Here is a 242,638-nt window from a genome sequence, read left to right as displayed (position 1 = left end):
CTTACAGCAATTGCCAGATTCTACGTCAGTGGAAGTGCTGGAATTTCATTCCATGCTCTACAGAACAGCTGAAGTCAAGTCCATTTCTCAATCCCCACAACTATAAATATCTTCCTAACAACAGAGGGTTTTAAAGTCATTGTTGGGTCTTTTATTAGTAGCAGTGAAGTGTACACACTGTGGTCAACAGTTGTCTAACAGAACATTGATTGACAGTTGGAAGTCTTTCTACATTATATGAGAAATCATAAATCAAATTGTTCCCAAGTCTGGGGGCACAATTGTTCTCCTTATGAACACACACACACAAACTAGAGATGTGGAGAAAATCAATAATACTTTTTAAAGAAAACCCTAGAGAAATCAATGTCCTCATAAATAAGAAAAATTCAAACTCTACCATTTGACACTTACTTCAGAGTTAGTTATTTAGTATTCGTCTCTAGTTATGCAGTGAAGGCAGATAACTTTGCATGTTGCACCAAGCAAATCATTTATTTAATCAATAAATCAGTTACAGAACGACTTATATCTATTTAACGTGTCCATTCATTTCAAAAGTTAATCCTTGCATGTACCAGTCTGGGCACCATCATTATACCAACAACTGAGGTAGAAACCCAAATGAAGGTTTGTATTTTTGGAAAGGAAACATGATACAACACAGAGACTTGCTTTAAAACTAACTTTTTCAAACTATGTCTTGAAAATGGTGAGTATTAAGTTCTGCTCAAAACAAGTGACACAAGTTAGTGTCTGGTGCTGCTTTTGATAGTGTACACCACTTTGGAGGCCTTGATAATAAGATGGCTTAGTATTATAAACAAACAAGTTCAGCAACACATTGTACAGGTGACTTAGGCTGCAATCCTATACTCACGGACCTGAGAGGAAGCCCCACTAAACTCAGATGGGCGAGGGTATAACTAATAAATGATGATGATGATGATTTTTTTTAATACACACCTCTGCAGTTTATTCAAAAGCAGACAATGCAGAATGTCTTGAACACCTGAGACACACTGATAATGATAAAGGGAGGGATATTACTTATTTCCCTTAGACCTTTCAATCCTGTAAGCAACTTGGTTTAAGAGCTAACACATTAATTTAGCTATTGGTTTGCATTTGGAATGTGGCCATATTGGAGCATCTAAACAAGGTCTATGCATCCCCTCTCGGAAAATGCATCGCCACATTGCTTGATGGATACACTCAGTGAATAAGTACATGCACGGTGATTATTATTAGCATGCATAGACTTAAGATTGTTAATTCTTCTGGTACATAAGAAGATACGAACATAAGAACATCCTTCAGGAAACCCACAGGGTCCGAGGACAACATCGCTGCCTTGTGTTTTCCAGCAACTGGTTAAATGCTAAAAGATTAACAAATAGATTCTGAGATCTGAATGCTTAATTTCCTGAGATGCACCAGCAAGAATCTCACTTTTCTTCTTTCAAAGAGGGGTGAGGGCATGGCAGATCTCTGTTCCTTGATCACAACCACCCCAGTTCAGAGGAGCAGCAGAACTGCGTGCAAGCACACTGATGCACCGTCAATTCAACACTGCCCTAGTGTCAGTGGCATAGCATGGGGGGTGCAGGGGGGGCCGGCTGCACCGGGCGCAACATCTGGGGGGGGCGCGCTCGCACTCGCAGCTCTCTGCCCCTACCTGGCTCACTCACTCTCTCTCACTGCAGTGCTGGCTGTGCGAATCCTATCCGAGCCGCCGGGTCGCCGCCCACTGTGGAGGGGAGGGTGCCAGGCGTGCGGTGCGGTGCGGAGAGAGAGCGAGGGACTATCTGGGGGAGGGACAGTGCAGCGGGGGGGGGCGCAAATTACTTGCCTTGCCCCGGGTTAGGGGGTGCAAATTACTTGCCTTGCCCCGGGTGCTAACAACCCACGCTACGCCACTGCCTAGTGTACCACAGGAATGTTTAATGGCCAGCAATGGACCCTCTTTGGAGGGTGCAAAGTCCATTTTTTCTGTCTGCGCACATATGAGAGGTGTCATCACGCATATATGGTTACTAAGGCATCACATGGGCGGAGCATGGCTGCTACTGCTTACTACACACGCATGGCTGCTATACTACACTGTGGCTGCTATGTGCTGTGAATTCAAATACAGGCCTAATGTGGTGCCATATGAATCACTTGGAGGGGTCATTTTGTGAAGTGCATTTGGAGTGAAAAGATATCATAGTCACCAGGGTGCAACAGTCAGCCAAACCCACACATCTCAACCTCAGCTAATTGCTTGCCCTCTGGGCGTCCTCTCAGCATTACGGTGCCTCCAGATTTGCTGTTGACCTAACAAGCAGGAAGTCACAAGGTTACTAGGTTCAACTGTAGGCCTGGATTCTCTCCAAACATTTGTGAAAGCATTCCTTTCTGGGGAAGCTGGGCCTCTCAAGCCACCTTTGGGCTCCAACTCCCATTAGCCACTGTGCCAGTATGGTCCATTGCCAAAGATGTTGGGAGTTGTGGTCTAGCAACAACTGAAGAGCCACAGATTCCTCATCCCTGTTGTACAATGACATTTTACCTGTAGCTCCTTTTGTTTATTTATCATGCAAACAAACAGACAAAACCTTTCTCTTGTGGCAGGAATAACTTTACCCATGTTCCGTGGCACCAAGTTTAACATATGCGTTACCTTAAAGGTAAAGGGACCCCTGACCGTTAGGTCCAGTCATGGGTGACTCTGGGGTTGCGGCGCTCATCTCGCTTTATTGGCCGAGGGAGCCGGCATACAGCTTCCGGGTCATGTGGCCAGCATGACTAAGCCACTTCTGGCGAACCAGAGCAGCACAGAGTAATGCTGTTTACCTTCCCGCTGGAGTGGTACCAATTTATCTACTTGCACTGTGTGCTTTTGAACTGCTAGGTGGGCAGGAGCAGGGACCAAGCAACGGGAGCTCATCCTGTCGCAGGGATTCGAACTGCCAACCTTCTGATAGGCAAGCACAAGGCTCGGTAGTTTACACCACAGCGCCACCCGCGTCCCATACCACAACTCAAACTCAGCTTTAGCATACTAGTACAGGAAATCAACCTGTTTCCATATTGAGAGAGGAGTACTTGGGCTAAGACAACTGTATTTCCAGACGCAAATTATAGACTCAAGATAAAGGTAAGGTACCCCTGCCCGTACGGGCCAGTCTTGACAGACTCTAGGGTTGTGCGCCCATCTCACTCAAAGAGGCCAAGGGCCAGCGCTGTCCGAAGACACTTCCGGGTCACGTGGCCAGCGTGACATCGCTGCTCTGGCGAGCCAGAGCCGCACACGGAAACGCCGTTTACCTTCCCGCTAGTAAGCGGTCCCTATTTATCTACTTGCACCCAGGGGTGCTTTCAAACTGCTAGGTTGGCAGGCGCTGGGACCGAACAGCGGGAGCGCACCCCGCCGCGGGGATTCGAACTGCCGACCTTTCGATCAGCAAGCCCTAGGCACTGAGGCTTTAAACCACAGTGCCACCCACGTCCCAAGATACATACATTTAACTACCTTGGGCCTTATTGTGAGAATGCTTTGTTAACTGAATTGTAGAAAATGACCTGGCCTCCAATGCACCCTTTTCTCATGACTAGTAGTATTTGGTGGGTGCAAAGATAAGGAAATATTTGTTCATGTAACTTTCCCAGTTTTGTGGTCTAAGACAGTGTTCCCGAACCTTGGGCCTCCAGCTGTTTTTGGACTACAACTCCCATCATCCCTCGCTAGAAAGACCAGTGGTCAAGGATGATGGGAATTGTAGTCCAAAAACAGCTGGAGGCCCAAGGTTGGGGAACACTGGTCTAAGAGATGGCAAGCTTAATCATCATGCACCTGTATAAATGCATCATTTTCTCTTGCTCTAGAATAGGTCCTAACAATAACGATGGGAGAAACTGAGATGATTGTGTTCAATTATAATCAACCTTGACTCTGCCTATTCAATAACGCTGTTATCCTGCCTTGAGCTTCCTGATACATGAAACCTTTTTCTTCTCCCATCTTCCCTTGATCTCACTAGGCCATCTCCAGTCTTCAATTCATGTAACTCCTGCTTGGATCCTCAACAGCCAAGAAAAGCAACACCCTCAGTGGGAGCCCAGTGCTAAAAAAAAAAAACTAATCAATTCTTAAAGCTGGGTTTAGTCATACTTTGAACTTCTGCCAGTGGTAGTGCTTGCAATTATCCAAGCAGAATGGTTTTGCGTGGCAAATCCCCTCCCCCCATGTGAAATGAAGACACCGGACACATTATTTAAGGTTAATGGGCATAAAAGGCCACAACTTTATTGATTACAGGAATTGAAAGGTATTGGCCTTAGGCATTGGCTCCTATCGACTACCCGGCATGGAGACCGGGAAGGGTTATCCACAAGCCGTGGGAGTCCTGTTGAAGTACGCCAACTAGGATCCCACGCGTGTCACCGCTCGGGGGCGTGCCGTAGACCCTTACCTCCCTAGGTTTCGGACAAGGCAACGCCCCCTGGAGTCCTCTACCGGACTACTCTTTTCCTTGGGAGAAGGTGATGGCGCTTCCTTCCCCCCTTCATCTGCATAACAATTACCCCTGCCAATGCCTAACCGCCAATACCGAGGAAGTTGTGACGTCTGCTACGAGGTAGGCGAAAAAACCAAAAGGCTGGAAGAGCACCAAGTTGGAAAAATTCCTAGCAGGCCCCTTGCGGCGACCAACCGGAGTCCATAGCAAGGTCATAGCTAGCTAAGCCTAAAGGGTGGGTGGGATGGGAAAACCGGTCAGCTAGAATGGGGCAAAGAGGGCGGTCCCCGGGCGCACCTGGCCTTAAATGGGCTAGGCCACGCCTCCCCCTCCCGCCGATTGGTGGGCAGGGTCGCAGGCACGCCCGGGGATTCCCTTGTTCTCGCAGGGGCAGAAGGCCAGCCCCCGCGTGTGTGGGAGGGGGTGGCCTGCAACCCCCTCTCCTCTCAAGTTCGGAAATGGCTTTCTCGAGCTTTTGGGGGACCCGGTTGATTCTAATGTCCTAAAACACATATTTAATAAGGTTTAAATTAAATTAGCCTTGAAAATCAGCTTCAAAAAATTTTTCCTAGTCCAAGAATTGCACAGAGAAAAATTACAATTGAGGTTGCAACTACATTTGTATTAACACAATGTTCAAAGCAAACATACAGTGGTGCCTCGCAAGACGAAAAGAATCCGTTCCGTGAGTCTCTTCGTCTAGCGGTTTTTTCGTCTTGTGAAGCAAGCCCATTAGCGGATTAGCACTATTAGCGGTTTAGCGGCTATTAGCGGCTATTAAAGGCTTAAGGGATTAGCGGATTAGCTGCTAAAAGGCTATTAGCAGCTTAGTGCCTTAGAAAAAGGGGGTGGGGAGCGGGGAAAAAACCCAGGAATCGCAAGACATTTTCGTCTTGCAAAGCAAGCCCATAGAGAAATTCGTCCTGCGAAGCACCTCCAAAACGGAAAACCCTTTCGTCTAGCGGGTTTTCCGTCTTGCGAGGCATTCATCTTGCGGGGCACCACTGTACTTAGAATGAGTTTAGATCTAGAAACCTTCCATCCATTACCATATTTTTTGCTCTATAAGACTCACTTTTTCCCTCCTAAAAAGTAAGGGGAAATGTGTGTGCGTCTTATGGAGCGAATGCAGGCTGCACAGCTATCCCAGAAGCCAGAACAGCAAGAGGGATTGCTGCTGTCACTGCGCAGCGATCCCTCTTGGTGTTCTGGCTTCTGAGATTCAGATTTATTTTTTTCTTGTTTTCCTCCTCCAAAAACTAGGTGCGTCTTGTGGTCTGGTGCGTCTTATAGAGTGAAAAATACAGTAATTCATTTGTTTTATCATTCCCATCCATTACCCCCCCCCCATTGATTTCAATGGGAGACCCAGCCAGTTTACTGTTGACTGTAAGTTTGATGTGCTCCATACAAATGGCATGGAAACTTCAGGAATACTACTATGCCTTGAATGCAGCACCCCTGCCAAATTTGAGACACATTAGAAAAGGGCATTTTAGAGGCTTTAAAAAAAAACCCATTCAATGGGGAGCCCAGATGTTCATTACTGGAATTTTATGCTCTCTGGAACTTGCTTTGATATCCTATGGGGGGAAAATGTGCCTCATTAATTTCATTTGTCTAGATAAAATTATTTACAGTGGTGCCTCGCAAGACGAAATTAATTCCTTCTGCGAGTTTTTTCGTTCTATGAGTTTTCTCGTCTTGCGAAGCACCGCTGTGTATTGACGGTTTCCCGTAGGAATGCATTGGCGGTTTTTAAAAAAAGGCGCAAGACGTTTCGTCTTGCGAAGCAAGCCCATAGGGAAATCCGTCTTGCGAAGCAACTCAAAAAACGAAAAACTCTTTCGTCTTGCGAGTTTTTCGTCTTCCGAGGCATTCGTCTTGCAAGGTACCACTGTAGTTGTAATTACATCATTTAAATGTGAGGCCCAAGTGCTCCTCTCCTGCTTGTAACTTCTGTGTTTTACACCTGTTCCTATGAAATTTTCCGTCATTGTACCACTCCTCAAGTAGATGAGACATTTTAAAGTTTCAAATAAAGCAAAGGGTTCCCATTTTATATCTGTGAGTTTCAGTGCAGCCTCCCTCTCTTTATCCTTCTGTAACCTTTCAGTTACATGCCGTTCCAAAACATTCCAATTTTTCATTAGAAACTAACGAAAAATGAATCAAACAAATGAGTAATGTGATTTCTAATTAAGAATTCATCCATTTGCAATCTAATTTGTTTTTGCAACAAAAACAAATTAAATCAATGAGGCACAATGGTTTTGTTTTTCATTAGTTATTAAAACAAATGCACACCCTTATTCCATTCCAAGTTCCAGAAAACCTAAGATCCCAATGACAGCCTACCTTCACTTAACTGAGGAGCCGAAATTGAATGATGGACTGACCTCACACTGAAACTAGTGTTAGGATTTTATGCATTCTAGTAGCCAGGAAAGATTACATCAGCTAAAAGGAACAGGAAACTTATGTGTTCTAGATTCTGCAATGGAATGGGCAAAATAAATTCATCTCTGCATTGCATTTTTGTGCCTATACAATGGTACCTTGGGTTACAGATGCTTCAGGTTATAGACGCTTCAGGTTACAGACTCCGCTAACCCAGAAATAGTACCTCGGGTTGAGAACTTTGCTGCAGGGTGAGAACAGAAATTGTGCAGCAGTGGCGTGGCGGCAGTAGGAGGCCCCATTAGCTAAAGTAGTACCTCAGGTTAAGAATAGTTTCAGGTTAAGAACAGATCTCCAGAACGAATTAAGTTCTTAACCGAGGTAAGGTAAAGGTACCCCTGCCCGTACGAGCCAGTCTTGACAGACTCTAGGGTTGTGCGCCCATCTCACTTAAGAGGCCGGGGGCCAGCGCTGTCCGGAGACACTTCCGGGTCACGTGGCCAGCGTGACAAAGCCGCATCTGACGAGCCAGTGCAGCACACGGAAACGCCATTTACCTTCCCGCCAGTAAGCGGTCCCTATTTATCTACTTGCACCCGGGGGTGCTTTCGAACTGCTAGGTTGGCAGGCGCTGGGACTGAGCAACAGGAGCGCACCCCGCCGCGGGGATTCGAACCGCCGACCTTTCAATCAGCAAGCCCTAGGCGCTGAGGCTTTTACCCACAGCGCCACCCGCGTCCCCCCTTAACTGAGGTACCATTGTAATTATTCAGCAAGGGGTCCACAAATTCATACATGGCACTCACAGCCATGAGCATCCCTTTCCACTCTAATTAAACTGGCAAACCACAGCTTTTCTGAGTTCAGTCGTCCGCCTTGGTGCGGGAGCCTGGTAGGAATTTTTCCATTTGGCTGATTAGTGTGTGCCAGTTGGTTTTTGCCTACTGCGTAGCAAATCGTCACAATTTGTAAGGTTGGCGGTTAGGCATTGGTTTAAATTGGTTGGTGGAGGGGTATGGATTGGCTGTGCCTGCCCCTCCAATGCTGCTGCTGCACGGGAATTCCGTTAAAGGAATTCAGGGGCTTACCATCCTTTCGTCCAAACCCCTGGAATCGGGTTTGGGCCGTGTAAGCCCCTGGGAGCATGCGGGGAGAAGCTGAGGGTCTGTGTCGCAGCTCCAGTTATCCCTGATCTTGTTCCTCCACACTGGCTTTCGCTGGAATCCGGGAGTCAGTGCTGTCCCCCAAGGCGGGGGGGACAGCTAGTCATAACCAATGCCTAAGCAACCACTCACAATTTGTATATTGAATAAAGTTGTGGCCAAAATTATGCCAAAAACCTTAAACAAAAATTTATGAGTGATGTGTGAGTTATTGGGGTAGGGGTGTTTTGGGGGACCTCAGCACGCAACTTGGAAGTGAGCAGAAAAGCCGAATTCACCCTGAACAGATCCTTGAGCCTCTCTAGGTTCAGAGGAGGCAAAAAGAAAAAAGAGGTTAGCTTAAATTTGCATCATTTATACAGGTTGCAGCATTCATTTTCTTGGTGCTAGGTGCAGCAATTTTTAATTTAAAAAACAACAACGTGTACTTGCCTTTAGCTACTGACGGTATCACATAAAAGGTATTTTGGGGTTATAAGAATACAGGGAAGAAACCAGAGAATCATCAGAGAAGAATTAATTTCTCTTCTGCACTCCAGGGAAAGGAACTGCTCCTTGCACTCTTGCAACATCAAAAGCTTTCAGAATAAAAGAAACATTGGAGGATCATTAAATTGAGTTTTAAACTTGCTAGATGCTCCTAATCAGCATGATAGCTTGACTGAGCACACAAGGTTGGCTGTTTTTCTTTTAATCTCAAAGCTTTCTTTCCCCTCCCAACAATACGTACAGTATTAATGGGGACATGGGTGGCACTGTGGTCTAAACCACTGAGCCTCTTGGACTTGCCAATCAGAAGGTTGGCAGTTCGAATCTGCACAACAGGGTGAGCTCCCATTGCTCTGTCAACCTAGCAGCTCGAGAGCATACCAGTGCAAGAAGATAAATAGGTACCACTGCAGTGGGAAGGAATAGGCATTTCCGTGAGCTCTGGTTTCCGTCGCAGTCCTCCATGTGCCAATAGCAATTTAGTCATACTGGCCACATGACCCAGAAAGCTGTTTGTGAACAAACGCCAGCTCCCTCAGCCTGAAAAGCGAGATGAGCACCGCACCCCATAGTCGCCTTTGACTGGACTTCTGGGGTCCTTTACCTTTCCTTTTACAGAAGAAAGTATGGGATTGTATAAACATGACTGTGCAGGGCAAAAAATCAGAGGGAAATATTCTTTGGAATTACATACCTGTGGGAATGTTAAGGAAGGTAGGAGAGGATATATTGTTTTGATAGTATCCCTCCTCACTCACGCTAGTGAGTAAACAACAGAGCACATTCCCTTTGCAACTTATTGGAAGCAAGTTGATGATTCTTTAGAACCCTTTAATTAAACAATCTGGTCTGGCTTGTCCAGTCTGGATTGTTCCTGGTATGTTTCCCCTTTATTTCCCTCTTAAAATAATAATAATAATAACACAACACAGTCTTCTTTAAAAGTAAGAACAATGTTTTACTCACATTCAGTTCACAGCAGTCATCTGAAGGCAGGCTTTATTTTGTGGTTAAAGCAAAAAGAAGTCTGAGCTACATCTCAGACTTTCAGCTTGTGGGCTCCATCCTATGTGAGGAACATAGGGAAATACATCTACATGCCCTTAAAGCACAGTCAGTTACAGTCAGGAATAATAATAATAATAATAATAATAATAATAATAATAATAATAATAATTTATTATTTGTACCCCGCCCATCTGGCTGGGTTTCCCCAGCCACTCTGGGCAGCTTCCAACAAAGATGAAAAATACACTAAAATGTCACATATTAAAAACTTCCCTGAACAGGGCTGCCTTCAGATGTCTTCTGAATGTCAGGTAGTTGTTTATCGCTTTGACATCTGATGGGAGGGCATTCCACAGGGCAGGCGCGACTACCGAGAAGGCCCTCTGCCTGGTTCCCTGTAGCTTTGCTTCTTGCAATGAGGGAACCGCCAGAAGGCCCTCAGAGCTGGACCTCAGTGTCTGGGCAGAACGATGGGGGTGGAGACGCTGCTTCAGATATACTGGACCGAGGCCGTTTAGGGCTTTAAAGGTCAGCACCAACACTTTGAATTGTGCTCGGAAACGTACTGGGAGCCAATGTAGGTCTTTCAAGACCGGTGTTATATGGTCTCGGCGGCCGCTCCCAGTCACCAGTCTAGCTGCCGCATTCTGGATTAGTTGTAGTTTCCGGGTCACCTTCAAAGGTAGCCCCACGTAGAGCGCATTGCAGTAGTCCAAGCGGGAGATAACCAGAGCATGCACCACTCTGGCGAGACAGTCCGCAGGCAGATAGGGTCTCAGCCTGCGTACCAGATGGAGCTGGTACACAGCTGCCCTGGACACGGATTTAACCTGTGCCTCCATGGACAGCTGTGAGTCCAAAATGACTCCCAGGCTGCGCACCTGGTCCTTCAGGGGCACAGTTACCCCATTCAGGACCAGGGAATCCTCCACACCTGCCCGCCTCCTGTCCCCCAAAAACAGTACTTCCGTCTTGTCAGGATTCAACCTCAATCTGTTAGCCGCCATCCATCCTCCAACCGCCTCCAGACACTCACACAGGACCTTCACTGGTTCTGATTTGAAAGAGAGGTAGAGCTGGGTATCATCCGCATACTGATGAACACCCAGCCCAAACCTCCTGATGATCTCTCCCAGTGGCTGCATGTAAATGTTGAAAAGCATGGGGGAGAGGACAGAACCCTGAGGCACCCCACAAGTGAGAGCCTAATTCAAACTTCTTTGAGTCATGCCCCAACTTTTCTGTGAAGAATACACCTCAGTAAGTATTCCTGCTTACATAGGGCAGGATTGGGGCCGTTTGCAGCAAAGACATATGGCTGCATATGGTGCCAGAACATACACTAAATGGTGAATCAGTCATTAGCCATCAATTTTTCCCAGCCCCAGATTATATTTCACCACCTACTGGATCTGTATCATTGGAGGTAATGAGGATGCATAATAAGTATGATTAATTACTGGGAAGAGCAGGCCCATCTCCCTTTCTCCTCTGCTCAGTCTGCAACCTTGAATTAGTTCCACTGAACAGCTATGCTTCTCGAAAAAACCAGGGGTGGGTGGGAATAGGGCTGCCAACTGATGAAGTGGGGAACCTGTTCTGCTCTTGTGCCTTTTGACAGCAGCATGATCTGCAGACATCAGCAGATTCATTATATTATGAAGCTTTTAGGGCACAGAAGTAAGCATCATCATCACCACCAGTTAATTACTGCAAGGGGTATCAAAGGCAACTGTTAGGATGAAAGACCATCGGTGCAGTGGCCAATCCAAAGAACAATGCAAATAGAGATTTGTGACTCCACAGGGAGATTAGATGCAGGGTCCATAACACGGGTAGGCAAACTAAGGCCCAGGGGCCAGATCCGGCCCAATCACCTTTTAAATCCGGCCCGCGGATGGTCAGGGAATCAGCATGTTTTTACATGAGTAGAATGTGTGCTTTTATTTAAAATGCATCTCTGGGTTATCAGTGGGTCCTGCCTGGTGTTTTTACATGAATATAACCTGTCCTTTTCTTTAAAATGCATCTCTGGGTTATTTGTGGGGCATAGGAATTCTTTTATTTCCCTCCCCACAAAATATAGTCCAGCCCCCCACAAGGTCTGAGGGACAGTGGACCAGCCCCCTGCTGAAAATGTTTGCTGACATTAACATGACATTAAATGCCCTCTGCATCTTTAAAGGTTTGATAGTCATGGGAGAACCATAGCAAAATAAAGGTAAAGGGACCCCCTGACCATTAGGTCCAGTCATGACTGACTCTGGGGTTGCGGCTCTCATCTCGCTTTATTGGCCGAGGGAGCCGGCGTACAGCTTCCGGGCCATGTGGCCAGCATGACTAAGCCGCTTCTGGCGAACCAGAGCAGCGCACGGAAACGCCGTTTACCTTCCCACTGGAGCAGTACCTGTTTATCTACTTGCACTTTGATGTGCTTTGGAACTGCTAGGTTGGCAGGAGCAGGGACCGAGCAACGGGACGCTCACCCCATCGCGGGGATTCAAACCGCCGACCTTCTAATCGGCAAATCCTAGGCTCTGTGGTTTAACCCACAGCGCCACCCACGTCCCCTATAGCAAAGTACAGTATGTTTAAATGAGGAGGTTGCATCAGCAGCAACAGCAATGTTTGGGAAGGAGGTGATTGTCTCCTGCCTAGCACAAGTTAGGAGGAGTCACTTAAGAGTGTGGTAGGACAATCTCAATCCAGACTCACAATTTCCAGAAGAAAAATGCAAGCCAGTACATACCCTACGTGGCAAAAGCACCAAGGGAATTCAGGCACAAATATATGTGAAAGACAACGATCTCGGAAAAATAAGCATCAGGAAATAATGTATAGCAGATTACAGAGAAGCCCTATGGTCTGATTTTAGCCTGAATTTGATGAAATGAAAGTTCATTCCAAGATGGTACATTTCATTTGTTTTTATATAGTTTTTTTTCAGACTCGAGCCTTAAAATTTGCCATTATGAAGTAAACTCTCACACTGGAAATTCAACTTTTAAATTTCAATTTTAAGAACCACATAAGATACATGCATCTGTTATACTGCATTAAGAGGGCATTTTCCCCATTCTGTAGCTATGGAACAATCAATCACAGCAATAAGCAACCAAGTCAGTGAATCCACTGCGGGGAAATCTTAAGTAAAATTAACAGGTGGAAACAGAGCATCATCAAATGTTTTCCCCTTCCTACCGCCTGCAGCATCTCCCCTCTGCGCACACTTATAATTACAAAGCAATGTGATAGCATTTCTCCAACACAGATCTAAACCCCCCAACTCTCACTTAATTAAGCGCTGACTCAGCCCCCATTACTCCACCACTAGTTTTTCCCCCTTTCCTTCTAGTAACCTTTCAAAAACATGTTCCCTTTTTTCACAGTTCTCCACCACCAGCACATCTTGCTATAGTCAGACCCACTAAACTCTTCCTGCCTCTTCTCTGTTTTGTATCAAAATGCAGCACAGGGATCTGTATTCAAAATCAGACCTGAATCTTGGACCATGAGGAGAAAAATAAGCCTCAACATATATGTGGAACGCCCTGTGGAACGCCCTCCCATCAGATGTCGAGGAAATAAACAACTATCTGACTTTTAGAAGACATCTGAAGGCAGGCCTGTTTAGGGAAGTTTTTAATGACAGGTGTTTTAATGTATTTTTAATATTTTGTGGGAAGCCGCCCAGAGTGGCTGAAGAAACCCAGCCAGCAGTGGCGTAGCGTGGGGGGTGCAGGGGGGGCTGGCCACACCGGCCGCAACATCTGGGGGGGCGCTCGCACTCACAGCTCTCTGCCCCTACCTGGCTCACTCACTCTCTCTCACTGCAGTGCTGGCTGTGCGAATCCGATCCGAGCCGCCGGGTCGCCGCCCACTGTGGAGGGGAGGGTGCCAGGCGTGCGGTGCGGAGAGAGAGCGAGGGACTATCTGGGGGAGGGACAGTGCAGCGGGGGGGGCACAAATTACTTGCCTTGCCCCGGGTGCTGACAACCCACGCTACGCCACTGCCAGCCAGATGGGCGGGCTATAATTAATTTTAGTAGTAGTAGTAGTAGTAGTAGTAGTAGTAGTAGAATGTGTACTACTCAATGATTATAATCTCCAGGTTTTTAGGAGTGAGTTGCCTCCAAGCACATTCTTAGCTCAGAGGTAATGTTCTGTCCATTCCCTAACAGTACAGCCCTGGTTTCCTCTCAACCTACCAATGATTGCCATATATATTTCCATATATGTAAATTGTGGTATGTGTTATTAGTGTTATTCTTACAATGTATCTTGTTTATGTTCTTAGCTGCTCCAGAATTCGGATCTGGAAAGATGGGATACAAGAGGAATAATAATAATAATAATAATAATAATAATAATAATACCTCAGCTTATCTGTTCTAGAAGGTGATTCACGAAATAAAGGTGCCACTTTTCCCCCTCTCCTTTCTAAAAAAATAAATGAGTACAGTGGGTGGGGAATGCACTTTTTTTCCTTTGTCTGATGCAGTTTATCAATAAATTAATGGCATGGTTGCTGAGCTGATCAAAGTACCGTATTTTTCGCTCTATAAGACGCACCAGACCACGAGACGCACCTAGTTTTTGGAGGAGGAAAACAAGAAAAAAAATATTCTGAATCTCAGAAGCCAGAACAGCAAGAGGGATCGCTGCGCAGTGAAAGCAGTAATCCCTCTTCTGTTCTGGCTTCTGGGATAGCTGCGCAGCCTGCATTCGCTCCATAAGACGCACACACATTTCCCCTTACTTTTTAGGAGGGGAAAAGTGAGTCTTATAGAGCAAAAAATACGGTACTTCTCCTCCAAAAACACCTGCTCTTAGGCCAGTTATGCATTGCCAAAAGAGAGAAAGGTGAAGGCATCAACCAAAAAAAGGAGGACACATGTTTGCATAAAGTGTACCTATGAAAAATGTAGAAATAATGACTATATTTTAAATGGAAATACAATACGTCTCATCATAGTGTGGAAGACCTTGACTAGGTGACTTGTGCACCTGCTCAGCCTGCTGTCCAGATGCTAACTGTTGATGGGCAACTGCAAAGCCACCCTGCTCTCCCTTCTTAGGGTACCTGCAGCAAATCAGACTTGGACCGGACAGTCCTTCAGAGAGAGCACTCTTTCAATGAGATGACATAAAGTAGGGCACATGGCCACCCTAGGCCAGACAGAGCACAACAAGCATTTCCTGGTTCCTTGGAAAACTTAGCAGTTGCATTGGTGCCTAAATTACTGGTGGAGGAGGGACTCCAATCTAGCATTGAGCACCTGCCAAGTGCTTAAAAGCCCTGTTGGCTCAGAACTCTTAAAAATAAAAAAAACAGTACACAAAAAACCCAATTGGCATGCACACAGCTATTGTTGAAAGCAAAGGCTGTATTTTCATCCTCAATAAAGGCAGTGTGACAATGAGAGGGTCTAATTCAGTACAAAGGGCCACTATAAATATTTAAAGTCTCAAAAAGAATATTTGGATTGTATACTCAGAATTTTGTCCAAGGAGGTGATGACACTTCTTAATTTTTAAAAGATTTCCAGTGCACAGATCTACAGTGGGAAAAGGAAGCTCTGTGGAATGCTCTTTAATTCTGCGATTGCAGGGAAAGACAGCAGTACTCAATGATGGGAGACAAAGTACATGCTATAAGTCTTCATTCTAGTATTTGAAACTGCAAAAAAAAAAAAGGCTCAAGAATGCATCTATTACATGCATAGATTCATCTGTAAATTAAAATAACTACTCATGTTTTCATTTATTATTTGACACTTGCCTTTAAAACAGCTCAGTTGGTTAAAATTGTTTCCTGGAGTAGAGGAAATGCTTTGTTAAAGGAAGGGTGTAGTTGCAAAAACACAGCATGTGCAAGAGATTTTTCTCCTGCTAACTACAGTGGATTGGAGCTCTAGGGAGAATTGTACAAGGAGAATTCTAAGGTAATAAAAAACAGAGGCTCATATCCCCTTTGAGTTGTTTCTTATTCCAAAACATGCTGCAAAAGGAAGAAGGAAGAAGAGTTTGGATTTGATATCCCGCTTTATCACGACCCTAAGGAGTCTCAAAGCGGCTAACATTCTCCTTTCCCTTCCTCCCCCATAACAAACACTCTGTGAGGTGAGTGAGGCTGAGAGACTTCAGAGAAGTGTGACTAGCCCAAGGTCACCCAGCAGCTGCAGGTGGAGGAGCGGGGAAGCGAACCCGGTTCCCCAGATTACGAGTCTACTGCTCTTAACCACTACACCACACTGGCTCCTGTTGGGAAAGGGGTGTTTGTACTGAGCAGGAATGGTCACCCAAAGCAATGCTGGTGTAGTTAGGTCATTTTAGACCAGGAGTGGGGGAATTTCTTGGCTTCTTATTAGGATCAACTTTGCCAGTCAAATTTGACAGGTGGGCAGAGATGCCACCTTGTAAAAAAGTCTCCCAAAGTTTAAAAGGGGGTCATGGGAAGACTTGCAACAGGGAAAGAGAGAGAGAGATAGGGCAATATATAGAGTAACATTCAAAGATTGTTCACCAAGAAACATAACGGATGTACTGATGTTGTTGCAAATTTTATTTGGGTGGGTTACAATATTAAAACACAAAAATACATCCCATACAAACAAAACATACATACAAGCAAAGACAAACCAATAGTCCCCAAAAACACAGTTTAAAAGGCCATAGATCAGGCTTCCTCAACCTTGGCCCTCCAGATGTTTTGATACTACAATTCCCATCATTCCTGACCACTGGTCCTTCTAGCTAGGGATCATGGGAGTTGTAGGCCAAAAACATCTGGAGGGCCGAGGTTGAGGAAGCCTGCCATGGATTGTTTAACCAGCCAAAGCCCTGGTTCTAGAGAAACTCTTTCGCCGGGCACCTAAAATGTAGCAAAGGCACAAGGCGAGCCACATTGGGGAGAGCATTCCACAAGTGGGGAGCCGTTGAAGAAGAGACCCATTCTCATGTTGCTACCTTCCAGACCTCTCATGGAAGAGGCACATAAAGAAGGGCCTCAGGTGATGATTGCAAAGTCCAGGTTGGTTCATATGGAGAGAGGCAGGTCTTGAGGTCCTGGGGTATTTTAAGCTTTATAGGTCAAAACCAGCACTTTGAAATTAATCAGCAGCTGGTGCAGCAACCTGGCCTCTGAATTCTGAACCAGCTGAAGTTTCTGAACCATCTTCAGAGGCAGCCCCACACATAACGTGTTGCAGTAATCTAACGTAGAGGTTACCAGAGCACAGACAACAGTAGTTAGGCTATCCTTGTGCAGACAGTGGTATAGCTGGGCCACCAGCCAAAGCTGATGGAAGGCACTCTAGGCCACTGAGGCCACCTGAGCCTCAAGCAACAGCAGAGGATCCAGAAATATTCCCAAACTGTTTGCCCACCCCTTCAGAGGGCATGTAATCCCATCAAGTACAGGCAACATCCCAGCCATCTGGTTTAGGAAACCCATCTGTGTCAGTCAGATGGACGGCATATAAATAATAAATCGTTATATTATTATAATCATCAGCATATTTGCTAACAACGTACTCCAAAGCTCCAGATGACCCCGCTCAGGGTTTCATGTAAACGTTACAGAGCATGGGGGATGAAATCGAGCCCTGAGGAACCCTACATTGAAGGCTCCACAGAGCCAAAGAGCACTCCTCAAGCATCACCCTCTGCAAATGAGCATCCAAGTTGGAATGGAACCACCACAAAGTGCTGCCACCCACCTTTAACTCAAGCAAACGCTCCACAAGGATACCATGTCTGATGGTATTGAAAGCCACTAGGAGGTCAAGGAGAGTTAACAAGGACACCTTTCCCCTGTTCATTCTTCTGACAGAGGTAACCATATTGAATGACCAAAGCAGTTTCTATGCCAAAACTGGGCCTAACCCCCAATTAAAACGGATCGTGAAAATCAGTTCCTTCGAAGAGCACCTGGATCTGGTCCAGGACAACCCACTGAAGAACCTTGTCCAAGAAGAGGAGCTTGGCAACTGACCAGGCATTATTTACGTTCTCTGGATCCAGGGATGGTTTGTTGAGGAGTGGTTTCACCACTGCCTCCTTCAAGCAGGCAGGGACCACCCCCTCTCTCAATGAGGCATTAATCACCTCCCTGGCCCAGTCAGCTGTTCCCTCCCTGCTAGCTTTTATCAATCTGGTGGAACGCTCTGTCACAAGAGACTAGGGCCCTGCGGGACCTGACATCTTTCCGCATGGCCTGCAAGACAGAGCTGTTCCACCAGGCCTTTGGTCAGGGCCCAGCCTGACTCCCTCCTCTAGCAACCTGCACAGAATTTTGCTTAACGGTTGCCATTAATTTGATTTTAATTAATTTTTATAATGGAATGTTTTTAGAATGTTGGATTATTTGATTGTTTGATTATTTAATTGTTGTTAGCCGCCCTGAGCCCGGCTTCGGCTGGGGAGGGCGGGATATAAATAAAAATTATTATTATTATTATTATTATTATTATTATTAGCCAAGAGGGGCAAGAGTCCAGAGCGCAAGTTGTTGCCCTGACTGATCCAAGCACCTTATCCACATCCTCAAATAAAACCTATCCAACATACCAGGACTAGACAGTGCTCTGAACACCTCCCAACACTTTTATCCTCAAAACTGCTTTGCAAACAAGTCACAGAGAGCTACCATTGGTTCTACCACTTCATTTGGGCCAGAAAGGCCCCATACTACACGGGAAAGCTCTGCTATACAGCTCAATGAGGATGCAATGGAGGCAGCAAAATATGCCTTCTTTCCTGCCTTCACTGCCACTAGGTGAACCTCACCAGTGTTTGCTTGCAAATAAAAGTTGGCTTTCCCTACGAGAGCTTATAAGCAACACCCACAAGTGCACTGACAGCCACTAACTGGTGCTGTTGTGCTGCAAAGGTTTCAGTGATGCTATTTATGGTTGCAGAACCTGTGAGGATTCTGGCGTCTCGAGAAAGCAGTTTATGGTCTACAGAATCCATAAAGCTGATGGGCTGCTTCAACTCATAACAGCTTTGGAAGAATGAGATGTTAGGACTTCTCCACCATCATTTTCCCTGCCTGCCATCACTCCCTTCTCTTCCCACATCCCACTGCTGCCTTTCCTGAGAATTTGTTTGCTCCTGCTCTGAGACTGAATCCGCTTTGATTTCTTCTCTCACTACAGCTGAAAGAGCTAGTTCAGTCCATCTATTTCTCATTAAACATGGTGGATTTGTGCTGACTTGGGTGATAACTGTGGTTCATCATGACCTTGGACAGGGTCATTACATTCCCCCTCATCATCTCTTCCAGATAACTGTGGGCATAATAATCTTACAACATTTGGGGCTTCTTAATTTGGGGGGGGGGTGTCAGTGAGCAAGGAGGGATATAATAGAAGTGTATGAAATTGCACACTGTAAAGACAGTGGAGAGATAGAAGCTTTTCTTCCTTTTGTAGAACCCAGGGACCTCGCGTGGTGCTTAGTCTGTAAGGTAAAGGTAAAGGGACCCCTGACCATTAGGTCCAGTCGTGGACGACTCTGGGGTTGCGGCACTCATCTCGCTTTATTGGCCGAGGGAGCCGGTGTACAGCTTCCGGGTCATGTGGCCAGCATGACTGAGCCGCTTCTGGCGAACCAGAGCAGTCCATGGAAATGCCGTTTGCCTTCCCGCTGGAGCGGTACCTATTTATCTACTTGCACTTTGACATGCTTTCGAACTGCTAGGTTGGCAGGAGCAGGGACCGAGCAACGGGAGCTCACCCGTCGCGGGGATTCGAACTGCCAACCTTCTGATCAGCAAGTCCTTGTTTCTGTGGTTTAACCCACAGTGCCACCTGCATCCCCACCTCTAAGGTGAGAACTACAGTCCCCTGACATGTTTGCTGTTTTTAAGTACTATAAATCACACATTTCACTATGTTGCACTGTAAGGGTTGAGGCTCAGTGGTACAGTACTTGCTTTGCACTCAGAAAAGGTCATCAGCATCTGGTCCCTGAGACCTCTAGGTAGATTGGGCTGCAAAGAAAATGTAGAGAGGTGCCCCTGCACTGAGCTGGATGGAGCAGTGGTCTGACTTGGCAGTGTCCTGTGTGCCTAATTAATGATATTAAATGGTAATATTGAGACATGTTACAAAACTCCACCCATCGCATCTTGGATAGTGAATGTGGCATGTACTGCTATAGCACTAAGACCAACAACAGAGATTATTCTGGATGGAGTATCTGACTCTCTGCTACACTATTGCTGCTACACATGAATTCTGGCAATGCATGAGAAAATACCAGAGAAACTTTCTGGCCAATATATGCTTACATTCACTTTATAAACCAGTTTAAGCATAAGCAGGTCTAAGGCATACTTTGACCAAATCCTTTTGCCTGCGAATGACAAGTAGAATGACAAAAACTTTTGTTTGACAAAAGAACTTTCACACACACATAGCATAATGGCAACAAAGGATAAAAACCGCACCTGTATGTCAAATCCAAAGTATTTTATCACGTAGGAACCTTCGCCTGCTTCATTTGTTCATTGGAGCAAGCTATGCTTTCCCCGGAAATGGCAACTTTGTCGGTTTCTCCCAGGAACCGGGAAGAGGGCCATGAAGGAAATCTGTGCTGGTGACATTGAAAAGGGTCACACAGTTCTGTACGGGGAGGAGAACTTTAAAGAGAGTGTGGGACAATCAGTGGCGTAGCGTGGGGGGTGCAGGGGGGGCCGGCCGCACCGGGCACAACATCTGGGGGTTAGGGTTAGGGGGCGCAAATCCACGGGTTAGGGGGCGCAAATTACTTGCCTTGCCCCGGGTGCTGACAACCCACGCTACGCCACTGGGGACAATATCTGATTTGCATGCAGAAGGTCCCAGGTTTAATCCGGTAGGGTTGGGAGTGTCTCCTGTCTGAAAATCCTGGACAGTCACTGGCAGTCAGTGTAAATCGTACTGAGCAAGAGGTACCAGTAGTCTGACTCAATACAGTGGTACCTGAGGTTACAAACTTAATTTGTTCTGGAGGTCCATTCTTAACTCGAAACCGTTCTTATCCTGAGGCGCACTTTTGGTGATGGGACCTCCTGCCGCCACCCCACGATTTCCGTTCTCATCCTGGGGCAAAGTTCTCAACCCAAGGTACTACTTCTGGGTTAGCGAGTTTGTAACCCGAAGTGTTCATAACCCGAAGCATTTGTAACCCGAGGTACCACTGTACGAGCCAGAATATTTTCAGAATGTGAAGCAGTGGCGTAGCGTGGGGGGTGCAGGGGGGGCCGGCCGCACCGGGCGCAACATCTGGGGGGGGCGCTCGCACTCGCAGCTCTCTGCCCCTACCTGGCTCTCTCACTCTCTCTCACTGCAGTGCTGGCTGTGCGAATCCGATCCGAGCCGCCGGGTTGCCGCCCACTGTGGAGGGGAGGGTGCCAGGCGTGCGGTGCGGTGCGGTGCGGTGCGGTGCGGTGCGGTGCGGAGAGAGAGCGAGGGACTATCTGGGGGAGGGACAGTGCAGCGGGGGGGGCGCAAATTACTTGCCTTGCCCTGGGTGCTGACAACCCACGCTACGCCACTGATGTGAAGGAAACAATCCCCAAATTTATACAACTCTTGTGGGGTACAGGTAGAGGGCTTAGAATCATAGAATTGTAGAGTTGGAAGGGACCCCAGGGGTCATCTAGTCCAACTATGATTTAGAATGGAGTACAACAGGAGGAGGGGCACTGAATTTTCACTTTGCACAGGGCACCACTGAAATCTGAGACCCCAAGATCTGCCGCTGCTTGTGGGCGTCCATTCCACTGTCACAAAGTTCTTCCCGATGTTTAGTCGGATTCTCCTTTCTTGTAACTTGAATCCATTGGTTCGGATCCTACCCTCCGGAGCAGGAGAAAAGTGCCTTAAGTGAGACCTAAGAGGGTTAGCTAAGAAACCTCCAGCTCCTCAGCCCTTCTCTCTCTGAGTAACCTAAGCAAGCTGCTGGGCGCAGATCCTGCAAGAAAGCATGAGTGGCCCTATGGATGCTGTTGGATTCCAGCTCCCATCAGTCCAACATGCGATTAGCCACCATCGCAATGAAAGAACAATAATACTGGCCTACCTGATGGCCATGGGACGCGGGTGGCATTGTGGGTTAAACCACAGAGCCTAGGACTTGCCGATCAGAAGGTCGGCAGTTTGAATCCCTGCGACGGGGTGAGCTCCCGTTGCTCGGTCGCAGCTCCTGCCAACCTAGCAGTTCGAAAGCATGTCAAAGTGCAAGTAGATAAATAGGTACCGCTCCGGCGGGAAGGTAAACAGTGTTTCCGTGCACTGCTCTGGTTCACCAGAAGCGGCTTAGTCATGCTGGCCACATGACCCGGAAGCTGTCTGCGGACAAACACTGGCTCCCTCGGCCAGTAAAGCAAGATGAGCACCGCAACCCCCGAGTCAGCCACGACTGGACCTAGTGGTCAGGGGTCCCTTTACCTTTACCTGATGGCCAACCTGGAGGAGCTGTTGTAAAGTTTACTGAAGTAATGTTTATGCAATACTTTGAATGTTAGGAAAGTAATATTCAAATGCTATTTTTACGGACTGCAGAACATCTTGACTTTTAATTCTTCTACTGACTGCAAACCCTTCAGTTCCTTTTGGAGCCTGTTTGTGCTGCCAAAGCTCATCCCCAAGAGTCTGAGTTTGCGGAAATAACAACTGTGCAAAGGCATGTTCAGCACAGACACCCAACAGGTAAATAAATTCCAAAGAATGAGTGTGTTTGTGTGTGTGCGAATTGAAAAAGAGGCTATATGTAGACAGACCGATCGATCACCAACAAAATCAGCCTGGATGAAACCGTTTGCTGTTACAAAGGGGATTTTAGCCAGTCATCCCCCACCTTAGAAAAGAGTGTCCCGTACTTTGGAGACGAAGAAGGGTTCACCTCTGTCTCTGGAAGCGATTGGTGAGCTTAAGAAAAGCAGAAACCTTCCAGTAATGCTTAATGTGTGTGTGTACACACACGCGCGCACACAAAAGGCAGAGAGAGCCAGAGCGCAGAAGATGACGCTAGCCCCGATCCCTGGATATTTTGGATCCAATAGATCGCCTGAGGTCGCGAGTCTCTCCAAGAGCTCGCCTGCTCCCCGTGCAAAACAGGTATCCTCGGAACTGTTTGTCGGCTCGAAAGAACCGGCGGCCCCCATTCCCCGTTAGAGCAAGATCCGAGGGTGAGGTGCCCAGTTCCTGGAATAAAGCAGGGTGTGTGTGTGTATGCGCGCGCGCGCGCGTGTGCGCGTTTTCCTCCGGGAGGAAGCCGGGGCAGCTTCCCCTTCGCATCCATCCCGCCGGTCCGTCCCCCTCTCCCCGGATCGGACCCGCAGCTGCGCGCCCCATCCCTTCCCTTCCTCTCTCGGTCTTCTCGGGGAGGCGCACGGCTCTGCCGCAGTGAGCTGCCGCCTTCTTCCCCCCGGAGCGGGCTGCACCAAGCGCGGAGCCCCGGCCAGCATCCTCCAGCCTCGCCCCCGCCCGGGGCGCAGGAGCCCACGCGAAGGTGACATTGCGGCAGCAGCGCCAGGAGACGCCCCTTCCCCCGAGGAGACCCTCGCCTGCCTGCCTGCCGCCTTACCTGGTACCTGAGGAGGCAGTCGGGCTCGTTGCTGTCGGCGGGCATGGCTGGCTGGAGCCGGGCGAGCAGGTGGCCGGAGCTGCTTCGGAGCGGGGGCCCCGTCGAGCGGCGCGCAGCACGGTGTGGGCTTCGCCCTCCGCGGCTCCCAGCGACTCCCCGGAGGAGCCCAGTCACCGGCGCCTGCTGCCCGCCGCGCACCGCACCATCCCCTCCGGCCGCGGCAAGCAGCCAATCCCAAGCTAGGGATTTTAGCCGGGGGGGGTAGAGAGGGGTGGGTGGCTTTTTTTTTGGACGGGGTTTGGGGGTGGGCAGAGAAAAAGGGCGGGGGGGGGCGTTCGCAGCAGCGGAGAGTCCGGGGAGACGCAAGCGAGGCGGGCGGGGGGCGCGGAATGGGGAGGGGGCGCGAGAGAGGGGGAGGGGGAGCGGGGAGGAGGAGGAGGAGCAGAGGGGGGAGGGGCGCGAGGCAGGTGATGGCCAGGGCCGGATTTAGGTTTGATGCGGCCCTAAGCTACTGAAGGTAATGGGACCCTTTAGATGTCCAGCTGTCCTTTGTCAACAACCAATTGTCGCTGTTTTTTGTGTGTGTTCAATATATGCTATATATGATGGTTTATGGATCTAAATAGGTATCTAAAGCCATTTGCACGTAACCAAATATGTATTTTATCAAAGTAATTGTTCAACTGAAATACAATTAAGAAGTGTATTAATAGTGAAATACAATGAAGAAGAAGCATTTTAAGAGTGAAACAATTACTAAGCTCTAACTTAAAATGATTTTCTATTCATAACAAACTTAATAGTGCAAACACATTGGCATTTGGCAAGAACAAAAGTTCCTTTAGAAACACAATTCACAAAGACTCGTAATCTAGTCTCTAGAAACTTGCTATAACATGATATAGCAAACCAGTGATATTTTAGGGAGCAGGCTAGCAGGCGGGGCCCATTATGCATCGTAGGAGCCTACACAACACAAAACACTGTTGCTGTATGTAGGTTTTATTTTATTTGGGAGGGTTTTCTTATATTTTGGAAATGTACATTCTGGGTTTTTCTCCTTTATATTTTTTTGGGGGGGGCACTCTCTTGGGGCCCTAAGCTACAGCTTGTTTAGCTTATAAGTAAATCCAGCACTGGTGATGGTGGAGGGGGAAAGGCGGGAACAAGGGAGGGGCGAGGCTCCCTGAGGGGTGGGATGCAAGGAGGGCTACGGGGCCGAAACAGGTGGAGGCCGAGAGGAAGCGAGGGTTGACTGACAGGTGGCCGCGAAGGCAGAAGAGAAACCTTTCTTTCTTTCAATCATTTTTTATTTGTTTTACATAAAATTACCATATTTTTCTCCCTATAGGATGCACCGGCCCATAGGACGCACCTAGAAAAAATATTTCCCCCCCAGGCTTCCCCCGAGCTTCCCCCGACCCCAGCCCACAGAACAAGCAGCTCTCCGCAAGCCTTGGGAGACCGTCGCGACTTCCCGCCGGGCTCCCACTGCTTGCGGATATCTGCCTGAAGCCCAAACCAGGTCAGGGGACAGCGGGATGGCGGCGCTGTGCCTCCCCGCTGTCCCCCGAGCTTGTGGGGCTGGCGCCGGGGAGAAGCGCACTTCTCCCCACCGCCAGCCTTCAGACCATGGCGGGGGACAGTGGGAAGGCTGTGCAGTGCACCCCAGGCTTCAAGATGCAGGCTGCTATCCGCAAGCCTGTGTGATGTAAACACAGGAGCAGTCAATGACAACATTCCTAGAGTGACAACATTCCTAGAGTGTACATGTTAAAACACGGAGAGGGATGTCTGTCTAGCAAGCAGGTAAACTTCCTGGGAACGGACTTCCTCCGCATGTGACCAGAGGTGGGTGTGGCCTCACCTGTGCAGGTAAATGATAAAAGCACAGGGCAGCCAGCCATCTCTCTCTCTCTGCCATCTTCCTTCGATGAGGAAACATCTAAGGATGCTCTCTTGGCTCTCAGCCAAGAGAGGAGATAAGGACTATCTTGCTACAAGATAGATTCTAAGTGTATGTAACCTTTTTTAAGCTGTCTGCCTTCTGGGATCTTATTGTGAACAGAACGTGAGTAAACTCTTTTATACTTTCATAAAGACTGTGTCTTTATGATGCGGGCTCACAAGGCTTCCTGAGACCTTCCTGAAGCCTGGAGAGCGAGAGGGGTCGGTATACACAATAACTGCAACCATTCCAAAACAGAAAAATAAAAAGGTTCTCTCGAACCTTCAGACCTCCTTCCCTCCCTCTCTGCGTTCTGATTCTAAAGATTTTTTCTTTTCCCTGCATACTTTACCGTTATCCATCTATTATCTAATCATATATAACCAAAGTTCATTTCACTTTACTAGTGTCATTGTATCCCTGCCAATGATTTTAATTGTCTACAGTGGTCTTTTAAGTATGTTATAAAGTTATTCCAGTCTTTTAAAAATACTTGGTCTTCCTGGTTTCTGATCTTTCCCGTCAGTCTTGCCATTTCTGCAAAGTCCATCAACTTGATCTGTCACTCTTCTCTGGTCTTCTTCTTTCCATCCCTGGGCTAGAAGCATTCTCACTGCCATCGTTGCATACAGAAACAGTCTTTTATTTTCTTTTGGTAGTTCCTCTCCTATTATACCTAACAGAAAAACCTCTGATTTTTTAACAAACGTTTTCTTGAACATTTTCTTTAACTCATTATATATCATTTCCCAGAAAGCTTTTACCACTCCTCAGGACCACCACATATGATAAAAAGTACCCTCTTTACATTTTCCAGCACAAATTTGAGCTGGTTCCATACATTTTTGCAATCCTACTCGGTTAAATACCAACGGTACATCATTTTCATATAATTTTCTTTCGACGAACAGCAAGCCGTAAACTTCAAATCCTCTTTCCATAACTTTTCCCATGATAGAAGTTGTATACTATAACAAAAGTCTCTTGCCTGGTGTATCATCACTGATTTCACTGGCAGAAGAGAAACCTTTTGTGGTTGTTCGTTGAGTTGCCTGGGGCAAGATCAAGCGACTAAGAAATTTAATAAATAATAATACTAACACAAGAAGCCCGCCAGGGGTACCAACTTGAATAAAATATAGGGGAGGGCGCAGGTAAGCCCCTCCCCACATAACTGATCACATGACGTGGACACGCACAACATTGGAATGGCAATGCCCATCAGCTTTGGGGCTCCCGCAAATATTTTATTGAGGGAGGCGAAGACCCCTCGGCCCCTAGGAATTTGTTCCTATGAAGCCCACAACTTACGCAGGGGTGCTTTCTAGGGATACTTAAGGGTACCCATTACCAGCATCTCTTTTTTCAATATTATAAGTGTGCCACTTGTAACAATTTCATGGTAGTATTGGCACCTTTTTTTCTTTTAAAATAATAAAAGCCCTAGAATCATAGAGTTGGAAGAGACCACAAGGGCCATCGAGTCCAACCCCCTGCCAAGCAGGAAACACCATCAGAGCACTCCTGACATATGGTTGTCAAGCCTCTGCTTAAAGACCTCCAAAGAAGGAGACTCCACCACACTCCTTGGCAGCAAATTCCACTGTCGGACAGCTCTTACTGTCAGGAAGTTCTTCCTAATGTTTAGGTGGAATCTTCTTTCTTGTAGTTTGGATCCATTGCTCCGTGTCCGCTTCTCTGGAGCAGCAGAAAACAACCTTTCTCCCTCCTCCATGTGACATCCTTTTATATATTTGAACATGGCTATCATATCACCCCTTAACCTCCTCTTCTCCAGGCTAAACATGCCCAGCTCCCTTAGCCGTTCCTCATAAGGCATCGTTTCCAGGCCTTTGACCATTTTGGTTGCCCTCCTCTGGACATGTTCCAGTTTGTCAGTGTCCTTCTTGAACTGTGGTGCCCAGAACTGGACACAGTACTCCAAGTGAGGTCTGACCAGAGCAGAATACAGTGGCACTATTACTTCCCTTGATCTAGATGCTCTACTCCTATTGATGCAGCCCAGAATTGCATTGGCTTTTTTAGCTACTGCATCACACTGTTGGCTCATGTCAAGTTTGTGGTCAACCAAGACTCCTAGATCCTTTTCACATGTACTGCTCTCAAGCCAGGTGTCACCCATCTTGTATTTGTGCCTCTCATTTTTTTTGCCCAAGTGCAATACTTTACATTTCTCCCTGTTAAAATTCATCTTGTTTGTTTTTGCCCAGTTCTCTAATCTGTCAAGGTCGTTTTGAAGTGTGATCCTGTCCTCTGGGGTGTTAGTCACCCCTCCCAGTTTGGTGTCATCTGCAAATTTGATCAGGATGCCCTTGAGTCCACCATCCAAGTCGTTGATTAAGATGTTGAATTGATTGAGCCTAAAGCCAAAATCACGTGCAGTCAAAGACCCATTGGGTTCAATGGCAGGTGGGATTGCCAATGTCATTTTTCCCAGAACCCCAGCCTCTTACTGCCCCAATTTATTTATTTTTCTTTGCCATGCGCATAAAGCTGAATGCGCACAAGTTAAAAGCACATACAGTGGTACCTCGGGTTGCATACACTTGAGGTCACATACGCTTTAGGTTACAGACTCCGCTAATCCAGAAATATTACCTTGGGTTAAGAACTTTGCTTCAGGATGAGAACAGAAATCATGCAGCAGAGGCGCAGCAGCAGCAGCAGGAGGCCCCATTAGCTAAAGTGGTGCTCCAGGTTAAGAACAGTTTCAGGTTAAGAATGGACCTCCAGAACGAATTAAGTTCTTAACACAAGGTACCACTGTATAAGTGGCGGGCTCACTGTACGGCCTTTCTTTGGAATTCACATTTCTCCTAATTTCGCAATGGCATTCTCAAGCCAAGAAATGCATGCCAAAAATACATATACCAAGGGTGAAGTATGCATAGAAATGTAACAGTGGAGTCCCACTGGTGCAATGAGACTTTTGTTTCCTGGCCTCCCCCCAAATCTGCTCTTGGGAATTCCCCCAGGGCTGATTTTAAGGGCATGTGGGGACGGGTGGAGGGGACAGGTGTGGAAGACGAGATTCCCTGTTAGATACACAGCCTCAGTATCACAGAATAATGTGGTTGCCTGAATCCACCCTTCCTTTATGATGCATGAAAATGCAGAGAATCCACCAACAAAATCCATAGGTGATCAAACAGAAATGGCTCCGACTGTGTGCAAGTGCCTGGCAAACATAATTTTTCACTCATTGCGACTAAATTCACTGATAAGCAGACTATAGCTTTGTACTTAACCTACTCTTCTGTGCATCCTTTGGAGAGAACGTTTTATCACAAAAGAATTACTAACAGGAAGCAGCGTGGGAAAGAATCAGTAAGAGGAAACCTAGCTGTAATAAGTTTCGGTATATGTTCTAGCAGGGCATATAAATAATGTGCCAAGGGAGATGGTTGTTTTCTGTAGGAGGATGTTTTCTGCTTTAGAATATTATGCCAAGGTATGCCACTGTGGTGTAGACAGATGACCAAAATCAAAAAAGATGCAGAAGAGGAAGTAGTTGTCGGTTGCTTTTGAGGATTTTGCCATTCGGTAATGAGGGGGACGCGGGTGGCGCTGTAGGTAAAACCCCAGCCCCTAGGACTTGCCGATCACATGGTTGGCGGTTCGAATCCCCATGGCGGGGTGCGCTCCCGTCGTTCGGTCCCAGCGCCTGCCAACCTAGCAGTTCGAAAGCACCCCCGGGTGCAAGTAGATAAATAGGGACCGCTTACCAGCGGGAAGGTAAACGGCGTTCCGTGTGCTACGCTGGCTCGCCAGATGCAGCTTGTCACGCTGGCCATGTGACCCGGAAGTGTCTGCGGACAGCGCTGGCTCCCGGCCTATAGACTGAGATGAGTGCACAACCCTAGAGTCTGGCAAGACTGGCCCATACGGGCAGGGGTACCTTTACCTTTACCTTTAATGAGGGGGACATCACCGTGCCAACAAAGGTCCATATAGTTAAAAATATGGTTTTCCCAGTAGTCATGTATGGAAGTGAGAGCTGAACCATAAAGAAGACTGATCGCCAAAGAATTGATGCTTTTGAATTATGGTGGAACATAAACCTGCCAGCATTTGTTAGCCATGAGTTAAATTGAGCCTCCATGTTCAGCTGCATTCTACCTCTGAATACATGTTGCTGGGGCAGATAAAATGGGAGGGGTGCTGCCTTGATAGCCACCTTTTAGGATTCCTAGAGGCATCTGCTTGGAAACACAGTCCAGATGGATTATTGGGCTGTATTCAACCAAGTTAGAGTAGACCCATTGAAATTAATGGGCCAAAGTTAGCAGTGTTCATTGATTTCAGTGGGTCTGTTCTGAGTTGGACTAACTTTGAATTGGTTTGGTTCAAAAGTACTCTTCTGACAATGACCCTATAAATAATAATCGATCCAATGTCTTTTTTTAAAGAAACTGCTCACATATACTTTGAGCATTGTACTGTATGTCTTTTTTCATTTCGGTCTGTAGGTATTCGGGGATGCTTGCAAATTACTACACAAATGGGATGAGAATTGATTGAAAAATGTGATTTCAGTCATATCAGGCTTTTTATACATCAAGCGCTGCAGATGGGGCTTTGTGTCTGTCATTCTTCGGTGCTAAAATGAACATCAGTCAAACACATCCTCACTCCAAGGTGACAACTACAGTGATTTCAGTGAGCTGAAACTAGAAAGCAATAATGAGACACCACCTACTCTTGGGCCTTGGTTTAAGACAAATTTCCTTGCCTTAAGGTTGTTTAAGGCAAAAAGGAACACTTGAGGCAACAATTTGAAGGTTCTCTTCCAGCACTGATGGCCTCATCAGAGGTGACTAATGTTCCCTGTATGACATTTCAGTGTTGAGTTTCCAACAAAGCTAATTCTAAAAGGAAGAACAAGCATATGTGGTATTTAAAGATTTTGTCTGTGCGCATCCACAGCGGGAGAATGTTCCAAAATGCCTCAGTGACTCAGGTGTGATGGCCAGAAATATCAGAAACCAACATATCTATGCTTGCAAAAAGCACTTTAGCAATATGGCAACAGGATCAAGTAGACCCCAGTTAAGACATCATTTTTTTAAAAAAAAAGAAGGCAGCTGCCATTAATGTGAAAATAACTATGATTTAATATGAAAATATGTTCATGTTTAGAACTCCACTACAGACCAACAATGTCATATAAAGTAGTGTCCCCATATTTCAAAAAGTTGAGGCCAGGCAGGACACCCCAAAAGTTGTTGCTGAGCTTTTTTTTAGGAAACCACCAAAATGGTTGAGCTTTTTGTAGACAAACCACAAACAATTTTTCGATTAGGCCTTGCCTAAGATCCAGGGCAAAGTGCCACCTTTGGGAAATTTTCCCTAGACATCAATTCCAGCTTTGAAATCCCAGTAACCTATGACAGCCCTAATATAAAGTGTCTGGGACTTTGAATCCTTGTGGGGAGCAACAACCCTTTTGATTTTAAATCCAACCCACCTTTCCAGTTTAATCCCTTTCTTCAGAATAGACACCTGGTCTGAATTAGTTAGCTGTTTTGTCATGGAAGTTCAAATCTTTTAGGAACACTGAGCCATTTTAAAAAGTAATTTCCAATTGTCTCTCTTGACCACTTCACTTACAGCAGAGATATACCAATTGCTATTGGTTCAAACTACTAAACCCAGTCTCAGCAAAGAGGCCATATTTTGTTGGTCTGATTTTTATAAATATATGGAGTACAGCCACAATGTTTTTTTCTCCTTTGGGAATCACATGATCTGAAACCCTAGACTACTCCACAAGGAAAGGAAGCTTTGAACTATCCTAGGAGCTGTGACCATGCTTTTGCTGTTACTGTCAATTGGATCCAATAGTATTGGAACTCAGTTTTTTTGAGGAATTATGGGAGCCTGCTGCTGCTGCCCTCTCCTGGACCAATGCATTGTGATGCTCTCAATTTTTTTGCCTCTTGGCAACGGAAGCAAAGGACACCAGCTTACCAAAATGCCTCAATGGTGCTTTGGATGAAATATGAGAAGGCTTTCATTGGCACATCTTTGTGGTTTTTTGTGTATATTACTGAGGTATTTTTAAAAAAATTGTTGTTGCTGTTGCTGTTTGTACTGTTAGTTAGCCTGAACTCAGGTCTGTAACTGGGGGGCTCTACCCAGACATCCAAATTGGGTCCCATCTTTTTTGACTGCAATGCAAAATGTATTTCAAGACCCAACATCCAAGGAGCAAGGTGTGGTAGTTTTAGCCACTGCCAAATCGGTGGGGTTGGTCGTGAAAAGTGTTCTGTATAAAACCGCCAAGCAAACCACCACATGCAAAGTGAAGATTTGAACCTTGGTTTCAAGCAAGACCAACAATCTGATCACTGCTACATATTTAACACTATAGAAAGATCTGTGTGTGGCAAAGACGGGGAATGAGTGGTCCTCTAGATCAGTGTTTCCCAACCTTGGGCCTCCAGCTGTTTTCAAACTACAATTCCCATCATCCCTGACCACTGGTCTTGCTAGCTGAGGATTATGGGAGTTGTAGTCCAAAAACAGCTGGAGGCCCAAGGTTGGGAAATGCTGCTCTAGATGCTACTGGGCTACAACTCCCATCATCCTTGATCAATGGGCATGCTGGCTGGGGCTCATGGGAGTTGAAGTCCAGCAACACCTGGAGGGCCACATAGGTTTCGCACCCCAGGTCTAGCCCAGTATGGTCTACTCATGACAGGTGGCAGTTTCCTGGAGTTCCAAATGGTGGTTTTTCTCACTCCTAAAGATCTTGTACTGGCGATGCTGAGAATGTAACTGGGTTCTTCTACATTCAAAGCAAAAGTTATGACATCAAGCTAAGGCCCCTCCTTGTATCTAGAGGAGACACTGATGTAATGCACCCTAAGACTTTCTTCAGGATGTGGGTGGCACTGTGGTCTAAACCACAGAGCCTAGGGCTTGCCAGTCGGAAGGTCAGCGGTTCGAATCCCCGCGACGGGGTGAGCTCCCATTGCTCAGTCCCAGCTCCTTCCAACCTAGCAGTTCAAAAGCAGAAGTAGATAAATAGGTACCGCTCTGGCGGGAAGGTAAACGGTATTTCCGTGCGCTGCTCTGGTTTTGCCAGAAGCGGCTTAGTCATGCTGGCCACATGACCCAGAAAAACTGTCTGCGGACCAACGTCGGCTCCGTTAGCCAGTAAAGCGAGATGAGCACCGCAACCCCAGAGTCGTTCGTGCCTGGACTTAACTGTCAGGGGTCCTTTACCTTTACCTTTTTAAAACTTTCTTCACTGTTGCCTACATTATAGTTGCCATATACAGTGGTACCTTGGTTCCCAAACGGCTTAGTTGACAAATAAATCGGCTCCCAAATGCCTCAAACCCAGAAGTAAGTGTTCCAGTTTGCAAACATTTTCCAGAAGCCGAACATCTGTTTCAGCTGTTGGCATTGTTTCTGGGGCCAATCAGCCAATCAGAAGCCACACCTTGGTTTTCAAATGTTTTGGAAGTTGAACGGACTTCCAGAACGGATTAAGTTTGAGAACCAAGGTACCACTGTATAGGTAAAGGTAAAGGTACCCCTGCCCATACGGGCCAGTCTTGACAGACTCTAGGGTTGTGCGCCCATCTCACTTAAGAGGCCAGGGGCCAGCACTGTCCAGAGACACTTCCGGGTCACGTGGCCAGCGTGACATCGCTGCTCTGGCGAGCCAGAGCCGCACACGGAAACGCCATTTACCTTCCTGTTAGTAAGCGATCCCTATTTATCTACTTACACCCGGGAGTGCTTTCGAACTGCTAGGTTGGCAGGCGCTGGGACCGAACGACGGGAGTGCACCCCGCCGCGGGGATTCGAACCGCCAACCTTTCGATCGGCAAGCCCTAGGCGCTGAGGCTTTTACCCACAGTGCCACCCGTGTCCCTGTATAGGGTTGCCATATTCCCAAAAGTGAAAATCTGGACACCGACTTAGCACCCGCTCCCTATTTCAAGGGACAGTTCCTTATTTAGTAACACTAAAATTTAATATTCAATAAGTAACCATGTCTTAAAATAGGTGGTAAGCAAAGTGATGCTCCCCACTTTTTATTTTTTAAAATGTCACTCATCTTGGAGGGACCAGGAGTTAGATCAAAGAAAGCTGCGTCAGAGCCAGGGATACTGGAAGGAATTTGGCAGGTTGGTAGCACGGCCAGGGCAGAAGCAGAGCCTGCCGAAATCTGAATTCTACCGCTTTTCCAGAGGCTGGTTCCTTTAAAGAACATGAGCCAATAAAAATACTCTCAGTGGTGGTACTATTAACAAATGGAGGAGTGGGGCAAAGAAGGCATAAATACATTTCCGAGGGGGGAGCTTCGTCCCACAGGTTAGATTTCTGGAAGAGAAATTACAGCATAATGCTCCCTTCACAGTAATGTTCCCATCCTTTTTTTAAAAAAATTATTCAAAATTATAACAAGACATATTATCCAAAAACATATCATCCTTATTCCCCCCCCCCATTTTTCCTCCCTCCCCCTCCCCCTCCCACACAGAACCCACCCACCCCCACCCCCCGACTTCCCTCAGTTCCAGTCTTTGGTTTCTCTAATAATGCTGTTTTCTGCATGTTACAAAGTTGTATAGATCCTCAAACTGTTTAGCTGATTATTATCAATAAAAAAATTGTGAATGTTTATTCAAAACCTGCCAAGGAGTCCAGTTCACTTTGTTGCATCTTCAGATACTTTGTAAAGGGTTCCCATTCATCCTTAAAGTCACAGTTATCCTTGTCCCGTAGCTTATATGTCAATTTTGCCAGTTCTGCATAGTCCATCAATTTTTCTTGCCATGATTCTTTAGTTGGGGTTTCTTCAGTCTTCCATCCTTGTGCTACCAGAACTCTCGCGGCCGTTGTCGCATACATAAAGATGTTTTTCAACTTTTTTGGAAGGTCTTTCCCTACAATCCCCAACAAAAATGCCTCGGGTTTTTTAACAAATGTTAAATGGAACATTTTCTTCAATTCGTTGTATATCATTCCCCAAATTTTTTAAATTACCTTACAATTACCTTACCTTACAATCCACAACATATGATAAAATGTTCCCACCTTTTCCTTACACTTCCAACATATACTTGAACTAGTTTTGTACATTTTCCCTAACTGCACTGGTGTTGTGTACCATCATCTTCATGTAATTCTCCTTCAGTAGGGAACAATCTGTAATGTTCCCATCCTAAACAATTTTTCCCCATATTGATTTTGAAGGAGTTCACTTTGAAGTAGCCACGCTCAGGACTGCAGCATTATTTTAATTTAATGATAAATAAAAGCACTGTATGAGACAAGTGCCTTTCCTTAAAGAAGTCATGGGGATCCTGCAATGGGGGTGAGGGACAGAGAGTTGACCTCTTTGCCCCCACCCTCCCTGCCCTGACTTGAAAATACTGGCTGGCTGGCCGCAGGTTCTCAGAATGCTGAATGCATAGCTACAGTTCAAGCAGGGCCGGATTTAGGTTTGATGAGGCCCTAAGCTACTGACACGGGTGGCGCTGTGGGTTAAACCACAAAGCCTACGACTTGCCGATCAGAAGGTCGGCGGTTCAAATCCCCGTGATGGGGTGAGTTCCCGTTGCTCGGTCCCTGCTCCTGCCAACCTATTAGTTCGAAAGCACGTCAAAGTGCAAGTAGATAAATAGGTACCGCTCCAGGGGGAAGGTAAACAGCGTTTCCGTGCGCTGCTCTGGTTTGCCAGAAGCAGCTTAGTCATGCTGGCCACATGACCCGGAAGCTGTACGCCGGCTCCCTCGGCCAATAAAGCGAGATGAGCACCGCAACCCCAGAGTCGGCCACGACTGGACCTAATGGTCAGGGGTCCCTTTACCTTTACTTTAACCTACTGAAGGTAATGGGGCCCTTTATATATCCAGCTGTCCTTTGTCAACAACAAACTGTCGCTGTTTTTTGTGTTGAATATATGCCATATGGTAATTTATGGACCTAATAGGTATCTAAAGCCATTTGCACATTTTTAAAAAATGTATTTTATCAAAGTAATTGTTGAACTGAAATACAATTAAGAAAAAGTATATTAATAGTGAAATAATTATGAAGCTCTAACTTAAAAGGATTTTTTTTTATTAATAACAAACTTAATAATGCAAACGCTCATAATCTAGTCTCCAGACTCTTGCTATAACATGAAATAATAATAGGTGAATGTAGGCACCCTATATATAGAAATGGGCAAACCAGTGATATTTTAGGGAGCAGGCTAGCAGGCCCATTACTTCCATTACTTACATTATAGGAGCCTACCCAACACAAGATAGCATTCCTATATGTAGGTTTTTTTGTTTTGTTTTTGTTTTTTGTCTTATACTTGGGAAATGTACATCCAGGTGTTTTTTCCTTTAATTTTTTTGGGGCCCCCAAGAGAGTGGGGCTCTAAGATATAGATCAGGGGTCAGATATAGATCAGGGGCCGGTCCACTGTGCCTCAGACCCTGTGGAGGGCCAGACTCCACGGGGGGGGGGGGGTGAACGAATTCCTATGCCCCACAAATAACCCAGAGATGTATTTTAAATAAAAGGACACATTCTACTCATGTAAAAACACACAGATTCCTGGACCATCCATAGGCCAGATTTAGAAGGCGATTGGGCCGGATCCAGCCCCCGGGCCTTAGTTTGCCTACCCATGCTATACAGTGGTACCTCAGGTTAAGTACTTAATTCATTCTGGAGGTCCGTACTTAACCTGAAACTGTTCTTAACCTGAAGCACCACTTTAGCTAATGGGGCCTCCTGCTGCCGCTGTGCCGCCGGAGCCCGATTTCTGTTCTCCTCCTGAAGCAAAGTTCTTAACCTGAAGCACTATTTCTGGGTTAGCGGAGTCTGTAACCTGAAGCGTATGTAACCTGAAGCGTATGTAACCTGAGGTACCACTGTAGATTGTTTAGCTTATACGTAAATCTGGCACTGGCAAGTGGAGCCATGCTGCTTGTTTGATTAGGGAGGTTTGCAGGCCAAGGCACCTGCGGCTCCTCTGGGTTGCCATACAGATGAAACAATATCGCCTCCAAGATATGTAAGCTGTTGTGTGGATCCAATCTGTTCTCAGGAAACAAGCACAGCAGGGAGGGACGGGTGATAACAGCTTGTCACATTTTGAATTTGGGAAGAAAGCACCTTCTATCCAAGAAGACAAGACTTATCTCTGCTTAGGAATCAAGAAAATGAGGTCATTCTAATTAAAGGACTACAGAGGATCCAATAAATGCAGACACGTGCGTTTGGAATGAAGATTAATAATAACAGTAATAATATTCTAATTATTGCGTCCAAATTCCCCCAAATCCAACAGGCAAATATCCTGTGCAATCTGTTCAATTCTGTTAGCACCGCATAAACATTGAATAGTGATGTAATTCTTGATGCAAAATAGATGATTACTTACTAGCTAAGTGGATATTTATATTCTTAGGTGTGCTTACCTACTTGGAAAAAAAATAGATAGGGTGTTACCTCAGGTTACATACGCTTCAGGTTACAGACTCTGCTAACCCAGAAATAGTACCTCAGGTTAAGAACTTTGCTTCAGGATGAGAACAGAAATCGTGTAGCGGCAACAGCGGGAGGTCCCATTAGCTAAAGTGGTGCTTCAGGTTAAGAACAGTTTCAGGTTAAGAACGGACCTCCAGAACGAATTAAGTACTTAACCCAAGGTACCACTGTATTTGGGGTAGGGGCTGTGGGAGTGTCATGAAACCTCAGGACATAAGCTTGCAATGAATGGGGGTTGTGTTCTTAGTGGATGGCTCTGGAATAAAACTGCAGAGAAATGCATTCTGAAACACAGCTGCAAAATCAAAAGTAGCAGGTGCCATTCTTTTTTAAAAAAATAATAATTTTTTATTAAGTTTTACACAAATATCTCCAATCATACAAATTCCCGATTAACATATTTTCAGTTTTAGGACTTCCCTCAACTTCTCTGACAATCATCCGTATTTAAAATTTTGTCTACGCATTCCTCAAATTTAGTATCGCCTTTTCTTTTCTTTTTAATGTCTTAATAGTCTTATTTGCATTTTTGCAATATTCCTTATTTTTTCACAAAGCTTCTTTAAAACCCACTAGCATTGTTTGCTCATCACATACACTCTTCAAATACTCCGAAAATTTTTCCCAGTCCTCAATGAACTTGTGATCTCGTTGATATCTAATTTTCCCAGTTAACTTATCCAGTTCTGCATAGTCTGTTAGCTTCATTCTCCATTCCTCCAGGTGCCATTCAGATGGGACAAAGCAGATCATGTTGTAAAGTCTCCTCTCCTTTTATAAGATTCTATAGGACCAGCCTGCTTTTCTGCTCTTTGCCTGTAGCCAGGAAATCAGTTGCCATTAAAGATGTGTAGCTTAGTCAATTTCCATTTCTCTTAGCTTCTTATTTTTTCCCCAATCTTAAATTAAGTTTGTGGGCTATTATTTTTAAACCCTCATGAAAATTAATCAGCATTTCAATGCAAATTTCTCCTAATGCAAGCCCAAATAAAAGTATGCAACTTTGCCCAATGTACACATTTTTTGCACAGCAATTTCCCCATATGTAATGCATTTTTGCATGTTGTTTTCACTAAGATATGCATTTCAATGCACACTTTACCCTAGTATATGTACACATCACTTGGCTAGAGAACTGAATCACAAAATTTGGAGGAGTACGAATTTCGAAGGATGGCTGTGTTTCAATTCATACATTGCTTTGGGAAGTGTGAATGTGAGCTGAATTGAATTTCTCTCCCATCCCTGGTTACCATTCCATGCCTCCATCCTGTTCTGTGAGCCCCACGAGATGTCATCCTGAGAATCAAATTCAAGTTGAATGAGCTGGGGTCAAGGCACACAGAACAAAATTTGTGGCATTGGCCAACAACTCTCTGATGGAGGATAGGACTTCTGTATCTATTCCCAACTTTCTGTCTCACTCTTCCAAAGTTTTGTCATCCCATAGTACTGAGGTGGCTAAACCTTTTTCAAGCAAGGGCTGTTGGGTATCAAGGGGTTAACACTCTGTGCTAAATGCAAATACTGACACAGCATCATGTGATGAGTCAGCATCATGAGACATGGGGCGTTGCCTAGTTGGTCTATAGCCACCCATGCTAGCTTCTCCCCTGTATGTAATCCCACCTATGTATGCTGATTCCTGGATGTAGGAAGACTGCTTTATGATGATGCAAGACTGCAATTGGAATAAAGCCCTGCTTAAAATACAGCTTGACTCCGGAGTCCTTCATGTAGGGCTTCTGTACATCACAAAAAGGGCCACGCTGAGCCATCGTCAGCCCTCCAAGAGCACCACTGCCATGTCACTATGCAAGATCCATAGGAGCAGGTTTTTAAAATAAATACCGTATTTTTTGCTCTATAAGACTCACTTTTTCCCTCCTAAAAAGTAAGTGGAAATGTGTGTGCGTCTTATGGAGCAAATGCAGGCTGCGTAGCTATCCCAGAAGCCAGAACAGCAAGAGGCATTGCTGCTTTCACTGCGCAGCAATCCCTCTTGCTGTTCTGGCTTCTGAGATTCAGAATATTTTTTTTCTTGTTTTCCTCCTCCAAAAACTAGGTGCGTCTTGTGGTCTGGTGCATCTTACAGAGCGAAAAATACGGTAAATAAAACTCTCTCTGTGTGTGTGCATTTTAATGGCAAATTTGGAGGGGGAGTCTTGGAGGGCCACAGAAAAACCCTTTGAAGGGCAGGTGCAAGTTTCAGGCCATGGGCCACCCACCCATATCCTCTTGAGTCCAAGAAGCTGAGTCCAGCATGGTACCTACACAGATTTTCATACCCCCATTCTGATCACTTGACTGAACTTGGTTTTGCTGGTGCACAGTCCTAGCACTTTTCCACCCTGGAGCAAAATGAGCATTTGCACCTGCCCGCCAGGTGTCCACCTGACATCCACTCCCAATGTTGTCCTTGGACCTTTCCCTTCTTTAAAAAGCATGGCTTTTCAATCTTGGCCACTTCAGGCTTCTCAAGTATTAAAGAAAACCCAGGTCAGAAAGGGGAAGGGTCTGGGGCAACACAGAGGTTTGGGTGATGTCATATGGGCAGTGGCGTAGTGTGGGTTTTCAGCACCCGGGGCAAGGGAAGTAATTTGCGCCCCCCCCCCCCGCTGCACTGTCCCTCCCCCAGATAGTCCCTCGCTCTCTCTCCGCACCGCACCGCACGCCTGGCACCCTCCCCTCCACAGTGGGTGGAGACCCCGGGCAAGGCAAGGAATTTGCGCCTCCCCCCCACTGCACTGTCCCTCCCCCAGATAGTCCCTCGCTCTCTCTCCGCACCGCACGCCTGGCACCCTCCCCTCCATAGTGGGCGGCGACCCAGCGGCTCGGATCGGATTCACACAGCCAGCACTGCAGTGAGAAAGAGTGAGTGAGCCAGGTAGGGGCAGAGAGCTGAGAGTGCAAGTGCGCCCCCCCACAGATGCTGCGCCCGGTGCGGCCGGCCCCCCCTGCACCCCCCACGCTACGCCACTGCATATGGGTGACCTTATGTTAATGGGGAGACTGTGGGATGTAATCTACTGGGAGCAGTCAAATACAACATTCCTTGTTTTCCTAGAGTGGACGTGCAAGGGGATGTTTGGTCCAGCCAGTAGAAACTTCCTGTTTCCTCCTGGGCTGGAGCATCCTTCCTTTTGCATGTGATACAAGGTGGGCTTGACCTAACCTGTCCAGGTAACAAAAGGACGAGTCATGCAGCACACCTCCCTCTTTTTGACTTCCTTAGTCATTTAACCAGCTTTTAGCTAGGTTTGCTCTGCTAGCTTTTAGTTAGCAGGAACACTGGGATCATCCCCCCATATGGGGTCAATCCACATGTACATATTCGTAACCAAGTCTGCCTTCAGTCTGTGCTCTGCCTGATGTAAGTAAACTTCTTTTATTGACTTTGAATAAGATTGTGGTGTCTTTATTCTTTTAAGAGGGATTCAGTGTGCCAGTGTGGTTAAGAGTGGTGGACTCATAATCCGGGTTTGCGTTTCCGCTCCTCCACATGCAGCTGCTGGGTGACCTTGGGCTAGTCACACTTCTTTGAAGTCTCTCAGCCCCACTCACCTCACAGAGTGTTTGTTGCAGGGGAGGAAGGGAAAGGAGATTGTTAACCGCTTTGAGACTCATTCAGGATATCAAATCCAAACTCTTCTTCTTCTTCTTCTTCTTCTTCTTCTTCTTCTTCAAGGAAACTTACCAGGAATGTACAATTCAATCCTAGACAGACTGAAATGTATAATAGTAAGAGGCTTACACAAGCCTGCAACCAGCTGTCTGCTGTGCGTGTAAAAAGGGGAATGTAAACTCTGCTAAGGAAAGAAACTTGCTTACACAAATTAGGAAGGATATTCATAAACAATATATCCTCTCCTGCCGCCCTAAACATTCCCACAGAGACAGGAAAGTAGAAAACCACATTTTGCTCCAATGTGGACAAGCCCTTTATAAGACTGCAGGTGGCATTGCAAGGTGGTACAAACAACGCTCAGTGAGCCAGGCTGCTTGTGGGCTTGCCATAGCAGCATCTGGTTGGCCAATGTGAGAACAGAGTGCAGGACTAGATGGGCCTTTGGCAGGCAGGGCTCTTCCCATGTTCTCATTTAATCTGAGCAGAACTTGTGGGTAAGCTTTCTTAAACCCCACAAAGTATCCTGCAATTGCACTTTCAATTAATGTTGCTGCACACCATCTGAGTACTATTCAATACACCACCTGCTCAACTCGTGTCCCAGCACCTATTTATCATGCAGTGTGATTCACACATCCAGCATTTGCACGAGATTGTCACTCGCTGCTCTCCTACCTTTCTCCCTCTCAAGGGCGCAGCAGTAACCAATAGCTACAGATATATAAAGCAAACCCCTGCCCCTGCCACATGCTATGATTGCCGCCTTAGAGAGTCGCTTTCTCACTTGCCCAGCTGCTACTCAAGGCGTAAGGATTGCCAGACGGAGAAGGTTTCAGCTGCCTCTTGGGAAATTGTGCTCAGCGTCCTATATACTAATACTGTAGTGAACACGTTCTCCGAGGGTGTATCCTTGTCAAGCCAAAATGACAGAGACCTCACACAAGAAGGGAGTGTTTGCAAGCTTAGAGAAGCGCCAAGATCTGCAGGAGTGAAACATTCTGTAGTGAGACCGGAGTTAGATATTTACTTCTTTATATGATTTCTTGCTCACTGGAAGGACGGATTGTGAAGGTGAGGCTCCAATACTTTGGCCACCACATGAGAAGAGGAAAGACCCCGATGTTGGGAAAGATGGAGGGCACATGGAGAAGGGGATGCAGGAGGCAGTGGAAGACAGGAATGCCTGGCGTGCTCTGGTCCAGGGGGTCACGAAGAGTCCGACACGACTAAACGACTAAACAACAACAAATGATTTCTTACCTGCCGGGTGAGTTCCAACTATGTAGTCTACGGTGAAGGTTGGGGAACCCTTTTCAGCCCAAGGGTCACATTCTATTCTTGGCAACCATATGGCGGCCACATGGCAATGGTGGAGGCAAAAATGACTGGAGCAAGAAATTAAATTTTTACCTTTGTACAACAGGGGCAGATCGGGCTCGTCCACTTGGGAAGCTAGCCTAACCAGGAGAAGGAAAACTCTGACCCTGAACCTCCACTGCCTTCTGGGATCTCTTTGGGAGAAGAAGGCTCAGGAGTAAACCCTACCTTTGTTGTTGTTTAGTCGTTTGGTCGTGTCCGACTCTTCGTGACCCCCTGGGCCAGAGCACGCCAGGCACTCCTGTCTTCCACTGCCTCCCGCAGTTTGGTCAAACTCATGCTGGTAGCTTCGAGAACACTGTCCCATCATCTCGTCCTCTGTCATCCCCTTCTCATGGTGCCCTCCATCTTTCCCAACATCAGGGTCTTTTCCAGGGAGTCTTCTCTTCTCATGAGGTGGCCAAAGTACTGGAGCCTCAGCTTCAGGATCTGTCCTTCCAGTGAGCACTCAGGGCTGATCTCCTTCAGAATGGATAGGTTGGATCTTCTTGTAGTCCATGGAACTCTCCAGAGTCTCCTCCAGCACCATAATTCAAAAGCATCAATTCTTCAGCGATCAGCCTTCTTTATGGTCCAGCTCTCACTTCCATACATCTACACAAACATAGCTGTCAACTTTTCCCTTTTCTTGAGAGGAATCTTGATCGGAATAAGGGAATTCCCCTTTTAAAAAGGGAAACATTGATAGCTATGCACAAATCCAGAATGATTGGATTGTGCCTTGTACACCTCCTTCCGGCAACTCCTGCAGCTTAGCTGGTGCCAAATACAGTGGTGCCTCGCAAGACGAAATTAATTCGTTCCGCGAGTTTTTTCATTGTGCGAGTTTTTTCATCTTGCGAAGCACCACTGCATTTTAACACTAACAATGGCGGGGAGGGGTGGGGAGAAGCAGGGCAGCTGCCGCAGCCGGTACCTCGGACTCACCCGCGCGTTGTGGCCACCGCGCGACGTGGCTGCTGGAGGGCGGCGGGGCTCAGGAGCGCAACTCCGGCTGCAACGCTTCAGCCGGAAGGTGGGAGGGAGCCGGAGGAGCCGTCAGCCGGAAGGTGGGAGAGAGCCAGAGGAGCGGGGAAGCGAATGTGCGTGCGTGCAGTGACCGTCGCCATGACAGAAGAGGCAGGGCTGTTTCGTCTAGCGAAGCAAGCCCTTTGGAAAATCCGTCTTGCGAAGCACCTCAGAAAACGAAAAACCCTTTCGTCTAGCGAGTTTTTCGTCTTCCGAGGCATTCGTCTTGCGGGGCACCACTGTATATTGCTTTCCTTTGAGCCACATCAGTGAGGCTGAGAAGGTGGTCTTGTTGTCTGGGCAGCGCAGGAACTCCATACACACTGCCCAGACTTGTGCACCAGGAAGCTCACTGACTTCACCCCTGGAGGTACACTCCATTGTCTCTCGAGACAAACGAATGAGAACAATAGTAGGCTAGTTTCGATGCAATCACTCACACACCCGTTTCTATTTTCCATCCAGGCAAGCAAGAGGCGTCATCAAAGTTTAAGGACAGATTCCAGCCAGGCAAAAACACTCAGGGGGTGTAAAGTAGGGGAGGGCTGGGGAGAGTTCCCAGGGCCAGATGCAGAGATACACAGAAGAGCATATTTAGCTACCAGGTATCAGGTCCCCACCGCTGACCTGCAGTTATCAAAACATACAAAGCAGCTGCAATGTGGGTTAAACCACAGAGCCTAGGACTTGCCAATCAGAAGGTCAGCAGTTTGAATCCCTGCGACGGGGTGAGCTCCCGTTGCGTGGTCCCTGCTCCTGCCAACCTAGCAGTTTGAAAGCATGTCAAAGTGCAAGTAGATAAATAGGTACCGCTCCGGCAGGAAGGTAAACGGCGTTTCCGTGTACTGCTCTGGTTCGCCAGAAGCGGCTTAGTCATGCTGGCCACATGACCCGGAAGCTGTACGCCGGCTCCCTTGGCCAATAAATCGAGATGAGCGCTGCAAACCCAGAGTCAGTCACGACTGGACCTAATGGTCAGGGGCCCCCTTTACCTCTTTATCAGGTCCCCACCCCTGACCTGCAATTATCAAAATGTATAAAGCAGTTGCAGTAAGTAAAACCATTCCAATTGAAACAGAACAGCAAATTCAGCAAAAGAGGTGGGTATCCGCAAAACAAGGTACCTTTGCTGTCAAATCCCAAGGACAAGAAGGGCTGAGAAACTTGCAGAAACTTCAACTTTGTAGGCAAAGCTGCACAGTGAATATGCCAGACATACCATTTCATTGCAGCAGGTGGCAGGAGTGACCTGTTAAATCCATCGTAGTGAGATCAGGGAGCTGCAGAGTCACCCAGTGAGCTTCCTTCCTGATTGGAGACTTTGAACGGCGCACTCACGAGTTATAAACTCAATACAGAGCTAAGCATGCGTAAGCCTATTCGATCTCAGCCGGCTTCAGCACATGGGTTGCGTCTTGAAATATAGGTTTAAAGTATCTTAAGTGTCAAACTAAATGTGCAGACATATGGTGTGTCCCTGGCAGGCTTAGAAAAGAATGGAACAGTCTAGGAAGCCCAGAAAAGGGCACCTGATGGCTGTCTCTGTAAGCATAGACCCAGGGGCCGGATCCGGCCCAATTGCCTTCTAAATCCAGTACGTTTCCGAGCACAATTCAAAGTGTTGGTGCTGACCTTAAAAGCCCTAAACGGCCTCGGTCCAGTATACCTGAAGGAGCTTCTCCACCTCCATCGTTCTGCCAGGACACTGAGGTCCAGCGCCGAGGGCCTTCTGGCGGTTCCCTCACTGTGAGAAGCAAAGCTACAGGGAACCAGGCAGAGGGCCTTCTCAGTAGTGGCGCCCGCCCTGTGGAACGCCCTCCCATCAGATGTCAAAGAGATAAACAATTACCTGACATCTAGAAGACATGTGAAGGCAGCCCTGTTTAGGGAAGCTTTTAATGTTTAATAGGTTATTGTATTTTAGTGTTTTGTTGGAAGCTGCCCAGAGTGGCTGGGGAGACCCACCCAGATGGGCGGGGTATAAATAAAAGAAGAAGAAGAAGAAGAAGAAGAAGAAGAAGAAGAAGAATCTGGCCTATGGACGGTCTGGGTATCTGTTTGTTTTTACGAGTAGAATGTGTACTTTTATTTAAAATGCATCTCTGGGCTATTTGTGGGGCATAGGAATTCATTCATTATATATATATATATATATATATACACATATATACATACATACATACAGTGGTGCCCTGCAAGACGAATGCCTTGCAAGACGGAAAACCCGCAAGACGAATTTCCCTACAGGCTTGCTTCGCAAGACGAAAATTGACGAAAAATTTTGAGGGGGTTTTTTTGCTCCAAAACCGCTTATTCTGAATCGCTAATCCCCCAAGCCTAAAAAAGCCGTTTTTTAGCCCTTAAAGTGCCAATAGCGCTAATAGTGCTACTCCGTCAATGGGCTTGCTTCGCAAGACGAAAAAACCGCAAGACGAAAAGACTCCCGGAACGGATTCTTTAGACCTTCCATGGATGGAGGAGGCCCTCACAAGATTGAGCAAGTCACAAGGTCACTTTATGAAGGAGGAAAGTTTCTAGGCTGGTGTATAAGGGTGTGGGCAGAAGCTGAGTGCTGCCTGGGGCATCAGTATTCATAAGACCTCTTTCTATGCCCAAATCCAAAGCCTCCGGTCCACCTATAGTCTCATGCTGCCTTTTCCCCACAAGAAAACAACAAATGGAAAAGCAAAATGGGAACAACCACATTCTGGAGATATTCGCTCGGCACGCTGCATATTTATTTTCTGCTTTTATCCTGGAATTAGAAAGAAAACGGGGGGGGGGGGGTCTGTTTCTTGAGGACTTGCACCACCTAGTGGTGGTGAGAGGCCTTGTACAATGGGATCCTGATCTACAATACCAAAGGTTTTCCTTGAAAAACTGGACCTGATTATTGAAAAGCCAAGAGGGACACTTTCTGTGGCTTTGTAGAAAATGGAAAGGAAGGAAGTGTTGCAGGAAATAAAGAGAGAACATAAAAGGCATACTAACTCTATTGCAAAATGATTCCTAAAACCTCCGGCTGACCAGGATACAAGGCCAGTGTGCTGACTTCAGCAATGTACCGTATTTTTTGCTCTATAAGACTCACTTTTTCCCTCCTAAAAAGTAAAGGGAAATGTGTGTGCGTCTTATGGAGCGAATGCAGGCTGCGCAGCTATCCCAGAAGCCAGAACAGCAAGAGGGATCGCTGCTTTCGCTGCGCAGTGATCCCTCTTGCTGTTCTGGCTTCTGAGATTCAGAATATATTTTTTTCTTGTTTTCCTCCTCCAAAAACTAGGTGCGTTTTATGGTCTGGTGCGTCTTATAGAGTGAAAAATACGGTAGAACACTTGCTACAGCCCTAGACAAGATAGTGCCCTGGCTGACGTGGATTCCAGATTATATCCTTGAGCTGACATGTCAAGTCTTTGCAACAGAGCCTGACAAGCCAATTTGGTTTCTGTGCACAATCGGTAGCCAAGGAGGAAGTTCTGGAGGCGCTTAAAAGAAAAACTGAAATGTCAATGTTTTGTGCCGCGGCAAAGTTGCAACACAAAAGTCAAACTCTGATCTGCTCCAGAAGGAAACGGATCTTCCGCGACTGGTCTTTAAATATTGAGAAACCATTGTGTACCTGTGCGTTTCAACAGTTGGCAAAAAAGACTTTGCCATTAGCCGTGACGTATACATGGCCTTTGGAACCTTAGCTGCAATAAATGTATGTAGGCAAATTATGACACTGACATGGGAGAAAGTTCTCATTCCACATTACTGAAATATCCTTTGCAAACAGTCACAGGAGCCAGGCATATCCTCCTATTGCTTTTAGGATTGCCAACTTTCCAACCAGGCACTGCAGCTATGCCATAAGAGTAGCTTACTTACCTCTGTGCCAAGAGAAGCTTTTCCTGCCAGTTTCTGCAGACCAAGGGAAGTGAACATCTGGCTCTCTACTGAACTACAACTCCCATCATCCCTGGTTATTGGTCATGCTTGCTGGGGCTGCTGAGAGTTGTAGATTGTGGTTGAATCCTGACAAGACAGAAGTACTGTTTTGGGGGGACAGGGGGTGGGCGGGGGTGGGGGATTCCCTGGTCCTGAATGGGGTAACTGTGCCCCTGAAGGACCAGGTGCGCAGCCTGGGAGCCATTTTGGACTCACAGCTGTCCATGGAGGCACAGGTTAATTCTGTGTCCAGGGCAGCTGTCTACCAACTCCACCTGGTACACCGGCTGAGACCCTACCTGCCTGCGGACTGTCTCACCAGAGTGGTGCATGCTCTAGTTATCTCCAGCTTGAACTACTGCAACGTGCTCTACGTGGGGTTACCTTTGAAGGTGACCCGGAAACTGCAATTAAACCAGAATGCGGCAGCTAGACTGGTGACTGGGAGTGGCTGCCGGGACCACATAACACTAGTTCTGAGAGATCTGCATTGGCTCCCAGTACGTTTCCGAGCACAATTCAAAGTGTTGGTGCTGACCTTTAAAGCCCTAAACGGCTTTAAATGGTCCTGTATACCTGAAGGAGCGTCTCCACCCCCATCGTTCAGCCCGGACACTGAGATCCAGCGCCGAGGGCCTTCTGGCAGTTACCTCATTGCGAGAAGTGAGGTTACAGGGAACCAGACAGAGGGCTTTCTCGGTAGTGGTGCCCGCCCTGTGAACACCCTCCCTTCAGATGTGAAGGAAATAAGCAGCTATCCTATCTTTAAAAGACATCTGAAGGCGGCCCTGTTCAGGGAAGTTTTTAATATTTAACACTGTACTGTTTTAAACACTTGATTGGGAGCCGCCCAGAGTGGGCGAGGCCAGATGGGCGAGCCAGATGGGTGAGGTATAAATAATAAATTATTATTATCATTATAGTTCAGCAACATCTGCAGAGCCAAAAGTTCCCCACCCTTGCTGCAGACCAAGAAATGCACAGCAGCACATGTAAGGAGGTGGTGATTCATTTAGTTGCAGTTCAAACCTCCACATGTCTACTCAGAAGTAATTCTCACTGGGTTCGGTGTGTGCAGAGAGTCACAGCTGCAATCACATTTGTTGTTGTTGTTTAGTCATTTAGTCATGTCCAGCTCTTCGTGACCCCCTGGACCAGAGCACCCCAGGCCCTCCTGTCTTCCACTGTCTCCCGCAGTTTGGTCAAACTCATGCTGGTAGCTTCGAGAACACTGTCCAACCATCTCGTCCTCTGTCGTCCCCTTCTCCTTGTGCCCTCCATCTTTCCCAACATCAGGGTCTTTTCCATTGAGTCTTCTCTTCTCATGAGGTGGCCAAAGTATTGGAGCCTCAGCTTCATGATCTGTCCTTCCAGTGAGCACTCAGGGCTGATTTCCTTCAGAATAGATAGGTTTGATCTTCTTGCAGTCCATAGGACTCTCCAGAGTCTCCTCCAGCACCAGAATTCCAAAGCATCAATTCTTTGGCGATCAGCCTTCTTTATGGTCCAGCTCTCACTTCCATACATCACTACTGGGAAAACCATAGCTTTAACTATACAGGCCTTTGTTGGCAAGGTGATGTCTCTGCTTTTTAAGATGCTGTCTAGTTTTGCCATCGCCTTTCTCCCAAGGAGCAGGCGTCTTTTAATTTCGTGGCTGCTGTCACCATCTGCAGCGATCATGGAGCCCAAGAAAGTAAAATCTCTTACTGCCTCCATTTCTTCCCCTTCTATTTGCCAGGAGCATAGATAAACACAAAAGCAGTTTGGATTATGAATTGTGGGCAGACAAATCAAATATTTTTAAATGTGTTGTGAAACATAGAATGTACTTCAATGAAATGAGCTATTAACCTAGAGAAGAATGAAAATGTCAAGTATCAGCCACATACTGCTTTATAGGTCCTGTTTTGACAGGGCCCTTGAACACATCAGTCTGAGAGGGCTTTCTCAATAAGGTAAAGGTAAAGGTACCCCTGCCCGTACGGGCCAGTCTTGACAGACTCTAGGGTTGTGCGCCCATCTCACTCAAGAGGCCGGGGGCCAGCGCTGTCCGGAGACACCTCCGGGTCACATGGCCAGCGTGACATCGCTGCTCTGGCGAGCCAGAGCCACACACGGAAACGCTGTTTACCTTCCCGCTAGTAAGCGGTCCCTATTTATCTACTTGCACCCGAGAGTGCTTTCGAACTGCTAGGTTGGCAGGCGCTGGGACCGAACAACGGGAGCGCACCCCGCCGCAGGGATTCGAACCGCCGACCTTTCGATCGGCAAGCACTAGGCGCTGAGGCTTTTACCCACAGCGCTAACCGCGTTGACAGGGCCCTTGAACACATCAGTCTGAGGGGCTTTCTCAATACTAGTGCCCAACTCATGGGATGCCCTCCCTCCTCAGGTTCAACGACTGCCAACCCTGATGGGTTTCCAGTGCCAGTTAATATTGTCCTTATTCACCCAGGCTCTAGGTTAATTGGTGGGAGGTCAACATGTCTGCCCACTCTAGACTTAACTTGTTTTTTTCGTTTGCTGTTTTAAAGTCATATTGTTTTGAATTTGTATCAAGTTTGTTATGATGTACCATGCTCTGTGATTATATTTAATTAAGAGCAAGTTATAAACTTCTTAAATAAATAAATAGGCGGCCACCAAGGCCCCTTTTCAGCTCAAAACTCTTATGATAGATATTCGCTAAAACAGAATTACCTTTCACTATAAAGTTGTAGAAAAATGAAGTTCTCAAAATAACGCATTGCATTTTCTCCTTTCCCAAAGGCTAAGACCCAAACCAATGGATTGAAGTTACGAGAAAGGAGATTGCGACTAAACATCAGGAAGAACTTTGTGACAGCAAGAGCTGTTAGTGGAACAGAGAGATGGTGGGCTGTACTTCATTGGAGGTTTTTAAAGCAGAGATTGGATGGCCATCTATCATGTATGATCTAGTTGAGATACTTGCATGACCCTTCCAACTCTACAACTCTTTGATTCTATTATTCCCTCGTGCTGTAGTTATAAATCCCTGGGCACATCTGAAGCATTTTCATTACATATTTTTACAACATTCTAAACCAGCCATCCCCAAACTTGGCCCTCCAGATGTTTTGGGACTACAACTCCTATCATCCCTAGCTAACAGGACCAGTGGTCAGGGATGATGGGGATTGTAGTCCCAAAACATCTGGAGGGCTGAATTTGGGGGTGCCTGTTCTAAACTGAGCAACCATCATTACTCCCTGCTTAGGATGCAATGGGAAACTATGGTTAGTTGAACTATGGTTTCATCGCAATTCACAGAGAAGAGAAATGGGAAGGGGGTCACACAGAGGTGAAAAGCTGATGCGTATCTCAGCTTATTGAGCCAAGATGGGATCACCCAAACCGACTCATTGAGTAATCATGAGAGCGCCACCTTCAGAAGGGCAACTCAGCAATTCATCAAGCCAACTAAAAATAGGATTCTGAGTCACCCTTTGTTCATGTTTGTGGCTCAGCAACCTCACACTGGCAAAGGCCATGTTTGCTGCAATTTCACATGCTAAATGGGAACACACCTCTACCTTCCAGCATTCATTTCCTGTATATTCCAAATTTTGAGTAGAATCGCAGCCAAGAGGACAGCTAATTAAAGAACAACTGGAACCAGGAGAAAGAAAAATAGACAAAAAAAGGGAGAAACCACGTTGAGCCTGGCTGCCAAGTACTTTGAGAATAAAAGCCAGAATGCCTCCTAAGAAAAGTATGTGATGTGGAATTGGCTGAAATGACCGGCAGAATCAGAGACCAGGGAGAAGAGACAGTGGAAGAAGACTAGAAGAAATTTAAAGACTATCTGCAGAAATATTATAAGATTAATGAATGTTAGAATGACATCAGATTGAATGTAAAAGGTTATTAGTAAAAAGTTGTAAATTTAAAAGACTCAATATTTAAGATATTAAGGAGATTAAGCTATATTAAGATACCAAAATTAAGATAAGGATCAATTAAGGCAGAGGGAAGGGATTTGCTGATTAAATTTAAGATTTGGAATACAGTGAAGGGAGGTGTGGGGAAGTCGGTGAAATAAGTGAATGCAAGAAATACTATGAAAATGGAATTGTTTTTATTATTGCTTTTTTCTTTTTGATGTTTTGTGTTTTTGTAATTTTGCATTTTTCTGTTTTTTCTGTTGTTTCTTTGTTGTTTTACTTTTTGTGTAAAAAACTTAATAAAAATATTTTTTTTTAAAAAGAAAAGAAAAGTATGTGATGATGGGACATCAATCCCAGGGTCATTCCTGGGAGAAAAGATGGTGGCTGCCTTCTCCCATGCCGCCACCTGGAATGCTCCTGGTAAGAATGCAATGCCATCACATAGTACCATTGCAAGGGTCATTCTAGCTCTTGTTTTCTTTTCTTTTTTTAAAAAAAGGTTTTATTCACAATTTCAACATAACAAATTATCAAAACATATCATATTCATTATTTTTTCCCTCCCCCCTTCAAATCCTCCCCCAAGACTTTCCACAGCTCCTCTTTGTGATTTCTCAGCACATATTATTCTCTGCACGTTATAAATGTATACACATCCTTACATTATCTATCTACCATATTATCAACTAATAAATTTGTGTATATTTATTCAAAACCTGCCAAGGAGCCCAATTCATTTTTTTTTTGTCTTTTTAGATAAATTGTAAAAAGCTCCCATTCTTCCTTAAAGTCACAGTTGTCCTTGTCCCGCAATTTATATATATATATATATATATTACTTTTCCAACAATTTAAACATTACAACAAACAAACAAAAACAAAAACAATACAATACAATAAAAAGACACTACAAAACACTAACACTAACACATCAAACTAACAAAACAAAAACAAAAACAATTTAAAACACATCAAACAATTTCAATATCTTATCTTCCATTCATTTACCGTATTTCAATTTAGCCAGCTCTGCATAGCTCATCAGTTTTTCTTGCCACTGTTCTTTCATTGGGATTTCCTCATTCTTCCATCCATGTGCTGTCAAGACCCTTGCCGCTGTTGTAGCATACATAAATAAGTTCCTTGTTTTTCTTGGCAAGTCTTGTCCTGCAATCCCTAACAGAAATGCTTCTGGTTGTTGTTGTTTTTACAAATGTCATTTTAAAGCTTTTTTTCAGTTCATTATATATCATTTTCCAAAAATATTTAACTTCTCTACATTCCCACCACATATGATAAAAAGTCCCTTCTTTTTCTTTACATTTCCAACATGTATTTGACCCGGTTTTGTACATTTTTGCTATCTATACTAGCTCTTGTTTTCAAAGAACTCAGCTGCTGGGTGCAATCAAGCCACTTTCTGGAGTGGCAACTTAGTCCTTAGCCCCATCAAAAAGTAATACGTGCACCCCCCACCCCAAAGTACTGTGATTTTTGCAAGCCAGCAAAGATTTTAGTCTTTGGAGTTGGTTGCCCCTCTAACCTGTAACTGTGCCATAAATTCGCCCCAGTTCCACCCAATGGCTTCTGCAAGTAGGGTTGGGAACAGGGGCAGATATAGGTTTGATGAGGTCCTAAGCTACTGAAGGCAATGGGGCCCTTTATATGTCCAGCTGTCCTTTTCAACAACAAATTGTCACAGTTTTTTGTGCTGAATATATGCTATATGGTAATTTATGGACCTAACAGGTATCTAAAGCCATTTGCACATTTTAAAAAAATGTATTTTATCAAAGTAATTGTTGAACTGAAATACAATTAAGAAGTATATTAATAGTGAAATAATTATTAAGCTCTTACTTAAAATGTAGGCACCCTATATATAAGGTAAAGGGGGCCCTGACCATTAGGTCCAGTCGTGACCAACTCTGGGGTTCTGGCGCTCATCTCGCTTTAGTGGCCGAGGGAGCTGGCGTACAGCTTCCGGGTCATGTGGCCAGCATGACTAAGCCGCTTCTGGCGAACCAGAGCAGCGCACGGAAACACTGTTTACTTTCCCGCCAGAGCGTACCTATTTATCTACTTGCACTTTGATGTGCTTTTGAACTGCTAGGTTGGCAGGAGCCGGGACCGAGCAATAGGAGCTCACCCCGTCGTGGGGATTCGAACTGCCGACCTTCTGATCAGCAAGTCCTAGGCTCTATGGTTTAACCCACAGTGCCCCCGCGTCCCTTACCCTATATATAGAAATGAAATGAGCAAACCAGTGATATTCTAGGGAGCAGGCTAGCAGGTGCATCCCATCATAGAAGCCTACACAACACAAAACACTGTTGCTGTATGTAGGTTTTATTTTATTTGTTTTTTATCTTATACTTTGGAAATGTAGATCCAGTTTTGTTCCTTTTGATTTTTTGGGGCCCCCAAGGGAGTGGGGCCCTAAGCTATAGCTTGTTTAGTTTATACATAATTCCAGCACTGGCTGGGAGCATCTCATATCTGAAGCCCTGGGGAGCCACTGCTAATTGGTATCATGCAGAACCAGAAGGACCTGATGGTGTGACTGGGCGCCTTCCTGTTTTGCTGGCATAATAATAATAATAATTTATTATTTGTACCCCACCCATCTGGCTGGGTTTCCCCAGCCACTCTGGACGGCTTCCATAGAAACCAAAAATACATTAAAATATCACAGATTAAAAACTTCCCTGAACAGGGCTGCCTTAAGATGTCTTCTGAATGTCAGGTAGTTATTTATCGTTTGGACATCTGAAGGGAGGGCGTTCAACAGGGCGGGCACCACTACTGAGAAGGCCCTCTGCCTGGTTCCCTGTAGCTTTGCTTCTTGCAATGAGGGAACCGCCATAGAGTTAAAGGGATGGGGAAAGCTTCGCCAGTCTCATTTCCGACGGCAGCCCAAGCACTAGGGCAGTGTGGTGACAAAGCTCAGCACGGACACGGCTGTGGGCTGTGGGCTGTGGGAGGTGATAATGTATCAAAGGTTCCCTTCCGTTCTAAAAGCTTTGCAGAGTACTGGACACTGGTTGCTCACTTGCTTCACATAGTCCACCAGGCATCCTTCAAAGCCACCACGTTCATTGCAGAGAGCCTTTTGCTACCAGAGAACAATTGGCAATGTTTCCACTTGGTTTGACTAAACATTCTGGAGTGTGTGCTTCCCTTTGTCCATGGAGATTTGCTTATTGAAAGATAGCCACGCCTATCTGTGCTTAAACAGTCATTTCTATTACTCAAGGAAAGGCTGTGTTTGCAATGGCATCGGCGGATTTGGCTTGCATGCCAAGCCCTCGCATTACCCTAGCCACCAGCACTAGTCCAGAGAAAGACAGGTGAAATATACTCAAAGCTGAGTGTTGATTTCATGCTCTTTATTTCAGCTCATGGTAAACAGTGAGTGAGTGCTTTCTCCCAAAACCTCTGGCTATATATACAGTGGACACTCAGGCTGAGAACGTGATCCATGTGGGATGCACGTTCGCAGCCTGCAGCGGCGCATCTGCTCAGTGGCATAGCGTGGGTTGTCAGCACCCGGGGCAAGGCAAGTAATTTGCGCCCCCTAACCCGTGGATTTTATTAGGGGCAGAGAGCTGCGAGTGCGAGCGCGCCCCCCCCCGATGTTGCGCCCGGTGCGGCCGGCCCCCCTGCACCCCCCATGCTATGCCACTGCATCTGCTTACACAAGGGGTTGCAATTCGGTGTTTCTGCGCATGTGCAAAGTGCGATTTAGTGCTTCTGCGCATGCGCGACCACCAAAACCCAGAAGTAACCTGTTCCGGTACTTCCGGGTTTTGGCGGTCCATAACCCAAAAAAAAGCAACCTGAAGCGTCTGTAACCCGAGGTATGACTGTACATTATTTACACAATGGGTCCCGTGTGATTGGCTGATTCAACTCCGGTCCTGGAGCCTGATTGGGCTGCTCCTGAGGGCCAATCAGGTTGCGGATTCACTTCGTCCTGAAGCCTGATTGGACTGCTCTTGCAGGCCAATCAGGTTGCTGATTCACTTCCTCCTGGAGCCGGATTGGTTGACTCCTGCAGACCAATCAGGTTGCTGCCTTCTAGGATCCTACCTGCCTATTGTTCTAGGATCCAAACTCAGTACATGACAACAGGCGTGGCTTTCTCCTTTGCAGGAATGCCTTCCTTAAAGTGGGCAGGTGTGGAACAGGTTGCTTCAACTGGCATAGCTTGCATGACCACAGCCTATCCCTGCTGCTCTGTTACTATTAAAGGGCCAGGAGTCACCTCCGCTTTTCCTCCAGGCCATCCCAGTACTACTATGTGGCAGTGTGTCAATATCAGCCCCACAGGCATCTGATGGGGGAAAAGATTAGGCAGTAGCAAGGTGTTAGAGTTATATGTCCCAGGTGCCCTGTCCTGTACCCTAAAAAGCCGCCTGCTGCCATTGAACATAGTGGATGCTGTCCATCCGCAGGGTTGAATGACAAGTCCAGTGTCATTTCAGTCACCTTCTGTGCATGGATTGGGGGTGGCATAGCTTATCCTTCGTCTTAGCAAAATCTTCTCCTTCGTGTCAGACAGCAAGATGGCTTGAGCTGGCCTTTGCACCTATGCCTTTAACAGAAGCCTGAGACGCAGAAAATGGTGGATGAGCAGGGGGTAAGCATAAACACTGCAGAAGAAGAGTTTGGATTTGATATCCCACTTTATCACTACCCGAAGGAGTCTCAAAGCGGCTAACATTCCCCTTTCCCTTCCTCCCCCACAACAAACACTCTGTGAGGTGAGGGGGGCTGAGAGACTTCAGAGAAGTGTGACTAGCCCGAGATCACCCAGCAGCTGCATGTGGAGGAGCGGAGACGCGAACCCGGTTCACCAGATTACGAGTCTACCGCTCTTAACCACTACATCACACTGGCTGAGGGTACTTCTAGATGGCCTATTTTGCGCAGGTGAGATTCAGTCACTTACCAGCACGTTCAGGTTGCAGAACTATAATTGATTGGGAAGTCTTGTGCAACAAACCTGCATCCCTCACAGACCAGACATTTTGCACTAAGGAAATGGGGGGGGGGGTGTAGTGGAAATTGTGGAATGACACTTGCTTTGGCACAACATCATCCAAACCCCCCTACAAGCAAACCGGAATGTATGCTCATGAAGCAGCCAGCATCATCTAATCTCCCTGAAAACCAATCAGGATGAATACTTTAAGAACAGGCCACCTGGAAGGGTCTGGAGTTGTTGTTAAAGGGACACCAACAGGAGACAGCGCCCGTGAATAAAGGGTGAGCAACTGTAGCCAACAATAATTAGAATTTTGCAACCTAGGAACCGCAGAAACTAAAGGTAATAATATTGTAGCAGGAATGTGTTTGTTTTTTAAACTTCCTTTTAAAGAAGACTTTTGGTTTGCATATGGTTGGCCTTTTTGTCTCGGTTCTAATCTGCTGATTTAGAATAATGTTTCCTCCTGCTGCTGCTTTATTCTTTGTTTGTTTTTGTTTCAATGTTTCTCCAACTAGTGCATGAGTAGGCAAACTGGGGCTGGATCCGGCCCAATTGCCTTCTCAATCCTGCCCGCGGACGGTCTGGGAATCAGCGTGTTTTTACATGAGTAGAATGTGTGCTTTTATTTAAAATGCATCTCTGGGCTATTTGTGGGGCATAGGAATTCGTTCATTCCCCCCCCCCAAAATATATATATATATATATATATATATATATATATAGTCCAGCCCCCCCCCCCCAAGGTCTGAGGGACAGTGGACCGGCCCCCTGCTGAAAATGTTTGCTGACCCCTGAACTAGTGCTTTAAAACTATTAAACTACCATATTTTTTGCTCTATAAGACTCACTTTTTCCCTCCTAAAAAGTAAGTGGAAATGTATGTGCGTCTTATGGAGCGAAGGCAGGCTGCGCAGCTATCCCAGAAGGCAGAACAGCACAAGGGATCGCTGCTTTCGCTGCGTAGCGATCCCTCTTGTTGTTTCTTGTTTTCCTCCTCCAAAAACTAGGTGCGTCTTATGGTCTGGTGCGTCTTATAGAGCAAAAAATACGGTATGTTGTTTGCTGCCTTGAGGTTCTTTTTTTTCAATAAGGAAAGGTGGGAGGGTGGAAATGTTGGTATGCAAGTGCAAAGAAACACCGCTTCTTATTCTAGTTTTGTGCAGAAGCTTCCTGGGATCCTAACAAGCACACCATGCATCTCCCAACTCCATTATTCCAGTTTCCCAATTCTCTTGCTCACCCCTTTTAGGTTAGCAGTGCTCCCATGCCAGCCACATCCTGCTTCTGAGTCTGTCCTGTTCCAGCTGCTCTGCCAAGTGAGGGGGGCGATGGGACTGGTTGGGTAGAAGGCAGAACTTCCAACAGTAGGTGGAGCCAGAGTCAATGACAGTCTGAGCTAACTAATTCCAGCTTTGTCCTTGTCATCCTCCTGCTGAGTTCTGCCAGCGCAACACTGACATTAAGGAAGAGGAAGCTGACAGCCGGGGCCACACCTTGGATTGATTGAATGTAAGAAAGGAGGCAGGCAGGTAGGGGTTGGCAGAGGTTGATGGGGCAGTGCCCCATTTGCCCAAATGGACCGGTTCCGGCAGCCTGCTCCCTGGCAAAACAGCTCTGCTGGTGAAGTTTTCTCCTGGCACCTTTGTCGTGATGGTAGCATGTCTGGTGTTCTTTCTTCTTCTTCTTCTTTTTGATACAATTTATTAATTTTATGATAACCAAAAACAAACAACAACAACAACAAAACCCATTACAATCAAATATTTAAACCATAAGTCTTAATTGACTCCCCACCCCCTCCCGGTTCCATCATTTTATACTTGATCATGCAGCTCCATATGATCTTATATTCTTAATAATCCAATTTTAAAACCTTGTTCCTATTGTTACAAATGACTTCTAGAAGACCAACTAATGTAGAAACCCATACCGCTCCGGCAGGAAGGTAAACGGCGTTTCCGTGCACTGCTCTGTTTCGCCAGAAGCGGCTTAGTCATGCTGGCCACATGACCCGGAAGCTGTCTGTGGACAAACACCGGCTCCCTCGGCCTATAGAGCGAGATGAGCACTGCAACTCCAGAGTCGTCCACGACTGGACTTAACAGTCAGGGGCCCCTTTACCTTTACTGCTTATTTTAACGGGGTTGCAATTCCTTTGTTTCACGTGCTCCATTTCTGCATTAAACAAATAATAATAATAATAATAATTATTATTATTATTATTATTTTATTTATTTATTTATATCCCGCCCTCCCCAGCCAAAGCCAGGCTCAGAGCGGCTAACAACAATAAAAGTAACACAGCATTCTAAAATCAATTCATTCTAAAATTAATTAAGAAACAAATTAATGGCAAGCATTGGGCTAGAGTTCTATGCGGATTACCAAAGGAGGGGGTGGGACTGTGCCTTGGCCACACCTCGAGAGGTGGGATATAAATGTTTTAGTCATTAAACAAAAAGGATATCTTTACTTAAAACTCATGATGTGAAAACCAACATTAAGATCAAGCCAAGCCACATAACGCAGCAGAACCCAGCCCAGAGGGAGGAAATGGGTGGAGAATTTCTCACAAACACTGATCCTCTTCAAAGATCTGGGAGATTTGCAATGACAGCTGGGTCACCAGTCTAGACGGGGAACCAGTCACAAAGACATAGAAGGAACTGGATGGTGATGGTGGAAAATGTTCTCTTTGCTTGTCTTTTCCTGCTCTGGAAGGTAGGACTCAAACCAATGGCTTCAAGCTACATGAAAGGACATTTCGACTTAACACTTGGAAAAACTTTCTGACAGCAAGAGCTGTTTGGCAGTGGAATAAGAGGTGGTGGATTCTCCTTCCTTGGTTTTTTATTATTATTATCTTTTATTTCCAAAACCGAAAAAAGAAAAATTACAAACATCAAATTCAACATCCATATTCATTTTCAAACTTAAACCTATTACATAATTAACTTCCGTATTTTTCGCTCTATAAGACGCACCAGACCACAAGACGCACGTAGTTTTTGGAGGAGGAAAACAAGAAAAAAATATTCTGAATCTCAGAAGCCAGAACAGCAAGAGGGATCGCTGCACAGTGAAAGCAGCAATCCCTCTTGCTGTTCTGGCTTCTGGGATAGCTGTGCAGCCTGCATTCGCTCCATAAGACGCACACACATTTCCCCTTACTTTTTAGGAGGGGAAAAGTGAGTCTTATAGAGCAAAAAATACGGTAAATTAAAATATGCCTAATTACTCTAAATTTCTCTTTGCTGTATACAAATACAACACAGTTAGAAATTTTATATTAAAGCTTTTGTATTATAAATAATATTTCAAATTCCCCGGGCCCATATGACTGATATATGCAAAGCTGGTTTCCCCCAACTCTTACGATTCCATATCTGATTCACAGTCAGCCGGCCTCTGCAGAGCTTTTTACAGCAACCCAACGAATTATTCTTAGACACTGAGAAGCAATAATGAGTGGCTAGGCAACCTTTTCTGTTTGGCTGCCACAGGGCTGGTGATCATCTATTCATCCTTTTCCAGAGTCAGTTTGAGCTGCCTAAGGATAGGTAGCAAGATACAGAGTTGGCGTTTGTTCTGTCGTTTCCTGGTCTCACCATTTAGTGGTTCAACACAGTGCCTCACACCTTTGTGTCTGCAGCTATGCAAATCTGCGCAGACACTTCTTGAAAACTCAAAACGGTTATTTAAAAAATGGTTTTGATCTGACGCTTTTAGCCGCGTACAGTTCAGAAAAGGTTGTGGTGAATTCTAACTGGCGGCAAGCATGCTTCTCCTTTATCTCCACTGTCTGCTTGCTCGGTTTTGGTTCCTCTCCCATCTCACTGCATCACGTGGAGTGCTCACAATTTGAATCATGTGTCTGGGTAAGCTGTATTAGATCATTGCAGGAACCACAAACCCTCTTGTTGGAGTTTTGAAACAAAGCAGCTTTGGGGGGGGGGAGACTGTAAGCTTTCATGGATTGGGGCCCATTTCATCAGGTGTGTTATCTATCATTTGACCACGAGGATTATCTAGTCCAGCCCCCTAAAATACAGGAATCTTTTGCCTGACATGGGACACGAACCTGCGACCCCGAATCTCATGTTCTACGAGATCCCAACTAAAGATGAATGACAACTTAAAGAAGAGGGAATGTGCACAGCTTGCAGACCTAACATACAGAATAAGAGAACAAGAAGAACATACATTTAAAGAAGACTGGAAAATGTTTATTGAATGTAGGGGGGGTGTACACATGAAAACGTAGGCAGCATTAAGATAAATTCAACAGTGCAAACAAGTTTTGTAGGACGTAATAATGGAATACTGAATGGTTTCCTTTATGAAAAATATGCAGGGATTTATGATATGCAAACTCTATGATTCTATGATTCTATTCTATGAGAATCACAAAATTTGGAGGAGTACGAATTTCGAAGGATGGCTGTGTTTCAATTCATACATTACTTTGGGAAGTGTGAATGTGAGCTGAATTGGATTTCCCAACTTTCTGTCTCACTCTTCCAAAGTTTTGTCATGCCATAGTACAGGCGTGGCTAAACCTTTTCAGGCAAGAGCTGTTGGGTATCAAGGGGTTAACACTCTGTGCTAAATGCAAATACTGACTCCATATCATGTGATGAGTCAGCATCATGAGACATGGGGCGTTGCCTAGTTGGTCTATAGCCACCCATGCTAGCTTCTCCCCTGTATGTAATCCCACCTGTGTGTGCTGATTCCTGGATGTAGGAAGACTGCTTTATGATGATGCAAGACTGCAATTGGAATAAAGCCCTGCTTAAAATACAGCTTGACTCCGGAGTCCTTCATGTGGGGCTTCTGTACATCACAAAAAGGGCCACGCTGAGCCATCGTCAGCCCTCCAAGAGCACCACTGTCATGCAGTGGCATAGCGTGGGGGTGCAGGGGGGGCCGGCCGCACCGGGCGCAACATCTGGGGGGGGCGCTCACACTCGCAGCTCTCTGCCCCTACCTGGCTCACTCACTCTCTCTCACTGCAGTGCTGGCTGTGCGAATCCGATCCGAGCCGCCAGGTCGCCGCCCACTGTGGAGGGGAGGGTGCCAGGTGTGCGGTGCAGTGAGGAGAGAGAGCGAGGGACTATCTGGGGGAGGGACAGTGCAGCGGGGGGGTGCAAATTACTTGCCTTGCCCCAGATTAGGGGGCGCAAATTACTTGCCTTGCCCCGGGTGCTGACAACCCACGCTACGCCACTGCTGTCATGTCACTATGCAAGATCCATAGGAGCAGGTTTTTAAAATAAATAAATAAAACTCTCTCTGTGTGTGTGCATTTTAATGGCAAATTTGGAGAGGGAGTCTTGGAGGGCCACAGAAAAACCTTTTGGAGGGCAGGTGCAAGTTTCAGGCCATGGGCCACCCACCCATATCCTCTTGAGTCCAAGAAGCTGAGTCCAGCATGGTACTTACACACATTTTCATACCCCCATTCTGATCACTTGACTGAACTTGGTTTTGCTGGTGCACAATCCTAGGACTTTTCCACCCTGGAGCAAAATGAGCATTTGCACCTGCCCGCCAGGTGTCCACCTGACATCCGCTCCCAATGTTGTCCTTGGACCTTTCCCTTCTTTTAAAAGCAGGGCTTTTCAATCTTGGCCACTTCAGGCTTCTCAAGTATTAAAGAAAACCCAGGTCAGAAAGGGGAAAGGTCCGGGGCAACACAGAGGTTCAGGTGATGTCATATGAGTGACCTTATGTTAATGGGGAGACTGTGGGATGTAATCTACTGGGAGCAGTCAAATACAACATTCCTTGTTTTCCTAGAGTGGACGTGCAAGGGGATGTTTGGTCCAGCCAGTAGAAACTTCCTGTTTCCTCCTGGGCTGGAGCATCCTTCCTTTTGCATGTGATACAAGGTGGGCTTGACCTGACCTGTCCAGGTAACAAAAGGACGAGTCATGCAGCACACCTCCCTCTTTTTGACTTCCTTGGTCATTTAACCAGCTTTTAGCTAGGTCTGCTCTGCTAGCTTTTAGTTAGCAGGAACACTGGGATCATCCCCCCTTATGGGGTCCCATATGGGGTACATCCCCCCATATGGGGTACATATTTGTAACCAAGTCTGCCTTCGGTCTGTGCTCTGCCTGATGTAAGTAAACTTCTTTTATTGACTTTGAATAAGATTGTGGTGTCTTTATTCTTTTAAGAGGGATTCAGTGTGCCAGTGTGGTTAAGAGTGGTGGACTCGTAATCCAGGTTTGCGTTTCCGCTCCTCCACATGCAGCTGCTGGGTGACCTTGGGCCAGTCACACTTCTTTGAAGTCTCTCATCCCCACTCACCTCACAGAGTGTTTGTTGCGGGGGGGGGGGGGGGGGCAAGGAGATTGTTAGCCGCTTTGAGACTCATTCGGGATGTCAAATCCAAACTCCTCCTCCTCCTCCTCCTCCTCTTCTTCTTCTTCTTCTTCTTCTTCTTCTTCTTCGAAACTTACCAGGAATGTACAATTCAATCCTAGACAGACTGAAATGTACAATAGTGAGAGGCTTACACAAGCCTGCAACCAGCTGTCTGCTGTGCATATAAAAAGGGGAATGTAAACTCTGCTAAGGAAAGAAACTTGCTTACACAAATTAGGAAGGATATTAATAAACAATATATCCTCTCCTGCCACCCTAAACATTCCCACAGAGACAGGAAAGTAGAAAACCACATTTTGCTCCAATGTGGACAAGCCCTTTATAAGACTGCAGGTGGCACTGCAAGGTGGTACAAACAGCGCTCAGTGAGCCAGGCTGCTCGTGGGCTTGCCATAGCAGCATCTGGTTGGCCAATGTGAGAACAGAGTGCAGGACTAGATGGGCCTTTGGCAGGCAGGGCTCTTCCCATGCTCTCACTTAATCTGAGCAGAACGTGTGGGTAAGCTTTCTTAAACCCTCAAAGCATCCTGCAATTGCACTTTCAATTAATGTTGCTGCACACCATCTGAGTACTATTCAATACACCACCTGCTCAACTCGTGTCCCAGCACCTATTTATCATGCAGTGTGATTCACACATCCAGCATTTGCACGAGATTGTCACTCGCTGCTCTCCTACCTTTCTCCCTCTCAAGGGCGCAGCAGTAACCAATAGCTACAGATATATAAAGCAAACCCCTGCCCCTGCCACATGCTATGATTGCCGCCTTAGAGAGTCGCTTTCTCACTTGCCCAGCTGCTACTCAAGGCGTAAGGATTGCCAGACGGAGAAGGTTTCAGCTGCCTCTTGGGAAATTGTGCTCAGCGTCCTATATACTAATAGTGAACACGTTCTCTGAGGGTGTATCCTTGTCAAGCCAAAATGACAGAGTCCTCATACAAGAAGGGAGTGTTTGCAAGCTTGGAGAAGCCCCAAGATCTGCAGGAGTGAAACATTCTGTAGTGAGACCGGAGTTAGATATTTACTTCTTTATACAATTTCTTGCTCACTGGAAGGACAGATTGTGAAGCTGAGGCTCCAATACTTTGGCCACCACATGAGAAGAGAAAAGACCCTGATGTTGGGAAAGATGGAGGGCACATGGAGAAGAGGGATGCAGGAGGCAGTGGAAGACAGGAGTGCCTGGCGTGCTCTGGTCCATGGGGTCACGAAGAGTCAGACCCGACTAAACGACTAAACAACAACAAATGATTACTTACCTGCCGGGTGAGTTCCAACTATGTAGTTTACGGTGAAGGTTGGGGAACCCTTTTCAGCCCAAGGGTCACATTCTATTCTTGGCAACATGACAATGGTGGAGGCAAAAATGACTGGAGCAAGAAATTAAATTTTTACCTTTGTACAACAGGGGCAGATCGGGCTCATCCACTTGGGAAGCTAGCCTAACCAGGAGAAGGAAAACTCTGACCCTAAACCTCCACTGCCTTGTGGGATCTCTTTGGGAGAAGAAGGCTCAGGAGTAAACCCTACACAAACATTTTGTTCTTGTTTAGTCGTGTCCGACTCTTTGTGACCCCATGGACCAGAGCACACCAGGCCCTCCAGTCTTCCACTGCCTCCCGCAGTTTGGTCAAACTCATGCTGGTAACTTCAAGAACACTGTCCAACCATCTTGTCCTCTGTCGTCCCCTTCTCCTTGTGCCCTCCATCTTCCCCAACATCAGGGTCTTTTCCATTGAGTCTTCTCTTCTCATGAGGTGGCCAAAGTCTTGGAGCCTCAGCTTTAGGATCTGTCCTTCCAGTGAGCACTCAGGGCTGATTTCCTTCAGAATGGAGAAGTTTGATCTTCTTGCAGTCCATGGGACTCTCAAGAGTCTCCTCCAGCACCAGAATTCAAAAGCATCAATTCTTTGGCGATCAGCCTTCTTTATGGTCCAGCTCTCACTTCCATACATCTACACAAACATAAAGGTAAAGGTAAAGGTACCCCTGCCCGTACGGGCCAGTCTTGCCAGACTCTAGGGTTGTGCACTCATCTCACTCTATAGGCTGGGAGCCAGCACTGTCCGCAGACACTTCCGGGTCACGTGGCCAGCATGACAAGCTGCATCTGGCGAGCCAGCGCAGCACACGGAACGCTGTTTACCTTCCCGCTGGTAAGCGGTCCCTATTTATCTACTTGCACCCAGGGGTGCTTTCGAACTGCTAGGTTGGCAGGCACTGGGACCGAACAACGGGAGCTCACCCCGCCGCGGGGATTCGAACCACCGACCATGCGATCGGCAAGTCCTAGGCACTGAGGTTTTACCCACAGCGCCACCCGCGTCCCTTACACAAACATAGCTGTCAGCTTTTCCCTTTTCTTGAGAGGAATCTTGTTCGGAATAAGGGAATTTCCCTTTTAAAAAGGGAAACATTGACAGCTATGCACAAATCCAGAATGATTGGATTGTACACCTCCTTCCGGCAACTCCTGCAGCTTAGCTGGTGCCAAATATGTTGCTTTCCTTTGAGCCACATCAGTGAGGCTGAGAAGGTGGTCTTGTTGTCTGGGCAGCGCAGGAACTCCATACACACTGCCCAGACTTGTGTACCAGGAAGCTCACTGACCTCACCCCTGGAGGTACACTCCATTGTCTCTCGAGACAAATGAATGCGAACAATAGTAGGCTAGTTTCGATGCAATCACTCACACACCCATTTCTGTTTTCCATCCAGGCAAGCAAGAGGCGTCATCAAAGTTTAAGGACAGATTCCAGCCAGGCAAAAACACTCAGGGGGTGTAAAGCAGGGGAGGGCTGGGGAGAGTTCCCAGGGCCACATGCAGAGATACACAGAAGAGCATATTTAGCTACCAGGTATCAGGTCCCCACCCCTGACCTGCAGTTATCAAAACAAACAAAGCAGCTGCAATGTGGGTTAAACCACAGAGCCTAGGACTTGCCAATCAGAAGGTCAGCAGTTTGAATCCCTGCGACGGGGTGAGCTCCCGTTGCGCGGTCCCTGCTCCTGCAAACCTAGCAGTTTGAAAGCATGTCAAAGTGCAAGTAGATAAATAGGTACCGCTCTGGCAGGAAGGTAAACGGTGTTTCCGTGCGCTGCTCTGGTTCGCCAGAAGCAGCTTAGTCATGCTGGCCACATGACCCGGAAGCTGTATGCCGGCTCCCTCGGCCAATAAAGCGAGATGAGCGCCGCAAACCCAGAGTCGGTCATGACTGGACCTAATGGTCAGGGATCCCCTTTACCTCTTTATCAGGTCCCCACCCCTGACCTGCAATTATCAAAACGTATAAAGCAGTTGCAGTAAGTAAAACCATTCCAATTGAAACAGAACAGCAAATTCAGCAAAAGAGGTGGGTATCCCCAAAACAAGGTACCTTTGCTGTCAAATCCCAAGGACAAGAAGGGCTGAGAAACTTGCAGAAACTTGCAGAAACAAAGCTGCACAGTGAATATGCCAGACATACCGTTTCATTGCAGCAGGTGGCAGGAGTGACCTGTTAAATCCATCATAGTGAGATCAGGGAGCTGCAGAGTCACCCAGTGAGCTTCCTTCCTGATTGGAGACTTTGAACGGCGCACTCACGAGTTATAAACTCAATACAGAGCTAAGCATGCGTAAGCCTATTCGATCTCAGCCGGCTTCAGCACATGGGTTGTGTCTTGAAATATAGGTTTAAAGTATCTTAAGTGTCAAACTAAATGTGCAGACATATGGTGTGTCCCTGGCAGGCTTAGAAAAGAACGGAACAGTCTAGGAAGCCCAGAAAGGGGCAGCTGATGGCTGTCTCTGTAAGCATAGACCCAGGGGCCGGATCAGGCCCAATTGCCTTCTAAATCCAGTACGTTTCCGAGCACAATTCAAAGTGTTGGTGCTGACCTTTAAAGCCCTAAACGGCCTCGGTCCAGTATACCTGAAGGAGCGTCTCCACCTCCATCGTTCTGCCAGGACACTGAGGTCCAGCGCCGAGGGCCTTCTGGCGGTTCCCTCACTGCGAGAGGCCAAGTTACAGGGAACCAGGCAGAGGGCCTTCTCAGTAGTGGCGCCCGCCCTGTGGAATGCCCTCCCATCAGATGTCAAAGAGATAAACAACTACCTGACATCTAGAAGACATGTGAAGGCAGCCCTGTTTAGGGAAGCTTTTAATGTTTAATAGGTTATTGTATTTTAGTGTTTCGTTGGAAGCTGCCCAGAGTGGCTGGGGAGACCCACCCAGATGGGCGGGGTATAAATAAAATAATCATCATCATTATCATCATCTGGCCTGCGGATGGTCTGGGTATCTGTTTGTTTTTACATGAGTAGAATATGTACTTTTATTTAAAATGCATCTCTGGGTTATTTGTGGGGCTGCTGACCCCTGGCATAGACCTTCCATCGATGGAGGCGGCCCTCACAAGATTGAGCAAGTCACAAGGTCACTTTATGAAGGAGGAAAGTTTCCAGGCTGGTGTATAAGGGTGTGGGCAGACGCTGAGTGCTGCCTGGGGCATCAGTATTCATAAGACCTCTTTCTATGCCCAAATCCAAAGCGTCCGGTCCACCTATAGTCTCATGCTGCCTTTTCCCCACAAGAAAACAACAAATGGAAAAGCAAAATGGGAACAACCACATTCTGGAGATATTCGCTCGGCACGCTGCATATTTATTTTCTGCTTTTATCCTGGAATTAGAAAGAAAACGGGGGGGGGGGGGTCTGTTTCTTGAGGACTTGCACCACCTAGTGGTGGTGAGAGGCCTTGTACAATGGGATCCTGATCTGCAATAACAAAGGTTTTCCTTGAAAAACTGGACCTGATTATTGAAAAGCCAAGAGGGTCACTTTCTGTGGCTTTGTAGAAAATGGAAAGGAAGGAAGTGTTGCAGGAAATAAAGAGAGAACATAAAAGGCATACTAACTCTATTGCAAAATGATTCCTAAAACCTCTGGCTGACCAGGATACAAGGCCAGTTTGCTGACTTCAGCAATGTAGATCACTTGCTACAGCCCTAGACAATATAGTGCCCTGGCTGACGTGGATTCCAGATTATGTCCTTGAGCTGACATGTCAAGTCTTTGCAACAGAGCCCGACAAGCCAATTTGGTTTCTGTGCACAATCGGTAGCCAAGGAGGAAGTTCTGGAGGAGCTTAAAAGAAAAACTGAAATGTCAATGTTTTGTGCCGTGACAAAGTTGCAACACAAAAGTCAAACTCTCATCTGCTCCAGAAGGAAACGGATCTTCCGCGACTGGTCTTTAAATATTGAGAAACCATTGTGTACCTGTGCGTTTCAACAGTTTGCAAGAAAGACTTTGCCATTAGCCGTGACGTATACATGGCCTTTGGAACCTTAGCTGCAATAAATGTATGTAGGCAAATTATGACACTGACATGGGAGAAAGTTCTCATTCCACATTACTGAAATATCCTTTGCAAACAGTCATATCCTCCTGTGCTTCTAGGATTGCCAACTTCCCAACCAGGCACTGCAGCTATGCCATAAGAGTAGCTTACTTACCTCTGTGCCATGAGAAGCTTTTCCTGCCAGTTTCTGCAGACCAAGGGAAGTGAACATCTGGCTCTCTACTGAACTACAACTCCCATCATCCCTGGTTATTGGTCATGCTTGCTGGGGCTGCTGAGAGTTGTAGATTGAGGTTGAATCCTGACAAGACAGAAGTGCTGTTTTGGGGGACAGGGGGTGGGGGATTCCCTGGTCCTGAATGGGGTAACTGTGCCCCTGAAGGACCAGGTGCGCAGCCTAGGAGCCATTTTGGACTCACAGCTGTCCATGGAGGCACAGGTTAATTCTGTGTCCAGGGCAGCTGTCTACCAACTCCACCTGGTACACAGGCTGAGACCCTACCTGCCTGCAGACTGTCTCACCAGAGTGGTGCATGCTCTAGTTATCTCCCGCTTGGACTACTGTGATGTGCTCTACGTGGGGCTACCTTTGAAGGTGACCCGGAAACTGCAATTAATCCAGAATGCGGCAGCTAGACTGGTGACTGGGAGTGGCTGCTGGGACCACATAACACCGGTCTTAAAAGACCTACATTGGCTCCCAGTACGTTTCCGAGCACAATTCAAAGTGTTGGTGCTGACCTTTAAAGCCCTAAATGGCCTCGGTCCTGTATACCTGAAGGAGCATCTCCACCCCCATCATTCAGCCCGGACACTGAGATCCAGTGCCGAGGGCCTTCTGGCAGTTACCTCATTGCGAGAAGTGAGGTTACAGGGAACCAGACAGAGGGCTTTCTCGGTAGTGGTGCCCGCCCTGTGAACACCCTCCCTTCAGATGTGAAGGAAATAAACAGCTATCCTATCTTTAAAAGACATCTGAAGGCGGCCCTGTTCAGGGAAGTTTTTAATATTTAACACTGTACTGTTTTAAACACTTGATTGGGAGCCGCCCAGAGTGGGCGAGGCCAGATGGGCAAGCCAGATGGGCGAGGTATAAATAATAAATTATTATTATCATTATAGTTCAGCAACATCTGCAGAGCCAAAAGTTCCCCACCCTTGCTGCAGACCAATAAATGCACAGCAGTACATGTAAGGAGGTGGTGATTCATTTAGTTGCAGTTCAAACCTCCACATGTCTACTCAGAAGTAATTCTCACTGGGTTCGGTGTGTGCAGAGAGTCACAGTTGCAATCACATTTGTTGTTGTTGTTTAGTCATTTAGTCATGTCCAGTTCTTCGTGACCCCCTGGACCAGAGCACGCCAGGCCCTCCTGTCTTCCACTGCCTCCCACAGTTTGGTCAAACTCATGTTTGTAGCTTCGAGTACACTGTCCAACCATCTTGTCCTCTGTCATCCCCTTCTCCTTGTGCCCTCCATCTTTCCCAACATCAGGGTCTTTTCCAGGGAGTCTTCTCTTCTCATGAAGTAGCCAAAGTATTGGAGCCTCAGCTTCACGATCTGTCCTTCCAGTGAGCACTCAGGGCTGATTTCCTTCAGAATGGATAGGTTTGATCTTCTTGCAGTCCATGGGACTCTCAAGAGTCTCCTCCAGCACCAGAATTCCAAAGCATCAATTCTTTGGCGATCAGCCTTCTTTATGGTCCAGCTCTCACTTCCATACATCACTACTGGGAAAACCATAGCTTTAACTATACAGGCCTTTGTTGGCAAGGTGATGTCTCTGCTTTTTAAGATGCTGTCTAGATTTGCCATCTCCTTTCTCCCAAGGAGCAGGCGTCTTTTAATTTCGTGACTGCTGTCACCATCTGCAGTGATCATGGAGCCCAAGAAAGTAAAATCTCTTACTGCCTCCATTTCTTCCCCTTCTATTTGCCAGGAGCATAAATGGTAAAGGTAAAGGTACCCCTGCCCGTAAGGGCCAGTCGTGTCCGACTCTAGGGTTGTGCGCCCATCTCACTCTATAGGCCGGGGGCCAGCGCTGTCCGGAGACACTTCCGGGTCACGTGGCCAGCGTGACAAGCTGCATCTGGCGAGCCAGCGCAGCACACGGAAACGCCATTTACCTTCCCGCCAGTAAGCGGTCCCTATTTATCTACTTGCACCCGGGGGTGCTTTCGAACTGCTGGGTTGGCAGGCGCTGGGACCGAACGACGGGAGCGCACCCCGCTGCGGGGATTCGAACCGCCAACCTTTCAATCGGCAAGTCCTAGGCACTGAGGTTTTACCCACAGCGCCACCCGCGTCCCTATGCCAGGAGCATAGATAAACACAAAAGCAGTTTGGATTATGAATTGTGGGCAGACAAATCAAATATTTAAAAATGTGTTATGAAACAGAATGTACTTCAATGAAATGAGCTATTAACCTAGAGAAGAATGAAAACGTCAAGTATCAGCCACATACTGCTTTATAGGTCCTGTTTTGACAGGGCCTTGAACACATCAGTCTGAGAGGTCTTTCTCAATACTAGTGCCCAAATCATGGGATGCCCTCCCTCCTCAGGTTCAGCAACTCCCAACCCTGATGGGTTTCCAGCGCCAGTTAATATTGTCCTTAATCACCCAGGCTTTAGGTTAATTGGTGGGAGGTCAACATGTCTGCCCACTCTAGACTTAACTTGTTTTTTTCGTTTGCTGTTTTAAAGTTATATTGTTTTGAATTCGTATCAAGTTTGTTATGATGTACCATGCTTTGTGATTATATTTAATTAAGAGCAAGTTATAAACGTCTTAAATAAATAAATAGGCGGCCACCAAGGCCCCTTTTCAGCTCAAAACTCTTATGATAGATATTTGCTAAAACAGAATTACCTTTCACTATAAAGTTGTAGAAAAATGAAGTTCTCAAAATAACGCATTGCATTTTCGCCTTTCCCAAAGGCTAAGACCCAAACCAATGGATTGAAGTTACGAGAAGGGAGATTGCGACTAAACATCAGGAAGAACTTTGTGACAGCAAGAGCTGTTAGTGGAACAGAGAGATGGTGGGCTGTACTTCATTGGAGGTTTTTTAAGCAGAGATTGGATGGCCATCTGTCATGTATGAACTAGTTGAGATACCTGCATGACCCATCCAACTCTACAACTATTTGATTCTATTATTCCCTTATGCTGTAGTTATAAATCCCTGGGCACATCTGAATCATTTTCATTAAATATTTTTACAACATTCTAAACCAGCCATCCCCAAACTTGGCCCTCCAGATGTTTTGGGACTACAACTCCTATCATCCCTGGCTAACAGGACCAGTGGTCAGGGATGATGGGAATTGTAGTCCCAAAACATCTGGAGGGCTGCATTTGGGGGTGCCTGTTCTAAACTGAGCAACCATTCATTACTCCCTGCTTAGGATGCAATGGGAAACTATGGTTAATTGAACTATGGTTTCATCGCAATTCACAGAGAAGGGAAATGGGAAGGGGGTCACACAGAGGTGAAAAGCTGATGCGTATCTCAGCTTATTGAGCCAAGATGGGATCACCCAAACTGACTCATTGAGTAATCCTGAGAGCACCACCTTCAGAAGGGCAACTCAGCAATTCATCAAGCCAACTAAAAATAGGATTCTGAGTCACCCTTTGTTCATGTTTGTGGCTGAGCAACCTCACACTGGCAAAGGCCATGTTTGCTGCAATTTCACATTCTAAATGGGAACACACCTCCACCTTCCAGCATTCGTTTCCTGTATATTCCAAATTTTGAGTACAGTCCCAGACAAGAAGACAGCTAATTAAAGAACAACTGGAACCAGGAGAAAGAAAAATAGACAAAAAAAGGAGAAGCAATAGCCTCCAGAAGATCAAAAGAGACTACGAGGCTCTGGGCAGGAAATTGAAGCAATTAAATGCACAAATCGTCATCTCATCTGTCCTCCCAGTTGAACGACGTGGCCCAGGGAGAGAGAGGAAAATAGTGGAAGTAAACAGCTGGCTTCGCAAATGGTGTAAACAGGAACGGTTTGGATTCTTAGATCACGGACTGCAGTTTCTTGAGGATGGACTTCTGGCAAGCGATGGGCTGCACCTCACAACGGTTGGGAGGAATGTTTTTGCCAAAAAACTAAGAAACCTCATCAGGAGGGCTTTAAACTGACTAATGTGGGGGAGGGAGACAGTGCTCCTGAAGGTAGGAGTCTATTAATTGATGAAGATGATCATCCAAATGTCATAGACCAAATGGAGCAAACAGCAAGCAGACCTAGTGGTGGGAGGAAAAAATCCTTAAATAAGAGACACGGGGGAATGACTAATGGACTTCAATGTCTGTACACTAATGCACAAAGCATGGGAAATAAACAAGATGAGCTTGAGCTCTTGGTACAGCAAACTAAATATGACATAATAGGCATCACTGAAACCTGGTGGGATAAGTCCCACGATTGGAATGTAAAAATGGAGGGATACAATCTATTTCAGAGAAACAGACCAGACAAGAAAGGAGGAGGAGTGGCGTTATATGTCAGGGATGTGTATACCTGTGAAGAGATCCAAGATTTAGAACCTCAAAGCCAAAGTGAGAGCATTTGGGTCAAAATTAAGGGAGAGAAGAATAATAGTGACCTCATTGTGGGAGTTTACTATAGATCCCCAAGCCAAACGGAGGACATAGATGATGCCTTCCTGGAACAGATGGCCAAGCATGCAAAAGGAAGGAAGATAGTAGTAATGGGGGACTTCAATTACCCAGATATTTGTTGGAGGTCAAACTCAGCCAAGAGCATAAGGTCAAACAGATTCCTCACTGGCCTTGCAGACAACTTCATTGTCCAGAAAGTGGGAGAAGCAACAAGAGGAACAGCCATTTTAGATCTGGTCCTAACCAATGTCGATGACCTGGTTAATGGGGTGGAAGTGGAAGGATCATTAGGCGCAAGTGATCATGCTCTTCTGAAGTTTACTATACAACGGAAAGGAGCAGCCAAGCATACTAGGACTCAATTTCTTGACTTTAAGAAAGCCGACTTCATAAAACTTAGGGAAGTGCTGGGTGAGATCCCATGGACAGTAATACTAAAAGGAAAGGGAGTTCATGATGGCTGGGAGTTTGTTAAGAGGGAGATAGTAAAAGCACAACTTCAGGCAATACCAATGAGACGGAAACATGGAAGGTGCCTAAAGAAGCCAGGGTGGCTATCTAAAGAACTTTTAACTGAGTTAAGATTAAAAAAGGATGTGTACAAAAAATGGAAAAGGGGGGAAACCACCAAAGAGGAATTCAAACAAATAGCCAGCACGTGTAGACACAAAGTCAGAAAAGCTAAAGCACAGAATGAACTCAGGCTTGCTAGAGAGGTTAAAAGCAACAAAAAAGGCTTCTATGGGTATGTTCGTAGCAAAAGGAAGAACAAAGAAACAGTGGGGTCACTCAGAGGAGAAGATGGTGAAATGCAAACAGGGGACACAGAAAGGGCTGAACTCCTCAATGCCTTCTTTGCCTCAGTCTTCTCCGATAAAGAAAACAATGCCCGACCTGAAGAATTTGGAGGAAATGATTCAGCAGAGGAAACACAGCCCAGAATAACTAAGGAGATAGTACAAGAATACTTGGCTAGTTTAGATGTATTCAAGTCTCCAGGGCCAGATGAACTGCATCCAAGAGTATTAAAAGAACTGGCAGATGTGATCTCAGAACCACTGGCAGTCATCTTTGAGAATTCCTGGAGAACAGGCGAAGTCCCGGCAGACTGGAGGAGGGCAAATGTTGTCCCTATTTTCAAAAAGGGGAAAAGAGAGGACCCAAATAATTACCGCCCAGTCAGTCTAACATCAATACCAGGGAAGATTCTGGAGCAGATCATTAAGCAAACAATCTGTGAGCACCTAGAAAGGAATGCTGTGATCACCAATAGTCAGCATGGATTTCTGAAAAATAAGTCATGTCAGACTAACCTGATCTCATTTTTTGACAGAATTACAAGCCTGGTAGATGAAGGGAACGCAGTGGATGTAGTCTACCTTGATTTCAGCAAGGCATTTGACAAGGTGCCCCATGATATTCTTGTAAAGAAGCTGGTAAAATGCGGTCTTGACTATGCTACCACTCAGTGGATTTGTAACTGGCTGACTGACCGGACCCAAAGGGTGCTCATCAATGGTTCCTCTTCATCCTGGAGAAGAGTGACTAGTGGGGTGCCACAGGGTTCTGTCTTGGGCCCGGTCTTATTCAACATCTTTATCAACGACTTGGATGATGGACTCAAGGGCATCCTGATCAAATTTGCAGATGACACCAAACTGGGAGGGGTGGCTAACACCCCAGAAGACAGGATCACACTTCAAAACGACCTTGACAGATTAGAGAACTGGGCCAAAACAAACAAGATGAATTTTAACAGGGAGAAATGTAAAGTATTGCACTTGGGCAAAAAAAATGAGAGGCACAAATACAAGATGGGTGACACCTGGCTTGAGAGCAGTACATGTGAAAAGGATCTAGGAGTCTTGGTTGACCACAAACTTAACATGAGCCAACAGTGTGACGCGGCAGCTAAAAAAGCCAATGCAATTCTGGGCTGCATCAATAGGAGTATAGCATCTAGATCAAGGGAAGTTATAGTGCCACTGTATTCTGCTCTGGTCAGACCTCACCTGGAGTACTGTGTCCAGTTCTGGGCACCACAGTTCAAGAAGGACACTGACAAACTAGAACGTGTACAGAGGAGGGCAACCAAAATGGTCAAAGGCCTGGAAACAATGCCTTATGAGGATCGGCTAAGGGAGCTGGGCATGTTTAGCCTGGAGAAGAGGAGGTTAAGGGGTGATATGATAGCCATGTTCAAATATATAAAAGGATGTCACATAGAGGAGGGAGAAAGGTTGTTTTCTGCTGCTCCAGAGAAGCGGACACGGAGCAATGGATCCAAACTACAAGAAAGAAGATTCCACCTAAACATTAGGAAGAACTTCCTGACAGTAAGAGCTGTTCGACAGTGGAATTTGCTGCCAAGGAGTGTGGTGGAGTCTCCTTCTTTGGAGGTCTTTAAGCAGAGGCTTGACAACCATATGTCAGGAGTGCTCTGATGGTGTTTCCTGCTTGGCAGGGGGTTGGACTCGATGACCCTTGTGGTCTCTTCCAACTCTATGATTCTATGATTCTATGATTCTATGATTCTATGAAACCACGTTGAGCCTGGCTGCCAATTGCTTTGAGAATAAGAGCCAGAATGCCTCCTAAGAAAAGTATGTGATGATGGGACATCAATCTCAGGGTCATTCCTGGGAGAAAAGATGGTGGCTGCCTTCTCCCATGCCGCCACCCGGAATGTTCCTGGTAAGAATGCATTGCCATCACATAGTACCATTGCATGGGTCATTCTAGCTCTTGTTTTCTTTTCTAATTTTTTTAAAAAAAATATTCACAATTTCAAAATAACAAATTATCAAAACATATCATATTCATTATTTTTTCCCTCCCCCCTTCAAATCCTCCCCCCAAGACTTCCCTCACCTCCTCTCTCTGATTTCTCAGCACATATTATTCTCTACATTTTATAAATGTATGCACATCCTTACATTATCTATCTACCATATTATCAACTAACAAATTTGTGTATGTTTATTCAAAACCTGCCAAGGAGCCCAATTCATTTTTTTGTCTTTTTAGATAAATTGTAAAAAGCTCCCATTCTTCCTTAAAGTCACAGTTGTCCTTGTCCCGCAATTTGTATGTCAATTTATTTATTTATTTTAAAAAAATATTTATTACTTTTCCAACAATTTAAACATTACAACAAACAAACAAAAACAATACAATACAATACAAAGACACTACAAAACACTAACACTAACACATCAAACTAACAAAACAAAAACAATTTAAAACACATCAAACAATTTCAATATCTTATCTTCCATTCACTTATTTCAATTTAGCCAGCTCTGCATAGCTCATCAGTTTTTCTTGCCACTCTTCTTTCGTTGGGATTTCCTCGTTTTTCCATCCATGTGCTGTCAAGACCCTTGCCGCTGTTGTAGCATACATAAATAAGTTCCTTGTTTTTCTTGGCAAGTCTTGTCCTGCAATCCCTAACAGAAATGCTTCTGGTTGTTGTTTTTTTACAAATGTCATTTTAAACATTTTTTTCAGTTCATTATATATCATTTCCCAAATTTTTTAAACTTCTCTACATTCCCACCACATATGATAAAAAGTCCCTTCTTTTTCTTTACATTTCCAACATGTATTTGACCCAGTTTTGTACATTTTTGCTATCTGTACTAGCTCTTAGTCCTTAGCCCCATCAAAAAGTACTACATGCCCCGCCCCAAAAAAAAGTACTGTGATTTTTGCAAGCCAGCAAAGATTTTACAGTCTTTGGAGTTGGTTGCCCCTCTAACCTGTAACTGTGCCATAAATTCGCCCCAGTTCCACCCAATGGCTTCTGCAAGTAGGGTTGGGAACAGGGGCAAATTTAGGTTTGATGAGGTCCTAAGCTACTAAAGGAAATGGGGCCCTTTATATGTCCAACTGTCCTTTTCAACAATAAACTGTCACAGTTTTTTGTGCTGAATATATGCTATATGGTAATTTATGGACCTAACAGGTATCTAAAGCCATTTGCACATTTTTAAAAAATGTATTTTATCAAAGTAATTGTTGAACTGAAATACAATTAAGAAGAAGTATATTAAGAGTGAAATAATTAGTAAGCTCTTACTTAAAATGTAGGCACCCTATATATAGAAATGAGCAAACCATTGATATTCTAGGCAGCAGGCTAGCAGGCGAGGCCCATTACTGACATCATAGGAGCCTAAGGTAAAGGTAAAGGATTGGACCATTAGGTCCAGTTGTGACCGACTCTGGGTTGCGGCGCTCATCTCTCTTTAGTGGCCGAGGGAGCTGGCGTACAGCTTCCGGGTCATGTGGCCAGCACGACTAAGCCACTTCTGGCGAACCAGAGCAGCGCACGGAAACGCTGTTTACTTCCCCGCCAGAGCGTACCTATTTATCTACTTGCACTTTGACGTGCTTTTGAACTGCTAGGTTGGCAGGAGCCGGGACCGAGCAATAGGAGCTCACCCCATCGCGGGGATTCAAACCGCCGACCTTCTGATCAGCAAGTCCTAGGCTCTGTGGTTTAACCCACAGCGCCACCCGCATCCCTTACCCTATATATAGAAATGAAATGAGCAAACCAGTGATATTCTAGGGAGCAGGCTAGCAGGTGCAGCCCATTACTTACATCATAGAAGCCTACACAACACAAAACACTGTTGCTGTATGTAGGTTTTATTTTATTTGTTTTTTATCTTATACTTTGGAAATGTAGATCCAGTTTTGTTCCTTTTGATTTTTTGGGGCCCCCAAGGGAGTGGGGCCCTAAGCTATAGCTTGTTTAGTTTATACATAATTCCAGCACTGGCTGGGAGCATCTCATATCTGAAGCCCTGGGGAGCCACTGCTAATTGGTATCATGCAGAACCAGAAGGACCTGATGGTGTGACTGGGCGCCTTCCTGTTTTGCTGGCATAATAATAATAATAATTTATTATTTGTACCCCACCCATCTGGCTGGGTTTCCCCAGCCACTCTGGACGGCTTCCATAGAAACCAAAAATACATTAAAATATCACAGATTAAAAACTTCCCTGAACAGGGCTGCCTTAAGATGTCTTCTGAATGTCAGGTAGTTATTTATCGTTTGGACATCTGAAGGGAGGGCGTTCAACAGGGCGGGCACCACTACTGAGAAGGCCCTCTGCCTGGTTCCCTGTAGCTTTGCTTCTTGCAATGAGGGAACCGCCATAGAGTTAAAGGGATGGGGAAAGCTTCGCCAGTCTCATTTCCGACGGCAGCCCAAGCACTAGGGCAGTGTGGTGACAAAGCTCAGCACGGACACGGCTGTGGGCTGTGGGCTGTGGGAGGTGATAATGTATCAAAGGTTCCCTTCCGTTCTAAAAGCTTTGCAGAGTACTGGACACTGGTTGCTCACTTGCTTCACATAGTCCACCAGGCATCCTTCAAAGCCACCACGTTCATTGCAGAGAGCCTTTTGCTACCAGAGAACAATTGGCAATGTTTCCACTTGGTTTGACTAAACATTCTGGAGTGTGTGCTTCCCTTTGTCCATGGAGATTTGCTTATTGAAAGATAGCCACGCCTATCTGTGCTTAAACAGTCATTTCTGTTACTCAAGGAAAGGCTGTGTTTGCAATGGCATCGGTGGATTTGGCTCGCATGCCAAGCCCTCGCATTACCCGAGCCACCAGCACTAGTCCAGAAAAAGACAGGTGAAATATACTCAAAGTTGAGTGTTGATTTCATGCTCTTTATTTCAGCTCAGGGCAAACAGTGAGTTAGTGCTTTCCCCCCAAACCTCTGACTATATATACAGTGGACACCCAGGCTGAGAACGTGATCCATGTGGGATGCACGTTCGCAGCCCGCAGCGTTCGCAACCCACAGCGGCGCGTCTGCTCAGTGGCGTAGCGTGGGTTGTCAGCACCCGGGGCAAGGCAAGTAATTTGCGCCCCCTAACCCGTGGATTTTAGTAGGGGCAGAGAGCTGCGAGTGCGAGCGCCCCCCCCCCCCCGATGTTGCGCCCGGTGCGGCCGGGCCCCCCTGCACCCCCCATGCTACGCCACTGCGTCTGCTTACATGAGGGGTTGCAATTCGATGTTTCTGCGCATGTGCAAAGTGCGATTTAGTGCTTCTGTGCATGCGCAACCGCCCAAACCCAGAAGTAACCTGTTCCGGTACTTCCGGGTTTCGGTGGTCCGTAACCCAAAAAAAAGCAACCTGAAGCGTCTGTAACCCGAGGTATGACTGTACATTATTTACACAATGGGTCCCGTGTGATTGGCTGATTCAACTCCCATCCTGGAGCCTGATTGAGCTGCTCCTGCAGGCCAATCAGGTTGCGGATTCACTTCCTCCTGGAGCCTGATTGCACTGCTCCTGCAGACCAATCAGGTTGCTGATTCACTTCCTCCTGGAGCCTGATTGCACTGCTCCTGCAGACCAATCAGGTTGCTGATTCACTTCCTCCTGGAGCCTGATTGCACTGCTCCTGCAGACCAATCAGGTTGCTGATTCACTTCCTCCTGGAGCCTGATTGGACTGCTCCTGCAGGCCAATCAGGTTGCTGATTCACTTCCTCCTGGAGCCGGATTGGGTGGCTCCTGCAGACCAATCAGGTTGCTGCCTTCTAGGATCCTACCTGCCTATTGTTCTAGGATCCAAACTCAGTACATAACAACAGCCATGGCTTTCTCCTTTGCAGGAATGCCTTCCTTAAAGTGGGCAGGTGTGGAACAGGTTGCTTCAACTGGCATAGCTTGCATGGCCACAGCCTACCCCTGCTGCTCTGTTACTGTTAAAGGGCCAGGAGTCACCTCCGCTTTCCCTCCAGGCCATCCCAGCACTACTATGTGGCAGTGTGTCAATATCAGCCCCACAAGCATCTGATGGGGGGAAACATTAGGGAGTAGCAAGGTGCAGTGGCGTAGCGTGGGGGGCCGGCCGCACCGGGCGCAACATCTGGGGTTAGGGTTAGGGGGCGCAAATCCACGGGTTAGGGGGCGCAAATTACTTGCCTTGCCCCGGGTGCTGACAACCCATGCTACGCCACTGGCAAGGTGTTAGAGTTATATGTCCCAGGTGCCCTGTCCTGTACCCTAAAAAGCCGCCTGCTGTCCTTAAACATAGTGGATGCTGTCCATCGCCAGGCTTGAAGGACAAGTCCAGTGTCATTTCAGTCACCTTCTGTGCATGGATTGGGGGTGGCATAGCTTATCCTTCGTCTTAGCAAAATCTTGTCCTTCATGTCAGACAGCAAGATGGCTTGAGCTGGCCTTTGCACCTATGCCTTTAACAGAAGCCTGAGACGCAGAAAATGGTGGGTGAGCAGGGGGTAAGCATAAACACTGCTTGTGACTGCAGGCTGAGGGCACTTCTAGACGGCCTGTTTTGCGCAGGTGAGATTCAGTCACTTACCAGCACGTTCAGGTTGCAAAACTATAATTGATTGGGAAGTATTGTGCAACAAACCTGCTTCCCTCACAGACCAGACATTTTGCACTAAGGAAATGTTGGGGGGGGGGGAATGCAGTGGAAAGTGTGGAATGACACTTGCTTTGGCACAACATCATCCAGGCCGGCCCCCCCACAAACAAATCAGAATATATGCTCATGAAGCAGCCAGCATCATCTAATCTCCCTGAAAACCAATCAGGATACTTTAAGAACAGGCCACCTGGAAGGGCCTGGAGCTGTTGTTAAAGGGAACACAACAGGAGACAGCGCCCGTGAATAAAGGGTGAGCAACTGTAGCCAACAATAATTAGAATTTTGCAACCTAGGAACCGCAGAAACTAAAGGTAATAATATTGTAGCAGGAATGTGTTTGTTTTTTAAACTTCCTTTTAAAGAAGACTTTTGGTTTGCATATGGTTGGCCTTTTTGTCTCGGTTCTAATCTGCTGATTTAGAATAATGTTTCCTCCTGCTGCTGCTTTATTTTGGGGGGTTTTCTTTCTTTGTTTGTTTTTGTTTCAATGTTTCTCCAACTAGTGCATGGGTAGGCAAACTGGGGCTGGATCCGGCCCAATTGCCTTCTCAATCCTGCCCGCGGACGGTCTGGGAATCAGCGTGTTTTTACATGAGTAGAATGTGTCCTTCTATTTAAAATGCATCTCTGGGGTATTTGTGGGGCATAGGAATTTGTTAATTCCCCCCCCCCAAAAAAAATATATATAGTCTGGCCCCCCCACAAGGTCTGAGGGACAGTGGACCGGCCCCCTGCTGAAAAAGTTTGCTGACCCTTGAACTAGTGCTTTAAAACTATTAACTTATGTTGTTTGCTGCCTTGAGATATTTTTTTTTCCAATAAGGAAAGGGGGGGGATGTTGCTATGCAAATGCAAAGAAACACCACTTCTTATGCTAGTTTACTGCAGAAGCTTCCTGGGATCCTAACAAACACAGTTATGTACTGAGTTGACTAGGATCCAAACTGCAGCAGTCTGATTGGTCCTAGAACAATAGGATCCAAAAGGCAGCAGTCTGATTGGTCCTAGAACAATAGGATTCAGAATGCAGCAGTCTGATTGGTCCTAGAACAATGCAGCAGTATGATTGGTTGGCAGGAAGCACCCAATCATGCTCCAGATAGAAGTGAATCCACCACCTGATTGGCTTACAGTAGAATTCCGGAATTAGCCAATCATGTGCAGCCCATTGTGTAAGTAATGTATATAAAGCAGATACTTTGAGGGGACTTTCATTCATTCCTCCTCACCACTATGAGCTGAATAAAGAGCATGAAATCACTTTGCGACTCTGAGTATATTTCACACACCGTGCATCACCCAACTCCAGTATCCCAGTTTCCCAGTTGTCTTGCTTCCCCCATTTAGGTTATACTTCCTTGGGAGCAGGGCTCCCATGCCAGCCACATCCCGCCTCTGAGTTTGTCCTGTTCCAGCTGCTCTGCCAAGTGAGGGGGGTGATGGGACTGGTTGGGTAGAAGACAGAACTTCCAACAGTAGGTGGAGCCAGAGTCAGTGACAGTCTGAGCTAACTAATTCCAGCTTTGTCCTTGTCATCCTCCCTGCTGAGTTCTGCCAGGGCAATACTGACACTAAGGAAGAGGAAGCTGACAGCCGGAGCCACACCTTGGATTGATTGAATGTAAGAAAGGAGGCAGGCAGGTAGGGGCTGGGTGAGGCTGGTGGGGCAGTGCCCCATTTGCCCAAACGGACCGGTTCCGGCAGCCTGCTCCCTGGCAAAACAGCTCTGCTGGTGAAGTTTTCTCCTGGCACCTTTGTCGTGATGGTAGCATGTCTGGTGTTCTTTCTTCTTCTTCTTCTTTTTGATACAATTTATTAATTTTATGATAACCAAAAACAAACAACAACAACAACAAAACCCATTACAATCAAATATTTAAACCATAAGTCTTAATTGACTCCCCACCCCCTCCCGGTTCCATCATTTTATACTTGATCATGCAGGTCCATATGATCTTATATTCTTAATAATCCAATTTTAAAACCTTGTTCCTATTGTTACAAATGACTTCTAGAAGTTCAGCTAATGTAGAAACCCATACACAAAGCTTACATAATATGCATTCAACATTTCTCCTTTAAAAAAAAAAAAATCAATGTCCTTTTTCTTTCTTGGATTTAAAATGATTTAATATGTCCTGCATAGTTCAGTATTTTGTTTTGCCAGTCTCCTTCTTCTTCTTCTTTGCTGGTGACTTCTTCGTTCTGTAGAGATGGGCTGGTTTTGGCCAGGCATCCACTCTCAAATAGAGGAGCCAAGTCTTTCCCTCTATAAGGCCATCAAATCCTGTACCTCTCAATATCACTTCAATTTTTTTTAACAACAATCATTTTCCACATTCTCTTCAGTTCTTTATATGTCTTTCCCCAGGCGTTTTTAATAATTTTACATTGCCACCACCTCTAATACTTTTTGCCCTCCCTTCCTGTTTCTTCTCTAACACAGCCAGAGCCTCCCAAATCATTTCAGATGAGGTAACCTTTTTATCTGTCAAAGCCCCCCAAATCATTTCACATAAGATACCATTTTTGTCTTGAATCACTCTAATTGCATTCAAGGATTGTGCCTTAAATGTCTACAGCTCCCGTCAAGCATTAGACACAGTTGCAGTGTGGATTCACTGAAGGACCTAGTAAAATTAGCAAAGTTCCTTCGACAACAGGTGCCTGAAATCTGCCGCACATGCAATCCAAAACACACTTCTTCTTCAAAGAAACTAAAATGGGTCACCCATCAGTGCTATCCACGATCTGATGTTGATAAATAAGGAGGCAGGCATGAGTAGAGCTTAGCAGGCACCCCTAGGGACCAGCTTCCCTTCTCTCTATATGTGAGAAGTGCCAGCTTCAATAGTCTGGTCAGCTTCAGTACTCTGAGATTTGTCTATTTTTGACTACACACACACCAGAGCGAGGGCCTGTTCAGTGGTATGAATGGCCTCATGACTCTAAAAGGCCTCTCAAAACATTTATATTGCCGATCAGAAGGTTGGAAGTTCAAATCCCCACGACAGGGTGAGCTCCCGTTGCTCAGTCCCAGCTCCTGCCAACCTAGCAGTTCATCAGAGTGCAAGTAGATAAATAGGTACCGCTCCGGCAGGAAGGTATACGACGTTTCCGTGCACTGCTCTGGTTCACCAGAAGCAGCTTAGTCATGCTGGCCACATGACCCGGAAGCTGTCTGTGGACAAACACCGGCTCCCTCGGCCTATAGAGCGAGATGAGCGCTGCAACTCCAGAGTCGTCCACAACTGGACTTAACGGTCAGGGGTCCCTTTACCTTTACTGCTTATTTGAAAGGAGTTGCAATTGTAGGTTTCAAATCCTTGGTTCCACGTGCTCCATTTCTGCATTAAACACATGATGATGATGATGATGATGATTTATTTATTTATATCCCACCCTCCCCAGCCAAAGCCAGGCTCAGAGCAGCTAACAACAATAAAAGTAACACAGCATTCTAAAATCAATTCATTCTAAAATTAATTAAGAAACAAATTAATGGCAACCATTGGGCTAGAGTTCTATGAGGATTACCAAAGGAGCGGGTGGGACTGTGCCTTGGCCACACCTCAAGAGGTGGGATATAAATGTTTTAGTCAGTAAACGAAAAGGATATCTTTACTTAAAACTTGTGATGTGAAAACCAAAATTAAGATCCAGCCAAGCCACATAACGCAACAGAACCCAGCCCAGAGGGAGGAAATGGGTGGAGAATCTCTCACAAACACTGATCCTCTTCAAAGATCTGGGAGATTTGCAATGACAGCTGGGTCACCAGTCTAGATGGGGAACCAGTCACAAAGACATAGAACGAACTGGATGGGGATGGTGGAAAATGTTCTCTTTGCTTGTCTTCTCCTGCTCTGGAAGGTAGGACCCAAACCAATGGCTTCAAGCTACATGAAAGGACATTTCGACTTAACACTTGGAAAAACTTTCTGACAGCAAGAGCTGTTTGGCAGTGGAATAAGAGGTGGTGGATTCTCCTTCCTTGGTTTTTTTATTATTATTATCTTTTATTTCAAAAACCGAAAAAAGAAAAATTACAAACATCAAATTCAACTTCCATATTCATTTTCTAACTTAAACCTATTACATAATTAACTACCATATTTTTCGCTCTATAAGACGCACCAGACCACAAGAGGCACCTAGTTTTTGGAGGAGGAAAACAAGAAAAAAAATATTCTGAATCTCAGAAGCCAGAACAGCAAGAGGGATCGCTGTGGGATAGCTGTGCAGCCTGCATTCGCTCCATAAGACGCACACACATTTCCCCTTACTTTTTAGGAGGGGAAAAGTGAGTCTTATAGAGCAAAAAATATGGTAAATTAAAATATGCCTAATTACTCTAAATTTCTCTTTGCTGTATACAAATACAACACAGTTAGAAATTTTATATTAAAGCTTTTGTATTATAAATAATATTTCAAATTCCCCGGGCCCATATGACTGATATATGCAAAGCTGGTTTCCCCCAACGCTTACGATTCCATATCTGATTCACAGTCAGCCGGCCTCTGCAGAGCTTTTTACAGCAACCCAACGAATTATTCTTAGACACTGAGAAGCAATAATGAGTGGCTAGGCAACCTTTTCTGTTTGGCTGCCACGGGGCTGGTGATCATCCATTCACCCTTTTCCAGAGTCAGTTTGAGCTGCCTAAGGATAGGTAGCAAGATACAGAGTTGGCATTTGTTCTGTCGTTTTATTGTCTCACAATTTAGTGGTTCAACACAGTGCCTCACACCTTTGTGTCTGCAGCTATGCAAATCTGCGCAGACACTTCTTGAAAACTCAAAACGTTTCTTTTTTTAAAAAAAATGGTTTTGATCTGACGCTTTTAGCAGTGTACAGTTCAGAAAAGGTTGTGGTGAAGTCTAACTGGCGGCAAGCATGCTTCTCCTTTATCTCCACTGCCTCCTTGCTCGGTTTTGGTTCCTCTCCCATCTCACTGCATCATGTGGACTGCTCACAATTTGAATCATGTGACTGGGTAAGCTGTATTAGATCATTGCAGGAACCACAAACCCTCTTGTTGGAGTTTTGAAACAAAGCAGCTTTGGGGGGGGGGGGACTGTAAGCTTTCATGGATTGGGGCCCATTTCATCAGGTGTGTTATCTATCATTTGACCACGAGGATTATCTAGTCCAGCCCCCTAAAATACAGGAATCTTTTGCCTGACATGGGACATGAACCTGCGACCCCTAATCTCATGTTCTACGAGATCCCAACTAAAGAAGAATGACAACTTAAAGAAGATGGAATGTGCACAGCTTGCAGACCTAACATACAGAATAAGAGAACAAGAAGAACATACACTTAAAGAAGACTGGAAAATGTTTATTGAATATATGGGGGGGGTGTACACATGAAAACGTAGGCAGCATTAAGATAAATTCAACAGTGTAAACAAGTTTTGTAGGACGTAATAATGGAATACTGAATGGTTTCCTTTTATGTAAAATATGCACGGATTTATGATATGCAAAATGAACCATGGAAAGAGAAGAAGGGAAGCCATTGACATTTTAAAAAAAATCATTTTTATTGATTTTCCAATAAAAACAGCCAATCGACATATCCACATCATAATCCAATCAAAAACAAGAAACTAAAATAAAAAAGACCAAATTGTAATCCAAATTGTATTTATTAATTTTTCGGGGCTCCCCATAGTCTGGACCTCTGAAGCGTATCTGCAAATCTTCGTTGTTGACATTTTAAGGTTGTTTAAATGAATATTCTAAAGTGTAAAACAGAATATATATATATATACACAGTGCTTTTTCTGGGGGGGGGGGCACAGTGGTACGCATACCCCTAAACATTTTGTGAATCTAAGTTTGGCCTCATTGAGGGGCAGTATTTCAATATGAGTAGGAAAGTGAGAGTGAAAGTGAGAATACCCCTAAACATTTTTTTTATAGAGTGAGTCTCATGCTCTACCGATGATGGAGCCTGCTTCTTCTCAACCTGGAGGGCCACTCAGCAATGAAGCGGGACCCGAAGTGTGCCCAATGCCTGCTGCTTCCTGCCTTGCCAGGGGTTGGACTAGATGACCCCTGCGGGTCCCTCCCAACTCGGCGCTTCCGGGCGCTAGGACCCAACGCGCGAGGCGCCTGGCTGGGGGCGCGCCGGCCCTAGGACCCAGCGGCAGCGCCGCTCCGAGATACACCTGTGCCTGGGGCGGCGGAGTTTCCCGCTGGCTCGCCCGGGGTCGGCGGCAGGTGAGAAGTCCGGCGGGCGGGACCCGCCTCCTCCGGGCTCCACCTGCGCCAGAGCGGAGGCTGCCCAGCAGTCGCGGCCAGAGAGCGCGCCGACCTCCGCGCCGAGGTGGTCCCGGGCGAGGTGAGTGCAGCCTCTCCGCCTTTGTGCTTCGGACTCCGGGGCGCGGACCCACTTCTTCTGGGACTGGGGAGCCGCTGGGCTGGGCTCCTTCCTTGGCTGGGGGGCAGGCGCGCGTCCCCCCCCCCCCCCAATCCTTGGTGGCTTTTGGGCACAGGGTCCCGTGGGGTGGATGCTGAAGGCGTGGGGGGCTTCCCCCGGAGTTGGGGTGAATTCGTGGCTGCGCGGGGATGCTTTCACCTGTGGTACCCCCCCCCCAAAAAAAGTGCCTTTGCTTCAACTGTTGATACAAATATACACGAGAAGGCTTTAATATTTTCCCTCTTTTTGCAAATCTCGTTTTAACTCCTGGCGATCCAAATAGAGAGGAGGGGGCTTTATTTTTGTGTTTGTTGGTCCCGCTAAACTATTGCCTTAGGAAAGATGTCGGGGCAGTGGCGTAGCGTGGGGGGTGCAGGGGGGGCGGCCGCACCGGGCGCAACATCTGGGGGTTAGGGTTAGGGGGCGTAAATCCACGGGTTGGGGGCGCAAATTACTTGCCTTGCCCCGGGTGCTGACAACCCACGCTACGCCACTGTATCGGGGGGAGGGTGTGGTTGGGTTGCGTTGGAGGCGAGTTGAAAGATGGGACCAGGCTACTTCAGATGTCCTCTTTTCTGCGGCTTCTTCCTCCTGCCTGTCTTCTCAATCCCATCCCTCCCTCCTCAAACTATCCTGAACAAATGGAAAGCGGGTTTTGCCACTGGGAGTAAATCACCTTACTATCACTTGTCAGTTCCTTCCAGCCCTTTCCACTGAAGGTCATGTGGGGTCGAATATTGCGCGCGGACTGACTTGACGGAGGGGTGGCTTCTTATTGTGACACAGTCATCGCACTCGGGTCTCTGGTTCACAGGTCCGACAGGTTTTGAACCAATACCGAAACCTGCAAAACTTGCTTGATCGGGGCAGAGAGCGGGGATTGCTTCTGCGGATGTGGGTATGGGTGTGCGCCACAGGAAGCGGCACTTTTCTCAAATCTCCTTCGACTCTGCCTAAAAGCAGACTCTGGTCTGCGTCTCTGTGATTTTGAAATGCTGCGCCTATCCTGCGTTAACATCATTCACAAGTGCACCCAAATAACCCCCTGTGAGGTTCAAATGCTCATTTAGCATTGAACATTTTGGCATGACAGCTTTTGGGAGTGTGTCAGCTTTGGGAAGGCTTGCAAGTTGCCCTCATGTTGCAGTGATGATCCCCATTCCATTGCATGCCACTTTATAGACCAGGAATAGCCAAAGGCATTCATTACCACTGTTGTTGTTGTTGTTTAGTCATTTAGTCGTGTCCAACCAGTGGTGGAACTTCATGCTCCTGCACTGGGGGCGGAGAGCAGGTGGGGGCAGGGCTGGTGCGCATCCCTGGGGCGGGACACCCAGTGCAGGCAGGGGGGCAGCTGTGATGGCACCGTGGGGGCAGTGCGCTCCCCCCATACTCCTCTTCCTCCACCAGTGTGTCCGACTCTTTGTGACCCCAGAGCACGCCAGGCACTCCTGTCTTCCACTGCCTCCCGCAGCTTGGTCAAACTCATGCTGGTAGCTTCGAGAACACTGTCTAACCATCTCGTCCTCTGTCATCCCCTTCTCCTTGTGCCCTCCATCTTCCCCAACATCAGGGTCTTTTCCAGGGAGTCTTCTCTTCTCATGAGGTGGCCAAAGTATTGGAGCCTCAGCTTCAGGATCTGTCCTTCCAGTGAGCACTCAGGGCTGATTTCCTTCAGAATGGATAGGTTTGATCTTCTTGCAGTCCATGGGACTCTCAAGAGTCTCCTCCAGCACCATAATTCAAAAGCATCAATTCTTTGGCGATCAGCCTTCTTTATGGTTGTTGGACTCCAACTCCCATCATCCTTGGCTATTGGCCCTGCTGGCTGATGCAGCTGATTGGAATTGGAGATGCAGCAATGCTCTAAACTCCACCTGCAGTTGTTGTTGTAGTTGTTGTCAGTGGCGTAGCGTGGGGGTGCAGGGGGGGCCAGCTGCACCGGGCGCAACATCTGGGGGGGGCGCTCGCACTCGCAGCTCTCTGCCCCTACCTCGAGTGCTAAAATCCACAGGTTATGGGGCGCAAATTACTTGCCTTGCCCCGGGTGCTGACAACCCACGCTACGCCACTGGTTGTTGTTACTCCTATTACTAAAGAGAGATCGGGGGAAAGCAAATCTCAGAATGGACCTTCTCCAGAGGTGGTGGACTCTCCTTCCTTGGAGGTTTTCAAGCAGAGGTTTTTAAGAACATCTGTTTTGGATGCTTTAGTTGCAGGGAGTTGGACTGGTTTACTCTTGTGGTCCCTTCCAATTCTGTGGTTCTAACTGTAGTGAAAAGAGTATGTTCAACAATGTATGTAGTAAGGGAGGTTGTATTATCCAGTATTGCAAGTGGGGCGTGAGAGATGTTTGTTGGAGACTACCTAGTCCATGGGTAGGCAAACTGGGGCTGGATCCGGCCCAATCGCCTTCTAAATCCAGCCCACGGACGGTCCGGGAATCAGTGTGTTTTTACATGAGTAGAATGTGTCCTTTTATTTAAAATGCATCTTTGGGTTATTTGTGGGGTCTGCCTGCTGTTTTTACATGAGTAGAATGTGTGCTTTTATTAAAATGCACCTCTGGGTTATTTGTGGGGCATAGGAATTTGTTCATATATTTTTTTCAAAATATAGTCCAGCCCCCCACAAGGTCTGAAGGACAGTGGACCGGCCCCATGCTGAAAAAGTTTGCTGACCCCTGATACTGGGTTGATAATGGAGGCAACAGTTTAATCAGGGACATCTGGGTCCACAGCTTAGACTTTCAGTGCAGTTTAGTTGCTTTGGACAATTTAGCACAAATGTCTAGGGAAGTTGTATCCATCTGAAAGATTGGATTGGCAGACACCACAATCCCACCACCACCAAACAACAAAAATAAAACTACAATTAGGGAATGATTAGTTGCTGCAGTATGGGACGCGGGTGGCGCTGTGGGTTAAAGCCTCAGTGCCTAGGGCTTGCCGATCGAAAGGCCGGCGGTTCAAATCCCCGCGGTGGGGTGCGCTCCCGTTGTTCGATCCCAGCCTGCCAACCTAGCAGTTCAAAAGCACTCCTGGGTGCAAGTAGATAAATAGGGACCGCTTACTAGTGGGAAGGTAAACGGCGTTTCCGTGTGCTGCGCTGGCTCGCCAGATGCAGCTTGTCACGCTGGCCACGTGACCCGGAAGTGTCTTCGGACAGCGCTGGCCCCCGGCCTCTTTGAGTGAGATGGGCGCACAACCCTAGAGTCTGTCAAGACTGGCCCGTACGGGCAGGGGTACCTTTACCTTTACCTAGTTGCTGCAGTCATGCCACTGATGTTTCTCTTTTGAGATGCGACTTGCCCAGTCCACCCAAACCCCTGTCACAAGTTGGGACCATTTGCAATCCCACTTTCCCCCCCACCCTGTGAAAAGTATGCCCATGTCAAGAGAATGATTCAACATGTGCTCAGATTGTGGGTCATTTTTTTATCTGCAACACAGAGCAGCACTCAGAAGATGGCAAAAGTGACAGTGATTACACTCATCTTCTGATGAGGAAAAAAATCTCGGTTGTCCAGTTTCTCTGCAGACAACTTGACATGCAAAGTTGGCACCTATGCACTGAGTCTGCAATCAGATTATACCACTACATTACTGACCTTCCCCAACCTAGTGCCCTTTATATGTTCTGCACTACAACTCCCATCAGCTTCAGCCACTGTGGACCAAAGATTGAAGATGATGGGAGTTGTAGCCCCATGACCTGTGGAGGGCCACAGCCTATACTTGACTTTCTTTTTTAAAAAAGTGCAAACAAAAATTGCTTAGGGGGACAATGGCACCACAATATGTCTTCAGTAAGCAGTGCATTGCAAAGCTGCATTCATTTTCATTTCCTCCCCCTTCCCCCTCCTCAACTTTGCCTAAAGGTAGGTGAGCTGCTGCCACTCAACTGAGCATTAGATGTTTTCCCTTCCAGCCAGTCTCATCTCAAGTTTTTTTTCTGGAAACGCTGAGTATCATTACCTCCATCGCTCTGTAAGAACCAATGGGCTTCCATCGTTCCAGCAGATTTATTTACGTGTATGCAGATGTTGGGACTCGGGTGGTGCTGTGGGTTAAGCCACAGAGCCTAAGACTTGCCGATCAGAAGGTCGGGGGTTCGAATCCCGTGACGGGGTGAGCTCCCTTTGCTTGGTCCCTGCTCCTGCCAACCTAGCAGTTCAAAAGCACGTCAAAGTGCAAGTAGATAAATAGGTACCACTCCAGCAGGAAGGTAAACGGTGTTTCCGTGCGCTGCTCTGGTTCGCCAGAAGCGGCTTAGTCATGCTGGCCATATGCCCCGGAAGCCGTACGCTGGCTCCCTTGGCCAGTAAAGTGAGATGAGCGCCGCAACCCCAGAGTCGGTCACGACTGGACCTAATGGTCAGGGGTCCCTTTACTTTTACCTTTATGCAGATGTTACAAGTGGATGGGGCAGGAAGAGCAGTCTGGGGGTAATATGATGTGCAGCTACTGCAAATGAAAAGCAGTCGATCAAAACTCATTGTTACACTGTTGTCTGGAGGTCAAAATAAGGTTGTGGGGCAACACTTCAGAGCAGTCCTCCAGAGCCTCACTCAGTAGTATGAGCAGTGGTGTAGCGTGGGGGGTGCAGGGGGGGGCCGGCCGCACCGGGCACAACATCTGGGGGGGTGCTCGCACTCGCAGCTCTCTGCCCCTACCTGGCTCACTCACTCTCTCTCACTGCAGTGCTGGCTGTGCGAATCCGATCCGAGCCGCCGGGTCGCCGCCCACTGTGGAGGGGAGGGTGCCAGGCGTGCGGTGCGGTGCGGAGAGAGAGCGAGGGACTATCTGGGGGAGGGACAGTGCAGCGGGGGGGCGGCTCAAATTACTTGCCTTGCCCCGGGTGCTGACAACCCACGCTACGCCACTGAGTATGAGCAAGAGGGCTCCAAATGTTGGAGGATTATCACAATTTGAAGTAATGCACATTGCCATCTAAGGTGCTCATCCAGCCACCCACCAACACCATTCAGTCCAGAGTCTAAAACAGCAAAACTGAATAGCAAAACTGCATGTGTTGGAGGGTTTTTGGGGAGGGGGGAGTCAAACTTACATTCCCAGAAATGCTGCAACAACTCCTCAATGAGCAGATGAAACTCCAGACTTCTACACTGTACTTGGGGGAAAGAACCATTGAGTTCAATGGGACTTGCTTCTGAGTAAATGTCCATAGGATCAGGCTCCGCACTGATTTTTTTAGTGCAGCAGTGATCTTGTCGAAGGCCAGTGCACACCTTTTATACAGGTGGTGAAGTTGTTGTGAGAGTAAACCATTTTGTGGTGTAGAGCCAGTGTGGTGTAGTGGTTAAGAGTGGTAGTCTCGTAATCTGGTGAACCGGGTTCGATTCCCTGCTCCTCCACATGCAGCTGCTGGGTGACCTTGGGCCAGTCACACTTCTCTGAAGACTCTCAGCCTCACTCACCTCACAGAGTGTTTGTTGTGGGGGAGGAAGGGAAAGGAGAATGTTAGCCGCTTTGAGACTCCTGAAGGGGAGTGAAAGGCGGGATATCAGATCCAAACTCTTCTTCTTCTTTTATTTTTTTAAAGGATTACATTGTGCTCTTTTCCCTCAGATGGAGAGAAAGTGGGGGATTTAGAGTACAATCCTGTGCCCATCTGCTCTGTGGTAAATCCTGTCCGATGGAGTTTATTCTCAGGAAAGCGCCTATAGAGATTGCATCTTTAAAGTCTAGTTCAAATGAAGGGTTAACCTCTGTGCCAGCTAGACAACCCTGCATGGAAAGGTTAGCAGCTGCTTGAAAGATAACAGCCTTTCTTGCCACAGAGTTTACTGATGCAAGACTAAACTTGCTAGATCGCTTACGTTTTCTTAAAAAAAAAAATATTGGCTGATAGTGAGCAGTAACTCAAGGGGACAGCAGTGTGAACACCAAGGAACATTTGAAAGCACCATCACCTGTGGGCTTTGATCAAAACCTTGGTTTTCATCTTAAATAAATACGTATGATTTCAAGTGGGGACTATTAGTGGGGGGGGGGTCAGAATCCCCGCAACAGTGTGAGCTCCCGTTGCTCGGTCCCAGCTGCTGTCCACCTAGCAATTCGAAAGCACGTGCAAGTAGATAAATAGGTACCACTCTGGCGGGAACGTAAACGGCAAAAGCGGGTTAGTCATGCTGGCCACATGACCCGGAAGCTGTACGCCGGCTCCTTCGGCCAGTAAATCGAGATGAGTGCCGCAACCCCAGAGTCGGTCACGACTGGACCTAATGGTCAGGAGTACCTTTACCTTTACTCTTTTAAGAAAACAAAGTAAAGGGGTTGAGGAGGATTAACAACACAGATGCACAGAAGACCCCCTCCAGGTGCCCCTTTTATTACACATTCCTGAAGATTTGTGCTCATGACGGTGTCAGGGCAGTTTCACCCAATCCCACCAATTTTCAACACTATTTGCACCTGCAAAAGTTTTGAGGGCAATCCTGCTGCCTCATTTCCAATCAGTGCATGTCTGGTAACTTCCTGCTCCAGCTCCGTAACTTTGCATACCACAAGCGTTCCAGGGTGATGGTGGAATTGCCCTGCTTTTGTGGCACTGTAGCCTCTCCTGAAAACAATAATGTACCGGCTCTGGGGAAGCATTTCAGAACAACTTATAAAGCAGAATAAAGCCCCATTAATGCACATACCGAGAACACGTTGCAGAGAATGGCAGACAAGGAGATTTCTTTATCCTCTTCCCTTGTCATAGTAACTCTGAGGGCTGAACTGAGTTGTGGGTGGTATTGCTGCTCCAGATGCTCTGTTTATTGAGCACTCGTCTTGATTTGCTTTCGGAAAGCTTACACAGCCTGCTATCCGCAAGCCTTCGGAGCGCAGTGGGAACTCCCTCCGCGCTCAGAAGTCTTGAGGATGGCTGCCTAAAGCCCGGCGAGCGCAGCGGGAGTTGGCGCAGCGCTCGCTGGGCTTCAGGCTGCAGGCTGCTGTCCGCAAGCCTTCGGAGTGCTCTGAAGGCTTGCGGATAGCTGCCTGAAGCCTGGAGAGCAAGACGGGTTGGTGCGCACCTACCCCTCTCGCTCTCCAGGCTTCAGCGAAAGCCTGCATTCGCCCCATAGGACGCACACACATTTCCCCTTCATTTTTGGAGGGGGAAAATTGCGGCCTATAGAGCGAAAAATACGGTATATCTGAACTTCATTGAGCATTCACTTTCGTTCATTTGCTGGGCAATTATATGACAACGATCATTAATCTTGATTTACTTTGCATTGTGTTTACACATTGTACCCTGACTGTTCGCTCCACACTTTAAAAAATGCATTTTCCTGTTGCTTTCCTAATCCCAACCACAAAAAGTCTGTTTCTTCCCTACCCCACCCCCACCCCCATAGTGGATTAGTTGCCCCATGGTGACAATATGCTTTAATTCACTTTAATTGTGCAAACCTAAATTTCCCAGAATGCGCTTGAATTCCTCCCACAAAATACTGACAGTCTGGATGGAGGCAGAACCTGCCCCTCACCTCATCCCCTCCCACTAGAGTAAACTGGATGAATTGCCTCTTCTAGCATTCCACCAAAAAGGCTTCTTTGTCTGAGACATGGGCTGTTAATGTGCTCTGTCATATTTTGCAAGGCCTATTTCACAAGTAGCAAACCTAAGCCTGCAATTATATCATCTGTTAATGATGGAGTGCTTTGAAGTGAAAGTAGCTGGCAGCCAAGTGTTTCGGCCCCAGGAACAATTTTCTCCTGGCATCCTGAATGCATTTCAAAGAAGAGCGCCTGATTACTTCATAGATTTCAGATTCCTGAGAGGCATGATTCTTGTGAGCCAGTGTGATGTAACTGGCAGTGGTTATCCAGATTTCCTATGGTCAAGGAAACTTGTTTATGTCAATTTGACTGCTGTATTGCTGCGTTTTGTAGAAGATTCTGGGATGTGCTCTGTTCACAAGAGTGCTAGGCGTTCTGACCAGTGGCAGAGGAACCCTCTCTGGCACCCAGGGTGGGGTAGCCCGTACGGAGTGCGCATGTGGGGGAGGCCATATGGACTGCGCATGTGTGGCAACCATACAGGATGCCGCACATGTGCACTCTGTATGGGCTGCCGCTCGTGCGTGGTGGCCATATGGGCTGCCGTTTGCACGGCATCCATACGGACTGCGCATGTGTGGCATCCCATACGGACTGCGCGCTCCCTCGGCCTCTCTACAGTTCCCCCCGAAGAGTTGGCACATCTAGAGGGAAAGGCATCTGTAGTGCTTGCAGCCAAAGGATAACAAGTGCACCTTGATTTCTCAAGAAGATACCCTGGGTGTGCTGTACTTGAAGACTTTATCTCAAAGCCGCTATCTGCCGTGCCATTGCAGAAGCGTAGCGGCAGCCTCGGGTCTTGGCTGGCTATGCAGCAGGTGGATTTCTTGGTTTTTACACTGAGTTAAAATCCAGAATGCAATTGGACAGTGTTGGCTTCTGAAATTCTCAGATTTCATCTTTTAGGCAAATAAGCCCTTTTGCCTTCATGCTCGAAAGGAACTTGACAGATGTGGCTACAGTTGTGCCTCTCTTCTCTACATGTACACACATGGATGCGACTCCCCAGGGTGTTTATTACTATTTTGACTCCCAGAGTTTTCTTGGTGATAGAAAGATGCTCTTGAATATCAGAGAAGGCTCATTGGAGCAGTTAATAAGGGTGTAAGGAGAGGCACAGGTGATCTGTGATCAGGAGCTCCTCCCTGTTTTTTTGTGTCTGATTAGGGGACGCGGGTGGCGCTGTGGGTTAAAGCCTCAGCGCCTAGGACTTGCCGATCGAAAGGTCGGCAGTTCGAATCCCCGCGGTGGGGTGCGCTCCCGCTGTTCGGTCCCAGCGCCTGCCAACCTAGCAGTTTGAAAGCACCTCCGGGTGCAAGTAGATAAATAGGGACCGCTTACTAGCGGGAAGGTAAATGGCGTTTCCGTGTGCGGCTCTGGCTCGCCAGAGCAGCGATGTCACGCTGGCCACGTGACCCGAAAGTGTCTTTGGACAGTGCTGGCCCCCGGCCTCTTTGAGTGAGATGGGCGCACAACCCTAGAGTCTGTCAAGACTGGCCCGTACAGGCAGGGGTACCTTTACCTTTACCTTTAGGAGCAAGTTATTAACCCACCCTCCCCACAACCATTTCCCAATATAAATCTCACACCCTAACTCTAACTGTTCTTTGCCCCATGGCAGACATCCCTAAACTCGGCCCTCCAGCTGTTTTGGGACTACAACCCCCATCATCCTTAGCTAACAGGACCAGTGGTCAGGGATGATGGGAATTGTAGACCCCAAAAAAGCTGGAGGGCTGAGTTTGGGGGTGCCTGCCTCATGGCAAGAAGGCTGATGGAAACCAGCTGAGGAACCTTCAGTGCTCATTTCAGAGCATGCTGATGGCATTCCAGCTTTGGAAAAGGCTTCCAATTTTGCTCATTGTATGGAAATTTTGTGGACTTTCCTTCCTATCAATTGCTCATCCAGGAGATGCCAGCGGCTATGATTGCAAGATTAGGGCGGAAATAGAGGCAGCTTCTAGGCCGGATTCTAGGTACAGTGGTACCTCGGGTTACAGGCGCTTCAGGTTACAGACTCCGCCAACGCAGAAAATGTACCTCGGGTTAAGAACTTTGCTTCAGGATGAGAACAGAAATCGCGCGGCGGCAGCAGCGGGAGGCCCCATTAGCTAAAGTGGTACCTCAGGTTAAGAACAGTTTCAGGTTAAGAACGGACTTCCAGGACGAATTAAGTTCTTAACCCCAGGTAAGGGGACGACAGAGGACGAGATGGCTGGACAGTGTTCTAGAAGCTACCAGCATGAGTTTGACCAAACTGCGGGAGGCAGTGGAGGACAGGAGTGCCTGGCGTGCTCTGGTCCATGGGGTCACGAAGAGTCGGACACGACTAAATGACTAAACAACAACAACAACCACTGTATTGTAATCCAGGCCATAATCCAGATTCCTATGGTTATCTCAGGTGTGGGGGACGTGGACTCCAAGCCCTATCAGCCTCAGCAAGCATCACCAATGGCCAGTTTTAGTTCAGCAACATCTGAGGGACACAGGTTCCCCAAACCTGGGTTATCTCCACATTGATATCTGAAGCCTGGTGCTCTCCCTGCTTGCAAGTTTTCTTTGGTGGTGGTGTTTTTTTCCATACAACGTGTTTGGCATCAAAATGCCAGCCAGACCGCCCCGCCCCCCCAACAACTGACTGGATTAGTCCTTTCCAGGGACAATCCGATAAATATATATATATTTAACAAAACCTGTTACAGTAGTATTTCAGGTTAAGTACTTAATTCGTTCCGGAGGTCCGTACTTAACCTGAAACTGTTCTTCACCTGAAGCACCACTTTAGCTAATGGGGCCTCCTGCTGCTGCCGTGCCGCCAGAGCACAATTTCTGTTCTCATCCTGAAGCAAAGTGCTTAACCTGAAGCACTATTTCTGGGTTAGCAGAGTCTATAACCTGAAGCATATGTAACCTGAAGCGTATGTAACCCGAGGTACCACTGGACTGATTTCCTGTCTGCAAATTAAGCCCCCTCCTGGAAGCACCTTGAGAGAGAAGCAACTTGCCTGAGATCAGATTGTGGCTGAGTGACATTTGAACTTCCTGCTTCAGTTAAAAGCAAGCAGTTTAGTAGGTTTAATCTGTTGTGTGGCTTGGTCCCAACTTGTTTAAGCAACTGCTGCTTCCACCGTTTACTTCAGCCGGTAGTATATTATGACTGGTCACATGGTGGTGTTGCCTTTAGACTCCTCAAGTCTGTGAATCACTTTCTGTTTCCTAGAACCTTTTGACACCTGCAGACGTGGCTGGTACTGAATGTGACGGAAGTGGCTGCTATTGTACAGTTTTCTGTTTCTTGGGTAGTGGCTGCCATGATTTATAGGCTCCAGTGGCAAACGATCTGTTTGCTGTAGCAACCAGTACTGTTTTACAAGTACCATGCCCGGCTTGCTTTGTACTATTTATTTATTTGTCACTTTAGTCATAAAAATGACTCAAAGTGACTTACAAACACAGTACAGTGGTACCTCGGGTTACATATGCTTCAGGTTACAGACTCCACTAACCCAGAAATAGTGCTTCAGATTAAGAACTTTGCTTCAGGATGAGAACAAAAATTGTGCTCCGGCAGTGCAGCAGCAAAAGGCCCCATTAGCTAAAGTGGTGCTTCCGGTTAAGAACGGTTTCAGGTTAAGTATGGACCTCCGGAACGAATTAAGTTCTTAACCCGAGGTACCACTGTAAAGGTGGGACCCCTGACCGTTAGGTCGAGTTGCAGATGACTCTGGGGTTGCGGCGCTCATCTCGCTTTACCGGCCAAGGGAGCCGGCGTACAGCTTCCGGGTCATGTGGCCAGCATGACTAAGCCGCTTCTGGGGAATCCAGAGCAGCGCACGGAAACTCTGTTTACCTTCCCGCCGGAGCGGTACCTATTTATCTACTTGCACTTTGACGTGCTTTCGAACTGCTAGGTTGGCAGGAGCAGGGACCGAGCAACGGGAGCTCACCCACGTCGCAGGGATTCGAACCACTGACCTTCTTATCGGTAAGCCCTACGCTCTGTGGTTTAACCCACTGTGCCACCCGTGTCCCACAAACACAGTAGAAATACTAAAAACCAATATAGCAGAAATATTAAAATACTGTTTCAAATATTTCAAAATGTATTGCTCATTGATACAGAGAGAGAGAGAGAAGATACAGAGAGAGAGAGAGAGAGAGAGAAGGAAGGAGGGAGGGAGGGCGAAAGAGATGTGCAAATCGCCAAGACCAGAGACAGAGCATCAGAATCAATGCATACAAAGGGCACTGCCATAACTGGCTAGTTATAAACATCCCCTCTCAAAATCTGTACACCATACATTAACATGGATTGTCTTCAGCCTATTTGACAAATTGGGCAGTCTTTTATAATCATAGATCATAGAATCATAGAGTTGGAAGAGACCACAAGGGCCATCGAGTCCAACCCCCTGCCAAGCAGGAAACACCATCAGAGCACTCCTGACATATGGTTGTCAAGCCTCTGCTTAAAGACCTCCAAAGAAGGAGACTCCACCACACTCCTTGGCAGCAAATTCCACTGTCGAACAGCTCTTACTATCAGGAAGTTCTTCCTAATGTTTAGGTGGAATCTTCTTTCTTGTAGTTTGGATCCATTGCTCCGTGTCCGCTTGTCTGGAGCAGCAGAAAACAACCTTTCTCCCTCCTCTATGTGACATCCTTTTATATATTTGAACATGGCTATCATATCACCCCTTAACCTCCTCTTCTCCAGGCTAAACATGCCCAGCTCCCTTAGCCGTTCCTCATAAGGCATCGTTTCCAGGCCTTTGACCATTTTGGTTGCCCTCCTCTGGACACGTTCCAGTTTGTCAGTGTCCTTCTTGAACTGTGGTGCCCAGAACTGGACACAGTACTCCAGGTGAGGTCTGACCAGAGCAGAATACAGTGGCACTATTACTTCCCTTGATCTAGATGCTATACTCCTATTAATGCAGCCCAGAATTGCATTGGCTTTTTTAGCTGCCGCGTCACACTGTTGGCTCATGTCAAGTTTGTGGTCAACCAAGACTCCTAGATCCTTTTCACATGTACTGCTCTCAAGCCAGGTGTCACCCATCTTGTATTTCTGCCTCTCATTTTTTTTGCCCAAGTGCAATACTTTACATTTCTCCCTGTTAAAGTTCATCTTGTTTGTTTTGGCCCAGTTCTCTAATCTTATGATGTGTAATAATCCATGCCAGCCAATAAAAAGGAAGTTAGGTTTAAAGGAGAGTTACTACTGATTCCCATCATTAGGAGCTCAAGAAATTGAGCTTCGGGGCTTATTTTATTGGATAAGAAGTGTGTATGTACACGCAGTTGATCTTCAGCTGTGTCGCTGCCCCTGGCTTGCCCCTGATTGGAGAGACTGGGAGGAGGAGTGGGGTGTAGGCAGTGGCGTAGCGTGGGGGGTGCAGGGGGGGGCCGGCCGCACCGGGCGCAACATCTGGGGGGGCGCACTCACACTTGCAGCTCTCTGCCCCTACCTGGCTCACTCACTCTCTCTCACTGCAGTGCTGGCTGTGCGAATCCGATCCGAGCCGCCGGGTCGCCGCCCACTGTGGAGGGGAGGGTGCCAGGCGTGCGGTGCGGTGCGGAAAGAGAGTGAGGGACTATCTGGGGGAGGGACAGTGCAGCGGGGGGGGGCACAAATTACTTGCCTTGCCCCGGGTTAGGGGGCGCAAATTACTTGCCTTGCCCCGGGTGCTGACAACCCACGCTACGCCACTGGGTGTAGGAACCTTTAATTTTTGCATGGCTGGAATGTAGCCAACTGCACAATGGTAAGAGTCATATCCGTTGCTGGGCACATTTCTGCCTCTGACCCTGCCCATCACCAGCATGCAGCACCCAGAACATTGCCTGCCAGGGAATATAGCCCTTGGGCTGAAAACTATTCTCCGCCCCTGGTTACAAATGCAACACCCCTCTAAACAGGTGCAGCCCTTAATGCTATCAGTGCGTATATGTGAGCCAAGGTGTTTTCCTTTTTCTCTTTGTTCACCTTTGTATGAAATAAAAGCAAACACACACGGAAAACCTGGTGTGGTTCCTTTCTGCTTATCCTCATATGACTTGCTTCCTCTGCTCCACTGCGGCCAGCTTAGCCAGCCTTTGCTTGAAATGATGATTCAAGGCAATACTCTATTCTTTCTTCTCTAAAGTGTAATCCTTGGATGGTCTGATAATTGGAAATATGACCTATTACAGTGGTGCACCGCAAGACGAATGCCTTGCAAGACGGAAAACCCGCTAGTCAAAAGGGTTTTCCGTTTTGGAGGTGCTTCGCAGAACAAATTTCCTATGGGCTTGCTTCACAAGACGAAAATGTATTGCAAGTTCCTGCAATTTTTTTTTGCTCCCCACCCCCTTTTTCTAAGGCACTAAGCTGCTAATAGCCTTTTAGCAGCTAATCCGCTAATCCCTTAAGACTTTAATAGCCGCTAATAGCCGCTAAACCGCTAATAGCGCTAATCTGCTAATCCGCTAATGGGGTTGCTTCGCAAGACGAAAAAACCGCTAGACGAAGAAACTCGCGGAACGGATTCTTTTCGTCTTGCGAGGCACCACTGTACTGGAAATATGACCTGATAACTGGAAATATGGCTATTTTTGGAACCTGAACGTCCGACGAGGATTCCACGGCTTCCGATTGGCTGCAGGAACTTCCCACAGCCAATCAGAAGCAGTGCTTTGGTTTCTGAACGTTTTGGAAGTTGAACAGACATCCGGAATGGATTCCGTCCAAGGTACGACTGTGCCTAAGAAGCACAGTTTGGGACTCTGCTTGGCTTGTTTTCTAAGTGGACATGTGGTCTTCACATGCAAGCAGGTTGAGAGTAATTAAAAGTAGTGAAGAGGGAACTCTCCTCCACTTGATTTGTGGGAAGGGTACCTGGTTTGGAAAAGGAGGGCTTGTTTTGCATGCAGAACATCCCAGGCTTAGTTCCTGGCATCTCAGGGGAACTAGGCAGTGTGAAAGACCTCTTTCTGCTTGGGATCTTGGAGAGCTGCTGCCATTCAAACCATGGACATTTGTGGATGAAACGGACAGAGTTTCAAGTTTATTACGGCCATGGGCCCATACAGGAAAAAACATAAATAACAGCTTGTGCACGTGGGGAAAGAAAAAAAAAAAGAAGAAATAAACAGCCGCTAAAACACCACTATAACAATAAAATACTGTAAGATGGAATGACATCCTACACCTTAATTAGCTTGTAGTGCTCCTTGGCGTCGCTTTTGGGTAAGGACCGCGGCCAGGAACCTAGCCACTTTCAGGGTCGTATGGGTATCCTTATCCTGCAAGATTTGGGCAAGGTGGAATGTTGGAGGGGTACCCACTAGTTTCTGTATGATTGATCCCAGCAAATTTGCCCGTAGCACATTAAACAAGGGGCAAGAGAACATAATGTGCTGGAGCGACTCCGGCGTCACCTTATCACATTCGCACATGGCGGGGACTTGGCCCTTTGAGAATCTATGTCTCAGGACATTGGAGGGAAAAACGTTAAACCTCGCTTTGGTGAAGGCCAGTCTATGGGCAACAGTCGAAAGGGAGGAAAGGTATGATGGGACGCAGTAAGTTAAAGTGATACCAATGCTCTGGGGCGAACAAACACCTCCCCCCAGCATATAATTTCGCTGTAAGTCGATGTCATCCAGTCTTTGGCGGATCAATCTTTGAGCTGTGATTTGATCTAATTTTAGGGAATCTGAGGGAGAGATTCCATAACTCAAGAGTTTGGCATGAATTCTACTAGACCAAAGGCTAGAGAATTCATCTCGCCATAGGCATTGGACAAGGTAATGGTTTGGTAATCTATGCCACAATGATAACCAGTAATTGAAGGCTTGCTTCCACAGGCAAGTTTCTAAGGATGCGATCTTCAATTCTAGTCGCATGGCTGCGTTGCTAACGCACAGAGGGAGCATTAGGAGCCGACGTAGGAATTGGTTTTGCAGAGTCTCAAGGGGAGCAAACGGACAGATGGTCTGAGGGAGTACAGCCTAGCTCCCAATGCAGCGCTTTGTGTATGAGCTTTGTCAGCAAGCATCAAGGTCAGCCCCAAACATTTTGCTCCCTGAGGCATAGAGGCGAAGCTGCATGGTCTGGTACCAGGGGGGCAGAGAGCAGGCAGGCAGGGGTGTGGATGGCATGCATCCTGGGTGGTGTGGCATGTGTCCCAGGGGCATGGCGTGAGTCCTGGGGGTGTGGCACGCGTCCTGGGGGTGTGGTACCTGAGGTACTACTTCCAGGTTAGCAGAGTCTGTAACCCGAAGTGTTTGTAACCTAAGCTGTTTGTAACTGTACACTGTAATAATAAGCAGTTGTAAGTGGTTCACGTGAAAATAAAAACGTCCGTTTAAAACCGAATTACAGAAGCCACCCTGGGTTCTGATGGGATCCCAGAATGTCACATTTTGGTCCTGTGCTCTGACACAAGTCAGTGGGCTTGTGCCAGATCGTCAGATAAAAAGACACTTGCTTTTGGTCTCATGCTCTCGTGTGAATCAGCTGGCTCGTACCAGAGCACCAAAAGACACTTGCACCACTCAAAAGGCTCTTGCACCACTCAGCTGGCTCACTCCAGAGCTCAGGGCCAAAAAATGAGCATCCTGAATGTGATCCTTGGGATATTGGGTATGCTGCTCTTGTTCCTTTGTGCTCCCACCTGTTGCTTCTACTCTCCCTGGGACCCAGAGGTGCAGAGTGGGTGGCAGTGGGCTCCTACTGAAATGCAGGCCTCAGTAGGTTTGTGGCAGTGATCCTCTTAAAATAAGAAGGTTTATGTAGTGGTGTAGAGCACATCTGAGATGTGATTCGTCCAGGGCTTTTTCTCAGGGGAAACTCACAGGAACTCAGTTCCGGCACCTCTCAGGTGGGTGCCACTGCCATTCTAAGAAAACAAGGGAGATGTTCATGGTGAGTTCCGAAACCTCTTTTTATAGAAAGACATCACTGGAATCATCCATATGACATGTGCGTCTGGGCATCGAGGCAAGGAAAGGGTGTGTGTGTGTGTTTTTTAGAGGTTGTGCCACTTACGGTAATATCCTACCTGTATGCTTAACTGGGCACTCAAGTTAGCTTAGGATAAAAAGGTAAAGGTACCCCTGCCCGTACGGGCCAGTCTTGCCAGACTCTAGGGTTGTGCGCTCATCTCACTCTAAAGGCCGGGAGCCAGCGCTGTCCGCAGACACTTCCGGGTCACATGGCCAGCGTGACAAGCTGCATCTGGCGAGCCAGCGCAGCACACGGAACGCCTTTTACCTTCCCGCTAGTAAGCGGTCCCTATTTATCTACTTGCACCCGGGGGTGCTTTCGAACTGCTAGGTTGGCAGGCGCTGGGTCTGAACGACGGGAGCGCACCCCGCCGCGGGGATTCGAACCGCCGACCTTTCGATTGGCAAGTCCTAGGTGCTGAGGCTTTAACCCACAGCGCCACCCGTGTCCCTAGCTTAGGATAATGGACATTTAAAACTATCGCCCACAACAAAGGCGTAAATAAAAAGAGACGAGCAGCTTAAAAGCTGAAACAACTTTGAAACCGCTGAGCAGATGCCTCGTAGCAGCACAGCCCTGACTTGGCTTCCTCATGATTTCTCTGATCACCTCCTTATCTCAAAGGAGCTGTGTGGTTGTCTGCTACAGGTTTGCGTGTTCGCACTTGTCCGATTTCCATGCTGGGAGCCATGGCAGCAGGAAGACAGTCTCCAGACCAAACCAACTTAAAAGGCGGCACTTTTGTGAGGCTTTGGGGCTATTGTATTGCAACCGCCTGCCCTGGCCACAGTGCTGCTCCTGCCAATTCATGTGGTCCAGCAGCAATTGGAATGGAAAAATATGCCTTTGCTTGCTTCGGCGAGCCTGCCCAAGGTTGAAGATCAGCATTGGAAGTCCTCTTTTGTCTGCTGGTAAGACCTGTTAGATTGCTGGATGCCAAAGACAGGGTCTTTTCGATGTGGCCCCACATCTTTGGAATTTCATCCCTGGATAAATACGTATGGCTCTGTCATTACTGTTATTGTTTGTTTTGTTTTGTTTTGTTTTGTTTTGTTTTATATATATAGAGAGAGAGAGAGAGCGGACCCCAAAGACTTTTTTTAAAAAAACAAAACCCTTCAAACCATGTGTGTGTTGATTTGTGTTTGGGGAGCTTTCCAAACTTTTCATGTTGGTGACACACCTTTTAGATGGGCATCATTTTGCAGCACAGTAAATCAGTTTTTCTAGCAAACCAGAGGTTAAACTAACCCCTTTCCATCTCCAGGAAGAGTGTGGGGAGCTTTCACACGACACACCTACACACTGCAGCCAACGCACTAACCTGTCGCAACACACAATTTGGAAAGCTCTGTTTTAACTGTTGCTGTTTGTGAATTGAGGGATGTGATGTTTTTATGCTTTGTGTGTTTAAATATTTGCAAGGGCAATGTGACCTGAAAGTTGGGTTGAAATGTTTTTCAGTACATAGATGTGTAATTTGCAGGTATGGAATGTTGCTCTGTATAAATCAGCCTGCTGTCTATTTTTTTATATATATATAATATTTTTATTAAGGTTTTTACATAAAAAGACAAAAAATAACAGAAAAATACAAAAATACAAAACGACAAAAAACAGCAACATAACAGAAAAAAAAGAGAAAGAAAAAGACAAATAAAAACAATTCCATCTTCATAATATTCCTTGCATTTACTTATTTCCCAGACTTCCCCACACCTCCCCTCACTGTATTCCAGTTCATATATTTGATCAGCAAATCCCTTCCCTCTATCTTAACTGATCTTTGTCTTAATTTTGATATCTTAATATATCTTGATCTCCTTGGTATCTTAAAATATTAAGTCTTTTAATTTTACACCTTTTTACTAATAACCTTTTACATTCAATCTGATGTCATTCTAACATTCATTAATCTTATAATATTTCTGTAAATAATCTTTGAATTTCTTCCAATCTTCTTCCACTGTCTCTTCTCCCTGGTCTCTGATTCTGCCAGTCATTTCTGCCAATTCCATATAGTCCATTACTTTCATCTGCCATTCTTCCAGAGTGGGTAGTTCTTGTGTCTTCCAATACTGTGCGATAAGTATTCTTGCTGCTGTTGTGGCATACATAAAGAAAGTTCTATCCTTCTTTCACACCTGTTGGCCGACCATGCCCAGGGGAAAGGCCTCTGGTTTCTTCGGGAAGGTGTATTTAAACACCTTTTTCATTTCATTATAGATCATTTCCCACAAGGTCTTAATCCTTGGGCACGTCCACCAAAGGTGAAAGAATGTACCTTCAGATTCTTTGCATTTCCAGCATTTATTATCGGGCAAATGATAGATTTTTGCTAGCTTGACTGGTGTCATGTACCACCTGTATATCATTTTCATAATATTCTCTCTTAAGGCATTAGATGCCGTGAATTTCATACCAGTGGTCCATAACTGTTCCCAGTCAGCCATCATTATGTTATGCCCATTTAATCATAGCAGATTTTACTGTTTCATCCTGAGTATTCCATTTCAACAGCAAGTTATACATTCTTGACAAAATCTTAGTTTTGGGTTCTAGCAGTTCTGTTTCCAGTTTTGATTTTACACCTGGAAGCCAATTTTTCTCAGCCTGCTGTCTATTCACCTTAGCACTGCCACATATGAAGAAAGCCATGCGGAATAGAGGAGGGGGAGAATTTCAATTCAGTTTGCATTTAAAGGCAAACTTACCAAATTAGAACTCTCCAAAGAAAAAGAAGAAGAAAACCCGCACATGGCTAGCCTTCAAAATTCACACTTTTCTGAATTCTGCAGTGTGACTCTTCAGCCAAGTAAGGTGTGCTCAAATGCAAATAATGAGATAAAGTTTGCATAAATGTGCATTTGTTAGTGAAATGAACATTCAAAGTACATTCTATTAGGGAACATTGCATTGTAAAAATGTGTATACTTGTATGTTTGATCACATAGATCCTCTGATAGAGGTTCAGTTGGTCTTCCCTACGGATGAAACCTTTAGTACGGCAGCCCCTTATTTGTGGAATCCCCAGCCTGTCATTGTTCAAATGTCTCTTTAAAAATGCACTTTTTAAATAGTCTTGATTACTCTTCTCTTTAACCAACTAGTAATCTATTGCTGTTTTATTGATGTTTCTAATCATGTATTACAGATATTGATTGATTGATTTTGATTGATTGATGGTATCTGAAGAAGTGTGCGTGCACATGAAAGCTTATACCCAGAATAAATTTAGTTGGTCTCTAAGGTGCTACTGGACAATTTTTTTAATTTTGAGGTGTTTGCGCCTGCCAACCTAGCAGTTCGAAAGCACCCCCGGGTACAAGTAGATAAATAGGGACCGCTTACTGGCGGGAAGGTAAACGGCGTTTCCGTGTGCTGCGCTGGCTCGCCAGATGCAGCTTTGTCACACTGGCCACGTGACCTGGAAGTGTCTCCGGACAGCGCTGGCCCCCGGCCTCTTGAGTGAGATGGGCGCACAACCCTAGAGTCTGTCAAGACTGGCCCGTACGGGCAGGGGTACCTTTACCTTTACTTAAGGTGCTACTGGACAATTTTTTTATTTATTTATTTTTATTACACTTGTGTTAGTCATCACCTTGGTGTATGGAATTGCAGGTTGTAAATTTGAGGCAAAACTACATACAAACATAGGAGCGTTAAAATGCTGGTGAATTTTCGCGGGGACTTTAAAAAAAAAATTAAAGAAAATGCAAACTGGTGTGGAGAATGGAACTGAAGATGGGGAAAAGGAGAAACAGGGAGAAACCAAAATGGACGGATGTGTTCATCCCTCGTCTTGAAAGCTCCTAAAAATCAGAGCCGTGAACACTGTCAGACTGTCCTAACCTGGGCTGCTCTGTGTATCAAACTGCTTCTCAGACTGAGTCTCATTATTCTGCCTGCAACTTCTCTCAACAAGAGAGCAGGCTCAAAGGCGGTGTGCCATGTCAAAAGGTTCTTGCAGACAAGGGGTTGCTTGGTAAAACAAATTAGGTTGGCCCCAGCGAGAGAACTGAGCTCCGCACACATTGTACAGGCAGAAAGCCAGGGGCAGGAAAACGGACGGTGCCTTTGCTCCTTAACCTTGAACAGCTTTGATAAGGGTGGCCAGACTTCTTGGGGCACAATATAGCCATTCTTCTGCACAAGCCCCACCAAATTGAATGGGAACATCGTTCTTTCTGGTGGGTTTTTGCCTTTGTCCTTGCAATTCTGTGTGCATGGGAATTTGCAGGAACGTTTTCCAGCCTTCACACATGTGGACGAACAGCACAGAAAAACCCTTGTCATGCCAAGAGGTTTTTCTGTTCCCCTCTCCCATTAGGGCAGGCACCCCCCCACTCAGCCCTCCAGATGTTTTGGGACTACAACTCCCATCACCCCTAGCTAAAAGGACCAGTGGTCAGGGATGATGGGAGTTGTAGTCCCAAAACATCTGGAGGATGCCTGCATTAGGGTCATTTGCCCACCAGGCCTATGGGTGAATTCCATTCTCCTCCTCAGCTGTGCCCTGAAGGTGTACCAAAAGATTAAATATGTGCTGGAACCTGCCTTGGGCTAACCAGCTCCACAAAGACCACAGTCCTGGGTCATCTTTAACATGCATTCTGCATGTGCCCACCTCCCTTTCTGCACAGAAGCAGGACCTGGGTCTGTTGTTTGCTGAACAGAAACAGAGATTGTCCTTCATCCTTGAAAGTCCTTGGCAGAAAGAAAGAAAGAAAGAAAGAAAGAAAGAAAGAAAGAAAGAAAGAAAGCACTTGAGTCCCAGACACACCTTGAGACTGCGGGGGTTAAGTAACCAGTCATCTTGTGGCTGAGTGCTCTTTTACCTTCATCAAACAGGAAATATTTCGCTCTCTCTTTCCTACGCAGGACAATGGAGAGGGCCCAGGCAAGCCCAAGATATTTCACTGCCTGAAGGGGAACGGCAAATGTCATCCCTTCCCAAGTTGAGAAGCACAGTATCCAAGGCTGGCCAAGTTATTTTGGCCTCTCAGACACAGAGGGAAGTTCCCCTCAATATAATAGCAAATTAGTTGCTATAATAATAACTTAGACTGTAGGGTTTACTGTGCTTTCACAACATCCAGAACTCAGCTGCCTTGCTCCACCCGAGGGGTTGCCAAACTTTTTAGGACCCCTGGACCCATTTGCAAATCAGAAAAAGTGTCTCAAAGGATTCTCTCTGCTACAAAATAATTTGACCTCAGGAGATCTAAAAAAAAAGAAAATGATTTGTGGTGGGACGCCTTCATAAGTGGGGAAATTAGATCGTGATGCTGCTTTTTAAATTATAGGAAACTGGTCCACACAGCCGGTCAACCAGGGGGTTGTCCTCTGTAAAACAGGACACGTCGTCACTTTACCAAAGTATGCAAAGTGCTGTAATTTTTCCACAACTGTGCAAATATGTTTGTAGGGAGGGAAAAACTTCCTGGCCACAATGCAGAAGCAGTATTTGCTTTTTGTCAGTGGTGTTCCTGATTCTGCTGAAAATAAAAGTAAACTTGAAAAGTGAACACGGTGGTGATTGCTGCCTCCCAGAGTCTTAGCCAATAGTTTCAAGCACAGTGGTACCTCAAGTTACATACGCTTCAGGTTACATACGCTTCAGGTTACAGACTCTGCTAACCCAGAAATAGTGCTTCAGGTTAAGAACTTTGCTTCAGGATGAGAACAGAAATCGTGCTCCGGCGGCGTGGCGGCAGCAGGAGGCCCCATTAGCTAAAGTGGTTCTTTAGGTTAAGAACAGTTTCAGGTTAAGTACGGACCTCCAGAACGAATTAAGTACTTAACCCGAGGTACCACTGTACTGGTGGCATTTGAAAGGTGAAGACAGAGCCCTTTGTCACACAAGTAAATTTTCTTAATTTAGAAGAACCACATGCTTGCCTGAACTATCATGGCTTTGCAATAATTTCCCAGGCTTCTGGATTTAAGAATGCTCTGGTGACATGCGTCAGTATCAGATGTTACATTATATTATATTATATTATATTATATTATATTAATGTTATATTGTTATGTTATACAGTGGTGCCTCGCAAGACGAAATTAATTCGTTCTGCGAGTTTTTTTGTCTTGTGAATTTTTCGTCTTGCGAAGCACGGTTCCCCATAGGAAATGCATTGACGGTTTCCCATAGGAAATGCATTGACGGTTCCCCATAGGAAATGCATTGACGGTTTTAAGAAAAAGGCGCAAGACATTTTCATCTTGCCAAGCAAGCCCATAGGGAAATTCGTCTTGCGAAGCAACTCAAAAAACAAAAAAACTCTTTCGTCTTGCAAGTTTTTCGTCTTGCGAGGCATTCGTCTTGCGAGGTACCACTGTATATATTATGTTATATTATATTATTATGTTATATTGTACACAGACACAGATATGCTGGTACAACGCTATTTAATTCAAAGGGTTTAGGAAGCGCTGAGCAAGGAAATGGCACGAATCAATTCCAGGCTGTAAAATCTGCCTCCTCTTGCCTCTTTGCCTTCAGGATGAAATCAATGACTCGAGTCTGAAATGTGTAAGTGATGTAATTCTGTTTCAATCGGGAAGGGAAAAGTCGGCAGCCCTCTCCACAGCAGGGGCTTTTATTTTTTAAATGCAACTTACAAACCCGTGCGAGGATCATTCTTTACAGTGTATTTCCTACCCCCTCCCCCCAAAACCAAGAAGAGAAAAGGACATCCTGTTTGCAGTAGGTGTGGTAGGTAATTCCAGCTTAACCCAATGTTAATGCTTGGATAAAGAGAGATTTGGTGTTGCTTAGATAAAGAGAATTGTGTGCCAAGGGAAAAGGAAGACGGATCCCGGGTCCTCTCCCCTCCTCCCCAGTTATTGGACCTTGCTGCAACATGCAGATTCTGGGAAGTAGTCCTCCATTGTGCTCATTCAACAGCAAACAATGTTATCTGGTCTGGGAAGTATTTCCCTATAATTCTTCTGGGTTTCTCTTAACGCTCCATCCTCCACAACAACAAGGGGATCTGTGTTGGAGGGGAATGTTCCAGATCTCATATTGCATACCCTCCAACATGGCACAGAGCCGGGTTGCCATACGTCCAGGAAAACCCAGACATGTCCTCTTTTTTTGGGGGGGTAACATAATCATCCGGGTGGATTTTTACACTTTAAAGAAAATGTCCGGGTTTTGGGGGGCTCAGGCTGCTTTGCATGCCAGCCTGAGTTGAGGAAAGAGGGGCATGGGCATGGTAGCAGTGGCCCTGCAGGCTCTGGCTGGCAGCAGCTCGGGCTGTCTTCTTTTTTGCTCTTCAAGATATGGCAACTCTAGCATAGGAGGCAACTCCCAGGGGCTCGCCCAGTAAAATATTTGCGGGGGCTGGGCCTCCCCAAAGTTGGTGGGCATTGCCATTCTAATGGTTCGCATGCACTGTGTCATGTGATTGATTATGTGGCGCTGGGCTTACCTGGCCTCCCCCAATATTTTATTCAAGTTGGCACCCCAGCGCAGAGGATAATTGGTAGTAGCTTCTTCATTTCTGATCCTTTACATCCTTTCTTCAAATTTAACTCTGTACAGATAATCAGGAACCAAACAAACCAAAAGTTTACACAGGAGTGGGAATGTTACAGAGTGTATTTAAGAAAACATTGTTCCCAACTAAAATCTTTAGTATGCCTGGATTAATTTTCGCAAAGTACTTGATGGATAATTAAGGAATTGAATATAGTATAAAGGTAAAGGTACCCCTGCCCGTACGGGCCAGTGGTGTCCGACTCTAGGGTTGCGCGCTCATCTCGCTCAAGAGGCCAGGAGCCAGCGCTGTCCGAAGACACTTCCGGGTCACGTGGCCAGCGTGACAAAGCGGCATCTGGCGAGCCAGCACCAGCGCCGCACACGGAAACGGCGTTTACCTTCCCGCTATAAAGCGGTACCTATTTATCTACTTGCACTTAGGGGTGCTTTCGAACTGCTAGGTGGGCAGGAGCTGGGACCGAACGACGGGAGCTCACCCCGCCGCGGGGATTCGAACCGCCGACCTTGCGATCAGCAAGTCCTAGGCACTGAGGTTTTACCCACAGCGCCACCCGCGTCCCCTATTGAATATAGTATAGATGATGGTTAAGGCAATAAAGGACGCAGGAAAAGGAAAAAAGTGGGGGGGGGGACCGCAGTGAGGTAGATGGAAGATCCTGAAGACATATGGTATTGAAACTTTTTCAGTGACTATGGGTTTATTCGTGATCTCTTTTTTTCATGTCTTTTGTGTATCTTGTCTTGTTTGGAAGATGAATGGAATACTTGTAATTAATTAAAAAAAAATAACTCTACACACAACTGAGTGAGAAACTTTTTCCTTTTTTTGTCTTTCTAAATTCCTGAAAGAGGAGATTCTCAAAATCCACGTATTTCCTAGGGAATCATGCAAATCTGTTTCAAAGGTCTCACCTCTATGTGCCAGTCCTGGATTTTACCAGTATGTGGTGTTGGCTCTCTTGCTTGAGGGTTTCGCCTTTTTGATCCCAGAAAGGATTCATAGTTCTATCATAACAATCAGGGGTTAGAAACTCCCTTTTCTTAGAACTGTGCCTTTCCTTTTTTATAGAAAAAAATATATTCACCACCCACCCATCTGGCACTGCTATGGTTTGCTGAATGTTTAAAGAATATCATGAGACTTCCTTATTTACTGTAGCTTTGTGAGTTTGTTCTTCTTGTCTATAATCTGCACGTTGGTGGATAGGGGCTAATTTTAAGAGTCAGCAAAGACCTAGTTCTGAACTTGCACGGCTCAGTGCTAGAACAGGCTGCAACTCCCATCACCCCTGATGCTATGCTGGAGGGCACCTATTGGCTGTCCTGGGCTTAAGCAGTGAAGCTGGTGCCTCTGAGCATGTTGAGAGGGCATTGAGAATGCTTGGGTTGTTGGCAAGCTTGAGTCCCACCACCTCTCTTGAAAAAAACTAAGCGGTTGATCCTGGGCTAAGGGGCTGCATTATTTCCCCAGCGATTCACACTTCCATGGGTGTTATTGTTTAGTCGTTTAGTCGTGTCCAACTCTTCCTGACCCCATGGACCAGAGCATGCCAGGCACTCCTGTCTTCACTTCCATGGGTAGGAGCATTTTTGGGGGAAACTGCACATTCCCCATCTGGCTTCAGTATGAATGGCCTTCAACCCCAAGGCCAGTTTCAGAGAGTGACAAGGGCCCCAGTATCCCCAGAGGGCCCACTGGAGTGCCATAGCATGGGGGGTACAGAGGCAGTTGCCTGGGGCACACAATTTCAACACCCTCAATACAGCTGTGTGCTTCCATCGTGCTTCCTGTGAACCAGGAAGTCACCTCTCCAGACAACAGAATGCCTCTTCTTTTCTTACCTCTGTGGCTGCAATCTCATGAGTGTTGCGGACATAATTAGGCAGTTGAATGTGTATACGTATCCCATCCGTTTCCTTCGCACAGCCCCGAGCACTGGAAACCCATGCTACGCCACTGGCCCAACATCTACATATCTGCCACTATCACTGAGAATTCTCACTCTACATGTCCTGTCTCAGTGCCTTGCCCAGTGGGGTACTCGCTCCCCAAATCTTAGATCCAACAGCAATGCTTGTTGAATCTAAATAATGTGCTTTGTGCAGAGCTCGCCCGCTAGTCTGTAGGGCCTGTGTACTTTGGCTGGTGGTGGCTTTTCCCATCCTTCCAACCCAAGGTATTTTCCATGAGAGGTTCAGGGGTCAAATTTGGAGCTGTCGTAGTGCAGAGCATGTACCCCATCACTGAGCAAGAAATAATGGGATATCATTCAAGCTCTACTGGCTTGGTGCAAAGTAAGTGCAGGCCTGGTTTTTTAGTAAACCTTTTGTTGTTGCTGTTTAGTCGTTTAGTCGTGTCCGACTCTTCGTGACTCCCTGGACCAGAGCATGCCAGGCACTCCTGTCTTCCACTGCCTCCCGCAGTTTGGTCAAACTCATGCTGGTAGCTTCGAGAACACTGTCCAACCATCTCATCCTCCATCATCCCCTTCTCCTTGTGTCCTCCATCTTTCCCAACATCAGGGTCTTTTCCAGGGAGTCTTCTCTTCTCATGAGGTGGCCAAAGTATTGGAGCCTCAGCTTCAGGATCTGTCCTTCCAGTGAGCACTCAGGGCTGATTTCCTTCAGAATGGATAGGTTTGATCTTCTTGCAGTCCATGAGACTCTCAAGAGTCTCCTCCAGCACCATAACTCAAAAGCATCAATTCTTCGGTGATCAGCCTTCTTTATGGTCCAGCTCTCACTTCCATACATCACTACTGGGAAAACCATAGCTTGAAGTATACGGACCCTTGTCGGCAAGGTAATGTCTCTGCTTTTTAAGATGCTATCTAGTTTTGCCATTGCTTTTCTCCCAAGAAGCAGGCGTCTTTTAATTTCGTGGCTGCTGTCACCATCTGCAGTGATCATGGAGCTCAAGAAAGTAAAATCTCTCACTGCCTCCATTTTCTCCCTTTCTATTTGCCAGGAGGTGATGGGAGGTGATGATCTTAGGTTTTTTTTTTATGTTGAGCTTCAGACCATATTTTGCACTCTCCTCCTTCACCCTCATTAAAAGGTTCTTTAATTCCTCCTCACTTTCTGCCATCAAGGTTGGGTCATCTGCATATCTGAGGTTGTTGATATTTCTTCCGGCAATCTTAATTCCGGCATGGGATTCATCCAGCCCAGCCTTTCGCATGATGAATTCTGCATATAAGTTAAATAAGCAAGGAGACAATATACAGCCTTGTCGTACTCCTTTCCCAATTTTGAACCAATCAGTTAACCTTGGTTACTGGTAACTATGATGTCAATCCTCTCTGGCTAGGTGGTGGAACATGAAAGGCTGAACTCCTGTAAATTAAACGCCAGCATTTCCAACAGGCTGTTCCATCAGCCCTTCATCATCTGCATGTAAATGAAAAACGGTGAATTCTGAGCCAGAGGGACGTATGTCCTGGGTTGTCTCTCCTCTGCCTCTTTTCACCCAGATCTATCCTCCTGCTGCAGCCTGATCTTGTGTCCGTGTTTACGCAGGAGGAGGCCTACTAGATTGAACAGGACTTTGCCCCCAATAAAGTGTGTGCAGGACTGCAGTCTCAGGAAATGAAAGTTGTAAGAGGAAACCCCAGGAGCGGTGAATTCTGTTAGATACAGTGCTGTGATGCCGAAAAGTCACAACTATAGAAACACATTGTTGCTTTACAGCTACGTAGAAATCCTAGATTCTTTCAGGGACATTTAAAAGTCGCACGCACAAACATAGTGTTTCCATGGCTTTGCTATAAGAAATAGGCACCTTGGTTTATCTCTCTGCAGGTTAACTGTCTGAAGACATCAATTTAAGCACAGGTGCCTTAGTTTGCTAAACCAGACACCGTGGCTTAGAGTTGCTTGCAAATATGGGCACTGCTTATGAACACAGTACAGACGTACCTCAGAATCCGTTCCAGAAGTCCGTTTGACTTCCGAAAAGTTCAGACACCAAAGCGTGGCTTCTCATTGGTTCCTGATTGCGCAGGAGCGCCAGAAACAATAGCAGAAGCCGCACCGGGCGTTCAGCTTCCCAAAAAAAGTTCAGAAACCAGAACACACACTCCCAGTTTTCGATTGTCCGGGAGCCAAAACGTTTGACTCCCACAGCATTTGGGAGCACAGGTATAACTGTACACAGTAATCAAAAAAGTTTCTATTAGAGGAAAATGGAAAGGGATGCTATCAAAAATTATTGTAAATTTGTCGGTGATCAATAAATGCAAAAAGGTAGCTTTCCACAGGAGTTCCAAACTAGAGCTAAGCTCCCATAAATGTCCCTGGGTTGCAAGCAATATCAACATATTCTACGACTCTGGGGCAACACTAGGGTTCACCTGCAATAGAGTGTGCTTGTGTGTACGGCAGTGGCGTAGCATGGGGGGTGCAGGGGGGGCCGGCCGCACCGGGCACAACATCTGGGGGTTAGGGTTAGGGGGCGCAAATCCACGGGTTAGGGGGCGCAAATCCAAGGGTTAGGGGGTGCAAATTACTTGCCTTTCCCCGGGTGCTGACAACCCATGCTACGCCACTGGTGTACGGATAGAGCACAGTTACAGAGGGGCTGGTGATACTGTTCCTGAACGCTAGTTCTTTCATCTGCTTAAGTACCAGGCACAGGAATGGTTTGCCAAGCATGTTCATCCCTGACTTTGGCCCAAAGCTCTGGATGATCTTTCCAGCTTCTTGGGACTCGGCTACATTAATAAAAAAACAGCACTTCGAATGCGTTATAAACATGCAACACTAAATGGTTCTGGAGAGCAAAAAAATAAATTCTTTGTGATTTTACATAGCATTTCCCCCCCCTTTGTTATAACCATTTAATGTATGACTTATTTATAGTGTTTTTTTCCTGTGTGTAGACCCGCCCCTGATATGCAGCCTCCTCTCCACTGCTGACGGTTATGTCCTTGTCAATGCGAGTCTTCTGCTAGTATTAGGTGCTTGTGGGTCTGGCTCATCTTGACCCCAGGAGCCTGCCGGGCAGATAGTGGCCTTCCACCCTCCAGCCTTTCCCCTTCCCTCTTCCCTTTTTCTTTTATTTGATTTACTATTTTGAACTGTGTGGGTCAGTGGCTGTGCATGGCACAGTGAAGAGGCTGATGCCAGGGAACAATGTGGTGCAAAATATATAATGAAGCTTCCCATGGGTTGCCAACATGGTGCCTGCGGGCACACATACGTCCCCCCAGGACCTTCCCTTGTGCCCTGAGGGTCCCCCTTCTTCTTCCTCTGCTGAAAGAAGCCTTACTTAACCATTAGCAGACTTTTTTCTAGCCTAATTCCATGAGGGGGGTGATTACCAAGGGTGGGTAGTGGGAAGTTGCAGTCCACATCTGGTGCCCCCAACAGTTTCTCTGGTTTGCACATGTGTCCACAAATCCAACACATGCGGTGCCCCCTGCAATATCTCCTCTTCTTTTTCTCCCCTTTGCTTAGGTGGGGTCTGGGGGTGGGACACAGAGCCATTGGCCCGAGGTTGATGGGCATCCTTGTGTGTTCCTCAGGTTTGCAAGAAGATGGTGAGACTCCACCAGTCAGCCGGAGCCTTGGAGAGCTTGTGCCTTTGACGGAGGAGAGACCGCTCTGTGCGCCATGGCCCACCTGACGCGGCTGCTCCGGCGGCGCTACGGCCCACTGAAGCTGGCTTTGGTGGGCGTCGTCTTTGTCATCTTCCTCTTCATCATGCAGAGAGATGTGAGCAGCGGGGATCAAAGGGAGGAACCCTGGCTAAAGAACATTGTGGAGAGGAAGGATCAGATGATCGACATCATGATGGGGGCGGTCAACAATATCCGGGACTCCATGCCCAAGCTGCAGATCCGGGCTCCGGTTCAGCAGGAGGCCCTTGAGCAAGACAGCAAGTCCTGCCTGCCCGGCTACTACACGCCCGCAGAACTGAAGCCCTTCATGGAGCGCCCTCCGCAGGACCCCAACAGCCCGGGGGCCGATGGCAAAGCTTTCAAGAAGGACCAGTGGACACAAGAAGAGACGAAGGAGAAAGAGCGAGGCTACGAAAAGCACTGCTTCAATGCCTACGCCAGTGACCGGATTTCCCTCCAGAGGGCTCTGGGACCAGACACTAGGCCTCCTGAGTAAGAACGTCATCTTTGTCCACTCAGTATAGAACAGGCATAGGTAAACACTGGCCCTCCAGAGGTTTTGAGACTACAATTCCCATCATCCCTGGCCACTGGTCCTGTTAGCTAGGGATGATGGAAATTGTAGTTCCAAAACATCTGGAGGGCCAGAGTTTGCCTATGCCTGATATAGAATAATAATAATTTATTATTTATACCCCACCCATCTGGCTGAGTTTCCCCAGTCACTCTGGGTGGCTCCCAACAGAATATTAAAAACACGATAAAACATCAAATATTAAAATTTCCCTAAACAGGGCTGCCTTCAGATGTCTTCTAAAAGTCAGATAGTTGTTTATTTCCTTGACATCTGATGGAAGGGCATTCCACAAGGCGGGCGCCTCTACCAAGAAGGCCCTCTGCCTGGTTCCCTGTAACCTCACTTCTCACAGTGAGGGAACTGCCAGAAGGCCCTCAGAGCTGGACCTCAGTGTCCGGGCAGAACAATGGGGGTGGAGATGCTCCTTCAGGTATACTGGGCTGAGGCCATTTAGGGCTTTAAAGGTCAGCACCAACACTTTGAACTGTGCTCAGAAAAGTACTGGGAGACAATGTAGGTCTTTGAAGACCAGTGCTATATGGTCTCGGCGGCCACTCCCAGTCACCAGTCTAGCTGCCGCATTCTGGATTAGTTGTAGTTTCTGGGTCACCTTCAAAGGTAGCCCCACGTAGAGCGTATTGCAGCAGTCCAAGCGGAAGATAACTAGGGCATGCACCACTCTGGTGAGACAGTCTGTGGGCAGATAAGGTTGGGTGGATACTGGCAACCTTTAACTAAGTGGCTAACTGAGCATTATGGACATACGGTCTCATGGAGTGCCAGCCGTATTTAGTGGGGGGTGGGGAGCCTTTGTCAGCCTGAGGGCCACTCTCCCTTCTATGCAACCTTCCGAGGGCCACATGCCAAGGAAGAGCAAAAGTGGGAGGAGCAATATTTTACCTGTGTGCAATAGGCTAATTCCTACACAAACTCTCTACTCTCCATCCAGGCAAGCAAGATGAATTATTAGTGTTCGCAATCCGGTCAGGCATAAACACTTGAGGCTGCAAAGCGAGACCAGTGTGGGATGTAGCCTGGGGAGAGTTAAAAGTCCAGCACACTTTGCATCTCTGGAAGTTGGTTGGGTTGAATGATGTTGCCTTGAAATTGCCTGGAATTTCCCAAGATTACTGGGGACTCAAATATTAGTCCCCTGTGTCCAAATTTATCCTCTGGCCTCTTGCAGGCCATCCAACTTGGCATAGTCTTGATAAATGTCATCTAACACAAGTTGTCTCATCCTCATAAATGTGCACCCTGGTGCAGAATTTACCCTGGCAGAACTTGAAGAGTGTTAAATTGGTCTTGGGGCAATTGTGAGTAGTGTTAGGAAGTCATTTCAATATTTGATATAACAGTTGTTACAAGACTTCATTTCTGAGCTGGCATGCAGCGGCATCTAGCATGTGATTGTGATGGCATAATTGATAAGCAGTGGTACATTTTAAAAAAAAATAAGGTATTTATAGGCCATCTTTTAGGGCAAGGACTCCAACAAGGCCAATAAAATGCAGTAGGAAAAATCAAAATGGCGAACGCCATAAATACGTAGCATCAAAATATCTTTAAAAACAATAAAATATATAGCCACTAGGATGACTATGGCAGCAAATATGACATTTGTTGTTTAGTCGTTTAGTCGTGTCCGACTCTTCGTGACCCCATGGACCAGAGCATGCCAGGCGCTCCTGTCTTTCACTGCCTCCTGCAGCTTGGTCAAACTCATCGAGAACACTATCCAACCATCTCGTCCTCTGTCGTCCCCTTCTCCTTGTGCCCTCCATCCTTCCCAACATCAGGGTCTTTTCCATGGAGTCTTCTCTTCTCATGAGGTGGCCAAAGTATTGGAGCCTCAGCTTCAGGATCTGTCCTTCCAGTGAGCACTCAGGGCTGATTTCCTTCAGAATGGATAGGTTTGATCTTCTTGCAGTCCTTGGGACTCTCAAGAGTCTCCCCCAGCACCATAATTCAAAAGCATCAGCGATCAGCCTTCCTTATGGTCCAGCTCTCACTTCCATAAGCCGAAAGATGACATTAGACCAGCTTAATACCATTAAAACCAGCTGGATGTGTAGCTTGGTTACTTCAGGGAGCATTTTCCACATTGTCTTCTTTGCCAAAGAATTATTAAATGCACCCTATGCAACCTTTGCAAATTTGCCCTGTATGCATACCATGTTGTTTTGCTTCATCTCCACCCACTGTGAGCGAATAATGTGCTCCGTAATACACCCAATGTTGCCCTTTATCTATATGTTGCAGAGAAAGATCCATTGTGATAGGGAGAGTATATTCCAGGAAGATTGTCTCCTGTTGACAATCTTTCCATTGAGAAGCTCCAAGGATCCAGGGTTCCTTAGCACAGCCTTTGACAGCCAGGTGTCCTCTGCCTGTCATAGACTACAACTCCCATTATCCTTGACCATTGGCCATGCTGGCTGGGGCTGATGTGTGCATCAGGTTGGCAAAGATTGCCTTGAAGATCGTTCATTGGCATATTTTGAAGACAGTGGGAAGAATTCAACATCAAGCTATTATGATAATTTATGCTTGCCTAACAGGATGTTCTCACTTCTGCTCTCCCTGTGTGCTGTTCTGGGGTTCCTCCTGACACCCCCCCCCCTCAAGCTTATTGGGGAGGGAGGAGAGCATAGAAAACCCCAATGCACTAGATGGAGTCCTTGCGCTGGCTCCCACTAGCACAACCATTTTGCGGAGTTTGGATCAATATGTAATTAATTAGTATAAAAGCATCAGTACAGTAGAATGGCTAAAACATTGAACTAGGACCAGTGGTAAAGGTAAAGGGACCCCTGACCATTAGGTCCAGTCGTGACCGACTCTGGGGTTACGGCACTCATCTCGCTTTATTGGCCGAGGGAGCTGGCGTACAGCTTCCGGGTCATGACTAAGCTGCTTCTGGTGAACCAGAGCAGCATACGGAAATGCCATTTACCTTCCCGCCGGAGCGGTACCTGTTTATCTACTTGCACTTTGACGTGCTTTCGAACTGCTAGGTAGGCAGGAGCAGGGACCGGGCAACGTCGCAGGGATTCGAACCGCTGACCTTCTGATTGGCAAGTCCTAGGCTCTGTGGTTTAACCCACAGAGCCACCCACATCCCACCCGGACCAGTGGTACATTTGGGTTTAAACTCCCACTCAGCCATAAAGTTTGCTGGGTGACCTTGAGCCAGTAACACACTTTCTTAGGGTGGGAGGGGCTACAACTAAGAACATTGTTTCCAGTTCCTTGGAATACAAGTTGTTTGCATAATTATTATTATTATTAGGGTTTCGTATTTGAAGCATATCAAAACAACTATGAGATTCCAACATGTCTAAAGCTTTCCAATTGTGAGGATACTATTTTTTAACATCTCATTGAAATTGTGAAGGTGGAGTTCAAAATTCTCATTTAGAAGTTGTTTGGTTGGTGTTTGGGTTTTGTTCGTTTGTTTGTGCTGAGCTTTAACTATTTTGCAAATATTCATTTTGGCTCTAATTAAAAGACCCTTCAAAATTTGGGAACTGGTGACCACCTGGCAATACTGGTTGAACTGTCCTGGTGAAAATAACTCTGCAGCTACTACTTTGGAGCATTTGAGGTCTGTGATGGGGGGGTTGCTATCAAGAAGGTCTCCCCATATCCAGCTGCCTGCACAGATTCCTGGGCCCTGTTTACTGAAGAAGTGGCAATTGGCAGGCAGCTAGGGACAGGAGGTGCATTTCCTTCTGCCAAAATCTCCTCTGCTAAGAGCTGAAATCTTGCTGGTTCTCATCCGTGGTGAAGAGAAAGGCCTGAGGTTCGATTCTCCCTTTTTAATTATCCACGGCTACCCCTTCTTCCCCTGCTTTCCCCTACCTTCTACGCCCCACTAGCATCCCATTTATCAAGCAGCAAGCGTTTACAATTGTAGCCCTCTGTCCCCCCCCCCCACCAACCCAAGTTCAAAAACTTTTTTATTCCCTCTGTTGCCCGCCCTTGGTTTTGTTCCGTTCCTTCCCACTTCTAACAGTTTCGGCGCCCCTTTCCATTTCTTCCCCTTCTTCACTTTGCTTGCCAAGTGGAACAGACACGGCTTACAGTACAGCGGGGGGCAAAGAAGGAGTCAAATGTGACCCCTATTCCCCCGCCTCCCCTGTGGTCTGAGGCCACTGCTTCTTCTCATAGAGGGAAGATAAGTCAGTCAAGGCCTTGCAGTGGGTGGGAAGAAGTGAGCCAACAAAGGCGACCCGAATAATGGCTCAAAAAAAAAACTAGGCTGAAGGGGGAGCGATTGCAGACAGTCTCTCTCCTCTCCTTACCTCCCACCCTCCCAGCGACCGATTATTTCTGCCTAGCAGGTGTAGATGTCACAATGGAAGAATGCGCTGTTCTAGGCAGGGAGTTGCAAGAATGTTATTCAGTCAACCAAAGAGGCATAAACCAATTTAAATTAAAGTGCAAAGCCCTCCCAGAACCAAAACCATAAATCGGGAGAGCGGGGGAAATTGGCTCAGATGGAGGGAGCCCATGAATGAAACTTTTATTGTTGAGCACTTTGGGGGGGGGCGGGGGGAGAGGCAGAAGAAAAACCTGATCTACCATGTGGAACGTATTCCCCCTTTTGATGTGGACCAGAGGTATGCGGCATGTAAGGGACTCGTCTGCCTTCCTGCTGGAAAATTCAGAGAGAAGGGTATGGGCATTGAAATCAAAAGAGAGTGATGGGAAGGGGAGCAAGTTGTAGAAATTATTTAAAGCCTTGGACTCTCTTCACCCCCCCACCCCCACCCCCCACCATGTTTTCACCAAGAAATGCTTCGTGTTGCATGTCCTGGAAATGTTACATATAGAATCAGAGAATCGTAGAATTGGGAGGTGCTCCAAGGGTCATCTAGTCCAGCCCACTGCAATGTAGGAATATCAACTAAACCATCCATGATTTATGGCCTCCCAACCTCTGCTTAAAAACCTCCGAGGAAGGAGAGTCCTCAACCTCCCTTGGGAGACTGTTCTACTGTCTCTCTTCAAATATCAAATTGAGCCTGGATAGCTCAGTTGGTTAGACCATGGTGCTGATAACGCCAAGGTTGCAGGTTCGATCCCTGTATGGACCAGCTGCATTGCAGGGGGTTCGACTAGATGATCCTCAGGGTCCCTTCCAACTCTACAGTGCTATGATTCTGCTATGATCTCAAGGGCTGTCACATGGAAGCGGAGACAAGCTTTTCTCCTCCTGCTCCGGAGGCTAGGACCCTAACCAATGGCTTCAAGTTACAAGGAAGAAGATTCCAACGAAACACCAGAAAACACTTTCTGACAGTAAGAGTTGATAGACATAGGGACGCGGGTGGTGCTGTGGGTTAAACCACAGAGCCTAGGGCTTGCCGATCAGAAGGTCAGCAGTTCGAATCCCCGTGACGGGGTGAGCTCCCATCGCTCGGTCCCTGCTCCTGCCAACCTAGCAGTTTGGAAGCATGTCAAAGTGCAAGTAGATAAATAGGTACTGCTCCGGTGGGAAGGTAAATGGCATTTCCATGTGCTGCTCTGGTTTGCCAGAAGCGGCTTAGTCATGCTGGCCACATGACCCGGAAGCTGTACGCTGGCTCCCTCATCCAACAAAGGGAGATGAGCGCCACAACCCCAGAGTCGGTCACGACTGGATCTAATGGTCAGGGGTCCCCTTTACCTTTACCTTTACCTAGAATGGTCTCCCTCAGGAGGTTGTGGGCTCTCCTTCCTTGGAGGTTTTTATGATTCTGTGGTCATAAGTTCTACCTGCTTAAAACTCCCATAAATATTTATGGTCTTGGCAGGGTTGGCCCAAGACATTTTGCTGCCTGAGGCAACAGATAAGATGTGTCTCCCCAACGCCATCATCTCATGTGCAGAAGCTGAGAAGACTGCCAATTGAATCCTCCTTTAAGACTGGCAGTGAGGTAGCAGCATTCACCCATACAGTGGTACCTCTGGTTACGTACTTAATTCGTTCTGGAGGTCCATTCTTAACCTGAAACTGTTCTTAACCTGAAGCACCACTTTAGCTAATGGGGCTTTCCTTTGCTGCCGCACCGCCACTGCGTGATTTCTGTTCTCATCCTAAAGCAAAGTTCTTAACCCAAGGTACTATTTCTGGGTTAGCGGAGTCTGTAACCTGGAGCGTATGTAACCCGAGGTATAAGCAGAGCTCAGGGTGATCCCTCTAGCATTTGGGGGCGGTGATACTCAGTGGCAGTACACACTACTCTGGTCTATTCTGTGGGGGCGGGGTAGCCAAATGGTTGGTTGCTGATGCCCCCCTCCCAATATCTGCTACCCGAGGCCATTGCTTCACTCTGCCTCATGATAGAGCTGGCCCTGGTTTTTAGCAGCATAGAAACCAATCTCTATCTGGTTTAAAGAGAAGCTTTTAAGATTCTCTACAGGAATGGGGAAGATGTAGCTCTTTGGGTGATTCCCAAACAATCATTCTTGACTGTTGGACCTACTGGCTGAGGCTGATGGGAGTTGTAGTCCAACCATAACTGGAGGACCACATGTAGCCCCATCTCTGCTCTAGTAACTAGAGGGGGGACAGAACAACCCTTCTTTCATCTCATGCACCCCACGGATTTGATGTTCCTTTTGTAGGTGCATCGACCAAAAGTTCAAACGCTGCCCGCCCCTCCCGACCACCTCCGTTGTCATCGTCTTCCATAACGAGGCCTGGTCAACCTTGCTTCGCACTGTGTTCAGCGTCCTGTACTCTTCCCCAGCTATATTGCTCAAGGAAATCATTCTTGTGGATGATGCCAGCACAGATGGTAAGTACAGTCTCTTGGGAGCTGGAGGCACGTGGGCTTCACCCTGAAAGGCAGAACAAACCTCTTGCTTTTGCAGAAGGGATCTAGGGATGAGGGAGACATTTGATTTGATTTGAAGGTGAACCTACCTAAGTCACACTTTCTGGAACAATATGCAAACACAGCCCTCCTCCAAAATTCACACTTCCCTGAATTTTGCAATGCAGTCATTCCACCAAGTAACACCCACAAAAATTCATTATATTAGGGCAAAGTATGCATATATAGGGACGTGGGTGGCGCTGTGGGTTAAACCACAGAGCCTAGGACTTGCTGATCAGAAGGTCGGCGGTTTGAATCCCCACGACGGGGTGAGCTCCAGTTGCTCAGTCCCTGCTCCTGCCAACCCAACAGTTCGAAAGCACGTCAAAGTGCAGGTAGATAAATAGGTACCGCTCCGGCAGGAAGGTAAATGGCATTTCCGTGCTCTGCTCTGGTTCACCAGAAGCGGCTTAGTCATGCTGGCCACATGACCCGGAAGCTGTACGCCGGCTCCCTCGGCCTGTAAAGCGAGATGAGCGTCCCAACCCCAGAGTCGTCCATGACTGGACCTAATGGTCAGGGGTCCCTTTACCTTTATGCATATATAAATGCATATATTAATGAAAATAACATGCAAACGTGCAGTATGGGGAAATTGCTTTGCAAAAAAGTATGAGGAGAAATTCCGAATAAAATGCTGACAAATTTTCATGAGGACTTTTTGGGTTTTAAAAAAATCGCAAATTGCTGTGGAAATGTGGAGAGCTGAATATTTACCCAATTGTTCTTTATTTTGAAATATTTATCCATTGTGATTATTGGTGCTGTTTCTGCAGCTGCTTTCATTCTTCTTTAAGGAAACCCCTGCCAGTTTTGTGCCAGCAGAGGTGAGATTCAGAGCTCAACCTAACTAGTAGTCCTGAAAGAGAACTTGCCAGAGAGGAAATATACAAATAAATCTGGTAGTGGTCAGATCCTGGTGTCGTTGGGTGAATAACTGGAAGTGAATAACTTTTAGGCTCTGCCTTTTGTAGCTTTCCTTTCCCGGTGCATTGCTGTTAGAATGCACCCTTCAACTTCATTCACATTGTGGCAGGTTGTTGATGGTTTTGCTTTTGTTCTGTTTATAATGGGGGAGTGTTGTTGTTTTTTAAAAAATAATAATATTTATTGCTTTTTGTACAATTTAAACATTGCCAAACCAAAAAACAAAAACAGAAAAATAAAAACCAATACAATACAATAAAAAGAGAAAAAAGCAAAACAAAACAAAACACTACATAACACTAAGCACAATAAACTAAACACAACCAAACAAAACAATTTAAAACACTCAAACAATTTCAATATCTTTCATTTACTTGTTTCACCGACCTTCTCACATCTCCCTTTTTGTATTCTACTTCTGTCAAATGTTTCAACAATTCCTTTACATCTTCCTCTGTTATCTGCCAAGTAATTATCTTAATATATTCTAACCTTATATTACTTTTTAAATTCCATTAATCTATTTATACTTAAATCCTTATAACATTTCTACTGAAGCCATATAACTTCATTCCAACATTTTAACATTCATTAATTTTGCAGTATTTCTGTTTATAATGGGGGAGTGTTTTAATCCTGCTACAGTCGTACCTTGGATCTCAAAAACCTTGGTTACCGAACAAATCGGCTCCTGAACGATCGAAACCCGGAAGTGAGTGTTCCAGTTTTTGAACAATTTTCGGAAATCGAACATCTGGCGTGGCTTCCAGGGCTTCCGGTTGGCTGCTGGAGTTTCCTGCAGCCAATCAGAAGCCGTGCTTTGGTTTCTGAATGTTTTGGAAGTCGAACGGACTTCCGGAACAGATTCCGTTCGACTTCCAAAGTACGACTGTATTTGACTATTTCTGCCATTTGACTGGAGACACATTTTCCCGTGATCTGTAGATGTGACAGGCCATATTTAGCTCCCTTCTGGGAATAAATTGCTCACTTGGGCAAGTTTAGTAACCACAAGCTGCCATTTAGTAATCTAAATTGGTTGTGCCCGAGGTTAGGATAATGACACAGTTCAACATCAGGACTTCCCAGGGGTGGAGCAGGGAGATGAAGAGGATCTGCTCTCCTGAATCTCAGCTACTCAGGTTCTCAGAAGGCCGTTGAACTCATCAAGGAGTGTTTGTGAGTTCTTTTTAACATATCAGCTAGTCTAATGTAGATAGTTATTTAATCCCTGATTTGCTTGCACAAAGCTTACACGGGGGTTAGATTCTTTCCAAACTTTATTGAACATTTGTTCTGATTTGTTTGCAGAGCAGTCATACGTCAAGTAATATTTGTTTTGTGTTCACACTGATTTGCTTGTGGGGTGTTTGATATGTTTTACCATTCATCTGTTCATCCCACACTTCTCCACGCATTCCCCATTACTTTCCTAACTGCAAAAGTCCCCTTTTGTGCTGGATTTGTTGCGCTGGGGTAATGACAGAGCCCTTTAATCCACTTTAGCTGCTCAAATCTAAAGTACTAGTTTGTGCTTGAGTCCCTCCTGCAAAATAATGACAGACTGAAGGCAGCAAATCTTTAATCTCTGTCCATCTCTTATGCTTGGAATTCTACTCCCCTAATACCTGTTTAGGGACACGGGTGGCGCTGGGGGTAAAACCTCAGTGCCTAGGACTTGCCGATCGCATGGTCGGTGGTTTGAATCCCCGCGGCGGGGTGAGCTCCTGTCTTTCAGTCCCAGCTCCTGCCCACCTAGCAGTTTGAAAGCACACCAGTGCAAGTAGATAAATAGGTAAACGGCGTTTCCGTGTGCTGTGCTGGTGCCGGTTCGCCAGAGCAGCTTCGTCACGCTGGCCACGTGACCCGGGAGTGTCTCCGGACAGCGCTGGCCCCCGGCCTCTTAAGTGAGATGGGCGCACAACCCTAGAGTCGGACACGACTGGCCCGTACGGGCAGGGGTACCTAATACCTGCTTAGCTCTTCCTTCCTTCCTTCCTTCCTTCCTTCCTTCCTTCCTTCCTTTAGAAAATGCCATCACTTCTGTTTGGGTCTTTGAGCAGGTATACAGTGCGTTCACCATCTCCAAAGCAAATGCTCTGCTGGGAGTGTTGCTTAATTTCCATCTGAGCATGGCTTCTGGGAAGGTTAAGAATGCATGCAAGTATTGGCCAGCATGGTATGCCTGGGCACAGAAATGATAGGTGTTTGGCCCTAAATCTCTGTGGTCAGTGGGGAGAAAAATTAAATGCCTGTTCAGCATGTCATACTGTTGTTGGTGCAAGACTTCTGTTGCCTTCTGAACCTTGTGCTGCACTAAATTAGGTGACCCAGAGTATCAGAACTGTATGCTTAGCACTTGCACACATCAAATAGTTTCCACTTCCTTGTGGATTTTGTTCTGTTCTGTTTTGGGTTTTTGCTGGTTCTTCCATCCAAAACATTTGGATGCTACATCTAGTCCAGGGGTAATCAAAATTGTCCCCTCCAGATATTGTGGACTACAACTTCCATCTTCCCTGACCACAGACTATGCTGGCTGAGGCTGATGGATGTTGTTTATTAAGTATCACCAAGTGCTCGGTGCACTTCCAGACTGTCGCTATTTTCGGGTGAGACTCAACCGCATAAATGGCCAATTCAGGTTGTGCAACTATAATTGACTGGTAGGTCTTGCGCAACAAACCCGTTCCTCAAAAGATCAGCCTTTCTGTGCTCAGAAAAGTGATGGGGAAATGCAGTAGGAAACAGGTTGGGACACTTAATTTGATTTAATGTCGTCTAACCTCCCTGCAAACAAAGCAGAATGAATGTTCAATAAATAGGTCATCTGGAAGCACCTTTAGCTGTTGTTTGGAGGGAGGGGAGGAGTGTGTGTGTGTGTGTGTGTGAGAGAGAGAGAGAGAGAGAGAGAGAGAGTTACTGCAACAGGCTAGCACAGCTACCATTTATATGGCGGTTGCCTCCATTTCACAGCCGTTGTTTTTCTTGGTACTGCGCTGCCTGTTCCTGCGGATGCTGTTTCAAGCGGTCTCTTCCGTGCAGCTGCTCTTCAAGTTTGTCTCAAAACCCGATGCGGCAGAAGAGCAAAAGCAGGCCGTGTCTCACCACAGTGGCTTGAACCGCTTCCTGCCATGCGCCACACCTGGCAGTGAGCTGGGTGCCCAAAGAAGGACTAGGCTTGGATTCTAAGGGATGCCTTCTAAACAACCCTCTCAAGGTTTACACCGGGGATAGTTACAAACACAAAAAACTGCAAATACGTTGAAAACAAGACTTAAAACCATAGCGCTCCCCTAACACTCCATACTTCCCTGTACAAGACAGAGCTGTTCTGCCTGGCCTTTGGTTTGGACTTGGTCTGACCCTTATGTTTATCTCCCCTTGTGGTCTTGATTTATCGGCTATTTTAAAATGAGGCTGCATTTCAAATTGCATTTTAACCTGTAATTTAAATTGGGGGTCCCCCCTCTCTTTCCCCCCTATTATGTTTTTACTGTGATTTTATTGGTGTTAGCCACCCTGAGCCCGGCTTCTGCCAGGGAGGGCAGGGTATAAATATTATTTATTTATTTTAGAGCCAGGGTGGTGTGGTTAAGAGCGGTGGACTCGTAATCTGGTGAACCGGGTTCACTTCCCCGCTCCTCCACACGCAGCTGCTGGGTGACCTTGGGCCAGTCACACTTCTTTGAAGTCTCTCAGCCCCACTCACCTCACAGAGTGTTTGTTATGGGGGAGGAAGGGAAAGGAGAATGTTAGCCGCTTTGAGACTCCTTAAAGGGAGTGATAAAGTGGGATATCAAATCCAAACTCCTATTAGAATTGACATCCATTGCTCCAGATGCTTTTGCCCTTGGTGCCCTGCCCCCAGAAGGAAATGTGTCCCCCCCCCCCAACTGCAAAAGCTTCTCCACTCCAGCCCTCCCCACTCCTGTCCCCATCCCCTCCTTCTCTTCTCCTTGCCCTGCTTATTCCAGTCCGAATCCATGACCACTTATTACCGTATTTTTTGCTCTATAAGACTCACTTTTCCCCTCCTAAAAAGTAAGGGGAAATGCGTGTGCGTCTTATGGAGCAAATGCAGGCTGCGCAGCTATCGCTGAAGCCAGAACAGCAAGAGGGATCGCTGTGCAGTGATCCCTCTTGCTGTTCTGGCTTCTGAGATTCAGAATATTTTTTTTTCTTGTTTTCCTCCTCCAAAAACTAGGTGTGTCTTGTGGTCTGGTGCGTGTTATAGTGCGAAAAATACGGTAGTTTTTAATACATTGTGAAGGGGCAAAAGAGGACATGTTAAGCAGCTTTTTTACAAAAAGGTCTCAAAATTGTGCTCGGAACGAATCTTGCCTTTTGCATCATTCCTTTTCCACACAATTGCCAGGCGTTTGAGCGCTGTGCCCCTCTAACACTTGATACCCTCTGTTCTTCCAGACTACTTGAAAGACGAGTTGGACAGCTATGTGAAGCAACTGCAGATAGTGAAGGTCGTCCGGCAGCTGGAAAGGAAGGGTTTGATCACTGCCCGGTTGCTGGGGGCCAGCGTTGCTACGGGAGACGTGCTCACTTTCCTAGATGCTCACTGTAAGTCGCAACTCTCTCCGCTGGCGAGCTCAGTCCTCGATGTGGGGCTTCTAGAGGCAAAAGATTGCAAAGGCTGGCAACTCTGTCTTGCTTCGCAAAGCCAGCACACACGGAGTGCTGTGCACGTGGTTGGATTGCTGTACCGTTGAGGCTAGTTTGCAAACTACTGCTAACGGCAGCATCCGATTCAAGGGAAGTAATCGTGCCACTGTATTCTGCTCTGGTCAGACCTCACCTGGAGTACTGTGTCCAGTTCTGGGCACCACAGTTCAAGAAGGACACTGACAAACTGGAACGTGTCCAGAGGAGGGCAACCAAAATGGTCAAAGGCCTGGAAACGATGCCTTATGAGGAACGGCTAAGGGAGCTGGGCATGTTTAGCCTGGAGAAGAGGAGGTTAAGGGGTGATGTGATAGCCATGTTCAAATATATAAAAGGATGTCACATAGAGGAGGGAGAAAGGTTGTTTTCTGCTGCTCCAGAGAAGCAGACACGGAGCAATGGATCCAAACTACAAGAAAGAAGATTCCACCTAAACATTAGGAAGAACTTCCTGACAGTAAGAGCTGTTCGACAGTGGAATTTGCTGCCAAGGAGTGTGGTGGAGTCTCCTTCTTTGGAGGTCTTTAAGCAGAGGCTTGACAACCATATGTCAGGAATGCTCTGATAGTGTTTCCTGCTTGGCAGGGGGTTGGACTCGATGGCCCTTGTGGGCTCTTCCAACTCTATGATTCTATGATTGTGAGGTTCATGCATGAATGAGCTGCCGCAGATCAAACAGCACAGATATGAGTCTGGCCATTGCCTCGGGCGCTGTGCTTCTCAACCTGAGCTGCTTCACAAGGTCGGTTGCCGGTGGTCAAGTGCAGAAGAACAACATGGTTTCTCTGTACGTGTGCATCGACGTGGTTGGCAGCTGGAAGTGTGGGCAGACTCAGCTCTGCAGGACTGTGCGTTAGGAGATGATGTGAGGCTCAAAGGGCTCACTCACACATACATGGCATCAACTGGCTGTTCCAAAGGTAGAGAAATCAAGAGACTTACATGCATGTGTGAATGTCCTCTTTTATTGGGGGTGAAAGTGAGGAATCCTGATTCGGTAACGTTCTGCTCATGGAAGGCACAATAGGATACAGCCCCATGCTGTGCGTTATGAAAATGGCATGCATGTTTTCGTTCTCTCTCATCATCATCCATCTTTATTACGGTCCAGAGACCCAACAAATCATTACAAAGCAATACACAATTCATACAGCCTACCTCCAGGTTAAACAAGCATTTTGTTTAGAATATAGGGATCATTTGTTCTTGCAACCACCAATAAAAACTTTGCCACTGCTAATGTTCTAGCATTTGTCTGGTTTTCCAGGAGGAACCTGACATAGTGAGCCTTTGATTTTCCCAGGAAAGGTACCAGCAAGGATAGTATCAGTTCAGCCCTGGCTTGCTCATATTTTGCACAATGCAGCAAAATATGTTTTATGGAATCAATGTCTTGAGCACACAAGCAAAGTCTGTCCTGGTAGGGAACTCCTTTCAACCTGCCATCCAACACTGCAGAAGGATTGACTTCCAAGATGGCGCCATTAGTGGTAGCGTCGACTTGAGCTCCGCATCAACTGATGCGGTTTTTATTATTTTTATCAGTCTTTTATTAGCTTTTATCAGCCGCAGTATTTTATCTCTATCATTTGGCAGCTATTATATTCACAAAAGCTTGAGTTAAGGGCTTGAGTTAAAAGTCTTAGAGAATGTCTTAGAAAGTCTCTTTCTTTCTATTCGCTTTCTTTGGCATGCAATTTGTTTGTGCCTGCCTTGGCTATTGCATCAATAGCAGAATAGTGTATTTTTGAAGGAGGCTAAAAAGTAAAAGCCAAAAGGAAGGAGGATTATTCTTCCCACAGTGCATAGCAGCAGAACTACGGTGGAACAAATGGGGGCACCCAGTGTGGGGCCTGTCATAGTTCTGGCCTTTCTGGCTGGGCTGAATTTTGTTGAAGGAACTCAAGGAGGCCTCCACGCAGATACAGCAAGATGGCCTCATGGTGTTATGTTCCTACAATGGACTACAACTCCCATCATCCCTAGCCATTGTCTGCGTTGGCTGGGGCTGGTGGGAATTGGAGTTGAACAACCTCTGGAGGGTCACATGTTTAACCCAAACATGTATTTGAGGACCCATTTCTTTTTCTTTCTTTCTTTTACTATTGATTTAATGGTGATAATGCTCCTGTTGAGACCCAACTTGGATCAGGGTGCAACTCAACCCGCTAGTAGAAAACTAGTGCTTTAGTGTATTGCATTGGGATGTTTTCTCGATGTTACAACCAAAGGCCAGTGTGCATTTTCACAGTGGCTCTGGGCAATATTTTTGGACCCTGAAATGGTTATTCCAGAATGTAAATCAGTTCCAGGCTATAAAATTACAAGTATGAGGAGTCAGGGAGAGGCCTGATATAAACAGTTATTTGGAGTTTTCCAGTTCTGAGCATCTAGTGTGGTAGACTGCTAGGCAGCGGACATTTTAATAAAAATTGTTTCTGTGTACATCTGCATGGTAAGGTGATCAGGAGCTGCCATTTTCTCCTTGGGGGATAAGGAGAAGGTGGAAGAGAGAAGAAGTGGCTGCTACAATGACAAGAAGATGAGGTCAAGGGACAGGAATTGCGAAAGGATTTGCAAGGCTGAAATGACCCGGGAAAATCAAAGCTTGCTTAGAGACAACATCAGATGATGTCATCCATTTCTCCTTCTCTCTTCTTAGGTGAATGTTTCCATGGCTGGTTGGAGCCTCTCTTATCGCGCATTGCTGAGGAACCCACCGCTGTGGTCAGTCCAGATATCACCACCATTGACTTGAACACTTTTGAGTTTTCCAAGCCCATTCAGTATGGGAAGCAGCACAGCCGGGGGAACTTTGACTGGAGCCTGACTTTTGGATGGGAGTCCATCCCTCAGCATGAGAAGCAGAGAAGGAAAGATGAGACTTATCCCATCAAGTAGGTCCATGATGAAAGCTCCTTTTTGATAGACCTTTTGATGCCACTCACTGTTAAGTAAACCTCTGCGGATCACAGTGTAATCTGCACCAAAACCCACACACTAACCGCATAGCCCTGATCAAATTTAGTAATGTTTGTTTGGCTTCATTTGTTGGATTAATTAAAAGTTTTTTTAATTTATTTATCCAAATGCCTCAACCAGACAGGAATGCAACTGATGTTGTGGTGGTTTAAGGCACTCACAAAAACTGCAGATGGGAGGTGTCATCTTAGAAGAGTCATGAAGTAGAAAGGGAGAAGAAAGCCTCTCCTGCTGTTTGGTGCTGTAATCCCACCAACTCTCTCTCTCTCTCTCTCTCTCTCTCTCTCTCTTTCTCTTTCTCTTTCCACATGACCTCTTGGCTGTCCTGTAGGAGATAGGGAGAGCATGGCCTGAGAAATGCACCAGTTGTAGTGGGTTGGTTGGCCCTAATCTCCCACAAAACCCCAACTACAAAATAACAGCTAAATGATACAACCCTGTAGCACTGTGAGGTTTGAGGTAATAACTGGATGTCAGAATTCAAAAGTGTGTTTTTTCTTTCCTTCGGAACTAATTTTATTGGCAGGCGTTTTATTTTTCAAACAATGGTTTGATGGTGATTTGGAAAAGCCACTTTTTTTCCAGTTGGTTTTTCAAAGAGCCAGTGTGGTGTAGCGGTTGAGAGCGGTAGTCTCGTAGTCTGGGGAACCGGGTTCACGTCTCTGCTCCTCCACATGCAGCTGCTGGGTGACCTTGGGCCAGTCACACTTCTCTGAAGTCTCTCAGCCCCACTCACCTCACAGAGTGTTTGTTGTGGGGGAGGAAGGGAAAGGAGAATGTTAGCCGCTTTGAGACTCCTGAAGGGGAGTGAAAGACGGGATATCAAATCCAAACTACTCCTCTTCTTCTTCTTCTTCTTCTTCTTCTTCTTCTTCTTCTTTTTCAATAAGCCAGCTACCGTGGGATAAAAAAGGTTTAGGGCAATCGGCGGTGGAATTGAGCCAAAAGAAAACCAGCAATCACAGGTAGAATCAGGAGCTTCTCAGTCCTTCCTGTCCCTCCATGTATTCCAACCTATAAGTGACCTTGCAAACAAAATAGCAAAGGAATTCTGGTATGCAGCAGTGGCGTGGCTTTGAGAACAATTCGGAACATGATAAATGGGTGTGTAAGTGAAAGGCTGGCTGAAGGAAATGTGGGGGAAACCTCTTGCACAGATATGCAGGTTTGTACCCAGTAATTAGGGACGCGGGTGGCGCTGTGGGTTAAAGCCTCAGCGCCTAGGACTTACCGATCGCATGGTCGGCGGTTCGAATCCCCGCGGCGGGGTGCGCTCCCGTCGTTCGGTCCCAGCGCCTGCCAACCTAGCAGTTCGAAAGCATCCCCGGGTGCAAGTAGATAAATAGGGACCGCTTACTAGCGGGAAGGTAAACGGCGTTTCCGTGTGCGGCTTTGGCTTGCCAGAGCAGCGATGTCATGCTGGCCACGTGACCCGGAAGTGTCTGCGGACAGCGCTGGCTCCTGGCCTATAGAGTGAGATGAGCACACAACCCTAGAGTCTGGCAAGACTGGCCCGAACGGGCAGGGGTACCTTTACCTTTACCTTACCCAGTAATTCTTCTAGTGGATGAGGCAACCTTTGGTGTAAATGACCCCTGAGATCTGGGTCAGCCGTGTTTGCACATCACTCTTAATTTTTCCAATCACCTTATGATGAACCTTTGTCCGGCTTGGATGCCTGCAGTTTAGTGTGGGAATAGACGCCACTGAAAAGCAATGTGTTTGAGGGTATAATGATGAAATCAATTCTTTCTGTGTAGTGGGCCCATTCATACACACAAGTCATCCTTTGATACTGCGGTCATCTAGCCTGGAGAAGAGGAGGTTAAGGGGTGATATGATAGCCATGTTCAAATATATAAAAGGATGTCACATAGAGGAGGGAGAAAGGTTGTTTTCTGCTGCTCCAGAGAAGCGGACACGGAGCAATGGATCCAAACTACAAGAAAGAAGATTCCACCTAAACATTAGGAAGAACTTCCTGACAGTAAGAGCTGTTTGACAGTGGAATTTGCTGCCAAGGAGTGTGGTGGAGTCTCCTTCTTTGGAGGTCTTTAAGCAGAGGCTTGACAACCATATGTCAGGAGTGCTCTGATGGTGTTTCCTGCTTGGCAGGGGGTTGGACTTGATGGCCCTTGTGGTCTCTTCCAACTCTATGATTCTATGATTCTATGACTTTGCATGTGGGTGCCAGGCTTGAGTTGCTGGGATGAGGAACCCATGGACTTCATCTCCCATCATCCCTGACTATTGGCCAAGCCAGCTAGAGCTGCTGGGAACTGAAGTCCAGCAATATAACTTTGTGTTGTAGATCCCCACTTAGCGTAGCACCACCCCCGCTAGAAAAATATAAATTAATGTGATCTACCTCCTGGCGCTTCCTTGGGATATAAGGATTATAAACCACTTGGTATACTCGGAAGTTCTTTATGAGACACAATGCCAGGACTACCCCTCCCCTTCCCCCCTTTTTGCTGTACAAAAGCCAGGATAATGAAGGCCGTGACATGAAAGAGCCAAGGTTTATTCCTTTCTCTTTTCAAAGCCTGCCAGCCTCTTGTCTGTTTTGGCAGTGGGCAGCTGCAGAGTCATTAAGGTAACCAGTATCCCAACCTCTTAAAGCTCGAAATGACCTTGAATTCATCAAGTGGAAGACATTTAATACCGGCCCTCCGGCCCTCGCCATTGCACCAGCGAGACAAAACCCCTGTTCCTTTCGGCCTCAAGTACAGCTCCTCTTTGTGCAGAGGTCAGACGGGAGGCTGTTCTGCCCCCAATGAAAGGGGCTCAGGGACTTCTTTTTGTTGCTGCTGCATATTCGGAGAGGGAGAGAGGCTGGCAGCTTGGCTTGTCAGTGGCTCTTAATCTGCGCTGCTCGCCTTGGTAAGAACAGAGCTGTGTTTCAGGAGGTGGAGGGGGGGAACCTTGTTGAAGCAAGTTTTCGACTCCAATCTCCATTTCTCTCTTTTTTCAAAAAGAAAGAAAGAAATGCCTCTTGCGAAAGGAGCAGGGCAGATTGAAAAGCTTCGTCCCCAAGTGCTCTCAAATTTGGCTTGGCAATATGCATTTATCGTAATGATACCTGAGGCTGAATGAAGGGCTTGTCTGACTCCAAAAGGCTCTGCCTTAAAGTTCCTAGTGACTGAGCACCATCTTAAGCACTGGGGCTGTTCCTGCTGCTTCTGATGTGATCAGCCAAGGCCTCCCTCACGTTCTCCTCCTTAGCTCTCCCTCTCCTTCAACCCATCTGGGCTTGGTTGCTGCTGGTTTTCTCAAGGCTAGACTTATTGAAATGAAGGGACCTAAGCCAGCCATGTCCATTAATTGCAGTGGGTCTGCTCTGAGCATGGCTGAAATTGGATACAACGCCATGTCTTGGCCTCTATGCACTATTGGAAGCAAAATAAGCATATGAAAGTTTATGCTATTCATAGTTTCAGCTAGACTGGTGACCACATAACACCAGTCTTGAAAGACCTACATTGGCTCCCAGTATGTTTCCGAGCACAATTCAAAGTGTTGGTGCTGACCTTTCAAGCCCTAAACGGCCTCGGTCCAGTATACCTGAAGGAGCGTCTCCACCTCCATCGTTCTGCCAGGACACTGAGGTCCAGCTCTGAGGGCCTTCTGGCGGTTCCCTCACTGCAAGGGAAGCCAAGTTACAGGGAACCAGGCAGAGGGCCTTCTCGGTAGTGGCACCCGCCCTGTGGAATGCTCTCCCACCAGATGTCAAAGAGAAAAACAACTACCAGACTTTTAGAAGACATCTGAAGGCAGCCCTGTTTAGGGAAGTTTTTAATGTTTAACAGACCATTGTATTTTAATATTTTGTTGGAAGACCCCCAGAGTGGCTGGGGAAACCCAGCGGATGGTTGGGGTATAAATAATAAATAATAAATTATTATTATTATTATTATTATTATTATTATTATTATTATTATTATTATTATTTTGGAATTTCTAGGATGAGTGTGAGTGAGTGTGTGTGTGTGTGTGTGTGTGTGTGACACACAGGTCAGCTTCTACTGTTTAAAACATATAAATCCTCACATCTTTTTTTTTTTAATTATTTGCATTTTCAAAATGGGAACAGAGAGCATATTTAACCCCCCTCCCCTCCCCCGTCCCACTTACAACTTTGTACCAAATACAGCATATATACATATACCATATGACTTCCCTCCCACACTTTTCCTGGTTCCTTTGCTTTTATACTACTCTGCGTAATCCACAACTTTTTAATCATCCAATTTGTTCTCTATTAAATACCCTATCTATTTCAAATCTGCTAGATTTACTTGAGACCTACTAAGCTATGTATTTGTTTATACTGATTCTTACAATATTCAATCAACTTGTCCATTCCTCACATCTATTTGACAGCAGGACTCCAAGTAAAATAAGGTAAAGGTACCCCTGCCCGTACGGGCCAGTCGTGTCCAACTCTGGGGTTGTGCGCCCATCTCACTTAAGAGGCCGGGGGCCAGCGCTGTCCGGAGACACTTCCGGGTCACGTGGCCAGCGTGACAAAGCTGCTCTGGCGAGCCAGCGCAGCACACGGAAACACTGTTTACCTTCCCGCTAGTAAGCGGTCCCTATTTATCTACTTGCACCCGGGGGTGCTTTCGAACTGCTAGGTTGGCAGGCGCTGGGACCGAATGACAGGAGCGCACCCCGCCGCGGGGATTCGAACCACCGACCTGACGATCGGCAAGTCCTAGGCGCTGAGGTTTTACCCACAGCGCCACCCGCATCCCCTCCAAGTAAAATAGCATACGACAAAATAGCATACAACAAAAATATATTATTTTTAAAAGTTTGGAAGGTAATGGTGACTGGAAAAGTTGCACAAAAAGTGCAGGGTTTTGATTCTGCAAAGACCATGTTGGAAAATAACCCTAACCCTTTGCATGCTCTCCAGCCATGATTTTGTACCCAATAATTCCTGAAGAACATCTTGAGCATCTAGATAGATTGCACTTCCTTGAGATTTGCAGCAGCAGCTGTGATAGAAGCAATGGATGGGCAATGGTGTCAACTGTCCCTTCCTCTAGGCCTTTGGTGTTCTCTTAGTCCTATTGATCCTTGTTCCCGCACGTTCTTCTTGTTCTGTTTTATTTAATACATGTTTATTCTTCCTGTTGCATAGCTTAGAACCTGGTTTTAATACTTTCTAAAGAAAGTTCCAAGGATCAGATCAGCGGTCTGTAAGAGCATCAGTTGTGGGAGTAGTTAGATTTTGGGACGGCAGACTACTGGGGCCTTGATATAAGCAATCATAAGCAAATGCACCTCTCAAACACATACAAAATTCATATGCGTAAATTTCTTTTTTAAAAACCTAATTCAACAGAGTAGCAAAAAGAAGCACCAACAGGCCACTCCTCAGAAAGCTAGCCTAAATGGAGGTCCCTTGCAGAGCTGCCTGAATCTTCTCTCAGAGCCTCAGGGGTATTGCAAGAAAAGCCTTGGCTCCTCGCCACAGATCTGATCTCCTGTAATGACGGTATTCTGGGGTGGGCAGAAACTGCTTGACTGAAATTGATGCATGCTCCCAGACAGTGTAAGGAACAAGTCGTAGGTCTATATACCCTAAAGATCAAACTAGGAATTTCAGAGAGGATCTTGAGCACTGATTGATGCTGCCGTTTCCCTTTTGCTAAGTATTTCTCTTGCTGGAATTTGAATAACATACTCACAATTCTCCCTTTTTGCAGGACTCCCACATTTGCTGGCGGACTCTTTGCCATTTCCAAGTCCTATTTCGAGCACATCGGCTCTTACGATGATCAGATGGAAATCTGGGGTGGGGAAAACGTGGAGATGTCCTTTCGGGTAAGAAGGAAAGGTACAATATCCTAACTGCAGTACAGCTATGGCTGGCCCAGCATATTTTCCAACTATACCAAATTTGCAGCACAGGGAAGCATTCATTCATTCATTCATTAATCAACCAATCAATCACCAGCTCTCCAACAAGGCAATCCTGGGGAGAGGATGAGAAACAACATTCCATCGTTTGCTTTGTAATGTGTTGCCATTAGGCTTGGGTTGTCTTGCTGCTTTAAAGGGGGGAAAAATCAAAACTAAAGGATTGTGACGCGAGCTCACTTCCCTCCCCTGAGGTGTCTTTTTTCAGGTTTCAATTACCGTATTTTTCGCTCTATAAGACGCACCAGACCACAAGATGCACCTAGTTTTTGGAGGAGGAAAACAAGGGGAAAAATATTCTGGATCTCAGAAGCCAGAAGAACAAGAGGGATCGCTTAGCAGCAAAAGCAGCAATCCCTCTTGCTGTTCTGGCTTCTGTGATAGCTGCGCAGCCTGCATTCGCTCCATAAGACGCACACACATTTCCCCTTACTTTTTAGGAGGGAAAAAGTGAGTCTTATAGAGCAAAAAATACAGTAACCATAATTTAACATTGCACCCAAACCCTAAACCTGTGGTTGATGATACCTGTGATTTGTTGAAATAAGCCAGCTTCATAAACCACAGTTTCAAAGTTGGCTTGTTTAAAATAAACCATAGTTAAGGTTAATCATAGTTTGTTGGATTTGGATGGCACAGGGAAGGTGTAGTTAACCAAAAGCTGGAAGCAAAATCTTCCAGACTCTTCCTCCATGGAGAAAACGGGGTGGGGAAGCGAGGGTCATTCCTGCTGCGATAAAACATGCATCCTGCATAAGTAGCAGTTCTAACCACGTATATACCTTCAATTTCTATTGATAAAGGATGTGTGCAAGCAGCAATGTGGTTCTGAATTTGCTCACAGCAAGTGTGACAACTGCACATTATTGAAAGAGTTATGCTACCTTAGAATTACTAGGAAAGTGTAAGAAAATCTGGGGATACTGCAAACTTGGTAAAATTTACAGATTAGATATGGGTATATAAAGTAAAGGAAATAACTGAAATCCTTTTTAAGGAGGGGAAGTATGTTTTCTTTCATTATTGCAATGAAAAGCTTGAGTGGATCACGTGGGTGCTCTTTATGGTGGTTGTTAATTTTCAAAAGGGCCCCGTCTGAAAGCAGCTTTCGAAGGCTAAAAGCTGTTTGGAGTGCCACCCTGTGGCTGCAAGGAAAATCAGGAGTAGTTATAGAAGTTTCTTAGAGAGCCAGGGATCTCCTATCCAGGTCTGCCAATGCACACCCACAGAAATGCCTGGTCGTGCCTTCAGTGGTATACTCAGGTCTATAATGTGCCCAAAGCCAACTAGCAGAAGGGAGCAAGTAGCTGCAACATGTTCTGTTGCAGCGACATTAAGCATGGTTGCAGCTGCTTGTATCACCCTAGTGATGTTCACCCACCCCTGGTTGCTAGCTAGACAAATCTCAAAGTGGCAGAGTCCAGATTACGTCTAGGTGGGACCCCAAGGTAGGGCCTAGTTTCATCCATACCAGAGTGGAATGCGTGCTTTGGGGCATAAGGAATCCTTGGGTTGGTGAAGAGGCCCTTTAGCTCCTCACTGGGGTCACCAGCTCTGGGTGTGGGGCCTAGGCTCCTTTGAAGGGGCTGATGGGGAAGAGGATGATCTCGGGATTTCTGCTCCTCAGACTCGGGTGCTGTTGGAGCTCTCTGAATCTTGCTGGCAGAACCATTCTGTACCTGAATCGCAGCATTCATGGTCGTGACACAAGGGTAGATGACATGTTGTTGTTGTTGTTTAGTCGTTCAGTCGTGTCAGACTCTTCGTGACCCCATGGACCAGAGCACGCCAGGCACTCCTGTCTTCCACTGCCACCCGCAGTTTGGTCAAACTCATGTTTGTAGCTTCGAGAACACTGTCCAACCATCTCGTCCTCTCTCGTCCCCTTCTCCTTGTGCCCTCCAGCTTTCCCAGCATCAGGGTCTTTTCCAGGGAGTCTTCTCTTCTCATGAGGTGGCCAAAGTATTGGAGCCTCAGCTTCACGATCTGTCCTTCCAGTGAGCACTCAGGGCTGATTTCCTTAAGAATGGATGCGTTTGATCTTCTTGCAGTCCATGGGACTCTCAAGAGTCTCCTCCAGCACCATAATTCAAAAGCGTCAATTCTTTGGCGATCAGCCTTCTTTATGGTCCAGATGACATGTGAAACGCATAATTTGTGTTTCAGTTTGCTAATTTGTTTTTTTGTATAATTTTTATTTTTTCTATTTTGCATTTTAGAATATTCATTTGAACAACCTTAAAATATCAATGGCTTCCCTTCTTCTCCTTCCATTGTTCAATCTGCATGCCATAGATCCCTACATATTTTACATAAACGAAACCATTCAGAATTCCATTATTACATCCATCAAAACTTATTTACACTGTTGAATATATCTTAATGCTGCCAGCATTTCCAAATGTACACAACTTTCACTCATATATTCAGTAAACATTTTCCAATCTTCTTTAAATGTATATTCTTCTTGTGCTCTTATTCTGTAAGTTAAGTCTGCTAGCTGCATGTATTCCATCAGTTTAAGTTGCCATTCTTCTTTAGTTAGAACCTCACTCGTTTTCCAATTTAGGGCCAACAAAACAGGGGCCACAGTAGTTGACACCTGGGAATTTCCATCTGAATTATCCCCAACAAAAAGGATTTCTGGGGGTTTTTTGGGGGGGGCGGAGTACTTTTAAACATTTTTTTCAATTCATTACAAATTATTTCCCAATACTCTTTTACCCTTTTACAAGTCCACCACATATGATAGAACAAATGATAGCTTGCTTTTTAAAGTTGTGGTGAGGAACCTGTAGACCTCCAGATATTAAACTCTGATTCCCATCACTCCTGACCATTTGGGACTCACACAAGAGTTGGTGGACTCTCCTTCCTTAGAGGATTTTAAGCAGAGGTTGGACGGTCATATGTCAAGTTGAGATTCCTTCAATGCAGGGGGTCAGACTAGATGACCCCCAGGGTCCCTTCCAATTCCACAATTCAATGATTTGATGACTAGCGGGAGTTGACCAGTGTCCAGAAGGCTACTGGTTCCCCATTACAACAGCAGCTTTGGTGACTGGACTTTCAAGCATGGCGCAGAGTGAGAGAGGCAGTGTCAAACATTTTCTCCATGCCACCGTTCCAAAGCTGCTATTTCCCCACATGCACCCAGGAAAGAAGAACTGGTGCCCATGTCAGCTTCTCTCCTGTGTGAGAACCAGTGTGGTGTAGTGGTTAAGAGTGGTGGACTCGTAATCTGGTGAACCGGGTTCGATTCCCTGCTCCTCCACATGCAGCTGCTGGGTGACCTTGGGCTGGTCACACTTCTCTGAAGTCTGTCAGCCCCACTCACCTCACAGAGTGTTTGTTGTGGGGGAGGAAGGGAAAGTTGAATGTTAGCCGCTTTGAGACTCCTTCGGGTAGTGATAAAGCGGGATATCAAATCCAAATTCCTGTGTGTGAGTTGGGGAGGGGTGATCTTTGGTAAGGGGGAAAGCATTCTTTGGGAAGAACTGTAGCTCAGTGGTAGAGCATTTGCCTAGCATGAACAAAGTCCCAGTTCAATCAATGGGATCTCCAGGTACTGGGGACATTTCTAATCTGAAAGCCTGGGGAGCAGCTGCCAGTCAGTGTAGACAATACTAAAGTAGATGGACCAGTGCCATATAAGCAAGCTTCCTAATGATTGTGATGCTGATTCTCTCCCTTAAAGAAGAGAAAGGCATAAAAGAGCCACACATTTCACACCTTGGCCCAGGCAGGCTCAAATTAAGGGTTTCTGTTGGCATGGGGGGGGGCATATCTTTTCTGCAGGTTTGGCAGTGTGGGGGCCAGCTGGAGATCATCCCCTGCTCCGTGGTTGGCCACGTCTTCCGTTCCAAGAGTCCCCACACCTTCCCCAAAGGAACTCAAGTCATCTCCAGGAACCAGGTGCGTCTGGCGGAAGTCTGGATGGATGACTACAAAGAAATCTTCTACAGAAGGAACCAGCAGGCCTCCCAGATGGCTAGAGAGGTATGTAAGCCACCTTCCCCTGGAAGCTACTCTGAAGGTTCAGCAGTGCCCGTCCCTTGTTTTCAAGCATGTATTTAGAGCAGCCTTCCTCGGTTCTTGGACTGCAAGCTCCATGAGCCCCAGCTGGCAGAGTCTATGATCAGGATTGGCGGGAGTTGCAGTCCAAACATCTCGAGGACAACATTTTGGGGAGGTCTGATCAGTGGCGTAGCGTGGGGGGTGCAGGGGGGGCCGGCCGCACCGGGCGCAACATCTGGGGGGGTGCTCGCACTCGCAGCTCTCTGCCCCTACCTGGCTCACTCACTCTCTCTCTCACTGCAGTGCTGGCTGTGCGAATCCGATCCGAGCTGCCGGGTCGCCGCCCACTGTGGAGGGGGGGTGCCAGGCGTGCGATGTGGTGCGGAGAGAGAGCGAGGGACTATCTGGGGGAGGGACAGTGCAGTGGGGGGGGCGCAAATTACTTGCCTTGCCCCGGGTTAGGGGCCGCAAATTACTTGCCTTGCCCCGGGTGCTGACAACCCACGCTAGGCCACTGGGTCTGATTCAGAGTTGTTGCATAGCGTCTTCTCATTTCTCCATGTAGAGCTGATTCAGCTGTAGTGAAGAGGGTTCTCAAACATAGTTGCAGGGAGCCTCACCAAGCCAGGAAAAAGCCCTGTACAGGGGACGCTCAGGTTGCGAACGTGGTCCGTGCAAGAAGCACATTCTCAACCCGCAGTGCCGCATTTGCACACGCGCAGGTTGTGATTCATCACTTCTGCACATGCGCAAAGCGCGATTTAGCGCTTCTGCGCATGCGCAAGCGCTGAAGCCTGGAAGTAACCCGTTCCAGTGCTTCTGGGTTCGGTGTGGTAAGCAACCCGAAATCGTGCAACCTAAAGTGTCTGTAACCCAAGGTATGACTGTATGGGCATTTCATAGAAGCATAGAATTGTAGAGGTGGAAGGGACCCCAAGGGCCATCTAGTCCAACCCCCCTGCAATACAGGAACCTCAACTAAAGCATCCATGACAGATGCACATCCAACCTTTGCTTAAAAAACCTCCAAGGAAGGAGAGTCCAACCTCTCAAGGAAGACCGTTCCACTGTTTCAGTGGTTGGATGACTGAGAGTTGCCCCTCTCTGACCCACAAAGTGCCCAAGCATAGGCTGGGGCCTTGCCAGTTGGTGGCAGTTCGAGGCAACGTACCCTCAAGAACCTCCAGAAGCCTAGAAAGGAGAGCAGTGTGGAGCCTTTCTAAGCCTCTGCAGACTCCTCATGCCTGGATGCAACTCCCAGGGCTGAGGCCTACCTTGGATTTAAGCTCACATCCAGGGCTGTCTTACCCATAGGCGCTAGGGGTGCAGGGCACCTGGGCGCCGGGCTCTCAGGGGCACCAGGCCGAGAGTCCAGGGGCCGAGAGTTGAGTCCGGGGTAGAGACTGCCCATTGGTAAGAGCCAGTGGCGTAGCGTGGGGGGGTGCAGGGGGGCCGGCCGCACCGGGCGAAACATCTGGGGGGGCGCTCGCACTCGCAGTGCTAAAATCCAGGGGTTAGGGGGCGCAAATTACTTGCCTTGCCCAGGGTGCTGACAACCCACGCTACGCCACTGGTCAGAGCGCCACAGCGGGCTCTTCTGCTGCAGCCGGCTCTGCGCTGTGAGTTTGGGGGCGACCGAACCAGCGAGATGCTGAAGCGGCCAGCCAGCTCCGTCCTCCTGTGTGCCTGGGACTGGGCAACTGGGGGGGGGCACCGGGCGGATCTTTCCACGCCGGCGCTGCATATGCTTAAGACAGCCCTTCTCGCATCTTAAGCCATGGGTAGGCAAGCTAAGGCCCAGGGGCCGGATGCAGCCTAATCGCCTTCTAAATCCGTCCCGTCCGGAAATCAGCGTGTATTTACATGAGTAGAATGTGTCCTTTTATTTAAAATGTATCTCTGGGTTATTTGTGGGGCCTGCCTGGTGTTTTTACATGAGTAGAATGTGTGCTTTTACGTATTTAAAATGCATCTCTGGGCTATTTGTGGGGTATAGGAATTTGTTCATTTCCCCCCCCAAAAAATATAGTCCGGCCCCCCACAAGGTCCGAAGGACAGTGGACTGGCCCTCTGCTGAAAAAGTTTGCTGACGGCTGTCTTAAGCAAATAAAAAATAAAGTAAGGAATTGTTTGTTTTCAGAATTCATTTAGAGATTTGGTGGGTTCTGCTGTGGGTTAAGTTGGGACGCGGGTGGCGCTGTGGGTTAAAGCCTCAGCGCCTAGGGCTTGCCGATCGAAAGGTCGGCGGTTCGAATCCCCGCAGCAGGGTGCGCTCCCGTTGTTCGGTCCCAGCGCCTCCCAACCTAGCAGTTCGAAAGCACCTCCGGGTGCAAGTAGATAAATAGGGACCGCTTACTGGCGGGAAGGTAAACGGCGTTTCCGTGTGCGGCTCTGGCTCGCCAGAGCAGCGATGTCACGCTGGCCACGTGACCCGGAAGTGTCTCCGGACAGCGCTGGCCCCCGGCCTCTTGAGTGAGATGGGCGCACAACCCTAGAGTCTGTCAAGACTGGCCCGTACGGGCAGGGGTACCTTTACCTTTACCTTTGCTGTGGGTTAAACCACAGAGCCGAGGACTTGCTGATCAGAAGGTCAGCGGTTCGAATCCCCGCAACAGGGTGAGCTCCCGTTGCTCGGTCCCTGCTCCTGCCAACCTAGCAGTTCGAAAGCACGTCAAAGTGCAAGCAGATAAATAGGTACCGCTTCAGCGGGAAGGTAAACGGCATTTCTGTGTGCTGCTCTGGTTCGCCAGTCATGCTGGCCACATGACCCGGAAGCTGTATGCCAGCTCCCTTGGCCAATAAAACGAGATGAGCGCTGCAACCCCAGAGTCAGTCACGACTGGACCTAATGGTCAGGGGTCCCTTTACCTTATACAGGAAGGAGGGTGGGCAGTGATAGTGTCTCCTTTTTATGAACTGATACTTTAAAAACAAACAAACCATGCTGTGCCTTGTCAGAAAACGTATGGAGACCTCGCTGAGAGGCTTGAGCTGAAGGAGCGGTTACATTGCAAGAACTTCACCTGGTACCTACAAACCATTTATCCCGAGATCTTCATCCCAGACCTTACACCGGCGTTTTACGGAGCCGTAAGTGCGGGTTTTGCGTGTTCATTGCCTGAGAGAGTTCTTTCTGGGCCACAGCAAAGGAGCATCTAGCCTTGCCTTCTATATCCAGCCGCGTTCCGCCAGATGCCTCAGAAACACCCCAAATTTTCCACTTGGCCCTTTCTTGGTTCATAATATATATTCTGCAGTTCAGGACATGACTCAGAATGCCAGTATCTGGTCCAGATGGTAGGCCTGTAAAACCTACATGTATAAACATTTAAAATTGCTTATGTATTTCCAATCTTCCATCCCACTCAAATGCGACCAAGAGAGAAACTCTGGGAATAGGTTTGATTCTCCACCAAGTGAAAATTGTGCACGTCTTCACACATCGACTCATATCTTTTGTCCTGTGCTTTCCAAGCGCAACACCATGCTTGAAAGCTGAAGCACAACAAAGGGCACTTCAGGTTTCCCCCAGACTGCCATTCGGCAGGTTTTGGGGAGTAAGCGCCAAGCCAGGAGGGGGGAGACCACTTGGACACAGAGCTTTAAAGAAGGGACCTATGCAGCAGAAAGGGAAAATCTGGATGCGTCTTATTCGCTGCCCTTTGACTTTGCTACATAAAGCAAACCCTTCATTAACCAGCCTTCAAAAGCTTTAATTTTTGCTTTGTCAATCTGTACTTCTCAGTTTATGAACTCGACTCCTTCCTTCCTTCCTTCCCTCCTTCCTTCCTTCCTTCCTTCCTTCCCGCCTTCCCTCCTTCCCTCTAGTGGCGGAGCATATGCCCGCACTGCCTAGGACGGGCGCGCTCCCGAGGGGTGTGAGGTGCAGAGGGTGCCCTGCAGCTGGGGACAGAGCGAGCCACCCATGGTAAACATTCGGCACGCCACCTGCCCGCAACTCCCAAGCCTCCCCCAAGCTGTCAAAATGAAGGGGGATGGGGGGAATGGCGCCGGCAAAGTGGCACAGCTCCTCCTCTTTTTTTTTTTTAATAATAATATTTATTAGAAATTTTATAATTATAAAAAAAAGAACAATCAAGGAAAACAATACATAGATTCAACAAACAATACATCAACAATAAGAAAAAATACAGTACAACAATACAACATATAAAAAACCAACAAAAACACACATCCAAATTTTATATCTATATCTTTCATTAGCTTATTTCCACGACTTCCTCGCACCTCCCTTTTTTGTATTCTGGTTCAAATTAACTGGTTCAACAAATCCTTTCCCTCTTCTTCAATTTTTTTGTTCTATAATTTATCCTAATACAATTTAACTTTAAATTTTCCACTTTATCGCATTAAGACTTAATATTAATATAATTCTTAATAACACTTCTGCTAAAACCCTATAGCTTCATTCCAATATTCTTCTAACATTCATTAATTTTGCAATATTTCTGTAAATATACTTTAAATTTTTTCCAATCTTCTTCCACCGACTCTTCTCCCTGGTCTCAGATTCTGCTGGTCATTTCCGCCATTTCCATGTAGTCCATCAGCTTCATCTGCCATTCTTCCCGGGTGGGTAGCTCTTGTGTCTTTGAATACTTTGCGATGAGTATTCTTGCTGCTGTTGGCTCCTCCTCTTACCTCGATGGCTCGGGGTAAGCTTGGGAGTCACCGGCAGGTGGCGCACCAAATGTCACCCCCCTCAGTGAGGGCACCCAAGACGGTCCCCCCCCACTGCCCCCCTTCCTACACCCCTGCTTTTCTCCCTCCCTCCCTCCTTCAGTCCTACTAAGGAACCAGTCTAATAGCCATCACTGTCTCCAGAACTTAGAATATTCTGATTTGAATCCTAAGTGGGAAGGTTTTTGAAAAAAGGTTTATATGTTGCAAGGGAGTAGTACAGTTTTTGTTTCTTGAGCAGGAACTAGGTATGCTAGCAGCTAGAAATGGAAGATAGATAATACAGTGGTGCCTCGCAAGACGAAAAGAATCCGTTCGGTGAGTCTCTTCGTCTAGCGGTTTTTTCATCTTGCGAAGCAAGCCCATTAGCGGATTAGCGCTATTAGCGGTTTAGCGGCTATTAAAGGCTTAAGGGATTAGCGGATTAGCTGCTAAAAGGCTATTAGCAGCTTACTGCCTTTGGAAAAGGGGGTGGGGAGCGGGGGAAAAAACCCAGGAATCACAAGACATTTTCGTCTTGCGAAGCAAGCCCATAGCAAATTCGTCCTGCGAAGTACCTCCAAAACGGAAAACCCTTTCGTCTAGCGGGTTTTCCGTCTTGCGAGGCATTCGTCTTACGGGGCACCACTGTAGTTGCTTTGAGAGAGGTGGGAGGTTAGTTGGGCTGAAGGGGGAAAATTCAGGACTGCACACTGCTTACAGAAATAGTGCAGCGTCTATGGGACTGTGTCTCTGAGTATTTAGGCAGATTCGCACCTAGGTACTGCTTCTGGCTGTAGATGGACCCCTGACAGTGTTGGGTTGTTTTCAGATTAGAAATGAGGGTGCCAAACGCTGCCTGGATGTTGGAGAGAACAACCATGGAGGGAAGCCGCTCATCATGTACCCCTGCCATGGGATGGGAGGCAATCAGGTATGGAATTCATGAGAAAAGCCCAGTCTTATGGTGGAATCCAGCAAAACACTCCCATTTGTGCAATGAAACTTCCCTTCCTTCTCATGCACTTTCCCAACTCTTCTGGGGACCTGGAGAAAACCTCAGAACAGATTTAGTGGGTACACAGGGAAAGATGGAGATGGAGGGGATGTTCTACTGCGCAGCCAAAAGTCCTTGTGCAAATGGAACTGCTTCGTTGGACAGCACCCCGTGTATCTTCTCATGTCTGAACACACACCACAGGGCTATGCTTTCAGGGACTGCAGTCTGGCAGTTTTGTGCTGCCCTATGATTTCAGGCAAACAGGTGCTTCTGTAGAGATAGTTCTGCACTGCCTGAATTACTTCCCTAGTATAAAGGGATGCAGGTGGCGCTGTGGTCTAAACCACAGAGCCTAGGGCTTGCCGATCAGAAGGTCGGCGGTTCAAATCCCCACAACAGGGTGAGCTCCCATTGCTCGGTCCCTGCTCCTGCCAACCTAGCAGTTCGAAAGCACGTCAAAGTGCAAGTAGATAAATAGGTACCGCTCCGGCGGGAAGGTAAATGGCGTTTCCATGCGCTGCTCTGGTTCGCCAGAAGCGGCTTAGTCATGCTGGCACATGACCTGGAAACTGTACGCCAGCTCCCTTGGCCAGTAAAGCAAGATGAGTGCCGCAACCCCAGAGTCGGTCACAACTGGACCTAACGGTCAGGGGTCCCTTTACCTTTACCTTCCTAGTGTAAGAGCTTACCCACATTTTTTTCCCTAAGTTTCCATTTTAAAACAGAAAAAAGAACACTGCATTAATCAAAATACACCTTCTACAGTCATACCTTGGATCTCGAACGGCTTAGTAGCTGAAGAAATCGCCTCCTGAACACCGCGAACCCAGAAGCAGGCGTTCTGGTTTGCAAACCTTTTTCGGAAGCCAAATTTCTGACGCGGCTTTTGATTGAGTTCAGGAAATTCCTGCAGCCAATTGGAAGCCGCACCTTGGTTTTCAAACGGTTCCAGGAGTCGAACGGATAAAGTTCGGCAACCAAGGTACAACTGTATAGACTTGTTCCCCAAAACAGTTGAGAACAGTTTTACAAAACTGGAAAGCGATTGCCTACCACTTTGTTTTGCATCCACGTTTTCTTGACGTGTAAAAATAAACCGCTCTACCCCAGAACAAAGCAAAAGCCTGACTCCTCTCAATTCCTTTCTGATGAGGAAGGCCTCTTAGCAACTCCCCGGTGGCTGTTCTTTTGTGTGTCGTTCTCAGTACTTTGAATACACATCCCAGCGAGACCTGCGGCACAACATCGGCAAGCAGCTCTGCCTCCGTTCCAAGATGGGACCCGTGGAATTGGGAGACTGTCACTATACAGGGAAGCACTCCCGGGTGCCGGAAAATGAAGAATGGGAGCTGACTAATGTGAGTGCTTTAAGTTATAGACATAGGTAGATTTCAGAGCGGCGTGCTTTTCTCTTGCTCTCGGAACCCCTGTTTTTGCCCCCCCCCCCAATCGTTCATCCACTTCTTGCCAGACAGGCAACCCTTGCTGCTATGGCTACAGCCTGGCCTGGCCTGGCCAAAGTACATAATGGGCAGTTCTATTCTGCCATTTTTTCTGGAGAGCAAGGAGTTCCTTCTGAGAGCAGCCACTGAGTGTGGGCTTGGGGTGTGCTGTAATGAGAAGTTGCAGCAGCCACCACAGAGGAGGGTCTGAGGATCCCTCTTGGCATTGTGGGAGCCGCTCGCCCCCACTACTTTGAAGTGGGGAAGAGAGAGAACTCCATTTTCACAATGCTGTTTGTTTGCTGGGTTGTTCCATGTTTCTCTAGCACAGGCATAGGCAAACTTGGCCCTCCAGATGTTTTGGGACTACAATGAATGTTAGAAGAATATTGGAATGAAGTTACATGGTTTTAGCAGAAGGGTTATTAAGAATTATATGAATATTAATTGTTAATGTGCTAAAGTGGAAAATCTAAAGTTAAACTGTGTTAGGATAAATTAAAGAACAAAAATTGAGAAAGAGGGAAAGGATTTGTTGAATTAGCTAATTTGAACTAGATTACAAAAAAGGGAGGTGCGAGGAAGTCGAGGAAACAAGTACATAAAAGATAATGAAATGAAAATTGGATGTGTTTTAAAATGTTTTAATTTTTTCTCGTTGTTTTGTGGTATTGTTTTTTCTTTTTCTTTTTGTTGTATTGTTTGTTAAATCTTCATTGTTTCTTTTTTCTTTTTTCTTTTTCTTTCTGTAACTATTAAACTTTTAATAAATATCATTTTTTTAAAAAACCGATTTTTTGGGACTACAATTCCCATCATCCCTGACCACTGGTCCTGTTAGCTAGGGATGATGGGAGTTGTAGTCCCAAAACATCTAGAGAGCCGAGTTTGCCTATGCCTGCTCTAGCACCTGGTGTGGTGATGGTCTCAAAAAAAAAAAGTCATTCTAAAAATTCATGGAGGGGCAAGTCTCTCAATGACTAACTAGTGTTTATTAATTCATTCTGTTTATATACTGTCCTTCCTCCAGGGAGCCCACAAGAGCCAAATGAGCTTAGCTAAATAAGCACGGATGCTTAATAACCTGTCTGAAAATGGTTGATGCCAAAGACACGGTTTTAATCTCTCTTTAAAAAAATAGGGCTGTGATGAAAAACACTGGAATTAAAATGTTTCTGGCTCTTGTTTTTTGGAGGAGGCAAGTGAGTCTGCAGCAGCCCAACAGGATGATTTTATTTGTGGGGTGGCCATATTCACAGTATTTTGGCAACAGCGAGTTACGCTGACCAAGGTGCTAAGGAAAAGGAGAGCCCTTTCAAAAAATAAACAATAAACTTCCAGAATTGGGGGAAATGTCAAATGAGCCACAATTCTTCGCCATGAACATGCTTATGGGATATTCTGGCCTTCAGGGGAGTGCTGAAAGCTGTAGCCACTCTCTGACCACCAAGAAGAACTCCTGTCTTGTCCCCTGGCTGCTGCTGTCCATGGTAGCAGCAACAGGAGTTAACATTTTCCTTGCTAATGGTCATTTGCCACAAACAACAACAACAAAAACCTGACTTGCGTAGCAGATATTTTCCCCACAGTCAGGAGGGGAGAGGATGCTTTTGCTATGGTAAGTTCACCCCCCTTACTTCAGAAACACTGCAAATATTTCCCCTCCTCCACCCCCAAAACCAATTAACTTTGTCCCCAGCAAATACCAGGCAAATTTCAAGAGGGGCATTTGGTGCTGCCCCAAAGAATTGCATATTCCTAGAGTGCTGGACTTCCTTGGAAGCCTTGTGAGCTATAGGTAAAAAAGTAAAGGGACCCCTAACCATTAGTTCCAGTCGCAGACGACTCTGGAGTTGTGGCGCTCATCTCGCTTTACTGGCCGAGGAAGCCAGTGTACAGCTTCCGGGTCATGTGGCCAGCATGACTAAGCCGCTTCTGGCAAACCAGAGCAGCGCACGGAAACACTGTTTACCTTCCCTCCAGAGTGGTACCTATTTATCTACTTGCACTGCGTGCTTTCGAACTGCTAGGTGGGCAGGAGCTGGAACCGAGCAACGGGAGCTCACCCCGTCACGGAGATTCGAACCGCCGACCTTCTGATCGGCAAGCCCTAGACTCTGTGGTTTAACCCACAGTGCCACCCACGACCTTGAGCTATAGGTAATGGTAAAGCTACCGCTGCCCGTATGGGCCAGTCGTGTCCGACTCTAGGGTTGTGCGCCCATCTCACTTAAGAGGCCGGGGGCCAGCGCTGTCCGGAGACACTTCCGGGTCATGTGGCCAGCGTGACGAAGCTGCTCTGGCAAGCCGGCACCAGAGCAGCACACGGAAACGCCGTTTACCTTCCCGCTATAAAGCGGTACCTATTTATCTACTTGCACTTAGGGGTGCTTTCGAACTGCTAGGTGGGCAGGAGCTGGGACCGAACGACGGGAGCTCACCCCGCCGCGGGGATTCGAACCGCCGAGCATGCGATCGGCAAGCCCTAGGCGCTGAGGTTTTACCCACAGCGCCACCCGCGTCCCGCTGAGCTATAGGTACAGTGGTATAATATCCATAAATCACACTCTGTGAGGATACAGGGGAAGTCTATCAGCTTTGTGTTCTCCTTTTCTAATTGCTCATAGGAATCTCTCCTACTTTTCTTAGGGATAGAATACTGGGCTAGGATGGACTTTGGAGTGATCTAAGGCAATGCTCTTCAATTTCTTCTTTTTTTAGGATCACCTCCTCAAAAATGTGGCATCTAACAAATGTCTGTCTGCAAGGGGAGAGCACCCTTCCATGGCTTCCTGTAACTCTGCAGACCCCCATCAGCTTTGGTACTTCAGCTAAGCAATCCTGGCAAGACCATGTAGCCTGTTGCCAAAGTCCTCTTGTGAAAGTTTCTGTTCTTTCAACTCCACTACCAAGAAGACAGAGGACAAGTTCAGAGAAAGAAGAGAACCCAGTCAAATATGCTGCGTAATCACACTTGACTTACAATACACTTTTGTGCCTTTCTGGGATGGGATGGTCAAAGAGGACACGGCAAACCGTTGGTGTATCTTTAGTTCTTTTTAATTAAGTAAAATTCCAAGCTGGTGTGTTTGCTCTTTAGAGTACCATAAGTATTGTTAATCAAAGCTCCATATTGTGAGACGGACAACAATGGTGGTTTTATTTTGCAGTAGATTTAAGAGGGGGGGGGGGCGTTGATAGGATGTAAAATATTTTTTGCCTCTTAACGTTTGTATGCTGTGAGCAGCGTGGGAAGTAGCAGCTTGCGGAGGTGCAGAGCCTCTCCTAAGAAATAGTTTACCTGTGGGGTAGTTTAGAAAATAACTGATGCCAAAGATAAGAATGACTTTAAACTCTGTTACATAGGGAAAGCATCTTCTGACCACACGGAGACTGTGGAAGGAGAAACTACATTGTAAAGACTTTGGGGGGACATTTCTAATAGTTTCTCAGCTGTGTTGTTGTTGTTGTTTCCCAAGATCTTGCACACAGATGTCAGTGGGCAGTGCAGAAACTCTTGTCCCCCCAAGTTTCAGTAGCTTAGGACTGCATTTTACAATAGTGGAACACTGGAGTGTGGTATTGTTTTGTGGCTGAAATCTTCACCTCTTTGCACAGGCCGTTGCCAGTGCCTTACCTCGTCAGGCCTCTCACCATCGTGCTGCAAATAAGTCCCTTTCTCTCTTCTTTAAAGCATCCTCAAGGCAGCTTTATCCCTTTGCCAAAGAAAAGGGGACTTGTGAGGGGAGATGGAATCCCTAGACCTCAAACAAAGGAATGATGGAAGGGTAGCATTTTTGCTAGGCCCTTCCTTACGACTCCCAATGTCAGGGACCTGGTGTGCCTTTCTGATCGCTGCAATCCAGACCTCCAGAGGCCTTTTGACATGAACTTGACCCCCCCACCACCACCACCTGTTTGTGTAGTCTGCACGGTTTGACAACTTCCTGAACTGGGAGAAAGTACTGCTTGCCTTTTCATGGGGACCCTCTCATTACCTTGATAGTACACTGTGATGCCTTAGAGCAAGGAAAGCTGCTAATGTGCCTATATTTTTTAAGACCAGATGGAGAAGCTGCTTGCTTTGAGGGAACGGATGCTGCAGAAACCTGCAGAATCACCTTCATGGATGGGATTCTAGAGACTACCCATCAGGGAATGAGTGTGTGCGTGCGTGTCTTTACAGAAACACCTGCCAAGTAAATTAGTACATGATATACTGCTAGTTGCAGTTGCCTGATGGAGCAAATCTCTGTTTTCCTCATTTGTTTTGTATGCTGTTAAGAAAAATAGCTTATTTGTTTTGGGGATGTCACTGGAGGTGGGGATTTTAAGTTTTTTTTTCCAAATGCAAGCCCAAGATGCTGTTCAGCCACAAAGCAGCATCTTCGTCGTGACTTGACAATGAGCCTCTTCTTACCCATAGCTTGATTAGCTATTGCACTGTCCATTTAATGCAAAGTGTAGAGGTGAATTTGAAGGAAAATGTACCTCCAGAACATCCTAAGAATTGGGTGTTTTTGAGCACACTACACTTTAAAAGCCGTTTGTTTGTGGGGGTTTTTTTTGAAGAAAGACCAAAGGTGCTGACTATTTCCCTAGATTTTGAATGCAGAAGGTGACATTGGTTTTCCCATTGTGTTCATTTCCAGGAAGGCTTTAGCTGAAAGGCAAAGACCTGCCTTGGGTAAATTTCCAACTGGAAATAATAAAACTTAAAATTCTATTTTACAAGAGAACCTTGTCTGACTTTGTTTACTTTCAAATTGCTCTTGAACAGTGTGTGTGTGTGTGTGTGTGTGTGAAAGAGAGAGAGAGAGAGAGAGAGAGAGAGTGTTAAATAGCAAGCTAATGTTGGAAGCTGCTTTTGAGAAAAATATTAGCTTCAAGTCTTCCCTTTGATCAGTCCTCATGTTTTAAGTGTATTCTGTATAAATATGTTGGACTCCTATATATATATATAGGCTGGGTATATCAGACCCCATGGAAGTAGGGTGTTGCTCCCTTACTGCCACACAACGAACTTTTTAATTGCTTCTGAGTATTTCATATCTTGAGTCAAACATTGGAGGATATTTATACATAAGCCATTGGGGTCTGTGGAGAGATTCCAAATTGGCAACCATTTTCCTGCCCTTTTATCTCCAGAACCATTAATTTTCATGCGGTTGTCAGTGACCACAACATTTATCAGCAAAGGGGCACAGAACAATATATGTGTGGGACGTATCTCCGTACATCCAAATAGGAACAGCAGCAATGAAGCTGCAGAGTAAGTGTTGTTCTGGAAATACTGCCCAGTCACATAATTTTGCACCACTAAACAACAGAGTTCACATAATGTCTGGGATCCATAAAGCTGGTTTAGGCACACCCAAGAGTTTGGGCAGGCCCTGGGGATTTCAAATTTATTTTTTTATTTATTGGAACAGCAGGCTGAAATGGTTCTGAAAGGTCTGCTTTCTGAAAGATCCTTCGTTTCCAAAACCAATTAGCCATATGGTGTGTCTTTCTGAACTGCCCATGGGGGATTGGTAGCAAGTAGGATCAGATTAGTGATGTATGGAAGTGAGAGCTGGACCATAAAGAATCGCCGAAGAATTGATGCTTTTGAATTATGGTGCTGGAGGAGACTCTTGAGAGTCCCATGGACTGCAAGAAGATCAAACCTCTCCATTCTGAAGGAAATCAGCCCTGACTGCTCACTGGAAGGACATACAGTGGTACCTCAGGTTAAGTACTTAATTTGTTCCCGAGGTCCGTTCTTAACCTGAAACTGTTCTTAACCTGAAGCACCACTTTAGCTAATGGGGCCTCCTTCTGCCGCCGCGCTGTCGGACCACGATTTCTGTTCTTATCCTGAAGCAAAGTTCTTAACCTGAAGCACTATTTCTGGGTTAGCGGAGTCTGTAACCTGAAGCATATGTAACCTGAAGCGTATGTAACCTAAGGTACCACTGTATCCTGAAGCTGAGGCTCCAATACTTTGGCCACCTCATGAGAAGAGAAGACTCCCTGGAAAAGACCCTGATGTTGGGAAAGATGGAGGGCACAAGGAGAAGGGGACAACAGAGGACGAGATGGTTGGATAGTGTTCTCGAAGCTACGAGCATGAGTTTGACCAAACTGCAAGAGGCAGTGGAAGACAGGAGTGCCTGGCATGCTCTGGGGTCACGAAGAGTTGGACACGACTAAACGACTAAACAACAACAAGGACCAGTTTGCATAGGTCTAGGTAGACATATTGCTCAGACAACAGCCCCATGCAGAACATGAGAAGAACCTTCTAGATCAGGCCAGGGGCCCATTCAGCCCAGCATCCTGTTTTCACAGTGGCCAAGCAGAATCTATCTGCAGTTTCCAGCTGGCATTCAGAGGCATTACTGCCTCGACTAGTAGCCATTGATAGCTCTCTCCATGAATTTTTCATCTGGGGGGACCTCAGATTGGGGAATGACTGCAGTGGGCACTAGCAGATGACGCATGAGGAAAGAGACATGGGACAGTCATGAGCAGTCCAAAACATCTCAATAAAGTCGTACCTTGGAAGTCAAATGGAATCCAGAAAACGTTCGGAAACCAAAGCGCAGCTTCTGATTGGCTGCAGGAGCTTCCTGCAATTGGAAGCCCCGTCAGACGTTTGGCTTCCAAAAATAGTTCGCAAACCGGAACAACCACTTCCAGGTTTGCGGCGTTCAGGAGCCAAAATGTTCAAGAACTAAGCTGTTCAAAAACCAAGGTACGACTGTACTAGTTTTTAGTGTTGTCTTTGCTCCAATCTGATACGTGTTTTGGACAGTAGTTTGTCTGTTTGTCCATTTGGACACCTCTCAAGCTGTTGTGACCAATTCTTTTCATGATGGTTCCTGAGATAAAGGAGCAGGTTTTTGTCTATGTTTACATACAATTGGGTGCCATTTTGAATCAGGATGGCAGATTGAGCCTTTCAAAACTACACTGATTTCTCCCTCCCCTCCGATTCCCAAGCTACACCAGCTATGAGGCTGCTAGTGGCTTTGTAAAAATATGTACAGAGGATTATGAAGTCCAAGAGAACCTGGGGAAAAAAACCTGTGCACATCTCTTGCAGACAACAGCAAAAAATTGCTTTTCTTTACTTAGCTTCTGGTTACATGGGTATGGCTTTTGATCATGTTAGGAATTATGGTTACTCACCTCTGAAGCAGCATGAAGTATAGTTAAAAATAAATGGGTCGTTCCTCTTTTCTGCACTGTCTTGGAAGAAAGCTCTGTTGTCCCTTCTTTTCTCACTTCTCCACCTGATGTCACCGCCCCTTGGCAGCTGTGACATTGGCACTGCTTCATCTCTCTCAAAGTGCAAGGGCAGATCTGCACACAGGGGGCGGGAAACACTATAATAAGCCAGAAATTAAATTGTCATATCAAGAGAAAAAAAGCGCTATGTAAAATAGCAAATAAATTTGTTTTGCTCTCCAGCGCCATCTGGTGTTGCACGTTTACAACACATTCAAGGCGCTGTTTTTTTCACTAATGTAGCTGAGTCCCAAGTCTCAACAGGCTATGTGCAGCTTGGTGCTTTACCTCCATCTGGTCAGATCCTGCCCAACAATAACCCCTGTTACATCACTGGCAGGGGAAGGACCCAGAGTGACAGGTGCTGCTACTATAGCTCCTACAACGTACTAGGGCCTGGTTTCGAGACTGCGCCTCTGGCCAATCTTCGCTCAAACTTTAGAATGTGCTCACTAAGACACAAGATCTACCCACCTGGGAAGAATGGCAGATGAAGCTGAGGGACTACATGGAAATGGCGGAAATGACTGGCAGAATCCGAGACCAGGGAGAAGACTCGGTGAAAGAAGATTGGAAAAAATTTAAAGTATATTTACAGAAATACTGCAAAATTAATGAATGTTAGAAGAGTGCTGGAATGAAGTTATATGGTTTTAGCAGAAATGTTATAAAGAATTAAGCAAAAACTGGTTGTTAATGGGCTAAAGTGGAAAATTTAAAGTTAGATTGTGTTAAGATAAATTATAGGGGGGGGGAAAGATTGAGAAAGATGGAAAGGATTTGCTGAAATAGCTAAATTGAACTAGAATACAAAAAAGGGAGGTGTGAGGAGGTCGATGAAACAAGTAAATGAAAGGTAAAGATATGGAAATTGGATGTGTTTTTAAATGTTTTTGTTTTTCTTGTTGTTTTGATGTATTTTTTTGTTTTTGTTTTTATCTTTGTTGTATTGTTTGTTAAATTCTTTATTGTTTTTTCTCTTTTTTTCTTTCTGTAACTGTTAAACTTCTAATAAATATTATTAAAAAATTATATAGAATGTGCTCACTAGTCCCTCTGAAGCCCCAGCAAAGGTGGTCGCCATTGTACAATAAATCCAAAGTCACAACAATTTGCTATGAATTAAGGAGGGCTGAAACTGGTGGATTCTAACCTACCCAAAAGCTTGCCTGAAGAAAGAAACAAGAGGAAGGACTTGTAGGGCTTCAGGCAAGAGATGTGAGGACTCCTAGAGCCCAACTGCCTCCTTCCCAAAGCTGCTGCCCCCCCCCACCCAGGAGCCCCTGTCCAGTGGCTGGGAGAAACTGGGGGGCTCTAGGATCAAGGCGGAAGCTTGCTGTTTCATTTTGCTTTGTCACGAAGTCATAGAATCATAGAGTTGGAAGAGACCACAAGGGCCATCGAGTCCAACCCCCTGCCAAGCAGGAAACACCATCAGAGCACTCCTGACATATGGTTGTCAAGCCTCTGCTTAAAGACCTCCAAAGAAGGAGACTCCACCACACTCCTTGGCAGCAAATTCCACTGTCGAACAGCTCTTACTGTCAGGAAGTTCTTCCTAATGTTTAGGTGGAATCTTCTTTCTTGTAGTTTGGATCCATTGCTCCGTGTCCGCTTCTCTGGAGCAGCAGAAAACAAAAATCTGCAGAAAAGTTCATCTGCACTACAAACTTTGCTAAGTTTAACTGCCATGGCTTTCCACCACCCCAGTAACTGTTACCACTTGTCTTTTTTATTTTAAAAAAAATATATTCAGTTTTACAATATACATTTGAATTTAAACGATAATCATAAACATATAGGATTCCCTCCCCCACTCCACGGTTTCCATTGTCAAACATTTCTACTGCATTTTATAATTTCTCCATTTTTCTTAAAAACCCTTTTTTACCTTAGTTTTTCATAGGTTACAAGAGTTGCTATGATCCTGCCAAAGTTTTTAGTTGTTTTCACTGTTCTCTTAGATAACTTATAAATTTTCCCCATTCCTTGTTAAAGTTTCTACCTTCTTAGTTTCTGATTTTCCTGGTCATTTTCACCATTTTACCTTGGTCCACCATCATTATCATGATTTGTCTTTTTAAAAAATAAAAAAAGGGTGCCCAGCATTCTTCACAAAATGCAGATATTCTACTGGCAATCTATCAACTTATGTGAGGAGGAGGAGGAGGAGGAGGAGGAGGAGGAGGAGGAGGTAAGGATCTTGAGTCCCTGAATACAACCCATAGGTCATGGTGTGGACTACCATAAAACACAACTTTCATCTGCAAAGATGCTCAACTTGTTTGCTGCTGTACAACCTTAAGCCTTTGTCTGCTCCCACAACTACACTTCCTTTTACCCCAACCCTGGGTGTTGGTGGGTTGTTGGTTTTTGGCGGCTTCTTCTTCTTCTTCTTCTTCTTCTTCTTCTTCTTCTTCTTCTTCTTTAATAGTGTTTGACTTCATAAGAATTTTTTCCCCCTGTAAGTTCTTCTTTCAGGTAACTTCCTCAAACCAAACTAAATTTGTACCGGAGGTTAATGCCATTTCCCAGCAAGTTCCGATGGTGGAAAACTGCAACCCCACAGAAAAATAAGACTGTATATTGGACTACTTTGTTCCTTCTTTATTTGGTAGAACAGTGGTACCTCGGGTTAAGAACTTAATTCGTTCCGGAGGTCCGTTCTTAACCTGAAACCGTTCTTAACCTGAAGCACCACTTTAGCTAATGGGGCCTCCTGCTGCCGCCGCACCACCAGAGCACGATTTCTGTTCTCATCCTGAAGCAAAGTTCTTAACCCGAGGTACTATTTCTGGGTTAGCGGAGTCTGTAACCTGAAGCGTCTGTAACCTGAGGTACCACTGTAGTTGATTCTATACAGCAGTTGATTGTACATAGACTCTAAAATCAAAATACAGTGGTGCCTCGCAAGACGAAAAGAATCCGTTCCGCGAGTCTCTTCATCTAGCGGTTTTTTCGTCTTGCGAAGCAAGCCCATTAGCGGATTAGCGCTATTAGCGGTTTAGCGGCTATTAGCGGCTATTAAAGGCTTAAGGGATTAGCGGATTAGCTGCTAAAAGGCTATTAGCAGCTTAGTGCCTTAGAAAAAGGGGGTGGGGAGCGAAAAAAAATTGCAGGAACTCGCAAGACATTTTCGTCTTGCGAAGCAAGCCCATAGGAAATTTGTTCTGCAAAGCACCTCCAAAACGGAAAACCCTTTCGTCTAGTGGGTTTTCCGTCTTGCGAGGCATTCGTCTTGCGGGGTACCACTGTATCACTAATATAGGGAAATTGCAAAATGACCATATCTGAACAAGTCATCACAAGCTTTCTGTTTTTGGGGTGGTACCTAGAGCTGTCTATGCATGAGTGGAACAGACTTCTGCTTGCACCGTGGGACTTCACCTTCCTTTCCTTTCCCTGCAGCACCCCCATACCAGCAAAATCTTTTCCAAAGAGTTAGGAGGGACCCTCCTCTAGAGTACATCTGGGGGGCAAGGCAGGGGGGAGGGGGAAAAGGTGAAGTCCCATTGCATGAGAAGAAGTCTGCTTGTAAAATGTTGGGTTCTACCCAATATGGTTTGTCTTGCAATTCCCCCTCCCTACATACTGGAAGTTTCTGAGCAACCTTATTATCAGTAATCTCTTTCATTACAATACACACATAGCAAAAAGCACACAAAATATGCAAAGCTATTTCCCAACCCAAATTCATAAAGGCATCAAAATTATATTAATGCATATGTGTGTATTATATGCATTAATATAATTTTGACGCCTTTATGAATTTTGACTGATTATTAAAAATACTATTAAATTCCAAGAACAATTTTTGTGGGGGGTTTTAACATCTTTATTCCATTCCTCCTTCAAAGGGCTCGCCTAATTTATCCTCACAACAACCCTGTGAGAAAGGTTTAGGCCATGGGTAGGCAAACTAAGCCCCAGGGACCAGATCCGGCCCAATCGCCTTCTAAATCTGGCCCGTGGATGGTCCAGGAATCAGCATGTTTTTACATGAGTAGAATGTGTCCTTTTATTTAAAATGCATCTCTGGGTTATTTGTGGGGCATAGGAATTCGTTCATTTTTTTTCCTTCAAAATATATTCCAGCCCACCACATGGTCTGAGGGACAGTGGACTGGCCCCCTGCTGAAAATGTTTGCTGACCCCTGGCTGTGAGGTTGTGACTGACCCCAGGTTACACAATGAGCTTCCTGGCTGAGTGGGAATCTGAATACGAGACTCACCATTCGTAATCCAACGCATTCTAACCACTAATCTACCCTGGTTCTATTGTTCAAATACAGTGGTGCCTCGCAAGACGAAAAGAATCCATTCCGTGAGTCTCTTCGTCTAGCGGTTTCTTTGTCTTGCGAAGCAAGCCCATTAGCGGATTAGCGGATTAGCGCTGTTAGCGGCTATTAGCGGCTATTAAAGGCTTAAGGGATTAGTGGATTAGCTGCTAAAAGGCTATTAGCAGCTTAGTGCCTTAGAAAAAGGGGGTGGGGAGCGGAAAAAAAACCCCAGGAATCGCAAGACATTTTCGTCTTGCGAAGCAAGCCCATAGCAAATTCGTCCTGCGAAGCACCTCCAAAATGGAAAACCCTTTCGTCTAGCGAGTTTTCTGTCTTGCGAGGCATTCGTCTTGCGGGGCACCACTGTATTCAGCAAATCAACCGTCTAAGTCAAACCACTATTTCCATTACTTTTGGTGGACAATTCCCCGAACCCTCAACATTCTAATTCTCTTCTCCCTACATTTTAGAAATGAGTTCCTTAAAATAACTATATGGCCAGTGTCCTCCCAAAATTGAGCAATTAAGATTCTTTTGGCTATTAACAGCTGAAATAAAGGCTTACTCTGCTGCTTTGTGCCAATAACCTCCAAAATTCTAACACCAGAAAGGTGAAATAATTCCTGTTTCTGCTGCTCCTAATATTTGACTCCAAACATCCAGGCTGAACGTAAACAAGCACACAAACAATATCTGATTTCTGTCAACATCAGTATAGTTGCTACTGAAAACTTTATTTTTTAAGAGAGTTTTTCCCCTGAAGGGTGAGTTGCCCATTTTCTACTGTACACTACATGGAATTTAGGTTCCTTCAGATAACCTATTTATTGAGCATTCATCCGGATTTGCATGCACAAATCTTATACAGGCATTAGGACATAGATGCTCTTTACGAAACTTTTGTTCTGACCTGTTACATGAAAAGGAGCTGTTATGTACTGAGTTGAATAGGATCCAAAATGTAGCAGTCTGATTGGTCCTAGAACAATGCAGCAGTATGATCGGTCTGCAGGAGCCACCCAATCCGGCTCCAGATGGAAGTGAATCCACAACCTGATTGGCCTATTCCGGAATTAGCCAATCACGTGCAGCCCATTGTGTAAATAATGTATATAAAGCAGATACTTTGAGGGGACTTTCATTCCTCCTCACCACTATGAGCTGAATAAAGAGCATGAAATCCGCTCTCGACTCTGAGTACATTTCAGGAGCCTTCATCCTATATTCCTCCAGATCTGCTTGCTTGGTGTTTTATACATCTTCCCATTAATCGTTTGTTCATTCCACACTTTCCAGTGTTCTGAGCCCATTAATCCACTTTAATTGTGCAAACTTAAATTTCCCAGGACGCGCTTGGATCTCTTCCACAGAATGCTGACAATCTAGAGGCACCCTTGATATAATTTGATGTTGTTTAGAACATTATTTTTTTAGATAGTTGTGTATACATTCTTGCTACTATGAACATAAAAAAATTATTGTGTGTGTGTGTGTGTGTGAGAGAGAGAGAGAGAGAGAGAGAGAGAGATCTGTCCTATACCACTTTTGAAACATTTTTGGAAATAAATAAATAAAACAAGCAAGCACTGAGAGACATTTCTAGACACAAAGCCCTATCCAGAATTTGACCTTTTTGGCCTGATCTAGCAAGTCATTTCTCTTCCACCTTATTTTCCAGCATTTAAACCCAGGGTCTTCACTGCAAGGCCACAAGGCAGATTGCAACATATCGCACAATAATAAAACGTGTTTCAATCCGCACTTCATCCATTTCAAAATACTTCACATATCCGAGAGTAAAACAGCCATTAGAACACTTGCTTTGCAGAAGAAGAGGATGTGAGTGTACCTCACGGTCTCAGAATTGCACAATAACTTTGAAACGGATGAAATGCCGATTTTAACAAGTTGCTGCTGTTCTGTTCCTGTGAAGAAAGCCTCGCTTACCCAGCATTCAGCTGAGGAGACACACACGCCCCAAAACTGATGGTTAAACGGATGCCAAGGCTGGTGACAGCCGACACCCCTTTCTTAAACTTCCTTTCACGGAAGTTAAAAAAAAGAAGAAGAAGAAAGAATTAAACCACAACTGGATGCTGAAAAAAGAAACTGCACAACTAGACGCAGCCATGGCAGAGGGCAAGACCGGAGGCGCTGGGTTGTTTGCAAAGCGGGTCCAAAAGCAATTCAGCCGGGCCCAAGAGAAGGTACCGTGACAGAGAGGTTTCGTTTACTTTAGTAATACTATGGGAGCGGCGCATAGATGGCCTGTTCTTTCACTTCTCCAAAAATGTATCTCAGAAAGCAGAGATTAGACAAAATTGGGAGGAGGGGAAGGGGGGGCTCCCTGCCTCTTGCCCGGATTGTTCCAGTACAGTTTTGAATGTCATACATCAGGGTGGGGTACCTGTGTGGCCATTCAGATGTTGCCAGACTCCAGCTCCCATCATTCCAGATCACTAGCCAAGCTGGCTGTGAGTTGTGTTTCAGATATTGTTGGGCTCCCTACAATGTTCTCCACCCCTGCCTTATATGTTTGTCTGTGTTGCAATAAGGTACACAAAACTGTTTTAATGTAAACTAGGTGTCCCTTCACACACACACATACTTTAACCCCGAGGTTGGCAACGTTTACCTCGCCCGAGCCAGTTCACTCCAGTGGAGATCCCTCCGTGGGCTGCAATTTCCGGCGCCTGCACAGACACGATCTCCAGCGCCGTGGAAGCGAGTCCCCATGCTGCGCTGCGCCAGTTTATCGCAGCACGCAGGGACTCGCCGAGTGGTGGCTCGGGGGCCGGTTAAACAACCCCATGGGCCAATGTCGTCTTAGGTTGGCAACCGCTGCTTTAACCAGTCTTTTGTCCCCTCTGTCGAAAGGATATAAACAGTGCTTTTTTATTAAAAAATAGTGTTTTGGGATACTCTCATTTCCCTACTCATATTGAAATACTGCCCTTCAATTTAGATTCACAAAGTGTTTAGGGGTATGTGTACCCCCTGCGCCCCCCAGAAAAAAAGCACTGGATATAAATATCTGATAAAGATGGGTTTTTCCTCCAGTCATTCATTGTACAAATAACTGTATGAAATGGTGAGTCCAATGTAATGTTTTGTCATTTTGCTTGAACCACCATTCCTATGTTATATAGTCACCATTACAAGCATTAGACTCTTTTGTATAGTTATAGTTGAGCAGTTGTTGCCTCAGTTCTGTGAGAAGGGACAGAATTCTGTCGTGTGTTGGCTTGCCATAAGTCAGGATAATTCCTAACATGTCCTGGTTTTCGGGTGTAAAAAATGGTGCCGTGGGGGAATTTTGCTGAATGTCCCAGATGCATGGCAACACGATGGAAAAAGCAGGGGGAACAGCTGCATTTTGCATTTCCTAAATAAATAAAAAAACTCAACTATTTGGGGGGATTTTACTTTTTGAAATATGGCAACCCTAGTCGTGTGCCCAAGGTATGAGGCAGGTCAAGTGTTTGCTCATTGGCACAAACACTGGACAGGGAGAAATCTTAGGGGAGAGATGTTGAGTCACTTACAGAAAGTCGTATTTTCAAAGAAAGAACCTTTGTGCTAAGCATGGCTCTCTTCCTTTTCAAAGGCCTCAAGACATGTAACACGTAATGTTGGGGATCCAGTGGCGTAGCGTGGGGGGTGCAGGGGGGGCGGCCGCACCGGGCGCAACATCTGGGGGGGGCGCTCGCACTCGCAGCTCTCTGCCCCTACCTGGCTCACTCACTCTCTCTCACTGCAGTGCTGGCTGTGCGAATCCGATCCGAGCCGCCAGGTCGCCGCCCACTGTGGAGGGCAGGGTGCCAGGTGTGCGGTGCAGTGCGGAGAGAGAGCAAAGGACTATCTGGGGGAGGGACAGTGCAGCGGAGGGGCGCAAATTACTTGCCTTGCCCCGGGTTAGGGGGCGCAAATTACTTGCCTTGCCCCGGGTGCTGACAACCCACGCTACGCCACTGGTGTGCCCAAGCTATGAGGCAGGTCAAGTGTTTGCTCATTGGCACAAACACTGGACAGGGAGAAACCTTAGGGGAGGGGTATCGAGTCACTTACAGAAAGTCCTATTTTCAAAGAAAGAACCTTTGTGCTAAGCATGATTCTCTTCTTTTTCAAAGGCCTCAAGACATGTAACACATAATATTGGGGATCCCCTTCTGTACACTCCTGGTCCGATTTTATCTGACACCTGCCAGCCATGCCAAATTTCATCAAGCACAGTAAAGTGTTCTACTCAGAAGGGCATTTCTTACGTAGGACATTTTCTACATAGCTCTCTCCTTTGTCTGCTTCCTCACCTAACTTGCCTTCTGCCGGTGGTGTCTAGCCAACAGTGTGACGCGGCAGCTAAAAAAGCCAATGCAATTCTGGGCTGCATCAATAGGAGTATAGCATCTAGATCAAGGGAAGTAATAGTGCCACTGTATTCTGCTCTGGTCAGACCTCACCTGGAGTACTGTGTCCAGTTCTGGGCACCACAGTTCAAGAAGGACACTGACAAACTGGAACGTGTCCAGAGGAGGGCAACCAAAATGGTCAAAGGCCTGGAAATGATGCCTTATGAGGAACGGCTAAGGGAGCTGGGCATGTTTAGCCTGGAGAAGAGGAGGTTAAGGGGTGATATGATAGCCATGTTCAAATACATAAAAGGATGTCACATAGAGGAGGGAGAAAGGTTGTTTTCTGCTGCTCCAGAGAAGCGGACACGGAGCAATGGATCCAAACTACAAGAAAGAAGATTCCACCTAAACACTAGGAAGAACGTCCTGACAGTAAGAGCTGTTCGACAGTGGAATTTGCTGCCAAGGAGTGTGGTGGAGTCTCCTTCTTTGGAGGTCTTTAAGCAGAGGCTTGACAACCATATGCCAGGAGTGCTCTGATGGTGTTTCCTGCTTGGCAGGGGGTTGGACTCGATGGCCCTTATGGTCTCTTCCAACTCTATGATTCTATGAGACAGTGGCTGAGTAGTCAGAACAACCATTATTTGTTTTAAATGACCTGGTCATGTCATTACTAAGGTTTAACCTGAATGCAAGAGACATGAGATTACACGAAAGATTAAATTTAGATCCTGAATCTCTAATACCAAACTGAACCTAAAAACTCATCCCCCAAGTGTGGATCCTTATTTGGGATGGGCCAGAAAAATCGGTTTGGTTGGATTTTAATGTGAGTGTACCTAATTCTCACTTTCCAGAACAATTTGCAGACTGAAACACAGCTGCTTTTCAAAGTTCGCAGCTCTCCAGCTTTTGTGATGCTGTTCTCCAACCAAATAATGCACATTACCAAAATGTGTGCATATAGAATGCATTCTATTAGGGGATGTTGCTTTCAAAAATGTGTCTATCAGGCTAAAACGCACATAATGGGGGCGGGTTTCACTAACTGCACAAACTAATGCAGAAATGCAGAGAATTCAATTTGAGACTGGAACAAGAAAAACGGAGAGGAACCAAAATACACAGATTTTCCCAGCCCGGGTCATGATATAGGCAAGGCGGCACCATCTCTGCACAGGAGGCGGCAGTAGGCTCAGGTTTGCAGAAGTACAAATGTTCTGGAAAAACCCTCAAGGGGAAGGGCGAACCCTCAAAACAGCCCAATGAAAACTGAGTAAGCACAGAATGCTGGCTGACTGTTGAGAAGGAGCAATCAAAACTGGGTGGGCTTGGAAGGGAGTTACCTGGGAGCCCAAGCTCAGGACAGGAGCAGTGGCGTAGCGTGGGTTGTCAGCACCCGGGGCAAGGCAAGTAATTTGCGCCCCCTAACCCGTGGATTTTAGTAGGGGCAGAGAGCTGCGAGTGCGAGCGCCCCCCCCCCGATGTTGCGCCCGGTGTGGCCGGCCCCCCCTGCACCCCCCACGCTACGCCACTGGACAGGAGTAATCTCTGCACTGCAGCATTTTGTTGCAGGTCTCCCTTGCAGGATGCACTAAGGGTGAACTGGTGTAATATGGAACAGGGTTCACAATTAATTCTCAAGCTATGCTCCAGACTTGGAAATTTAAGTGACAGGCATGCACATCATAGCTGGCTTAGCTGCACCTTGCCCTCCCCCTGGGAGGCTTCACACTGACTGACTGCCTTTTAAATATTATTTTTAGAAGTGCAGCGTTGAACATTCGTGTTTTTCTCCATGTATTAGTCATGTGCCAGACCAGTGGAGTTCCCTAGAGCCCTGTCCTCTCGTCTGTTTACCTACTGCCACTTAATGGATCCAAGAGGAAATGCTGTGCTAGGGTTCAACCAGAAATAGAACCGGGGTGATGGCCTCCCAAAATCTGCCTTCCGGGTTGTAGAGTGGTTAGCTGGGTTTGCCCTTAAATCTAGCCTTGCATCCCCGTCGTCCCCGTCGTTGCACTATTTTAAAAAGGGAGGTTCCTTTCAAAAATGAACAAGATGATTTGGCCATTTGGCATTTGATCATCATGCCCTGCCATCCTGCGAGAAGACAAGTTATGGCTAAATTATGGGGGAACTGGCCTTTACCCCTCCCCGGGTCACCCTGGGAAGCTCCACAAGGGGAGCTAAGAACAAAATTACAGTCAGAAGAGATCTTAGAGGTCATCCAGCCCAGCCCCCTGCTCAGTGCAGAATATGCAATGCATTATGCAACTACTATGCCACATCCCTGAGAGATGGCCACCCAATCTTAGCATAATCATCTCCAGCAAAGAGTGGAGAGCCTGCCACTTCCAGTGGCAATCTGTTCCACTGTCAAATGGCTCCTATCATTAGGAAGTTTCTCCTAAAGTTTCTCTCCCTCGTACCTATGGGACCACCTCTCCTGGTATGCCCCACGGAGAGCCTCAAGGTCCATAAATAGCAACACCCTAGAGGTCCCGGGCCCTAAGGAAGTTAGATTAGCTTCAACCAGAGCCAGGGTCTTTTCAACACTGGCTCCGGCCTGGTGGAACACTCTGCCTCATGAGACCAGGGCCCTGCAGGATCTGATTTCTTTCCGCAGGGCCTGTAAGACAGAGTTGTTCCGCCTGGCCTTTGGCTTGGAGCCAATTTGATTCCCTCCCTCTCTTTCTTTTTTCTTTTCCTTCCCCTCCTCCGATGAGGCTACATTTTAATATTTTAATGTTCCATTATTTTAATGTTGTATTTTAATCTTGTTTTTAAGTTGTATTCATTCAAGTTGTTTTTATTATTGCTTGTTAGCCACCCACCCAGAGCCCAGCCTTGGCTGGGGAAGGTCGGGTATAAATAAAAATTATTATTATTATTATTATTATTATTATTATTTTAAAGCCTCACCAAAGCTACTGTAGAATCCTTTGCAGGAAGCCACAAAGAGTCAAGTGCCCAAACGGCATAGCCTGCAAGTGCAACAAAGTTTGCTACTTGGACTGGGAAACAAATAACCGTGGATCTCATAACCGTTGGCAGACATTTTATTGGCTGCCTGTGGGATTTGTTGCTTTCTCAGCCGGTGTGATTCTAGCATTGTGCTACACCTACAGAGTTGTGGGAAACAGCAGATAAGCTACATGTTTTGTTCTCAGCCACAAAACCAGGTGACAGTTCTCTTAGCGTGCTAAAAAGTATTCTGTGCCCTATGAGCATTTGCAGATTAGGTTTGTCAGGTTGCAACCCAGAGACCGACGCTGTCATTGCAATTTCCACTAAAGCATATGCAGCAGCTTCTCTGAATTCTATCCCTGGTACTTCTGAGCATGCCTTACTTCTGCTGCTATGAGACATACCTGGAACTCTGCTTGGGAAGGCTGGTGGGAAAGAGGCAGACCAAAGGATGGAGGAGCCAACTTGGACCGCAGACTGTGGGTGCCCTGCATGCGCACTCCGTGCCACACCATCATGACGTCACTTCACGTCATGATGCCATAACGACACAGCAAGGGGTGTGTGTGTTCCCATGCTGCTGTGCCACCAAGGCCTGCACTTCTGCCACCGGGCCTCTGTTGGGGTCTGCTGTGGCCACAAACACAACAGGAAATCTCATGCCTTGTGAGCATGCAGAAACACATGTCCAGCCACCGCTGGAAACAGAATTCTATACCTGTTGTGTTGTTGTTTAGTCGTGTCCGACTCCTTGTGACCCCCTGGACCAGAGCACGCCAGGCACTCCTGTCTTCCACTGCCTCCCGCAGTTTGCTCAAACTAATGCTGGTAGCTTCCAAAACACTGTCCATCCATCTCGTCCTCTGTCGTCCCCTTCTCCTTGTGCCCTCAATCTTTCCCAACATACTGTTGTAAATAAAAAATATGCCCTTTTCCCTTATGGGGTATCCAAGAGCCCATATAGAGTCCTTACATAGGTTCCCTATTGGTAGGAGAAAATAACAGAGGCCAACCAGAGGATATTGAGAAGCAAAGCAGCTAGTAAGCTTGATCTTTATTGATCTGTTGCAACAGGGTACTCCCCTCACACGCAGGAGAGGAAGAGGACCCCCAAAATTGCTGTGCAAGGGCTTATAAAGACTTTGAAATTCCCATCCTGTAGATCAAGACCACCCCCAGAAACATTATGCATACATCACAGAAGGGGTGTAACCTAAGACCACCCCTCAGATACATCCCACCTACATCACAGAAATTTAAATGTTGTTTTTCTCCTGTCACAGTTTATCTCCTGTCTTGCAAGTTACTTGATTGGATTTCCTGGGGAGCCTGGCCATTCTTTTGTAGTGGTAAAATACTTATTTCCTGGGCCAGGTCACAGGCTCACACCTTATTCAAACAGACATATCCTTGAGACAGGATTTGTGAGGAAAGAGACAATGGGGAGGCTTTTCCAGTTTAACCTTGCAGAGAAAGGATTTGGTCAGTTTAGGAATCAAAATGGTTCCAGGTTGGTCTTCCTGTGTTGATCTATGTATGTGCAGTTATGAACATTACCATATATCTAAGACCATAAAATTCCTATCACATTATCTCATGGGACCTTTTCCAGCTCCAGAAAGTTAGTTCCTGTGTTCTTTTGTGGCTAACCTGCTATATCGCCAAGTCCAAAGAGAACCATAGTGAACTGACCTAGACCCTGTGGTCATTATCTGAGACCCTTCCTCACGTACCCTCTCCACCAGAGGCCCAGAAGGTGGCAACATGAGAATGGGCCATTTCAGTGGTGTCTCCCCATTAGTGGAATGTTTTCCCCAGGGAGGCTTGCTGGTGCTATTGTTACATATCTTCAGGAGCCAAGCAAAAACATTCCTTTTTAACCAGGCATTTGGCTTTTAATTATGGCCTTTTAGAGTGGGTGGGGAGTTTTAATGTGCCCCCCCCCCCATTTTTAGTAAGTCATTTTGAGTTGCCATGCCAAAAAGAAGGCTGCTAATAATAATAATAAATACATTTTGTGTGGGTGGGGCTAAACTGGTTTGTTTCCTTCAACCCTCCCAGTAACCAGTCTGTTGGTCCTGATAAATGCTGAAGGAAATCCTCCTAGGAAGATGTGTGTTTTTGTTTGGTTTCTGTGTAATCATAAGTGAAAATACCAGATGGAAGCACGGAGGAGAAGGAAACCACAAAAAAGGGGATGTTTCTGAAGGCAGCGAGTGTCACATTCTAGCCCTGGGTGCCTGGAGAGGCTGTTGTTGACATGGTGGGAGAAAGCACGTTCCTTCTTCGATATAGTAACTTTAACTGATGGCAGAGTCAGGCCCACCCCACCCCCAGCAACATTCACTCCTGCAAAAAGGAAGTGTTAGCTAAGCCAACAAATGCACTGTGGGGTTGTTACGGCTTGCACAATTATTTTAAGCTGGGAGATTCGTAGGAACATCATCTCAGTACTGTCAGGGGCATAGCTGTCAACTTACAGATTTGAAAATAAGGGGCCAGCAGCCTCGAAAATAAGGGACCAGCAGCCAAAATAAGGGATTTTCCAACCACAGGTATGTTCAACTTCTGAGCCCCTCCGAGCCAAAGGCAGAAAGCCCAGCCAGCAGCCAAACGAAGCCTCAAGCGGTGGTTCCCACAGCGTAGCAACCCGGCAAAGGGGATGCAGCAAGGAAAACCACCGTCACCTCTCCGCTGGGAAGCGCTGAGCAAAGGCGAGTCCCCAGGCACAAGGCATGCAAGCTCCACCCCCCAGTCGTTCTTAGACTCCATATTGGGTGAGCAATGCAGCCAAGCAATACAGTGGGAGCCTCCCTCCTCCCTGGCCGGCAGGGAGGGAGGGAGAGGAGCTGCTTCCTTTGAAACCCGGGAAATTTAATTCCAGCAGTGGGAGGTACTGACCCTCCAGGTGCTGGGGACAGCCTCTGTGAGCTCACAGGTACCATATTGGCACCCCCTGAAGCAGGAAGAACATGCATAAAGCAGCCTCAGGTGACTGATCCTTCTAATTCAGTGATGCTAACAAGCAGCAGCTCTGCAAGGTTTCAGAAAGTGGGGTCTTCCTCCACCTGAAACTGCCAGTGTTTGAATCTGGGACCGTCTGTGTGGAAAGCATGCCCCCCCCCACACAAAGGTTTTGCACAGGTGTCTTTGTTTTGCATGATGTCACCAACACGGATGGTCCCAGCAGTTGACGGCCTACCATTTGGAACAAGCAAATATTAGCACAGCTCGCCCACCCTCGCTGAAAATAAAGTGGTACCTCGGGTTACATACGCTTCAGGTTACAGACTCCGCAAACCCAGAAATATTACCTCAGGTTAAGAACTTTGCTTCAGGATGAGAACAGAAATCGTGCAGCGGCGGCGCAGCAGCAGCAGGAGGCCCCTTTAGCTAAAGTGGTGCTTCAGGTTAAGAACAGTTTCGGGTTAAGAACGGACCTCCGGAACGAATTAAGTACTTAACCCGAGGTACCACTGTAGTTTCTTTTCATTTTACCCAGACAGAAGCCTTCCTGAGCAACACTCCTTGATAAAACCCACAGGCTATTTATTTTATTAAGCATATTTTTTAAATCTTGCCGTTTATTTTGCTCCATGAGATCATAACCATTTGGAGAGATGACTGACTGAAGATCACCACTGTGGAGCATTTATTTAAAAATCAGTCTTGCGCCTTAACTGCTCAAGTAAAGTTATGCTGTACAATCTTTCTTTATTTCCCTGTCGGTGTAGGTTTTGCAGAAACTGGGGAAAACGGTGGAAACAAAAGATGAACAGTTTGAACAGGGCGCGTACAATTTCCAACAGCAACAGGTTGTATTGCGCACGAGAGTGTGAGCTGTTCCCTGCTTTCTGGAAACTTTGAGGGTAGTGGGGAATGTAATATTTTTAGGATTGTTCCATGTTCTCGCAGTGTTTCTCAACCCTGGGTCTCCAGCTAGCTAGGGATGATGGGAGTTGTAGTCCAACACAAGCTGGAGACCAAAGGTTGAGAAACACTGTAAGACCAAGCATCTCTAGTGTACCTGAACCTAGAGTTGATCTGACCCAGGTTTTATAGGCCCTCTGCTTAGGCAAACCATGAAAGATTCTGGCAAGCCTCAGTCTACAGACTTGTTTGGCCCTAAATTTGCTGTAATAAAGCATACTCTGCTTAGGCCACTTCTCCACATTTCCGTGGGTTCCTGGGTGGAAACAGAGAATAAGGAAAAAGAATGGATTACAGTAGTGCCTTGGTTCTCAAACGCCTTGGTTCTCAAACAACTTGGAACCCAAACACTGCAAACCCGGAAGTAAGTGTTCCAGTTTGCGAACTTTTTCAGAAGCCAAACGTGCTCCGTTTTGAGTGTTACACTTCCGATTTGATTGTTATGCTGAGGTCTGTCTGTTTTCGCTATTTATTTTGCATTTTTGTTTTTGTGGCTCTTTTTTGTTTTGTTTTTGTGACTGTGTAGAACCCAGTTCAGCTACTGACTGATTGATTGATTGATTGATTGTGTGACTGCAGTACATTGTTTATTGCTTTCATTTTATGCATCAATGGTCTCGTTAGATAGTAAAATTCATGTTAAATGGCTGTTTTAGGGGGTGTTTTTAAAAGTCTGGAAAGGATTAATCCATTTTGCATTACTTTCTATGGGAAAGTGCACCTTGGTTTCAGAACGCTTTGGTTTTGGAACGGCCTTCCAGAACGGATTAAGTTTGAGAACCAGGGTACCACTGTACTGAAATATATAGGGCACAGTCTCCTGAAGACTGGTGTCTATAGATGGAGCATAAAGCTAGTTATGAAGTTTGGGGTTTCTTAAAAGATACTGAAGAAGGGGAATTAAGCGTTATATTGAAAAAGAACCATTGTGAGACACACACATACACAGACCCACAGACAATCTTGCCCCAACAGTAGGTGTGATGTTTATGAAGACCCTGAAGGTAATGGAGCACTTTGGTAATTTTGGACAGTGGACTTACTAGGGTTACAGGATTCCACTGTTTAGATGGCAATATATGTTACTACTGGTGCAATTGGGTGGTTTTTAGACCCTTGGCGTAAAGCTGTTATGGTGGTGGTGGTCGGCTGTCTTTCAATGGTGTTCCTTCGCTTACTTAAAAATGTGATAAAGTAACCCTTTGGAGACCCTTCTGTCCATTTTGCTGAATGGGGGCTCTGGACTCAGGCCCTGAAGTCCTGCCTTTATGGTACCACTCCCATAAATCCACAGGCTTCTGCCTTTAGTTACCGTATTTTTTGCTCTATAAGACTCACTTTTTCCCTCCTAAAAAGTAAGGGGAAATGTGTGTGCGTCTTATGGAGCGAATGCAGGCTGCGCAGCTATCCCAGAAGCCAGAACGGCAAGAGGGATTGCTGCTTTCACTGTGAAGCGATCCCTCTTGCTGTTCTGGCTTCTGAGATTCAGAATTTTTTTTTTTCTTGTTTTCCTCCTCCAAAAACTAGGTGCATCTTGTGGTCTGGTGCGTCTTATAGAATGAAAAATACGGTGTGTTTTTCTCCCCCTCCTTGTGTTTTGTTGTTGTTTAACCGTTTAGTCGTGTCCGACTCTTCAATGAACTAATAGGAGCATCATGCAGAAATGTAGAGATAACATATCTGACGCAATGACTTCTTCCCTTTTCACTTTATTTTTTTGCCCCCAGGCTGAAGGTCACAAACTCTACAAGGACCTTAAGGTTTTCCTCAGTGCTGTGCAAGGTACAGAAAGCCAAGTCTTAATACCTGTAACGTTTTCAGCCCTCGGCAGCCACCCCTTAAGGCAGTTCCTTCACGGTGCAACTGCTTCACAGGATGTTGCCTCTCTGATGAAAGGTCATCAGCTTTGCCATCTTGAGAGAGCGAGATTGTCTGACAAGATACTTTTTTTCAAGCCGATGCTCCACTTACGGTTGGCTCCTCTCCAAACCTATCCATTTTTCCAAAACTGGGAAATTATCCCACCCTTCCGTCAAGTGGCTCCTGGCAACAACTCTTACCCCTTTATCCTTGCACAACAACCCTGTGAAGTAGATTAAACTGGGAGATTATGACTGGTAATGCCCAAAACCCTGAAGAGATGTTAGTCAGTGTCTACAGCAGTGGTTTCTAGCCAGTGTGCTGTGACACCCTGGGGTGCCTTGAATGATGGTCAACACTGGCATCTGTCCCTTTTCCCTTCCCTCCCTTCTCTGATGCCCTCTTGTGTCTCTGCCTCCCAAAGGCTTGCACAGCTGTTTGTTGCAGCAGCCCTGGCTACAAGCTCCCTAGGCGAATGGTGCTTCTGGGGCTGGCCAGAGGGTGCTGGTTGCCAGGAGCTGAGGTGGTCTCGGAATAAGCAAACAAGTGGGTGAGGGAGCCCAGCCAGCCGGTCCACCAGCCCTTGCTGTTGGGAATGGAGTATGGACAGACAAGTCCCAGGTGCCTGTGGGGCAGTGTGAGGAGGCATCTCTCTTTGGGGCATCGGGGGGGCAGCTCAGAGACCAGGGGTAGCATAAGTGGCTGCCCAGAGGACTCCCAAGGAGAGGGGAGAGGAGGCTGAGGGAACACTCCACAAGGAAGGTTGTTCAAAAAAGGGTGAGAGGCTGCCAGCTCTGCAGGCAAGGGGGGACCTAACTGGGCTCCTGAGCCCCCCAGGGGTGCCACAGAAAAAATGTAGAAGGGAGCCGTAGACTCAAAAAGGTTGAAACCTCAACAGTATTAAACTAGATCAATGCTCTGACTCATGATAAGACAACTTCCTATGTCCATTCTACTGCAGCTCTAGTCATCTCCTTTTTAAAAAAGTTTTTTTTATTAACAATTTCAATTGTTAATAAATTGTTAATAAGCGATCACCCCCAAGGCTCTATTTGCCTGGACTGTTTCGCCCCTTAAGCGGACGACATGGAGCTCACCGCCATTAACCTCCGCAGCAAACCGGAAGTCCCTGGTCATCTCCTGATAGAGTTCCTCTCCCACAATTTATGCACATCTTTGCCAGATCATTTTTTTTAAAGCTGTGAGTAACGAGACACCTATGAGGTTGAGAAACACCATCATGCCTTTGTGAGGGCCTTGTCATTCCCTCTTTATCACAGCTAGCGGATATTATTTTCATTGAAAGAGGGTGTAGGTGGGTCCAGTAACCTGATTTTAAAACAACCACACGGGGACCTGGAAGAACTGAGCACACAAACAATGTGTGCCGTTGAAGAGCTGTCATGCACTAAATATTTTAAGTAATTCCCGTCAGCAGTGGGGATGTTGACTTGGCCAGGGGTTGATAATGACGACTGACAAGTAGTCATCCATCTTGCTGTTTGCCCTTTGCAGTGATGCACGAAAGCTCTAAGAAAGTGTCTGAAACTCTGCAGGAAATTTACAGCGAGGAGTGGGATGGGTATGAAAAATTGCAAGCCATCGTGCAGGTGAGTGCGGAACATTTGTTAGTCCCAGTTATCGGGGACATATTTTACTTCATAATAAAAGTGAGCATTCCTACAATGTTACATAAGTGTTGGAATTAATCTTACAACCTTCCTGTAAGACAGAACAGTATTACAGTGGTGCCCCGCAAGACAAATGCCTCGCAAGACGGAAAACCCGCTAGACGAAAGGGTTTTCCGTTTTGGAGGTGCTTCGCAAAACGAATTTCCTATGGGCTTGCTTCGCAAGACGAAAATGTCTTGCGAGTTCCTGCGGGGTTTTTTTCCTTTCCCCCCCTTTTTCCCAAGCCGCTAAGCTGCTTATCAGCTGATCCGCTAAGCCGCTAAGCCGCTTAACAGCTGATCCGCTAAGCCGCTTATCAGCTGATCCGCTAAGCCCGCTAAGCTGCTAATAGCGCTAATCCGCTAAGCCGCTAATGGGCTTGCTTTGCAAGACGAAAAAAAAACACAAGACGAAGAGACTCGCAGAACGGATTCTTTTCGTCTTGCGAGGCACCACTGTATCATAGAATTGCAGAGTTGGAAGGGACAAGGGTCATCTAGTCCAACCCCCTGCAATGAAGAATCTTTTGCCCCACGTGGAACTCAAACCCATGACCCTGAGATTAAGAGGCTCATGCTCTACCTTCCATGTCCAGATGATTGCTGAGACAACAGCAACTCCTCCAAGGCCACCTAGTGAGCTCATAGCTCATAGCATAGTTTGAGCCAGGGCTTTCTCCAGCTCACAGCCTTTGCTCCTACAAGACACCAGACTTGAGCCTGATTTTCTTAAGCTGTCCACCCTTATTACAAATGGCAAAGATTGCAGGTTTATCTTCAGATTTAAACCAGTCTATCAATCATTCTCTCTTCCCTGGGAACCATAGTTCCGTAAAGCAGAGTTAGAGAGGAATATCTGACTATAGTTCCTGAGATTCTTTTTGGGAGACTAGCTAAGAGTGGTTTAGCCCAATATAAGGGCCAAAACAGATGTGATAATCCCACAATTGTTGCTTTGCCTAGGCAGGAAGTAGAGGTGAGAATCAGTGCTGTTTCCTTTTCACTAGGGCTAGACCATGGGTAGGCAAACTAAGACCCGGGGGCCAGATCCGGCCCATTCGCCTTCTAAATCTGGCCCACAGACGGTCTGGGAATCAGTGTGTTTTTAGATGAGTAGAATGTAAAACTTATTTAAAATGTATCTCTGGGTTATTTGTGGGGCATAGGAATTCGTTCATTTCCCCCCCCCCCCAAATATATATATATATATATATATATATATATATATATATATATATAGTCTGGCCCCCCACAAGTTCTGAGGGACAGTGGACCCCTGCTGAAAAAGTTTGCTGACCCCTCGGCTGGACAGATCTCAGCTTCTTTTTTGTGAATCCAGGAGAAACTTTAGAAATATCTGCTGGACTAGTCTTGGGTCTGTACATAACACAATTGCTTAGGATAGCAGCAGTTGGCAAGCGAGATCTCAAAAAGAGGTTATTTGCTCTTGTGTGAGAGAGGCAGAGCCTGTTGTCACAGGATATAACAGCAGAGAGTATGCTCTTTTTAAAAAGAGAGTGTTTTTATCTCATGTTTTTATCTCCTTTTATCTCATATCTGCAGATATATGCAGACTTAATCACTAATTGACTAACATACAGTTAAATGACCTCTTCAAACTTCTGGCAGTCCTACTTTAAAGGAACAATTTTGACACAGATCTCCCACATGATGCCTGGCGCCTCTGGCTGTTATCATGCCTTCTTCTGAATTTATCTGTTTCACACATGCAACTCACCCTTTGATTTCACAGTCACTGAGTAACGAAGCATATATATGTAGAGACAAAGCACTGGTTTCCCTCTCCTGAAATAAGTAAAAGAAAGGCAACAGCAGACCAGCAAACAGATTCACCTAATCCATATAGTCACCTTTTATTTAGAATTTCCCATAATTCCTGCTCACACCAGCATGGCAAGTTTACGTCAAACCTACTTATCCAATAACAGACAACATAAGCTGCATCTGAAGAAACAAGAGCAATACAGACAAATCCACCAGCAGTTGTTTATCTCCAGCCTCTAAAGAAGGAATGTCACACCTTGAGAATAAGCCCTTAAAACTTGAGAAAGAAGTGGCTTCAGAAAGGCAAGGGTTGCACAGAAGATTCCAGCGCCGTTTTTTTAATGTCTGTTTGTCCTTTTACCTGCAGAGCAATGACCTTTTGTGGGAAGATTATGAGAAGAAACTGGCCGATCAGGCAGTCAGGACTATGGAGAATTACTTGACGCAGTTCAGTGAAATTAAGGTGTGTATTTCAGGGCTGACTTTGCAGTATCCAGCGCCCCGAACTGAAAGTTCAACTTTCCATTTTTACATGTTTCTAGTCCGCAAGGAAAGGGACGCAGGTGGCGCTGTGGGTTAAACCACAGAGCCCAGGGCTTGCCAATCAGAAGGTCGGCGGTTCGAATCCCCGCGACGGGGTGAACTCCAGTTGCTCGGTCCCAGCTCCTGCCAACCTAGCAGTTCGAAAGCACGTCAAAGTGCAAGTAGATAAATAGGTACCGCTCCAGCAGGAAGGTAAACGGTGTTTCCGTGCGCTGCTCTGGTTCGCCAGAAGCGGCTTAGTCATGCTGGCCACATGGCCCGGAAGCTGTACGCCAGCTCCCTCGGCCAGTAAAGCGAGATGAGCGCTGCAACCCCAGAGTTGGCCACGACTGGACCTAATGGTCAGGGGTCCCTTTACCTTTACTAGTCCTCAAGGAAACATAATGCTACTGGGAGGAAATTTTCTTCCTCCTGATCATCATATAAAATATGTTCACAAGTCAATATCTTTACTCGTGTGTGTGTGTTGGCCTTTCCCAGGCATCTCCAACTTGCGGCCCTCCAGATGTTTTTGGCCTACAACTCCCATGATCCCTAGCTAACAGGACCAGTGATCAGGGATGATGGGAATTGTAGTCCAAAACATCTGGAGGGCCAAAGGTTGGGGGTGCCTGGCCTTTCCTATCATTCTTTTAAGCCAGGCTCCCTCAAACGTGGCCCGCCAGATGTTTTGGGACTACAATTCCCATCATCCCTGACCACTGGTCCTGTTAGCTAGGGATCATGGGAGTTGTTGGCCAAAACGTATGGAGGGCCGCAGGTTGGGGGTGCCTGCACTAAGCCATAGTATTTGTGGGAGATGTCACAGTATATGATGAGTATTTGGGGTGTGAGGTCAGAAGGAGGTCTTCCAGGGAGATTTGAATCTTGATCTCTGTGGTCCAAAACTGCCCTTATCATCAGTAAAAAAAAAATTATAAAAATGCCTAAAATAGGCTAGGAACTCTACACAACTGAACATACATTGGTCCCTGCCTGCAGATTTGCAGTGTTAAATACTTTGCAAAAAAATACAGGCTATAAATTATAATTACTAGTATTCCTGAGAGTAAAAACACAGTGTGAAGATTAATAAGCTCAAAACTGTGGCCCACTCTGTAGGCAGGAAATTTGGCAGCCTTCTGTTGGAACTTTATTCCATAACACTGAGGCCAAAACCAAAAAGGCCCTGCTTCATTCTTTACCTCACAAGTAGAAGGAACCTTCAGCAAGGACTGTTCATCTGATCTTCAGCTGGAAGCTATGCAAGGAAGCTATCTTAAGCTGGGCAAGCGGGTCCTCACCTCACTCCCCTACTGAATCCTGAATAGTGTCCTTGGTGGTTTATCGGCCTCCAGATCAGAGAGGCAGATTTGGTTGAAACGTTCTTGTTATGGCAATAGAAAAAGAAAGTGAGCATTGACTCTAAAAATTTATTTTTCATTTCAAAGGAGCGAATTGCTAAGCGGGGAAGAAAACTAGTGGATTATGACAGCAGCAGGCATCACTTGGAAGCCCTGCAGAATGCCAAGAAGAAAGATGAAGCTAAAATTGCAAAGGTATAAGGCTGTCTTGAGAGCCCATCCAAACACAGAGTTTCTTACAACCAGGAATGTCATTCCTATTGTGTCTCTGATTCTTGAATTCTTCCTTTTTGGCAAATCATGCTTTGCTCTACAATATAGGCTGTTGGATCCTTTTCATATCCCATTCAGTCCGCTTACAGCACCCCTGTCTTTCTACCCCTCTCACAATGAACAGACCACACCATTTAGTAAGTTTAAATGCTTTGCTTACCAACTCCAAAGATCATATCCATGCATTGTTCCATGCAGCAGCAAGAAGAACATAGTTAGAAAATTCTTGGGTTACAAAATACAGAAAAATACTTCTGAGTATGCAGTCTGGGCTTGAAGTGATCAAGCCCAGATGTGCTGCCGAATCGGCTTCACATGCTGGAAGAAAACTTAACTTTCCTACCAGGTGAGGGGTGTTACCTAGCTGAGTCTAGGAATACAATTCTGTGTTCTTAACCCCTTCATGTATTAACTTCATGCTTGCTAGTTATTGCTGTAGTTGTTTAGTCATTTAGTCATGTCCAAATCTTCGTGACCCCGAGAACACTGTCCAACCATCTCGTCCTCTGTCGTCCCCTTCTCATTGTGCCCTCAATCATTCCCAACATCAGGGTCTTTTCCTGGGAGTCTTCTCTTCTCATGAGGTGGCCAAAGTATTGAAGCCTCTGATTTCCTTCAGAATGGATAGGTTTGATCTTCTTGCAGTCCATGGGACTCTCAAGAGTCTCCTCCAGCACCATAATTCAAAAGCATCAATTCTTCAGCGATCAGTCTTCTTTATGGTCCAGCTCTCACTTCCATACATCACTACTGGGGAAACCATAGCTTTAACTATACGGACCTTTGTCGGCAAGGTGATGTCTCTGCTTTTTAAGATGCTGTCTAGGTTTGTCATTGCTTTTCTCCCAAGAAGCAGGCGTCTTTTAATTTTGTGACTGCTGTCATCATCTGCAGTGATCATGGAGCCCAAGAAAGTAAAATCTCTCACTGCCTCCATTTCTTCCCCTTCTATTTGCAGGAGGTGATGGGACCAGTGGCCATGATCTTAGTTTTTTTGATGTTGAGCTTCAGACCATATTTTGCACTCTCCTCTTTCACCCTCATTAAAAGGTTCTTTAATTCCTCCTCACTTTCTGCCATCAAGGTTGTGTCATCTGCATATCTGAGGTTGTTGATATTTCTTCCGGCAGTCTTAATTCCTGCTTGGGATTCATCCAGCCCAGCCTTTCGCATGATGAATTCTGCATGTAAGTTAAATAAACAGGGAGACAATATACAGCCTTGTCGTACTCCTTTCCCAATTTTGAACCAATCAGTTGTTCTATATCCAGTTCTAACTGTAGCTTCTTGTCCCACATAAAGATTTCTCAGGAGACAGATGAGGTGATCAGGCACTCCCATTTCTTTAAGAACTTGCCATAGTTTGCTGTGGTCGACACAGTCAAAGACTTTTGCATAGTCAATGAAGCAGAAGTAGATGTCTTTCTGGAACTCTCTAGATTTCTCCATAATCCAGCGCATGTTTGCAATTTGGTCTCTGGTTCCTCTGCCCCTTCGAAATCCAGCTTGCACTTCTAGGAGTTCTCGGTCCACATACTGCTTAAGCCTGCCTTGTAGAATTTTAAGCATAACCTTGCTAGCGTGTGAAATGAGTGCAATTGTGCGGTAGTTGGAGCATTCTTTGGCACTGCCCTTCTTTGGGATTGGGATGTAGACTGATCTTCTCCAGTCCTCTGGCCACTGCTGAGTTTTCCAAACTTGCTGGCATATTGAATGCAGCACCTTAACAGCCTCATCTTTTATAATTTTAAATAGTTCAGCTGGAATATCATCACTTCCACTGGCCTTGTTATTAGCAGTGCTTTCTAAGGCCCATTTGACTTCACTCTCCAGGATGTCTGGCTCACTGCCTGGGGTGTACGAGCCATCCATATCTTTCTGGTATAATTCCTCTGTGTATTCTTACCACCTCTTCTTGATGTCTTCTGCTTCTGTTAGGTCCTTACCACTTTTGTCCTTTATTATGGTAATCTTTGTACGAAATGTTCCTTTCATATCTCCAATTTTCTTGAATAGATCTCTGGTTTTCCCTATTCTATTGTTTTCCTCTATTTCTTTGCTTTTCTCGTTTAAGAAGACCCTCTTCTCTCTCCTTGCTATTTTTTGGAAATCTGCATTCAATTTCCTGTATCTTTCGCTATCTCCCTCGCATTTTGCTTGCCTTCTCTCCCCCGCTATTTGTAAGGCCTCATTGGACAGCCACTTTGCTTTCTTGTATTTCCTTTTCATTCGGGTGGTTTTCGTCGCTGCCTCCTGTATAATGGTACAAGCCTCCATCCATAGTTCTTCAGGCACTCTGTCCACCAAATCTAATCCTTAAACCTGTTCCTCACTTCCACTTTGTATTCATAAGGGATTTGATTTAGATTGTATCCTACTGGCCCAGTGGTTTTTCCTACTTTCTTCAATTTCCCACACGTTGCTCAGTAGTTAGAAGAGGAGTATATCACTTACCAGAAGTACATAATATATAGGGATCAAAGATCCTAAACCCTGTTCCTCTGCTTCCTATATACCTATCACACTTTATTGCTTCCTCCCAGCCACTGTGAGGTCTGTGAAAAGTAGCCACATGTAAGCTATGATCTGCCTATGAGAAAACTAGAATGCTGTTCTTGGGGACAAGCAGAAAAGAAGTGGAGGGGACTGTGGAACTGCTGGCTAATTTTCTCCATCCATTGTCCATCTATGATTGTCTTATCTCTTCTTTAGAGGCTGTTTCCCATGTGTGATGGGTGGTGCTGATGCTGGGAAAATTAGATGCTCAATGGCAGATGAGCACAGATGAATGACAGGTGGGGAAAGAGGCTCCACAATCCCTCCCTTTTCTCTCTCCTTGTCTTCAGAGTCCTTGGCAGTCTGGTTTACACGTGGCTAACATTTCACATGGGGGGGGGGGTTTAAGCGGGATGTGAGTCTGCAGTCCCCTGGCATGTCTACACTGTTAATGCTCTCAATTTCCTGTACCTCTAATAAACTTTTGGGTCCTGCAGGCTGAAGAAGAGTTCTACAAAGCCCAAGCTGTGTTTGAAGAGCTCAACAAGGAACTAAGAGAAGAGCTGCCGGACCTTTACAACAGGTTAGGCATGGGAACAAAGATCAGGGTGCAAATGGCAGAGAATCCCAAAGCAGAATGTTGAATCTAAGAAGTGTGGTTGTGCTGGTGACCAGGAAATAGATGTAGAGTTGATACTTCTTTCATTGTTGAACTCTGGGACTAAGCTTGCTGACGATGAACCCAGGCTGGAAGGTAAAAATGGGGTGAAAGGATATATTAACACCCGGCATAAAATGCAATTTACAAATTGTTTCAACACAAGTCCAAGGTAAGTTAAGGTAAAGGGACCCCTGACCATTAGGTCCAGTCGTGGCTGACTCTGGGGTTGCGGCGCTCATCTCGCTTTACTGGCCGAGGGAGCCAGCGTACAGCTTCCGGGTCATGTAGCCAGCATGACTAAGCCGCTTCTGGCGAATCAGAGCAGTGCACGGAAACACCGTTTACCTTCCCGTCGGAGCGGTACCTATCTATCTACTTGCACTTTGACGTGCTTTTGAACTGCTAGGTTGGCAGGAGCGGGAACCGAGCAACAGGAGGTCACCCCCTCACGGGGATTCGAACCGCTGACCTTCTGATCGGCAAACCCTAGGCTCTGTGGTTTAACCCACAGCGTCCCCCATGTCCCCCAAGGTAAGTTAGAATCATAGAACTGTACAGTTGGAAGGGACTTTGAGGGTCATGTACTCAAACCCCCTGTAATGCAGGGATCTTAGCTGAAACATCCATGGGAGATGGCCCTCCAACTTCTGCTCAAAACCTCCAGCAAAGAAGAGTCCACAACCTCCCCAAGGAGTACGTCCCACTGTCTTAACAGCTCTTACACTCAGAAAGGCCTTCCTGGTGTCTAGCCGGAATCTCCTTTCTTCTAACTTGAATCCATTGGAAGTTCTGGGTGGGTCTTGACTATTAACGGGCAAATATCAAAAAATTGCTTACCCATAGTTCAGCAGATCATAGAAGAATCATAGAATTATAGAATAGAATCATAGAATCATAGAGTTGGAAGAGACCACAAGGGTCATCGAGTCCAACCCCCTGCCAAGCAGGAAACACCATCAGAGCACTCCTGACATATGGTTGTCAAGCCTCTGCTTAAAGACCTCCAAAGAAGGAGACTCCACCACACTCCTTGGCAGCAAATTCCACTGTCAAACAGCTCTTACTGTCAGGAAGTTCTTCCTAATGTTTAGGTGGAATCTTCTTTCTTGTAGTTTGGATCCATTGCTCCGTGTCCGCTTCTCTGGAGCAGCAGAAAACAACCTTTCTCCCTCCTCTATGTGACATCCTTTTATATATTTGAACATGGCTATCATATCACCCCTTAACCTCCTCTTCTCCAGGCTAAACATGCCCAGCTCCCTTAGCCGTTCCTCATAAGGCATCCTTTCCAGGCCTTTGACCATTTTGGTTGCCCTCCTCTGGACACGTTCCAGTTTGTCAGTGTCCTTCTTGAACTGTGGTGCCCAGAACTGGACACAGTACTCCAGGTGAGGTCTGACCAGAGCAGAATACAGTGGCACTATAACTTCCCTTGATCTAAATGCTATACTCCTATTGATGCAGCCCAGAATTGCATTGGCTTTTTTAGCTGCCGCGTCACACTGTTGGCTCATGTTAAGTTTGTGGTCAACCAAGACTCCTAGATCCTTTTCACATGTACTGCTCTCAAGCCAGGTGTCACCCATCTTGTATTTGTGCCTCTCATTTTTTTTGCCCAAGTGCAATACTTTACATTTCTCCCTGTTAAAATTCATCTTGTTTGTTTTGGCCCAGTTCTCTAATCTGTCAAGGTCGTTTTGAAGTGTGATCCTGTCTTCTGGGGTGTTAGCCACCCCTCCCAGTTTGGTGTCATCTGCAAATTTGATCAGGATGCCCTTGAGTCCATCATCCAAGTCGTTGATAAAGATGTTGAATAAGACCGGGCCCAAGACAGAACCCTGTGGCACCCCACTAGTCACTCTTCTCCAGGATGAAGAGGAACCATTGATGAGCACCCTTTGGGTCCGGTCAGTCAGCCAGTTACAAATCCACTGAGTGGTAGCATAGTCAAGACCGCATTTTACCCAGTGGCGTAGCGTGGGTTGTCAGCACCCGGGGCAAGGCAAGTAATTTGCGCCCCCTAACCTGTGGATTTGCGCCCCCTAACCCTAACCCCCAGATGTTGCGCCCAGTGCGGCCGGCCCCCCCTGCACCCCCCACGCTACGCCACTGGATGCTCCCACTGGTGCAACCACCCTACCCCAACCTCGCTACTATCACCCTGTCCCAACGCTGTCCAAATATGGAGCAGTGACAGAGGTGGATTAAGGGACGCGCAACTGGTTATCACACTAGTGAGAGGGCACTGCAGGGGGGCTGCAACAATGACTTATAATGAAAGTCGAGAGATGTGGATGGGGGTGCCAATTTTTGTTGTGTTGCGCAGGGCGCCGTTGAAATTTGAAAGTCTGCCTCTAGCAGACTGCGTTGTAAGGAGGTTGGCTGTGTCTCACCACACATGCCTTAAGAATAATGAGTCTTTTTCAGTGTGGACTAAGTAATTATAAACCAGGTCTTACCTTTCGGCAGGACCACTGTACCCAACCTTCTCGGCGCTGCAGGTGAGGGTTTCTGGGGCAGAGGAGGTGCCTTGCCAGGCAACCCTAAGCCCCAGCACTTCTCCTTTCCTCGACCCTTTGCCGCCTGCCGTCTAGAAAAGGACTCCATCCCTCTCGCTTGCTCCCGCCCGCCCCCTTCCCACAGACAGCCGCGTTTCCTTCCCGGCTCCCCGTGGGAACAAACGGCCCCTTCTCCGCCCTCCCGGCGAGGCCAGCGCTTCCTTCTCTTAGCCCCCGCCCCATCTGCGGGAGGCCCTCCACCCTCCTGGCCACCCTCCCCGCCCCGCGCCCCTTCATAGGCACGGCTCGTTCGGCCGCGCCGCCCCACACGCGTCCCGCCCTGCCCGCCCCGTCGAGGCGCACGCTCTCGCCTGCCGCCGGCTCCATGGACGGCGGCGGCGCTTACTGCTGCCGCGCCAACCGGCACCTGGAGGGCGGCCAGTCGGCGCTGCCGGGCTCGCTGCTCTTCGCGGCCGGCCTGCTGGGCAACGTGTTGGCGCTGGGAATCCTGTGGCAGCACCAACTCCGCGCGCGGCTGCAGCGCGCGCGCGGCTGGGGGCGCCCAAGGGCGTCCGCCTTCTACCTCCTTCCCTCTGGACTTGCGCCCCCCCAAATGTTGCGCCCGGTGCGGCTCGCACCCCTGGCACCCCCCACGCTACGCCACTGATTTTACCAGCTTCTTTACAAGAATATCATGGGGCACCTTGTCAAATGCCTTGCTGAAATCAAGGTAGACTACATCCACTGCGTTCCCTTCATCTACCAGGCTTGTAATTCTGTCAAAAAATGAGATCAGGTTAGTCTGACATGACTTATTTTTCAGAAATCCATGCTGACTATTGGTGATCACAGCATTCCTTTCTAGGTGCTCACAGATTGTTTGCTTAATGATCTGCTCCAGAATCTTCCCTGGTATTGATGCCAAGGTATTGGGAGTTACTGTGTTCACGTGGGTGTTTGCACAATAAAGCTCTCTTCAGGTGCTGTAGGGGGTTAAAAAAACACGGGGATGGGGCAGTGGAGACTAATAATTAATTAATTAATTAATTAATTAATTAATTAGTACTTTGCCCATTTGGCTGGGCCTCCCCAGCCACTCTGGGTGGCTCCCAACAGAATATTAAAAACATGATAAAACATCAAACATTAAAAACTTCCGTAAACAGGGCTGCCTTCAGATGTCTTCTAAAAGTCTGATAGTTGTTTATATACTTGGCATCTGATGGGAGGGTGTTCCACAAGGTGGGCACCACTACCAAGAAGGCCTTCGGTAATGGAACTACCAGAAGGCTGTCAGAGCTGGACCTCAGTGTCCGGGCAGAACGATGAGGGTGGAGATGCTCCTTCAGGTACACTGGGCCGAGGACATTTAGGGCTTTGAAGGTCAACACTTTATCTTCCTTCGTTGCTGTTTCAATTGCATTACAAGTAGCGGAAGTCAAAGGTCTAATGCAAGAGAGCCTTCCGTGCTTCTGGAGGTTCCAGCATTCTAAAACCCTGGGAAATTGGGGTTCCAAACAATGCAGGGAGTCTCCAACCACAAGGACAGGAGACTCCTTGCTTCAGACTCTCCTCTTCCACAAGTTGAAGGGTGATAAAAGGGGAGTAGAGCCAGCCCATTTCTTCCTACTGCCCCCAGCCATGTGTGTATTTTAAACTAATAGGGCTATGTGTTGTGTGATTTCTGCAGTCAGGGATAGGAACTAGCTCTAGCAGTGGGTATCTTTGGGGAAAATGTGGAGTATCACTTTCATCGAGCTGTTGATTTAGAAAACCTGCTGAGCTTGTTGGCACATCTCCTTTGACTGAGCTACTGTTTCTCAGACAACTTGCTGCTTGGAGTTCTTAGTCCATGTATGCAAACCCTTCCCTGGTCTCTGGCTGCAGTTCCTTAGCCCTACGGCCTGTTGACAACACGTCACATAAAGTGCAGTCTGAATACCAAGAGGACAAAGACAAAGGATTAGCCACCTGAAATCTCTTGTGGGCTAGCTATGAGACGAGCTGCTTCCCAATCAGAGTTCAGAAAAGTTTGGTGACCACAGGATGGCAGCAAAATCCACAGAATTGAATTTTAGCTTTTGTGAGAAAACGATTGTTTAGGATAGGACTAGATGTGTCACCATTAGACCGCAGGTTTGTTGCCAAAAATGACAACCCTTTATCCAGTTTTCCCCTCTTGTCCCTGAAACATTGAGATCCTGAAAGGCATGGTGTCAGCTTACTGTGTGCTCTGGTGGCCCTTCCCAGTAGAAGCATACATGATGCCTTGTCTGTCTAAAGTCTCACATTCTGAGAGGACAGTGTGGTGTAGTGTTTTAAGCATCAGACTTAAATCGGGGAGATAAAGGTTCAAATCTCCACTTAGCCACAAAGCTAGCTAGGTGACTATGGACCCAGTCATGAACATTTCGCCTAGTCAATCCCCATGGGGTTGTTTTAAAGATAATGGAGGTGTGACTTTACAGTGAGGGCAGAGAAACACATGGTAATAGAATGGCCCATCAAGCCATTCATTGGCTAAACACTACAGGATGAAGAGAGGGAACAGACAGGATGGCATTTCAGCATTTGGTGTCATCTCTAAGTCTGCTTAAACCACAGAGCCTAGGGCTTGTGAATCAGAAGGTCAGCGGTTCGAATCCCTGCGATGGGGTGAGCTCCCGTTGCTCGGTCCCTACTCCTGCAAACCTAGCAGTTCGAAAGCATGTCAAAGTGCAAGTAGATAAATAGGTACCACTCCGGCGGGAAGGTAAACGGCGTTTTTGTGCGCTGCTCTGGTTTGCCAGAAGCGGCTCAGTCATGCTGGCCACATGAGCCGGAAGCTATACACCAGCTCCCTCGGCCAATAAAGCGAGATGAGCACCACAACCCCAGAGTCGGTCACGACTGGACCTAATGGTCAGGGGTCCCTTTACTTTTACCTAAGTCTGCTGTTAGGCTGTATCTACACCAGTTTTCTTGTCACATTTCATTATGTTTCACTTTATTTCATTTTCCTGTGCTCCCCTGGAAGTAATTTTTTAAAAACAAAATTTGTAATTCGCAAAAAATAAATGCAACCAAAAAAATAACAAATGAATTACAATTACTGTATATTAAAGACTTGGGAGTGATTTTCAAGCAATTCCTCTGTATGCCTCTGTGTAGACAAACCAAAATTGTGCACAACAGTCTTAGAGAAAAAGGTGAGGTCCTCCTGTGGATCAGGAACTGGATATGAAACAGGAAGCACAGGAATAAATGAGCCATTCTGTCAGTGCAGGGATGTAGAAAGTGGAGCCCCCCCCCCCCCCAGCACCCGTAAGGGCACCTGTACTTTTTAACTTGTTCATTTTGCTGTCTAACTTTCTTTATAGATGTCCAATCGGCTTGCCTTTTTAATGGAAGGCCTGCTGGGAGTGAGGGGAAGAAGATGAACTAGAAATCGCTCAGAGTTCTACCCCAAAATGAATTTAATTCACATTTAGTTCACCCAACTACTTTCAGGTGTACAGAGATTTTTGAACTAGTTCAGTGAACCACATGTGGCTGAACTACTTCATTCTGCTCTTCCAGGGTCCCAGAAAATTCAGCATGTGCCATATTACTCTTCTTTATTGTGTGGCCCCAACCCAGTTAACATTTGGGCTTCGTTTTATATCTTTTTGCTTCTCCAGCCGAATTGGGTGCTATGTGACAATATTCCAGAATATTTCCAACTTGCGAGATGTCTTCTACAAGGAAATGAGCAAGGTAAATGAGCAACTGTGTCATACATGTGGGCCATTTGGACAAACGGGCACGCGGCATCATTGGCTTCTACCTGCCCTGTTTTCGTACCAATCCTGGGAGTGGCCCCTAGTCTCAGCGTTGCCCTTGTAGGATGGCACCAAAACTGCCTTTCACCCCAGCAGTCCCAATGGGAACCAACCAACAATGCACAGGAGTCAGCATTTGAAAGTGGTGCACATAATTTCTACTTCATTGTAGTATCCAGCTGAGTTGCATTCTCTCTCGCTCTCTCTCCCACACACACAAACACACACACACACAATTTGTGTGCATTCACCTTTACAAACTTGACAAAAAAAAAAATTGGAACGGGACAGAAAAGACTTTGACAAACCCACCCACCATTGCATCCAATGTGTTTTGACTATACACAATTTTGTCTTTAGGAGTGATCCCTGAAATGTGATCCCTGCTTAAGTTGAGGCTTACTGTATTATTATTATTATTATTATTATTATTACTACTACTACTACTACTACTACTACTACTATTTATTAAATTTGTATACTACCCTTTATACATAGATCTCAGAGCAGTTCACAACATAAAATACAATATAAAAAAGACAACATACATAATAATAAGAATAACCCCCCCACACACACACATTTTATTATTATTTACTCATCCGAAACGTATTTTGGTATTATCCAGGAATCAATTCAGTCCGAGTAAGTCTGCAGAACGTGACTGGAGTGCCAGGACTATTAGTATTAGAAAGGAAGAATGATGATTGGAACAGACATCATTCTTCCTTTCTAATATTGTTAAAGTGCCTCCAGGGCAGGGAACTGCTGTTTATTTTTAAATCTCAAAAATAAATGAAAGGGCAGCTGTCATCTGATGTACCCCGAGGAAAGTTCCAGGAGGAAGGGGATATAAAGCAGGCAGTTACAACATTAAGTCCTACACAGCTTGGGGCCAGGATACCTAAGAAAATGATTCCTCCTGTATAGATTTGTCTGGTTGTTGAAATCTGGCAGGGAGGCTCTCTTGGGTCTGCCACCTCTATCAGAAGCGCCAGAGCCTTCTTGGTGGTGGCATCCCAGTGGTCCATTTCCCTCCCCTCTGAGATATGTCTGGGGACTACCTGTCTGTGTTTCCAGCTGAAAAGGTGTGTCTCCACCCAGGCCTTTGCTGGATATTCATGACGTTTTATTTTATTTTTGTCTGGCTGCCATATATCTGCCATGTTTTATGAGTGGCTGTAATAAGAGATGGATTTCTGTTTTAATTACAGCCCGCTCTGGGACTGCATTGCAGTGAAAAGTGTCTGAGAAACATTTTAAATAAACCAATAAGCTTGAAACACTCATTGACTTGAAGCGGTCAGTCAGGATTAATTATTTTACGTGAATAAGTGAATAGCAGTGATTTCTTAATTACTGGGTAATGATATTTGCTTTTCTTGTTGCTGCTGCTTGTAGCTAAACCATGACCTGTATGATGTGATGAGCACATTGGAAAAGCAGCACTCCAATAAAGTCTTCATTATTAAAGGGGTGTCAAGGTAAGTGATTTCCTCTTTCCTGTGGGCATGGAGGAGTCTTGGAAGCAGAAGCCATGTGAGCAACTAGCAACTCCTCTCCACTGTGGATCCCAGGAGATCTGGTTTGTTTGTCAGTCAGTTAATTAAAAGATTTATAACCCATCTTTTAATAACAGGGCTTCTCAAGGCAGGGAGCTGTTTTAGAACAAAATACATATGGAAACTTTGAAAGGGGAAATGTGAACAGCCACTAAACAGCAGTCAGAGTTAAAACAAAAAACCTTTCCAGAGGAGCATGTTAGATTCAGAAAGATTGACCGAGCAGCCACATCGCTATGGGCCAAGATTACAACACTGGATCTCAGCAGCCACCTGATTCCATAGCTTTGGGACTGCCACAGAAAAGCGCCATCTTGACTAACAGAGGGTAGAATAAACCAGTGGATTTTATATACTGAATCTTAAGAGCAGGGAATCACTTATAGGAAAAGATGCTCTCTCGGTTCAATCCATGATGGCCTGTGCTTTGCAATCATTTGTCAAGTCTTGGCTAAGGTCAGAGACGGATTGCAGTTGGGGGGGGTCGCAAGCAGATCAAGGTCTAAAGCATGGGTAGACAAACTAAGGCCCGGGGGCCGGATCCGGCCCAATCACCTTTTAAATCCGGCCCGCGGATGGTCTGGGAATCAGCGTGTTTTTACATGAGTAGAATGTGTCCTTTTATTTAAAATGCATCTCTGGGTTATTTGTGGGGCATAGGAATTCGTTCATTTTTATTTTTATTTTCAAAATATAGTCCAGCCCCCCACAAGGTCTGAGGGACAGTGGACCGGCCCCTTGCTGAAAAAGTTTGCTGACCCCTGAAAGGGCCTGAAGCAGATTACATGCTCCAAGTTGGGCCAGTGGTCAGTTTCTGGAGCAAGCAGACAAGGGGAGGTGATGCTAAGGGAAGCCATGGGAGTCTTGTGAATTAAGATTGGGTTTTCTGTCAAATCTGGAAGTTGTTGAGCTTTTTTGGGCAATGCCAGAAATGTAGATTTTGGAGAAATTCCTTTAAAATACAGTGGTACCTCGGGTTAAGTACTTAATTCGTTCCGGAGGTCCGTTCTTAACCTGAAACTGTTCTTTACCTGAAGCACCACTTTAGCTAATGGGGCCTCCTTCTGCCTCCACACTGCTGAAGCACAATTTCTGTTCTCATCCTGAAGCAAAGTTCTTAACCCGAGGTACTATTTCTGGGTTAGAGGAGTCTGTAACCTGAAGCGTATGTAACCCGAGGTACCACTGTAGCTCAAATACACGGAGAGGTTTACTTTCACTATAGAGGCTGAATAAAGCTGCATGTTCAAACTTTGTAACGCAACTTACGTTTCTCGTTTTGCAGTAACAGAGCATCGCTGGTCATCTCATCTCCAGTAAGTCCAACCAGCCCCTCTGCCATACCTACAAGGAACAGCATAAGTGAGATGCCCATGTCTCCTCCTGCCATTTCCTCAAATCACGAAAGAGAATCTGCTTCAGCAACCAAAGCAGCATCTGCGCCTGGTGGGGCCAGCAAGACAGAGGAAGAGACAGCTGCATCTTTGGCTACGGATGCGGCCAAGCCAGACTCTTCAACTGCTAGTGAAGCCAAAGAGGACAGCCAAACAGTAGAGACAACCCCCAGCATTCCCATAGGCACCCCCCAGGAAGTGGAGGAGGCTGCAAATGATATAGCGGCAGGAATTGTATCAGAGGCAGTGCTCGAGGCTGCTGGCAAAAGCCCAAATGTTCCCAAAGACTCTGGAGAGACCTCCCAGCCTCCTTTGAGGAGTGACTTTGAAGCCAGTGATACTTGTGAGAAAGAAGAGGGTTCCTCGTTGCAGCCAAGGGTTGAGGTCTTGTCTATACCTCCCCAGAACACTCAGGATGAAGCTGAGACTGGGGGAACAGACTGTCAGGAGAACAACGTGCCACTCAGGGAGAGTTCAGTTCGTCCTGAAGACAATCCTCAAGATCCTTCATCTGAAGCTGAAGAAGACCAAGAAGGTGCACCAAGTACCACCAATGAATGCCTTTCCCCTGCTTTACCAAAAGAAGGGGCCGCTCAACAGCAGCCAGAGGAACGCGGGGATGCTGAAGATGACGTCAACAGTGAAGGAAGCATTGAAGAAATAGATGTTTCCCCAAAGGCCACCAATACTCAGGTAAAAGGCATGAGAGGGTTCTGCACAACCAACCCGTCCCACTAAGTAACTGCACGCTGTGTAGATAGCATTAAGGGAGCTTTAGTCGGACTTGCTGATCAGAAGGACTTGCCGATCAGAAGGTTGGCAGTTCGAATCCCCGCGACGGGGTGAGCTCCCGTTGCTCGGTCCCTGCTCCTGCCCACCTAGCAGTTCAAAAGCACGTCAAAGTGCAAGTAGATCAATAGGTACCGCTCCGGCAGAAAGGTAAACGGCATTTCCGTGCGCTGCTTGGAAGCGGCTTAGTCCTGCTGGCCACATGACCCAGAAGCAGCTTAGTCCTGCTGGCCACATGACCCAGAAGCGGCTTAGTCCTGCTGGCCACATGACCCAGAAGCTGTACGCCGGCTCCCTCAGCCAATAAAGCGAGATGAGCGCACAACCCCAGAGTCGGTCACGACTGGACCTAATGGTCAGGGGTCCCTTTACCTTTACCTTAGTCTTCTCATTAAGGAGCAAAATGATGGGCAAGTGCCTCTTTTGTGGCTTTGTATGTTAGCATGAAAAATTCAGTGTGTGGGGAGGCATGTTGAGATGGACACAGAGGAAATGGAGGGAAACTCATCTCAGTAGGAAGCCTGGGTTGTTGTGGTTGTTGATGGCATCTGTCTGTCTTGGGAGACAATGAAGGAGTACACCTTTGGGCGTGAGGTCAAACTGTTGGGAGGTTGCAGCGCCTGCTGTGGCTGTAGAGACCGATGCAGGAGAGGCATGTTTTGTTGCAGCTGGGGCAGATGAAGGCATCCGGTTGTGCGACTGCAGATGCACCATGGCTTTTCTTCTCTCTGTGCTCCTCCCAGCGGTCATTCCTCCTCTGGTCACTGCTGTGGATACATCAACTTGACTGCCTGTCACCAGGCACTGTGTTATGACTATTTTAGTAGCAGCTTTTGTCAGGTTGACTGCTAGGTTGCCTGCCAACCTAGCAGTTCGAAAGCACCCCTGGGTGCAAGTAGATAAATAGGGACCGCTTACTAGCGGGAAGGTAAACGGCGTTTCCGTGTGCGGCTCTGACTTGCCAGAGCAGCGATGTCACGCTGGCCACGTGACCCGGAAGTGTCTTCGGACAGCGCTGGCCCCCGGCCTCTTGAGTGAGATGGGCGCACAACCCTAGAGTCTGTCAAGACTGGCCCGTACGGGCAGGGGTACCTTTACCTTTACGTTTGTCATTATTAGTCATTGTTGTTATTTAGCACAAATTTGGAGAGAAATACAGTGGTGCCCCGCAAGATGAATGCCTCGCAAGACGGAAAACCCGCTAGACGAAAGGGTTTTCCGTTTTCAGAGGTGCTTCGCAGGACGAATTTCTCTATGGGCTTGCTTCGCAAGACGAAAATGCCTTGCAATTCTTGAGGGTTTTTTCCGCTCCCCACCCCCTTTTTCTAAGGCGCTAAGCTGCTAATAGCCTTTTAGCAGCTAATCCGCTAATCCCTTAAGCCTTTAATAGCCGCTAATAGCCGCTAATAGCCGCTAAACCGCTAATAGCGCTAATAGCACTAATCTGCTAATAGGGTTGCTTCGCAAGACGAAAAAAACCGCTAGACGAAGAGACTCGCGGAACGGATTAATTTCGTCTTGCGAGACACCACTGTAAATAAAAGCAAAAGGATCCTGCAATCAGAATTACCTTGTGTTATTTCTCAGAATGAGAACATTGAGAGATGAGAACTCCTACACTTTCCAGGCTACAAAAGAATGAGATGGGGAGGTGGGAGAATTGCTCCAAGCTGTACCTTCCAAGATAGCTTTGCATAGTCCAAATCTACCTTATGCATCATTCTCTGTGAGCTAACAATGTGAGGAATAGCTTGTTATAATATGATTATGTGTCTACCTGGTGGCTCCTATAATATGTCTTCCTAATTGGTGGTAGAGGCATACAGTATGAAATCAATACTGAAACCAACAAGAGAGGTGTGCAATTTAGCAACAGAAACAGTGGGGAGGAAGACAGTGATTGTATGCAGGGCAGTATAACAACTGTACTGTTAGATCAATCTCAAGGCCAACAGACAATCCAGACATTTCTGGGATCTTATTATGAGCAGGCAATGAAGGAAACAGCCCGGCCCTCTAACAGAGATTTGCCTTTCCCACTTATTTGGTTATTTCTCCCTTAGAGCAAGGCCCTTCTTCCAGTGCAAAATTGCCTCAGCAGCTACAAAAGCTACTCAGCTGCAAAAGTTTTCCCCAAAAACAGAGCCTCTCACTTGGGAGATTTAATTGGAGAGGCATCACACATGCCAGACATGAAGAGTACCAATCCTGTCTGACAGGAAAAACCAGTGCAGACTCCAAAAATCAGCACCAATTTAGGGCTTCTAATTCACTGTTTGGAAACCTCTGTGTGAGGTGTTCCCAGAGACTGTTGACTGAAGGCAGATTTGTGCCTGATTTGTCCTGTGGCAAAGTAGCAGCAACCAGAAGAAGAAGAGGAGGAGGAGAAGTTTGGATTTTATATCCCACTTTATCACTACCCTAAGGAGTCTCAAAGCAGCTCACATTCTCCTTTCCCTTCCTCCCCCACAACAAACACTCTGTGAGGTGAGTGGGGCTGAGAGACTTCAGAGAAGTGTGACTATCCCAAGGTCACCCAACAGCTGCATGTGGAGGAGCGGGGAAGCAAACCCAGTTCACCAGATTACGAGTCCACCACTCTTAACCACTGCTTAACGTATGTTAGTAACCCTCAGGACAAGGACCTGTGGGCTAAGTCAGTCTCTTCCTCCCATGTTGCATATGGAGAGATGGGGACTGAGAGTACAGTGACTTTGCTTCATGCAGCTTTGGTGACTGGGCGTAAGTGGGTGCAGAGAATGGCAGCATATTGCAGAAACTGCCCTGGGACAATGCAGTTTCCTTTAAGGAGGACATCTGCATGTTGGTAATCCCTGCAAATCCATCGCTGAAGGAAACGACGCTCCGAAAGGGCTCTTAATTGGCTTCTAACATGCCTGAAAACTCCCCAAGGGACTCTCAAGCAGGACCTTGGTGAATGAATTTAAGATTTAAAACATTAATATCCTGCACTCAGGGCAGGTGACAAATAAGTAAAGCAACTGCAATAAAACTGTGGGGTGTGAAACACAGAGCAGTCAAATACAACATTCCTAGAGTGGACATGTTTAGACATGAAGAGGGATGTTTGTCCAGCCAGTAGATAAACTTCCTGTTTCCTCTACATGTGACCAGAGGTGGGCGTGACCTCACCTGTGCAGGTAACAAAAGCACAGGGCTGGCCGCCACATCTCTCTCTTCTCCATTTTGCTTTCGTCAAAGAAGGAATAGAATAGGTGCTGATGGTTGAGTCTGTAGGCCCTGCTGCGTAACTTGTGTGGTTGGTGCCCGGGGTGGGCAGGCGAGCGCAACCACCTGGGGTGGTGCATGTTCCCAGGGGTTGGAGCCGCACTGCACCTGTTATGTACTGAATTGAATAGGATCCAAACTGCAGCAGTCTGATTGGTCCTAGAACAATAGGATCCAAAAGGCAGCAGTCTGATTGGTCCTAGAACAATAGGATTCAGAATGCAGCAGTCTGATTGGTCCTAGAACAATGCAGCAGTATGATTGGTTGGCAGGAACCACCCAATCATGCTCCAGATAGAAGTGAATCCACAACCTGATTGGCTTACAGTAGAATTCCGGAATTAGCCAATCATGTGCAGCCCATTGTGTAAATAATGTATATAAAGCAGATACTTTGAGGGAACTTTCATTCATTCCTCCTCACCACTATGAGCTGAATAAAGAGCATGAAATCACTTTGCGACTCCGAGTATATTTCAACACCCCTGCCCACCCTTGGAGGGCACAACACTCCCAAAGAATACACTCACCCTGCCCTGCCAGCCTTGTGCTGCTTTGCAATGCAGCAGGGCTGTGTACAGAGGACGCAACAGCTTGTGGGGTTGGCAGGGTTGAGGAGCAAAATGCACCCCCCAAAAAAACAAAAAATGCCCCTCTGGGCCTCCCCATGCGATGCCACTGTGTAGGCCACCATAGGTGTGGGTTTTAATGATTTGGCCTCAGGGGCTGTATGCAACAAAAGTTGTCTGGAATAAAAAAATATAATACTGAAAGGAATTCCATACTGTGTGTATTCAAACACACTTGCAGCATCCTCCAGACACCTGTGGTCCAATTTCAAATCTGGTGCTGTGATTCCGTTCAATAAGTGAAAGCCCCTTTTTCGTTTCAGATCATCTCCAGCTTCTTCTCAGATGATAAGAAAGAAAACTATGGCAAGTTGCCCTCGGGCTTCCTTTTCAAGGTATGGAAAAAGCATTCGCTTACCTGATCTACAGGGACGCGGGTGGCGCTGTGGGTTAAACAACAGAGCCTAGGACTTGCCGATCAGAAGGCTGGCGGTTCGAATCCCCAAGACAGGGTGAGCTCCCGTTGCTCAGTCCCTGCTCCTGCCAACCTAGGAGTTCAAAAGCATGTCATAGTGCAAGTAGATAAATAGGTACCGCTCTGGTGGAAAGGTAAACGGCGTTTCCGTGCGCTGCTCTGGTTCGCCAGAAGCGGCTTAGTCATGCTGGCCACATGAGCCGGAAGCTGTATGCTGGCTCCCTCAGCCAGTAAAGCGAGATGAGCGCCGCAACCCCAGAGTCGGTCACGACTGGACCTAACGACCAGGGGTCCCTTTACCCTTTACCTGATCTACAGGCAGAACCTTTGGCTCTCGTGTAAATGAGTCACAAAAAGTAGGCCTGAGTTAAGGGGGAATAGCATGACTCTTGAGGCTTATAGACACACACACACACACACACACACACACACACACACACACACACACGTGTGTGTGTGTGTGTGTGTGACCTGCAAGTTGCCCAGTCTAGAATTGCTTCATTGGTATCATGTTTCCTTTTCCAGGCTCAGGCAGTCCAAGCTCACGCTTCCAAGGATGAGAAGCACCTTCAGTTTGGAGAAGGGGAAATCATGCTAGTGCTGTCAGATAAAGAGGCTGAGGTAAAGTCAGGGCACTTATTTGGCACTGTTGTTCGAAATGCTAATGGATGACAATACTTGGCACTGATGTGATACAGGATGCCCTAGGAACCAGAGAGGGCGAACTGTGGCCCCAAAGCTTACACATGCAAAGCCAATGCTCTTCTCGTGAAGCTCCTCAACAGGATAGGAGAGGATTAAGCAGATCTCAGGCTTGTAGGATCTGCTTCTCCTTCTTTTACTAAAACCCTGAGATCAACATATCGGAACCTGGAGCAAGGGAAATAGAATTAAAGAATGCTGAGCTCAAGCTGTTGTTCAGGCACCCCTAACCTGTGGCCCTCCAGATGTTTTAGCCTACAGCTCCCAAGATCCCTAGCTAACAGGACCAGTGGTCAGGGGTGATGGGAATTGTAGCCCTAAACATCTGGAGGGCCGAAGGTTGGGTATGCCTGCTCTTGTTTTTGAGTAGCAGAATGGAATGGAAGTCACAAAAATCCACTCCTTGTTAACTCCTTCCCCCACCCAATTAAGTAAATCCTTCATTTCAGTATCATCTTCTTGGGGGGTGGGAGTATTATTTTGTTGTTGTCATTGTTAAAGCATTGGGAGTGTTAAACCATTACCGATTTCCATCAAATCACCCAGAGAGCCACCAGTAGACCCTGATCTACTTTCTGCCCAGTAGTCCATTAAATAATGGCACTATCCATTTTTTAAGTTGTCTTGTCTGGAAAAGGCAACCCATTTATTTTTGAGAGAGAGATGCTCTCCCTTATAGATGCTCCCCCACCCATGCCCCCACGGGATTCCCTAGGGCCTTGCCTGCCTGGGCTTCCCCCCACTGACTTGCCAAGTACTTCCAGGGTGCAGACTCTGATCCTCCAGTTTGGGATAACTTCCATGCCTAGTCCATGGGGCTGCACCTTGGGTCCATGAAGGAGGCCAGGAATTTTTTTAATCAAAGGTTGGCAACCTATTATTATTATTATTATTATTATTATTATTATTATTATTATTTACCCCTTATACCCCACCCATCTGGCTGGGCCTCTCCAGCCACTCAGGGGGCTTCCAACAGAATATTAAAATACAATAACCTATTAAACATTAAAAGCTTCCCTAAACAGGGCTGCCTTCAGGTGTCTTCTAAAAGTCAGATAGTTGTTTATTTCCTTGACATCTGGTGGGAGGATGTTCTACAGGGCGGGTGGTGCCACTACCAAGAAGGCCCTCTGCCTGGTTCCCTGTAACTTGGCTTCTCGCAGTGAGGGAACCGCCAGAAGGCCCTCAGCACTGGACCTCAGTGTCCGGGCTGAACGATGGGGGTGGAGACGCTCCTTCAGGTATACTGGACCAAGGCCATTCCATTTCACTGCCCATTTCTCCCCCCCCCCCGCAACCTTGCTTAAAGGGGCCGTGCAGTGGCAACTTCTAGTGAGATCTTTCTGGAAGCAGCCGCTGCAGCCACACAAGACCAGCGATGGCAGGGACACTTGGGCACTTGTGGGCCCTGCAGAATTCTGTCACCCAAGGGATGACCTTGTCTATAATTTATCAAAAGTCGTAACTCAACACCGCATCTAGGAAGCAACTAGGTCATTGTCTCCCAGGGGCAAAGAAAGAGGTGTTGTGAGGTCAGACACACTAAGAACTAAGGAACTGTGGCTCTTCATCCCATGCAAGGCTTTGCACATTTGGGGCCGGGGGGGGTGGAGGAAAGATACCAGCCCCACAGTCATGCAGACTCTACATCAGAATACACAAGTGCACACCCTGTGTTCATAATTTACTTAGTTTATAATGGGGTCAATAACTCTGTTTTCCGTGGTGCAGAATTTGGGTTCCATTGGCGTAGAAATGTTGGCACTGATTATTTTTTTATTTTATAATATTTATTAAGATTTTCACAATGCAATACAAACGGAACAAAAATAAAAGAAAAAACAATACCAAATAAAAACAAACACAAAAAATAGCAACAATAAAAAAACAATTTCGTATTTCAAAACAATTCTTGCTTTAGCTTGTTTCTTGGACTTCCCCACACCTCCCTCCTTTGTATTCCAATGCTATTGTTCGTTCAGCAAATCCTTTCCCTCCTTACTTTTGTCTTAATTTTTATCTTAATATTTTAGCTTTACCTTTCCCTCTATTTAACATTCCATTTTTCCCTAATACTTCCAACCTTGTTACTATAAACCCCTTAACTTCAATCCAACATCATTCCATCATTCATTAATTTTGCATTGTTTCTGTAAATAATCTTTAAATTTCTTCCAATCTTCTTCCACCAGCTCTTCTCCCTGGTCTCGGATTCTGCCAGTCATTTCTGCTAATTCCATATAGTCCATCACTTTCATCTGCCATTCTTCCAAAGTGGGTAGTTCTTGTGTCTTCCAGTACTTCGCGATGAGTATTCTTGCTGCTGTTGTTGCATACATAAAAAAAAATCTGTCTTTCTTTGGCACCAATTGGCCAACCATACCCAGGAGAAAGGCCTCTGGTTTCTTCTGGAAGGTATATTTAAATACCTTTTTTAATTCATTATATATCATCTCCCAGAAAGCCTTAATCCTCGGGCACGTCCACCAAAGGTGAAAGAATGTACCTTCAGCTTCCTTACATTTCCAACATTTATTTTCGGGCGAATGGTATATTTTTGCTAGCTTGACTGGTGTCATGTACCACCTGTATATCATTTTCATAATATTCTCTCTTAAGGCATTACATGCCGTAAATTTCATACTGATTATATTTTTAGTGCCGGTCATGATGAGTGGAGCATGTTTTGGATTTTTGTGTGTGTAAACAATAGGACCTCATTGGGTTTCTGATAACTCTGGGCCATGACCCCGTTGTTTCATAGAAAGCACAGCCTGACCTTGTTGCATTCTCTGCTCTCTGCATGGAACAGGAACTGCAGGCAGAGCTGCTGCTGCTGCTGCTGCCGCCGCCGTGTGTTAAGTCTATTTACATGTGTGTTCCCAAAGCCACTGTCTTCTATCAATTATTAACTCCCCTTCATACCCTTCTCTCCACACCAACAGCACTGATCATTTGCTTCCTACAAAGGCAGAACATTTAAAGGCAAATCGGCATGCTATGCGTTGCAACTTTAACCATTTGAAAATCCTTTTATACAGAAGCCACTGAACGTGTATTTACCGTATTTTTCGCTCTTTAAGATGCACCAGACCACAAGACGCACCTAGTTTTTGGAGGAGGAAAACAAGAAAAAAAATATTCTGAATGTCAGAAGCCAGAACAGCAAGAGGGATAGCTGCGCTGTGGAAGCAGCAATCCCTCTTGCTGTTCTGGCTTCTGGGATAGCTGCGCAGCCTGCATTCGCTCCATAAGACGCACACACATTTCCCCTTACTTTTTAGGAGGGGAAAAGTGAGTCCTATAGAGCAAAAAATACGGTGTTTCCTTTTTCTGCTAGTGTAATATAGCAGCTAAAGGGGCAGCTATGAATCAGGAAGTACACTATTCAAATCTGGCATCAGCCCCATAGGTTGCCTTAGGCAAGCCACCAGCAATTAGTCTTATCTCCATGCGCCCCCCCCCCCGCCCCCCTGGATTTCAGCATTGAGTCTTACACAACTCGACTCAGAAGTGAGTCCCATCTGGCATGCTGCCTCTGAACATGAAGGGTCCGCATAGCTTTCAGGGCTGTTAAGGGTAGGTAGGCAAGTCCTCTGTGAATTTGTCTAATCCTAACCCTACAAGGGAGACGGGTGGCGCTGTAGGTTACACCACAGAGCCTAGGACTTGCTGATCAGAAGGTTGGCGGTTCGAATCCCCGCGACGGGGTGAGCTCCCGTTGCTCAGTCCCTGCTCCTGCCAACCTAGCAGTTCGAAAGCACGTGAAAGTGCAAGTAGATAAATAGGTACCGCTCCGGCGGGAAGGTAAATGGCATTTCCGTGCGCTGCTCTGGTTTGCCAGAAGCGGCTTAGTCATGCTGGCCTCGTGACCCGGAAGCTGTACGCCGGCTCCCTCGGCCAATAAAGCGAGATGAGCGCCGCAACCCCAGAGTCGGCCACGACTGGATCTAATGGTCAGGGGTCCCTTTACCTTTACCTTTACCTTTACCTTTAACCCTACAAGGTGAGTACTTTCAGGCATGGAAAGATTCTTCCCTGCCTTATACCTTTCAGACTATTTGTCCATAGAGCTCAGGATTTATTTGTATTTGTCGGTTGCCTCCTAATGGCCCACTTCACACATCACATTAAACTATAGTTTAAAGCAAATTATGGTTTAATCTAAAGTTATTTGTCTCTGCTACACTTGTTCTCTGCTCCTGTTGCTGCTGCTTCACTGCAGGTGAAGAGTCTGACTTGATGTCTAACCCTAGACTTGTGGTCTGCCCCCCCCCCCAATAAACCATGAATTAGTAAGCCAAGGACAAAGAGCTGGTGGTATATTTGGAAAGAAACAAACCCTGAACCTGGGTTCAGATGATGCAACAAGCCAGCTATGAGAACATTTGAGCTTTGTGCACCAAAGCGACTCACTGCTTCTCCACATTAAACCATGGTTTGTTTCAAGCTGTCGTTTTAATGTGATGTGCATTCTGAGCCAGTATGAATTGTCTAGGTAAAGAAGACACGTTGATATAAAACAAAAATTAAAACTACAGTATCACCAAGGGGACGCAGGCGGCACTGTGGTCTAAACCACTGAGCCTAGGGCTTGCCGATCAGAAGGTCAGCGGTTCGAATCCCAACAACGAGGTGAGCTCCCATTGTTCGGTCCCAGCTCCTGCCAACCTAGCAGTTTGAAAGCACATCAAAGTGCAAGTAGATAATTAGGTACCGCTCCAGCAGGAAGGTAAATGGCGTTTCTGTGCACTGCTCTGGTTCGCCATGCTGGCCACATGATCCGGAAGCTGTACGCCGGCTCCCTCGGCCAGTAAAGCGAGATGAGCACGCAACCCCAAAGTCGTCCACGACTGGACCTAATGGTCAGGGGTCCCTTTACCTTTACCTTACAGTATGATCAAGTTCAGTGGTAAAATCGCAAACCATCACAACAGAATAAAGAAAATGCCAACCATAGACAAAGGATTGTATTCAATATTCAGAGCAAACCCACTGAAATTACCTAAGGTAGCCTATTAATTTCAACGGGTTTACTCTGAGTAGGGCAACACTGGATTTAGTTAATATCACCTGCTGTCTGACCCTTTCTAACTAAAGATGCCAGGGATTGACTCTGCACCTTTCTGCCTTCAAAGCACGTACTCTATCCCTGAGCTATATTGAAGCTGTGAATAAATAAAGCTGTGGTCCCTCCCTTTTGTTCTTGATTGTTTACATCTCTACTGGTGTTCTAACTGCTGTCAAGAATAATTTTTTCAGATGTCATATAATGTAGCGGGGGGGGGGGGGAATGACAACCTTTTCACTCCAGTTGTAAACCTGCTCTCAAAAGTGTGTTTAATATCTTAAATTTAGGCTCCTAGACAACTCAGACTGTCACTTCACATTTTTCCAAAATCAAAGCCAATCAAGAACTTAATCTTGCATTTGATGCAAAACATTTCCATCTGCAAGATGCTTTCACACAGCTCTGTGGGTTTTTTTACCGTGGAGATGAAATTGAAGTTTGCTTCTATATGTTGCATGTTCAAAATACAAAACTGTGGTTTTAAAATGCTTTAAATTTAAAAATATGGTGGTTTTGAGTTTCACAAGCCATTTTGGGGGGAAGCTAAAAATGAAGTTCGGTCAACCAACTTCTGAGATATTGTGTGTTTGTGTGCAAATTTATGCATCCTAGGGGCTGATGCCCCTGTTTGCTTCACTCACCAACCCCACAACCCCTCCTCAAAGCTCCCTCTCTTTCCCTTTGTTGTTGTTGTTTAGCCGTTTAGTCGTGTCCGACTCTTCGTGACCCCCTGGACCAGAGCACGCCAGGCACTTCTGTCTTCCACTGCCTCCCGCAGTTTGGTCAAACTCGTGCTGGTAGCTTTGAGAACACTATCCAACCATCTCGTCCTCTGTCGTCCCCTGCTCCTTGTGCCCTCCATCTTTCCCAACATGAGGGTCTTTTCCAGGGAGTCTTCTCTTCTCGTGAGGTGGCCAAAGTATTGGAGCCTCTGCTTCAGGATCTGTCCTTCCAGTGAGCACTCAGGGCTGATTTCCTTCAGAATGGATGGGTTTGATCTTCTTGCAGTCCATGGGACTCTCAAGAGTCTCCTCCAGCACCATAATTCAAAAGCATCAATTCTTTGGCGATCAGCCTTCTTTATGGTCCAGCTCTCACTTCCATACATCACTACTGGGAAAACCATGGCTTTTACTATATGGACCTTTGTCGGCAAGCTGATGTCTCTGCTTTTTAAGATGCTGTCTAGGTTTGTCATTGCTTTTCTCCCAAGAAGCAGGCGTCTTTTAGTTTCGTGGCTGCTGTCACCATCTGCAGTGTTCATGGAGCCCAAGAAAGTAAAATCTCTCACTGCCTCCATTTCTTCCCCTTCTATATGCCAGGAGGTGATGGGCCCAGGGGCCATTGTTACGCCTCGCCAAAGCCCCGTTGCTCTTTGCTGAAGCCCCCTTCGCCTAAGCCCCTTCCCTTATTCTTCACCCAATCTATTCTGTTTGCCTGCACCATCAGGCTCCCCGACTTCCTCAGTCCACTCACTGCTTCAAGGCGAATTCGCTCACCTGCTTCAACCCTCACCAAAGCCCAGTTTGCTTGCTTGCCTATCTGCTACTTGCTTTCCTTGCTGCCACAAGCCCAGTTCACTCATCATCTGCCCCACACACTTGCCCTGACGGCTGCCTGTCTCAAATGCTTCCCTCATCCTGGAGCTTGCACAACTGGTCACCAACAGGACAACAGACTTGTGCAAATATAGTGTGTGTGTGTGTGTGTGTGTGTGTGTGTGTGTGTGTGTTGAGAGAGAGATGTAATGTGCTTCAAAAACAAATCTATGCTTTCAGAAATATTAGATTTTGAAATCCAAATTTGGAGTTTTTATGTGAAGTTCTGAGGCTGGGGGGGGAATTATGCTACTTTATGCTCTTGCGAATCGTCATAATCAATTAAGATGGTGAGCCTTGAATTCTGCTCTGAAAACTACATTGTGTGATGTGCTGAATGATTTGTAGCCATGCAATATGATGAGCACATCTGCACATGGTGTCTTCCATGCAGGAGCAATTTAATAAACTTACTGTCTTTTAAGCACATTGAATCATAGAATCATAGAATCATAGAGTTGGAAGAGACCACAAGGGCCATCAAGTCCAACCCCCTGCCAAGCAGGAAACACCATCAGAGCACTCCTGACATATGGTTGTCAAGCCTCTGCTTAAAGACCTCCAAAGAAGGAGACTCCACCACACTCCTTGGCAGCAAATTCCACTGTCGAACAGCTCTTCCTGTCAGGAAGTTCTTCCTAATGTTTAGGTGGAATCTTCTTTCTTGTAGTTTGGATCCATTGCTCCGTGTCCACTTCTCTGGAGCAGCAGAAAACAACCTTTCTCCCTCCTCTATGTGACATCCTTTTATATATTTGAACATGGCTATCATATCACCCCTTAACCTCCTCTTCTCCAGGCTAAACATGCCCAGCTCCCTTAGCCGTTCCTCATAAGGCATCGTTTCCAGGCCTTTGACCATTTTGGTTGCCCTCCTCTGGACACGTTCCAGTTTGCCTATGCTGAGAAGACTCTCTGGGCTGTAGTGATGGGAAAGGTCTTGTTAACCTGACTAAGAGTGGGGGATTTTTCTTTCTTTTTTCTAGGAAAAAGGATTCCTGATGGGTATAAAGGAGAAAGACTGGAAGGAGAACCAGAATGTGCTACTGAAAGGAATTTTCCCACAAAAGCTCGTTAAATCTATCCCTTTGGAATAAACTCAGATCTGGAGAAGATACAGGGTGAAGAGAGAACTCAATAAAGAGACAGCCCTTCTGTCCAAATTTGCCAAAACTCCATGTTAATTGTTCCTTCACCCACGTAGCACCTTGCCAATGTGATAAAAATGTAGATTGCATTATTTCTTGAATCTGTCCTCCTCCTCGTGCAGCCAAATCCATCCCTCTGAGGGCCACTCTTTGGCCCTTCCAGTCCTTTTCAGACGTGAAAGAGTGGGTTGGCGTTGTGATAACAGCGATGGCTGGCGGGCCATTTTGAGGGGTGGGAACTGAGAGTTTTTGCCTCCTACCCCATATAGTCTTCTCAAAGGAGTCCCTCATCAAAGCTACATGCTGAAATGTGAATGTTGCCAGATAATGCATTGGCATTCAGCTCAAGAGCTTATTACGAATTATTATAATGGCCCACAACAAATGGGTTGATTCTAGTAGACACAGAATAGGGATTTACGACATGTCCACTGGATAAATTGACACACAACGTCTGTGTACATTCATGTATTTGCTTTGTGCGTACACATGGTAGGAAGTTGCAATTGGCCATACCTGCTTGGTGTATAACTGTGCACTTGCCCATGCGTACAACAAAATATACCTGTGTGTGTGATTTCACACATGGCCTTCTGTTTACAGGCTCCATGTTAATTCCTTCACCGAAGCGTTTTCTGTGCAGGGGTTTTGTAGCATACGAATCAGCCTCACAGCTTGTTTCAAAGCTTCCTGGAAGTAACTCTCTGGAATGTAATGCTGACCCAAACTAGATAACTCTCGGAGAACCATATAAATTATATTTGCTTGCTTTGACCCTCTCCCTTCTTTTTAATTTGTAAAACCAACATATTTCAATAAACGGTGTTTTGATTAACCTGGTTGCCCTGTGTGATCTGCCTGTGAGCACAAGGGACAAGACTGTGGGTCTTGTGTGCTTGCCAGCCTCTCATCAGCATCACAAAGAGTTAATGGGGAGTGAGCATTCTGATGACTCTGCCCTTTATTATCAATGTAGTGAAACTGGAAAGGTGAGATGGGAAGGGAAACGCCTTAGCCTAGTCACCAGAAAGCCAGCCAGCCAGCTAAGGGAGGGAGCTGGAGCTGAGAGAGGTACCCACATTAGCTGGACCTTGGAGAGATACTTAACCAACAACAAGTCCAATTATTCTTTGCCCCCATGTCGTCTTATCAGGTAAGAAGAACGGGGATGGGGAGCCAGTTTCTCATGCTGGAGTTAATGGAGATCTGTCCCTGTTGTCTTGTTGTGTGTGATGCCTATATCTGGGTTAGAGCCTACAAGCTCTGATGGGAGCAGTGGCTGTTCCTATGCAATATTCCCGGGCATGCCTAAACTAGATCAGCTCAGATGTATTCTATTGCACAACCAATCCCTGTATTCAGCACCATGCCCTATGTCTAAAAGACACTGGGAAAGACGTTTCTTATAGGTTCATCAGGGTTTCTGATAGGCAAGCAGAACATTTTAAAAGCTGGAAAGATGTGCGGTGGTGGTGTTGAAATGCAAGCTATTTCTTCCCCCTTTGAAGTTGCTTCTCTAGGTATGCCATGAAGGGGATTCTTAAAAATAAAATAAAAATTCATATAGCACAGCCCTTTACCCCTCTGTCTCCCTGATTCAAATCTGTCACTTGTAAATGCAAGCTGCAAGTCCTCAGTTAATACTTTGAGAATGAAAGAGAAACATAAAGTATATAGAATATGAAAAGAGGAAGCTGAGATGCATTAAGAATAACACCTTGCATGGCTTTGTTCTGCAAGAGAACTCTTTCACTGAGGATAGCAAAATGGGGGGTGGGGGTGGCGGAAGGCGCTTTGTGCATGCCCATTTTGCCATTAGGCAATTTTTTCCAGCCCATTCTAAACTGCAAAGGAGCACAGATTTTCAAAGAGCACAAATGCTCTGTGGGCTGACTGCAGAACTGATACAGTATTTACATTGGCGTTTTGGTTTCAGATATGAGTATCTGCACAACTGAATAAAACTGCACTCCCCTACAGCTTCCGGAATACAGTGGCCAAACTACAGGTTACATGCAAATGTGTGTAATTAAAGCTTGACATTCCTTGTATTCCTTTTGCTTGAAAAGCCACTTTGAGAAGCGGCAAGTCAAGAGCTAAGCTCCTCTCAGCTCAAAACACGCCTTCCAGAAGCCATTATTTGGGATGGGGTAGATGCTGTCGTTCTCCTGTTATATTCATGCACTCAGCAGTTTACTCCTAATATTTTGTTATAAGATGTCTAGATTTCCTAGCTGACCATTGTGTTCAGGAGGCTGATGAAAGCAAGTGAGTTTCACCACCTCAGGCCAGTCCTTTCCCAATCAGATACTCAGCTGGGAAACTTATATACTTCTTAGCTGAGTACAGTGGTACCTCAGCTTAAGTACTTAATTCGTTCCGGAGGTCCGTTCTTAACCTGAAACTGTTCTTAACCTGAAGCACCACTTTAGCTAATGGGGCCTCCTGCTGCCACCGGGCTGCCGGAGCACGATTTCTGTTCTCATCCTGAAGCAAAGTTCTTAACCTGAAGCACTATTTCTGGGTTAGCAGAGTCTGTAACCTGAAGCGTATGTAACCTGAGGTACCACTGTATCTGCTTAGGGACAAGATGCAGAAAACCACTTCTATTATACTGTTGCACGCCACTAGGGTTGCCAAATTCTGCACTTACTTCTAGATTTCCCCAGACATTAAAGCGATTTCCGCCCAAACACTGTTTCTGACGGCTGAATCCCGGCAAGGTCCTGGAAATTCCTGACTTATGGCAACCCTACACTCCACCCCAGTCTTGTAGCAGTGCAAGGTTCCAGGAGTTCCAGACACCTGTGCAGGGTTCATGCTTCCTTTTGGGATGAGGCACAGTGGAGACGGTGGAGTCTTTATGATATATGGTTTATTTACACATATATACAGTGATGGGGGGCCATTCCCACCCCAAAATACTCTTGTTTCTCGCATAGTTGCAGCCTTGGATTCAAACAGATGTAAAACATTGCTCTCTGAAACTCGATCCAGCTTGCTGCTTTACTTCTAGGTCACATCACAGACCCAAATCTCTACTTTAAACTCTGGCTTTATCTAGAATCTCTTGCTACCGCTTGGCAGAGTGGCTTGTAACCATATTATATATTTGCATTTAACAACACACACTGAGATTTGTGGTTACGGATTTCTGTTTCCAGAGATTTCTGAGCTAGCCCTGGTGATACGTGCTTTATTTACATGCCGTTTCAATTACTGTAACATGCTCACCTTTGGTGAAGCCAGGAGAGAGGGCCTTTTTGGTGGCTGCTCCAAGATTGTGGAACTCCTTTCCACATGAGGCTAGGCTGTCTCCCTCTCTGCTTTCTTCTCGCTGGAAGGCAAAAGCATTTTTTGTTCAGACAGGCCCTTAGCCCTCAACTGACTGTTGTGGCAGGGTTGTACATTTGTACACAAATGTACATTGTACATTTAAATTCTTTAATTTGTTGTGCTTTTAAATGGGTTTAAACGTTTCCAGTGCTGCTTTACTAGGGTTACTTATTTGTTTTTTGTCTTTAATATTTATATAGATTGTGTGTGTTTTAGCTGTATCTGTTTTAATTTATGCTGTGGGCTGCCTTGGTTCTTGTATTGGGAGAAAGGTAGTATTTAAATTAAACAATGCATTTGGGGGATATGTGGAGTGCATAATGGCTAAAGTCAGAGTTAGAGGTAAGCATGAAGAAAATTTGTACCTGGTCAAGAAAAATCTCTGCAGCTTTGCACAACAGTTGACTCCATTTCTCTCAAGCTGGAGAGATGATGCAATAATAATAATAATAATAATAATAATAATAATAATAATAATAATAATTTTTTATTTATACCCCGCCCTCCCCAGCCAAGGCCAGGCTCAGAGTGGCTTACAAGCAATAATAAAAACAAGATGAATGATTACAACTTAAAAACAAAAGTAAAATACAACATTAAAATAATGGAACATTAAAATATTAAAATGTAGCCTCATCGCAGGAGGAGAAGGAAAAGAAAAAAGAAAGAGAGGGAGGGAGGGAATCAAATTGGCTCCAAGCCAAAGGCCAGGTGGAACAACTCTGTCTTACAGGCCCTGCGGAAAGAAATCAGATCCTGCAGGGCCCTGGTCTCATGAGACAGAGCGTTCCACCAGGCCGGGGCCAGAGTTGAAAAGGCCCTGGCTCTGGTTGAAGCCAATCTAACTTCCTTAGGGCCTGGGACCACTAGGGTGTTGTTATTTATGGACCTTGAGGCTCTCTGTGGGGCATACCAGGAGAGGCAGTCCCGTAGGTACGAGGGTCCTAGGCCATGAAGGGCTTTAAAGGTCAAAAGCAGCACCTTAAATCTGACCCTGTACTCCACCGGGAGCCAGTGCAGCTTGAAAAGCACTGTGTGAATATGCTCCCATGGCAGAGACCCCGTGAGGAGCCTCGCTGCAGCATTCTGCACCTGCTGGAGTTTCTGGGACAGCTTTAAGGGCAGCCCTGCGTAGAGCAAATTACAGCAGTCAAGCCTGGAGATGACCGTCGCATGGATCACTGTGGTCAGGTCGGGGCGGGAAAGGTAAGGGACCAACTGCTTGATGCGGCGAAGATGGAAAAATGTCGCCTGATGCAGAGGTTGTCCGTGGAACTATGGATCCAACATATTCTGAAAACTGACATCACCACATATTATATAAAGGGTTCATGTCACTATGACTTCCAAGACAGAAACAATCACACCAGCAGCAGTGGTGGCCCCAAGAGTAGATGACCCCTTTACAGTCATCATTACCACAAATTTCAGGGATGATGAGACCCAAGACATTGTTCCCCAGTTTCCAGGAATGCTGTACAGTGACATCAGTTCTGGGACAGGGAGCAGGATTCGTAGAAGGTGCTCTAAAATTCTATTGGTGGCTTCCTGTCCTGAAACAAAAACAAGCACCATATTTAAACAGGTGTTTCTTGTTATAATTCACATAAAAAGCAGCTCAGAAATGCTTCTGGGTGGCATTGTAGCTCTTAGAGTGTTTTCACACACCCATCTAAAAGCACCTTTGAGCTCCCTTTGCATTCACTGTGCCATATGTGGTGGTTGTTTTAGTGATTCGTTTCAGTAGGTCTACTCTGAGTAGGATTTAGTTAAATACGCAGTCAGGTGTTTTTTTTAATGTCTTCCTGTTTCGCCCCTGCTCCTCATAAGCGGGCAAAATGAAAGAGATGCCAGGTTCTTTATAGTTCAGCAGCTTGTAAGAAAAAAAGTAAAAAGGAAATTCAATTTGTAATTATTGCTTGTCCTATTTTCTCTTAATCTTAATATGCTCGGCTTTCTTTGTCAAACCCCAATTCTTAGATGTGACTTAAGGCCAATGATGATGTTGACGGACGAGGCCCTGATGGATTCATCAGAAACTTCCCGTTGCCTCTTGTGATTTTGTCCCTTCTAAGGAACAACGCACAACCGTTTTTAAAACGGGCACGTGCTCCTGGAATATGAACGGTTGTGGAGGGAGGGTGTGTGTGATCTTTGCTCTCTTTTCCAGTATGAAAACATACCTTCCAAAGCTTTGCAGTTCCTTAACTGCAAAAAGCAACCGCGTTGATAAAACATTAGGAGGAAGATAAAGTCTAACGCGGCACCATCCATGTTCTGGCACATAACCAAGCTGTCGTTTTCTTAAGGTCTCTTACTCTGGAACTTTTCGGGCTACACTGTGGTGCTCTTTTTTTAAAAAAATAATGTTTATTGCTTTTTGAACAATTTAAACACTACAAAACCAAACAAAAACAGAAAAAAAGAACAATACAATACAATATAAAGACACTACATAACACTAAACACATTAAACTAACAAAACCAAACAAAAACAATTTAAAACACTCAAACAATTTCAATATCTTATCTTTCATTCACTTATTTCACCGACCTCCTCACACCTCCCTTTTTGTATTCCACTTCTGTCAAATGTTTCAGCAATTCCTTTCCATCTCCCTCTGTTATCTGTCCTATAATTATCTTAACACATTCTAACCTTATTTTACCTTTAAGATTCCATTAATCTATTTATACTTAAATCCTTATAACATTTCTACTAAAGCCATATAACTTCATTCCAACAATCTTTTAGCATTCATTAATTTTGCAGTATTTTTGTAAATAATCTTTAAACTTTTTCCAGTCTTCTTCCACCGACTCCTCTCCCTGGTCTCGGATTCTGCCAGTCATTTCCGCCAGTTCCACTGCGGTGCTCTTGGCAACCCTAATTCCCTGAGCAAGATATATTTAACCAACCCACCCAACTCACTTCCACAAACCCATCTCCCCATCATCCCTCTGGGCCTAGACTGGGAGGTGTGGTCTGCTGTGTGCTGGAAGCGCATTGCCATGCCCACTGAAGCCTTGCGCTGTGCCCGGCTGTGACCATTTTGGACTCTGAAGCTCCTCCAAAGAGAAGGCAGCAAGGTTAAGAGGTGAGAGGGGGGCTCCCAGCCACTGCCCCCCACCTTTACACTTGGTTCACTAATGACCCCTCTCCCCGGCCCTGCCAAACTGAACACCCTCAAAGCTAGCAGACATCACAGAGGCCTACATGAGCAGCAACCAAATTCCCTGCCTAGCTATTTTCCTTCCTGTCCCTGGGCTTTTCTCTTCTGTTCATTCCCAGTTCTACTCTCCGATTTCTAGATCCTGATTCTAGCATCGTTTTTTGGGCCCACCTGCCCTCCTTCTGAGACGCGGGTGGCGCTGTGGGTTAAACCACAGAGCCTAGGACTTGCGATCAGAAGGTCAGCGGTTCGAATCCCCGCAACAGGGTGAGCTCCCGTTGCTCGGTCCCTGCTCCTGCCAACCTAGCAGTTCGAAAGCACGTCAAAGTGCAAGTAGATAAATATGTCTAATAAAAGCAGCAAATAAGTGATGTCTGGAGTCATCTGGAATTTTGGACTCGTGCGGAGCTTGATGTATGGGTACCCCCAAAAAATTTAAAATTTGGCTGTATAATCTGGAACTAATGTGATTTGAACAATGTGATGTGATTGGCCTGTTAATAAAAATTATTTCAAAAAAAATTTTTTTTGCAAGTAGATAAATAGGTACCACTCCGGCGGGAAGGTAAACGGTGTTTCTGTGTGCTGCTCTGGTTCGCCAGAAGCGGCTTAGTCGTACTAGCCACAAGACCCAGAAGTTGTACGCTGGCTCCCTCGGCCAATAAAGCAAGATGAGCGCCGCAATCCCAGAGTCGGTCACCACTGGGCCTAATGGTCAGGGGTCCTTTACTGCCCTCCTTCTGCCCATCCCATTCCCATTTGCTGCCTCCCCCTTCCTTCCTCTTACTGCCTCTGGAATGGATGCATCCTCATCCAAATAGCAGTAACTTTTGCAGCGCTGTACACATTCCTGTTTATTCTGCTCCCACCGCTGCATTGATCCTGTTGTTTCCTGTGAAATTGTGCATTTTGATGAGTATCAAAATTTGCAGCTTTGATCCAAATTGAGAAAATGAACGACCTAGCCGTGTTTTGCGCCAGTAATGTGAACACACAGGCTTCCTTTCTTTTCTTTTCTTTTAAATAATATTTATTAGAAGCTTCAAAATTACAGAAAAAGAAAAAGCATAAGAAGAGAGAAGAAAAAAAAGAAAAATCAATACATAAAAAAGAACAAAAAACACAATACATCAAAACACAAAAAGAAACAAAAACAATTAAAAACACATCCAATATTTATCCTTATCTTTCATTAACTTATTTCCTCGACCTCCTCACACCTCCCTTTTTTGTATTCCAGTTATTAACTATATCAGCAAATCCTTTCCCTCTTTCACTGCTTTCTGTCATTTAATTATCTTAATTTATTTTAACATTATCTTGCCATTAAAACCTTAAAATTTATTTATACTTAACTCCTTATAATGTTTCTACTAAAGACATGTAATTTCATTCCAACATTTCCTAACATTCATTAATTTTACAATATTTCTCTGAATAGATTTTTTAAATTTTTTCCAATCTTCTTCCATCGTCTCTTCTCCCTGGTCTCGGATTCTGTCAGTCCTTTCAATCAGTTCTATATAGCCCATCAACCTGGTGATCTTCTATCCGAGGCTCTTAACTCTTTTCCATGTCCCTTCTGCAGATCTTCTTCATATTTATACATAGACTTTACTTTATCTTCTGCTGAGCTTGTTCTTAGTTTCCTTCCACTCAGGCTTCCTTTCCTTCCATAGTTCTTTTTCCAGGATCAAAACTACCTCCCTCTGCCCTGGCCAATGTTTTATTTATCAAAGAAGCAAGTTTTCTAGAATAGCAAGCCCCTGTGGGAAAGTTTCATGAACAGAGAAGCAAGTTTTGTAACATTAAGAAAGCTCCTGTAGAAATTTCATTGGAAGAAATCTCGTTGCAGTAATTTATAAGCTACTGCCGGCACGGCTTATTTTTGTGGGTCGCGCTTGCTACAGCAAATGTGTGGGGAGAAAAGCTATTGCGAGAGGGGAGAGAGACTGGTCATTTAAGCATCTCATTTAAGGGAGTCAGGTCATTTAAGGGAGTCAGGCTGGGACCTGACTCCCTCCTCTGGCAACCTGCACAGAATTTTGCTTAAAGGTTGCCATTAATTTGATTTTAATTAATTTTTATAATGAATTGTTTTTAGAATGTTGGATTATTTGATTGTTTGATTATTTGATTGTTGTTAGCCGCCCTGAGCCCGGCTTCGGCTGGGGAGGGCGGGATATAAATAAAATTTTATTTTTATTATTATTATTATTATTATTATTATTATTATTATTATTTTATTATCTCCTCCCCTTGCCACCCTTTTCTTCAGTCCCAATGGCTCCCCTAACCACCACCCAAAGGGCTGTTGTTTCATGTCTGTGTGTAATGTGGTTTTGGTTTGGTTTTTTTGCCATAACTACCAGTGTTGAAGCAATGATTCTTCAACATCAACTTCATTGGACTGGTTGTGCTGTGCAAATGTTTGATTATTGCCTTCCAAAGCAACTACTCTATTCCAAACTTAAAAACGGAAAGCGTAATGCTGGTGGTCAACAAAAACGGTTTAAAGACTGTCTCAGGGCAAAGTAGTATAAACACCGACAACTGGGAAATACTGGCCTGCGAGCCCTCCAGTTGGAGAACAGCCTTTACCAAAGATATCATGGGCTTTGAAGATGCTTGAACTCAGGACGAAAGGGAGAAACATGCTAAGTGGAAGGCACGCTTGGCAACTCCACACCTGGATCAACTCCCGCCCGGGAACCAATGTCCCCACTGTGGAAGGACGTGTGGATCCAGAATTGGCCTCCACAGTCACTTACAGACTCATTGTTAAAACCGTGTTGATGGAAGACAATCTTACTTGGCCACGAGAGATTCATAGAATCATAGAATCATAGAGTTGGAAGAGACCACAAGGGCCATCGAGTCCAACCCCCTGCCAAGCAGGAAACACTATCAGAGCACTCCTGACATATGGTTGTCAAGCCTCTGCTTAAAGACCTCCAAAGAAGGAGACTCCACCACACTCCCTGGCAGCAAATTCCACTGTCAAACAGCTCTTACTGTCAGGAAGTTCTTCCTAATGTTTAGGTGGAATCTTCTTTCTTGTAGTTTGGATCCATTGCTCCGTGTCCGCCTCTCTGGAGCAGCAGAAAACAACCTTTCTCCCTCCTCTATGTGACATCCTTTTATATATTTGAACATGGCTATCATATCACCCCTTAACCTCCTCTTCTCCAGGCTAAAGAAGAAGGTTATTCCTCTCCTTTGCTCACACCCATTTCCCCCAAGGCTGTGGTGGCGGCCTGGGCCTCCCTCCCTGACGAGACTTGAGGTACCAGTTCCTACTCCCCATCCACCCATCTCCATCCCTTTTGAAGGCTTCTCTGCCTTCAATGTGTAATGTTGCAAAATTATTGTTTTGCAAACCACTTTCAGGTTTCTTGCAATCATTTCATAAATGTTATGGAATGAATGAATGGGCGAATCGTTTCCTGTATTACCAGTGGTCAGGCATAAGTCCCATTGCTTATGTAGCCAGAATGGTACCTCCCATGCGCTAGTGGTGTGTTTTTGGGGAACACCAAGGTTTGCAGCAATGCAAAAACCCCTAAAGCAGCAAGAATGTTATTTGCCCAAAAATGGAAAGAAGAAGTCCCAAGAAAAGAAGAATGGATACAAAAACTTATGGACTATGCAGAAATGGCCAAACTTACAGGAAAAATAAGAAATCAAGATAACAAACCTTTTATAAAAGAATGGAAATGGTTTGTTGAATATTTGCAAACAAAACATAAACAGATAAGGACGTTGGCAGGATTATTGTAATAACTTGCAGTTTCATAAGAGTATATATTTAAAGCAGATGAATAAAAGAATAAGTTAGCTTAGAAAATGCAGGAAATGATAAAAATAAATTTAAGGAACCGCAGAAAGAGGAGGAAGGAAGTCGAGTTTTGAATTGTTAGAATGATGATAACACTATTGAAATGCATATAACTGAAAAACATAATCTATTTTTTTTAAAAAAAAGAATAACCCCTAAAGTGTATGTGGCAGGAGGGAGCCGCAAACAGCCCTGAGTATCCTATAGGAGGACATGACTGATGGACTGATCAGTGAACAGCAACTCTTCACACTGCAACATTTTGTTGCAGGTCTCACTTGTACATCTGTATTTCACAGCGCACCTCTGTTGCCATGCAATAGTGCATCATAGCTAGCTTCAGTTTTAATTTCAGGCATTGATACTTCCTCCCTTCCCTTCTTGCAAGATTCCCACCATTCATCTTTGGGATTGCAACATTCATGCAAATATTCCTTTCTGATTCAGCCGCGTCGCGCGGCCTCTCGTCAACTTCCTCCTCTCGCCTCTGCTTTTAGCCTGACACCCACTCACTGCCATTTTTTTGGATCTTGTTTCCACCAAGAACTCCTCTGTCCTCCTGTTTCACTTCAGAATAAAAAGTGAGTACTGCTAAGAAACATCTCAGAGGGAAGTCCTGTTGAGCTCAATGGGGTTTGCTCCCATGTGATTGGCATAAGAATACAGCCGTACTTTTAATTATGAGTGGAGCAAAGAAATACAGACTAAAGGAGGGAAGTGAATGTCATATATAGTGGCTGTGTTTGGGGTACGGAGAGAAACAGAAAAAGTAGCACAGGTGAAATTAGATTTGGATTTGACTATTTTTTTACTAATGTATACTGAAAGAAGTCCCAGTACAGCCAAGGGAATTAGTTTCATATAAGATTTTAGTTGGTAGGTTATTGTTATGTACTGAGTTGAATAGGATCCAAACTGCAGCAGTCTTATTGGTCCTAGAACAATAGGATCCAAATTGCAGCAGTCTGATTGGTCCTAGAACAATGCAGCAGTATGATTGGTTGGCAGGAACCACCCAATCATGCTCCAGATATAAGTGAATCCACAACCTGATTGGCTTACAGTAGAATTCCAGAATTAGCCAATCATGTGCAGCCCATTGTGTAAATAATGTATATAAGGCAGATACTTTGAGGGGACTTTCATTCATTCCTCCTCACCACTATGAGCTGAATAAAGAGCATGAAATCACTTTGCGACTCTGAGTATATTTCAGTTATGCTGTGCAGAATATTGAGAAAAGGCACAAATCCCAACCATCACAAAACAGGAATTACGGTAACAATGTACATATGAATATGCAGTGGCAAAGTGTACGATTTATACAACAGTGAAAGGAAGGAAGGAGGGGAAAGGTTAACAGATTTGTGCAGAATTAGAAAAGTGTTAAATAGTGTTTTATTTTATTAAAGCTGATTAAGATGCATGCTTTGAAAAAGAACGTCTCTCTCTGATTTTTCTGGTCCATTCCCTTCTCTTTCATATTGCCCCCTTGTCCTCACCTGTAATGGTTCTAGGGGTTGCTCGTGCGTAAATCGGCGCCACACCTGGGTGGGTTGCCTGAGTGAACCCTTTCTGTCTGGACAGCCACTCGCCCGTGGCTGTCTCAATCGCTGGCAGAATCCGTCAGTGGGCGTTTCTTGAACTTCTTCCAGCATAAAAGTTCTTTGACGCCTAGTCGCCGCCTACTCTCCCTGTGCGGAAGCCTTCTGCGCAGGGAGGGTGTGGGCATCGGAGGACCCGTGCTCTCCCCGCTGGTCCCCGGCGAGGAGTCTTGGAGCCACCTTGCCGATTCCCCCATCTGCCCCCCTCCTCCACAGGTGCTACGCTGATTTCCTTCCCCAGAAGATGTGCTGCTTCTCTCCCTCCCGGGACGCTCTCTGGAATCCCTCTGGAGCCCTCCCTTTCCTTCTGGCTCTGATGGCAGTTCCCTGACATCACCCTTTCACATTTTATAATATAAAAATGACTACAATAAAATAACAGTACCTAAGCAAGCGTATGGGGCACTGATTCCAGAGGGCTAGTTTATTATTGCAGCAGAAACAAGTTCTGGCACCTTAAAGACTAACTTCTTAATTATTTTTATGCTGCAATTCATGTATCTAATGAAGTGGACTGTAGACTAATGAGCGCTTATGTCACAATAAATGCATTAATTTTCAAAGTGCCACTTAGTTGTTTTAGGACACAAATAATAACAGCGCAATCAAGAGCTGAAGGTTGTCTTAAAAGGACTACAGGTTAATCGTGTTTTATGTTTGTCAAGTGTAACTTGAATCTGTGATGTCGGGTGATCTGGCTAATCTAGGAAATGATACATGTTTCTGGCTTAGCCTGCCGCTCTGCTTCCTTCATTTGATAAATGAGCTTTTCCATGATTAAGTGGTGTTTAAACCACATGACAATACTTGGATTATATGGGCTGCTCCGGGTTTGCTCCTCTGCCTGCCTCTTCCCCACTCTCTGCCAACAACCTTGCTTCCTCGTTCAGCGATAACATCTAGACTAGACTATCCATCATGACATGTCTACAGATGCTACTAGATGGGTGTTTATTGTGGTGTCGGTTCTTCTCATGTGTGCAAAGTTTTTTGTTTTGTTTTTGCAGTGACCTCACAATGTGGTCTTCAAAATGCCAGCCCGTCTTCCCGCCCACCCCATTTAATTTACCGTATTTTTTGCTCTATAAGACTCACTTTTTCCCTCCTAAAAAGTAGGGGGAAATGTGTGTGCGTCTTATGGAGCGAATGCAGGCTGTGCAGCTATCCCAGAAGCCAGAACAGCAAGAAGGATTGCTGCTTTCACTGCGCAGCAATCCCTCTTGCTGTTCTGGCTTCTGAGATTCAGAATATTTTTTTTCTTGTTTTCCTCCTCCAAAAACTAGGTGCGTCTTGTGGTCTGGTGCGTCTTATAGAGCGAAAAATACGGTATATTTTCCCTTTCAGGTGTTGTAAACAAAATCTGCCCTTATTCCCTATGGGGTACACAAGAGCCCTTATAGAGTCCTTTGTAGTTTCTCCATCGGTAGGAGAAAATAACAGAGGCCAACCAGAGCATATTGAGAAGCAAAGCAGCTAGTAAGCCTGATCTTTATTAAAGTTATTGCAACAGGGTGCTCCCCTCACATGCAGGACAGAGAAGGAGGACCCAGAACAAAGGTGTGCCTGCCCTTATATAGACATTTTAACTTGCCCGCCCTGGAGTCCAAGAACACCCCCAGAAACATCATACCTACATCACAGAAAAGGCGGTCTACAACAGAAATCTGAGTGCATTGTTCGTCTCCTGTCTGGCAAGTTACCTGATTGCCCTTTGTGGTAGTTGGGCCATTCCTTTGAGATGGTAATCACTTAATTCCTGAGACAATGGGAAGGTTCCCTCACTCCCTCCCTCCTTGCAGAGAAACATTTGGTCAGCTTGGGAGCCAAAATGGTTTCAGGACTGTCCTCCCGTGCCACTTCAGACATGTGGTCTACATATTTATGTACGTGTTTGCTTGGTACATTTATGAACATTTATTATATATATAGGGATGCAGGTGGTGCTGTGGGTTAAACCTCGGAGCCTAGGTCTTGCCAATCAGAAGGTCGGCGGTTTGAATCCCTGCGACGGGGTGAGCTCCCGTTGCTCAGCTCCTGCTCCTGCCAACCTAGCAGTTTGAAAGCACATCAAAGTACAAGTAGATAAATAGGTACCGCTCCAGTGGGAAGGTAAACGGCGTTTCCGTGCACTGCTCTGGTTCACCAGAAGCGGCTTAGTCCTGCTTGCCACATGACCCAGAAGCTGTACACTGACTCCCTCGGCCAGTAAAGCGAGATGAGCACCGCAACCCCAGAGTCAGCCACGACTGGACCTAATGTTCAGGGGTTCCTTTACCCTTATTATATATATAAGACCTTTTAAAAAAATTATTACACAGGGGTAAATCCGATTAATTTTTATTTTTTAAAAAATACTGTTGCCAATAACCCCTTTGCAATATTAAGCCCCCGTCTAAAAGCACCCTGTACCTCTCCCCTTCCCCTGCCCCCTTCCTTCCTGCCGCCTCACTTTACAAAATGACAGCCCTGCTGCCTGTGCCCAGCCTTAATTTTCACAAAATGACTAGAAACTGTTGAATAAAACCAGTGGGATAGAAATGTTTTAAATACATAAATATTTACTTACGTCTCATGGAGTTCTAGGAGACTAGAAAGTGTGATGGCGTTTAAATTATCCCTCTTTTTAAAAACTTGCCCATTTCACACCCATACGAGGAGGGGACCTGTCGATTTCTGTTAACAGCGCTATTACAGAATTTTTATTTTCCCCACCCAGCTCTGAAAGATTCTGAAGTTTTAAGCGGGGGAAAGGGGATGCCATGGCAGCTATTCCAACACCACCATTACCCACAGGTGAGTGCGCTCAAGGGTAAGAGGGTTCTGTTTATTTATTTATTTTCCCTTTCAAAAATAAATAAAAAAAGATAGCTCCAGGTGAGAGGGGCACAAGAGATTGAGAGGCCAACAGGGCTGTCTAGAATAGAGCCAGAATTTCACATACCAATTTCAGCTAACCAGATAAATCTGTAGTGTCTCTAGTGTATATATTGCTGTTACCTGCCTTGAATAATTCAGATAGGGCAGGTATCAATGATTGCTGCTGATCTGCAGTCAGGTAATACAACTCTGAAGGATATTTAAGACACAAGGGGGGAAAGGGAGAAGAGGATATTCTGGGGAGGTGGTTAGGTTTTGAGGAAGTGTAGGAAAAACATGTCTCTCTCCCGGGCACTGAGAAACCTAGGCTGGCCTTAAGACCGTTAATGATATAATATCCCTTGATGTCATGCATTCTTTTAAAGAAACTGGGCCCCCAAAGATAGTGTCTGGATACTGGCAAGGTTTGGAAATCTTTAGAAATGAGTTGCTGGCAGAACATTTGTTCCCGCTGGCAACTCTGCCGCTGTACATAATGAGATATTCACTGAGAAAGCCTGATTACCTAAGCCTTGAAAACAGTATGAAACAAAACTGCTAGACCTGCTTCTGCCCTTTATAACCTGAGCCAAATGTTGAAGTCTTTAATTGAGCAAGTTTCCCTTTGGCTTCAACAGCCTTTTTTTTTTAGTCCACCAGCATTTTGGCCTCAAGCACCCGTTATTTCATCAAGACTACTTGGCCACAATCATTCTAATGAAAGTGGAAGCTTAGAGGTTTTGTGGCTATTATTACGTTTATTGCAGTTGCTACAACCCTACTGAACCGATTTTAAGTCTCTGAACCACAGCTTGATCTTGTATGGCACACTTTAAAAAAAAAAAATAGTGTGCCAGGGAATACATTGGTCAACATCCACTAAAGTAGTGCTGTTAATGCAAGGCCGTTTGGCCGTTTGGCAACCAAAGAGCCCTTCCTCCTTCTCTCACTGCATACCCCCTAAAGGTCTTCTGGGGGTTCCCCCAACCCTCTGGAGCAGATTTGGGGAGGGTGTGGGAAGAGGAGAGGGATGGGGAGTTCTGTTAGCCACAAATCCTTGCGTTAATGGAACTGCTTTGTTGGATCCTGCCCATCGTGCAAAGGGTGAGTGCCGTTTTATGGAAAACAGTTTATTTATGACATTTTAATCTCATCTTAGGGACGCGGGTGGCCCTGTGGGTTAAACCATAGAGCCTAGGACTTGCCGATCAGAAGGTTCGAATCCCCGCAACGGGGTGAGCTCCCGTTGCTCGGTCCCTGCTCCTGCCAACCTAGCAGTTTGAAAGCATGTCAAAGTGCAAGTAGATAAATAGGTACCGCTCTGGAGGGAAGGTAAACGGCGTTTCCGTGCGCTGCTCTGGTTCGCCAGAAGCGGCTTAGTCACGCTGGCCACATGACCCGGAAGCTGTACGCCGGCTCCCTCGGCCAATAAAGTGAGATGAGCGCCGCAACCCCAAAGTCAGTCACGACTGAACCTAATGGTCAGGGGTCCCTTTACCTTTTTAATCTCATCATTCCTCCAGGCACCTCAGGGTGACACAGGTGCCCAGCTCCCACCTTATTATTTCCACAACAATCTTGTGAGGTTGCTGGGGCTACAAGTGATTAGTTCAAGATCCCTGTTACGGCAAAATCTGGGTGCGAGGCTGCTCTGCCACCCAGCTCGTCGGACTAAGTCTGCGGGTCCCTGCGGAGGAAAATGAGTTCAGCCAGAGAGGAGCAAACTGCAGAAGATCCATGTTTATTGCGCAACAAGGTTCAAGGCGAGAAAGGGGTGACATGAACTTTTGAAACTTCCCTCCATGTCCCAGAATACAGTGCAAAATACATCCCAGTTACATCATGAATACATTAAGAAGAGGTTGGGTTACACAGATTACATCATGAATATATTAAGAAGAGGTTGGGTTACACAGGATTAACATATGGAGGAGGGAGGGGGGAATATGCAGAGCTGGAGATATGCGTAGATAAGCACATCCTGAGTCCCGGTGATGAGAAGACAATGGTCCATGTATGCATAGTCTGCCACCTGGCATTGCCCGAAGGGCTTGGCAGAGTGATTTGACAGGATTAGGGTCTTGACACCTTGCTTGAGGGATTATGGAGGACAGGGGAGGTGTCATGGAGTCCTAGAGAGATTGAGCAAATTGGCACGTTGATTTTCTATGAATGTTATAGATTTTAGTCCCTTTTGTCATTGACAATTGGAAATAAATGGATATATTGTAGCGAAGAAGGAGGTGAAGAAGACATGCCCCCCCACTTCCGTATCATCCCCCAGTGGGTTCTATGACTGAACAAGGTTTTGAATCTTGAGTCCCCCTAGTCCCAGGTATCTTAGTTCTTTCTACTTCACTGTATTCAGATGCCTCTGACATCCATCTCTTTCTCTTATGCATAAAGAAAAGCTACTGACCAGCCCATTTATGAAGAAGATGAATACACCAACTTTGCAAGAGGATGCCAACGTGGCTGTCATAGGAGGTATTGTTGCCTGTCTCTCTGCAGATGTGCTTTAGCCCACCCACTGTGCAGCCATGGGAAGCCAGCAGTGCAGACTGCAGGCTGCATAACACATAAATGCACACATAAATCCTCTACAGCAGAGCCCTGTAGCATCCTTCTAGATCTGGGATGTAACAGTACTCACTAAAAAAAATCTGGGCTGCCATCACACACATTCCGTGCCCAAAATAGCAGGCTTCTGCAACCTGTATATATGCCTATCAAGCTGTTGTTGTTTAGTCGTGTCCGAGTCTTCGTGACACCATGGACCAGAGCACGCCAGGCACTCCTGTCTTCCACTGCCTCCCGCAGTTTGGTCAAACTCAAGCTACTCTTATCAAGCTACTTTGCATATACAGTGGTGCCCCGCAAGACGAATGCCTCACAAGACGGAAAACCCGCTAGACGAAAGGGTTTTCCGTTTTGGAGGTGCTTCGCAGGACAAATTTCTCTACGAAAATGTCTTGCGATTCCTGGGGGGTTTTTTTCGCTCCCCACCCCTTTTTTCTAAGGCACTAAACTGCTAATAGCCTTTTAGCAGCTAATCCGCTAATCCCTTAAGCCTTTAATAGCCGCTAATAGCCGCTAAACCGCTAATAGCGCTAATCTGCTATTCCGCTAATGGGCTTGCTTCGCAAGACGAAAAAACCGCAAGACGAAGAGACTCACGGAACGGATTCTTTTCGTCTTGCGAGGCACCACTGTATTTGCTTATTTCTGCAAAATGGGAGGGGTGAAGGTTGTGTGACACTTTAAGAGGCAGAAACATACATGCTGGCAGCCTGTTCCTAAACTCAAGGCTGCTCCAGACCTGTTTGTGCTAAAGTTCCCCTCTTCTCAATTTTTGCTTAAAGCTGTCATCGCTGTGGTTTTCGTCACTCTCCTTTCGGTCGTCGTGCTGATCATCGTTTACCTGTACAAGAACAAAGGCACCTACCGCACCTATGAACAAGCTCCACCAGATCCAGAGGGATCAGTTCAAATGGAGGATCTCCCGTGTAAAGGCGAGAAGGAAGAATATTTTATATAGCTGCCAGCATGCTTTGGACCCTGAGATCTTAAGTAAACTGTTTATTATGCTGTAAACTGTTTGTTACATTTGACACCCATTTTCGTCAAGGAATTAAAAGCTGTATTATTTATTTCATTTTATATCACACCGTGTTCCTAAGCGGCTCGACTAGGCACCGGAAGGAGTTGTGTATCGTGACAGCATAGAGGTTGCCCCTTTACAGGTCCAAGAGCTGTGATCTCTGGGATGCTCAAAGTCAAGTTGCAACACACAGACCCTCTATGAGCCCTCTGTGTTTATTTGGGGTAAGAGTAGGCAAATACGTCATTGGGAGTACTGAACACTTCTTTCCCTCTTACTGCCATAGCAGTATCTAAGCCTGATACACTCAGATGACTGTGGCAGGTGCAGGAAAATGGATTGGCAAAAAAATTATACTACTTTTGCTTTTCCAGCACCTATAAACCTGCAGTGGTCATAACGTAAAGCATATTTACATTTAACCTTGCTTCTCTGCAGTAATAAACACTCATGCATGTGACTGAGGCTTCAAGAGAGTCATGTGAAAATCTCCAGTGTATGACAAAGCCACTATGCGTCTACTCAACTGTGCGTCTCTGATTGTACAATCCATGCAGTTTCAAACAGCTTCTCTCTCAGACTCATGCTTTACATTGTGTGTGACAATGAGGAGAAAAATGAAATTTAATCTTTCTTCTCTTTGGCTCCAGTCCCCCCCTCCCCTGCATTCTGAAATTTTGATATCAAGGTTCCTGTGGCAATTGATGCATTTTTCTGCTTCACCCTTTAAGAAGATCTGCGTTACGGTATTAAGATTGTATCTTGAGAATGTAAGTGGGTGACACCTGGCTTGAGAGCAGTACATGCGAAAAGGATCTAGGAGTCTTGGTTGACCACAAACTTGACATGAGCCAACAGTGTGACGCGGCAGCTAAAAAAGCCAATGCAATTCTGGGCTGCATCAATAGGAGTATAGCATCTAGATCAAGGGAAGTAATAGTGCCACTGTATTCTGCTCTGGTCAGACCTCACCTGGAGTACTGTGTCCAGTTCTGGGCACCACACTTCAAGAAGGACACTGACAAACTGGAACGTGTCCAGAGGAGGGCAACCAAAATGGTCAAAGGCCTGGAAACGATGCCTTATGAGGAACGGCTAAGGGAGCTGGGCATGTTTAGCCTGGAGAAGAGGAGGTTAAGGGGTGATATGATAGCCATGTTCAAATATATAAAAGGATGTCACATAGAGGAGGGAGAAAGGTTGTTTTCTGCTGCTCCAGAGAAGCGGACACGGAGCAATGGATCCAAACTACAAGAAAGAAGATTCCACCTAAACATTAGGAAGAACTTCCTAACAGTAAGAGCTGTTCGACAGTGGAATTCGACAGTGGAATTTGCTGCCAAGGAGTGTGGTGGAGTCTCCTTCTTTGGAGGTCTTTAAGCAGAGGCTAGAAAACCATATGTCAGGAGTGCTCTGATGGTGTTTCCTGCTTGGCAGGGGGTTGGACTCGATGGCCCTTGTGGTCTCTTCCAACTCTATGATTCTAAGTGTTCTGCAACAGGTGAAAACAGCAGCCCCACGGAAGTTCTCTGTCGGTCTGCAACACATGATCGACAGCCTGGCATCCCCAATGGCACTGATCTGGCACCAGCAAGGAAATGCACACACTGCGAATGACTCATTGCTTTTGGGGTTTTGCATTTCTGTATTTGTATGTTCTAAACCGGTTGTTTGCTTTTTTTTCTCAAATTCTGCAAGTTGCTTTCAAAATTTTATACGGAAAAAAAGCATTTGACCAGACCAGTTTGGAGGTAAATGTTTGCACACACTACAGAAAGGGGAAGAATCCGATGTGGCAGTGCCATTTTGGACGGCGGCCCAACATCGTATGTAGCAAACCAGCCTTCCATAAAAGCAGTGGTGTGTGATATGCAATCTTAAACGCAACTTAATTTGAAAGTTTTGGGGGTGAAATCTGTCTTGTCTATGTAAATGTGTTCAGAATTAGAGTCTTAACGCCAAACTGAATGTAATGCGAAGCCAAAAGTGGGGTACCTTTGCCTCCCTAGGCCCCAGGCAGCCTAGGCAACGGTCAAGGAAGATGAGAGTCACCTGCAGGGGCTCAAGTTCCCCACTGCTACGCTACATGCATTGTTAGGAAACCTGTCAGTATTTTTAAATCAATCACGCATTGAGATCGGAGTATGTGTTACTCTCCCCACGGCAGTTCTGACAAAAACCATTCTCACCATATGGCTGGGGATAAGAGTTTGACAGAGGTCTTGTAATGGTTCTAGGGGTTGCTCGTGCGTAAGTTGCCTTTACTCCTGGCTAGGTTGCATGGTTGAACCCTTTCTGTCAGGACAGCCTCAAGTTCCGTGGCTGCCTCAGTCGCTGGCAGAATCCGTCAGTGGGCGTTTCTTAAACCGCTTCCAGCATAGAAGCTGTTTGACGCCCAGTCGCCTTCCCCATTGCCTGGGCGAAAGTTTTCTGCGCAAGGTGGGTGTGGGCAACAGAGTACCAGTACCCTCTTCGCTGGTCTCCTGCGAAGAGTCCTGGAGCCACCTCTCTGATTCCTCCATCTCCTCCCCTTCTCCACTGGTGTTGCGCTGATTTCCTTCCCCAGCGGATGGGCTATCCCTCCTCCTACTAGGACCTTCTCCACCATCGTCCGGGAGCCTCCTCTCTGCCTCCCGATGGCAGTTCCCTGACAGGTCTGGACCACAATGCAGAAGAAGAGGGTTAAATCTCCCCTCTGCATGCTGCTGCAGTCCTAAGGACTCCACCACCAATTTTAAAAACAACTGACGGGCTTCCTAAAGACACATTTCACATTCCATGTTGTTTGACGCTAAAAGTTGAATAACGAAACGGTGTTTCACGCTGACCAGTTACAATGCACAGAGAAACAAATAAAGGCAAAACAGATTTTAAATGTTGCGGTGTTAGGATGGACAGGAATTTAAGAGGCTAAATTCAACTTTGTCACTTTATTCAAATTTTCAAAATAGCCTTTATTCTACTTGTTTTTAGTATAAAAAGTCCACAAGTTAAGTGCACCACAGTGTTTACAGAGAGACCTAGAATCCCAACCTTTCATTAACAGTCAGCTGTATGGTTGACCATGACACATACAACACACAGAAAATTAAGATAAAATATATTCACCAAATCTGATAATTTTTTTAATTCATAAAAACAAAAGCAAACAACAACAAAAAAGATTGAGGATCCCTGAAATATTCTTCTTAACTCTAATAAGACTTCATTGTACCCAAGCCACTTTGTAAAGTTTGAATCTAAAACAAAACAAAAAACCAACCCATCAAAGCCAGCACCTTTGCATGCTGATTGACATCCAACAGACCTTCTCGTCTCTCTAGCCTGAATAACATTCCATACAGTTTTGTTATCAATACACCGGGTTGCTTTTTTTTTTCCTTAAAAAAAAATTGTTTCATTTTCAGCTCTCATTTCCATTTTTATTTTGAAAAGTACAGGAAGCATTTAATGAAATGTTGTGTTTCTGGCACCAAAACATGGCTTCAGTTAGAATCTTAATGTGCAAAGGAGTCCAAGATCACTTAAGAGTGTAGAAAAAGAACATCTCGGGCCAACACTCTAGCTGCATACCTTCCTAGCAAAGGAACAGAGAGCGAAAGTGAGGAGAAGGAACTGGCTGGAGGGTTCTGAAATTGAGAACTTAGCCCACCAGTCCCGCTTCTCGAACAGGCACCTGCCATCGATGCCCTCCCTCCCAAAAGAATTATATCCGGCCACCTTTCTCCCCAGCACCACTGATTCTATGGAAGAGGAAAAGAGGATGCATTATCTTAATCCTATTCATTGGCAACAGGCATTATCTGCAAGCTTTATATGATACTTGGAAGCTAGGCTTTCTTCCAGACTTCCGTTTCTCCCCCCCGCCCCGTCCCTTTCTCACCACCCCCACCCCACCCCCTGGTTTTATATATAGTTGATTAATAAAAGCCGAAAGAGAGAGAGTGCTGCAGTGAAAGCACTCTCCAGTGGAATTAAAAGGGAAATCTGTGGGGCAGCTCAGCTCGCGTTCATTTCACAATTTAACCCCCAAAGTTTGAGAGAGGCACTCCTACCATTGCATGGTTTTTGTATTTAAAGTTTGCTTTTTTTTAATTTTTAAAAAGAAAAAAGTGCCTGAAGGGACAGGGCACCAGGAAGACACCCGGCATCATCATGTGTCTAAACTGCAACTCCAGGTTAATACGACTAAAGCGGTTACATTGTGAGAAGTGCTGACAGTATGTGATGTCGTTCCTTTACACCAATGTAGCCCCCCCCTTCTTTCACTAGATGGTGTAGCCGCCATCAGAGCCTCCCATGTAGAAGTTGCCCTTCCGTTGCGTCACTAGAACGTTGGCGCCCTGCATGACAGCCAGCTGGGCCGCGTTGGGGGGGCAGCCGGGAGGCGGGGGCTGTAAGAGAAAAACAGCAACCTGTTAACGGGGGGTGGGAAGGCATATAGAAGGCGCAACAAGCAAGCAGCCCCCAGACTGTCCATGGGCTGCCAAGCAGGGCTCCAAAAACCAGGGTTTAAACAAGAATTTGGGAGGCTGGGCAACATGGCATCCAAACCACATCCAGTCTGTGGGCTGCGTGCTAAAAAGGCAGTATTACAGCAATGTAATGCGGGTGGCGCTGTGGGTTAAACCACAGAGCCTAGGACTTGCTGATCAGGAGGTCGGTGGTTCGAATCCCCGCGACGGGGTGAGCTCCCGTTGCTCGGTCCCAGCTCCTGCCAACCTAGCAGTTCGAAAGCACGTCAAAGTGCAAGTAGATAAATAGGTACCACTCCAGCGGGAAGGTAAACAGCGTTTCCGTGTGCTGTTCTGGTTCGCCAGAAGAGGCTTAGTCATGCTGACCACATGATCCGGAAGCTGTACGCCGGCTCTCTTGGCCATTAAAGCAAGATGAGCACCACAACCCCAGAGTCGGCCAGGACTGGACCTAATGGTCAGGGGTCCCTTTAACTTTACTAATGCTTAATAACAGTGAATGATGCAGACTGTTCTGCACAAATGATCCTATAAAGTTGCCCTCAACCAAGCAAGACCGTTGATCCATCTAGCTCAGAGCTAGGAACTGTCAACTGGCAGAACTCCACCCAGGTCTGGGGCAGAGACGCCTTCCCAGCCCTACTCAAAAGACCCTTTTAGCTGAGATGTCATGGACTGAGCCTGGGATTCTGTCATTTGCTGAGCAAGTTGTCCCTGCCTCCACATACCAGCAGTGATTTACAATTGCAGATCACACAGCGGTACCAGTGGTGGGATTATATGCTTGCCCATCCACCTCGGGTGTTTCTGCAGCCAGCAGCAGTCAGCTGCGAAAAACGAACGGCAACATGCTGTGCATTGGCAGACAAAATGCAGCGCAGATTTATTTCCATACAATTTTTTTAAAAAAGGCATGGCCTAGAAAGGCAAGGCAGCAGGAGAGATGCACAGAGCAGAAGAGCTCAATGGACTGCCCTGAAGCCAACAAGCCTCCCAAAGATCCAGCCTACGGCCTTCGCCTCTCCCCGATGGTTTTGCAAAACCTAACTTCTGCAAAGCTGGGCTTTCCAGAAGAAAAGGGGGCATCCCCTCGGAAGGAGGAGATAATCCCCCTCCCAATGATAGCAGCCTACCCACAGAGGGCAAAGCATCCTTGCGGTAGCTTCAGTGCATAAACCGGAACTGAAGGTTTTATGTTCTCACTAAGGGACGCGGGTGGCGCTGTGGGTTAAACCACAGAGCCTAGGACTTGCCGATTAGAAGGTCGGCGGTTCGAATCCCCGCAATGACGGGGTGAGCTCCTGTTGCTCGGTCCCTGCTCCTACCAACCTAGCAGTTCGAAAGCACGTCAAAGTGCATGTAGATAAATAGGTACCGCTCCGGGGGGGAAGTAAACAGCGTTTCCGTGCGCTGCTCTGGTTCGCCAGAAGCGGCTTAAGTCATGCTGGCCACACGACCCGGAAGCTGTATGCCAGCTTCCTTGGCCAATAAAGCGAGATGAGTGCCGCAACCCCAGAGTCGGCCACGACTGGACCTAATGGTCAGGGGTCCCCCTTTACCTTATGTTCTTACTAAACTTTAGAGAAGCTCAGGAAAATCAGGTTGTTTGGTGTTTTCTCTGGCTGATCTCATGGCTTGTCTACCACAATTTACACCCAGAGTGAAGCTTATGGCTGAAAGACCTTCTAATCCCTGCAGAGCTGTTCATTATTTCAATAAAGAAACGCTGCCGATTCCTCTGCTGCGTTAGCACTACAGGTATTTGCTTTGATACTGCTTAGTTTGTATACCAGGTTCTCCAGCAATAAACAATCCCTGACATAATTTTTAAGCACACACACACCCCTTCCCAGACTATTTTAAAAACAAGACTCTACTTCGCCCCCTACTTACAGGAATATTTGCAGGGGCACCAGCTGCAAACCGTGCTCCGGCATCGAAGCCCCCTTCAACAAGAACAGTGGACCCAGGAGGATAGACAGGGCCCACCGGGTAAAATGCCAGGGGAACTGAAGAGCCCATTGGACCCATAGCCATGGATTGAGCCATAGGAAGATACAGGGAGGCACCAGGATAAGCTGCAGACATGGTAGGTACAGTGGCAGCTCCGGGGTGCACAAAACTTGGGCGGTAGAGCTGCAGGGAGAGAGAGAGAGAGCACAGAAAAGGTTTCTTATTCCAAGGCCCCTTAATCAGAAACCTTACACCTCAACACATCAAACTTAGAAAAAAGTGGCTTATTGCCACTGACAACAGAAATGCATCTTATTAATTTAAGAACATACGAAATGACTTGCTAAAACAGACCATTAAGCCCGCGGCATTTTATTTCTAGCAGCAGACAGCCAGGTGCTACTGGCAAACTCGCAAGCAAGAGATGTAAGGCTGACAGTCTCAGCCTGTTTGTTTGTAGCACCTGGTGCTTATCCATCATGGCATGTCCAACAGGTAGATTGCAGGGCTGTCTCAGGTAGATTGTCTTTGGCCAACCCTCCCCCCCCCCAAAAAAAAGGTCAACAGCCTCTTGGGAGTTGGACATGCCTGCCCTATAACATGTAGGGAAAAACATAAATCCATGGGACACACTGAATCCCAGCAGCTCCCTAGAATTTAAGGCAGGCATCCCCAACCTTTGGCCCTCCAGATGTTTTGGACTACAATTCCCATCACCCCTGACCACTGGTCCTGTTAGCTAGGGATCATGGGAGTTGTAGGCCAAAACATCTGGAGGGCTGCAGGTTGGGGGTGCCTGATTTAAGGCAAAACTCCTTCCCAGCCATGGAGGCCACTCCTCTAAATTTGGGGATCAAGACCAAGACTGTAAGCAAACATGCCTAGAAATTACTCTGCCGCCAACTGACCTGCCTACCTCCTCTTCCCATTTTGGAACAGAGCTACTCCATCAAAACAGAAGGAGCCATCAATTAATATCTGAACAACTGGCAGTAGTAGCCAGCGTTGAATGTTGATGCCTGGTGCCTGTTTTAAGAGTTCAAGAGTGTAAGCAGCACTATCAGCCACAGCAGCCTCTTGCTTCTAAAACCCTCCTTCATCACCTCCACAGTTTAAATTTTGACTGCAAGCTCAGGGCGAAGGCCTGTCTTCTTTGCTTGAGTTACTCAGTAAAATGTTGTGCATATAGATGTGTAACAGCAACAGTCAACACCACAAGCAATTCACATAATTTCCATTAACTATTTTAAAAATAGAAAGATTGGCCCTAGCCCATCCTGAATAAAAGTAGGTAAACACACACAAATACATTCAGCTATGATGAAATTAAAAGCTGGTATAACAGTTCATCTAAAATCCACCATCATTGCTACCTTAACCCTGGCAGCTAATAGCTAGCCACAAAAGATTTCCAAAAGATGCTTATCTCCAAATAAGTCCCCAAGAGAAGAGAGATGCAAGATGTTGGACCAGCCTGTGAGAAGGTCTCTTCACATCTCTCGGTCCTCTTGCATGAATGATAAACCCAAGAGTGTGGGGTATTGTGGGACAGAATAAATGAGGCAGTATCTTAGGCAGCTTGGGACTCAGCTGGTAAAGATGCAGGTGGACTCTCAACTCCCATCATCCCCACCAGCATAGCCAATGGTCAAGGATTATGGGAACTGTAGTCCAGCACAATCAGGTACTCCACTTCTGTGGGGAAGGGTTTGATAAAACATTTTAAAAAGGGAGAAATAAACAGCAACAACCTTGAGGTGTACTCAGAAGGCAGAAGGGAACTATAACGCTGGTATAATGTGTCCTCTGTAAACCATTGTCACTGGAAGCTGAGTCACCATGTGCTACACAATTCAAAGCCGGTTAGGCTTAGCAAAGGCGCTAAGCTCAGCAAGACCCTTATGAGAATGGTGCCATATCAACTCTTCGTTGCCACAGTGGCATGTTATGGGCATACTACGACCCCTTGTGAGATCAACAGGTGTTGACACAAAGTTTGAAAGCAAGTTGTCTCTGTTGCCATGCAGGACCCAGAGAAGCGGACACGGAGCAATGGATCCAAACTACAAGAAAGAAGATTCCACCTAAACATTAGGAAGAACTTCCTGACAGCAAGAGCTGTTCGACAGTGGAATTTGCTGCCAAGGAGTGTGGTGGAGTCTCCTTCTTTGGAGGTCTTTAAGCAGAGGCTTGACAACCATATGTCAGGAGTGCTCTGATGGTGTTTCCTGCTTGGCAGGGGGTTGGACTCGATGACCCTTGTGGTCTCTTCCAACTCTATGATTCTATGATTCTATGATTCTAGGACCCAGGATCATGATCCAGACACGCAAACATTTGCATGTGGCTAAGGCAGGGCTTGGAAAGTCTATATTTGAAGTTAAAAATGCCACAATGGGCACGTTAGTTGATAATATACTACTGTAAGCAGCAACTCCATCCCCACCATCATTACTAATCAGTACTGTTATCTTTATTAGTGGGGAAATGCCTTTGGTCTGATTCAGCAGGCCTAGTCTTACATTCTTATAAAAGAAGAACAAGGTACATACTTCAGAGTAAGCTGGAGGGGCCTCGGTGTAAGGTGGAGCCTGAGGAAGCTGTATGGTCTGTGGGAAGACTGATGGATTACCAAGAGGTTGAACCGGGTAGGAAGGCTGTGTAGGGTATTGACCTAAGAGGAAAAGTTAATCAATGTTAGCACAATTGTTCTTGCTGCAAAAGAACAGGAAGCATGTGAGGTCAGGGAAACACTCTCTTCTGGAAGCTTTATCTGAAAGAAAGAAAACAGATCTGAAAGAAGAGAGATACCTAAACAGCAGAAGGTCTAAAGACAACAAAACATCTCCTAGAAAATTACATCTGCAGGAAGCTACCTAAAAAATGAGGGATGAATGAAGTAGGCTCAGCTGATGTCATTCAAACCTGCCCTCCTACCAGGCTTAAGACCAAAAGTAGTCAATAATTGTTTTTTTAAAAAATTGATGATGCCATCTCATGGGGACCTTAAGTATCTTTCAGAAGTTAGCAAGAGAAGGACTGCTTAATCATTCTTCCCACAGACACCAAACCCATTTTCATCTATTAAACTGATTTAACAGTGAAACACTGAAATCCATCATTGGTAGTCTAATCAAGTATCTCCTCCAATGAGATTACTTTGCCCATTGGTACAGTCCCCCCAACTCATATTTCTTTCCACAGCAGGGCTGGCCTGTTTTTTACACCTCGTCATAAAGTTAGGTCATTTAACCTGTTACAAATATCTACTAGGTAAGCATTATGCAGAATTTCAACAGCAAGGAGTTAGCTTATACTTGAAACTTTGTAGGTATCTATAGAAACTGGATAGCATTGGTGTGGGACAGAATGCTCAAGCAATCAGATTGTTCTGAAAATTGAAGAGAGTCAAGCTGATCTAGAGCAGAAGTAGCCAACATGATGTTCTCCAGATGTTGTGGCAACTCCTCCCATCATCCCCAACAAGCATTACCAAGGACAATAGGAGCTGGAGCCCAGCAAAAAGTAGAGGGCACTTATGCTGGCTTCTCCCAAGCTTTTCTTAATGCTTCAGCTCCCAGGCTGCACAAGAACAAGACGAAAGGGCACAAAGAGAAAATCCCAGGACAGGGAGCTCATATCATCAGCTTCTGAGAGACCACCAATGACCCAATATTATTCTGGTTTTGTCATTCTCTCTCTCTCTCTCTCTCTATATATATATTAGTAGTTTCAACTGTAGACCACATTGACAGAAAAAGTGGTATATGAATGAATTAATACTGATTTCCCTTGCTTGGAGATTTCCCAAAAAACAGGCTGAACAGGTACTATTGCAGGCAGGAGGTGATGAATTGCAGGTCAAAATACCCATTTAGGTCACAGCTTGGACTACATGATGTACCACATAGTCCATTCCCATGTAGGCTGCATGTAAATGTACTCACTTTACAGTGAGCAACACACTGAACTTGGGCTTAATTCCAAATGCACTGACTGGCCAGAATCTGCTTGTCAAGTCAAGTAAAATACAGTTTATTGGCATTACACCTGTCATACAGGTAGAGAGTAGCAAAGCAAAAATGCAGGGCGAGATCCACTATGGAACAAAAAATGGGATTAGTGTCTGTCCAAGCAGGAGACACTCAAATCTTGTGATTAGTCTTAATGGTCACTGTTTATTCCTGTCCAGTCTTAATCAGACAATAGGTGCAGCCTCATCTGCTACCTTCCGCTGCCAGCTTCTTCCTAAGGATCTGGTACAATTTTTTCCTGTTAACTTTTCTGTGGCCTTCCTCAATTCACTGTCCTACCTCACCTTATGACCCAGACATTTACCAGGGACAAGAACAGCATCACAAACCACCTGCCTGGTTAGTGGTGATCCTATTGGGCCCATAACTGCGTTTTGAGAAAGCAGTGATGGAGCGGAGAAATGTTTATCAGTCCATGCACCCTGATAGCTCAGTGGATGGAGCATGAGAGTCTCAATCTCAGGGCCTTGGGTTTGATCCCCAGTGTTGTCCTGCATTGCAGGGGGTTGGACTGGATGACCCCTGCGCTCCCTTTCGATCTCTACGACTCTATGAAAAACACTTATCAACAAACGTTCACGCGCATTTTAATACAGTAGTGCCTGTTTGGAGGGAGGGAAATCCAAGCTACCATTAGGAACTGAATATGCTGGGTAATAATCCTGGAACACCAGGATGCGATTGGGTGCTTGGGACCTTGGGTACGTGTTTGCAGGCAGCAACAGACGACGCACACACATGCAAACACCCAGCACCTTCTCTTTGCAGACCAGATCCGCTGTGCAAAAAAGGGAAGATCACTTCCCCCCCCCACAACCACCTAATTCCCACGGGGGCTTCCCCACCTCCCCCAAAGCCCGGCATCCAATCTCCCCCCTCCTCCCTTCATCTCTGGCTTCCAGCGCTACAGTTCCCAAGCTTTTCACGCGGGCCTGATGGAAGGGAGACCCGGTCCGGGGGAGCCCGGGTGCCCCCGCAGCACTGCGCCTGCGAGCTGCCAAGGGGCCACGTGACTCCTCCCCGTGTTCCCACAGCGCAGATCTCGAAGGGGAACGGAGCCCACGAACGCCCCCCATCTTTACCCCCCACGCGGCAGCCACAGGGTTAACTTTCTGGCCAGGAGGGTTGCGTCATAGCAACCCAACATCCGCCCTTCCCCCATCCCTTCGCCCCTCCACACACAGGCCTTTCCGAGGCTTCCCATTGGCCAGGGCTGCCGCCAGTTACGGGCTAGGCCCGCAGATAACGGGACTGCGGCGCCAGCCTTAAAGGAGCAGCGCCTCGCAGCGCGCTGAGGAGACTTGGGCGGGGTTGCGGGGGGAGGAGCGGGAGGGGTCGGGAGCAGCCTCTTGCCTTTGCTGTTCATGATGGCGGCGGCGGGAAAGGCGGCTCGGTCAGCTGCGGGGGATTGCGGCGGCTGTCGGCTTCGGCGGCGGCTTCGGCGGCGGTTCTTCTCGCTCAATCACTTCCTTGTTGTTGTCGTCGTCGTCGCTGCAGCCCCGATGAGAGGGGTTACGTTCGAGCGCGTGACGTCACTCCGCAGCGCTGCCGCCAGGGAGGAAGCGCAGGGAGCGAGCGGCGGGGGCGAGGGGGCGTGGCCATAACGGCGAGGGGGCGTGGCCTTCGGCGCTGCAGAAGGTATTGAAGGAGAGAGTCGGGCAGGCGGGACAGGTGGTGGAGACGCTTGGCAGTATTATTATTATTATTATTATTATTATTATTTGTAGACCACCCTCTACCAGCAGGTCTCTGGGCGGTTACAACATAACAACACAAAATACTTAATAAAAATAAAAACAACCCAATAACCGCCCCCCCCATCCCCAACACATTTTAAAAGGGAATTGGCAGTGCTTTTTTCCCTTAAAAAATGTTTAAGGGTACTCTCATTTACCTACTCATATTGAAATACTGCCCCTCAATGAGGCCAAACAGATTCACAAAATGTTTAGGGGTATGCGTACCCCCAGAAAAAAAGCACTCACAATTGCACTCATTTCACACGCTAGCAGGGTTATGCTCAAAATTCTACAAGGCAGGCTTAAGCAGTATGTGGACCGAGAGCTCTTAGAAGTGCAAGCTGGATTTCGAAGGGGCAGAGGAACCAGAGACCAAATTGCAAACATGCACTGGATTATGGAGAAAGCCAGAGAATTCCAGAAAAACACCTACTTCTGCTTCATTGACTGTACAAAACTCTGGCAAGTTCTTAAAGAAATGGGAGTGCCTGATCATCTCATCTGTCTCCTGAGAAATCTCTATGTTGGACAAGAAGCTACAGTTAGAACTGGATAGGGAACAACTGATTGGTTCAAAATTGGGAAAGGAGTACGACAAGGCTGTATATTGTCTCCCAGTTTATTTAACTTATATGCAGAATTCATCATGTGAAAGGCTGGGCTGGATGAATCCCAAACCGGAATTAAGATTGCTGGAAGAAATATCAACAACCTCAGATATGCAGATGACACAACCTTGATGGCAGAAAGTGAGGAGGAATTAAAGAACCTTTTAATGAGGGTAAAAGAGGAGAGTGCAAAATATGGTCTGAAGCTCAACATAAAAAAAACCCCTAAGATCATGGCCACTGGTCCCATCACCTCCTGGCAAATAGAAGGAGTGGGGATGGAGGCAGTGAGAGATTTTACTTTCTTGGGCTCCATGATCACTGCAGATGGTGACAGCAGTCACAAAATTAAAAGACTCCTGCTTCTTAGGATAAAAGCAATGACAAACCTAGACAGCATCTTAAAAAGCAGAGACATCACCTGCCGACAAAGGTCTGTATAGTTAAAGCTATGGTTTCCCCAGTAGTGATGTATGGAAGTGAGAGCTGGACCATAAAGAAGGCTGATCGCCGAAGAATTGATGCTTTTGAGTTATGGTGCTGGAGGAGACTCTTGAAAGTCCCATGGACTGCAAGAAGATCAAACCTATCTATTATGAAGCTAATCAGCCCTGAGTGCTCACTGGAAGGACAGATCCTGAAGGTGAGGCTCCAATACTTTGGCTACCTAATGAGAAGGTAAGACTCCCTGGAAAAGACCCTGATGTTGGGAAAGATTGAGGGCACAAGGAGAAGGGGACGACAGAGGACGAGATGGTTGGACAGTGTTCTTGAAGCTACCAGCATGAGTTTGACCAAGCTGCGGGAGGCAGTGGAAGACAGGAGTGCCTGGCGTGCTCTGGTCCAGGGGGTCACGAAGAGTCGGACACAACTAAATGACTAAACAACAACAAGAAGTTACTGGCTGTGATAGCTAAATTTATGGATTTGTTGTAAGCTGCTTTGGGGAGCATGGTGGGAAAGTGGCAAAAAAAATCTAATTAATCCATTCATTAGGTATAATGATTTGTGCCCAAACAGAGAGAGAGGAGATCCCAGGGGAGCTTATAAAATGAAGAAATACAATAGAAAACATAGCAAACCGATGGGAAACCAAATCATTCACCAACACCCAAAAACAGCATATTCTAAAAATGGCATACTGTGCTTTCAGTAGAGTTATATAAGATTATAAAAGGCCTGGTGGGGAAGGGAGGGTTTTTCTTATGCCTTTGCCTAGCAGTGAAAGAACGAGTCCGCAGGTGCTTCCCCCACAAGAGTATTCAAAAACTGGGGCATTACCACTGAAAAGTCCCTCCAGTAGCCGCCTAGTTGGGGTTATCTTAATTGAATTAAATTTGTGGATTTAAATTTTTTAAAAAATAATTACAATACAGAACAACTTAGAAAAATGGAAAAGTATAACAGAAAACAAAAGGTGTTCCTGAAGTGTAACAAAGGCTTATTACAAAACTGAACTTCATATCCCAACTAGAAGCAAAATAGTACTGGACCTTTGACCTTACATAGCAGGACTATTATAGCTATACCTACTGATTCCAGTACAGTATTATTGTAAAGCGAAAGGTGTTCTCATTGTACACCTTTCTTGTGTACTATGCTTGGCTGTGTGTGTTTTCATCTCAGATGCTACTGCTATTAGAAAGGTGATATGGGGTGAGGGTTGTACTGTTCATATTGTTCATTTTTTGCGACTATTTTGAGTACCTGAATCCCTTTCATAAGCCTGGAAGGAAATTTTGTTCTAGAAAGAGAAACTGTTATGCACCTGGAGATCAAGAAAATCTTCAGTCAATAAATAATACAAACACTGAGAAAATCCTTCCTCCTTCCTTGGTTTGGTTTTTTTAAAAATAAATATATAATGATTGTGTTTTGTGTGATGAAGGGAATGTGTTTCACTTCTGGCAGTTTTCCTCGAGGAAAGTACCCCTAGCCAGGTGTGCATCTGGGCTTATTTTGATGCAATAATTATTGTGGAGTGAAGAACTATTTTGCATAGGTTTGTAGCTTTACATATTCATGTATTTTATGCAAATTGAAGCATGAACAATCAAACACATCTTGCATCCAAAATATCCAATACAAAAAACATTCAACCAAACAAATGAAATTACAAATGTAAGATCAACTGTTTTAAATCTAGTTTTGTTTTGTTATTGTGCACATTTACTCAGAAGCACATTCCACTGTGTTCAATAGAGCTTCTTTCCAGGTAAGTGTGCATAGGATTGCATACCAACAGTGGAATCTTTAAACATACCTCCTCAAATGTTAGGCTGAGTTTGGTGGGACTTATTCCAGGAAAATGTATACAAGACTGCTGCCTGAGTTGCTTATCTGCCAGATACTTGGAACAATCCACAACCAAACACACGCAAAATGCAAAATAATAATATGTGGGAGTCTCTATTTTTCCTTAGGTCACATATTTTACAAGCAGCATTAATTACGTTTTGTGTGAGCCCCATCGTCCATTGGCTTGCCTGCATCCAGTCCTCTTCCAAGACTGCTGGGTTTCAGTTGGATGAAAATTGGAGGTGTAGAGCTATATATCATAAGTGACAAAATGTGATATTGCATATCACATTGAACAGGAATGGGGGCAAATGATGAATAGCTACTTATTACTACCGCCCACATCCTTTATCTCCCCAAAATGAACAGGTCCATTGCAGACTGACTCCACAAGCACTCGCCAAAGTTTCACAGACTTGGTATTAGAGGTTGCAGAAGGATCTAAGGTGCTCAGTAGAGTGCAGTTACTTCTCAGTCTCTAAGCCAGTATTATGGACTAAAACCACAAGGACAGTCCCAGTTCCTTGTTCAGAAGAGAAGCCAAACCAACAATAAAGAAAACCATTGTTTCCTAATGTGTCAATAAAGGCCAATAAAGGGGGAAGGTTGGAATCAAGCTAGTAACTGACTTAGAAGTAGGGCATCCAGATTCAATTACAGTATTTCTTTTAAATATATATATATATATTAAACAACCACAGATGCTGCTTTATTTTAAGATGGCAGTGACTCCAACAAGTACAGGAAGCAAAATTCCCCTCGTTGGAGGAAGGATGGCGGCTAACAGATTGAGGTTGAATCCTGACAAGACAGAAGTACTGTTTTGGGGGGACAGGAGACAGGTGGGTGTGGAGGACTCCCTGGTCCTGAATGGGGTAACTGTGCCCCTGAAGGACCAGGGTGCGCAGCCTGGGAGTCATTTTGGACTCAGAGCTGTCCATGGAGGCACAGGTCAATTCTGTGTCCAGGGCAGCTGTTTATCAGCTCCATCTGGTACACAAGCTGAGACCCTGCCTGCCCGCGCACTGTCTATCCAGTGGTACATGCTCTAGTTACCTCTCGCTTGGACTACTTCAATGCGCTCTATGTGGGGCTACCTTTGAAGGTGACCCGGTCTTGAAAGACCTACATTGGCTCCCAGTACGTTTCCGAGCACAATTCAAAGTGATGGTGTTGACCTTTAGAGCCCTAAACGGCCTCGGTCCAGTATACCTGAAGGAGCGTCTCCACCTCCATCATTCTGCCCGGACACTGAGGTCCAGCGCCGAGGGCCTTCTGGCGGTTCCCTCGCTACGAGAAGCCAAGTTACAGGGAACCAGGCAGAGGGCCTTCTCAGTAGTGGCACCCACCCCGTGGAACACCCTCCCACCAGATGTCAAAGAGAAAAATAACTACCAAACGTTTAGAAGACATCTGAAGGCAGCCCTGTTTAGGGAAGCTTTTAATGTTTGACAGACTATTGTATTTATTGTTTTGTTGGAAGCCGCCCAAAGTGGCTGGGGAAACCCAGCCAGATGGGCGGGATATAAATTATTATTATTATTATTATTATTATTATTATTATTATTATTATTACTAGCTTTTATGCAAACCATAGGTAACATATTTCTGGCCATTTATTTTCCTTCCTGATGCCGACTATGAGGAGTGTGGCTAGGGCTAATAGATGCTCCATTTTTAATTTTAGCCATTAGAAAGCCGTTTTATGTATTGCAGTAGCTACATTTGTTTCCTATCCTTCCATCATTGCAACATTTCATCGCCAAGGAAGCCCTGTGAGGTAGATCCAGCTGAAAGAGATTGGCTTGCTGAGGACCACCCCAGTGAATCTCATATCTGAACAAAGATTTGTTTCCCAAAAATAAACCATTTCATACTGGTTTCACTGAGAGCTGCACACATTCTCCAGGGACTTAAACATTAGTTAAGGGGTATGAGTATTGGGGGTATGGGACGCAGGTGGCGCTGTGGGTTAAACCACAGAGCCTAGGGCTGGCCGATCAGAAAGTCGGCGGTTCGAATCCCTGTGACGGGGTGAGCTCCCGTTGCTCGGTCCCTGCTCCTGCCAACCTAGCAGTTCAAAAGCACGTCAAAGTGCAAGTAGATAAATAGGTACCGCTCCGGTGGGAAGGTAAACGGTGTTTCCGTGCGCTGCTCTGGTTCTCCAGAAGCGGCTTAATAATGCTGGCCACATGACCCAGAAGCTGTACGCCGGCTCCCTCGGCCAATAAAGCGAGATGAGCGCCGCAACTCCAGAGTCGGCCACGACTGGACCTAATGGTCAGGGGTCCCTTTACCTTTACCTTTATGAGACAACCAGTCTCATATACTGTAACCAACATGCTTACGTCTAATTAATGCATGAAGAGGTTAATACAATGGAGTAAGCTGTCCTGATAGGCGACTTCCCTCACCTTCGGAAGAACTAGGTAAGCCTTTGTTCTCCTCCAGTCTACGTGTGGATCTGGCATGTGAGGAGTTCTGAGCTGCTGCCTCAGACCACATGGCTCTCACAAGCCACTCTTGATTTCCTATATACCAATAATTTAGGGACTTTCACCACTTTGTAACTAAGCCAAGTTTTACTGCCAGTGCACATAAATTCTGAAGCACACAAATCTGACTTTGACAGTTTGTAAGTAAACCATTTTAAACTTACAAAACATGCTGTTTTTCCTATGCTGGATGAAGAGGGAGACTCTGGAAAGAAACTTTTAAAGAGACATTTTTGGGATTCACTTTAAAGGACTAACAGCCTATATTTCCACATTTTATTTTGGTGCATGTTTCTTTGGTTTTAAATGTCTGCTGGCAGGTGTTTCACTAAAGAGTACTTGCTCCAAACCTGGATCTTTGCATCCAGGAATTCTCTTCCCTCTCTCTCTCTCTCTCTTTCTTTCTTTCTTTCTTTCTCTCTCTCTCTCTATATATATGCACCAACAATGGGAACATTTTTTAATCTCCCAGGAGTTACTTTTCTCTGCTAAGGAGCTGCGGTTAGAAAAATAACCAATGTCCAAATTCATGCATAAGAGATCAGTAGAAGGAACAGATAACTTGCAAATATGTTTTAAGTTTAATTAAGCCTTAAGGCTGTTAAACTTGCACCAGTCAAAGAGCCCTGCTCATTAGCATCAAGCTAATGCTTTGTTAGTTATTTCAGCATCAGCTTTAGGTTATGTTAGTTATTTTAAAGCTTATCTTCTTGGATGTTGTCATAGCAAAGAAGAGAGTGTCGTATCCTTGTCTGCTTTCTTTTTTCCTTTTTTCCTATGTGCAGGCTGGTGTATGTAGAAATTTCTATTTTGGTAGTTTCCTGTCTGCAAGATTTTCTTTCACATTTCTGACCCCATCTATCCATACTGTGGAAACCAGATTGCAAATCTTCAGTCTAACCCTCCTATTTCAGCCCTTAAAACGTGTTTTTGTTAAAAAATATTTTTTTAAAAATCCAATTCATCTTAGCAATGATGATGATTATTAGCCCCCCATCATCCAGCAGATGGCTGTAACGAGTTTTCTTTCTGCCAGCATAAGCCTGGGTTTTGCATTTGTGACCCAGGCTCTCATTTCAGGGATCTGCAATGATGAAATGAAGCAGCAATAGATGCAGTGGTGGGTTTATGCAGGGCCATCCATGCGTCATTCTGCATAACTATGGCAAGGATCAAGCTGTATGTGTAAAGGCAGGCTGGCACATTGGCAGTCTGTATCAGACATTAAGGGCTAAACTCGATGTAATAGGAGCAAGCCGGCATGTTACTTTACTCACCTTTAATGCAGGGACGCAGGTGGCGCTGTGGGTTAAACCACAGAGCCTAGGACTTGCCGATCAGAAGGTCGGCGGTTCGAATCCCTGTGACGGGGTGAGCTCCCGTTGCTCAGTCCCAGCTCCTGCCAACCTAGCAGTTCTAAAGCACATCAAAGTGCAAGTAGATAAATAGGTACCGCTCCAGCAGGAAGGTAAACAGCGTTTCCATGCGCTGCTCTGATTTGCCAGAAGCGGCTTAGTCCTGCTGGCCACATGACCTGGAAGCTGTACGCCGGCTCCCTTGGCCAATGAAGCGAGATGAGCGCCACAAACCCAGAGTCGGTCACGACTGGACCTAATGGTCAGGGGTCCCTTTACCTTTACCTTTTTATGTTCTGCACTTGGGGGAGGAGTTCTAATTTTACAACAAAAATCTGAGTAAATGAAGGGGGAGAGTATGAAGCTGATCTGAACCTGAGCAGTTTGTGTCACAAGAGTGAGATTGCCTTCCCTCTTGTATGCATCACAATAATTGGAACTGAGTTTAGCGTAGTT

At 46.2% G+C, this 242,638-nt stretch overlaps 4 protein-coding genes and 1 long non-coding RNA gene across 8 annotated transcripts; 3 read left to right on the top strand and 2 right to left on the bottom strand.

The window, feature by feature from the left end:
• Positions 1–83,049: 83,049 nt before the first annotated feature.
• GALNT6 (polypeptide N-acetylgalactosaminyltransferase 6) lies at positions 83,050–153,260 on the top strand. 2 transcript variants are annotated; one of them, XM_083427548.1, is made up of 11 exons: positions 83,050–83,156; positions 115,321–115,908; positions 122,609–122,781; positions 128,218–128,367; positions 131,132–131,366; positions 137,169–137,286; positions 141,181–141,381; positions 144,358–144,489; positions 146,912–147,013; positions 148,285–148,437; positions 151,243–153,260. In XM_083427548.1, exons 2-11 carry the CDS (start codon positions 115,409–115,411, stop codon positions 151,354–151,356), a joined length of 1,878 nt encoding a protein of 625 aa, XP_083283674.1. In that variant the 5' UTR covers positions 83,050–83,156; positions 115,321–115,408; the 3' UTR covers positions 151,357–153,260. The 2 variants fall into 2 exon arrangements, with proteins under 2 accessions (XP_083283674.1, XP_083283673.1); XM_083427547.1 differs by lacking the exon at positions 83,050–83,156 and adding an exon at positions 85,415–85,638.
• Positions 153,261–161,891: 8,631 nt separating this feature from the next.
• BIN2 (bridging integrator 2) lies at positions 161,892–205,652 on the top strand. The gene is made up of 13 exons (XM_083427551.1): positions 161,892–162,283; positions 171,133–171,213; positions 173,056–173,110; positions 174,704–174,798; positions 177,011–177,106; positions 178,617–178,724; positions 181,796–181,881; positions 188,117–188,192; positions 189,659–189,741; positions 191,105–191,906; positions 196,144–196,215; positions 196,821–196,916; positions 204,656–205,652. The coding sequence occupies exons 1-13, from the start codon at positions 162,170–162,172 to the stop codon at positions 204,764–204,766; spliced, it is 1,875 nt and encodes a 624-aa protein (XP_083283677.1). The 5' UTR covers positions 161,892–162,169; the 3' UTR covers positions 204,767–205,652.
• A 147-nt stretch (positions 205,653–205,799) lies between these two features.
• On the top strand, positions 205,800–223,277 carry SMAGP (small cell adhesion glycoprotein). 3 transcript variants are annotated; one of them, XM_083428144.1, is made up of 5 exons: positions 211,143–211,251; positions 215,553–215,745; positions 219,485–219,561; positions 222,031–222,111; positions 222,987–223,277. In XM_083428144.1, the coding sequence occupies exons 3-5, from the start codon at positions 219,528–219,530 to the stop codon at positions 223,160–223,162; spliced, it is 291 nt and encodes a 96-aa protein (XP_083284270.1). In that variant the 5' UTR covers positions 211,143–211,251; positions 215,553–215,745; positions 219,485–219,527; the 3' UTR covers positions 223,163–223,277. The 3 variants fall into 3 exon arrangements, with proteins under 3 accessions (XP_083284269.1, XP_083284271.1, XP_083284270.1); XM_083428143.1 differs by lacking the exons at positions 211,143–211,251; positions 215,553–215,745 and adding an exon at positions 205,800–205,970; XM_083428145.1 differs by lacking the exon at positions 215,553–215,745 and having other exon boundaries at positions 211,112–211,251.
• A 421-nt stretch (positions 223,278–223,698) lies between these two features.
• On the bottom strand, positions 223,699–225,429 carry LOC310671727. The gene is made up of 2 exons (XR_014508117.1): positions 224,700–225,429; positions 223,699–223,986 (listed from the first exon to the last, which is right to left on the bottom strand). It is a non-coding gene; the product is annotated as an uncharacterized lncRNA (long non-coding RNA).
• A 711-nt stretch (positions 225,430–226,140) lies between these two features.
• Positions 226,141–233,082, bottom strand: DAZAP2 (DAZ associated protein 2). The gene is made up of 3 exons (XM_083428140.1): positions 232,206–233,082; positions 229,594–229,836; positions 226,141–227,619 (listed from the first exon to the last, which is right to left on the bottom strand). The coding sequence occupies exons 2-3, from the start codon at positions 229,786–229,788 to the stop codon at positions 227,494–227,496; spliced, it is 321 nt and encodes a 106-aa protein (XP_083284266.1). The 5' UTR covers positions 229,789–229,836; positions 232,206–233,082; the 3' UTR covers positions 226,141–227,493.
• Between the last annotated feature and the right edge of the window lie 9,556 nt (positions 233,083–242,638).

The sequence above is a fragment of the Podarcis tiliguerta genome, assembly GCF_965153285.1.
Source record: "Podarcis tiliguerta genome assembly, chromosome: 2".
NCBI classification, from domain to species: Eukaryota; Metazoa; Chordata; class Lepidosauria; order Squamata; family Lacertidae; genus Podarcis; species Podarcis tiliguerta.
This window is presented reverse-complemented; position numbering and strand designations above follow the sequence as displayed.

Coding starts and splice junctions, on each gene's coding strand:
- GALNT6 (XM_083427548.1), top strand. CDS start 115,409: ATGGCCCACCTGACGCGGCTGCTCCGGCGGCGCTACGGCCCACTGAAG. Junction 144,490..146,911: donor CACCGGCGTTTTACGGAGCC/GTAAGTGCGGGT, acceptor GGTTGTTTTCAG/ATTAGAAATGAGGGTGCCAA. Junction 148,438..151,242: donor AAGAATGGGAGCTGACTAAT/GTGAGTGCTTTA, acceptor TTCTTTTTTTAG/GATCACCTCCTCAAAAATGT.
- DAZAP2 (XM_083428140.1), bottom strand. CDS start 229,788: ATGTCTGCAGCTTATCCTGGTGCCTCCCTGTATCTTCCTATGGCTCAA. Junction 227,620..229,593: donor GTGCCCCTGCAAATATTCCT/GTAAGTAGGGGG, acceptor TTTCTCTTACAG/CCCCCGCCTCCCGGCTGCCC.
- SMAGP (XM_083428143.1), top strand. CDS start 219,528: ATGGCAGCTATTCCAACACCACCATTACCCACAG. Junction 219,562..222,030: donor AACACCACCATTACCCACAG/GTGAGTGCGCTC, acceptor TTATGCATAAAG/AAAAGCTACTGACCAGCCCA. Junction 222,112..222,986: donor CAACGTGGCTGTCATAGGAG/GTATTGTTGCCT, acceptor TTTTGCTTAAAG/CTGTCATCGCTGTGGTTTTC.
- BIN2 (XM_083427551.1), top strand. CDS start 162,170: ATGCTGAAAAAAGAAACTGCACAACTAGACGCAGCCATGGCAGAGGGC. Junction 171,214..173,055: donor ACAATTTCCAACAGCAACAG/GTTGTATTGCGC, acceptor TTTTGCCCCCAG/GCTGAAGGTCACAAACTCTA. Junction 173,111..174,703: donor TTTCCTCAGTGCTGTGCAAG/GTACAGAAAGCC, acceptor TGCCCTTTGCAG/TGATGCACGAAAGCTCTAAG.